A 279,467-nucleotide genomic window follows, 5' to 3' on the forward strand; every position below is an offset into this window, starting at 1 on the left:
GAGCTCTCCCGGTGGTGGTGCGGCGCTTTTTTTCTGTGGGCTGATAGCTTTGAAGATATGTTCTGATGGTGGTGAGAGTCGAGCAGGACTGTCTCCGTGGCGCAATTGGCTAGCGTGATCGGCTGTTAACCGAAAAGTTGGAGGTTCGAGCCCACCTGGTGGTGGTGCGGTGCTTTTCTTTCTTTGGGCTGATAGCTTTGAAGATATGTTCTGATGATGGTGAGAGTAGAGCAGGACTGTCTCCGTGGCGCAATCGGCTAGCGCGATCGGCTGTTAACCGAAAGGTTGGAGTTTCGAGCCCTCCCGGGAGTGGTGTGTTGCTTTTTTCTTTGCGCTGATAGCTTTGAAGATATGGTGGTGAGAGTGGAGCACGACTGTCTCCGTGGCGCAGTTGGCTACCGCGATCGGCTGTTAACCGAAAGGTTGGAGGTTCGAGCCCACCCGGTGATGGTGTGGCGCTTTTTTTTCATTGTGCTGATAGCTTTGAAGTTATGTTCTGATGGTGGTGAGAGTGGAGCAGGACTGTCTCTGTGGCGCAATTGGCTAGCACGATCGGCTGTTAACTGAAAGGTTGGAGGTTCGAGCCCACCCGGTGGTGGTGCGGCGCTTTTTTTTCTTTGGGCTGATAGCTCTCAAGAAATGTTCTGACGGTGGTGAGAGTGGAGCAGGACTGTTTCCGTGGCACAATTGGCTAGCGCGATCGGCTGTTAACCGAAAAGTTGGAGGTTCGAGCTCTCCCGGTGGTGGTGCGGCGCTTTTTTTCTGTGGGCTGATAGCTTTGAAGATATGTTCTGATAGTGGTGAGAGTCGAGCAGGACTGTCTCCGTGGCGCAATTGGCTAGCGTGATCGGCTGTTAACCGAAAAGTTGGAGGTTCGAGCCCACCTGGTGGTGGTGCGGCGCTTATTTTTCTTTGGGCTGATAGCTTTGAAGATATGTTCTGATGGTGGTGAGAGTAGAGCAGGACTGTCTCCGTGGCGCAGTTGGCTAGCGCGATCGGCTGTTAACCGAAAGGTTCGAGGTTCGAGCCCACCCGGTGATGGTGTGGCTCTTTTTTTCTTTGTGCTGATAGCTTTGAAGATATGTTCTGACGGTGGTGAGAGTTGAGCAGGACTGTCTCCGTGGCGCAATTGGCTAGCGCGATCAGCTGTTAACCGAAAGGTTGGGGTTCGAGCCCACCCGGTGGTGGTGCGGCGCTTTTTTTTTCTTTGGGGCGATAGCTCTGAAGAAATGGTCTGACGGTGGTGAGAGTGGAGAACGATTGTCTCGGTGGCGCAGTTGGCTAGCGCGATCGGCTGTTAATCGAAAGGTTGGAGGTTCGAGCCCACCCGGCGATGGTGTGCGCTTTTTTTTTCTTTGTGCTGATAGCTTTGAAGATATTTTTTGATGGTGGTGAGAGTGGAGCAGGACTGTCTCCGTGGCGCAATTGACTAGCGCGATTGGCAGTTAACCGAAAAGTTGGAGGTTCGAGCCCACCCGGTGGTGGTGCGGCACTTTTTTTCCTTTGGGCTGATAGCTTTGAAGATATGTTCTGATGGTGGCGAGAGTAGAGCAGGACTGTCTTCGTGGCGCAATGAGCTAGCGCGATCGGCTATTAACCGAAAGGTTGGAGGTTCGAGCCCACCCGGTGTTGGTGCGGCGCTTTTTTTTCTTTGGGCTGATAGCTTTGAAGATATGTTCTGATGGTGGTGAGAGTAGAGCAGGACTGTCTCCGTGGCGCAATTGGCTAGCGCGATCGGCTGTTAACCGAAAGGTTGGAGGTTCGAGCCCACATGGTGGTGGTGCAGCGCTTTTTTTCTTTGCGCTGAAAGCTTTGAAGATATGTTCTGATGGTGGTGAGAGTGAAGCAAGACTGTCCCCGTGGCGCAATGAGCTAGCGCGATCGGTTAATAACCGAAAGGTTGGAGTTTCGAGCCCTCCCGGGAGTGGTGTGTTGCTTTTTTCTTTGCGCTGATAGCTTTGAAGATATGTCCTGATGGTGTTGAGAGTAGAGCAAGACTGTCTCCGTGGCGCAAAGGGCTAGCGCGATCGGCTGTTAACCGAAAGGTAGAAGTTTCGAGCCCTCCCGGGAGTGGTGTGTTGCTTTTTTCTTTGTGGTAATAGCTTTGAAGATATGTTCTGATGGTGGTGAGAGTGGAGCAAGAATGTCTCCGTGGCGCAATGGGCTAGCGCGATCGGCTGTTAACCGAAACGTTGGAGTTTCGAGCCCTCCCGGGAGTGGTGTGTTGCTTTTTTCTTTGTGGTAATAGCTTTGAAGATATGTTCTGATGGTGGTGAGAGTGGAGCAGGACTGTCTCCATGGCGCAATTGGCTAGCGCGATCGGCTGTTAACCGAAAGGTTGGAGGTTCGAGCCCACCCGGTGGTGGTGCGGCGCTTTTTTTCTTTGGGCTGATAGCTTTGAAGATATAATCTGATGGTGGTGAGAGTAGAGCAGGACTGTCTCCGTGGCGCAATTGGCTAGCGCGATCGGCTGTTAACCGAAATGTTGGAGGTTCGAGCCCACCCGGTGGTGGTGCGGCGCTTTTTTTTTCTTTGGGGCGATAGCTCTGAAGAAATGGTCTGACGGTGGTGAGAGTGGAGCACGATTGTCTCGGTGGCGCAGTTGGCTAGCGCGATCGGCTGTTAACCGAAAGGTTGGAGGTTCGAGCCCACCCGGTGATGGTGTGGCGCTTTTTTTCTTTGTGCTGATAGCTTTGAAGATATGTTCTGATGGTGGTGAGAGTGGAGCAGGACTGTCTCCGTGGCGCAATTGGCTAGCGCGATCGGCTGTAAACCGAAAGGTTGGAGTTTCGAGCTCTCCCGGGAGTGGTGTGTTGCTTTTTTCTTTGCACTGACAGCTTTGAAGATATGTTCTGATGGTGGTGAGAGTGGAGCAGGACTGTCTCCGTGGCGCAATTGGCTAGCGCGATCGGCTGTTAACCGAAAGGTTGGAGGTTCGAGCCCACCCGGTGGTGGTGCGGCGCTTTTTTTTCTTTGCGCTAATAGCTTTGAAGATATGTTCTGATGGTGGTGAGAGTGAAGCAAGACTGTCCCCGTGGCGCAATGAGCTAGCGCGATCGGTTAATAACCGAAAGGTTGGAGTTTCGAGCCCTCCCGGGAGTGGTGTGTTGCTTTTTTCTTTGCGCTGATAGCTTTGAAGATATGTCCTGATGGTGTTGAGAGTAGAGCAAGACTGTCTCCGTGGCGCAAAGGGCTAGCGCGATCGGCTGTTAACCGAAAGGTTGAAGTTTCGAGCCCTCCCGGGAGTGGTGTGTTGCTTTTTTCTTTGTGGTAATAGCTTTGAAGATATGTTCTGATGGTGGTGAGAGTGGAGCAAGAATGTCTCCGTGGCGCAATGGGCTAGCGCGATCGGCTGTTAACCGAAACGTTGGAGTTTCGAGCCCTCCCGGGAGTGGTGTGTTGCTTTTTTCTTTGTGGTAATAGCTTTGAAGATATGTTCTGATGGTGGTGAGAGTGGAGCAGGACTGTCTCCATGGCGCAATTGGCTAGCGCGATCGGCTGTTAACCGAAAGGTTGGAGGTTCGAGCCCACCCGGTGGTGGTGCGGCGCTTTTTTTTCTTTGGGCTGATAGCTTTGAAGATATAATCTGATGGTGGTGAGAGTAGAGCAGGACTGTCTCCGTGGCGCAATTGGCTAGCGCGATCGGCTGTTAACCGAGATGTTGGAGGTTCGAGCCCACCCGGTGGTGGTGCGGCGCTTTTTTTTTCTTTGGGGCGATAGCTCTGAAGAAATGGTCTGACGGTGGTGAGAGTGGAGCACGATTGTCTCGGTGGCGCAGTTGGCTAGCGCGATCGGCTGTTAACCGAAAGGTTGGAGGTTCGAGCCCACCCGGTGATGGTGTGGCGCTTTTTTCTTTGGGCTGATAGCTTTGAAGATATAATCTGATGGTGGTGAGAGTAGAGCAGGACTGTCTTCGTGGCGCAATGAGCTAGCGCGATCGGCTATTAACCGAAAGGTTGGAGGTTCGAGCCCACCCGGTGTTGGTGCGGCGCTTTTTTTTCTTTGGGCTGATAGCTTTGAAGATATGTTCTGATGGTGGTGAGAGTAGAGCAGGACTGTCTCCGTGGCGCAATTGGCTAGCGCGATCGGCTGTTAACCGAAAGGTTGGAGGTTCGAGCCCACATGGTGGTGGTGCAGCGCTTTTTTTTCTTTGCGCTGAAAGCTTTGAAGATATGTTCTGATGGTGGTGAGAGTGAAGCAAGACTGTCCCCGTGGCGCAATGAGCTAGCGCGATCGGTTAATAACCGAAAGGTTGGAGTTTCGAGCCCTCCCGGGAGTGGTGTGTTGCTTTTTTCTTTGCGCTGATAGCTTTGAAGATATGTCCTGATGGTGTTGAGAGTAGAGCAAGACTGTCTCCGTGGCGCAAAGGGCTAGCGCGATCGGCTGTTAACCGAAAGGTAGAAGTTTCGAGCCCTCCCGGGAGTGGTGTGTTGCTTTTTTCTTTGTGGTAATAGCTTTGAAGATATGTTCTGATGGTGGTGAGAGTGGAGCAAGAATGTCTCCGTGGCGCAATGGGCTAGCGCGATCGGCTGTTAACCGAAACGTCGGAGTTTCGAGCCCTCCCGGGAGTGGTGTGTTGCTTTTTTCTTTGTGGTAATAGCTTTGAAGATATGTTCTGATGGTGGTGAGAGTGGAGCAGGACTGTCTCCATGGCGCAATTGGCTAGCGCGATCGGCTGTTAACCGAAAGGTTGGAGGTTCGAGCCCACCCGGTGGTGGTGCGGCGCTTTTTTTTCTTTGGGCTGATAGCTTTGAAGATATAATCTGATGGTGGTGAGAGTAGAGCAGGACTGTCTCCGTGGCGCAATTGGCTAGCGCGATCGGCTGTTAACCGAAATGTTGGAGGTTCGAGCCCACCCGGTGGTGGTGCGGCGCTTTTTTTTTCTTTGGGGCGATAGCTCTGAAGAAATGGTCTGACGGTGGTGAGAGTGGAGCACGATTGTCTCGGTGGCGCAGTTGGCTAGCGCGATCGGCTGTTAACCGAAAGGTTGGAGGTTCGAGCCCACCCGGTGATGGTGTGGCGCTTTTTTTCTTTGTGCTGATAGCTTTGAAGATATGTTCTGATGGTGGTGAGAGTGGAGCAGGACTGTCTCCGTGGCGCAATTGGCTAGCGCGATCGGCTGTAAACCGAAAGGTTGGAGTTTCGAGCTCTCCCGGGAGTGGTGTGTTGCTTTTTTCTTTGCACTGACAGCTTTGAAGATATGTTCTGATGGTGGTGAGAGTGGAGCAGGACTGTCTCCGTGGCGCAATTGGCTAGCGCGATCGGCTGTTAACCGAAAGGTTGGAGGTTCGAGCCCACCCGGTGGTGGTGCGGCGCTTTTTTTTCTTTGCGCTAATAGCTTTGAAGATATGTTCTGATGGTGGTGAGAGTGAAGCAAGACTGTCCCCGTGGCGCAATGAGCTAGCGCGATCGGTTAATTACCGAAAGGTTGGAGTTTCGAGCCCTCCCGGGAGTGGTGTGTTGCTTTTTTCTTTGCGCTGATAGCTTTGAAGATATGTCCTGATGGTGTTGAGAGTAGAGCAAGACTGTCTCCGTGGCGCAAAGGGCTAGCGCGATCGGCTGTTAACCGAAACGTTGGAGTTTCGAGCCCTCCCGGGAGTGGTGTGTTGCTTTTTTCTTTGTGGTAATAGCTTTGAAGATATGTTCTGATGGTGGTGAGAGTGGAGCAGGACTGTCTCCATGGCGCAATTGGCTAGCGCGATCGGCTGTTAACCGAAAGGTTGGAGGTTCGAGCCCACCCGGTGGTGGTGCGGCGCTTTTTTTTCTTTGGGCTGATAGCTTTGAAGATATAATCTGATGGTGGTGAGAGTAGAGCAGGACTGTCTCCGTGGCGCAATTGGCTAGCGCGATCGGCTGTTAACCGAGATGTTGGAGGTTCGAGCCCACCCGGTGGTGGTGCGGCGCTTTTTTTTTCTTTGGGGCGATAGCTCTGAAGAAATGGTCTGACGGTGGTGAGAGTGGAGCACGATTGTCTCGGTGGCGCAGTTGGCTAGCGCGATCGGCTGTTAACCGAAAGGTTGGAGGTTCGAGCCCACCCGGTGATGGTGTGGCGCTTTTTTTCTTTGGGCTGATAGCTTTGAAGATATAATCTGATGGTGGTGAGAGTAGAGCAGGACTGTCTCCGTGGCGCAATTGGCTAGCGCGATCGGCTGTTAACCGAAATGTTGGAGGTTCGAGCCCACCCGGTGGTGGTGCGGCGCTTTTTTTCTTTGTGCTGATAGCTTTGAAGATATGTTCTGATGGTGGTGAGAGTAGAGCAAGACTGTCTCCGTGGCGCAAAGGGCTAGCGCGATCGGCTGTTAACCGAAAGGTTGAAGTTTCGAGCCCTCCCGGGAGTGGTGTGTTGCTTTTTTCTTTGTGGTAATAGCTTTGAAGATATGTTCTGATGGTGGTGAGAGTGGAGCAAGAATGTCTCCGTGGCGCAATGGGCTAGCGCGATCGGCTGTTAACCGAAACGTTGGAGTTTCGAGCCCTCCCGGGAGTGGTGTGTTGCTTTTTTCTTTGTGGTAATAGCTTTGAAGATATGTTCTGATGGTGGTGAGAGTGGAGCAGGACTGTCTCCATGGCGCAATTGGCTAGCGCGATCGGCTGTTAACCGAAAGGTTGGAGGTTCGAGCCCACCCGGTGGTGGTGCGGCGCTTTTTTTTCTTTGGGCTGATAGCTTTGAAGATATAATCTGATGGTGGTGAGAGTAGAGCAGGACTGTCTCCGTGGCGCAATTGGCTAGCGCGATCGGCTGTTAACCGAAATGTTGGAGGTTCGAGCCCACCCGGTGGTGGTGCGGCGCTTTTTTTTTCTTTGGGGCGATAGCTCTGAAGAAATGGTCTGACGGTGGTGAGAGTGGAGCACGATTGTCTCGGTGGCGCAGTTGGCTAGCGCGATCGGCTGTTAACCGAAAGGTTGGAGGTTCGAGCCCACGTGGTGGTGCGGCGCTTTTTTTTCTTTGGGCTGATAGCTCTGAAGAAATGTTCTGACGGTGGTGAGAGTGGAGCAGGACTGTCTCCGTGGCACAATTGGCTAGCGCGATCGGCTGTTAACCGAAAAGTTGGAGGTTCGAGCTCTCCCGGTGGTGGTGCGGCGCTTTTTTTCTGTGGGCTGATAGCTTTGAAGATATGTTCTGATGGTGGTGAGAGTCGAGCAGGACTGTCTCCGTGGCGCAATTGGCTAGCGTGATCGGCTGTTAACCGAAAAGTTGGAGGTTCGAGCCCACCCGGTGGTGGTGTGGTGCTTTTCTTTCTTTGGGCTGATAGCTTTGAAGATATGTTCTGATGATGGTGAGAGTAGAGCAGGACTGTCTCCGTGGCGCAATCGGCTAGCGCGATCGGCTGTTAACCGAAAGGTTGGAGTTTCGAGCCCTCCCGGGAGTGGTGTGTTGCTTTTTTCTTTGCGCTGATAGCTTTGAAGATATGGTGGTGAGAGTGGAGCACGACTGTCTCCGTGGCGCAGTTGGCTACCGCGATCGGCTGTTAACCGAAAGGTTGGAGGTTCGAGCCCACCCGGTGATGGTGTGGCGCTTTTTTTTCTTTGTGCTGATAGCTTTGAAGTTATGTTCTGATGGTGGTGAGAGTGGAGCAGGACTGTCTCTGTGGCGCAATTGGCTAGCACGATCGGCTGTTAACTGAAAGGTTGGAGGTTCGAGCCCACCCGGTGGTGGTGCGGCGCTTTTTTTTCTTTGGGCTGATAGCTCTCAAGAAATGTTCTGACGGTGGTGAGAGTGGAGCAGGACTGTTTCCGTGGCACAATTGGCTAGCGCGATCGGCTGTTAACCGAAAAGTTGGAGGTTCGAGCTCTCCCGGTGGTGGTGCGGCGCTTTTTTTCTGTGGGCTGATAGCTTTGAAGATATGTTCTGATAGTGGTGAGAGTCGAGCAGGACCGTCTCCGTGGCGCAATTGGCTAGCGTGATCGGCTGTTAACCGAAAAGTTGGAGGTTCGAGCCCACCTGGTGGTGGTGCGGCGCTTATTTTTCTTTGGGCTGATAGCTTTGAAGATATGTTCTGATGGTGGTGAGAGTAGAGCAGGACTGTCTCCGTGGCGCAGTTGGCTAGCGCGATCGGCTGTTAACCGAAAGGTTCGAGGTTCGAGCCCACCCGGTGATGGTGTGGCTCTTTTTTTCTTTGTGCTGATAGCTTTGAAGATATGTTCTGACGGTGGTGAGAGTTGAGCAGGACTGTCTCCGTGGCGCAATTGGCTAGCGCGATCAGCTGTTAACCGAAAGGTTGGGGTTCGAGCCCACCCGGTGGTGGTGCGGCGCTTTTTTTTTCTTTGGGGCGATAGCTCTGAAGAAATGGTCTGACGGTGGTGAGAGTGGAGAACGATTGTCTCGGTGGCGCAGTTGGCTAGCGCGATCGGCTGTTAATCGAAAGGTTGGAGGTTCGAGCCCACCCGGTGATGGTGTGCGCTTTTTTTTTCTTTGTGCTGGTAGCTTTGAAGATATTTTTTGATGGTGGTGAGAGTGGAGCAGGACTGTCTCCGTGGCGCAATTGACTAGCGCGATTGGCAGTTAACCGAAAAGTTGGAGGTTCGAGTGCACCCGGTGGTGGTGCGGCACTTTTTTTCCTTTGCGCTGATAGCTTTGAAGATATGTTCTGATGGTGGCGAGAGTAGAGCAGGACTGTCTTCGTGGCGCAATGAGCTAGCGCGATCGGCTATTAACCGAAAGGTTGGAGGTTCGAGCCCACCCGGTGTTGGTGCGGCGCTTTTTTTTCTTTGGGCTGATAGCTTTGAAGATATGTTCTGATGGTGGTGAGAGTAGAGCAGGACTGTCTCCGTGGCGCAATTGGCTAGCGCGATCGGCTGTTAACCGAAAGGTTGGAGGTTCGAGCCCACATGGTGGTGGTGCAGCGCTTTTTTTTCTTTGCGCTGAAAGCTTTGAAGATATGTTCTGATGGTGGTGAGAGTGAAGCAAGACTGTCCCCGTGGCGCAATGAGCTAGCGCGATCGGTTAATAACCGAAAGGTTGGAGTTTCGAGCCCTCCCGGGAGTGGTGTGTTGCTTTTTTCTTTGCGCTGATAGCTTTGAAGATATGTCCTGATGGTGTTGAGAGTAGAGCAAGACTGTCTCCGTGGCGCAAAGGGCTAGCGCGATCGGCTGTTAACCGAAAGGTTGAAGTTTCGAGCCCTCCCGGGAGTGGTGTGTTGCTTTTTTCTTTGTGGTAATAGCTTTGAAGATATGTTCTGATGGTGGTGAGAGTGGAGCAAGAATGTCTCCGTGGCGCAATGGGCTAGCGCGATCGGCTGTTAACCGAAACGTTGGAGTTTCGAGCCCTCCCGGGAGTGGTGTGTTGCTTTTTTCTTTGTGGTAATAGCTTTGAAGATATGTTCTGATGGTGGTGAGAGTGGAGCAGGACTGTCTCCATGGCGCAATTGGCTAGCGCGATCGGCTGTTAACCGAAAGGTTGGAGGTTCGAGCCCACCCGGTGGTGGTGCGGCGCTTTTTTTTCTTTGGGCTGATAGCTTTGAAGATATAATCTGATGGTGGTGAGAGTAGAGCAGGACTGTCTCCGTGGCGCAATTGGCTAGCGCGATCGGCTGTTAACCGAAATGTTGGAGGTTCGAGCCCACCCGGTGGTGGTGCGGCGCTTTTTTTTTCTTTGGGGCGATAGCTCTGAAGAAATGGTCTGACGGTGGTGAGAGTGGAGCACGATTGTCTCGGTGGCGCAGTTGGCTAGCGCGATCGGCTGTTAACCGAAAGGTTGGAGGTTCGAGCCCACCCGGTGATGGTGTGGCGCTTTTTTTCTTTGTGCTGATAGCTTTGAAGATATGTTCTGATGGTGGTGAGAGTGGAGCAGGAGTGTCTCCGTGGCGCAATTGGCTAGCGCGATCGGCTGTAAACCGAAAGGTTGGAGTTTCGAGCTCTCCCGGGAGTGGTGTGTTGCTTTTTTCTTTGCACTGACAGCTTTGAAGATATGTTCTGATGGTGGTGAGAGTGGAGCAGGACTGTCTCCGTGGCGCAATTGGCTAGCGCGATCGGCTGTTAACCGAAAGGTTGGAGGTTCGAGCCCACCCGGTGGTGGTGCGGCGCTTTTTTTCTTTGCGCTAATAGCTTTGAAGATATGTCCTGATGGTGTTGAGAGTGGAGCAAGACTGTCTCCGTTGCGCAATGGGCTAGCGCGATCGGCTGTTAACCGAAAGGTTGTAGTTTCGAGCCCTCCCGGGAGTGGTGTGTTGCTTTTTTCTTTGTGGTAATAGCTTTGAAGATATGTTCTGATGGTGGTGAGAGTGGAGCAGGACTGTCTCCTTGGCGCAATTGGCTAGCGCGATTGGCTGTTAACCGAAAGGTTGGAGTTTCGAGCCCACCCGGTGGTGGTGCGGCGCTTTTTTTTCTTTGGGCTGATAGCTCTGTAGAAATGTTCTGACGGTGGTGAGAGTGGAGCAGGACTGTCTCTGTGGCGCAATTGGCTAGCACGATCGGCTGTTAACCGAAAGGTTGGAGGTTCGAGCCCACCCGGTGGTGGTGCGGCGCTTTTTTTTCTTTGGGCTGATAGCTCTGAAGAAATGTTCTGACGGTGGTGAGAGTGGAGCAGGATTTTTTCCGTGGCACAATTGGCTAGCGCGATCGGCTGTTAACCGAAAAGTTGGAGGTTCGAGCTCTCCCGGTGGTGGTGCGGCGCTTTTTTTCTGTGGGCTGATAGCTTTGAAGATATGTTCTGATAGTGGTGAGAGTCCAGCAGGACTGTCTCCGTGGCGCAATTGGCTAGCGTGGTCGGCTGTTAACCGAAAAGTTGGAGGTTCGAGCCCACTCGGTGGTGGTGCGGCGCTTTTTTTTCTTTGGGCTGATAGCTCTCAAGAAATGTTCTGACGGTGGTGAGAGTGGAGCAGGACTGTTTCCGTGGCACAATTGGCTAGCGCGATCGGCTGTTAACCGAAAAGTTGGAGGTTCGAGCCCACCCGGTGATGGTGTGGCGCTTTTTTTTCTTTGTGCTGATAGCTTTGAAGATATGTTCTGATGGTGGTGAGAGTGGAGCAGGACTGTCTCCGTGGCGCAATTGGCTTGCGCGATCGGCTGTTAACCGAAAGGTTGGAGGTTCGAGCCCACCTGGTGGTGGTGCAGCGCTTTTTTTTCTTTGCGCTGAAAGCTTTGAAGATATGTTCTGATGGTGGTGAGAGTGGAGCAAGACTGTCCCCGTGGCGCGATGAGCTAGCGCGATCGGCTGTTAACCGAAAGGTTGGAGTTTCGAGCCCTCCCGGGAGTGGTGTGTTGCTTTTTTCTTTGCGCTGATAGCTTTGAAGATATGATCTGATGGTGGTGAAAGTGGAGCACGACTGTCTCCGTGGCGCAGTTGGCTAGCGCGATCGGCTGTTAACCGAAAGGTTGGAGGTTCGAGCCCACCCGGTGATGGTGTGGCGCTTTTTTTTCTTTCTGCTGATAGCTTTGAAGATATGTTCTGATGGTGGTGAGACTGGAGCAGGGCTGTCTCCGTGGCGCAATTGGCTTGCGCGATCGGCTGTTAACCGAAAGGTTGGAGGTTCGAGCCCACCCGGTGGTGGTGCGGCGCTTTTTTTTCTTTGCGCTGATAGCTTTGAAGATATGTTCTGATGGTGGTGAGAGTGGAGCAAGACTGTCCCCGTGGCGCAATGGGCAAGCGCGATCGGCTGTTAACCGAAAGGTTGGAGTTTCGAGCCCACGCGGTGGTGGTGCGGCGCTTTTATTTCTTTGCGCTGATAGTTTGAAGATATGTTCTGATGGTGGTGAGAGTGGAGAAAGACTGTCTCCGTGGCGCAATAGGCTAGCGCGATCGGCTGTTAACCGAATAACCGGAAGGTTGGAATTTCGAGCCCTCCCGGGAGTGGTGTGTTGCTTTTTTCTTTGCGGTAATAGCTTTGAAGATATGTTCTGATGGTGGTGAGAGTGCAGCAGGACTGTCTTCGTGGCGCAATTGGCTAGCGCGATCGGCAGTTAACCGAAAGGTTGGAGGTTCGAGCCCACCCGGTGGTGGTGCGGCGCTTTTTTTTTCTTTGGGGTGATAGCTCTGAAGAAATGTTCTGACGGTGGTGAGAGTGGAGCACGACTGTCTCCGTGGGGCAATGGGCTAGCGCGATCGGCTGTTAACCGAAAGGTTGGAGGTTCGAGCCCACCCGGTGGTGGTGCGGCGCTTTTTTTTCTTTAAGCTGATAGCTCTGAAGAAATGTTCTGACGGTGGTGAGAGTGGAGCAGGACTGTCTCCGTGACACAATTGGCTAGCGCGATCGGCTGTTGACCGAAAAGTTGGAGGTTCGAGCTCTCCCGGTGGTGGTGCGGCGCTTTTTTTCTGAGGGCTGATAGCTTTGAAGATATATTCTGATGGTGGTGAGAGTCGAGCAGGACTGTCTCCGTGGCGCAATTGGCTAGCGTGATCGGCTGTTAACCGAAAAGTTGGAGGTTCGAGCCCACCCGGTGGTGGTGCGGTGCTTTTTTTTCTTTGGGCTGATAGCTTTGAAGATATGTTCTGATGATGGTGAGAGTAGAGCAGGACTGTCTCCGTGGCGCAATCGGCTAGCGCGATCGGCTGTTTCCCGAAAGGTTGGAGTTTCGAGCCCTCCCGGGAGTGGTGTGTTGCTTTTTTCTTTGCGCTGATAGCTTTGAAGATATGGTCTGATGGCGGTGAGAGTGGAGCACGACTGTCTCCGTGGCGCAGTTGGCTACCGCGATCGGCTGTTAACCGAAAGGTTGGAGGTTTGAGCCCACCCGGTGGTGGTGCGGCGCTTTTTTTTCTTTGGGCTGATAGCTCTGAAGAAATGTTCTGACGGTGGTGAGAGTGGAGCAGGACTGTCTCCGTGGCGCAATTGGCTAGCGCGATCGGCTGTTAACCGAAAGGTTGGAGGTTCGAGCCCACATGGTGGTGGTGCAGCGCTTTTTTTTCTTTGCGCTGAAAGCTTTGAAGATATGTTCTGATGGTGGTGAGAGTGAAGCAAGACTGTCCCCGTGGCGCAATGAGCTAGCGCGATCGGTTAATAACCGAAAGGTTGGAGTTTCGAGCCCTCCCGGGAGTGGTGTGTTGCTTTTTTCTTTGCGCTGATAGCTTTGAAGATATGTCCTGATGGTGTTGAGAGTAGAGCAAGACTGTCTCCGTGGCGCAAAGGGCTAGCGCGATCGGCTGTTAACCGAAATGTTGGAGGTTCGAGCCCACCCGGTGGTGGTGCGGCGCTTTTTTTTTCTTTGGGGCGATAGCTCTGAAGAAATGGTCTGACGGTGGTGAGAGTGGAGCACGATTGTCTCGGTGGCGCAGTTGGCTAGCGCGATCGGCTGTTAACCGAAAGGTTGGAGGTTCGAGCCCACGTGGTGGTGCGGCGCTTTTTTTTCTTTGGGCTGATAGCTCTGAAGAAATGTTCTGACGGTGGTGAGAGTGGAGCAGGACTGTCTCCGTGGCACAATTGGCTAGCGCGATCGGCTGTTAACCGAACAGTTGGAGGTTCGAGCTCTCCCGGTGGTGGTGCGGCGCTTTTTTTCTGTGGGCTGATAGCTTTGAAGATATGTTCTGATGGTGGTGAGAGTCGAGCAGGACTGTCTCCGTGGCGCAATTGGCTAGCGTGATCGGCTGTTAACCGAAAAGTTGGAGGTTCGAGCCCACCCGGTGGTGGTGTGGTGCTTTTCTTTCTTTGGGCTGATAGCTTTGAAGATATGTTCTGATGATGGTGAGAGTAGAGCAGGACTGTCTCCGTGGCGCAATCGGCTAGCGCGATCGGCTGTTAACCGAAAGGTTGGAGTTTCGAGCCCTCCCGGGAGTGGTGTGTTGCTTTTTTCTTTGCGCTGATAGCTTTGAAGATATGGTGGTGAGAGTGGAGCACGACTGTCTCCGTGGCGCAGTTGGCTACCGCGATCGGCTGTTAACCGAAAGGTTGGAGGTTCGAGCCCACCCGGTGATGGTGTGGCGCTTTTTTTTCTTTGTGCTGATAGCTTTGAAGTTATGTTCTGATGGTGGTGAGAGTGGAGCAGGACTGTCTCTGTGGCGCAATTGGCTAGCACGATCGGCTGTTAACTGAAAGGTTGGAGGTTCGAGCCCACCCGGTGGTGGTGCGGCGCTTTTTTTTCTTTGGGCTGATAGCTCTCAAGAAATGTTCTGACGGTGGTGAGAGTGGAGCAGGACTGTTTCCGTGGCACAATTGGCTAGCGCGATCGGCTGTTAACCGAAAAGTTGGAGGTTCGAGCTCTCCCGGTGGTGGTGCGGCGCTTTTTTTCTGTGGGCTGATAGCTTTGAAGATATGTTCTGATAGTGGTGAGAGTCGAGCAGGACCGTCTCCGTGGCGCAATTGGCTAGCGTGATCGGCTGTTAACCGAAAAGTTGGAGGTTCGAGCCCACCTGGTGGTGGTGCGGCGCTTATTTTTCTTTGGGCTGATAGCTTTGAAGATATGTTCTGATGGTGGTGAGAGTAGAGCAGGACTGTCTCCGTGGCGCAGTTGGCTAGCGCGATCGGCTGTTAACCGAAAGGTTCGAGGTTCGAGCCCACCCGGTGATGGTGTGGCTCTTTTTTTCTTTGTGCTGATAGCTTTGAAGATATGTTCTGACGGTGGTGAGAGTTGAGCAGGACTGTCTCCGTGGCGCAATTGGCTAGCGCGATCAGCTGTTAACCGAAAGGTTGGGGTTCGAGCCCACCCGGTGGTGGTGCGGCGCTTTTTTTTTTCTTTGGGGCGATAGCTCTGAAGAAATGGTCTGACGGTGGTGAGAGTGGAGAACGATTGTCTCGGTGGCGCAGTTGGCTAGCGCGATCGGCTGTTAATCGAAAGGTTGGAGGTTCGAGCCCACCCGGTGATGGTGTGCGCTTTTTTTTTCTTTGTGCTGATAGCTTTGAAGATATTTTTTGATGGTGGTGAGAGTGGAGCAGGACTGTCTCCGTGGCGCAATTGACTAGCGCGATTGGCAGTTAACCGAAAAGTTGGAGGTTCGAGCCCACCCGGTGGTGGTGCGGCACTTTTTTTCCTTTGCGCTGATAGCTTTGAAGATATGTTCTGATGGTGGCGAGAGTAGAGCAGGACTGTCTTCGTGGCGCAATGAGCTAGCGCGATCGGCTATTAACCGAAAGGTTGGAGGTTCGAGCCCACCCGGTGTTGGTGCGGCGCTTTTTTTTCTTTGGGCTGATAGCTTTGAAGATATGTTCTGATGGTGGTGAGAGTAGAGCAGGACTGTCTCCGTGGCGCAATTGGCTAGCGCGATCGGCTGTTAACCGAAAGGTTGGAGGTTCGAGCCCACATGGTGGTGGTGCAGCGCTTTTTTTTCTTTGCGCTGAAAGCTTTGAAGATATGTTCTGATGGTGGTGAGAGTGAAGCAAGACTGTCCCCGTGGCGCAATGAGCTAGCGCGATCGGTTAATAACCGAAAGGTTGGAGTTTCGAGCCCTCCCGGGAGTGGTGTGTTGCTTTTTTCTTTGCGCTGATAGCTTTGAAGATATGTCCTGATGGTGTTGAGAGTAGAGCAAGACTGTCTCCGTGGCGCAAAGGGCTAGCGCGATCGGCTGTTAACCGAAAGGTTGAAGTTTCGAGCCCTCCCGGGAGTGGTGTGTTGCTTTTTTCTTTGTGGTAATAGCTTTGAAGATATGTTCTGATGGTGGTGAGAGTGGAGCAAGAATGTCTCCGTGGCGCAATGGGCTAGCGCGATCGGCTGTTAACCGAAACGTTGGAGTTTCGAGCCCTCCCGGGAGTGGTGTGTTGCTTTTTTCTTTGTGGTAATAGCTTTGAAGATATGTTCTGATGGTGGTGAGAGTGGAGCAGGACTGTCTCCATGGCGCAATTGGCTAGCGCGATCGGCTGTTAACCGAAAGGTTGGAGGTTCGAGCCCACCCGGTGGTGGTGCGGCGCTTTTTTTTCTTTGGGCTGATAGCTTTGAAGATATAATCTGATGGTGGTGAGAGTAGAGCAGGACTGTCTCCGTGGCGCAATTGGCTAGCGCGATCGGCTGTTAACCGAAATGTTGGAGGTTCGAGCCCACCCGGTGGTGGTGCGGCGCTTTTTTTTTCTTTGGGGCGATAGCTCTGAAGAAATGGTCTGACGGTGGTGAGAGTGGAGCACGATTGTCTCGGTGGCGCAGTTGGCTAGCGCGATCGGCTGTTAACCGAAAGGTTGGAGGTTCGAGCCCACCCGGTGATGGTGTGGCGCTTTTTTTCTTTGTGCTGATAGCTTTGAAGATATGTTCTGATGGTGGTGAGAGTGGAGCAGGACTGTCTCCGTGGCGCAATTGGCTAGCGCGATCGGCTGTAAACCGAAAGGTTGGAGTTTCGAGCTCTCCCGGGAGTGGTGTGTTGCTTTTTTCTTTGCACTGACAGCTTTGAAGATATGTTCTGATGGTGGTGAGAGTGGAGCAGGACTGTCTCCGTGGCGCAATTGGCTAGCGCGATCGGCTGTTAACCGAAAGGTTGGAGGTTCGAGCCCACCCGGTGGTGGTGCGGCGCTTTTTTTCTTTGCGCTAATAGCTTTGAAGATATGTCCTGATGGTGTTGAGAGTGGAGCAAGACTGTCTCCGTTGCGCAATGGGCTAGCGCGATCGGCTGTTAACCGAAAGGTTGTAGTTTCGAGCCCTCCCGGGAGTGGTGTGTTGCTTTTTTCTTTGTGGTAATAGCTTTGAAGATATGTTCTGATGGTGGTGAGAGTGGAGCAGGACTGTCTCCTTGGCGCAATTGGCTAGCGCGATTGGCTGTTAACCGAAAGGTTGGAGTTTCGAGCCCACCCGGTGGTGGTGCGGCGCTTTTTTTTCTTTGGGCTGATAGCTCTGTAGAAATGTTCTGACGGTGGTGAGAGTGGAGCAGGACTGTCTCTGTGGCGCAATTGGCTAGCACGATCGGCTGTTAACCGAAAGGTTGGAGGTTCGAGCCCACCCGGTGGTGGTGCGGCGCTTTTTTTTCTTTGGGCTGATAGCTCTGAAGAAATGTTCTGACGGTGGTGAGAGTGGAGCAGGATTTTTTCCGTGGCACAATTGGCTAGCGCGATCGGCTGTTAACCGAAAAGTTGGAGGTTCGAGCTCTCCCGGTGGTGGTGCGGCGCTTTTTTTCTGTGGGCTGATAGCTTTGAAGATATGTTCTGATAGTGGTGAGAGTCCAGCAGGACTGTCTCCGTGGCGCAATTGGCTAGCGTGGTCGGCTGTTAACCGAAAAGTTGGAGGTTCGAGCCCACTCGGTGGTGGTGCGGCGCTTTTTTTTCTTTGGGCTGATAGCTCTCAAGAAATGTTCTGACGGTGGTGAGAGTGGAGCAGGACTGTTTCCGTGGCACAATTGGCTAGCGCGATCGGCTGTTAACCGAAAAGTTGGAGGTTCGAGCCCACCCGGTGATGGTGTGGCGCTTTTTTTTCTTTGTGCTGATAGCTTTGAAGATATGTTCTGATGGTGGTGAGAGTGGAGCAGGACTGTCTCCGTGGCGCAATTGGCTTGCGCGATCGGCTGTTAACCGAAAGGTTGGAGGTTCGAGCCCACCTGGTGGTGGTGCAGCGCTTTTTTTTCTTTGCGCTGAAAGCTTTGAAGATATGTTCTGATGGTGGTGAGAGTGGAGCAAGACTGTCCCCGTGGCGCGATGAGCTAGCGCGATCGGCTGTTAACCGAAAGGTTGGAGTTTCGAGCCCTCCCGGGAGTGGTGTGTTGCTTTTTTCTTTGCGCTGATAGCTTTGAAGATATGATCTGATGGTGGTGAAAGTGGAGCACGACTGTCTCCGTGGCGCAGTTGGCTAGCGCGATCGGCTGTTAACCGAAAGGTTGGAGGTTCGAGCCCACCCGGTGATGGTGTGGCGCTTTTTTTTCTTTCTGCTGATAGCTTTGAAGATATGTTCTGATGGTGGTGAGACTGGAGCAGGGCTGTCTCCGTGGCGCAATTGGCTTGCGCGATCGGCTGTTAACCGAAAGGTTGGAGGTTCGAGCCCACCCGGTGGTGGTGCGGCGCTTTTTTTTCTTTGCGCTGATAGCTTTGAAGATATGTTCTGATGGTGGTGAGAGTGGAGCAAGACTGTCCCCGTGGCGCAATGGGCAAGCGCGATCGGCTGTTAACCGAAAGGTTGGAGTTTCGAGCCCACGCGGTGGTGGTGCGGCGCTTTTATTTCTTTGCGCTGATAGTTTGAAGATATGTTCTGATGGTGGTGAGAGTGGAGAAAGACTGTCTCCGTGGCGCAATAGGCTAGCGCGATCGGCTGTTAACCGAATAACCGGAAGGTTGGAATTTCGAGCCCTCCCGGGAGTGGTGTGTTGCTTTTTTCTTTGCGGTAATAGCTTTGAAGATATGTTCTGATGGTGGTGAGAGTGCAGCAGGACTGTCTTCGTGGCGCAATTGGCTAGCGCGATCGGCAGTTAACCGAAAGGTTGGAGGTTCGAGCCCACCCGGTGGTGGTGCGGCGCTTTTTTTTTCTTTGGGGTGATAGCTCTGAAGAAATGTTCTGACGGTGGTGAGAGTGGAGCACGACTGTCTCCGTGGGGCAATGGGCTAGCGCGATCGGCTGTTAACCGAAAGGTTGGAGGTTCGAGCCCACCCGGTGGTGGTGCGGCGCTTTTTTTTCTTTAAGCTGATAGCTCTGAAGAAATGTTCTGACGGTGGTGAGAGTGGAGCAGGACTGTCTCCGTGACACAATTGGCTAGCGCGATCGGCTGTTGACTGAAAAGTTGGAGGTTCAAGCTCTCCCGGTGGTGGTGCGGCGCTTTTTTTCTGAGGGCTGATAGCTTTGAAGATATATTCTGATGGTGGTGAGAGTCGAGCAGGACTGTCTCCGTGGCGCAATTGGCTAGCGTGATCGGCTGTTAACCGAAAAGTTGGAGGTTCGAGCCCACCCGGTGGTGGTGCGGTGCTTTTTTTTCTTTGGGCTGATAGCTTTGAAGATATGTTCTGATGATGGTGAGAGTAGAGCAGGACTGTCTCCGTGGCGCAATCGGCTAGCGCGATCGGCTGTTTCCCGAAAGGTTGGAGTTTCGAGCCCTCCCGGGAGTGGTGTGTTGCTTTTTTCTTTGCGCTGATAGCTTTGAAGATATGGTCTGATGGCGGTGAGAGTGGAGCACGACTGTCTCCGTGGCGCAGTTGGCTACCGCGATCGGCTGTTAACCGAAAGGTTGGAGGTTTGAGCCCACCCGGTGGTGGTGCGGCGCTTTTTTTTCTTTGGGCTGATAGCTCTGAAGAAATGTTCTGACGGTGGTGAGAGTGGAGCAGGACTGTCTCCGTGGCACAATTGGCTAGCGCGATCGGCTGTTAACCGAAAAGTTGGAGGTTCGAGCTCTCCCGGTGGTGGTGCGGCGCTTTTTTTCTGTGGGCTGATAGCTTTGAAGATATGTTCTGATAGTGGTGAGAGTCGAGCAGGACTGTCTCCGTGGCGCAATTGGCTAGCGTGATCGGCTGTTAACCGAAAAGTTGGAGGTTCGAGCCCACCCGGTGGTGGTGCGGTGCTTTTTTTTCTTTGGGCTGATAGCTTTGAAGATATGTTCTGATGGTGGTGAGAGTAGAGCAGGACTGTCTCCGTGGCGCAGTTGGCTAGCGCGATCGGCTGTTTAGCGAAAGGTTGGAGGTTCGAGCCTACCCTGTGATGGTGTGGCGCTTTTTTTTCTTTGTGCTGATAGCTTTGAAGATATGTTCTGACGGTGGTGAGAGTTGAGCAGGACTGTCTCCGTGGCGCAATTGGCTAGCGCGATCAGCTGTTAACCGAAAGGTTGGAGGTTCGAGCCCACCCGGTGGTGGTGCGGCGCTTTTTTTTCCTTTGGGGCGATAGCTCTGAAGAAATGGTCTGACGGTGGTGAGAGTGGAGCACGATTGTCTCGGTGGCGCAGTTGGCTAGCGCGATCGGCTGTTAACCGAAAGGTTGGAGGTTCGAGCCCACCCGGTGATGGTGTGCGCTTTTTTTTCTTTGTGCTGATAGCTTTGAAGATATGTTCTGATGGTGGTGAGAGTGGAGCAGGACTGTCTCCGGGGCGCAATTGGCTAGCGCGATTGGCTGTTAACCGAAAAGTTGGAGGTTCGAGCCCACCCGGTGGTGGTGCGGCACTTTTTTTTCTTTGGGCTGATAGCTTTGAAGATATGTTCTGATGGTGGCGAGAGTAGAGCAGGACTGTCTTCGTGGCGCAATGAGCTAGCGCAATCGGCTATTAACCGAAAGGTTGGAGGTTCGAGCCCACCCGGTGGTGGTGCGGCGCTTTTTTTTCTTTGGGCTGATAGCTTTGAAGATATGTTCTGATGGTGGTGAGAGTAGAGCAGGACTGTCTCCGTGGCGCGATTGGCTAGCGCGATCGGTTATTAACCGAAAGGTTGGAGTTTCGAGCCCTCCCGGGAGTGGTGTGTTGCTTTTTTCTTTGCGCTGATAGCTTTGAAGATATGTCCTGATGGTGTTGAGAGTGGAGCAAGACTGTCTCCGTGGCGCAAAGGGCTAGCGCGATCGGCTGTTAACCGAAAGGTTGAAGTTTCTAGCCCTCCCGGGAGTGGTGTGTTGTTTTTTTCTTTGTGGTAATAGCTTTGAAGATATGTTCTGATGGTGGTGAGAGTGGAGCAGGACTGTCTCCATGGCGCAATTGGCTCGCGCGATCGGCTGTTAACCGAAAAGTTGGAGGTTCGAGCCCACCCGGTGGTGGTGCGGCGCTTTTTTTTCTTTGGGCTGATAGCTTTGAAGATATGTACTGATGGTGGTGAGAGTAGAGCAGGACTGTCTCCGTGGCGCAATTGGCTAGCGCGATCGGCTGTTAACCGAAAGGTTGGAGGTTCGAGCCCACCCGGTGGTGGTGCAGCGCTTTTTTTTCTTTGCGCTGAAAGCTTTGAAGATATGCTCTGATGGTGGTGAGAGGGGAGCAAGACTGTCCCCGTGGCGCAATGAGCTAGCGCAATCGGTTATTAACCGAAAGGTTGGAGTTTCGAGCCCTCCCGGGAGTGGTGTGTTGCTTTTTTCTTTGGGCTGATAGCTCTGAAGAAATGTTCTGACGGTGGTGAGAGTGGAGCAGGACTGTTTCCGTGGCACAATTGGCTAGCGCGATCGGCTGTTAACCGAAAAGTTGGAGGTTCGAGCTCTCCCGGTGGTGGTGCGGCGCTTTTTTTCTGTGGGCTGATAGCTTTGAAGATATGTTCTGATAGTGGTGAGAGTCCAGCAGGACTGTCTCCGTGGCGCAATTGGCTAGCGTGGTCGGCTGTTAACCGAAAAGTTGGAGGTTCGAGCCCACTCGGTGGTGGTGCGGCGCTTTTGTTTCTTTGGGCTGATAGCTCTCAAGAAATGTTCTGACGGTGGTGAGAGTGGAGCAGGACTGTTTCCGTGGCACAATTGGCTAGCGCGATCGGCTGTTAACCGAAAAGTTGGAGGTTCGAGCCCACCCGGTGATGGTGTGGCGCTTTTTTTTCTTTGTGCTGATAGCTTTGAAGATATGTTCTGATGGTGGTGAGAGTGGAGCAGGACTGTCTCCGTGGCGCAATTGGCTTGCGCAATCGGCTGTTAACCGAAAGGTTGGAGGTTCGAGCCCACCCGGTGGTGGTGCAGCGCTTTTTTTTCTTTGCGCTGAAAGCTTTGAAGATATGTTCTGATGGTGGTGAGAGTGGAGCAAGACTGTCCCCGTGGCGCGATGAGCTAGCGCGATCGGCTGTTAACCGAAAGGTTGGAGTTTCGAGCCCTCCCGGGAGTGGTGTGTTGCTTTTTTCTTTGCGCTGATAGCTTTGAAGATATGGTCTGATGGTGGTGAAAGTGGAGCACGACTGTCTCCGTGGCGCAGTTGGCTAGCGCGATCGGCTGTTAACCGAAAGGTTGGAGGTTCGAGCCCACCCGGTGATGGTGTGGCGCTTTTTTTTCTTTCTGCTGATAGCTTTGAAGATATGTTCTGATGGTGGTGAGACTGGAGCAGGACTGTCTCCGTGGCGCAATTGGCTTGCGCGATCGGCTGTTAACCGAAAGGTTGGAGGTTCGAGCCCACCCGGTGGTGGTGCGGCGCTTTTTTTCTTTGCGCTGATAGCTTTGAAGATATGTTCTGATGGTGGTGAGAGTGGAGCAAGACTGTCCCCGTGGCGCAATGGGCAAGCGCGATCGGCTGCTAACCGAAAGGTTGGAGTTTCGAGCCCACGCGGTGGTGGTGCGGCGCTTTTATTTCTTTGCGCTGATAGTTTGAAGATATGTTCTGATGGTGGTGAGAGTGGAGAAAGACTGTCTCCGTGGCGCAATAGGCTAGCGCGATCGGCTGTTAACCGAATAACCGAAAGGTTGGAATTTCGAGCCCTCCCGGGAGTGGTGTGTTGCTTTTTTCTTTGCGGTAATAGCTTTGAAGATATGTTCTGATGGTGGTGAGAGTGCAGCAGGACTGTCTTCGTGGCGCAATTGGCTAGCGCGATCGGCTGTTAACCGTAAGGTTGGAGGTTCGAGCCCACCCGGTGGTGGTGCGGCGCTTTTTTTTTCTTTGGGGTGATAGCTCTGAAGAAATGTTCTGACGGTGGTGAGAGTGGAGCACGACTGTCTCCGTGGGGCAATGGGCTAGCGCGATCGGCTGTTAACCGTAAGGTTGGAGGTTCGAGCCCACCCGGTGGTGGTGCGGCGCTTTTTTTTCTTTAAGCTGATAGCTCTGAAGAAATGTTCTGACGGTGGTGAGAGTGGAGCAGGACTGTCTCCGTGACACAATTGGCTCGCGCGATCAGCTGTTGACCGAAAAGTTGGAGGTTCGAGCTCTCCCGGTGGTGGTGCGGCGCTTTTTTTCTGAGGGCTGATAGCTTTGAAGATATATTTTGATGGTGGTGAGAGTCGAGCAGGACTGTCTCCGTGGCGCAATTGGCTAGCGTGATCGGCTGTTAACCGAAAAGTTGGAGGTTCGAGCCCACCCGGTGGTGGTGCGGTGCTTTTTTTTCTTTGGGCTGATAGCTTTGAAGATATGTTCTGATGATGGTAAGAGTAGAGCAGGACTGTCTCCGTGGCGCAATCGGCTAGCGCGATCGGCTGTTAACCGAAAGGTTGGAGTTTCGAGCCCTCCCGGGAGTGGTGTGTTGCTTTTTTCTTTGCGCTGATAGCTTTGAAGATATGGTCTGATGGCGGTGAGAGTGGAGCACGACTGTCTCCGTGGCGCAGTGGCTACCGCGATCGGCTGTTAACCGAAAGGTTGGAGGTTCGAGCCCACCCGGTGGTGGTGCGGCGCTTTTTTTTCTTTGGGCTGATAGCTCTGAAGAAGTGTTCTGACGGTGGTGAAAGTGGAGCAGGACTGTCTCCGTGGCACAATTGGCTAGCGCGATCGGCTGTTAACCGAAAAGTTGGAGGTTCGAGCTCTCCCGGTGGTGGTGCGGCGCTTTTTTTCTGTGGGCTGATAGCTTTGAAGATATGTTCTGATAGTGGTGAGAGTCGAGCAGGACTGTCTCCGTGGCGCAATTGGCTAGCGCGATCGGCTGTTAACCGAAAAGTTGGAGGTTCGAGCCCACCCGGTGGTGGTGCGGTGCTTTTTTTTCTTTGGGCTGATAGCTTTGAAGATATGTTCTGATGGTGGTGAGAGTAGAGCAGGACTGTCTCCGTGGCGCAGTTGGCTAGCGCGATCGGCTGTTAAGCGAAAGGTTGGAGGTTCGAGCCTACCCTGTGATGGTGTGGCGCTTTTTTTTCTTTGTGCTGATAGCTTTGAAGATATGTTCTGACGGTGGTGGGAGTTGAGCAGGACTGTCTCCGTGGCGCAATTGGCTAGCGCGATCAGCTGTTAACCGAAAGGTTGGAGGTTCGAGCCCACCCGGTGGTGGTGCGGCCCTTTTTTTTTTCTTTGGGGCGATAGCTCTGAAGAAATGGTCTGACGGTGGTGAGAGTGGAGCACGGTTGTCTCGGTGGCGCAGTTGGCTAGCGCGATCGGCTGTTAACCGAAAGGTTGGAGGTGCGAGCCCACCCGGTGATGGTGTGCGCTTTTTTTTCTTTGTGCTGATAGCTTTGAAGATATGTTCTGATGGTGGTGAGAGTGGAGCAGGACTGTCTCCGTGGCGCAATTGGCTAGCGCGATTGGCTGTTAACCGAAAAGTTGGAGGTTCGAGCCCACCCGGTGGTGGTGCGGCACTTTTTTTTCTTTGGGCTGATAGCTTTGAAGATATGTTCTGATGGTGGCGAGAGTAGAGCAGGACTGTCTTCGTGGCGCAATGAGCTAGCGCGATCGGCTATTAACCGAAAGGTTGGAGGTTCGAGCCCACCCGGTGGTGGTGCGGCGCTTTTTTTTCTTTGGGCTGATAGCTTTGAAGATATGTTCTGATGGTGGTGAGAGTAGAGCAGGACTGTCTCCGTGGCGCAATTGGCTAGCGCGATCGGTTATTAACCGAAAGGTTGGAGTTTCGAGCCCTCCCGGGAGTGGTGTGTTGCGTTTTTCTTTGCGCTGATAGCTTTGAAGATATGTCCTGATGGTGTTGAGAGTGGAGCAAGACTGTCTCCGTGGCGCAAAGGGCTAGCGCGATCGGCTGTTAACCGAAAGGTTGAAGTTTCTAGCCCTCCCGGGAGTGGTGTGTTGCTTTTTTCTTTGTGGTAATAGCTTTGAAGAAATGTTCTGACGGTGGTGAGAGTGGAGCAGGACTGTCTCCGTGGCACAATTGGCTAGCGCGATCGGCTGTTTACCGAAAAGTTGGAGGTTCGAGCTCTCCCGGTAGTGGTGCGGCGCTTTTTTTCTGTGGGCTGATAGCTTTGAAGATATGTTCTGACGGTGGTGAGAGTTGAGCAGGACTGTCTCCGTGGCGCAATTGGCTAGCGCGATCAGCTGTTACCCGAAAGGTTGGAGGTTCGAGCCCACCCGGTAGTGGTGCGGCGCTTTTTTTTTCTTTGGGGCGATAGCTCTGAAGAAATGGTCTGACGGTGGTGAGAGTGGAGCACGATTGTCTCGGTGGCGCAGTTGGCTAGCGCGATCTGCTGTTAACCGAAAGGTTGGAGGTTCGAGCCCACCCGGTGGTGGTGCGGCGCTTTTTTTTTCTTTGGGCTGATAGCTCTGAAGAAATGTTCTGACGGTGGTGAGAGTGGAGCAGGACGGTCTCCGTGGCACAATTGGCTAGCGCGATCGGCTGTTAACCGAAAAGTTGGAGGTTCGAGCTCTCCCGGTGGTGGTGCGGCGCTTTTTTTTGGGCTGATAGCTTTGAAGATATGTTCTGATGGTGGTGAGAGTCGAGCAGGACTGTCTCCGTGGCGCAATTGGCTAGCGTGATCGGCTGTTAACCGAAAAGTTGGAGGTTCGAGCCCACCCGGTGGTGGTGCGGTGCTTTTTTTTCTTTGGGCTGATAGCTTTGAAGATATGTTCTGATGATGGTGAGAGTAGAGCAGGACTGTCTCCGTGGCGCAATCGGCTAGCGCGATCGGCTGTTAACCGAAAGGTTGGAGTTTCGAGCCCTCCCGGGAGTGGTGTGTTGCTTTTTTCTTTGCGCTGATAGCTTTGAAGATATGGTCTGATGGGGGTGAGAGTGAAGCACGACTGTCTCCGTGGCGCAGTTGGCTACCGCGATCGGCTGTTAACCGAAAGGTTGGAGGTTCGAGCCCACCCGGTGATGGTGTGGCGCTTTTTTTTCTTTGTGCTGATAGCTTTAAAGTTATGTTCTGATGGTGGTGAGAGTGGAGCAGGACTGTCTCTGTGGCGCAATTGGCTAGCACGATCGGCTGTTAACCGAAAGGTTGGAGGTTCGAGCCCACCCGGTGGTGGTGCGGCGCTTTTTTTCTTTGGGCTGATAGCTCTCAAGAAATGTTCTGACGGTGGTGAGAGTGGAGCAGGACTGTTTCCGTGGCACAATTGGCTAGCGCGATCGGCTGTTAACCGAAAAGTTGGAGGTTCGAGCTCTCCCGGTGGTGGTGCGGCGCTTTTTTTCTGTGGGCTGATAGCTTTGAAGATATGTTCTGATAGTGGTGAGAGTCGAGCAGGACTGTCTCCGTGGCGCAATTGGCTAGCGTGATCGGCTGTTAACCGAAAAGTTGGAGGTTCGAGCCCACCCGGTGGTGGTGCGGCGCTTTTTTTTCTTTGGGCTGATAGCTTTGAAGATATGTTCTGATGGTGGTGAGAGTAGAGCAGGACTGTCTCCGTGGCGCAGTTGGCTAGCGCGATCGGCTGTTAACCGAAAGGTTGGAGGTTCGAGCCCACCCGGTGATGGTGTGGCTCTTTTTTTCTTTGTGCTGATAGCTTTGAAGATATGGTCTGATGGTGGTGAGAGTGAAGCACGACTGTCTCCGTGGCGCAGTTGGCTACCGCGATCGGCTGTTAACCGAAAGGTTGGAGGTTCGAGCCCACCCGGTGATGGTGTGGCGCTTTTTTTTCTTTGTGCTGATAGCTTTGAAGTTATGTTCTGATGGTGGTGAGAGTGGAGCAGGACTGTCTCTGTGGCGCAATTGGCTAGCACGATCGGCTGTTAACCGAAAGGTTGGAGGTTCGAGCCCACCCGGTGGTGGTGCGGCGCTTTTTTTCTTTGGGCTGATAGCTCTCAAGAAATGTTCTGACGGTGGTGAGAGTGGAGCAGGACTGTTTCCGTGGCACAATTGGCTAGCGCGATCGGCTGTTAACCGAAAAGTTGGAGGTTCGAGCTCTCCCGGTGGTGGTGCGGCGCTTTTTTTCTGTGGGCTGATAGCTTTGAAGATATGTTCTGATAGTGGTGAGAGTCGAGCAGGACTGTCTCCGTGGCGCAATTGGCTAGCGTGATCGGCTGTTAACCGAAAAGTTGGAGGTTCGAGCCCACCCGGTGGTGGTGCGGCGCTTTTTTTTCTTTGGGCTGATAGCTTTGAAGATATGTTCTGATGGTGGTGAGAGTAGAGCAGGACTGTCTCCGTGGCGCAGTTGGCTAGCGCGATCGGCTGTTAACCGAAAGGTTGGAGGTTCGAGCCCACCCGGTGATGGTGTGGCTCTTTTTTTCTTTGTGCTGATAGCTTTGAAGATATGTTCTGACGGTGGTGAGAGTTGAGCAGGACTGTCTCCGTGGCGCAATTGGCTAGCGCGATCAGCTGTTAACCGAACAGTTGGAGGTTCGAGCCCACCCGGTGGTGGTGCGGCGCTTTTTTTTTCTTTGGGGCGATAGCTCTGAAGAAATGGTCTGACGGTGGTGAGAGTGGAGCACGATTGTCTCGGTGGCGCAGTTGGCTAGCGCGATCGGCTGTTAACCGAAAGGTTGGAGGTTCGAGCCCAGCCGGTGATGGTGTGCGCTTTTTTTTTCTTTGTGCTGATAGCTTTGAAAAAATTTTTGGATGGTGGTGAGAGTGGAGCAGGACTGTCTCCGTGGCGCAATTGGCTAGCGCGATTGGCTGTTAACCGAAAAGTTGGAGGTTCGAGCCCACCCGGTGGTGGTGCGGCACTTTTTTTCCTTTGGGCTGATAGCTTTGAAGATATGTTCTGATGGTGGCGAGAGTAGAGCAGGACTGTCTTCGTGGCGCAATGAGCTAGCGCGATCGGCTATTAACCGAAAGGTTGGAGGTTCGAGCCCACCCGGTGGTGGTGCGGCGCTTTTTTTTCTTTGGGCTGATAGCTTTGAAGATATGTTCTGATGGTGGTGAGAGTAGAGCAGGACTGTCTCCGTGGCGCAATTGGCTAGCGCGATCGGCTGTTAACCGAAAGGTTGGAGGTTCGAGCCCACACGGTGGTGGTGCAGCGCTTTTTTTTCTTTGCGCTGAAAGCTTTGAAGATATGTTCTGATGGTGGTGAGAGTGGAGCAAGACTGTCCCCGTGGCGCAATGAGCTAGCGCGATCGGTTAATAACCGAAAGGTTGGAGTTTCGAGCCCTCCCGGGAGTGGTGTGTTGCTTTTTTCTTTGCGCTGATAGCATTGAAGATATGTCCTGATGGTGTTGAGAGTAGAGCAAGACTGTCTCCGTGGCGCAAAGGGCTAGCGCGATCGGCTGTTAACCGAAAGGTTGAAGTTTCGAGCCCTCCCGGGAGTGGTGTGTTGCTTTTTTCTTTGTGGTAATAGCTTTGAAGATATGTTCTGATGGTGGTGAGAGTGGAGCAGGACTGTCTCCATGGCGCAATTGGCTAGCGCGATCGGCTGTTAATTGAAAGGTTGGAGTTTCGAGCCCACCCGGTGGTGGTGCGGTGCTTTTTTTCTTTGGGCTGATAGCTCTGAAGAAATGTTCTGACGGTGGTGAGAGTTGAGCAGGACTGTCTCCGTGGCGCAATTGGCTAGCGCGATCGGCTGTTAACCGAAAGGTTGGAGGTTCGAGCCCACCAGGTGGTGGTGCGGCGCTTTTTTTTTTCTTTGGGGCGATAGCTCTGAAGAAATGGTCTGACGGTGGTGAGAGTGGAGCACGATTGTCTCGGTGGCGCAGTTGGCTAGCGCGATCGGCTGTTAACCGAAAGGTTGGAGGTTCGAGCCCATCCGGTGGTGATGCGGCGCTTTTTTTTCTTTGCGCTGATAGCTTTGAAGATATGTTCTGATGGTGGTGAGAGTGGAGCAAGACTGTCCCCGTGGCGCAATGGGCTAGCGCGATCGGCTGTAAACCGAAAGGTTGGAGTTTTGAGCTCTCCCGGGAGTGGTGTGTTGCTTTTTTCTTTGCACTGACAGCTTTGAAGATATGTTCTGATGGTGGTGAGAGTGGAGCTGGACTGTCTCCGTGGCGCAATCGGCTAGAGCGATCGGCTGTCAACCGAAAGGTTGGAGGTTCGAGCCCACCCGGTGGTGGTGCGGCGCTTTTTTTTCTTTGCGCTAATAGCTTTGAAGATATGTCCTGATGGTGTTGAGGGTGGAGCAAGAATGTCTCCGTGGCGCAATGGGCTAGCGCGATCGGCTGTTTACCGAAACGTTGGAGTTTCGAGCCCTCCCGGGAGTGGTGTGTTGCTTTTTTCTTTGTGGTAATAGCTTTGAAGATATGTTCTGATGGTGGTGAGAGGGGAGCAGGACTGTCTCCATGGCGCAAATGGCTAGCGCGATCGGCTGTTAACCGAAAGGTTGGAGGTTCGAGCCCACCCGGTGGTGGTGCGGCGCTTTTTTTTCTTTGGGCTGATAGCTTTGAAGATATAATCTGATGGTGGTGAGAGTAGAGCAGGACTGTCTCCGTGGCGCAATTGGCTAGCGCGATCGGCTGTTAACCGAAATGTTGGAGGTTCGAGCCCACCCGGTGGTGGTGCGGCGCTTTTTTTTTCTTTGGGGCGATAGCTCTGAAGAAATGGTCTGACGGTGGTGAGAGTGGAGCACGATTGTCTCGGTGGCGCAGTTGGCTAGCGCGATCGGCTGTTAACCGAAAGTTTGGAGGTTCGAGCCCACCCGGTGATGGTGTGGCGCTTTTTTTTCTTTGTGCTGATAGCTTTGAAGATATGTTCTGATGGTGGTGAGAGTGGAGCAGGACTGTCTCCGTGGCGCAATTGGCTAGCGCGATCGGCTGTAAACCGAAAGGTTGGAGTTTCGAGCTCTCCCGGGAGTGGTGTGTTGCTTTTTTCTTCGCACTGACAGCTTTGAAGATATGTCCTGATGGTGTTGAGAGTGGAGCAAGACTGTCTCCGTTGCGCAATGGGCTAGCGCGATCGGCTGTTAACCGAAAGGTTGTAGTTTCGAGCCCTCCCGGGAGTGGTGTGTTGCTTTTTTCTTTGTGGTAATAGCTTTGAAGATATGTTCTGATGGTGGTGAGAGTGGAGCAGGACTGTCTCCATGGCGCAATTGGCTAGCGCAATTGGCTGTTAACCGAAAGGTTGGAGTTTCGAGCCCACCCGGTGGTGGTGCGGCGCTTTTTTTTCTTTGGGCTGATAGCTCTGTAGAAATGTTCTGACGGTGGTGAGAGTGGAGCAGGACTGTCTCTGTGGCGCAATTGGCTAGCACGATCGGCTGTTAACCGAAAGGTTGGAGGTTCGAGCCCACCCGGTGGTGGTGCGGCGCTTTTATTTTCTTTGGGCTGATAGCTCTGAAGAAATGTTCTGACTTGGTGAGAGTGGAGCAGGACTGTTTCCGTGGCACAATTGGCTAGCGCGATCGGCTGTTAACCGAAAAGTTGGAGGTTAGAGCTCTCCCGGTGGTGGTGCGGCGCTTTTTTTCTTTGCACTGACAGCTTTGAAGATATGTTCTGATGGTGGTGAGAGTGGAGCTGGACTGTCTCCGTGGCGCAATTGGCTAGAGCGATCGGCTGTCAACCGAAAGGTTGGAGGTTCGAGCCCACCCGGTGGTGGTGCGGCGCTTTTTTTTCTTTGCGCTAATAGCTTTGAAGATATGTCCTGATGGTGTTGAGAGTGGAGCAAGAATGTCTCCGTGGCGCAATGGGCTAGCGCGATCGGCTGTTAACCGAAACGTTGGAGTTTCGAGCCCTCCCGGGAGTGGTGTGTTGCTTTTTTCTTTGTGGTAATAGCTTTGAAGATATGTTCTGATGGTGGTGAGAGTGGAGCAGGACTGTCTCCATGGCGCAATTGGCTAGCGCGATCGGCTGTTAACCGAAAGGTTGGAGGTTCAAGCCCACCCGGTGGTGGTGCGGCGCTTTTTTTTCTTTGGGCTGATAGCTTTGAAGATATAATCTGATGGTGGTGAGAGTAGAGCAGGACTGTCTCCGTGGCGCAATTGGCTAGCGCGATCGGCTGTTAACCGAAATGTTGGAGGTTCGAGCCCACCCGGTGGTGGTGCGGCGCTTTTTTTTTCTTTGGGGCGATAGCTCTGAAGAAATGGTCTGACGGTGGTGAGAGTGGAGCACGATTGTCTCCGTTGCGCAATGGGCTAGCGCGATCGGCTGTTAACCGAAAGGTTGAAGTTTCGAGCCCTCCCGGGAGTGGTGTGTTGCTTTTTTCTTTGTGGTAATAGCTTTGAAGATATGTTCTGATGGTGGTGAGAGTGGAGCAGGACTGTCTCCATGGCGCAATTGGCTAGCGCGATTGGCTGTTAACCGAAAGGTTGGAGTTTCGAGCCCACCCGGTGGTGGTGCGGCGCTTTTTTTTCTTTGGGCTGATAGCTCTGTAGAAATGTTCTGACGGTGGTGAGAGTGGAGCAGGACTGTCTCTGTGGCGCAATTGGCTAGCACGATCGGCTGTTAACCGAAAGGTTGGAGGTTCGAGCCCACCCGGTGGTGGTGCGGCGCTTTTATTTTCTTTGGGCTGATAGCTCTGAAGAAATGTTCTGACTTGGTGAGAGTGGAGCAGGACTGTTTCCGTGGCACAATTGGCTAGCGCGATCGGCTGTTAACCGAAAAGTTGGAGGTTCGAGCTCTCCCGGTGGTGGTGCGGCGCTTTTTTTCTTTGCACTGACAGCTTTGAAGATATGTTCTGATGGTGGTGAGAGTGGAGCTGGACTGTCTCCGTGGCGCAATTGGCTAGAGCGATCGGCTGTCAACCGAAAGGTTGGAGGTTCGAGCCCACCCGGTGGTGGTGCGGCGCTTTTTTTTCTTTGCGCTAATAGCTTTGAAGATATGTCCTGATGGTGTTGAGAGTGGAGCAAGAATGTCTCCGTGGCGCAATGGGCTAGCGCGATCGGCTGTTAACCGAAACGTTGGAGTTTCGAGCCCTCCCGGGAGTGGTGTGTTGCTTTTTTCTTTGTGGTAATAGCTTTGAAGATATGTTCTGATGGTGGTGAGAGTGGAGCAGGACTGTCTCCATGGCGCAATTGGCTAGCGCGATCGGCTGTTAACCGAAAGGTTGGAGGTTCGAGCCCACCCGGTGGTGGTGCGGCGCTTTTTTTTCTTTGGGCTGATAGCTTTGAAGATATAATCTGATGGTGGTGAGAGTAGAGCAGGACTGTCTCCGTGGCGCAATTGGCTAGCGCGATCGGCTGTTAACCGAAATGTTGGAGGTTCGAGCCCACCCGGTGGTGGTGCGGCGCTTTTTTTTCTTTGGGGCGATAGCTCTGAAGAAATGGTCTGACGGTGGTGAGAGTGGAGCACGATTGTCTCGGTGGCGCAGTTGGCTAGCGCGATCGGCTGTTAACCGAAAGGTTGGAGGTTCGAGCCCACCCGGTGATGGTGTGGCGCTTTTTTTTCTTTGTGCTGATAGCTTTGAAGATATGTTCTGATGGTGGTGAGAGTGGAGCAGGACTGTCTCCGTGGCGCAATTGGCTAGCGCGATCGGCTGTAAACCGAAAGGTTGGAGTTTCGAGCTCTCCCGGGAGTGGTGTGTTGCTTTTTTCTTTGCACTGACAGCTTTGAAGATATGTTCTGATGGTGGTGAGAGCGGAGCAGGACTGTCTCCATGGCGCAATTGGCTAGCGCGATCGGCTGTTAACCGAGAGGTTGGAGGTTCGAGCCCACCCGGTGGTGGTGCGGCGCTTTTTTTTCTTTGCGCTAATAGCTTTGAAGATATGTCCTGATGGTGTTGAGAGTGGAGCAAGACTGTCTCCGTTGCGCAATGGGCTAGCGCGATCGGCTGTTAACCGAAAGGTTGTAGTTTCGAGCCCTCCCGGGAGTGGTGTGTTGCTTTTTTCTTTGTGGTAATAGCTTTGAAGATATGTTCTGATGGTGGTGAGAGTGGAGCAGGACTGTCTCCATGGCGCAATTGGCTAGCGCGATTGGCTGTTAACTGAAAGGTTGGAGTTTCGAGCCCACCCGGTGGTGGTGCGGCGCTTTTTTTTCTTTGGGCTGATAGCTCTGTAGAAATGTTCTGACGGTGGTGAGAGTGGAGCAGGACTGTCTCTGTGGCGCAATTGGCTAGCACGATCGGCTGTTAACCGAAAGGTTGTAGGTTCGAGCCCACCCGGTGGTGGTGCGGCGCTTTTTTTTCTTTGGGCTGATAGCTCTGAAGAAATGTTCTGACGGTGGTGAGAGTGGAGCAGGACTGTTTCCGTGGCACAATTGGCTAGCGCGTTCGGCTGTTAACCGAAAAGTTGGAGGTTCGAGCTCTCCCGGTGGTGGTGCGGCGCTTTTTTTCTGTGGGCTGATAGCTTTGAAGATATGTTGTGATAGTGGGGAGAGTCCAGGAGGACTGTCTCCGTGGCGCAATTGGCTGGCGTGATCGGCTGTTAACCGAAAAGTTGGAGGTTCGAGCCCAGCCGGTGATGGTGTGCGCTTTTTTTTTCTTTGTGCTGATAGCTTTGAAGAAATTTTTGGATGGTGGTGAGAGTGGAGCAGGACTGTCTCCGTGGCGCAATTGGCTAGCGCGATTGGCTGTTAACCGAAAAGTTGGAGGTTCGAGCCCACCCGGTGGTGGTGCGGCACTTTTTTTCCTTTGGGCTGATAGCTTTGAAGATATGTTCTGATGGTGGCGAGAGTAGAGCAGGACTGTCTTCGTGGCGCAATGAGCTAGCGCGATCGGCTATTAACCGAAAGGTTGGAGGTTCGAGCCCACCCGGTGGTGGTGCGGCGCTTTTTTTCTTTGGGCTGATAGCTTTGAAGATATGTTCTGATGGTGGTGAGAGTAGAGCAGGACTGTCTCCGTGGCGCAATTGGCTAGCGCGATCGGCTGTTAACCGAAAGGTTGGAGGTTCGAGCCCACACGGTGGTGGTGCAGCGCTTTTTTTTCTTTGCGCTGAAAGCTTTTAAGATATGTTCTGATGGTGGTGAGAGTGGAGCAAGACTGTCCCCGTGGCGCAATGAGCTAGCGCGATCGGTTAATAACCGAAAGGTTGGAGTTTCGAGCCCTCCCGGGAGTGGTGTGTTGCTTTTTTCTTTGCGCTGATAGCATTGAAGATATGTCCTGATGGTGTTGAGAGTAGAGCAAGACTGTCTCCGTGGCGCAAAGGGCTAGCGCGATCGGCTGTTAACCGAAAGGTTGAAGTTTCGAGCCCTCCCGGGAGTGGTGTGTTGCTTTTTTCTTTGTGGTAATAGCTTTGAAGATATGTTCTGATGGTGGTGAGAGTGGAGCAGGACTGTCTCCATGGCGCAATTGGCTAGCGCGATCGGCTGTTAATTGAAAGGTTGGAGTTTCGAGCCCACCCGGTGGTGGTGCGGTGCTTTTTTTCTTTGGGCTGATAGCTCTGAAGAAATGTTCTGACGGTGGTGAGAGTTGAGCAGGACTGTCTCCGTGGCGCAATTGGCTAGCGCGATCGGCTGTTAACCGAAAGGTTGGAGGTTCGAGCCCACCAGGTGGTGGTGCGGCGCTTTTTTTTTTCTTTGGGGCGATAGCTCTGAAGAAATGGTCTGACGGTGGTGAGAGTGGAGCACGATTGTCTCGGTGGCGCAGTTGGCTAGCGCGATCGGCTGTTAACCGAAAGGTTGGAGGTTCGAGCCCATCCGGTGGTGATGCGGCGCTTTTTTTTCTTTGCGCTGATAGCTTTGAAGATATGGTGGGCTCGGCAGCAACACCAAGATGCAGTGCTCAAACCCGCTGCTGTTTTTCATGCAGATATTGCTTGGCTTGCTGCGGTTATCATCAACAGCGGCACAATGGGATGCGCTACAGCTGCAACATTTAGCGCCTAACACGACGATCGAAGGACTACCGCCCCATGACGTGCTTCGCTACCGGCCATGTGATGGCGTCCCGGGCGGCGCTACACTACAATTCTTGAGACCGGCAGATCTATCGGCATCGAGGATCACAGCTATAAAGCAAGCTCCGCAAGGACCGTGTGGCAGTGGGCTCGGCAGCAACACCAAGATGCAGTGCTCAAACCCGCTGCTGTTTTTCATGCAGATATTGCTTGGCTTGCTGCGGTTATCATCAACAGCGGCACAATGGGATGCGCTACAGCTGCAACATTTAGCGCCTAACACGACGATCGAAGGACTACCGCCCCATGACGTGCTTCGCTACCGGCCATGTGATGGCGTCCCGGGCGGCGCTACACTACAATTCTTGAGACCGGCAGATCTATCGGCATCGAGGATCACAGCTATAAAGCAAGCTCCGCAAGGACCGTGTGGCAGTGGGCTCGGCAGCAACACCAAGATGCAGTGCTCAAACCCGCTGCTGTTTTTCATGCAGGTGAGAAAACGCAACGCTAAATCTTATCATAGCGATGACGTCTGCCTACTTTTGCTGCCGTGCCCACGGTCCATAACGCTATTGTGTGAAATGTTACACGATGTCATTAATTCTCTAACATTTTTGTTGCTTCTCGGTGGCGACATCGAAGAAAATCCGGGACCTACAGTAGCAGAACAGCTAAAACTGATAGCTGAAGACATTCAGGAAATTAAGAACGGAAAAACTGAAATCAACGAAAAGTTGAATGCAATAGATAAAAAGATTGAGAAAATCGGCGGGCTTGAAAAACAAATAGTAGACTGCACGAAAAGAATATCGGAGCTGGAAAACGGTCTCTCGGCTATGGCGAAAAAAGTCGACGAGTTAGAAAACAGAAGCCGGCGATCTAACCTTATCATTTATGGTGTGAAAGAACAACAGAATGAAACGTCTAAACTTTTACACGATGTGGTTGCGAAAAATATATTCCAAGATATACTAGAATTCACTACCTCAGGAATAGAGAGAATTCACCGACTCGGTGCTCGAAAACCGGGTAACGAACAAAAAGTAAGACCAGTAATCCTAAGGCTATTGGACTACCGTGACAAAATTAACATCCTAAAACGGTGTTCAAGACTCAAAGACACAGGCTTCTCGATTAGCGAAGACTTCTCCCAGCCAATTCGTGACATCAGAAGAAAGTTGTGGCAAAAAACAAAAGTCAATCGTGAGCGCCATGAGAAGGTCTCATTAGTTTACGATAAAGTTCGCATAAATGGCCGCCTATTCTCCTGGGACAGTGAACGAAATGACATCGTTGAGGCTGAAAAAAACGAAGAACAAAGACGCGCAAAAACGCGACACACTCGCAATCATCCACGTTGACACTTTTGAATGTGAATTGCCGAAGCATTATCAATAAAACACATGAACTCGAAGCTGTCCTACTGTCTTATCAACCTGATATTGTAGCGCTCACTGAAACGTGGATGCATTCCGGTATCCTAGACCACGAGGTAGTACCGCCAGGGTATGCGATTCTACGCAAGGACAGGAAAACGAGAGGAGGAGGAGTAGCCTTATTAATTCGTCACGGTATTCCCTACACAGCTATGCCCACGGCATCTGACATCGAAGCAGTATGGTGTAAATTCTACGTCAAGGATGAAATAACCTACATTGGCGTCGTTTACAGACCACCTGATGCTGAAGTTTCATTTTTAGAAGCACTGTACGATTATATGCATACGCACGCTCTTCGCGGTAAAAAAATCATTGTAGCAGGTGATTTTAACCTGCCTGAAGTGAAATGGGACTCGCTGAATCTGGCGACGAAGACTGGCAACGTGCTTGCTGATATCATGTTCACATTTAACCTCACACAAGTTGTTACAGTTCCTACACGTAATCAAGGCTCTTTCGCTTCTATTCTAGATCTTTTTTTTGTAAGTGATCACTTTTTAAAATATCCTATTAACGTAGAAACATTAGAAGGCCTATCTGATCATAAAATAGTCTCGTGTTGCTTGCAATATCCAAGCGCTATTCATACGAAAGCTACAACAAAACGGGTACCTGCTTTTAAAAGAGCGGACGACGCTGCCATCATGACATACCTTGCTCTCGAATTTTCCAACTTTTTGGACCTCTACTCAAATGAACACTCAACGGTAAATATGATATGGTCAACATTCAGTAATATTGTCAGAATGGTTGATTGGGCGAGTTGGTGATACAACCTGTCCCTGTCTTTCCGTCTGCTTCTACGTTGTGCGCTTCCATTTCATAATTAGTAATATTGTCAGGCACTGCATAGACAACTTTGTTCCAACAGTTACAAAAAGCATCAAAAAGCACAATCCATGGATCACGCGCGACATAATTCATATGAAGCGTAAACTAAAAAGGCTCAGAAAAGCTCAGAAAGTTCACCCACGCAGTTGTATTGCGTCGGAAATCCCTGCACTAGCTAGGTCCCTTAAGAAACAAGTGAATTTGGCAAAAAAGCGCTTTCTCAGTCACTCTTTACACAGTTTTATCAAAACAGCGCCTCATAAGTTCTGGCGATACATAAGTGTGAAACATACTAACAAAGCCTATACGCCTACCCCGGGAGGAAAACAGACAGCCGATCATTTCAACAGCTACTTTCAGTCTGTTTTCACCGCTGATAATGGTCTACTTCAACGCGACCAGTTCAGACCAAGTGGCGTAGATACACCATTAGATACCCCCTTCATATCGCAGGCGGGTGTATTATCCCTCTTGCTAAACCTCGACGAAAAGAAAAGCACTGGTCCAGATGACATTCCAAATGCCTTTTTAAAGCGGTACGCTGAGCCTGTAAGCAAATTCCTTCAGCTAATATATTTAAAGTCACTTCGCGTTGGTCATCTTCCAGCTGACTGGAAATTAGCAAAGATAATACCCGTGCATAAATCAGGTGATACGTTTTCCCCTGCTAACTACAGGCCCATATCTCTGACATGCACATCTTGCAAAATACTGGAACATATCATCCTGAAATATTTAACAGAGTTTGTCGAAAGTCACAACATATTACACTCCAATCAGCATGGGTTCCGCAGTGGCCTGTCGACTGTTACTCAATTAGTAGAAACGCTTCATGACTTCGCCAAAGATGTTAACAGCCAACTACAAACAGATGTAATATTTATGGACTTTTCAAAGGCTTTCGACCGGGTTTCCCACCTGAAGCTTAACTATAAACTAAGATGTCTATTAGGCGAAGGACCACTCACACGTTGGATTGAAGATTATCTTTCAGACCGTTATCAGTACGTACAGTACAATGCCCATGTATCTGATACTGTTCCCGTTCTATCTGGTGTACCGCAGGGTTCTGTATTAGCCCCGATGCTATTCTTACTATATATAAACGATATTACTAAGCACGTCGACGTAAACATTAGATTATTTGCAGATGACTGTGTACTGTACCACACAATCAAAACTGAAGATGACCAAACAAAACTTAGTAATTCTCTGTACAAAGTGTCTCAATGGTGCTCAGACTGGCAAATGGTGTTAAATGCAGAAAAGACAGTCTACATGAATATTACTAACAAAAAATCAACACTTACCTTTCCTTACAGTATCAACGGCACCCCACTACGAAATGTTTCACAGTACAAATATCTGGGTGTAACGATAAGCAGTGACCTAAGCTGGAATGCGCATGTGCAGCAAATCTCTAAAAAAGCAATGAATAAATTGTTCTTTCTCAAACGATCGCTTGCCGGATCTACCTTTGAAACACGTTCTCTTGCCTACACCAGTCTTATCCGACCGACATTGGAATACGCCAGTATTACGTGGTTTCCACACACTAAATACAACATCGCTGCGCTTGAGCGCGTTCAAAGGAAAGCTGTCCGTTTTATTTTCAATCGCTACAGGCGTAGCGATTCCCCATCAGAACTTCTTCGGCAGGCTGGTCTCACTACCTTGTCTAACCGAGCGAGAGTGCACAGATTGAAATTCCTATATTTGTTGTTAAAAAATAATTTTAAGATCAACCCCAGGTCATTTGTTACATACAGCTCTGCCAGAGAAACGCGACACAAACACAAATTCACGTTAGAAGAATTTCGTCCTACTAATAATGTATTTCGCTTCTCTTTTTTTCCACGAGTTGTAAGAGACTGGAATGCCTTAGATGAAATTACTGTTACTCAGCCTACGCTAGAATTATTCTCTGAACTCGTGGAGAGAGCTGTGTGACACAGACACATGTCATTGTTATTGTGATATGGATGTAGTATGCTTGTTTTAATCTCTTGCTGTGTGTAAATTTAGAGTGTGTCTTTTCGTTTATACGTGTATATGTCTATTTATTACAGAGCGCATAATATGCTCTCCGCATTACTTCTGTACATTCATGTATAAATCAACTCCCACCCCTGTAATAATCCCTTTGAGGGATTGGCAGTATTTTGAAATAAATAAATAAATGTTCTGATGGTGGTGAGAGTGGAGCAAGACTGTCCCCGTGGCGCAATGGGCTAGCGCGATCGGCTGTAAACCGAAAGGTTGGAGTTTTGAGCTCTCCCGGGAGTGGTGTGTTGCTTTTTTCTTTGCACTGACAGCTTTGAAGATATGTTCTGATGGTGGTGAGAGTGGAGCTGGACTGTCTCCGTGGCGCAATCGGCTAGAGCGATCGGCTGTCAACCGAAAGGTTGGAGGTTCGAGCCCACCCGGTGGTGGTGCGGCGCTTTTTTTTCTTTGCGCTAATAGCTTTGAAGATATGTCCTGATGGTGTTGAGGGTGGAGCAAGAATGTCTCCGTGGCGCAATGGGCTAGCGCGATCGGCTGTTTACCGAAACGTTGGAGTTTCGAGCCCTCCCGGGAGTGGTGTGTTGCTTTTTTCTTTGTGGTAATAGCTTTGAAGATATGTTCTGATGGTGGTGAGAGTGGAGCAGGACTGTCTCCATGGCGCAAATGGCTAGCGCGATCGGCTGTTAACCGAAAGGTTGGAGGTTCGAGCCCACCCGGTGGTGGTGCGGCGCTTTTTTTTCTTTGGGCTGATAGCTTTGAAGATATAATCTGATGGTGGTGAGAGTAGAGCAGGACTGTCTCCGTGGCGCAATTGGCTAGCGCGATCGGCTGTTAACCGAAATGTTGGAGGTTCGAGCCCACCCGGTGGTGGTGCGGCGCTTTTTTTTTCTTTGGGGCGATAGCTCTGAAGAAATGGTCTGACGGTGGTGAGAGTGGAGCACGATTGTCTCGGTGGCGCAGTTGGCTAGCGCGATCGGCTGTTAACCGAAAGTTTGGAGGTTCGAGCCCACCCGGTGATGGTGTGGCGCTTTTTTTTCTTTGTGCTGATAGCTTTGAAGATATGTTCTGATGGTGGTGAGAGTGGAGCAGGACTGTCTCCGTGGCGCAATTGGCTAGCGCGATCGGCTGTAAACCGAAAGGTTGGAGTTTCGAGCTCTCCCGGGAGTGGTGTGTTGCTTTTTTCTTCGCACTGACAGCTTTGAAGATATGTCCTGATGGTGTTGAGAGTGGAGCAAGACTGTCTCCGTTGCGCAATGGGCTAGCGCGATCGGCTGTTAACCGAAAGGTTGTAGTTTCGAGCCCTCCCGGGAGTGGTGTGTTGCTTTTTTCTTTGTGGTAATAGCTTTGAAGATATGTTCTGATGGTGGTGAGAGTGGAGCAGGACTGTCTCCATGGCGCAATTGGCTAGCGCAATTGGCTGTTAACCGAAAGGTTGGAGTTTCGAGCCCACCCGGTGGTGGTGCGGCGCTTTTTTTTCTTTGGGCTGATAGCTCTGTAGAAATGTTCTGACGGTGGTGAGAGTGGAGCAGGACTGTCTCTGTGGCGCAATTGGCTAGCACGATCGGCTGTTAACCGAAAGGTTGGAGGTTCGAGCCCACCCGGTGGTGGTGCGGCGCTTTTATTTTCTTTGGGCTGATAGCTCTGAAGAAATGTTCTGACTTGGTGAGAGTGGAGCAGGACTGTTTCCGTGGCACAATTGGCTAGCGCGATCGGCTGTTAACCGAAAAGTTGGAGGTTCGAGCTCTCCCGGTGGTGGTGCGGCGCTTTTTTTCTTTGCACTGACAGCTTTGAAGATATGTTCTGATGGTGGTGAGAGTGGAGCTGGACTGTCTCCGTGGCGCAATTGGCTAGAGCGATCGGCTGTCAACCGAAAGGTTGGAGGTTTTTTCCCACCCGGTGGTGGTGCGGCGCTTTTTTTTCTTTGCGCTAATAGCTTTGAAGATATGTCCTGATGGTGTTGAGAGTGGAGCAAGAATGTCTCCGTGGCGCAATGGGCTAGCGCGATCGGCTGTTAACCGAAACGTTGGAGTTTCGAGCCCTCCCGGGAGTGGTGTGTTGCTTTTTTCTTTGTGGTAATAGCTTTGAAGATATGTTCTGATGGTGGTGAGAGTGGAGCAGGACTGTCTCCATGGCGCAATTGGCTAGCGCGATCGGCTGTTAACCGAAAGGTTGGAGGTTCAAGCCCACCCGGTGGTGGTGCGGCGCTTTTTTTTCTTTGGGCTGATAGCTTTGAAGATATAATCTGATGGTGGTGAGAGTAGAGCAGGACTGTCTCCGTGGCGCAATTGGCTAGCGCGATCGGCTGTTAACCGAAATGTTGGAGGTTCGAGCCCACCCGGTGGTGGTGCGGCGCTTTTTTTTTCTTTGGGGCGATAGCTCTGAAGAAATGGCCTGACGGTGGTGAGAGTGGAGCACGATTGTCTCCGTTGCGCAATGGGCTAGCGCGATCGGCTGTTAACCGAAAGGTTGTAGTTTCGAGCCCTCCCGGGAGTGGTGTGTTGCTTTTTTCTTTGTGGTAATAGCTTTGAAGATATGTTCTGATGGTGGTGAGAGTGGAGCAGGACTGTCTCCATGGCTCAATTGGCTAGCGCGATTGGCTGTTAACCGAAAGGTTGGAGTTTCGAGCCCACCCGGTGGTGGTGCGGCACTTTTTTTTCTTTGGGCTGATAGCTCTGTAGAAATGTTCTGACGGTGGTGAGAGTGGAGCAGGACTGTCTCTGTGGCGCAATTGGCTAGCACGATCGGCTGTTAACCGAAAGGTTGGAGGTACGAGCCCACCCGGTGGTGGTGCGGCGCTTTTATTTTCTTTGGGCTGATAGCTCTGAAGAAATGTTCTGACTTGGTGAGAGTGGAGCAGGACTGTTTCCGTGGCACAATTGGCTAGCGCGATCGGCTGTTAACCGAAAAGTTGGAGGTTCGAGCTCTCCCGGTGGTGGTGCGGCGCTTTTTTTCTTTGCACTGACAGCTTTGAAGATATGTTCTGATGGTGGTGAGAGTGGAGCTGGACTGTCTCCGTGGCGCAATTGGCTAGAGCGATCGGCTGTCAACCGAAAGGTTGGAGTTTCGAGCTCTCCCGGAAGTGGTGTGTTGCTTTTTTCTTTGCACTGACAGCTTTGAAGATATGTTCTGATGGTGGTGAGAGCGGAGCAGGACTGTCTCCATGGCGCAATTGGCTAGCGCGATCGGCTGTTAACCGAAAGGTTGGAGGTTCGAGCCCACCCGGTGGTGGTGCGGCGCTTTTTTTTCTTTGCGCTAATAGCTTTGAAGATATGTCCTGATGGTGTTGAGAGTGGAGCAAGAATGTCTCCGTGGCGCAATGGGCTAGCGCGATCGGCTGTTAACCGAAACGTTGGAGTTTCGAGCCCTCCCGGGAGTGGTGTGTTGCTTTTTTCTTTGTGGTAATAGCTTTGAAGATATGTTCTGATGGTGGTGAGAGTGGAGCAGGACTGTCTCCATGGCGCAATTGGCTAGCGCGATCGGCTGTTAACCGAAAGGTTGGAGGTTCGAGCCCACCCGGTGGTGGTGCGGCGCTTTTTTTTCTTTGGGCTGATAGCTTTGAAGATATAATCTGATGGTGGTGAGAGTAGAGCAGGACTGTCTCCGTGGCGCAATTGGCTAGCGCGATCGGCTGTTAACCGAAATGTTGGAGGTTCGAGCCCACCCGGTGGTGGTGCGGCGCTTTTTTTTTCTTTGGGGCGATAGCTCTGAAGAAATGGTCTGACGGTGGTGAGAGTGGAGCACGATTGTCTCGGTGGCGCAGTTGGCTAGCGCGATCGGCTGTTAACCGAAAGGTTGGAGGTTCGAGCCCACCCGGTGATGGTGTGGCGCTTTTTTTTCTTTGTGCTGATAGCTTTGAAGATATGTTCTGATGGTGGTGAGAGTGGAGCAGGACTGTCTCCGTGGCGCAATTGGCTAGCGCGATCGGCTGTAAACCGAAAGGTTGGAGTTTCGAGCTCTCCCGGGAGTGGTGTGTTGCTTTTTTCTTTGCACTGACAGCTTTGAAGATATGTTCTGATGGTGGTGAGAGCGGAGCAGGACTGTCTCCATGGCGCAATTGGCTAGCGCGATCGGCTGTTAACCGAAAGGTTGGAGGTTCGAGCCCACCCGGTGGTGGTGCGGCGCTTTTTTTTCTTTGCGCTAATAGCTTTGAAGATATGTCCTGATGGTGTTGAGAGTGGAGCAAGACTGTCTCCGTTGCGCAATGGGCTAGCGCGATCGGCTGTTAACCGAAAGGTTGTAGTTTCGAGCCCTCCCGGGAGTGGTGTGTTGCTTTTTTCTTTGTGGTAATAGCTTTGAAGATATGTTCTGATGGTGGTGAGAGTGGAGCAGGACTGTCTCCATGGCGCAATTGGCTAGCGCGATTGGCTGTTAACCGAAAGGTTGGAGTTTCGAGCCCACCCGGTGGTGGTGCGGCGCTTTTTTTTCTTTGGGCTGATAGCTCTGTAGAAATGTTCTGACGGTGGTGAGAGTGGAGCAGGACTGTCTCTGTGGCGCAATTGGCTAGCACGATCGGCTGTTAACCGAAAGGTTGGAGGTTCGAGCCCACCCGGTGGTGGTGCGGCGCTTTTTTTTCTTTGGGCTGATAGCTCTGAAGAAATGTTCTGACGGTGGTGAGAGTGAAGCAGGACTGTTTCCGTGGCACAATTGGCTAGCGCGTTCGGCTGTTAACCGAAAAGTTGGAGGTTCGAGCTCTCCCGGTGGTGGTGCGGCGCTTTTTTTCTGTGGGCTGATAGCTTTGAAGATATGTTGTGATAGTGGTGAGAGTACAGGAGGACTGTCTCCGTGGCGCAATTGGCTGGCGTGATCGGCTGTTAACCGAAAAGTTGGAGGTTCGAGCCCACCCGGTGGTGGTGCGGCGCTTTTTTTTCTTTGGGCTGATAGCTTTGAAGATATGTTCTGATGGTGGTGAGAGTCGAGCAGGACTGTCTCCGTGGCGCAGTTGGCTGGCGCGATCGGCTGTTAACCGAAAGGTTGGAGGTTCGAGCCCACCCGGTGATGGTGTGGCTCTTTTTTTCTTTGTGCTGATAGCTTTGAAGTTATGTTCTGACGGTGGTGAGAGTTGAGCAGGACTGTCTCCGTGGCGCAATTGGCTAGCGCGATCAGCTGTTAACCGAAAGGTTGGAGGTTCGAGCCCACCCGGTGGTGGTGCGGCGCTTTTTTTTTTCTTTGGGGCGATAGCTCTGAAGAAATGGTCTGACGGTGGTGAGAGTGGAGCACGATTGTCTCGGTGGCGCAGTTGGCTAGCGCGATCGGCTGTTCACCGAAAGGTTGGAGGTTCGAGCCCACCCGGTGATCGTGTGCGCTTTTTTTTCTTTGTGCTGATAGCTTTGAAGATATGTTCAGATGGTGGTGAGAGTGGAGCTGGACTGTCTCCGTGGCGCAATCGGCTAGCGCGATTGGCTGTTAACCGAAAAGTTGGAGGTTCGAGCCCACCCGGTGGTGGTGCGGCGCTTTTTTTTCTTTGGGCTGATAGCTTTGAAGATATGTTCTGATGGTGTTGAGAGTGGAGCAAGAATGTCTCCGTGGCGCAATGGGCTAGCGCGATCGGCTGTTAACCGAAACGTTGGCGTTTCGAGCCCTCCCGGGAGTGGTGTGTTGCTTTTTTCTTTGTGGTAATAGCTTTGAAGATATGTTCTGATGGTGGTGAGAGTGGAGCAGGACTGTCTCCATGGCGCAATTGGCTAGCGCGATCGGCTGTTAACCGAAAGGTTGGAGGTTCGAGCCCACCCGGTGGTGGTGCGGCGCTTTTTTTTCTTTGGGCTGATAGCTTTGAAGATCTAATCTGATGGTGGTGAGAGTAGAGCAGGACTGTCTCCGTGGCGCAATTGGCTAGCGCGATCGGCTGTTAACCGAAATGTTGGAGGTTCGAGCCCACCCGGTGGTGGTGCGGCGCTTTTTTTTTCTTTGGGGCGATAGCTCTGAAGAAATGGTCTGACGGTGGTGAGAGTGGAGCACGATTGTCTCCGTTGCGCAATGGGCTAGCGCGATCGGCTGTTAACCGAAAGGTTGTAGTTTCGAGCCCTCCCGGGAGTGGTGTGTTGCTTTTTTCTTTGTGGTAATAGCTTTGAAGATATGTTCTGATGGTGGTGAGAGTGGAGCAGGACTGTCTCCAAGGCGCAATTGGCTAGCGCGATTGGCTGTTAACCGAAAGGTTGGAGTTTCGAGCCCACCCGGTGGTGGTGCGGCGCTTTTTTTTCTTTGGGCTGATAGCTCTGTAGAAATGTTCTGACGGTGGTGAGAGTGGAGCAGGACTGTCTCTGTGGCGCAATTGGCTAGCACGATCGGCTGTTAACCGAAAGGTTGGAGGTTCGAGCCCACCCGGTGGTGGTGCGGCGCTTTTATTTTCTTTGGGCTGATAGCTCTGAAGAAATGTTCTGACTTGGTGAGAGTGGAGCAGGACTGTTTCCGTGGCACAATTGGCTAGCGCGATCGGCTGTTAACCGAAAAGTTGGAGGTTCGAGCTCTCCCGGTGGTGGTGCGGCGCTTTTTTTCTTTGGGCTGATAGCTTTGAAGATATAATCTGATGGTGGTGAGAGTAGAGCAGGACTGTCTCCGTGGCGCAATTGGCTAGCGCGATCGGCTGTTAACCGAAATGTTGGAGGTTCGAGCCCACCCGGTGGTGGTGCGGCGCTTTTTTTTTTCTTTGGGGCGATAGCTCTGAAGAAATGGTCTGACGGTGGTGAGAGTGGAGCACGATTGTCTCGGTGGCGCAGTTGGCTAGCGCGATCGGCTGTCAACCGAAAGGTTGGAGGTTCGAGCCCACCCGGTGGTGGTGCGGCGCTTTTTTTTCTTTGCGCTAATAGCTTTGAAGATATGTCCTGATGGTGTTGAGAGTGGAGCAAGAATGTCTCCGTGGCGCAATGGGCTAGCGCGATCGGCTGTTAACCGAAACGTTGGAGTTTCGAGCCCTCCCGGGAGTGGTGTGTTGCTTTTTTCTTTGTGGTAATAGCTTTGAAGATATGTTCTGATGGTGGTGAGAGTGGAGCAGGACTGTCTCCATGGCGCAATTGGCTAGCGCGATCGGCTGTTAACCGAACGGTTGGAGGTTCGAGCCCACCCGGTGGTGGTGCGGCGCTTTTTTTTCTTTAGGCTGATAGCTTTGAAGATATAATCTGATGGTGGTGAGAGTAGAGCAGGACTGTCTCCGTGGCGCAATTGGCTAGCGCGATCGGCTGTTAACCGAAATGTTGGAGGTTCGAGCCCACCCGGTGGTGGTGCGGCGCTTTTTTTTTCTTTGGGGCGATAGCTCTGAAGAAATGGTCTGACGGTGGTGAGAGTGGAGCACGATTGTCTCGGTGGCGCAGTTGGCTAGCGCGATCGGCTGTTAACCGAAAGGTTGGAGGTTCGAGCCCACCCGGTGATGGTGTGGCGCTTTTTTTTCTTTGTGCTGATAGCTTTGAAGATATGTTCTGATGGTGGTGAGAGTGGAGCAGGACTGTCTCCGTGGCGCAACTGGCTAGCGCGATCGGCTGTAAACCGAAAGGTTGGAGTTTCGAGCTCTCCCGGGAGTGGTGTGTTGCTTTTTTCTTTGCACTGACAGCTTTGAAGATATGTTCTGATGGTGGTGAGAGTGGAGCAGGACTGTATCCGTGGCGCAATTGGCTAGCGCGATCGGCTGTTAACCGAAAGGTTGGAGGTTCGAGCCCACCCGGTGGTGGTGCGGCGCTTTTTTTTCTTTGCGCTAATAGCTTTGAAGATATGTCCTGATGGTGTTGAGAGTGGAGCAAGACTGTCTCCGTTGCGCAATGGGCTAGCGCGATCGGCTGTTAACCGAAAGGTTGTAGTTTCGAGCCCTCCCGGGAGTGGTGTGTTGCTTTTTTCTTTGTGGTAATAGCTTTGAAGATATGTTCTGATGGTGGTGAGAGTGGAGCAGGACTGTCTCCATGGCGCAATTGGCTAGCGCGATTGGCTGTTAACCGAAAGGTTGGAGTTTCGAGCCCACCCGGTGGTGGTGCGGCGCTTTTTTTTCTTTGGGCTGATAGCTCTGTAGAAATGTTCTGACGGTGGTGAGAGTGGAGCAGGACTGTCTCTGTGGCGCAATTGGCTAGCACGATCGGCTGTTAACCGAAAGGTTGGAGGTTCGAGCCCACCCGGTGGTGGTGCGGCGCTTTTTTTTCTTTGGGCTGATAGCTCTGAAGAAATGTTCTGACGGTGGTGAGAGTGGAGCAGGACTGTTTCCGTGGCACAATTGGCTAGCGCGTTCGGCTGTTAACCGAAAAGTTGGAGGTTCGAGCTCTCCCGGTGGTGGTGCGGCGCTTTTTTTCTGTGGGCTGATAGCTTTGAAGATATGTTGTGATAGTGGTGAGAGTCCAGCAGGACTGTCTCCGTGGCGCAATTGGCTGGCGTGATCGGCTGTTAACCGAAAAGTTGGAGGTTCGAGCCCACCCGGTGGTGGTGCGGCGCTTTTTTTTCTTTGGGCTGATAGCTTTGAAGATATGTTCTGATGGTGGTGAGAGTCGAGCAGGACTGTCTCCGTGGCGCAGTTGGCTGGCGCGATCGGCTGTTAACCGAAAGGTTGGAGGTTCGAGCCCACCCGGTGATGGTGTGGCTCTTTTTTTCTTTGTGCTGATAGCTTTGAAGTTATGTTCTGACGGTGGTGAGAGTTGAGCAGGACTGTCTCCGTGGCGCAATTGGCTAGCGCGATCAGCTGTTAACCGAAAGGTTGGAGGTTCGAGCCCACCCGGTGGTGGTGCGGCGCTTTTTTTTTCTTTGGGGCGATAGCTCTGAAGAAATGGTCTGACGGTGGTGAGAGTGGAGCACGATTGTCTCGGTGGCGCAGTTGGCTAGCGCGATCGGCTGTTTACCGAAAGGTTGGAGGTTCGAGCCCACCCGGTGATGGTGTGCGCTTTTTTTTTCTTTGTGCTGATAGCTTTGAAGATATGTTCAGATGGTGGTGAGAGTGGAGCTGGACTGTCTCCGTGGCGCAATCGGCTAGCGCGATTGGCTGTTAACCGAAAAGTTGGAGGTTCGAGCCCACCCGGTGGTGGTGCGGCGCTTTTTTTTCTTTGGGCTGATAGCTTTGAAGATATGTCCTGATGGTGTTGAGAGTGGAGCAAGAATGTCTCCGTGGCGCAAACGGCTAGCGCGATCGGCTGTTAACCGAAAGGTTGAAGTTTCGAGCCCTCCCGGGAGTGGTGTGTTGCTTTTTTCTTTGTGGTAATAGCTTTGAAGATATGTTCTGATGGTGGTGAGAGTGGAGCAGGACTGTCTCGGTGGCGCAGTTGGCTAGCGCGATCTGCTGTTAACCGAAAGGTTGGAGGTTCGAGCCCACCCGGTGATGGTGTGGCGCTTTTTTTTCTTTGTGCTGATAGCTTTGAAGATATGTTCTGATGGTGGTGAGAGTGGAGCAGGTCTGTCTCCGTGGCGCAATTGGCTAGCGCGATTGGCTGTTAACCGAAAAGTTGGAGGTTCGAGCCCACCCGGTGGTGGTGCGGCGCTTTTTTTTCTTTGGGCTGATAGCTTTGAAGATATGTTCTGATGGTGGCGAGAGTAGAGCAGGACTGTCTTCGTGGCACAATTGGCTAGCGCGATCGGCTGTTAACCGAAAGGTTGGAGGTTCGAGCCCACCCGGTGGTGATGCGGCGCTTTTTTTTCTTTGCGCTGATAGCTTTGAAGATATGTTCTGATGGTGGTGAGAGTGGAGCAAGACTGTCCCCGTGGCGCAATGGGCTAGCGCGATCGGCTGTAAACCGAAAGGTTGGAGTTTCGAGCTCTCCCGGGAGTGGTGTGTTGCTTTTTTCTTTGCACTGACAGCTTTGAAGATATGTTCTGATGGTGGTGAGAGTGGAGCTGGACTGTCTCCGTGGCGCAATCGGCTAGAGCGATCGGCTGTTAACCGAAAGATTGGAGGTTCGAGCCCACCCGGTGGTGGTGCGGCGCTTTTTTTTCTTTGCGCTAATAGCTTTGAAGATATGTCCTGATGGTGTTGAGAGTGGAGCAAGAATGTCTCCGTGGCGCAATGGGCTAGCGCGATCGGCTGTTAACCGAAACGTTGGAGTTTCGAGCCCTCCCGGGAGTGGTGTGTTGCTTTTTTCTTTGCGCTGATAGCTTTGAAGATATGTTCTGATGGTGGTGAGAGTGGAGCACGACTGTCTCCGTGGCGCAGTTGGCTAGCGCGATCGGCTGTTAACCGAAAGGTTGAAGGTTCGAGCCCACCCGGTGATGGTGTGGCGCTTTTTTTTCTTTGTGCTGATAGCTTTGAAGATATGTTCTGATGGTGGTGAGAGTGGAGCAGGACTGTCTCCGTTGTGCAATTGGCTAGCGCGATTTGCTGTTAACCGAAAGGTTGGAGGTTCGAGCCCACCCGGTGGTGGTGCGGTGCTTTTTTTTCTTTGGGCTGATAGCTTTGAAGATATGTTCTGATCGTGGTGAGAGTGGAGCAGGACTGTCTCTGTGGCGCAATTGGCTTGCGCGATCGGCTGTTAACCGAAAAGTTGGAGGTTCGAGCCCACCCGGTGGTGGTGCGGCGCTTTTTTTTCTTTGCGCTGATAGCTTTGAAGATATGTTCTGATGGTGGTGAGAGTGGAGCAAGACTATCCCCGTGGCGCAATGGGCAAGCGCGATCGGCTGTTAACCGAAAGGTTGGAGTTTCGAGCCCACCCGGTGGTGGTGCAGCGCTTTTATTTCTTTGCGCTGATAGTTTGAAGATATGTTCTGATGCTGGTGAGAGTAGAGAAAGACTGTCTCCGTGGCGCAATAGGCTAGGGCGATCGGCTGTTAACCGAAAGGTTGGAATTTCGAGCCCTCCCGGCAGTGGTGTGTAGCTTTTTTCTTTGCGGTAATAGCTTTGAAAATATGTTCTGATGGTGGTGAGAGTGCAGCAAGACTGTCTCCGTGGCGCAATGGGCTAGCGCGATCGGCTCTTAACCGAGAGGTTGTAGTTTTGAGCCCTCCAGGGAGTGGTGTGTTGCTTTTTTCTTTGTGGTAATAGCTTTGAAGATATGTTCTGATGGTGGTGAGAGTGGAGCAGGACTGTCTCCATGGCGCAATTGGCTAGCGCGATTGGCTGTTAACCGAAAGGTTGGAGTTTCGAGCCCACCCGGTGGTGGTGCGGCGCTTTTTTTTTCTTTGGGCTGATAGCTCTGAAGAAATGTTCTGACGGTGGTGAAAGTTGAGCAGGACTGTCTCCGTGGCGCAATTGGCTAGCGCGATCGGCTGTTAACCGAAAAGTTGGAGGTTCGAGCCCACCCGGTGGTGGTGCGGCGCTTTTTTTTTCTTTGGGGCGATAGCTCTGAAGAAATGGTCTGACGGTGGTGAGAGTGGAGCACGATTGTCTCGGTGGCGCAGTTGGCTAGCGCGATCGGCTGTTAACCGAAAGGTTGGAGGTTCGAGCCCACCCGGTGATGGTGTGGCGCTTTTTTTTCTTTGTGCTGATAGCTTTGAAGATATGTTCTGATGGTGGTGAGAGTGGAGCAGGACTGTCTCCGTGGCGCCATTGGCTAGCGCGATTGGCTGTTAACCGAAAAGTTGGAGGTTCGAGCCCACCCGGTGGTGGTGCGGCGCTTTTTTTTCTTTGGGCTGATAGCTTTGAAGATATGTTCTGATGGTGGCGAGAGTAGAGCAGGACTGTCTACGTGGCGCAATTGGCTTGCGCGATCGGCTGTTAACCGAAAGGTTGGAGGTTCGAGCCCACCCGGTGGTGGTGCAGAGCTTTTTTTTCTTTGCGCTGAAAGCTTTGAAGATATGATCTGATGGTGGTGAGAGTGGAGCAAGACTGTTCTCGTGGCGCAATGAGCTAGCGCGATCGGCTATTAACCGAAAGGTTGGAGTTTCGAGCCCTCCCGGGAGTGGTGTGTTGCTTTTTTCTTTGCGCTGATAGCTTTGAAGATATGTTCTGATGGTGGTGAGAGTGGAGCACGACTGTCCCCGTGGCAAAATGAGCTAGCGCGATCGGCTATTAACCGAAAGGTTGGAGTTTCGAGCCCTCCCGGGAGTGGTGTGTTGCTTTTTTCTTTGCACTGATAGCTTTGAAGATATGTTCCGATGGTGGTGAGAGCGGAGCAGGACTGTCTCCGTGGCGCAATTGGCTAGCGCGATCGGCTGTTAACCGAAAAGTTGGAGATTCGAGCCCACCCGGTGGTGGTGCAGCGCTTTTATTTCTTTGGGCTGATAGCTTTGAAGATATGTTCTGATTGTGGTGAGAGTGGAGCAGGACTGTCTCCGTGGCACAATCGGCTAGCGCGATCGGCTGTTAACCGAAAGGTTGGAGGTTCGAGCCCACCCGGTGGTGGTGCGCCGCTTTTTTTCTGTGGGCTGATAGCTTGGAGGATATGTTCTGATGGTGGTGAGAGTAGAGCAGGACTGTCTCCGTGACGAAATTGGCTAGCGTGATCGGCTGTTAACCGAAAAGTTGGAGGTTCGAGCCCACCCGGTGGTGGTGCGGCGCTTTTTTTTCTTTGGGCTGATAGCTTTGAAGATATGTTCTGATGGTGGTGAGAGTAGAGCAGGACTGTCTCCGTGGCGCAATTGGCTAGCGCGATCGGCTGTCAACCGAAAGGTTGGAGTTTCGAGCCCTCCCGGGAGTGGTGTGTTGCTTTTTTCTTTGCGCTGATAGCTTTGAAGATATGTTCTGATTGTGGTGAGAGTGGAGCACGACTGTCTCCGTGGCGCAGTTGGCTAGCGCGATCGGCTGTTAACCGAAAGGTTGGAGGTTCGAGCCCACCCGGTGATGGTGTGGCGCTTTTTTTTCTTTGTGCTGATAGCTTTGAAGATATGTTCTGATGGTGGTGAGAGTGGAGCAGGACTGTCTCCGTTGTGCAATTGGCTAGCGCGATTGGCTGTTAACCGAAAGGTTGGAGGTTCGAGCCCACCCGGTGGTGGTGCGGTGCTTTTTTTTCTTTGGCTGATAGCTTTGAAGATATGTTCTGATCGTGGTGAGAGTGGAGCAGGACTGTCTCTGTGGCGCAATTGGCTTGCGCGATCGGCTGTTAACCGAAAAGTTGGAGGTTCGAGCCCACCCGGTGGTGGTGCGGCGCTTTTTTTTCTTTGCGCTGATAGCTTTGAAGATATGTTCTGATGGTGGTGAGAGTGGAGCAAGACTATCCCCGTGGCGCAATGGGCAAGCGCGATCGGCTGTTAACCGAAAGGTTGGAGTTTCGAGCCCACCCGGTGGTGGTGCAGCGCTTTTATTTCTTTGCGCTGATAGTTTGAAGATATGTTCTGATGCTGGTGAGAGTAGAGAAAGACTGTCTCCGTGGCGCAATAGGCTAGGGCGATCGGCTGTTAACCGAAAGGTTGGAATTTCGAGCCCTCCCGGCAGTGGTGTGTAGCTTTTTTCTTTGCGGTAATAGCTTTGAAAATATGTTCTGATGGTGGTGAGAGTGCAGCAAGACTGTCTCCGTGGCGCAATGGGCTAGCGCGATCGGCTCTTAACCGAGAGGTTGTAGTTTTGAGCCCTCCAGGGAGTGGTGTGTTGCTTTTTTCTTTGTGGTAATAGCTTTGAAGATATGTTCTGATGGTGGTGAGAGTGGAGCAGGACTGTCTCCATGGCGCAATTGGCTAGCGCGATTGGCTGTTAACCGAAAGGTTGGAGTTTCGAGCCCACCCGGTGGTGGTGCGGCGCTTTTTTTTTCTTTGGGCTGATAGCTCTGAAGAAATGTTCTGACGGTGGTGAAAGTTGAGCAGGACTGTCTCCGTGGCGCAATTGGCTAGCGCGATCGGCTGTTAACCGAAAAGTTGGAGGTTCGAGCCCACCCGGTGGTGGTGCGGCGCTTTTTTTTTCTTTGGGGCGATAGCTCTGAAGAAATGGTCTGACGGTGGTGAGAGTGGAGCACGATTGTCTCGGTGGCGCAGTTGGCTAGCGCGATCGGCTGTTAACCGAAAGGTTGGAGGTTCGAGCCCACCCGGTGATGGTGTGGCGCTTTTTTTTCTTTGTGCTGATAGCTTTGAAGATATGTTCTGATGGTGGTGAGAGTGGAGCAGGACTGTCTCCGTGGCGCCATTGGCTAGCGCGATTGGCTGTTAACCGAAAAGTTGGAGGTTCGAGCCCACCCGGTGGTGGTGCGGCGCTTTTTTTTCTTTGGGCTGATAGCTTTGAAGATATGTTCTGATGGTGGCGAGAGTAGAGCAGGACTGTCTACGTGGCGCAATTGGCTTGCGCGATCGGCTGTTAACCGAAAGGTTGGAGGTTCGAGCCCACCCGGTGGTGGTGCAGCGCTTTTTTTTCTTTGCGCTGAAAGCTTTGAAGATATGATCTGATGGTGGTGAGAGTGGAGCAAGACTGTTCTCGTGGCGCAATGAGCTAGCGCGATCGGCTATTAACCGAAAGGTTGGAGTTTCGAGCCCTCCCGGGAGTGGTGTGTTGCTTTTTTCTTTGCGCTGATAGCTTTGAAGATATGTTCTGATGGTGGTGAGAGTGGAGCACGACTGTCCCCGTGGCAAAATGAGCTAGCGCGATCGGCTATTAACCGAAAGGTTGGAGTTTCGAGCCCTCCCGGGAGTGGTGTGTTGCTTTTTTCTTTGCACTGATAGCTTTGAAGATATGTTCCGATGGTGGTGAGAGCGGAGCAGGACTGTCTCCGTGGCGCAATTGGCTAGCGCGATCGGCTGTTAACCGAAAAGTTGGAGATTCGAGCCCACCCGGTGGTGGTGCAGCGCTTTTATTTCTTTGGGCTGATAGCTTTGAAGATATGTTCTGATTGTGGTGAGAGTGGAGCAGGACTGTCTCCGTGGCACAATCGGCTAGCGCGATCGGCTGTTAACCGAAAGGTTGGAGGTTCGAGCCCACCCGGTGGTGGTGCGCCGCTTTTTTTCTGTGGGCTGATAGCTTGGAGGATATGTTCTGATGGTGGTGAGAGTAGAGCAGGACTGTCTCCGTGACGAAATTGGCTAGCGTGATCGGCTGTTAACCGAAAAGTTGGAGGTTCGAGCCCACCCGGTGGTGGTGCGGCGCTTTTTTTTCTTTGGGCTGATAGCTTTGAAGATATGTTCTGATGGTGGTGAGAGTAGAGCAGGACTGTCTCCGTGGCGCAATTGGCTAGCGCGATCGGCTGTCAACCGAAAGGTTGGAGTTTCGAGCCCTCCCGGGAGTGGTGTGTTGCTTTTTTCTTTGCGCTGATAGCTTTGAAGATATGTTCTGATTGTGGTGAGAGTGGAGCACGACTGTCTCCGTGGCGCAGTTGGCTAGCGCGATCGGCTGTTAACCGAAAGGTTGGAGGTTCGAGCCCACCCGGTGGTGGTGTGGCGCTTTTTTTTCTTTGTGCTGATAGCTTTGAAGATATGTTCTGATGGTGGTGAGAGTGGAGCAGGACTGTCTCCGTTGTGCAATTGGCTAGCGCGATTGGCTGTTAACCGAAAGGTTGGAGGTTCGAGCCCACCCGGTGGTGGTGCGGTGCTTTTTTTTCTTTGGCTGATAGCTTTGAAGATATGTTCTGATCGTGGTGAGAGTGGAGCAGGACTGTCTCTGTGGCGCAATTGGCTTGCGCGATCGGCTGTTAACCGAAAAGTTGGAGGTTCGAGCCCACCCGGTGGTGGTGCGGCGCTTTTTTTTCTTTGCGCTGATAGCTTTGAAGATATGTTCTGATGGTGGTGAGAGTGGAGCAAGACTATCCCCGTGGCGCAATGGGCAAGCGCGATCGGCTGTTAACCGAAAGGTTGGAGTTTCGAGCCCACCCGGTGATGGTGTGGCGCTTTTTTTTCTTTGTGTTGATAGCTTTGAAGATATGTTCTGATGGTGGTGAGAGTGGAGCAGGACTGTCTCCGTGGCGCAATTGGCTAGCGCGATTGGCTGTTAACCGAAAAGTTGGAGGTTCGAGCCCACCCGGTGGTGGTGCGGTGCTTTTTTTTCTTTGGGCTGATAGCTTTGAAGATATGTTCTGATGGTGGCGAGAGTAGAGCAGGACTGTCTTCGTGGCGCAATTGGCTAGCGCGATCGGCTGTTAACCGAAAGGTTGGAGGTTCGAGCCCACCCGGTGGTGGTGCAGCGCTTTTTTTCTTTGCGCTGAAAGCTTTGAAGATATGTTCTGATGGTGGTGAGAGTGGAGCAAGACTGTCCTCGTGGCGCAATGAGCTAGCGCGATCGGCTATTAACCGAAAGGTTGGAGTTTCAAGCCCTCCCGGGAGTGGTGTGTTGCTTTTTTCTTTGCGCTGATAGCTTTGAAGATATGTTCTGATGGTGGTGAGAGTGGAGCACGACTGTCCCCGTGGCGCAATGAGCTAGCGCGATCGGCTATTAACCGAAAGGTTGGAGGTTCGAGCCCACCCGGTGGTGGTGCAGCGCTTTTTTTTCTTTGCGCTGAAAGCTTTTAAGATATGTTCTGATGCTGGTGAGAGTAGAGAAAGACTGTCTCCGTGGCGCAATAGGCTAGCGCGATCGGCTGTTAACCGAAAGGTTGGAATTTCGAGCCCTCCCGGCAGTGGTGTGTTGCTTTTTTCTTTGCGGTAATAGCTTTGAAAATATGATCTGATGGTGGTGAGAGTGGAGCAGGACTGTCTCCATGGAGCAATTGGCTAGCGCGATTGCCTGTTAACCGAAAGGTTGGAGTTTCGAGCCCACCCGGTGGTGGTGCGGCGCTTTTTTTTCTTTGGGCTGATAGCTCTGAAGAAATGTTCTGACGGTGGTGAGAGTTGAGCAGGACTGTCTCCGTGGCGCAATTGGCTAGCGCGATCGGCTGTTAACCGAAAAGTTGGAGGTTCGAGCCCACCCGGTGGTGGTGCAGCGCTTTTTTTTTCTTTGGGGCGATAGCTCTGAAGAAATGGTCTGACGGTGGTGAGAGTGGAGCACGATTGTCTCGGTGGCGCAGTTGGCTAGCGCGATCGGCTGTTAACCGAAAGGTTGGAGGTTCGAGCCCACCCGGTGATGGTGTGGCGCTTTTTTTTCTTTGTGCTGATAGCTTTGAAGATATGTTCTGATGGTGGTGAGAGTGGAGCAGGACTGTCTCCGTGGCGCAATTGGCTAGCGCGATTGGCTGTTAACCGAAAAGTTGGAGGTTCGAGCCCACCCGGTGGTGGTGCGGCGCTTTTTTTTCTTTGGGCTGATAGCTTTGAAGATATGTTCTGATGGTGGCGAGAGTAGAGCAGGACTGTCTACGTGGCGCAATTGGCTTGCGCGATCGGCTGTTAACCGAAAGGTTGGAGGTTCGAGCCCACCCGGTGGTGGTGCAGCGCTTTTTTTTTCTTTGCGCTGAAAGCTTTGAAGATATGTTCTGATGGTGGTGAGAGTGGAGCAAGACTGTTCTCGTGGCGCAATGAGCTAGCGCGATCGGCTATTAACCGAAAGGTTGGAGTTTCGAGCCCTCCCGGGAGTGGTGTGTTGCTTTTTTCTTTGCGCTGGTAGCTTTGAAGATATGTTCTGATGGTGGTGAGAGTGGAGCACGACTGTCCCCGTGGCGCAATTGGCTAGCGCGATCGGCTGTTAACCGAAAGGTTGGAGATTCGAGCCCACCCGGTGGTGGTGCAGCGCTTTTATTTCTTTGGGCTGATAGCTTTGAAGATATGTTCTGATGGTGGTGAGAGTGGAGCAGGACTGTCTCCGTGGCACAATCGGCTAGCGCGATCGGCTGTTAACCGAAAGGTTGGAAGTTCGAGCCCACCCGGTGGTGGTGCGCCGCTTTTTTTCTGTGGGCTGATAGCTTGGAAGATATGTTCTGATGGTGGTGAAAGTAGAGCAGGACTGTCTCCGTGACGCAATTGGCTAGCGTGATCGGCTGTTAACCGAAAAGTTGGAGGTTCGAGCCCACCCGGTGGTGGTGCGGCGCTTTTTTTTCTTTGGGCTAATAGCTTTGAAGATATGTTCTGATGGTGGTGAGAGTAGAGCAGGACTGTCTCCGTGGCGCAATTGGCTAGCGCGATCGGCTGTAAACCGAAAGGTTGGAGTTTCGAGCCCTCCCGGGAGTGGTGTGTTGCTTTTTTCTTTGCGCTGATAGCTTTGAAGATATGTTCTGATGGTGGTGAGAGTGGAGCACGACTGTCTCCGTGGCGCAGTTGGCTAGCGCGATCGGCTGTTAACCGAAAGGTTGGAGGTTCGAGCCCACCCGGTGATGGTGTGGCGCTTTTTTTTTCTTTGTGCTGATAGCTTTGAAGATATGTTCTTATGGTGGTGAGAGTGGAGCAGGACTGTCTCCGTTGTGCAATTGGCTAGCGCGATTCGCTGTTAACCGAAAGGTTGGAGGTTCGAGCCCACCCGGTGGTGGTGCGGTGCTTTTTTTTCTTTGGGCTGATAGCTTTGAAGATATGTTCTGATCGTGGTGAGAGTGGAGCAGGACTGTCTCTGTGGCGCAAATGGCTTGCGCGATCGGCTGTTAACCGAAAAGTTGGAGGTTCGAGCCCACCCGGTGGTGGTGCGGCGCTTTTTTTTCTTTGCGCTGATAGCTTTGAAGATATGTTCTGATGGTGGTGAGAGTGGAGCAAGACTATCCCCGTGGCGCAATGGGCAAGCGCGATCGGCTGTTAACCGAAAGGTTGGAGTTTCGAGCCCACCCGGTGGTGGTGCGGCGCTTTTATTTCTTTGCGCTGATAGTTTGAAGATATGTTCTGATGCTGGTGAGAGTAGAGAAAGACTGTCTCCGTGGCGCAATAGGCTAGGGCGATCGGCTGTTAACCGAAAGGTTGGAATTTCGAGCCCTCCCGGCAGTGGTGTGTTGCTTTTTTCTTTGCGGTAATAGCTTTGAAAAATGTTCTGATGGTGGTGAGAGTGCAGCAAGACTGTCTCCGTGGCGCAATGGGCTAGCGCGATCGGCTGTTAACCGAAAGGTTGTAGTTTTGAGCCCACCCGGTGGTGGTGCGCCGCTTTTTTTCTGTGGGCTGATAGCTTGGAAGATATGTTCTGATGGTGGTGAAAGTAGAGCAGGACTGTCTCCGTGACGCAATTGGCTAGCGTGATCGGCTGTTAACCGAAAAGTTGGAGGTTCGAGCCCACCCGGTGGTGGTGCACGCTTTTTTTTCTTTGGGCTGATAGCTTTGAAGATATGTTCTGATGGTGGTGAGAGTAGAGCAGGACTGTCTCCGTGGCGCAATTGGCTAGCGCGATCGGCTGTAAACCGAAAGGTTGGAGTTTTGAGCCCTCCCGGGAGTGGTGTGTTGCTTTTTTCTTTGCGCTGATAGCTTTGAAGATATGTTCTGATGGTGGTGAGAGTGGAGCACGACTGTCTCCGTGGCGCAGTTGGCTAGCGCGATCGGCTGTTAACCGAAAGGTTGGAGGTTCGAGCCCACCCGGTGATGGTGTGGCGCTTTTTTTTCTTTGTGCTGATAGCTTTGAAGATATGTTCTGATGGTGGTGAGAGTGGAGCAGGACTGTCTCCGTTGTGCAATTGGCTAGCGCGATTCGCTGTTAACCGAAAGGTTGGAGGTTCGAGCCCACCCGGTGGTGGTGCGGTGCTTTTTTTTCTTTGGGCTGATAGCTTTGAAGATATGTTCTGATGGTGGTGAGAGTGGAGCAAGACTATCCCCGTGGCGCAATGGGCAAGCGCGATCGGCTGTTAACCGAAAGGTTGGAGTTTCGAGCCCACCCCGTGGTGGTGCGGCGCTTTTATTTCTTTGCGCTGATAGTTTGAAGATATGTTCTGAAGCTGGTGAGAGTAGAGAAAGACTGTCTCCGTGGCGCAATAGGCTAGGGCGATCGGCTGTTAACCGAAAGGTTGGAATTTCGAGCCCTCCCGGCAGTGGTGTGTAGCTTTTTTCTTTGCGGTAATAGCTTTGAAAATATGTTCTGATGGTGGTGAGAGTGCAGCAAGACTGTCTCCGTGGCGCAATGGGCTAGCGCGATCGGCTCTTAACCGAAAGGTTGTAGTTTTGAGCCCTCCCGGGAGTGGTGTGTTGCTTTTTTCTTTGTGGTAATAGCTTTGAAGATATGTTCTGATGGTGGTGAGAGTGGAGCAGGACTGTCTCCATGGCGCAATTGGCTAGCGCGATTGGCTGTTCACCGAAAGGTTGGAGTTTCGAGCCCACCCGGTGGTGGTGCGGCGCTTTTTTTTTCTTTGGGCTGATAGCTCTGAAGAAATGTTCTGACGGTGGTGAGAGTTGAGCAGGACTGTCTCCGTGGCGCAATTGGCTAGCGCGATCGGCTGTTAACCGAAAAGTTGGAGGTTCGAGCCCACCCGGTGGTGGTGCGGCGCTTTTTTTTTCTTTGGGGCGATAGCTCTGAAGAAATGGTCTGACGGTGGTGAGAGTGGAGCACGATTGTCTCGGTGGCGCAGTTGGCTAGCGCGATCGGCTGTTAACCGAAAGGTTGGAGGTTCGAGCCCACCCGCTGATGGTGTGGCGCTTTTTTTTCTTTGTGCTGATAGCTTTGAAGATATGTTCTGATGGTGGTGAGAGTGGAGCAGGACTGTCTCCGTGGCGCAATTGGCTAGCGCGATTGGCTGTTAACCGAAAAGTTGGAGGTTCGAGCCCACCCGGTGGTGGTGCGGCGCTTTTTTTTCTTTGGGCTGATAGCTTTGAAGATATGTTCTGATGGTGGCGAGAGTAGAGCAGGACTGTCTACGTGGCGCAATTGGCTTGCGCGATCGGCTGTTAACCGAAAGGTTGGAGGTTCGAGCCCACCCGGTGGTGGTGCAGCGCTTTTTTTTCTTTGCGCTGAAAGCTTTGAAGATATGTTCTGATGGTGGTGAGAGTGGAGCAAGACTGTTCTCGTGGCGCAATGAGCTAGCCCGATCGGCTATTAACCGAAAGGTTGGAGTTTCGAGCCCTCGCGGGAGTGGTGTGTTGCTTTTTTCTTTGCGCTGATAGCTTTGAAGATATGTTCTGATGGTGGTGAGAGTGGAGCACGACTGTCCCCGTGGCGCAATGAGCTAGCGCGATCGGCTATTAACCGAAAGGTTGGAGTTTCGAGCCCTCCCGGGAGTGGTGTGTTGCTTTTTTCTTTGCACTGATAGCTTTGAAGATATGTTCCGATGGTGGTGAGAGTGGAGCAGGACTGTCTCCGTGGCGCAATTGGCTAGCGCGATCGGCTGTTAACCGAAAAGTTGGAGATTCGAGCCCACCCGGTGGTGGTGCAGCGCTTTTATTTCTTTGGGCTGATAGCTTTGAAGATATGTTCTGATTGTGGTGAGAGTGGAGCAGGACTGTCTGCGTGGCACAATCGGCTAGCGCGATCGGCTGTTAACCGAAAGGTTGGAGGTTCGAGCCCACCCGGTGGTGGTGCGCCGCTTTTTTTCTGTGGGCTGATAGCTTGGAGGATATGTTCTGATGGTGGTGAGAGTAGAGCAGGACTGTCTCCGTGACGCAATTGGCTAGCGTGATCGGCTGTTAACCGAAAAGTTGGAGGTTCGAGCCCACCCGGTGGTGGTGCGGCGCTTTTTTTTCTTTGGGCTGATAGCTTTGAAGATATGTTCTGATGGTGGTGAGAGTAGAGCAGGACTGTCTCCGTGGCGCAATTGGCTAGCGCGATCGGCTGTCAACCGAAAGGTTGGAGTTTCGAGCCCTCCCGGGAGTGGTGTGTTGCTTTTTTCTTTGCGCTGATAGCTTTGAAGATATGTTCTGATGGTGGTGAGAGTGGAGCACGACTGTCTCTGTGGCGCAGTTGGCTAGCGCGATCGGCTGTTAACCGAAAGGTTGGAGGTTCGAGCCCACCCGGTGATGGTGTGGCGCTTTTTTTTCTTTGTGCTGATAGCTTTGAAGATATGTTCTGATGGTGGTGAGAGTGGAGCAGGACTGTCTCCGTTGTGTAATTGGCTAGCGCGATTGGCTGTTAACCGAAAGGTTGGAGGTTCGAGCCCACCCGGTGGTGGTGCGGTGCTTTTTTTTCTTTGGGCTGATAGCTTTGAAGATATGTTCTGATCGTGGTGAGAGTGGAGCAGGACTGTCTCTGTGGCGCAATTGGCTTGCGCGATCGGCTGTTAACCGAAAAGTTGGAGGTTCGAGCCCACCCGGTGGTGGTGCGGCGCTTTTTTTTCTTTGCGCTGATAGCTTTGAAGATATGTTCTGATGGTGGTGAGAGTGGAGCAAGACTATCCCCGTGGCGCAATGGGCAAGCGCGATCGGCTGTTAACCGAAAGGTTGGAGTTTCGAGCCCACCCGGTGGTGGTGCGGCGCTTTTATTTCTTTGCGCTGATAGTTTGAAGATATGTTCTGATGCTGGTGAGAGTAGAGGAAGACTGTCTCCGTGGCGCAATAGGCTAGCGCGATCGGCTATTAACCGAAAGGTTGGAGTTTCGAGCCCTCCCGGGAGTGGTGTGTTGCTTTTTTTTGCGCTGATAGCTTTGAAGATATGTTCTGATGGTGGTGAGAGTGGAGCACGACTGTCCCCGTGGCGCAATGAGCTAGCGCGATCGGCTATTAACCGAAAGGTTGGAGTTTCGAGCCCTCCCGGGAGTGGTGTGTTGCTTTTTCTTTGCACTGATAGCTTTGAAGATATGTTCCGATGGTGGTGAGAGCGGAGCAGGACTGTCTCCGTGGCGCAATTGGCTAGCGCGATCGGCTGTTAACCGAAAAGTGTGAGATTCGAGCCCACCCGGTGGTGGTGCAGCGCTTTTATTTCTTTGGGCTGATAGCTTTGAAGATATGTTCTGATGGTGGTGAGAGTGGAGCAGGACTGTCTCCGTGGCACAATCGGCTAGCGCGATCGGCTGTTAACCGAAAGGTTGGAGGTTCGAGCCCACCCGGTGGTGGTCCGCCGCTTTTTTTCTGTGGGATGATAGCTTGGAAGATATGTTCTGATGGTGGTGAGAGTAGAGCAGGACTGTCTCCGTGACGCAATTGGCTAGCGTGATCGGCTGTTAACCGAAAAGTTGGAGGTTCGAGCCCACCCGGTGGTGGTGCGGCGCTTTTTTTTCTTTGGGCTGATTGCTTTGAAGATATGTTCTGATGGTGGTGAGAGTAGAGCAGGACTGTCTCCGTGGCGCAATTGGCTAGCGCGATCGGCTGTCAACCGAAAGGTTGGAGTTTCGAGCCCTCCCGGGAGTGGTGTGTTGCTTTTTTCTTTGCGCTGATAGCTTTGAAGATATGTTCTGATGGTGGTGAGAGTGGAGCACGACTGTCTCCGTGGCGCAGTTGGCTAGCGCGATCGGCTGTTAACCGAAAGGTTGGAGGTTCGAGCCCACCCGGTGATGGTGTGGCGCTTTTTTTTCTTTGTGCTGATAGCTTTGAAGATATGTTCTGATGGTGGTGAGAGTGGAGCAGGACTGTCTCCGTTGTGCAATTGGCTAGCGCGATTGGCTGTTAACCGAAAGGTTGGAGGTTCGAGCCCACCCGGTGGTGGTGCGGTGCTTTTTTTTCTTTGGGCTGATAGCTTTGAAGATATGTTCTGATCGTGGTGAGAGTGGAGCAGGACTGTCTCTGTGGCGCAATTGGCTTGCGCGATCGGCTGTTAATCGAAAAGTTGGAGGTTCGAGCCCACCCGGTGGTGGTGCGGCACTTTTTTTTCTTTGCGCTGATAGCTTTGAAGATATGTTCTGATGGTGGTGAGAGTGGAGCAAGACTATCCCCGTGGCGCAATGGGCAAGCGCGATCGGCTATTAACCGAAAGGTTGGAGTTTCGAGCCCACCCGGTGGTGGTGCGGCGCTTTTATTTCTTTGCGCTGATAGTTTGAAGATATGTTCTGATGCTGGTGAGAGTAGAGAAAGACTGTCTCCGTGGCGCAATAGGCTAGCGCGATGGGCTGTTAACCGAAAGGTTGGAATTTCGAGCCCTCCCGGCAGTGGTGTGTTGCTTTTTTCTTTGCGGTAATATCTTTGAAAATATGTTCTGATGGTGGTGAGAGTGCAGCAAGACTGTCTCCGTGGCGCAATGGGCTAGCGCGATCGGCTGTTAACCGAAAGGTTGTAGTTTTGAGCCCTCCCGGGAGTGGTGTGTTGCTTTTTTCTTTGTGGTAATAGCTTTGAAGATATGTTCTGATGGTGGTGAGAGTGGAGCAGGACTGTCTCCATGGCGCAATTGGCTAGCGCGATTGGCTGTTAACCGAAAGGTTGGAGTTTCGAGCCCACCCGGTGGTGGTGCGGCGCTTTTTTTTTCTTTGGGCTGATAGCTCTGAAGAAATGTTCTGACGGTGGTGAGAGTTGAGCAGGACTGTCTCCGTGGCGCAATTGGCTAGCGCGATCGGCTGTTAACCGAAAAGTTGGAGGTTCGAGCCCACCCGGTGGTGGTGCGGCGCTTTTTTTTTCTTTGGGGCGATAGCTCTGAAGAAATGGTCTGACGGTGGTGAGAGTGGAGCACGATTGTCTCGGTGGCGCAGTTGGCTAGCGCGATCGGCTGTTAACCGAAAGGTTGGAGGTTCGAGCCCACCCGCTGATGGTGTGGCGCTTTTTTTTCTTTGTGCTGATAGCTTTGAAGATATGTTCTGATGGTGGTGAGAGTGGAGCAGGACTGTCTCCGTGGCGCAATTGGCTAGCGCGATTGGCTGTTAACCGAAAAGTTGGAGGTTCGAGCCCACCCGGTGGTGGTGCGGCGCTTTTTTTTCTTTGGGCTGATAGCTTTGAAGATATGTTCTGATGGTGGCGAGAGTAGAGCAGGACTGTCTACGTGGCGCAATTGGCTTGCGCGATCGGCTGTTAACCGAAAGGTTGGAGGTTCGAGCCCACCCGGTGGTGGTGCAGCGCTTTTTTTTCTTTGCGCTGAAAGCTTTGAAGATATGTTCTGATGGTGGTGAGAGTGGAGCAAGACTGTTCTCGTGGCGCAATGAGCTAGCGCGATCGGCTATTAACCGAAAGGTTGGAGTTTCGAGCCCTCGCGGGAGTGGTGTGTTGCTTTTTTCTTTGCGCTGATAGCTTTGAAGATATGTTCTGATGGTGGTGAGAGTGGAGCACGACTGTCCCCGTGGCGCAATGAGCTAGCGCGATCGGCTATTAACCGAAAGGTTGGAGTTTCGAGCCCTCCCGGGAGTGGTGTGTTGCTTTTTTCTTTGCACTGATAGCTTTGAAGATATGTTCCGATGGTGGTGAGAGTGGAGCAGGACTGTCTCCGTGGCGCAATTGGCTAGCGCGATCGGCTGTTAACCGAAAAGTTGGAGATTCGAGCCCACCCGGTGGTGGTGCAGCGCTTTTATTTCTTTGGGCTGATAGCTTTGAAGATATGTTCTGATTGTGGTGAGAGTGGAGCAGGACTGTCTGCGTGGCACAATCGGCTAGCGCGATCGGCTGTTAACCGAAAGGTTGGAGGTTCGAGCCCACCCGGTGGTGGTGCGCCGCTTTTTTTCTGTGGGCTGATAGCTTGGAGGATATGTTCTGATGGTGGTGAGAGTAGAGCAGGACTGTCTCCGTGACGCAATTGGCTAGCGTGATCGGCTGTTAACCGAAAAGTTGGAGGTTCGAGCCCACCCGGTGGTGGTGCGGCGCTTTTTTTTCTTTGGGCTGATAGCTTTGAAGATATGTTCTGATGGTGGTGAGAGTAGAGCAGGACTGTCTCCGTGGCGCAATTGGCTAGCGCGATCGGCTGTCAACCGAAAGGTTGGAGTTTCGAGCCCTCCCGGGAGTGGTGTGTTGCTTTTTTCTTTGCGCTGATAGCTTTGAAGATATGTTCTGATGGTGGTGAGAGTGGAGCACGACTGTCTCTGTGGCGCAGTTGGCTAGCGCGATCGGCTGTTAACCGAAAGGTTGGAGGTTCGAGCCCACCCGGTGATGGTGTGGCGCTTTTTTTTCTTTGTGCTGATAGCTTTGAAGATATGTTCTGATGGTGGTGAGAGTGGAGCAGGACTGTCTCCGTTGTGTAATTGGCTAGCGCGATTGGCTGTTAACCGAAAGGTTGGAGGTTCGAGCCCACCCGGTGGTGGTGCGGTGCTTTTTTTTCTTTGGGCTGATAGCTTTGAAGATATGTTCTGATCGTGGTGAGAGTGGAGCAGGACTGTCTCTGTGGCGCAATTGGCTTGCGCGATCGGCTGTTAACCGAAAAGTTGGAGGTTCGAGCCCACCCGGTGGTGGTGCGGCGCTTTTTTTTCTTTGCGCTGATAGCTTTGAAGATATGTTCTGATGGTGGTGAGAGTGGAGCAAGACTATCCCCGTGGCGCAATGGGCAAGCGCGATCGGCTGTTAACCGAAAGGTTGGAGTTTCGAGCCCACCCGGTGGTGGTGCGGCGCTTTTATTTCTTTGCGCTGATAGTTTGAAGATATGTTCTGATGCTGGTGAGAGTAGAGGAAGACTGTCTCCGTGGCGCAATAGGCTAGCGCGATCGGCTATTAACCGAAAGGTTGAAGTTTCGAGCCCTCCCGGGAGTGGTGTGTTGCTTTTTTTTTGCGCTGATAGCTTTGAAGATATGTTCTGATGGTGGTGAGAGTGGAGCACGACTGTCCCCGTGGCGCAATGAGCTAGCGCGATCGGCTATTAACCGAAAGGTTGGAGTTTCGAGCCCTCCCGGGAGTGGTGTGTTGCTTTTTCTTTGCACTGATAGCTTTGAAGATATGTTCCGATGGTGGTGAGAGCGGAGCAGGACTGTCTCCGTGGCGCAATTGGCTAGCGCGATCGGCTGTTAACCGAAAAGTGTGAGATTCGAGCCCACCCGGTGGTGGTGCAGCGCTTTTATTTCTTTGGGCTGATAGCTTTGAAGATATGTTCTGATGGTGGTGAGAGTGGAGCAGGACTGTCTCCGTGGCACAATCGGCTAGCGCGATCGGCTGTTAACCGAAAGGTTGGAGGTTCGAGCCCACCCGGTGGTGGTCCGCCGCTTTTTTTCTGTGGGATGATAGCTTGGAAGATATGTTCTGATGGTGGTGAGAGTAGAGCAGGACTGTCTCCGTGACGCAATTGGCTAGCGTGATCGGCTGTTAACCGGAAAGTTGGAGGTTCGAGCCCACCCGGTGGTGGTGCGGCGCTTTTTTTTCTTTGGGCTGATTGCTTTGAAGATATGTTCTGATGGTGGTGAGAGTAGAGCAGGACTGTCTCCGTGGCGCAATTGGCTAGCGCGATCGGCTGTCAACCGAAAGGTTGGAGTTTCGAGCCCTCCCGGGAGTGGTGTGTTGCTTTTTTCTTTGCGCTGATAGCTTTGAAAATATGTTCTGATGGTGGTGAGAGTGGAGCACGACTGTCTCCGTGGCGCAGTTGGCTAGCGCGATCGGCTGTTAACCGAAAGGTTGGAGGTTCGAGCCCACCCGGTGATGGTGTGGCGCTTTTTTTTCTTTGTGCTGATAGCTTTGAAGATATGTTCTGATGGTGGTGAGAGTGGAGCAGGACTGTCTCCGTTGTGCAATTGGCTAGCGCGATTGGCTGTTAACCGAAAGGTTGGAGGTTCGAGCCCACCCGGTGGTGGTGCGGTGCTTTTTTTTCTTTGGGCTGATAGCTTTGAAGATATGTTCTGATCGTGGTGAGAGTGGAGCAGGACTGTCTCTGTGGCGCAATTGGCTTGCGCGATCGGCTGTTAACCGAAAAGTTGGAGGTTCGAGCCCACCCGGTGGTGGTGCGGCGCTTTTTTTTCTTTGCGCTGATAGCTTTGAAGATATGTTCTGATGGTGGTGAGAGTGGAGCAAGACTATCCCCGTGGCGCAATGGGCAAGCGCGATCGGCTATTAACCGAAAGGTTGGAGTTTCGAGCCCACCCGGTGGTGGTGCGGCGCTTTTATTTCTTTGCGCTGATAGTTTGAAGATATGTTCTGATGCTGGTGAGAGTAGAGAAAGACTGTCTCCGTGGCGCAATAGGCTAGCGCGATGGGCTGTTAACCGAAAGGTTGGAATTTCGAGCCCTCCCGGCAGTGGTGTGTTGCTTTTTTCTTTGCGGTAATAGCTTTGAAAATATGTTCTGATGGTGGTGAGAGTGCAGCAAGACTGTCTCCGTGGCGCAATGGGCTAGCGCGATCGGCTGTTAACCGAAAGGTTGTAGTTTTGAGCCCTCCCGGGAGTGGTGTGTTGCTTTTTTCTTTGTGGTAATAGCTTTGAAGATATGTTCTGATGGTGGTGAGAGTGGAGCAGGACTGTCTCCATGGCGCAATTGGCTAGCGCGATTGGCTGTTAACCGAAACGTTGGAGTTTCGAGCCCACCCGGTGGTGGTGCGGCGCTTTTTTTTTCTTTGGGCTGATAGCTCTGAAGAAATGTTCTGACGGTGGTGAGAGTTGAGCAGGACTGTCTCCGTGGCGCAATTGGCTAGCGCGATCGGCTGTTAACCGAAAAGTTGGAGGTTCGAGCCCACCCGGTGGTGGTGCGGCGCTTTTTTTTTCTTTGGGGCGATAGCTCTGAAGAAATGGTCTGACGGTGGTGAGAGTGGAGCACGATTGTCTCGGTGGCGCAGTTGGCTAGCGCGATCGGCTGTTAACCGAAAGGTTGGAGGTTCGAGCCCACCCGGTGATGGTGTGGCGCTTTTTTTTCTTTGTGTTGATAGCTTTGAAGATATGTTCTGATGGTGGTGAGAGTGGAGCAGGACTGTCTCCGTGGCGCAATTGGCTAGCGCGATTGGCTGTTAACCGAAAAGTTGGAGGTTCGAGCCCACCCGGTGGTGGTGCGGTGCTTTTTTTTCTTTGGGCTGATAGCTTTGAAGATATGTTCTGATGGTGGCGAGAGTAGAGCAGGACTGTCTTCGTGGCGCAATTGGCTAGCGCGATCGGCTGTTAACCGAAAGGTTGGAGGTTCGAGCCCACCCGGTGGTGGTGCAGCGCTTTTTTTTCTTTGCGCTGAAAGCTTTGAAGATATGTTCTGATGGTGGTGAGAGTGGAGCAAGACTGTCCTCGTGGCGCAATGAGCTAGCGCGATCGGCTATTAACCGAAAGGTTGGAGTTTCGAGCCCTCCCGGGAGTGGTGTGTTGCTTTTTTCTTTGCGCTGATAGCTTTGAAGATATGTTCTGATGGTGGTGAGAGTGGAGCACGACTGTCCCCGTGGCGCAATGAGCTAGCGCGATCGGCTATTAACCGAAAGGTTGGAGGTTCGAGCCCACCCGGTGGTGGTGCAGCGCTTTTTTTTCTTTGTGCTGAAAGCTTTTAAGATATGTTCTGATGGTGGTGAGAGTGGAGCAAGACTGTCCTCGTGGCGCAATGAGCTAGCGCGATCGGCTATTAACCGAAAGGTTGGAGTTTCGAGCCCTCCCGGAAGTGGTGTGTTGCTTTTTTCTTTGCACTGATAGCTTTGAAGATATGTTCCGATGGTGGTGAGAGTGGAGCAGGACTGTCTCCGTGACGCAATTGGCTAGCGTGATCGGCTGTTAACCGAAAAGTTGGAGGTTCGAGCCCACCCGGTGGTGGTGCGGCGCTTTTTTTCTTTGAGCTGATAGCTTTGAAGATATGTTCTGATGGTGGTGAGAGTAGAGCAGGACTGTCTCCGTGGCGCAATTGGCTAGCGCGATCGGCTGTTAACCGAAACGTTGGAGTTTCGAGCCCTCCCGGGAGTGGTGTGTTGCTTTTTTCTTTGTGGTAATAGCTTTGAAGATATGTTCTGATGGTGGTGAGAGTGGAGCAGGACTGTCCCCATGGCGCAATTGGCTAGCGCGATTGGCTGTTAACCGAAAGGTTGGAGGTTCGAGCCCACCTGGTGGTGGTGCGGCGCTTTTTTTTTCTTTGGGATGATAGCTTTGAAGATATAATCTGATGGTGGTGAGAGTAGAGCAGGACTGTCTCCGTGGCGCAATTGGCTAGCGCGATCGGCTGTTAACCGAAAGGTTGGAGGTTCGAGCCCACCCGGTGGTGGTGCGGCGCTTTTTTTCTTTGGGGCGATAGCTCTGAAGAAATGGTCTGACGGTGGTGAGAGTGGAGCACGATTGTCTCGGTGGCGCAGTTGGCTAGCGCGATCGGCTGTTAACCGAAAGGTTGGAGGTTCGAGCCCACCCGGTGATGGTGTGGCGCTTTTTTTTCTTTGTGCTGATAGCTTTGAAGATATGTTCTGATGGTGGTGAGAGTGGAGCAGGACTGTCTCCGTGGCGCAATTGGCTAGCGCGATCGGCTGTAAACCGAAAGGTTGGAGTTTCGAGCTCTCCCGGGAGTGGTGTGTTGCTTTTTTCTCTGCACTGACAGCTTTGAAGATATGTTCTGATGGTGGTGAGAGTGGAGCAGGACTGTCTCCGTGGCGCAATTGGCTAGCGCGATCGGCTGTTAACCGAAAGGTTGGAGGTTCGAGCCCACCCGGTGGTGGTGCGGCGCGTTTTTTTCTTTGCGCTAATAGCTTTGAAGATATGTCCTGATGGTGTTGAGAGTGGAGCAAGACTGTCTCCGTTGCGCAATGGGCTAGCGCGATCGGCTGTTAACCGAAAGGTTGTAGTTTCGATCCCTCCCGGGAGTGGTGTGTTGCTTTTTTCTTTGTGGTAATAGCTTTGAAGATATGTTCTGATGGTGGTGAGAGTGGAGCAGGACTGTCTCCATGGCGCAATTGGCTAGCGCGATTGGCTGTTAACCGAAAGGTTGGAGTTTCGAGCCCACCCGGTGGTGGTGCGGCGCTTTTTTTTCTTTGGGCTGATTGCTCTGAAGAAATGTTCTGACGGTGGTGAGAGTTGAGCAGGACTGTCTCCGTGGCGCAATTGGCTAGCGCGATCGGCTGTTAACCGAAAAGTTGGAGGTTCGAGCCCACCCGGTGGTGGTGCGGCGCTTTTTTTTTCTTTGGGGCGATAGCTCTGAAGAAATGGTCTGACGGTGGTGAGAGTGGAGCACGATTGTCTCGGTGGCGCAGTTGGCTAGCGCGATTGGCTGTTAACCGAAAGGTTGGAGGTTCGAGCCCACCCGGTGATGGTGTGGCGCTTTTTTTTCTTTGTGCTGATAGCTTTGAAGATATGTTCTGATGGTGGTGAGAGTGGAGCAGGACTGTCTCCGTGGCGCAATTGGCTAGCGCGATTGGCTGTTAACCGAAAAGTTGGAGGTTCGAGCCCACCCGGTGGTGGTGCGGCGCTTTTTTTTCTTTGGGCTGATAGCTTAGAAGATATGTTCTGATGGTGGCGAGAATAGAGCAGGACTGTCTACGTGGCGCAATTGGCTTGCGCGATCGGCTGTTAACCGAAAGGTTGGAGGTTCGAGCCCACCCGGTGGTGGTGCAGCGCTTTTTTTACTTTGCGCTGAAAGCTTTGAAGATATGTTCTGATGGTGGTGAGAGTGGAGCAAGACTGTTCTCATGGCGCAATGAGCTAGCGCGATCGGCTATTAACCGAAAGGTTGGAGTTTCGAGCCCTCCCGGGAGTGGTGTGTTGCTTTTTTCTTTGCGCTGGTAGCTTTGAAGATATGTTCTGATGGTGGTGAGATTGGAGCACGACTGTCCCCGTGGCGCAATGAGCTAGCGCGATCGGCTATTAACCGAAAGGTTGGAGTTTAGAGCCCTCCCGGGAGTGGTGTGTTGCTTTTTTCTTTGCACTGATAGCTTCGAAGATATGTTCCGATGGTGGTGAGAGTGGAACAGGACTGTCTCCGTGGCGCAATTGGCTAGCGCGATCGGCTGTTAACCGAAAGGTTGGAGATTCGAGCCCACCCGGTGGTGGTGCAGCGCTTTTATTTCTTTGGGCTGATAGCTTTGAAGATATGTTCTGATGGTGGTGAGAGTGGAGCAGGACTGTCTCCGTGACGCAATTGGCTAGCGTGATCGGCTGTTAACCGAAAAGTTGGAGGTTCGAGCCCCCCGGTGGTGGTGTGGCGCTTTTTTTTCTTTGGGCTGATAGCTTTGAAGATATGTTCTGATGGTGGTGAGAGTAGAGCAGGACTGTCTCCGTGGCGCAATTGGCTAGCGCGATCGGCTGTCCACCGAAAGGTTGGAGTTTTGAGCCCTCCCGGGAGTGGTGTGTTGCTTTTTTCTTTGCGCTGATAGCTTTGAAGATATGTTCTGATGGTGGTGAGAGTGGAGCACGACTGCCTCCGTGGCGCAGTTGGCTAGCGCGATCGGCTGTTAACCGAAAGGTTGGAGGTTCGAGCCCACCCGGTGATGGTGTGGCGCTTTTTTTTCTTTGTGCTGATAGCTTTGAAGATATGTTCTGATGGTGGTGAGAGTGGAGCAGGACTGTCTCCATTGTGCAATTGGCTAGCGCGATTGGCTGTTAACCGAAAGGTTGGAGGTTCGAGCCCACCCGGTGGTGGTGCGGTGCTTTTTTTTCTTTGGGCTGATAGCTTTGAAGATATGTTCTGATCGTGGTGAGAGTGGAGCAGGACTGTCTCTGTGGCGCAATTGGCTTGCGCGATCGGCCTTAACCGAAAAGTTGGAGGTTCGAGCCCACCCGGTGGTGGTGCGGCGCTTTTTTTTCTTTGCGCTGATAGCTTTGAAGATATGTTCTGATGGTGGTGAGAGTGGAGCAAGACTATCCCCGTGGCGCAATGGGCAAGCGCGATCGGCTGTTAACCGAAAGGTTGGAGTTTCGAGCCCACCCGGTGGTGGTGCGGCGCTTTTATTTCTTTGCGCTGATAGTTTGAAGATATGTTCTGATGCTGGTGAGAGTAGAGAAAGACTGTCTCCGTGGCGCAATAGGCTAGCGCGATCGGCTGTTAACCGAAAGGTTGGAATTTCGAGCCCTCCCGGCAGTGGTGTGTTGCTTTTTTCTTTGCGGTAATAGCTTTGAAAATATGTTCTGATGGTGGTGAGAGTGCAGCAAGAGTGTCTCCGTGGCGCAATGGGCTAGCGCGATCGGCTGTTAACCGAAAGGTTGTAGTTTTGAGCCCTCCCGGGAGTGGTGTGTTGCTTTTTTCTTTGTGGTAATAGCTTTGAAGATATGTTCTGATGGTGGTGAGAGTGGAGCAGGACTGTCTCCATGGCGCAATTGGCTAGCGCGATTGGCTGTTAACCGAAAGGTTGGAGTTTCGAGCCCACCCGGTGGTGGTGCGGCGCTTTTTTTTCTTTGGGGCGATAGCTCTGAAGAAATGGTCTGACGGTGGTGAGAGTGGAGCACGATTGTCTCGGTGGCGCAGTTGGCTAGCGCGATCGGCTGTTAACCGAAAGGTTGGAGGTTCGAGCCCACCCGGTGATGGTGTGGCGCTTTTTTTTCTTTGTGCTGATAGCTTTGAAGATATGTTCTGATGGTGGTGAGAGTGGACCAGGACTGTCTCCTTGGCGCAATTGGCTAGCGCGATTGGCTGTTAACCGAAAAGTTGGAGGTTCGAGCCCACCCGGTGGTGGTGCGGCGCTTTTTTTTCTTTGGGCTGATAGCTTTGAAGATATGTTCTGATGGTGGCGAGAGTAGAGCAGGACTGTCTTCGTGGCGCAATTGGCTAGCGCGATCGGCTGTTAACCGAAAGGTTGGAGGTTCGAGCCCCCCCGGTGGTGGTGCAGCGCTTTTTTTTCTTTGCGCTGAAAGCTTTGAAGATATGTTCTGATGGTGGTGAGAGTGGAGCAAGACTGTCCTCGTGGCGCAATGAGCTAGCGCGATCGGCTATTAACCGAAAGGTTGGAGTTTCGAGCCCTCCCGGGAGTGGTGTGTTGCTTTTTTCTTTGCGCTGATAGCTTTGAAGATATGTTCTGATGGTGGTGAGAGTGGAGCACGACTGTCCCCGTGGTGCAATGAGCTAGCGCGATCGGCTATTAACCGAAAGGTTTGAGTTTCGAGCCCTCCCGGGAGTGGTGTGTTGCTTTTTTCTTTGCACTGATAGCTTTGAAGATATGTTCCGATGGTGGTGAGAGTGGAGCAGGACTGTCTCCATGGCGCAATTGGCTAGCGCGATCGGCTGTTAACCGAAAGGTTGGAGATTCGAGCCCACCCGGTGGTGGTGCAGCGCTTTTATTTCTTTGGGCTGATAGCTTTGAAGATATGTTTTGATGGTGGTGAGAGTGGAGCAGGACTGTCTCCGTGGCACAATCGGCTAGCGCGATCGGCTGTTAACCGAAAGGTTGGAGGTTCGAGCCCACCCGGTGGTGGTGCGCCGCTTTTTTTCTGTGGGCTGATAGCTTGGAAGATATGTTCTGATGGTGGTGAGAGTAGAGCAGGACTGTCTCCGGGACGCAATTGGCTAGCATGATCGGCTGTTAACCGAAAAGTTGGAGGTTCGAGCCCACCCGGTTGTGGTGCGGCGCTCTTTTTTTCTTTGGGCTGATAGCTTTGAAGATATGTTCTGATGGTGGTGAGAGTAGAGCAGTACTGTCTCCGTGGCGCAATTGGCTAGCGCGATCGGCTGTTAACCGAAAGGTTGAAGTTTTGAGCCCTCCCGGGAGTGGTGTGTTGCTTTTTTCTTTGCGCTGATAGCTTTGAAGATATGTTATGATGGTGGTGAGAGTGGAGCACGACTGTCTCCGTGGCGCAGTTGGCTAGCGCGATCGGCTGTTAACCGAAAGGTTGGAGGTTCGAGCCCACCCGGTGATGGTGCGGCGCTTTTTTTTCTTTGCGCTAATAGCTTTGAAGATATGTCCTGATGGTGTTGAGAGTGGAGCAAGACTGTCTCCGTTGCGCAATGGGCTAGCGCGATCGGCTGTTAACCGAAAGGTTGTAGTTTCGAGCCCTCCCGGGAGTGGTGTGTTGCTTTTTTCTTTGTGGTAATAGCTTTGAAGATATGTTCTGATGGTGGTGAGAGTGGAGCAGGACTGTCTCCATGGCGCAATTGGCTAGCGCGATTGGCTGTTAACCGAAAGGTTGGAGTTTCGAGCCCACCCGGTGGTAGTGCGGCGCTTTTTTTTCTTTGGGCTGATAGTTCTGAAGAAATGTTCTGACGGTGGTGAGAGTTGAGCAGGACTGTCTCCGTGGCGCAATTGGCTAGCGTGATCGGCTGTTAACCGAAAAGTTGGAGGTTCGAGCCCACCCGGTGGTGGTGCGGCGCTTTTTTTTCTTTGGGGCGATAGCTCTGAAGAAATGGTCTGACGGTGGTGAGAGTGGAGCACGATTGTCTCGGTGGCGCAGTTGGCTAGCGCGATCGGCTGTTAACCGAAAGGTTGGAGGTTCGAGCCCACCCGGTGATGGTGTGGCGCTTTTTTTTCTTTGTGCTGATAGCTTTGAAGATATGTTCTGATGGTGGTGAGAGTGGAGCAGGACTGTCTCCATTGTGCAATTGGCTAGCGCGATTGGCTGTTAACCGAAAGGTTGGAGGTTCGAGCCCACCCGGTGGTGGTGCGGTGCTTTTTTTTCTTTGGGCTGATAGCTTTGAAGATATGTTCTGATCGTGGTGAGAGTGGAGCAGGACTGTCTCTGTGGCGCAATTGGCTTGCGCGATCGGCCTTAACCGAAAAGTTGGAGGTTCGAGCCCACCCGGTGGTGGTGCGGCGCTTTTTTTTCTTTGCGCTGATAGCTTTGAAGATATGTTCTGATGGTGGTGAGAGTGGAGCAAGACTATCCCCGTGGCGCAATGGGCAAGCGCGATCGGCTGTTAACCGAAAGGTTGGAGTTTCGAGCCCACCCGGTGGTGGTGCGGCGCTTTTATTTCTTTGCGCTGATAGTTTGAAGATATGTTCTGATGCTGGTGAGAGTAGAGAAAGACTGTCTCCGTGGCGCAATAGGCTAGCGCGATCGGCTGTTAACCGAAAGGTTGGAATTTCGAGCCCTCCCGGCAGTGGTGTGTTGCTTTTTTCTTTGCGGTAATAGCTTTGAAAATATGTTCTGATGGTGGTGAGAGTGCAGCAAGAGTGTCTCCGTGGCGCAATGGGCTAGCGCGATCGGCTGTTAACCGAAATGTTGTAGTTTTGAGCCCTCCCGGGAGTGGTGTGTTGCTTTTTTCTTTGTGGTAATAGCTTTGAAGATATGTTCTGATGGTGGTGAGAGTGGAGCAGGACTGTCTCCATGGCGCAATTGGCTAGCGCGATTGGCTGTTAACCGAAAGGTTGGAGTTTCGAGCCCACCCGGTGGTGGTGCGGCGCTTTTTTTTCTTTGGGGCGATAGCTCTGAAGAAATGGTCTGACGGTGGTGAGAGTGGAGCACGATTGTCTCGGTGGCGCAGTTGGCTAGCGCGATCGGCTGTTAACCGAAAGGTTGGAGGTTCGAGCCCACCCGGTGATGGTGTGGCGCTTTTTTTTCTTTGTGCTGATAGCTTTGAAGATATGTTCTGATGGTGGTGAGAGTGGACCAGGACTGTCTCCGTGGCGCAATTGGCTAGCGCGATTGGCTGTTAACCGAAAAGTTGGAGGTTCGAGCCCACCCGGTGGTGGTGCGGCGCTTTTTTTTCTTTGGGCTGATAGCTTTGAAGATATGTTCTGATGGTGGCGAGAGTAGAGCAGGACTGTCTTCGTGGCGCAATTGGCTAGCGCGATCGGCTGTTAACCGAAAGGTTGGAGGTTCGAGCCCCCCCGGTGGTGGTGCAGCGCTTTTTTTTCTTTGCGCTGAAAGCTTTGAAGATATGTTCTGATGGTGGTGAGAGTGGAGCAAGACTGTCCTCGTGGCGCAATGAGCTAGCGCGATCGGCTATTAACCGAAAGGTTGGAGTTTCGAGCCCTCCCGGGAGTGGTGTGTTGCTTTTTTCTTTGCGCTGATAGCTTTGAAGATATGTTCTGATGGTGGTGAGAGTGGAGCACGACTGTCCCCGTGGTGCAATGAGCTAGCGCGATCGGCTATTAACCGAAAGGTTTGAGTTTCGAGCCCTCCCGGGAGTGGTGTGTTGCTTTTTTCTTTGCACTGATAGCTTTGAAGATATGTTCCGATGGTGGTGAGAGTGGAGCAGGACTGTCTCCGTGGCGCAATTGGCTAGCGCGATCGGCTGTTAACCGAAAGGTTGGAGATTCGAGCCCACCCGGTGGTGGTGCAGCGCTTTTATTTCTTTGGGCTGATAGCTTTGAAGATATGTTTTGATGGTGGTGAGAGTGGAGCAGGACTGTCTCCGTGGCACAATCGGCTAGCGCGATCGGCTGTTAACCGAAAGGTTGGAGGTTCGAGCCCACCCGGTGGTGGTGCGCCGCTTTTTTTCTGTGGGCTGATAGCTTGGAAGATATGTTCTGATGGTGGTGAGAGTAGAGCAGGACTGTCTCCGGGACGCAATTGGCTAGCATGATCGGCTGTTAACCGAAAAGTTGGAGGTTCGAGCCCACCCGGTTGTGGTGCGGCGCTCTTTTTTTCTTTGGGCTGATAGCTTTGAAGATATGTTCTGATGGTGGTGAGAGTAGAGCAGTACTGTCTCCGTGGCGCCATTGGCTAGCGCGATCGGCTGTTAACCGAAAGGTTGAAGTTTTGAGCCCTCCCGGGAGTGGTGTGTTGCTTTTTTCTTTGCGCTGATAGCTTTGAAGATATGTTATGATGGTAGTGAGAGTGGAGCACGACTGTCTCCGTGGCGCAGTTGGCTAGCGCGATCGGCTGTTAACCGAAAGGTTGGAGGTTCGAGCCCACCCGGTGATGGTGCGGCGCTTTTTTTTCTTTGCGCTAATAGCTTTGAAGATATGTCCTGATGGTGTTGAGAGTGGAGCAAGACTGTCTCCGTTGCGCAATGGGCTAGCGCGATCGGCTGTTAACCGAAAGGTTGTAGTTTCGAGCCCTCCCGGGAGTGGTGTGTTGCTTTTTTCTTTGTGGTAATAGCTTTGAAGATATGTTCTGATGGTGGTGAGAGTGGAGCAGGACTGTCTCCATGGCGCAATTGGCTAGCGCGATTGGCTGTTAACCGAAAGTTTGGAGTTTCGAGCCCACCCGGTGGTAGTGCGGCGCTTTTTTTTCTTTGGGCTGATAGTTCTGAAGAAATGTTCTGACGGTGGTGAGAGTTGAGCAGGACTGTCTCCGTGGCGCAATTGGCTAGCGTGATCGGCTGTTAACCGAAAAGTTGGAGGTTCGAGCCCACCCGGTGGTGGTGCGGCGCTTTTTTTTCTTTGGGGCGATAGCTCTGAAGAAATGGTCTGACGGTGGTGAGAGTGGAGCACGATTGTCTCGGTGGCGCAGTTGGCTAGCGCGATCGGCTGTTAACCGAAAGGTTGGAGGTTCGAGCCCACCCGGTGATGGCGTGGCGCTTTTTTTTCTTTGTGCTGATAGCTTTGAAGATATGTTCTGATGGTGGTGAGAGTGTAGCAGGACTGTCTCCGTGGCGCAATTGGCTAGCGCGATTGGCTGTTAACCGAAAAGTTGGAGGTTCGAGCCCACCCGGTGGTGGTGCGGCGCTTTTTTTTCTTTGGGCTGATAGCTTTGAAGATATGTTCTGATGGTGGCGAGAATAGAGCAGGACTGTCTACGTGGCGCAATTGGCTTGCGCGATCGGCTGTTAACCGAAAGGTTGGAGGTTCGAGCCCACCCGGTGGTGGTGCAGCGCTTTTTTTTCTTTGTGCTGAAAGCTTTGAAGATATGTTCTGATGGTGGTGAGAGTGGAGCAAGACTGTTCTCGTGGCGCAATGAGCTAGCGCGATCGGCTATTAACCGAAAGGTTGGAGTTTCGAGCCCTCCCGGGAGTGGTGTGTTGCTTTTTTCTTTGCGCTGGTAGCTTTGAAGATATGTTCTGATGGTGGTGAGATTGGAGCACGACTGTCCCCGTGGCGCAATGAGCTAGCGCGATCGGCTATTAACCGAAAGGTTGGAGTTTCGAGCCCTCCCGGGAGTGGTGTGTTGCTTTTTTCTTTGCACTGATAGCTTCGAAGATATGTTCCGATGGTGGTGAGAGTGGAGCAGGACTGTCTCCGTGGCGCAATTGGCTAGCGCGATCGGCTGTTAACCGAAAGGTTGGAGATTCGAGCCCACCCGGTGGTGGTGCAGCGCTTTTATTTCTTTGGGCTGATAGCTTTGAAGATATTGTTACGTGAGTAACGAGACAAAGTATTGCGAATATATTCGAAAAATATATTTGCAAGAGCGGTTGCAGCACTGGCCAGTCTGGCTCCGAGCTCGAGCAGCCAGCGAGCCTCATCTTCTTCGTCGGGCGCACACGCGCATTCGCACTATGGTTTGTGGCAGCCTACAGGTAGCATAACCCCCGTCGGCAAAGGCGCCGTCTCGGCGCATCTAGATGTCAAGATCATTGGGCGAGTGGTACTGCTTCAGGCGTGCGACGTGTACGATGTCGCTGGCCCTAGGGGTGGATGAAGACGGCGAGGCAGCAGGAGTGATTTCATAAGTGACGGGAGTCACCTCACGAAGCACTCTGTAGGGCCCTGTGTACCGAGAGAGCAGCTTGTCAGACAGGCCAACGTGCCTGGTCGGAGACCACAGCAGAACCAACGAACCGGGCGAAAAGTGCACATCGCGGTGTCGTTGGTCGTACCGACGCCGTTGGTTTGCTTGGGAGGTCAGAAGGCGAGCACGAGCGGTTTCGCGTGCGTGGGCGGCCCGGCTGATGGCGTCCAGAGCATATTGTGAAGTTGGAGCTGCTGGTAACGGAATCGTCGTATCGAGGGGTAATGTGGGTTCGCGGCCGAACAGCAAGAAAAAAGGGGAGTAACCAGCCGTGTCGTGGCGCGAAGAATTGTAGGCAAATGTCACGTATGGTAAAGCGATGTCCCAGTCAGAGTGATCTGAGGAAACGTACTTTGCAAGCATGTCAGTTAGGGTTCGGTTCAGGCGTTCTGTGAGGCCATTTGTTTGCGGATGGTACGACGTAGTGAGCTTGTGGCGTGTTGCACAAGAGCGTAGAATGTCCGCTATGACTTTCGATAGAAATGTGCGGCCTCGGTCCGTGAGCAGCTGGCGTGGAGCACCATGTTGCAAGATCACGTCGTGTAGAAGAAAATCGGCGACGTCAGTGGCGCAACTTGTTGGAAGGGCGCGTGTGATTGCGTAGCGTGTGGCGTAGTCTGTGGCCACAGCTATCCACCTGTTGCCAGCAGAAGACAGAGGAAAAGGGCCGAGTAAGTCCAAGCCGACGCGAAAGAAAGGTTCAGTAGAAATATTGAGTGGTTGAAGGCGCCCAGCCGGAAGCGTCGATGGTGTTTTGCGGCGCTGACATTCCTCACACGCCGCGACGTATCTTCTGACGGACCGTGCCAGACCTGGCCAATAGAAGCGACGGCGAATCCGGTCGTATGTGCGGGACACACCCAGGTGACCGGCAGTAGGAACGTCATGAAGTTCGTGGAGTACAGCCAAGCGGAGGTGTTTGGGTATGGCAAGCAGCAGAGATGGGCCGTCTGGATGGAAGTTATGCCGGTATAATGTGCCATTCTGGAGTACGAACGAGCGATAGGATCGGTTCGATGGGGAGGAGTCGAGGCGCTCAATGATAGCTCGTAGGGCTGCATCACGGCGTTGCTCGTCGGCTATGTGGTTCAGTTGAGAAACGGAGCACACGCAGGCGTCGTTGTCAGGTATGGTGGCCGATGGGTCAACTGGATAGCGAGAAAGGCAATCGGCGTCCTGGTGCAGGCGTCCAGACTTGTATATCACAGAAAAGGTGTATTCTTGCAGTCGCAGAGCCCAGCGACCAAGTCGACCTGTAGGATCTCTTAAGGATGAAAGCCAGCAGAGCGCGTGGTGGTCGGTGACGACGGAAAAGTGAGTGCCATATAAATATGGACGGAATTTTGAGACCGCCCAGACAAGAGCAAGGCATTCTCGCTCTGTGATCGAATAGTTACGCTCTGCAGGTGTAAGGAGGCGGCTAGCATACGCGATAACGCGGTCGTGTCCCTGTTGGCATTGGGCGAGAACGGCTCCGATACCGTGACCACTGGCATCAGTTCGGACCTCAGTTCGGGCAGATGGGTCAAAGTGGGCGAGGATAGGGGGCGTCGTCAAAAGTGTTATGAGGTGAGAGAAGGCGGCAGCTTGAGTGGACCCCCACGAAAATGGAACGCCTTTCTTCAAAAGATCGGTAAGTGGTTGGGCGATTGCCGCAAAATCTTTCACGAACCGCCTAAAGTAGGAGCAAAGTCCCACAAAGCTCCGGACATCTTTGGCGGATTGGGGTACTGGGAAATTCGTGACGGCACGAATTTTCTCAGGGTCCGGTCTCACACCAGAAGCATCGACAAGGTGGCCCAGCACGGTAATCTGTCGGCGGCCGAAGTGACACTTCGAGGAGTTCAACTGGAGGCGAGCTTTGCGGAAGACGTCGAGAATGGCCGACAGACGCTCAAGGTGGGTCTCAAACGTAGGTGCAAATACGAGGACGTCGTCTAGGTAACACAGGCATGTTGACCATTTGAACCCGTGTAGCAGAGAGTCCATCATACGTTCGAACGTGGCGGGGGCATTGCATAGGCCGAAGGGCATAACCTTGAATTGGTATAGGCCATCTGGAGTGATGAAGGCGGTCTTTTCTTGGTCTTTCTCGTCTACGGCAATCTGCCAATAACCAGAACGAAGGTCGATGGATGAAAAGTAGCGTGCGCCGTGGAGACAATCGAGGGCGTCATCAATACGTGGTAAAGGATACACGTCCTTTTTGGTGATTCGATTTAGATGCCGGTAATCGATGCAAAAACGCCATGTGTTGTCCTTCTTTTTAACCAGGACGACGGGTGACGCCCATGGGCTTGATGAGGGCTCAATAATGCCTTTAGTTAACATCTTATTCACTTCAGCTTGAATAATCTGGCGCTCCGACGCGGACACGCGATACGGTCGACGGTGAATGGGAGCAGCATCACCGGTGTTGATGCGGTGCTTTACAAGAGAAGTTTGGCCGAGTGGGCGGTCGTCAAGGTCGAAGATGTCACGGTAGGAAGCTAGAAGGTGTGCGAGAGCGGCTGATTGCGCTGGGGGAAGGTCAGGGTCGATCATGGGACGTATTGACATGTCGAGGCATGTGGCATCGAGTGGGCGACAAGGAAAATTGGGGCATGCGTCGGCTGCGAAAGTGGTGACGTGATCATCGGCTAAGGACCGCAACGTGGCAATTAGGATGCCTTCAGGGAGGACTTGCTTTGTGAAGCCGAAATTTATGACGGGTAGACGGGTCCGGTTGGAGGCTACAGTTACGATGCAGTGAGGGACGGTGACGTCACGTGCCAGTAGGACATCAGGAATCGGCGTGACGATGTAATTCCCATCCAATACGGGTGAGGTCGTGGCGAATTCGGTGAATGTGAGGGCTTTAGGCGGTAAGCGGAGGAAGTCTGTGGCAGAAAGGCCGTGTTGAGGTTCAGGGTGAATATCCGGCTGAAGAGGAAGGTCTAAGCAAAGAGTACCAGCGGAACAGTCGATCAGAGCAGAATGGGTCGACAGGAAGTCCATCCCTAAGATGAGGTCATGAGGACAGTTCTGGAGCACCGTGAATAGAACAGGGATGTAACGGTCGGCGATGCGTATGCGAGCCGTACACATGCCAATGACAGGAACAGTGCCGCCATCGGCCACACGTACAGCTTCGGTAGCAGGGGGCGTGAGTACTTTTCTTAAGCGGCGACAAAGATGAACGCTGATTATGGACACATGAGCGCCAGTATCGACTAGTGCCGACAGAGAAATACCGTCCACGTGTACATCGACAAGATTTTTGTTCGTATGAAGCGTCAATGGAGGGTTTGGTTCAGACAGGGATGATGCAGCACTACCTCCAGGGGCTGCACTGTCTAGTTTTCCGTCGGGTACGATGAAAAGTTAGGCGGCGAGTGATGGCGGCGTGGCTGGGGCGACGGGGAACGACGGCGTTGAGGGGACGGAGAACGAGCAGGAAGGCGGCTGTTAGACGTGTCGAAAGCAGGGGCGGTACGGCTGGACGAATACCGGCGAAGATCTTCATATGGGCTATAAGGTGCGAAAAACTGGCTCCTATGTGGCGGCGTCCAGGAGGCACGGCAGTAGCGGGAGACATGTCCAACGCGGTGGCACCGGAAGCAGATCGGTTTGTCGTCAGGAGTTCGCCATTCCGCCGGGTTGCGAGATCGTGGAGCAACAAATGGGTCACGTCGAGGTGCATTAATGGGAATTGGTCTGGAGGAGGGGCAAGAGATGGGGCAAGCATCAGGGAACCCGCGGTTGGCGAATTCTTGTCGTACGACCGCCTGAATAACGGAGATCGCGGGGGTTGTCGGTATCGTATGTTCGAAAGAAGTGGGCTGAAGCGGCGCTGGACTTGCTGCTTCAAGTTCCCGTCGAACGATACGCGTTACACTCTGCTCAAAGGGCGGTGTGACGGTAGAATCGGAGCAGGTGGACGTAGCCGCCGTGTTTGGCAACCGAGAAAAAGGAGGGCGCACCCGACGGCTTTTTGCTGTTTCGAAACGGCGGCATTCTTGAATTACACGGTCGATGGTCGAGACGTTAGTGTACACCAGCAAATTGAAGGCGTCATCCGCGATCCCCTTCAAAACGTGTCCAACCTTTTCAGCCTCAGACATCGCCTCGTCCACTTTTCGGCAAAGAGCGAGAACTTCTTGGATGTATGACACATACGATTCAGTTGGCGACTGGACACGGGTAGCCAGCTCCTGTCGTGCAGCTGCGTGGCGACCGGTCGGGTCCCCAAAGATGTCACGTAGCTTTTCCTTGAACGTGTCCCAGCTGGTGAGTTCGGACTCATTTGTCTCGTACCAGACACGCGGGGTTCCGTCCAAGTAGAAGAGAACATTAGCGAGCATCATGGTAGGGTCCCAACGGTGAGTTTGACTGACCCGTTCATAAAGGCGAAGCCATTTGTCGACGTCGAGGCCAGGTTGCGCAGAAAATGTCCCGGGATCACGTGGTGTTTGGACGGCGACAAAGGTTGTCGGAGAAGCCGCAGATGATGAAGCGGACGCGTTGTCACTGGAAGCCATGGCGGGAAGCTGGAGGATGCGGCCACTGCGGAGCTGCGTGGTGAGGACGGGGATCGTTCCACCTCCACCAAATATGTTACGTGAGTAACGAGACAAAGTATTGCGAATATATTCGAAAAATATTTTTGCAAGAGCGGTTGCAGCACTGGCCAGTCTGGCTCCGAGCTCGAGCAGCCAGCGAGCCTCATCTTCTTCGTCGGGCGCACACGCGCATTCGCACTATGGTTTGTGGCAGCCTACAGGTAGCAATATGTTCTGATGGTGGTGAGAGTGGAGCAGGACTGTCTCCGTGGCACAATCGGCTAGCGCAATCGGCTGTTAACCGAAAGGTTGGAGGTTCGAGCCCACCCGGTGGTGGTGCGCCGCTTTTTTTCTGTGGGCTGATAGCTTGGAAGATATGTTCTGATGGTGGTGAGAGTAGAGCAGGACTGTCTCCGTGACGCAATTGGCTAGCGTGATCGGCTGTTAACCGAAATTTGGAGGTTCGAGCCCACCCGGTGGTGGTGTGGCGCTTTTTTTTCTTTGGGCTGATAGCTTTGAAGATATGTTCGATGGTGGTGAGAGTAGAGCACGACTGTCTCCGTGGCGCAATTGGCTAGCGCGATCGGCTGTCAACCGAAAGGTTGGAGTTTTGAGCCCTCCCGGGAGTGGTGTGTTGCTTTTTTCTTTGCGCTGATAGCTTTGAAGATATGTTATGATGGTGGTGAGAGTGGAGCACGACTGCCTCCGTGGCGCAGTTGGCTAGCGCGATCGGCTGTTAACCGAAAGGTTGGAGGTTGGAGCCCACCCGGTGATGGTGTGGCGCTTTTTTTTCTTTGTGCTGATAGCTTTGAAGATATGTTCTGATGGTGGTGAGAGTGGAGCAGGACTGTCTCCATTGTGCAATTGGCTAGCGCGATTGGCTGTTAACCGAAAGGTTGGAGGTTCGAGCCCACCCGGTGGTGGTGCGGTGCTTTTTTTTCTTTGGGCTGATAGCTTTGAAGATATGTTCTGATCGTGGTGAGAGTGGAGCAGGACTGTCTCTGTGGCGCAATTGGCTTGCGCGATCGGCCTTAACCGAAAAGTTGGAGGTTCGAGCCCACCCGGTGGTGGTGCGGCGCTTTTTTTTCTTTGCGCTGATAGCTTTGAAGATATGTTCTGATGGTGGTGAGAGTGGAGCAAGACTATCCCCGTGGCGCAATGGGCAAGCGCGATCGGCTGTTAACCGAAAGGTTGGAGTTTCGAGCCCACCCGGTGGTGGTGCGGCGCTTTTATTTCTTTGCGCTGATAGTTTGAAGATATGTTCTGATGCTGGTGAGAGTAGAGAAAGACTGTCTCCGTGGCGCAATAGGCTAGCGCGATCGGCTGTTAACCGAAAGGTTGGAATTTCGAGCCCTCCCGGCAGTGGTGTGTTGCTTTTTTCTTTGCGGTAATAGCTTTGAAAATATGTTCTGATGGTGGTGAGAGTGCAGCAAGACTGTCTCCGTGGCGCAATGGGCTAGCGCGATCGGCTGTTAACCGAAAGGTTGTAGTTTTGAGCCCTCCCGGGAGTGGTGTGTTGCTTTTTTCTTTGTGGTAATAGCTTTGAAGATATGTTCTGATGGTGGTGAGAGTGGAGCAGGACTGTCTCCATGGCGCAATTGGCTAGCGCGATTGGCTGTTAACCGAAAGGTTGGAGTTTCGAGCCCACCCGGTGGTGGTGCGGCGCTTTTTTTTTCTTTGGGCTGATAGCTCTGAAGAAATGTTCTGACGGTGGTGAGAGTTGAGCAGGACTGTCTCCGTGGCGCAATTGGCTAGCGCGATCGGCTGTTAACCGAAAAGATGGAGGTTCGAGCCCACCCGGTGGTGGTGCGGCGCTTTTTTTTCTTTGGGGCGATAGCTCTGAAGAAATGGTCTGACGGTGGTGAGAGTGGAGCACGATTGTCTCGGTGGCGCAGTTGGCTAGCGCGATCGGCTGTTAACTGAAAGGTTGGAGATTCGAGCCCACCCGGTGATGGTGTGGCGCTTTTTTTCTTTGTGCTGATAGCTTTGAAGATATGTTCTGATGGTGGTGAGAGTGGAGCAGGACTGTCTCCGTGGCGCAATTGGCTAGCGCGATTGGCTGTTAACCGAAAAGTTGGAGGTTCGAGCCCACCCGGTGGTGGTGCGGCGCTTTTTTTTCTTTGGGCTGATAGCTTTGAAGATATGTTCTGATGGTGGCGAGAGTAGAGCAGGACTGTCTTCGTGGCGCAATTGGCTAGCGCGATCGGCTGTTAACCGAAAGGTTGGAGGTTCGAGCCCCCCCGGTGGTGGTGCAGCGCTTTTTTTTCTTTGCGCTGAAAGCTTTGAAGATATGTTCTGATGGTGGTGAGAGTGGAGCAAGACTGTCCTCGTGGCGCAATGAGCTAGCGCGATCGGCTATTAACCGAAAGGTTGGAGTTTCGAGCCCTCCCGGGAGTGGTGTGTTGCTTTTTTCTTTGCGCTGATAGCTTTGAAGATATGTTCTGATGGTGGTGAGAGTGGAGCACGACTGTCCCCGTGGCGCAATGAGCTAGCGCGATCGGCTATTAACCGAAAGGTTGGAGTTTCGAGCCCTCCCGGGAGTGGTGTGTTGCTTTTTTCTTTGCACTGATAGCTTTGAAGATATGTTCCGATGGTGGTGAGAGTGGAGCAGGACTGTCTCCGTGGCGCAATTGGCTAGCGCGATCGGCTGTTAACCGAAAGGTTGGAGATTCGAGCCCACCCGGTGGTGGTGCAGCGCTTTTATTTCTTTGGGCTGATAGCTTTGAAGATATGTTTTGATGGTGGTGAGAGTGGAGCAGGACTGTCTCCGTGGCACAATCGGCTAGCGCGATCGGCTGTTAACTGAAAGGTTGGAGGTTCGAGCCCACCCGGTGGTGGTGCGCCGCTTTTTTTCTGTGGGCTGATAGCTTGGAAGATATGTTCTGATGGTGGTGAGAGTAGAGCAGGACTGTCTCCGTGACGCAATTGGCTAGCATGATCGGCTGTTAACCGAAAAGTTGGAGGTTCGAGCCCACCCGGTTGTGGTGCGGCGCTCTTTTTTTCTTTGGGCTGATAGCTTTGAAGATATGTTCTGATGGTGGTGAGAGTAGAGCAGTACTGTCTCCGTGGCGCAATTGGCTAGCGCGATCGGCTGTTAACCGAAAGGTTGAAGTTTTGAGCCCTCCCGGGAGGGGTGTGTTGCTTTTTTCTTTGCGCTGATAGCTTTGAAGATATGTTATGATGGTGGTGAGAGTGGAGCACGACTGTCTCCGTGGCGCAGTTGGCTAGCGCGATCGGCTGTTAACCGAAAGGTTGGAGGTTCGAGCCCACCCGGTGATGGTGTGGCGCTTTTTTTTCTTTGTGCTGATAGCTTTGAAGATATGTTCTGATGGTGGTAAGAGTGGAGAAGGACTGTCTCCGTTGTGCAATTGGCTAGCGCGATTGGCTGTTAACCGAAAGGTTGGAGGTTCGAGCCCACCCGGTGGTGGTGCGGTGCTTTTTTTCTTTGGGCTGATAGCTTTGAAGATATGTTCTGATCGTGGTGAGAGTGGAGCAGGACTGTCTCCGTGGCGCAATTGGCTTGCGCGATCGGCTGTTAACCGAAAGGTTGGAGGTTCGAGCCCACCCGGTGGGGGTGCGGCGCTTTTTTTTCTCTGCGCTGATAGCTTTGAAGATATGTTCTGATGGTGGTAAGAGTGGAGCAAGACTGTCCCCGTGGCGCAATGGGCAAGCGCGATCGGCTGTTAACCGAAAGGTTGGAGTTTCGAGTCCACCCGGTGGTGGTGCGGCGCTTTTATTTCTTTGCGCTGATAGTTTGAAGATATGTTCTGATGCTGGTGAGAGTAGAGAAAGACTGTTTCCGTGGCGCAATAGGCTAGCGCGATCGGCTGTTAACCGAAAGGTTGGAATTTCGAGCCCTCCCGGCAGTGGTGTGTTGCTTTTTTCTTTGCGGTAATAGCTTTGAAAATATGTTCTGATGGTGGCGAGATGCAGCAGGACTGTCTTCGTGGCGCAATTGGCTAGCGCGATCGGCTGTTAACCGAAAGGTTGGAGTTTCGAGCCCACCCGGTGGTGGTGCGGCGCTTTTATTTCTTTGCGCTGATAGTTTGAAGATATGTTCTGATGCTGGTGAGAGTAGAGAAAGACTGTTTCCGTGGCGCAATAGGCTAGCGCGATCGGCTGTTAACCGAAAGGTTGGAATTTCGAGCCCTCCCGGCAGTGGTGTGTTGCTTTTTTCTTTGCGGTAATAGCTTTGAAAATATGTTCTGATGGTGGTGAGAGTGCAGCAGGACTGTCTTCGTGGCGCAATTGGCTAGCGCGATCGGCTGTTAACCGAAAGGTTGGAGTTTCGAGCTCTCCCGGGAGTGGTGTGTTGCTTTTTTCTTTGCACTGACAGCTTTGAAGATATGTTCTGATGGTGGTGAGAGTGGAGCAGGACTGTCTCCGTGGCGCAATTGGCTAGCGCGATCGGCTGTTAACCGAAAGGTTGGAGGTTCGAGCCCACCCGGTGGTGGTGCGGCGCTTTTTTTCTTTGCGCTAATAGCTTTGAAGATATGTCCTGATGGTGTTGAGAGTGGAGCAAGACTGTCTCCGTGGCGCAATTGGCTAGCGCGATCGGCTATTAACCGAAAGGTTGGAGGTTCGAGCCCACCCGGTTGTGGTGTGGCGCTTTTTTTTTCTTTGGGGCAATAGCTCTGAAGAAATGGTCTGAAGGTGGTGAGAGTGGAGCACGATTGTCTCGGTGGCGCAGTTGGCTAGTGCGATCGGCTGTTAACCGAAAGGTTGGAGGTTCGAGCCCACCCGGTGGTGGTGTGGCGCTTTTTTTTCTTTGGGCTGATAGCTTTGAAGATATGTTCTGATGGTGGTGAGAGTAGAGCAGGACTGTCTCCGTGGCGCAATTGGCTAGCGCGATTGGCTGTTAACCGAAAGGTTGGAGGTTCGAGCCCACCCGGTGGTGGTGCGGTGCTTTTTTTTTTTGGGCTGATAGCTTTGAAGATATGTTCTGATCGTGGTGAGAGTGGAGCAGGACTGTCTCTGTGGCGCAATTGGCTTGCGCGATCGGCCTTAACCGAAAAGTTGGAGGTTCGAGCCCACCCGGTGGTGGTGCGGCGCTTTTTTTTCTTTGCGCTGATAGCTTTGAAGATATGTTCTGATGGTGGTGATAGTGGAGCAAGACTATCCCCGTGGCGCAATGGGCAAGCGCGATCGGCTGTTAACCGAAAGGTTGGAGTTTCGAGCCCACCCGGTGGTGGTGCGGCGCTTTTATTTCTTTGCGCTGATAGTTTGAAGATATGTTCTGATGCTGGTGAGAGTAGAGAAAGACTGTCTCCGTGGCGCAATAGGCTAGCGCGATCGGCTGTAAACCGAAAGGTTGGAATTTCGAGCCCTCCCGGCAGTGGTGTGTTGCTTTTTTCTTTGCGGTAATAGCTTTGAAAATATGTTCTGATGGTGGTGAGAGTGCAGCAAGACTGTCTCCGTGGCGCAATGGGCTAGCGCGATCGGCTGTTAACCGAAAGGTTGTAGTTTTGAGCCCTCCCGGGAGTGGTGTGTTGCTTTTTTCTTTGTGGTAATAGCTTTGAAGATATGTTCTGATGGTGGTGAGAGTGGAGCAGGACTGTCTCCATGGCGCAATTGGCTAGCGCGATTGGCTGTTAACCGAAAGGTTGGAGTTTCGAGCCCACCCGGTGGTGGTGCGGCGCTTTTTTTTTCTTTGGGCTGATAGCTCTGAAGAAATGTTCTGACGGTAGTGAGAGTTGAGCAGGACTGTCTCCGTGGCGCAATTGGCTAGCGCGATCGGCTGTTAACCGAAGAGTTGGAGGTTCGAGCCCACCCGGTGGTGGTGCGGCGCTTTTTTTTCTTTGGGGCGATAGCTCTGAAGAAATGGTCTGACGGTGGTGAGAGTGGAGCACGATTGTCTCGGTGGCGCAGTTGGCTAGCGCGATCGGCTGTTAACCGAAAGGTTGGAGGTTCGAGCCCACCCGGTGATTGTGTGGCGCTTTTTTTTCTTTGTGCTGATAGCTTTGAAGATATGTTCTGATGGTGGTGAGAGTGGAGCAGGACTGTCTCCGTGGCGCAATTGGCTAGCGCGATTGGCTGTTAACCGAAAAGTTGGAGGTTCGAGCCCACCCGGTGGTGGTGCGGCGCTTTTTTTTTCTTTGGGCTGATAGCTTTGAAGATATGTTCTGATGGTGGCGAGAGTAGAGCAGGACTGTCTTCGTGGCGCAATTGGCTAGCGCGATCGGCTGTTAACCGAAAGGTTGGAGGTTCGAGCCCCCCCGGTGGTGGTGCAGCGCTTTTTTTTCTTTGCGCTGAAAGCTTTGAAGATATGTTCTGATGGTGGTGAGAGTGGAGCAAGACTGTCCTCGTGGCGCAATGAGCTAGCGCGATCGGCTATTAACCGAAAGGTTGGAGTTTCGAGCCCTCCCGGGAGTGGTGTGTTGCTTTTTTCTTTGCGCTGATAGCTTTGAAGATATGTTCTGATGGTGGTGAGAGTGGAGCACGACTGTCCCCGTGGCGCAATGAGCTAGCGCGATCGGCTATTAACCGAAAGGTTGGAGTTTCGAGCCCTCCCGGGAGTGGTGTGTTGCTTTTTTCTTTGCACTGATAGCTTTGATGATATGTTCCGATGGTGGTGAGAGTGGAGCAGGACTGTCTCCGTGGCGCAATTGGCTAGCGCGATCGGCTGTTAACCGAAAGTTTGGAGATTCGAGCCCACCCGGTGGTGGTGCAGCGCTTTTATTTCTTTGGGCTGATAGCTTTGAAGATATGTTTTGATGGTGGTGAGAGTGGAGCAGGACTGTCTCCGTGGCACAATCGGCTAGCGCGATCGGCTGTTAACTGAAAGGTTGGAGGTTCGAGCCCAACAGGTGGTGGTGCGCCGCTTTTTTTCTGTGGGCTGATAGCTTGGAAGATATGTTCTGATGGTGGTGAGAGTAGAGCAGGACTGTCTCCGTGACGCAATTGGCTAGCATGATCGGCTGTTAACCGAAAAGTTGGAGGTTCGAGCCCACCCGGTTGTGGTGCGGCGCTCTTTTTTTCTTTGGGCTGATAGCTTTGAAGATATGTTCTGATGGTGGGGAGAGTAGAGCAGTACTGTCTCCGTGGCGCAATTGGCTAGCGCGATCGGCTGTTAACCGAAAGGTTGAAGTTTTGAGCCCTCCCGGGAGTGGTGTGTTGCTTTTTTCTTTGCGCTGATAGCTTTGAAGATATGTTATGATGGTGGTGAGAGTGGAGCACGACTGTCTCCGTGGCGCAGTTGGCTAGCGCGATCGGCTGTTAACCGAAAGGTTGGAGGTTCGAGCCCACCCGGTGATGGTGTGGCGCTTTTTTTTCTTTGTGGTGATAGCTTTGAAGATATGTTCTGATGGTGGTAAGAGTGGAGAAGGACTGTCTCCGTTGTGCAATTGGCTAGCGCGATTGGCTGTTAACCGAAAGGTTGGAGGTTCGAGCCCACCCGGTGGTGGTGCGGTGCTTTTTTTTCTTTGGGCTGATAGCTTTGAAGATATGTTCTGATCGTGGTGAGAGTGGAGCAGGACTGTCTCCGTGGCGCAATTGGCTTGCGCGATCGGCTGTTAACCGAAAGGTTGGAGGTTCGAGCCCACCCGGTGGTGGTGCGGCGCTTTTTTTTCTTTGCGCTGATAGCTTTGAAGATATGTTCTGATGGTGGTAAGAGTGGAGCAAGACTGTCCCCGTGGCGCAATGGGCAAGCGCGATCGGCTGTTAACCGAAAGGTTGGAGTTTCGAGCCCACCCGGTGGTGGTGCGGCGCTTTTATTTCTTTGCGCTGATAGTTTGAAGATATGTTCTGATGCTGGTGAGAGTAGAGAAAGACTGTTTCCGTGGCGCAATAGGCTAGCGCGATCGGCTGTTAACCGAAAGGTTGGAATTTCGAGCCCTCCCGGCAGTGGTGTGTTGCTTTTTTCTTTGCGGAAATAGCTTTGAAAATATGTTCTGATGGTGGCGAGAGTGCAGCAGGACTGTCTTCGTGGCGCAATTGGCTAGCGCGATCGGCTGTTAACCGAAAGGTTGGAGGTTCGAGCCCACCCGGTGGTGGTGCGGCGCTTTTTTTTCTTTGGGGTGATAGCTCTGAAGAAATGTTCTGACGGTGGTGAGAGTGGAGCACGACTGTCTCCGTGGGGCAATGGGCTAGCGCGATCGGCTGTTAACCGAAAGGTTGGAGGTTCGAGCTCTCCCGGTGGTGGTGCGGCGCTTTTTTTCTGTGGGCTGATACCTTTGAAGATATGTTCTGATGGTGGTGAGAGTAGAGCAGGACTGTCTCTGTGGCGCAATCGGCTAGCGCGATCGGCTGTTAACCGAAAGGTTGGAGTTTCGAGACCTCCCGGGAGTGGTGTGTTGCTTTTTTCTTTGCGCTGATAGCTTTGAAGATATGGTCTGATGGTGGTGAGAGTGGAGCACGACTGTCTCCGTGGCGCAGTTGGCTAGCGCGATCGGCTGTTAACCGAAAGGTTGGAGTTTCGAGCCCACCCGGTGGTGGTGCGGCGCTTTTTTTTCTTTGGGCTGATAGCTTTGAAGATATGTTCTGATGGTGGTGAGAGTAGAGCAGGACTGCCTCCGTGGCGCAATTGGCTAGCGCGATCGGCTGTTAACCGAAAGGTTGGAGTTTCGAGCCCTCCCGGGAGTGGTGTGTTGCTTTTTTCTTTGCGCTGATAGTTTGAAGATATGTTCTAATGCTGGTGAGAGTAGAGAAAGAATGTTTCCGTGGCGCAATTGGCTAGCGCGATCGGCTGTTAACCGAAAGGTTGGAGTTTCGAGCCCTCCCGGGAGTGGTGTGTTGCTTTTTTCTTTGCGCTGATAGTTTGAAGATATGTTCTAATGCTGGTGAGAGTAGAGAAAGACTGTTTCCGTGGCGCAATAGGCTAGCGCGATCGGCTGTTAACCGAAAGGTTGGAATTTCGAGCCCTCCCGGCAGTGGTGTGTTGCTTTTTTCTTTGCGGAAATAGCTTTGAAAATATGTTCTGATGGTGGCGAGAGTGCAGCAGGACTGTCTTCGTGGCGCAATTGGCTAGCGCGATCGGCTGTTAACCGAAAGGTTGGAGGTTCGAGCCCACCCGGTGGTGGTGCGGCGCTTTTTTTTCTTTGGGGTGATAGCTCTGAAGAAATGTTCTGACGGTGGTGAGAGTGGAGCACGACTGTCTCCGTGGGGCAATGGGCTAGCGCGATCGGCTGTTAACCGAAAGGTTGGAGGTTCGAGCTCTCCCGGTGGTGGTGCGGCGCTTTTTTTCTGTGGGCTGATACCTTTGAAGATATGTTCTGATGGTGGTGAGAGTAGAGCAGGACTGTCTCTGTGGCGCAATCGGCTAGCGCGATCGGCTGTTAACCGAAAGGTTGGAGTTTCGAGACCTCCCGGGAGTGGTGTGTTGCTTTTTTCTTTGCGCTGATAGCTTTGAAGATATGGTCTGATGGTGGTGAGAGTGGAGCACGACTGTCTCCGTGGCGCAGTTGGCTAGCGCGATCGGCTGTTAACCGAAAGGTTGGAGTTTCGAGCCCACCCGGTGGTGGTGCGGCGCTTTTTTTTCTTTGGGCTGATAGCTTTGAAGATATGTTCTGATGGTGGTGAGAGTAGAGCAGGACTGCCTCCGTGGCGCAATTGGCTAGCGCGATCGGCTGTTAACCGAAAGGTTGGAGTTTCGAGCCCTCCCGGGAGTGGTGTGTTGCTTTTTTCTTTGCGCTGATAGTTTGAAGATATGTTCTAATACTGGTGAGAGTAGAGAAAGAATGTTTCCGTGGCGCAATAGGCTAGCGCGATCGGCTGTTAACCGAAAGGTTGGAATTTCGAGCCCTCCCGGCAGTGGTGTGTTGCTTTTTTCTTTGCGGTAATAGCTTTGAAAATATGTTCTGATGGTGGTGAGAGTGCAGCGGGACTGTCTTCGTGGCGCAATTGGCTAGCGCGATCGGCTGTTAACCGAAAGGTTGGAGTTTCGAGCTCTCCCGGGAGTGGTGTGTTGCTTTTTTCTTTGCACTGACAGCTTTGAAGATATGTTCTGATGGTGGTGAGAGTGGAGCAGGACTGTCTCCGTGGCGCAATTGGCTAGCGCGATCGGCTGTTAACCGAAAGGTTGGAGGTTCGAGCCCACCCGTTGGTGGTGCGGCGCTTTTTTTCTTTGCGCTAATAGCTTTGAAGATATGTCCTGATGGTGTTGAGAGTGGAGCAAGACTGTCTCCGTGGCGCAATTGGCTAGCGCGATCGGCTATTAACCGAAAGGTTGGAGGTTCGAGCCCACCCGGTTGTAGTGTGGCGCTTTTTTTTTCTTTGGGGCAATAGCTCTGAAGAAATGGTCTGACGGTGGTGAGAGTGGAGCACGATTGTCTCGGTGGCGCAGTTGGCTAGTGCGATCGGCTGTTAACCGAAAGGTTGGAGGTTCGAGCCCACCCGGTGATGGTGTGGCGCTTTTTTTTCTTTGTGCTGATAGCTTTGAAGATATGTTCTGATGGTGGCGAGAGTAGAGCAGGACTGTCTTCGTGGCGCAATTGGCTAGCGCGATCGGCTGTTAACCGAAAGGTTGGAGGTTCGAGCCCACCCGGTGGTGGTGCGGCGCTTTTTTTCTTTGCGCTAATAGCTTTGAAGATATGTCCTGATGGTGTTGAGAGTGGAGCAAGACTGTCTCCGTGGCGCAATTGGCTAGCGCGATCGGCTATTAACCGAAAGGTTGGAGGTTCGAGCCCACCCGGTTGTGGTGTGGCGCTTTTTTTTGGGGCAATAGCTCTGAAGAAATGGTCTGACGGTGGTGAGAGTGGAGCAGGACTGTCTCCGTGGCGCAATTGGCTAGCGCGATTGGCTGTTAACCGAAAAGTTGGAGGTTCGAGCCCACCCGGTGGTGGTGCGGCGCTTTTTTTTCTTTGGGCTGATAGCTTTGAAGATATGTTCTGATGGTGGCGAGAGTAGAGCAGGACTGTTTCCTGGCGCAATAGCTAGCGCGATCGGCTGTTAACCGAAAGGTTGGAGATTCGAGCCCACCCGGTGGTAGTGCAGCGCTTTTATTTCTTTGGGCTGATAGATTTGAAGATATGTTCTGATGGTGGTGAGAGTGGAGCAGGACTGTCTCTGTGACACAATCGGCTAGCGCGATCGGCTGTTAACCGAAAGGTTGGAGGTTCGAGCCCACCCGGTGGAGGTGCGCCGCTTTTTTTCTGTGGGCTGATAGCTTGGAAGATATGTTTTGATGGTGGTGAGAGTAGAGCAGGACTGTCTCCGTGACGCAATTGGCTAGCGTGATCGGCTGTTAACCGAAAAGTTGGAGGTTCGCGCCCACCCGGTGGTGGTGCGGCGCTTTTTTTTCTTTGGGCTGATAGCTTTGAAGATATGTTCTGATGGTGGTGAGAGTAGAGCAGGACTGCCTCCGTGGCGCAATTGGCTAGCGCGATCGGCTGTTAACCGAAATGTTGGAGTTTCGAGCCCTCCCGGGAGTGGTGTGTTGCTTTTTTCTTTGCGCTGATAGCTTTGAAGATATGTTCTGATGGTGGTGAGAGTGGAGCACGACTGTCTCCGTTGCGCAGTTGGCTAGCGCGATCGGCTGTTAACCGAAAGGTTGGAGGTTCGAGCCCACCCGGTGATGGTGTGGCGTTTTTTTTTCTTTGTGCTGATAGCTTCGAAGATATGTTCTGATGGTGGTGAGAGTGGAGCAGAACTGTCTCCGTTGTGCAATTGGCTATCGCGATTGGCTGTTAACCGAAAGGTTGGAGGTTCGAGCCCACCCGGTGGTGGTGCGGTGCTTTTTTTTCTTTGGGCTGATAGCTTTGAAGATATGTTCTGATCGTGGTGAGAGTGGAGCAGGACTGTCTCCGTGGCGCAATGGGCAAGCGCGATCGGCTGTTAACCGAAAGGTTGGAGGTTCGAGCCCACCCGGTGGTGGTGCGGCGCTTTTTTTCTTTGCGCTAATAGCTTTGAAGATATGTTCTGATGGTGGTGAGAGTGGAGCAAGACTGTCCCCGTGGCGCAATGGGCTAGCGCGATCGGCTGTAAACCGAAAGGTTGGAGTTTCGAGCTCTCCCGGGAGTGGTGTGTTGCTTTTTTCTTTGCTCTGACAGCTTTGAAGATATGTTCTGATGGTGGTGAGAGTGGAGCTGGACTGTCTCCGTGGCGCAATCGGCTAGAGCAATCGGCTGTTAACCGAAAGGTTGGAGGTTCGAGCCCACCCGGTGGTGGTGCGGCGCTTTTTTTCCTTTGCGCTAATAGCTTTGAAGATATGTTCTGATTGTGGTGAGAGTGGAACAGGACTGTCTCCATGGCGCAATTAGCTAGCGCGATCGGCTGTTAACCGAAAGGTTGGAGGTTCGAGCCCACCCGGTGATGGTGTGGCGTTTTTTTTTCTTTGTGCTGATAGCTTCGAAGATATGTTCTGATGGTGGTGAGAGTGGAGCAGAACTGTCTCCGTTGTGCAATTGGCTATCGCGATTGGCTGTTAACCGAAAGGTTGGAGGTTCGAGCCCACCCGGTGGTGGTGCGGCGCTTTTTTTTCTGTGGGCTGATAGCTTTGAAGATATGTTCTGATGGTGGTGAGAGTAGAGCAGGACTCTCTCCGTTGCGCAATCGGCTAGCGTGATCGGCTGTTAACCGAAAAGTTGGAGGTTCGAGCCCACCCGGTGGTGGTGCGGCGCTTTTTTTTCTTTGGGCTCATAGCTTTGAAGATATGTTCTGATGGTGGTGAGAGTAGAGCAGGACTGTCTCCGTGGCGCAATCGGCTAGCGCGATCGGCTGTTAACCGAAAGGTTGGAGTTTCGAGCCCTCCCGGGAGTGGTGTGTTGCTTTTTTCTTTGCGCTGATAGCTTTGAAGATATGGTCTGATGGTGGTGAGAGTGGAGCACGACTGTCTCCGTGGCGCAGTTGGCTAGCGCGATCGGCTGTTAACCGAAAGGTTGGAGTTTCGAGCCCAACCGGTGGTGGTGCGGCGCTTTTATTTCTTTGCGCTGATAGTTTGAAGATATGTTCTGATGCTGGTGAGAGTAGAGAAAGACTGTTTCCGTGGCGCAATAGGCTAGCGCGATCGGCTGTTAACCGAAAGGTTGGAATTTCGAGCCCTCCCGGCAGTGGTGTGTTGCTTTTTTCTTTGCGGTAATAGCTTTGAAAATATGTTCTGATGGTGGTGAGAGTGCAGCAGGACTGTCTTCGTGGCGCAATTGGCTAGCGCGATTGGCTGTTAACCGAAAGGTTGGAGTTTCGAGCTCTCCCGGGAGTGGTGTGTTGCTTTTTTCTTTGCACTGACAGCTTTGAAGATATGTTCTGATGGTGGTGAGAGTGGAGCAGGACTGTCTCCGTGGCGCAATTGGCTAGCGCGATCGGCTGTTAACCGAAAGGTTGGAGGTTCGAGCCCACCCGGTGGTGGTGCGGCGCTTTTTTTCTTTGCGCTAATAGCTTTGAAGATATGTCCTGATGGTGTTGAGAGGGGAGCAAGACTGTCTCCGTGGCGCAATTGGCTAGCGCGATCGGCTATTAACCGAAATGTTGGAGGTTCGAGCCCACCCGGTTGTGGTGTGGCGCTTTTTTTTTCTTTGGGGCAATAGCTCTGAAGAAATGGTCTGACGGTGGTGAGAGTGGAGCACGATTGTCTCGGTGGCGCAGTTGGCTAGTGCGATCGGCTGTTAACCGAAAGGTTGGAGGTTCGAGCCCACCCGGGAGTGGTGTGTTGCTTTTTTCTTTGTGGTAATAGCTTTGAAGATATGTTCTGATGGTGGTGAGAGTGGAGCAGGACTGTCTCCATGGCGCAATTGGCTAGCGCGATTGGCTGTTAACCGAAAGGTTGGAGTTTCGAGCCCACCCGGTGGTAGTGCGGCGCTTTTTTTTCTTTGGGGCGATAGCTCTGAAGAAATGGTCTGACGGTGGTGAGAGTGGAGCACGATTGTCTCGGTGGCGCAGTTGGCTAGCGCGATCGGCTGTTAACCGAAAGGTTGGAGGTTCGAGCCCACCCGGTGATGGTGTGGCGCTTTTTTTTCTTTGTGCTGATAGCTTTGAAGATATGTTCTGATGGTGGTGAGAGTGGAGCAGGACTGTCTCTGTGGCGCAATTGGCTAGCGCGATTGGCTGTTAACCGAAAAGTTGGAGGTTCGAGCCCACCCGGTGGTGGTGCGGCGCTTTTTTTTCTTTGGGCTGATAGCTTTGAAGATATGTTCTGATGGTGGCGAGAATAGAGCAGGACTGTCTACGTGGCGCAATTGGCTTGCGCGATCGGCTGTTAACCGAAAGGTTGGAGGTTCGAGCCCACCCGGTGGTGGTGCAGCGCTTTTTTTTCTTTGCGCTGAAAGCTTTGAAGATATGTTCTGATGGTGGTGAGAGTGGAGCAAGACTGTTCTCGTGGCGCAATGAGCTAGCGCGATCGGCTATTAACCGAAAGGTTGGAGTTTCGAGCCCTCCCGGGAGTGGTGTGTTGCTTTTTTCTTTGCGCTGGTAGCTTTGAAGATATGTTCTGATGGTGGTGAGATTGGAGCACGACTGTCCCCGTGACGCAATTGGCTAGCGTGATCGGCTGTTAACCGAAAAGTTGGAGGTTCGAGCCCACCCGGTGGTGGTGCGGCGCTTTTTTTTCTTTGGGCTGATAGCTTTGAAGATATGTTCTGATGGTGGTGAGAGTAGAGCAGGACTGCCTCCGTGGCGCAATTGGCTAGCGCGATCGGCTGTTAACCGAAAGGTTGGAGTTTCGAGCCCTCCCGGAAGTGGTGTGTTGCTTTTTTGTTTGCGCTGATAGCTTTGAAGATATGTTCTGATGGTGGTGAGAGTGGAGCAGGACTGTCTCCGTGGCACAATCGGCTAGCGCGATCGGCTGTTAACCGAAAGGTTGGAGGTTCGAGCCCACCCGGTGGTGGTGCGCCGCTTTTTTTTTCTTTGTGCTGATAGCTTTGAAGATATGTTCTGATGGTGGTGAGAGTGGAGCAGAACTGTCTCCGTTGTGCAATTGGCTATCGCGATTGGCTGTTAACCGAAAGGTTGGAGGTTCGAGCCCACCCGGTGGTGGTGCGGTGCTTTTTTTTCTTTGGGCTGATAGCTTTGAAGATATGTTCTGATCGTGGTGAGAGTGGAGCAGGACTGTCTCCGTGGCGCAATTGGCTTGTGCGATCGGCTGTTAACCGAAAGGTTGGAGGTTCGAGCCCACCCGGTGGTGGTGCGGCGCTTTTTTTCTTTGCGCTGATAGCTTTGAAGACATGTTCTGATGGTGGTGAGAGTGGAGCAAGACTGTCCCCATGGCGCAATGGGCAAGCGCGATCGGCTGTTAACCGAAAGGTTGGAGTTTCGAGCCCACCCGGTGGTGGTGCGGCGCTTTTATTTCTTTGCGCTGATAGTTTGAAGATATGTTCTGATGGTGGTGAGACTGGAGAAAGACTGTCTCCGTGGCGCAATAGGCTAGCGCGATCGGCTGTTAACCGAAAGGTTGGAATTTCGAGCCCACCCGGTGGTGGTGCGGCGCTTTTTTTTCTTTGGGCTGATAGCTTTGAAGATATTTTCTGATGGTGGCGAGAGTAGAGCAGGACTGTCTTCGTGGCGCAATTGGCTAGCGCGATCGGCTGGTAACCGAAAGGTTGGAGGTTCGAGCCCACCCGGTGGTGGTGCAGCGCTTTTTTTTCTTTGCGCTGAAAGCTTTGAAGATATGTTCTGATGGTGGTGAGAGTGGAGAAGACTGTCCCCGTGGCGCTATGAGCTAGCGCGATCGGCTGTTAACCGAAAGGTTGGAATTTCGAGCCCTCCCGGGAGTGGTGTGTTGCTTTTTTCTTTGCACTGATAGCTTTGAAGATATGTTCCGTTGGTGATGAGAGTGGAGCAGGACTGTCTCCGTGGCGCAATTGGCTAGCGCGATCGGCTGTTAACCGAAAGGTTGGAGATTCGAGCCCACCCGGTGGTGGTGCAGCGCTTTTATTTCTTTGGGCTGATAGCTTTGAAGATATGTTCTGATGGTGGCGAGAGTAGAGCAGGACTGTCTTCGTGGCGCAATTGGCTACCGCGATCGGCTGTTAACCGAAAGGTTGGACGTTCGAGCCCACCCGGTGGTGGTGCAGCGCTTTTTTTCTTTGCGCTGAAAGCTTTGAAGATATGTTCTGATGGTGGTGAGAGTGGAGAAGACTGTCCCCGTGGCGCTATGAGCTAGCGCGATCGGCTGTTAACCGAAAGGTTGGAATTTCGAGCCCTCCCGGGAGTGGTGTGTTGCTTTATTCTTTGCACTGATAGCTTTGAAGATATGTTCCGTTGGTGGTGAGAGTGGAGCAGGACTTTCTCCGTGGCGCAATTGGCTAGCGCGATCGGCTGTTAACCGAAAGGTTGGAGATTCGAGCCCACCCGGTGGTGGTGCAGCGCTTTTATTTCTTTGGGCTGATAGCTTTGAAGATATGTTGTGATGATGGTGAGAGTGGAGCAGGACTGTCTCCGTGGCACAATCGGCTAGCGCGATTGGCTGTTAACCGAAAGGTTGGAGGTTCGAGCCCACACGGTGGTGGTGCGGCGCTTTTATTCTTTGGGGCGATAGCTCTGAAGAAATGGTCTGACGGTGGTGAGAGTGGAGCACGATTGTCTCGGTGGCGCAGTTGGCTAGTGCGATCGGCTGTTAACCGAAAGGTTGGAGGTTCGAGCCCACCCGGTGATGGTGTGGCGCTTTTTTTTCTTTGTGCTGATAGCTTTGAAGATATGTTCTGATGGTGGTGAGAGTGGAGCAGGACTGTCTCCGTGGCGCAATTGGCTAGCGCGATCGGCTGTAAATCGAAAGGTTGGAGTTTCGAGCTCTCCCGGGCGTGGTGTGTTGCTTTTTTCTTTGCACTGACAGCTTTGAAGATATGTTCTGATGGTGGTGAGAGTGGAGCAGGACTGTCTCCGTGGCACAATGGGCTAGCGCGATCGGCTGTTAACCGAAAGGTTGGAGTTTCGAGCCCACCCGGTGGTGGTGCGGCGCTTTTTTTTCTTTGGGCTGATAGCTCTGAAGAAATGTTCTGACGGTGGTGAGAGTTGAGCAGGACTGTCTCCGTGGCGCAATTGGCTAGCGCGATCGGCTGTTAACCGAAAGGTTGGAGGTTCGAGCCCACCCGGTGGTGGTGCGGCGCTTTTTTTTCCTTTGGGGCGATAGCTCTGAAGAAATGGTCTGACGGTGGTGAGAGTGGAGCACGATTGTCTCGGTGGCGCAGTTCGCTAGCGCGATCGGCTGTTAACCGAAAGGTTGGAGGTTCGAGCCCACCCGGTGATGGTGTGGCGATTTTTTTTCTTTGTGCTGATAGCTTTGAAGATATGTTCTGATGGTGGTGAGAGTGGAGCAGGACTGTCTCCGTGGCGCAATTGGCTAGCGCGATTGGCTGTTAACCGAAAAGTTGGAGGTTCGAGCCCACCCGGTGGTGGTGCGGCGCTTTTTTTTCTTTGGGCTGATAGCTTTGAAGATATGTTCTGATGGTGGCGAGAGTAGAGCAGGACTGTCTTCGTGGCGCAATTGGCTAGCGCGATTGGCTGTTAACCGAAAGGTTGGAGGTTCGAGCCCACCCGGTGGTGGTGCGGTGCTTTTTTTCTTTGGGCTGATACCTTTGAAGATATGTTCTGAAGGTGGTGAGAGTGGAGCAGGACTGTCTCCGTGGCGCAATTGGCTTGCGCGATCGGCTGTTCACCGAAAAGTTGGAGGCTCGAGCCCACCCGGTGGTGGTGCGGCGCTTTTTTTCCTTTGGGCTGAGAGCTTTGAAAATATGTTCTGATGGTGGTGAGAGTGGAGCAGGACTGTCTCCGTGGCGCAATTGGCTAGCGCGATCGGCTGTTAACCGAAAGGTTCGAGTTTCGAGCCCTCCCGGGAGTGGTGTGTTGTTTTTTTCTTTGTGCTGATAGCTTTGAAGATATGTTCTGATGGTGGTGAGAGTGGAGCAGGACTGTCTCCGTGGCGCAATTGCCTAGCGCGATTGGCTGTTAACCGAAAGGTTGGAGTTTCGAGCCCACCCGGTGGCGGTGCGGCGCTTTTTTTCTTTGGGCTGATAGCTCTGAAGAAATTTTCTGACGGTGGTGAGAGTTGAGCAGGACTGTCTCCGTGGCGCAATTGGCTAGCGCGATCGGCTGGTAACCGAAAGGTTGGAGGTTCGAGCCCACCCGGTGGTGGTGCGGCGGCAGCGCTTTTTTTTTCTTTGGGGCAATAGCTCTGAAAAAATGGTCTGACGGTGGTGAGAGTGGAGCACGATTGTCTCCGTGGCGCAGTTGGCTAGCGCGATCGGCTGTTAACCGAAAGGTTGGAGGTTCGAGCCCACCCGGTGATGGTGTGTTGCGTTTTTCTTTGTGGTAATAGCTTTGATGATATGTTCTGATGGTGGTGAGAGTGGAGCAGGACTGTCTCCATGGCGCGATTGGCTAGCGCGATCGGCTGTTAACCGAAAGGTTGGAGGTTCGAGCCCACCCGGTGGTGGTGCGGCGCTTTTTTTCTTTGGGGCGATAGCTCTGAAGAACTGGTCTGACGGTGGTGAGAATGGAGCACGATTGTCTCCGTGGCGCAATGGGCTAGCGCGATCGGCTGTTAACCGAAAGGTTGGAGTTTCGAGCCCTCCCGGGAGTGGTGTGTTGCTTTTTTCTTTGTGGTAATAGCTTTGGAGATATGTTCTGATGGTGGTGAGAGTGGAGCAGGACTGTCTCCATGGCGCAATTGGCTAGCGCGATCGGCTGTTAACCGAAAGGTTGGAGTTTCGAGCCCACCGGGTGGTGGTGCGGCGCTCTTTTTTCTTTGGGCTGATAGCTCTGAAGAAATGTTCTGACGGTGGTGAGAGTTGAGCAGGACTGTCTCTGTGGCGCAATTGGCTAGCGCGATCGGCTGTTAACCGAAAGGTTGGAGGTTCGAGCCCACCCGGTGGTGGTGCGGCGCTTGTTTTTTCTTTGAAGCGATAGCTCTGAAGAAATGACCTGACGGTGGTGAGAGTGGAGCACGATTGTCTCCGAGGCGAAGTTGGCTGGCGCGATCGGCTGTTAACCGAAAGGTTGGAGGTTCAAGCCCACACGGTAATGGTGTGGCGCTTTTTTTCTTTGTGCTGATAGCTTTGAAGATATGTTCTGAAGGTGGTGAGAGTGGAGCAGGGCTGTCTCCGTGGCGCTATTGGCTTGCGCCATCGGCTGTTAACCGAAAGGTTGGAGGTTCGAGCCCACCCGGTGGTGGTGCGGCGCTTTTTTTTTCTTTGGGGTGATAGCTCTGAAGAAATGGTCTGACGGTGGTGAGAGTGCAGCACGACTGTTCCGTGGCGCAAAGGGCTAGCGCGATCGGCTGTTAACCGAAAGGTTGGAGTTTCGAGAACTCCCGGGAGTGGTGTGTTGCTTTTTTCTTTGCACTGATAGCTTTGAAGATATGTTCTGATGGTGGTGAGAGTGGAGCAGGACTGTCTCCGTGGCGCAATTGGCTAGCGCGATTGGCTGTTAACCGAAAAGTTTGAGGTTCGAGCCCACCCGGTGGTGGTGCGGCGCTTTTTTTTCTTTGGGCTGATAGCTTTGAAGATATGTTCTGATGGTGGCGAGAGTAGAGCAGGACTGTCTTCGTGGCGCAATTGGCTAGCGCGATCGGCTGTTAACCGAAAGGTTGGAGGTTCGAGCCCACCCGGTGGTGGTGCAGCGCTTTTTTTTCTTTGCGCTGAAAGCTTTGAAGATATGTTCTGATGGTGGTGAGAGTGGAGACGACTGTCCCCGTGGCGCTATGAGCTAGCGCGATTGGCTGTTAACCGAAAGGTTGGAGTTTCGAGCCCACCCGGTGGTGGTGCGGCGCTTTTTTTCTTTGAGCTGATAGCTCTGAAGAAATTTTCTGACGGTGGTGAGAGTTGAGCAGGACTGTCTCCGTGGCGCAATTGGCTAGCGCGATCGGCTGGTAACCGAAAGGTTGGAGGTTCGAGCCCACCCGGTGGTGGTGCGGCGGCAGCGCTTTTTTTTCTTTGGGGCAATAGCTCTGAAAAAATGGTCTGACGGTGGTGAGAGTGGAGCACGATTGTCTCCGTGGCGCAGTTGGCTAGCGCGATCGGCTGTTAACCGAAAGGTTGGAGTTTCGAGCCCACCCGGTGGTGGTGCGGCGCTTTTATTTCTTTGCGCTGATAGTTTGAAGATATGTTCTGATGCTGGTGAGAGTAGAGAAAGACTGTTTCCGTGGCGCAATAGGCTAGCGCGATCGGCTGTTAACCGAAAGGTTGGAATTTCGAGCCCTCCCGGCAGTGGTGTGTTGCTTTTTTCTTTGCGGTAATAGCTTTGAAAATATGTTCTGATGGTGGTGAGAGTGCAGCAGGACTGTCTTCGTGGCGCAATTGGCTAGCGCGATTGGCTGTTAACCGAAAGGTTGGAGTTTCGAGCTCTCCCGGGAGTGGTGTGTTGCTTTTTTCTTTGCACTGACAGCTTTGAAGATATGTTCTGATGGTGGTGAGAGTGGAGCAGGACTGTCTCCGTGGCGCAATTGGCTAGCGCGATCGGCTGTTAACCGAAAGGTTGGAGGTTCGAGCCCACCCGGTGGTGGTGCGGCGCTTTTTTTCTTTGCGCTAATAGCTTTGAAGATATGTCCTGATGGTGTTGAGAGGGGAGCAAGACTGTCTCCGTGGCGCAATTGGCTAGCGCGATCGGCTATTAACCGAAATGTTGGAGGTTCGAGCCCACCCGGTTGTGGTGTGGCGCTTTTTTTTTCTTTGGGGCAATAGCTCTGAAGAAATGGTCTGACGGTGGTGAGAGTGGAGCACGATTGTCTCGGTGGCGCAGTTGGCTAGTGCGATCGGCTGTTAACCGAAAGGTTGGAGGTTCGAGCCCACCCGGGAGTGGTGTGTTGCTTTTTTCTTTGTGGTAATAGCTTTGAAGATATGTTCTGATGGTGGTGAGAGTGGAGCAGGACTGTCTCCATGGCGCAATTGGCTAGCGCGATTGGCTGTTAACCGAAAAGTTGGAGGTTCGAGCCCACCCGGTGGTGGTGCGGCGCTTTTTTTTCTTTGGGCTGATAGCTTTGAAGATATGTTCTGATGGTGGCGAGAATAGAGCAGGACTGTCTACGTGGCGCAATTGGCTTGCGCGATCGGCTGTTAACCGAAAGGTTGGAGGTTCGAGCCCACCCGGTGGTGGTGCAGCGCTTTTTTTTCTTTGCGCTGAAAGCTTTGAAGATATGTTCTGATGGTGGTGAGAGTGGAGCAAGACTGTTCTCGTGGCGCAATGAGCTAGCGCGATCGGCTATTAACCGAAAGGTTGGAGTTTCGAGCCCTCCCGGGAGTGGTGTGTTGCTTTTTTCTTTGCGCTGGTAGCTTTGAAGATATGTTCTGATGGTGGTGAGATTGGAGCACGACTGTCCCCGTGACGCAATTGGCTAGCGTGATCGGCTGTTAACCGAAAAGTTGGAGGTTCGAGCCCACCCGGTGGTGGTGCGGCGCTTTTTTTTCTTTGGGCTGATAGCTTTGAAGATATGTTCTGATGGTGGTGAGAGTAGAGCAGGACTGCCTCCGTGGCGCAATTGGCTAGCGCGATCGGCTGTTAACCGAAAGGTTGGAGTTTCGAGCCCTCCCGGAAGTGGTGTGTTGCTTTTTTGTTTGCGCTGATAGCTTTGAAGATATGTTCTGATGGTGGTGAGAGTGGAGCAGGACTGTCTCCGTGGCACAATCGGCTAGCGCGATCGGCTGTTAACCGAAAGGTTGGAGGTTCGAGCCCACCCGGTGGTGGTGCGCCGCTTTTTTTTTCTTTGTGCTGATAGCTTTGAAGATATGTTCTGATGGTGGTGAGAGTGGAGCAGAACTGTCTCCGTTGTGCAATTGGCTATCGCGATTGGCTGTTAACCGAAAGGTTGGAGGTTCGAGCCCACCCGGTGGTGGTGCGGTGCTTTTTTTTCTTTGGGCTGATAGCTTTGAAGATATGTTCTGATCGTGGTGAGAGTGGAGCAGGACTGTCTCCGTGGCGCAATTGGCTTGTGCGATCGGCTGTTAACCGAAAGGTTGGAGGTTCGAGCCCACCCGGTGGTGGTGCGGCGCTTTTTTTCTTTGCGCTGATAGCTTTGAAGACATGTTCTGATGGTGGTGAGAGTGGAGCAAGACTGTCCCCATGGCGCAATGGGCAAGCGCGATCGGCTGTTAACCGAAAGGTTGGAGTTTCGAGCCCACCCGGTGGTGGTGCGGCGCTTTTATTTCTTTGCGCTGATAGTTTGAAGATATGTTCTGATGGTGGTGAGACTGGAGAAAGACTGTCTCCGTGGCGCAATAGGCTAGCGCGATCGGCTGTTAACCGAAAGGTTGGAATTTCGAGCCCACCCGGTGGTGGTGCGGCGCTTTTTTTTCTTTGGGCTGATAGCTTTGAAGATATTTTCTGATGGTGGCGAGAGTAGAGCAGGACTGTCTTCGTGGCGCAATTGGCTAGCGCGATCGGCTGGTAACCGAAAGGTTGGAGGTTCGAGCCCACCCGGTGGTGGTGCAGCGCTTTTTTTTCTTTGCGCTGAAAGCTTTGAAGATATGTTCTGATGGTGGTGAGAGTGGAGAAGACTGTCCCCGTGGCGCTATGAGCTAGCGCGATCGGCTGTTAACCGAAAGGTTGGAATTTCGAGCCCTCCCGGGAGTGGTGTGTTGCTTTTTTCTTTGCACTGATAGCTTTGAAGATATGTTCCGTTGGTGATGAGAGTGGAGCAGGACTGTCTCCGTGGCGCAATTGGCTAGCGCGATCGGCTGTTAACCGAAAGGTTGGAGATTCGAGCCCACCCGGTGGTGGTGCAGCGCTTTTATTTCTTTGGGCTGATAGCTTTGAAGATATGTTCTGATGGTGGCGAGAGTAGAGCAGGACTGTCTTCGTGGCGCAATTGGCTACCGCGATCGGCTGTTAACCGAAAGGTTGGACGTTCGAGCCCACCCGGTGGTGGTGCAGCGCTTTTTTTCTTTGCGCTGAAAGCTTTGAAGATATGTTCTGATGGTGGTGAGAGTGGAGAAGACTGTCCCCGTGGCGCTATGAGCTAGCGCGATCGGCTGTTAACCGAAAGGTTGGAATTTCGAGCCCTCCCGGGAGTGGTGTGTTGCTTTATTCTTTGCACTGATAGCTTTGAAGATATGTTCCGTTGGTGGTGAGAGTGGAGCAGGACTTTCTCCGTGGCGCAATTGGCTAGCGCGATCGGCTGTTAACCGAAAGGTTGGAGATTCGAGCCCACCCGGTGGTGGTGCAGCGCTTTTATTTCTTTGGGCTGATAGCTTTGAAGATATGTTGTGATGATGGTGAGAGTGGAGCAGGACTGTCTCCGTGGCACAATCGGCTAGCGCGATTGGCTGTTAACCGAAAGGTTGGAGGTTCGAGCCCACACGGTGGTGGTGCGGCGCTTTTATTCTTTGGGGCGATAGCTCTGAAGAAATGGTCTGACGGTGGTGAGAGTGGAGCACGGTTGTCTCGGTGGCGCAGTTGGCTAGTGCGATCGGCTGTTAACCGAAAGGTTGGAGGTTCGAGCCCACCCGGTGATGGTGTGGCGCTTTTTTTTCTTTGTGCTGATAGCTTTGAAGATATGTTCTGATGGTGGTGAGAGTGGAGCAGGACTGTCTCCGTGGCGCAATTGGCTAGCGCGATCGGCTGTAAATCGAAAGGTTGGAGTTTCGAGCTCTCCCGGGCGTGGTGTGTTGCTTTTTTCTTTGCACTGACAGCTTTGAAGATATGTTCTGATGGTGGTGAGAGTGGAGCAGGACTGTCTCCGTGGCACAATGGGCTAGCGCGATCGGCTGTTAACCGAAAGGTTGGAGTTTCGAGCCCACCCGGTGGTGGTGCGGCGCTTTTTTTTCTTTGGGCTGATAGCTCTGAAGAAATGTTCTGACGGTGGTGAGAGTTGAGCAGGACTGTCTCCGTGGCGCAATTGGCTAGCGCGATCGGCTGTTAACCGAAAGGTTGGAGGTTCGAGCCCACCCGGTGGTGGTGCGGCGCTTTTTTTTCCTTTGGGGCGATAGCTCTGAAGAAATGGTCTGACGGTGGTGAGAGTGGAGCACGATTGTCTCGGTGGCGCAGTTCGCTAGCGCGATCGGCTGTTAACCGAAAGGTTGGAGGTTCGAGCCCACCCGGTGATGGTGTGGCGATTTTTTTTCTTTGTGCTGATAGCTTTGAAGATATGTTCTGATGGTGGTGAGAGTGGAGCAGGACTGTCTCCGTGGCGCAATTGGCTAGCGCGATTGGCTGTTAACCGAAAAGTTGGAGGTTCGAGCCCACCCGGTGGTGGTGCGGCGCTTTTTTTTCTTTGGGCTGATAGCTTTGAAGATATGTTCTGATGGTGGCGAGAGTAGAGCAGGACTGTCTTCGTGGCGCAATTGGCTAGCGCGATTGGCTGTTAACCGAAAGGTTGGAGGTTCGAGCCCACCCGGTGGTGGTGCGGTGCTTTTTTTCTTTGGGCTGATACCTTTGAAGATATGTTCTGAAGGTGGTGAGAGTGGAGCAGGACTGTCTCCGTGGCGCAATTGGCTTGCGCGATCGGCTGTTCACCGAAAAGTTGGAGGCTCGAGCCCACCCGGTGGTGGTGCGGCGCTTTTTTTCCTTTGGGCTGAGAGCTTTGAAAATATGTTCTGATGGTGGTGAGAGTGGAGCAGGACTGTCTCCGTGGCGCAATTGGCTAGCGCGATCGGCTGTTAACCGAAAGGTTCGAGTTTCGAGCCCTCCCGGGAGTGGTGTGTTGTTTTTTTCTTTGTGCTGATAGCTTTGAAGATATGTTCTGATGGTGGTGAGAGTGGAGCAGGACTGTCTCCGTGGCGCAATTGCCTAGCGCGATTGGCTGTTAACCGAAAGGTTGGAGTTTCGAGCCCACCCGGTGGCGGTGCGGCGCTTTTTTTCTTTGGGCTGATAGCTCTGAAGAAATTTTCTGACGGTGGTGAGAGTTGAGCAGGACTGTCTCCGTGGCGCAATTGGCTAGCGCGATCGGCTGGTAACCGAAAGGTTGGAGGTTCGAGCCCACCCGGTGGTGGTGCGGCGGCAGCGCTTTTTTTTTCTTTGGGGCAATAGCTCTGAAAAAATGGTCTGACGGTGGTGAGAGTGGAGCACGATTGTCTCCGTGGCGCAGTTGGCTAGCGCGATCGGCTGTTAACCGAAAGGTTGGAGGTTCGAGCCCACCCGGTGATGGTGTGTTGCGTTTTTCTTTGTGGTAATAGCTTTGATGATATGTTCTGATGGTGGTGAGAGTGGAGCAGGACTGTCTCCATGGCGCGATTGGCTAGCGCGATCGGCTGTTAACCGAAAGGTTGGAGGTTCGAGCCCACCCGGTGGTGGTGCGGCGCTTTTTTTCTTTGGGGCGATAGCTCTGAAGAACTGGTCTGACGGTGGTGAGAATGGAGCACGATTGTCTCCGTGGCGCAATGGGCTAGCGCGATCGGCTGTTAACCGAAAGGTTGGAGTTTCGAGCCCTCCCGGGAGTGGTGTGTTGCTTTTTTCTTTGTGGTAATAGCTTTGGAGATATGTTCTGATGGTGGTGAGAGTGGAGCAGGACTGTCTCCATGGCGCAATTGGCTAGCGCGATCGGCTGTTAACCGAAAGGTTGGAGTTTCGAGCCCACCGGGTGGTGGTGCGGCGCTCTTTTTTCTTTGGGCTGATAGCTCTGAAGAAATGTTCTGACGGTGGTGAGAGTTGAGCAGGACTGTCTCTGTGGCGCAATTGGCTAGCGCGATCGGCTGTTAACCGAAAGGTTGGAGGTTCGAGCCCACCCGGTGGTGGTGCGGCGCTTGTTTTTTCTTTGAAGCGATAGCTCTGAAGAAATGACCTGACGGTGGTGAGAGTGGAGCACGATTGTCTCCGAGGCGAAGTTGGCTGGCGCGATCGGCTGTTAACCGAAAGGTTGGAGGTTCAAGCCCACACGGTAATGGTGTGGCGCTTTTTTTCTTTGTGCTGATAGCTTTGAAGATATGTTCTGAAGGTGGTGAGAGTGGAGCAGGGCTGTCTCCGTGGCGCTATTGGCTTGCGCCATCGGCTGTTAACCGAAAGGTTGGAGGTTCGAGCCCACCCGGTGGTGGTGCGGCGCTTTTTTTTTCTTTGGGGTGATAGCTCTGAAGAAATGGTCTGACGGTGGTGAGAGTGCAGCACGACTGTTCCGTGGCGCAAAGGGCTAGCGCGATCGGCTGTTAACCGAAAGGTTGGAGTTTCGAGAACTCCCGGGAGTGGTGTGTTGCTTTTTTCTTTGCACTGATAGCTTTGAAGATATGTTCTGATGGTGGTGAGAGTGGAGCAGGACTGTCTCCGTGGCGCAATTGGCTAGCGCGATTGGCTGTTAACCGAAAAGTTTGAGGTTCGAGCCCACCCGGTGGTGGTGCGGCGCTTTTTTTTCTTTGGGCTGATAGCTTTGAAGATATGTTCTGATGGTGGCGAGAGTAGAGCAGGACTGTCTTCGTGGCGCAATTGGCTAGCGCGATCGGCTGTTAACCGAAAGGTTGGAGGTTCGAGCCCACCCGGTGGTGGTGCAGCGCTTTTTTTTCTTTGCGCTGAAAGCTTTGAAGATATGTTCTGATGGTGGTGAGAGTGGAGACGACTGTCCCCGTGGCGCTATGAGCTAGCGCGATTGGCTGTTAACCGAAAGGTTGGAGTTTCGAGCCCACCCGGTGGTGGTGCGGCGCTTTTTTTCTTTGAGCTGATAGCTCTGAAGAAATTTTCTGACGGTGGTGAGAGTTGAGCAGGACTGTCTCCGTGGCGCAATTGGCTAGCGCGATCGGCTGGTAACCGAAAGGTTAGAGGTTCGAGCCCACCCGGTGGTGGTGCGGCGGCAGCGCTTTTTTTTCTTTGGGGCAATAGCTCTGAAAAAATGGTCTGACGGTGGTGAGAGTGGAGCACGATTGTCTCCGTGGCGCAGTTGGCTAGCGCGATCGGCTGTTAACCGAAAGGTTGGAGGTTCGAGCCCACCCGGTGATGGTGTGTTGCTTTTTTCTTTGTGGTAATAGCTTTGATGATATGTTCCGATGGTGGTGAGAGTGGAGCAGGACTGTCTCCATGGCGCGATTGGCTAGCGCGATCGGCTGTTAACCGAAAGGTTGGAGTTTCGAGCCCACCTGGTGGTGGTGCGGCGGTTTTTTTTCTTTTGGCTGATAGCTCTGAAGAAATGTTCTGACGGTGGTGAGAGTGGAGCAGGACTGTCTCCGTGGCGCAATTGGCTAGCGCGATCGGCTGTTAACCGAAAGTTTGGAGGTTCGTGCCCACCCGGTGGTGGTGCGGCGCTTTTTTTCTTTGGGGCGATAGCTCTGAAGAACTGGTCTGACGGTGGTGAGAATGGAGCACGATTGTCTCCGTGGCGCAATGGGCTAGCGCGATCGGCTGTTAACCGAAAGGTTGGAGTTTCGAGCCCTCCCGGAAGTGGTGTGTTGCTTTTTTCTTTGTGGTAATAGCTTTGGAGATATGTTCTGATGGTGGTGAGAGTGGAGCAGGACTGTCTCCATGGCGCAATTGGCTAGCGCGATCGGCTGTTAACCGAAAGGTTGGAGTTTCGAGCCCACCGGGTGGTGGTGCGGCGCTCTTTTTTCTTTGGGCTGATAGCTATGAAGAAATGTTCTGACGGTGGTGAGAGTTGAGCAGGACTGTCTCTGTGGCGCAATTGGCTAGCGCGATCGGCTGTTAACCGAAAGTTTGGAGGTTCGAGCCCACCCGGTGGTGGTGCGGCGCTTGTTTTTTCTTTGAAGCGATAGCTCTGAAGAAATGACCTGACGGTGGTGAGAGTGGAGCACGATTGTCTCCGAGGCGAAGTTGGCTGGCGCGATCGGCTGTTAACCGAAAGGTTGGAGGTTCAAGCCCACACGGTAATGGTGTGGCGCTTTTTTTCTTTGTGCTGATAGCTTTGAAGATATGTTCTGAAGGTGGTGAGAGTGGAGCAGGGCTGTCTCCGTGGCGCTATTGGCTTGCGCCATCGGCTGTTAACCGAAAGGTTGGAGGTTCGAGCCCACCCGGTGGTGGTGCGGCGCTTTTTTTTTCTTTGGGGTGATAGCTCTGAAGAAATGGTCTGACGGTGGTGAGAGTGCAGCACGACTGTTCCGTGGCGCAAAGGGCTAGCGCGATCGGCTGTTAACCGAAAGGTTGGAGTTTCGAGAACTCCCGGGAGTGGTGTGTTGCTTTTTTCTTTGCACTGATAGCTTTGAAGATATGTTCTGATGGTGGTGAGAGTGGAGCAGGACTGTCTCCGTGGTGCAATTGGCTAGCGCGATTGGCTGTTAACCGAAAAGTTGGAGGTTCGAGCCCACCCGGTGGTGGTGCGGCGCTTTTTTTTCTTTGGGCTGATAGCTTTGAAGATATGTTCTGATGGTGGCGAGAGTAGAGCAGGACTGTCTTTGTGGCGCAATTGGCTAGCGCGATCGGCTGTTAACCGAAAGGTTGGAGGTTCGAGCCCACCCGGTGGTGGTGCAGCGCTTTTTTTCTTTGCGCTGAAAGCTTTGAAGATATGTTCTGATGGTGGTGAGAGTGTAGACGACTGTCCCCGTGGCGCTATGAGCTAGCGCGATCGGCTGTTAACCGAAAGGTTGGAATTTCGAGCCCTCCCGGGAGTGGTGTGTTGCTTTTTTCTTTGCACTGATAGCTTTGAAGATATGTTCCGTTGGTGGTGAGAGTGGAGCAGGACTGTCTCCGTGGCGCAATTGGCTAGCGCGATCGGCTGTTAACCGAAAGGTTGGAGATTCGAGCCCACCCGGTGGTGGTGCAGCGCTTTTATTTCTTTGGGCTGATAGCTTTGAAGATATGTTGTGATGGTGGTGAGAGTTGAGCAGGACTGTCTCCGTGGCACAATCGGCTTGCACGATTGGCTGTTAACCGAAAGGTTGGAGGTTCGAGCCCACCCGGTGGTGGTGCGGTGCTTTTTTTCTTTGGGCTGATAGCTTTGAAGATATGTTCTGAAGGTGGTGAGAGTGGAGCAGGACTGTCTCCGTGGCGCAATCGGCTTGCGCGATCGGCTGTTAACCGAAAGGTTGGAGTTTCGAGCCCTCCCGGGAGTGGTGTGTTGCTTTTTTCTTTGCGCTGATAGCTTTGAAGATATGTTCTGATGGTGGTGAGAGTGGAGCACGACTGTCTCCGTGGCGCAGTTGGCTAGCGCGAACGGCTGTTAACCGAAAGGTTGGATGTTCGAGACCACCCGGTGATGGTGTGGCGCTTTTTTTCTTTGTGCTGATAGCTTTGAAGATATGTTCTGATGGTGGTGAGAGTGGAGCAGGACTGTCTCCGTGGCGCAATTGGCTAGCGCGATTGGCTGTTAACCGAAAGGTTGGAGTTTCGAGCCCACCCGATGGTGGTGCGGCGCTTTTTTTCTTTGGGCTGATAGCTCTGAAGAAATGTTCTGACGGTGGTGAGAGTTGAGCAGGACTGTCTCCGTGGCGCAATTGGCTAGCGCCATCGGCTGGTAACCGAAAGGTTGGAGGTTCGAGCCCACCCGGTGGTGGTGCGGCGGCAGCGCTTTTTTTTTCTTTGGGGCAATAGCTCTGAAAAATTGGTCTGACGGTGGTGAGAGTGGAGCACGATTGTCTCTGTGGCGCAGTTGGCTAGCGCGATCGGCTGTTAACCGAAAGGTTGGAGGTTCGAGCCCACCCGGTGATGGTGTGTTGCTTTTTTCTTTGTGGTTAATAGCTTTGAAGATATGTTCTGATGGTGGTGAGAGTGGAGCAGGACTGTCTCCATGGCGCGATTGTCTAGCGCGATCTGCTCTTAACCGAAAGGTTGGAGTTTCGAGCCCACCCGGTGGTGGTGCGGCGGCTTTTTTTCTTTTGGCTGATAGCTCTGAAGAAATGTTCTGACGGTGGTGAGAGTGGAGCAGGACTGTCTCCGTGGCGCAATTGGCTAGCGCGATCGGCTGTAAATCGAAAGGTTGGAGTTTCGAGCTCTCCCGGGCGTGGTGTGTTGCTTTTTTCTTTGCACTGACAGCTTTGAAGATATGTTCTGATGGTGGTGAGAGTGGAGCAGGACTGTCTCCGTGGCGCAATGGGCTAGCGCGATCGGCTGTTAACCGAAAGGTTGGAGTTTCGAGCCCACCCGGTGGTGGTGCGGCGCTTTTTTTTCTTTGGGCTGATAGCTCTGAAGAAATGTTCTGAGGTGGTGAGAGTTGAGCAGGACTGTCTCCGTGGCGCAAAAGGCTAGCGCGATCGGCTGTTAACCGAAAGGTTGGAGGTTCGAGCCCACCCGGTGGTGGTGCGGCGCTTTTTTTTTCTTTGGGGCGATAGCTCTGAAGAAATGGTCTGACGGTGGTGAGAGTGGAGCACGATTGTCTCGGTGGCGCAGTTCGCTAGCGCGATCGGCTGTTAACCGAAAGGTTGGAGGTTCGAGCCCACCCGGTGATGGTGTGGCGCTTTTTTTTCTTTGTGCTGATAGCTTTGAAGATATGTTCTGATGGTGGCGAGAGTAGAGCAGGACTGTCTTCGTGGCGCAAGGGATTCCACTTCCGGCCACGACAGTGAACGGACGTGTTTATCATGTGCTCCCGCGTAGGGGCGGTTTCAGCGGCCCGTGTGGGCCGCGGTATCAGGTGTACCGAAAAGCCAGGCGAAGATTTCCAGGTTGTTCTGCCTCAGCTGCCTTCAGGTGATTCCGTTTTGCACACGGTTTTTTTGCACGGAAACTTGAAAGCCAGGCCATATCGAGTGGAGCATGTCCGAGACAGCCTTGCTCGTCTTTCGCTGCTGCCGGAAGTGGTTGCCCTAGGGGCATACCAAATGAATCATGTATGGGCAGTGACGTTCAAGGATGATGAGGGTAAAAAGAAGATGCTGGCGGCGGAGTCTTTTGATCTAAAGGACCATCGCTGTATGGTGGTTGACCCCCGTGATCGAGGTGTGCGGCTGAAGTTGTACTGGCTTCTTCATGGCGTGCCGGACGAGGCTGTGCGAGTCGCCTTAACGCCCTACGGAAAAGTGACCGAGATAAGCAGAGATAAATGGAAGGTGCAGGGTTGCAATGATAAAGGTTCAACCACGCGGTCGGTCACGCTGAGGCTACACGCGGGCGTGTCCGTGGACGACCTGCCACACCAACTGCGAGTTGCGGAGGATATGGCGCTCGTCGTAATTCCTGGCAGAGCACCGCTATGCCTCCGATGCCGGGCTATCGGACACATTCGACGGGATTGCCGCGTGCCGCGCTGTGGGGTCTGTCGTCGCTATGGCCACGATGACGCCCACTGTGTGAGGTCGTACGCCAGCATTGCGGGCCCAGGCCAAACAGACGAAGTGTCTGAACACCTGATGGATGCCGTGGATGCCGAAGAAGCGAGCAGGGAAGACGGTTATACGGAAGGCCCTGCCACGCCCCCTGAACAGTCTTCTGGGGCCGCACTGGAATCTACCAATAAAGGCGACAAGCACTCTGGTGCGCCAGGAACGAATTTAGACACGGCAGCAGTAGAGAACGACGCTACAGCAGCGAGCAAGTCATCTTCAGCTGCGCGAGAGGGCGGCCCGGAAGCAACGGACGCCGAGATGACCAAGGCCGATGCTATCGCTTTTAAGCGAGCTCGTGAAACACCTGACCGTACCGGAAATGTTGACACGTCGGCCATCAATGAACCTCCAACAAAGACGGCGACTGGTCGTCGGCCTACCTTTAAACCACGACCAAACCTGTCTCCTGACCGTAGGGGCACTCAAACGTCGGCCCCGCCGTAGCGGAGGAGACGTTCCGAGGCTTTCTACGCTGAGCACACGCAACCACTGTTGCGACGTGAGTATGACACCTGACGAAACAACCTTCAAGAAATGGCGACTAACTTTAAAACTGGTATTTGCATCGCGACGTTGAACTCAAGAGGCCTGTGTTCGCGCAGGAGACAATGCCAGATTAGTCGCATTTTGTTAGAAAACGACATAGACCTCCTGGCTGTACAAGAAACTAAAATGGAAAGTGAAGAACAAACGGAGCAAATGGTTCAAGTTTTTCGCTCTAGGTACAATGTCTGCGTTTGTCATGCTGTTGGGCGGTCAGGAGGCTGTGTCGTTTTCATACGTAGTAGTATCGCGGTTGTTGAAAATGTGTCTACCTGCGATAGCGGTAGGCTGGTTGTGTGCGACTTCAGTGTTTCTGGAATGCCTTGGCGCGTTGTGTGTGTTTATGCACCGAATAGATCGCACGAACGGGAATTTTTTTTCAGAGCGATTGAAGGATTCTTGAAAACGGAAAGAAATGTTGTGGTTCTAGGGGACTTCAATTGTGTCTGTAGAGCTGAGGATAAGACAACGAGCTTCAATGTGCGCGATAGAAGCGCTGAGCTGTTGAATAAAATAGTGAACGAGACAGGGCTGGAAGATGTCGGTTATGTAATGACGCGAGAGGGTGAAGTAGGATATACGCACTTTCAAGGTCATTCGCACGCGAGGTTAGACAGAATATATTTGTCGGCAAAGTTGGTGCCACTATGCTCATCTTATCAAATTCAACATCTTAGTTTTAGTGATCATTGTCTGGTCAAGGTCAACATTGGCGAAAAACGTAAGGCTGCGAAGTTTAATTGGTTTCTATGGAAATTTAATGAAAAGCTGCTGCAAGATGAAATATTTGTCAAAAAAACCAAAGAATGTCTTTCAAATGCTCTTCGTTTGGAGACCAATAACTTCATAGCTGTGTGGGAGCAAATGAAGTGTGATATAAAGATGATAGCGATTGAAAGAGCCTGTGTATTACGTAATCGGGAAAGGCAACAAGAGAGGCAGTTACAAAGCGAACTAGACTACATGTTAAGCGTAGAAAATGAAGTGCCGGGAAAATTTAAGAAAGAAATAAAGGAGGCGAAAGCAAAGCTCGAATTCATCGACGACGAAAAGTACCGCGGAGCAATGATAAGGGCTCGCACTGAACGGCTGTGGATGGGTGAAACGCCCACTAAGCGGGTGCTCAGTGAAGAAAAGAAACATGCAGCAAACAAAGAGATAAATGAAATTCGATACCGCAATTACATTACCCGGGACCGCGAACAGATAAAGCACGCCTTTGTCGAGTTTTATACGCAACTCCTTAGCCATACAATCAATGACCCCGAACGATTCAAAGAGGACTTTCTGACCCTTATGCCGAGATTGGAAGACTCTGAGCGGGAGCTACTGGAAGTAGAAATCACTGTGGCAGAAATTGAATCAGCTATAGATAACCTGGGTAACGGCAAGTCACCAGGGCCGGATGGGCTTGGTGCTGCCATATACAAATTTTTTAAGACAGAAATGGCACTGGCATTACACCGAGTGATCAGAGAATGCTACGACAAGCAGCAAACACCTCATTCATTTAGGACAGCACACGTAGTATTAATCCCCAAAACTGATGACCCCGCAAAGCTACTTTCAGTGGAATCCTACCGACCTATCAGTTTGAGCAACACTGACTATAAAATATACACGAAGGTCCTAGCAAGACGGCTCCAAAGTGTTGTCACATCCCTTGTCGGCCCGCATCAGACATGTGGGATTAAGGGCAGAACCATATTCACAAATATACACGTAACCAGAAGTATTCTAGAATGCTGTGATGCAAATAATGACCGCGTGGCCATGATTCAGCTAGACCTGCACAAAGCTTTCGATAAAGTCGTACATGAAATTTTGTTTTTATTGCTGGAACATGTGAATGTAGGAACTGTCATTACAGAAGGCGTTAGAATGGTGTATCATGACTGCAGGGCTAATTTAGTAATCAACAAAGAAGTAAGTGCTTCAATTCCTGTGCGCTCGAGCGTGAAGCAAGGTTGTGCCTTGTCGCCACTCCTTTTCGCGCTTTACTTAGAGCCCTTCTGTTTACGAATACTTGCATCACCAAGTATAAGAGGGTATACGTTTCTGACCAGTGGAATTAGAATTTTAGCCTATGCTGATGACGTCGCAGTGTTTTGCAGTGACAAAGAAAGTGTGCAAGAGGTTGTACGAATAGCTAGGGAATTCTGTGCAGCAACGGGCAGCGCAATTAGCTGGCCAAAATGTCTAGGCGTTTGGCATGGCCAGTGGCAAAGCACACCCAAAGTTTACTGTAACATGAATTGGAAAATCATGCCCGGAAAGTACCTCGGTGTGCCTTTGGATCAGTACCGCAATGCTACGGAGTATTGGTCTGAGGAACGTCAACGCATTAAAAATTGTACTGATAAGTGGGGAGGTCGCAATTTATCAATGTTTGCAAAAGCGTCCGTGTGCAATGTATTTCTGATTGCAAAAGTGTTTTATGTATTACAAGTGTTAACCATGAACCGCACTTCGGTCCAGAAAATGCACCGAGTATTCGCGACCTTTATATGGGGGTCGCAGTGGGAGCGCACGAGCCGGTGCAATTTATTTCATAGGGTAAAATATGGTGGTCTGGGGCTTTTGCATTTGTTTTTTAAGCAGTTGGTGAGCAGATTCATGTTCGCTCGAGATCAAACTGACAATTTCTTGAGAACTGTGATCCAAGCAAGACTGCAGACCCCCTTATCTGATTTCGTCGTGTCATCCTTTTCCTTCGAAGCTGGACCACTCAGTCCTTATTTGCGAGAAGTAGTTACAGCTACACGCCTGCTCAAGGAAAGATTTTCGTACGAATACTTGTCCGACGTGACTAAAAAGAAACTGTATCGTGACCTTCTTGATGTCTTCCTGCCAGTGCCCGTCTACCGAGCTTCGTGCAGGCTAGGTTCTGAGCGTGACGTGTTTAAACGTGTTAAGAGAATGCCGGTCAGACCCTCTGTCAAAACATTCTTCTTTCAAGTGCATACCGGCACTCTCCCTGTACTGCCATGGCTAAAAAGTAAAGGGCTTTTTGTACCGTGGTCCGTCAACTGTCTAATCTGCGGCAAACCAGAAACGATAAATCATATCTTTCTCGACTGCCATGATGCTGTGTTCTTGTGGGACGTACTACAACGGACTATAAAAAAAGAACTACCTATCAACGCTTTTGGAATCCGTTTTCTTCCGTGTGCAGCTGCAGGGGAAGTGCCGAGTGACATGTTAATGTTGCTTTGCATGCATAGTGTGTGGAGGACAAGAATGGATGTTCGACATATGCGTGTAGACGCACGTTCAGCGAGAGACTATTTTGTTGAGAGTATGCTGTATACACGAGACGTGTTTAAAGCGCTGCCTGAACCCCCCGAGTGGTTACCTGTGCTCGACCAATTGGCTTCTGTGAAGCCTTTTTAAACCAAGTGCACTGGCCAAGTTGAAGCTGGTGTTTTAGTAAGTGTACATATTTTGTATGTATTTCCTTTGCTTGTGGTTATTAAAAGGCAATAAAGAAAAAAAAAAAAAAGTCTTCGTGGCGCAATTGGCTAGCGCGATTGGCTGTTAACCGAAAGGTTGGAGGTTCGAGCCCACCCGGTGGTGGTGCGGTGCTTTTTTTCTTTGGGCTGATACCATTGAAGATATGTTCTGAAGGTGGTGAGAGTGGAGCAGGACTGTCTCCGTGGCGCAATTGGCTTGCGCGATCGGCTGTTCACCGAAAAGTTGGAGGTTCGAGCCCACCCGGTGGTGGTGCGGCGCTTTTTTTTCTTTGGGCTGAGAGCTTTGAAAATATGTTCTGATGGTGGTGAGAGTGGAGCAGGACTGTCTCCGTGGCGCAATTGGCTAGCGCGATCGGCTGTTAACCGAAAGGTTGGAGTTTCGAGCCCTCCCGGGAGTGGTGTGTTGTTTTTTTTTTTGCGCTGATAGCTTTGAAGATATGTTCTGATGGTGGTGAGAGTGGAGCACGACTGTCTCCGTGGCGCAGTTGGCTAGCGCGATCGGCTGTTAACCGAAAGGTTGGAGGTTCGAGCCCACCCGGTGATGGTGTGGCGCTTTTTTTCTTTGTGCTGATAGCTTTGAAGATATGTTCTGATGGTGGTGAGAGTGGAGCAGGACTGTCTCCGTGGCGCAATTGGCTAGCGCGATTGGCTGTTAACCGAAAGGTTGGAGTTTCGAGCACACCCGGTGGTGGTGCGGCGCTTTTTTTCTTTGGACTGATAGCTCTGAAGAAATTTTCTGACGGTGGTGAGAGTTGAGCAGGACTGTCTCCGTGGCGCAATTGGCTAGCGCGATCGGCTGGTAACCGAAAAGTTGGAGGTTCGAGCCCACCCGGTGGTGGTGCGGCGGCAGCGCTTTTTTTTTCTTTGGGGCAATAGCTCTGAAAAAATGGTCTGACGGTGGTGAGAGTGGAGCACGATTGTCTCCGTGGCGCAGTTGGCTAGCGCGATCGGCTGTTAACCGAAAGGTTGGAGGTTCGAGCCCACCCGGTGATGGTGTGTTGCTTTTTTCTTTGTGGTAATAGCTTTGATGATATGTTCTGATGGTGGTGAGAGTGGAGCAGGACTGTCTCCATGGCGCGATTGGCTAGCGCGATCGGCTGTTAACCGAAAGGTTGGAGTTTCAAGCCCACCCGGTGGTGGTGCGGCGGTTTTTTTTCTTTTGGCTGATTGCTCTGAAGAAATGTTCTGACGGTGGTGAGAGTGGAGCAGGACTGTCTCCGTGGCGCAATTGGCTAGCGCGATCGGCTGTTAACCGAAAGGTTGGAGGTTCGAGCCCACCCGGTGGTGGTGCGGCGCTTTTTTTCTTTGGGGCGATAGCTCTGAAGAAATGGTCTGACGGTGGTGAGAATGGAGCACGATTGTCTCCGTGGCGCAATGGGCTAGCGCCATCGGCTGTTAACCGAAAGGTTGGAGTTTCGAGCCCTCCCGGGAGTGGTGTGTTGCTTTTTTCTTTGTGGTAATAGCTTTTGAGATATGTTCTGATGGTGGTGAGAGTGGAGCAGGACTGTCTCCATGGCGCAATTGGCTAGCGCGATCGGCTGTTAACCGAAAGGTTGGAGTTTCGAGCCCACCGGGTGGTGGTGCGGCGCTCTTTTTTCTTTGGGCTGATAGCTCTGAAGAAATGTTCTGACGGTGGTGAGAGTTGAGCAGGACTGTCTCCGTGGCGCAATTGGCTAGCGCGATCGGCTGTTAAGCGAAAGGTTGGAGTTTCGAGCCCTCCCGGGAGTGGTGTGTTGCTTTTTTCTTTGCGCTGATAGCTTTGAAGATATGTTCTGATGGTGGTGAGAGTGGAGCACGACTGTCTCCATGGCGCAATTGGCTAGCGCGATCGGCTGTTAACCGAAAGGTTGGAGTTTCGAGCCCACCCGGTGGTGGTGCGGCGCTTTTTTTTCTTTGGGCTGATAGCTCTGAAGAAATGTTCTGACGGTGGTGAGAGTGGAGCAGGACTGTCTCCGTGGCGCAATTGGCTAGCGCGATCGGCTGTTAACCGAAAGGTTGGAGGTTCGAGCCCACCCGGTGGTGGTGCGGCGCTTTTTTTTCTTTGGGGCGATAGCTCTGAAGAAATGGTCTGACGGTGGTGAGAATGGAGCACGATTGTCTCCGTGGCGCAATGGGCTAGCGCGATCGGCTGTTAACCGAAAGCTTGGAGTTTCGAGCCCACCCGGTTGTGGTGTGGCGCTTTTTTTTTGGGGCAATAGCTCTGAAGAAATGGTCTGACGGTGGTGAGAGTGGAGCAGGACTGTCTCCGTGGCGCAATTGGCTAGCGCGATTGGCTGTTAACCGAAAAGTTGGAGGTTCGAGCCCACCCGGTGGTGGTGCGGCGCTTTTTTTTCTTTGGGCTGATAGCTTTGAAGATATGTTCTGATGGTGGCGAGAGTAGAGCAGGACTGTTTCCTGGCGCAATAGCTAGCGCGATCGGCTGTTAACCGAAAGGTTGGAGATTCGAGCCCACCCGGTGGTAGTGCAGCGCTTTTATTTCTTTGGGCTGATAGATTTGAAGATATGTTCTGATGGTGGTGAGAGTGGAGCAGGACTGTCTCTGTGACACAATCGGCTAGCGCGATCGGCTGTTAACCGAAAGGTTGGAGGTTCGAGCCCACCCGGTGGTGGTGCGCCGCTTTTTTTCTGTGGGCTGATAGCTTGGAAGATATGTTTTGATGGTGGTGAGAGTAGAGCAGGACTGTCTCCGTGACGCAATTGGCTAGCGTGATCGGCTGTTAACCGAAAAGTTGGAGGTTCGCGCCCACCCGGTGGTGGTGCGGCGCTTTTTTTTTTCTTTGGGCTGATAGCTTTGAAGATATTGTTACGAGGTTGGTTGCTTCTGAGCGAGATGTATTTGCAGAGTAAAAACTACAGGCAAGAGACACAATGGCTGATTGGCCCAGTCGCGCGCCTGTCAGTCGCACCTCTTCCTTTTCTTCCTCTCCGTAGCAGGACCCCCGGGCGTTGGAGCGCCGTCTCGGCGAGAGTCCGGAGAAGTGCGACAGAAGTAGGGTTTCAAGCGCGAAACATGGACAATGTCAACTAGTGACGAACTTGGTGACGTATTGGAGTGCAATGGCGCTATCTCGTAGGTTACGTCGCTAACTTGACGTAAGACTAGGTAGGGTCCGGCGTATCGGGACAAAAGTTTTTCGGAGAGACCTACACGGCGACACGGTGACCAGAGGAGCACGTGGTCACCTGGGGCAAACGTTATATTTCGATGCCGGTGGTCGTAGCGGGCTTTTTGCATATCCTGTGACCTGGTGAGGCGAGACTGGGCAACTTGACGAGCCATGTGAGCCCGATCAATGGCTTCGCGCGCGTACTCGGAAGGAGATGGCACGAGAGGCAAGGTGGTTTCAAATGGCAATATGGGGTCGCGACCATATAAAAGATAAAAAGGCGAGAATCCCGCAGTGTCATGTCGAGAGGAGTTATATGCGAAGGTCACATAGGCCAACGTTGTATCCCAGTCTCGATGATCATCGGAGACGTACATCGAAAGCATCTCTGTGAGCGTGCGGTTGAGACGTTCAGTTAGGCCATTAGTTTGTGGGTGGTAGGCGGTAGATAGCTTATGGGCTGTAGCACACGATCGAAGGAGGTCATCGACAACTTTGGACAGGAAAGAGCGGCCGCGGTCCGTAAGCAGCTGTCGGGGTGCACCATGGTGTAAGATGACGTCATGAAGAAGAAAGTCCGCGACGTCAGTGGCGCAACTGGTTGGCATGGCCTTTGTTATCGCGTAACGGGTCGCATAATCTGTGGCGACGGCAATCCATTTATTTCCTAGTGTCGTCGTCGGAAAAGGGCCAAGAAGGTCGAGTCCCACGCGATGAAATGGTTCAGAGGGGACTTCAATTGGGTGAAGATATCCAGCTGGCAGCAAAGAAGGTCTTTTCCGGCGCTGGCAGAGGTCGCAAGTGGCGACATATCGACGTACGCTGCGGTACAATCCAGGCCAGAAAAATCGACGTCGCACGCGGTCGTATGTGCGGGAAACGCCGAGGTGTCCCGCTGTTGGTGCGTCGTGAAGTTGTTGAAGTATGGCAGGCCGTAGATGACGAGGGATGACAAGCAGAAGCTCAGGGCCTTCAGTGGTGACGTTGCGGCGGTAGAGGATGCCGTCATGCAGCACGAACATACGGGATTCAGCGTCATGGCTGTCAGACTGGATGGCGTCGATGATAGTGCGCAATGACTCATCCCGTCGTTGTTCGATGCGCATATCGCTGACGTCTGTAAACGCCATTACTCTGCTCTCCAGGTCAGGCGCAACGGGATCAGGAGGATCTACCGGATATCGAGAAAGACAGTCTGCGTCCTTGTGCAAACGGCCAGACTTGTAGCTGACGCTAAACGAAAATTCCTGAAGCCTCAGAGCCCAGCGAGCCAGACGTCCAGTCGGGTCCTTCAGAGAAGTCAGCCAACAGAGGGCGTGGTGGTCCGTAACGACAGTGAAAATGCGACCATATAAATATGGCCGAAACTTGGCGACGGCCCAAACTAAAGCTAGACACTCTCTCTCGGTGATGGAATAATTCATCTCCTGGGGAGAAAGCAGGCGACTGGCGTAAGCTATCACGCACTGTCTACCGTGGTGCCGCTGAGCGAGAACTGCGCCGATACCGTGGCCACTGGCGTCGGTGCGAACCTCTGTGGCAGCAGAAGGATTAAAGTGGGCAAGTATGGGGGGCGTAGTTAGGTAGCCGATGAGAGCGGCGAACGCTTGAGCCTGCTCAGGGCCCCATGAGAATGTGGTATCCTTCTTCAGCAAATCTGTCAGTGGCCGGGCAACGTCAGCGAAGTTTTTCACAAAACGGCGAAAGTAGGAACATAAGCCGACGAAGCTACGGACGTCGGATGTAGAACGGGGCACTGGAAAGCTACGGACGACGCGGATCTTTTCGGGATCTGGTTGGACACCATCGGCGTTTACAATATGGCCCAGAATGGCAATCTGACGGTGACCAAATTGACACTTCTTGGAATTGAGTAGTAGCCCAGCTGTTCTGAAGACTGCGAGAATTGCAGCGAGACGGGTCAGGTGGCTATCGAAAGTAGATGAAAAGACTATCACATCGTCTAGGTAACAAAGACAAGTAGACCACTTGTAACCACGCAGGAGAGAGTCCATCATTCGTTCGAATGTGGCAGGGGCGTTACATAGTCCAAAAGGCATGACCTTAAACTGGTATAAACCATCTGGTGTAATGAAGGCCGTCTTCTCGCGGTCCATTTCATCGACAGAAATCTGCCAGTAGCCGGACCGGAGATCTATAGACGAGAAGTATGTAGCCCCGTGTAGGCAGTCCAACGCGTCATCGATGCGTGGTAGCGGGTACACGTCTTTTCGTGTGATCTTGTTTAGGTGGCGATAGTCAACGCAGAAGCGCCAGGTACCATCTTTTTTCTTCACAAGGACGACAGGGGAGGCCCAAGGACTACTTGATGGTTCTATGACACCTTTGTTGAGCATTTTGTCCACTTCTGCTTGGATAACTCTACGCTCAGTGGGGGAGACACGATAGGGGCGTCGGCGAATAGGACTGGCGTCACCAGTATTTATACGGTGCTGAACAGTGGATGTTTGCCCTAGAGGTCTGTCGTCGAAAGAAAAAATGTCGGTATATGACGCGAGAAGGCGATGGATGTCATTGGCTTGCGCAGGGTTGAGGTCGGGTGCAATCATCTTCGAGAAACGATCTGGCCGAGAACAGGTGCTGTTCGCTACTGGAGACTGAAGTAAATCAATCTCGGTGGTGAGCGCTGCTATTTCGAATTCGTCAGCATTAGATACGCTGGCCAAGAACATGCCACGAGGAAGCACTTGAGGGCACAAGCTGAAATTGAGAAGTGGAAGCGAGGTACAATTGTCAGTAACAGTCACAAGCGTATGGGGAATGGCAATGTTGCGGCTCAAGAGGACGTCGGCGAGAGGAAGGAGGACATATTGACCATCGGGAACTTGGGGCTGTGCGGTCAAAACGACGAAGGTGGCTGCCTGAGCTGACAGCCGCACATCCTGAAGAGAGCACAGGCGCGGCGGGGCAGTGGGGGGGTCAGCGACTATCTGAGGCAACTCTAGCTGAAGAACGCCTGTAGCACAATCGATCAGAGCAGAATGATTCGACAAGAAGTCCAGGCCTAGGATAATGTCATAAGGGCAGTGGTCAATCACGGCTAAAATGACAGAAGTAGTGTGGTCCTTTATACGTAAGCGGGCAGTGCACAGACCGAGAACCATCGGCGTGCCGCCATCGGCCACACGGAGCATTTGTGCAGCCGCTGGTGTCAGAACTTTCTTTAAACGTGTGCGTAGGCTTGAACTCATGACCGAAATGCTTGCGCCGGTGTCGACAAGTGCTTGTACAGGTTCGCCGTCTACTTTAACGTCTATTACACTTCGTCTGGTGGGAACGGAAAGAGGATTTGCTGCGGAAGTCGTCAATGCAGCACCACCTCCGGGGGCTGCATTTCTCAGTTTTCCGAGACAACGCGGCCGGAAGCCACGGGGGACGAGAAGCGCCGTGGCTGCGGCGAAGGGGACGATGGGCGACGTGTTTGCGGCGATCGAGACTGGTGCCCACGTGGTGAAGGCGAGCGGCTGTACCAAGTGTTCCGAGAATGGTCAATGGCATTGGGCTCTTCGGCAGGTGGAAAGGTGCGGGCGGTATCGTCGAAACGGGTCATATTGGTCGTTGCGCGATGTGCCGAGGACCATGTGTTGCGGCAGTAACGGGCAATATGTCCAACGCGGTGGCAGTTGAAACATATAGGGCGGTCATCTGCAGTTCGCCACTCAGCCGGGTTGCGAGTACGTGGAGAAGACCGTCGGTCGGAGAAGGGCATCACGAAAGGGCGTTCGCTGACTCTAGGCGCGGTGACATGGCACACGGAATGCACTCCGATGTTTTCAAGCTCCCGGCGCACGATGGCTTGAACAAGAGGAACAGTAACAGGAGTGGCATCGGTACTGCGCGAATAGAACGCCGAGGGCGCCATAGCTTCCAGTTCACGACGAACAATGCGTGTAAGGTCTCCCGGCGGCGATGCACGTTGTGGTGTTGACTGGTCCTCGCAAGTAGATGTTGCAGCGGTGTTTGGGAGTCGAGCGAATGTTTGTAGAATGCGGCGACTTTTCACTTGCTCGAACTGACGACACTCTTTGATGATCGCGTCTACGGTGGAACAGCCCTTGCACATCAGGAGATTGAACGCGTCGTCGGCAATCCCTTTCAGAACATGTCCCACCTTGTCACCTTCTGTCATGTCGCTTTCGGCCTTTCGGCAGAGGGCCAGCACGTCTTGAATGTAAGCGAGGTATGACTCCGTAGGGGATTGGGCACGGCAGGCCAATTCCTTTTTGGCGGCGATCTTCCGACTGGCGGTTTTGCCAAACACCTCCCGCATCTTTGCTTTGCATTGGTCCCAGCTTGTGAGTTCTTCTTCATTGTTCTCATACCACACCTTGGCCGTGCCTCTCAAATAGAACAGCACATTAGCCAACTGAAGTGTGGGATCCCATCTGTTCGGCACACTCACTCGTTCAAACATGGCCAGCCAATCGTCAACGTCGACGCCATCGGTTCCGCAGAATGTACCGGGATCCTTGAGAGGCGTGAAAACGTACGGTTGCGACGCCATGTTCGTCGGAGACGCTGACGTTGACGCGGAGGGCTGAGCATTGGCCATGGCTGGAAGGGCGATGCGACGTCCGCTGCGGAGCTCCGTTGCCTGATGGTTACCCCGCACCTCTCACCAATATGTTACGAGGTTGGTTGCTTCTGAGCGAGATGTATTTGCAGAGTAAAAACTACAGGCAAGAGACACAATGGCTGATTGGCCCAGTCGCGCGCCTGTCAGTCGCACCTCTTCCTTTTCTTCCTCTCCGTAGCAATATGTTCTGATGGTGGTGAGAGTAGAGCAGGACTGCCTCCGTGGCGCAATTGGCTAGCGCGATCGGCTGTTAACCGAAAGGTTGGAGTTTCGAGCCCTCCCGGGAGTGGTGTGTTGCTTTTTTCTTTGCGCTGATAGCTTTGAAGATATGTTCTGATGGTGGTGAGAGTGGAGCACGACTGTCTCCGTTGCGCAGTTGGCTAGCGCGATCGGCTGTTAACCGAAAGGTTGGAGGTTCGAGCCCACCCGGTGATGGTGTGGCGTTTTTTTTTCTTTGTGCTGATAGCTTCGAAGATATGTTCTGATGGTGGTGAGAGTGGAGCAGAACTGTCTCAGTTGTGCAATTGGCTATCGCGATTGGCTGTTAACCGAAAGGTTGGAGGTTCGAGCCCACCCGGTGGTGGTGCGGTGCTTTTTTTTCTTTGGGCTGATAGCTTTGAAGATATGTTCTGATCGTGGTGAGAGTGGAGCAGGACTGTCTCCGTGGCGCAATGGGCAAGCGCGATCGGCTGTTAACCGAAAGGTTGGAGGTTCGAGCCCACCCGGTGGTGGTGCGGCGCTTTTTTTCTTTGCGCTAATAGCTTTGAAGATATGTTCTGATGGTGGTGAGAGTGGAGCAAGACTGTCCCCGTGGCGCAATGGGCTAGCGCGATCGGCTGTAAACCGAAAGGTTGGAGTTTCGAGCTCTCCCGGTAGTGGTGTGTTGCTTTTTTCTTTGCTCTGACAGCTTTGAAGATATGTTCTGATGGTGGTGAGAGTGGAGCTGGACTGTCTCCGTGGCGCAATCGGCTAGAGCGATCGGCTGTTAACCGAAAGGTTGGAGGTTCGAGCCCACCCGGTGGTGGTGCGGCGCTTTTTTTTCCTTTGCGCTAATAGCTTGAAGATATGTCATGATGGTGTTGAGAGTGGAGCAAGACTGTCTCCGTGGCGTAATGGGCTAGCGCGATCGGCTGTTAACCGAGAGGTTGGAGTTTCGAGCCCTCCCGGGAGTGGTGTGTTGCTTTTTTTCTTTGTGGTAATAGCTTTGAAGATATGTTCTGATTGTGGTGAGAGTGGAACAGGACTGTCTCCATGGCGCAATCAGCTAGCGCGATCGGCTGTTAACCGAAAGGTGAGGTTCGAGCCCACCCGGTGGTGGTGCGGCGCTTTTTTTTCCTTTGCGCTAATAGCTTTGAAGATATGTCATGATGGTGTTGAGAGTGGAGCAGGACTGTCTCCGTGGCGCAATCGGCTAGCGCGATCGGCTGTTAACCGAAAGGTTGGAGTTTCGAGTCTCCCGGGAGTGGTGTGTTGCTTTTTTCTTTGCGCTGATAGCTTTGAAGATATGGTCTGATGGTGGTGAGAGTGGAGCACGACTGTCTCCGTGGCGCAGTTGGCTAGCGCGATCGGCTGTTAACCGAAAGGTTGGAGTTTCGAGCCCACCCGGTGGTGGTGCGGCGCTTTTATTTCTTTGCGCTGATAGTTTGAAGATATGTTCTGATGCTGGTGAGAGTAGAGAAAGACTGTTTCCGTGGCGCAATAGGCTAGCGCGATCGGCTGTTAACCGAAAGGTTGGAATTTCGAGCCCTCCCGGCAGTGGTGTGTTGCTTTTTTCTTTGCGGTAATAGCTTTGAAAATATGTTCTGATGGTGGTGAGAGTGCAGCAGGACTGTCTTCGTGGCGCAATTGGCTAGCGCGATCGGCTGTTAACCGAAAGGTTGGAGTTTCGAGCTCTCCCGGGAGTGGTGTGTTGCTTTTTTCTTTGCACTGACAGCTTTGAAGATATGTTCTGATGGTGGTGAGAGTGGAGCAGGACTGTCTCCGTGGCGCAATTGGCTAGCGCGATCGGCTGTTAACCGAAAGGTTGGAGGTTCGAGCCCACCCGGTGGTGGTGCGGCGCTTTTTTTCTTTGCGCTAATAGCTTTGAAGATATGTCCTGATGGTGTTGAGAGGGGAGCAAGACTGTCTCCGTGGCGCAATTGGCTAGCGCGATCGGCTATTAACCGAAAGGTTGGAGGTTCGAGCCCACCCGGTTGTGGTGTGGCGCTTTTTTTTCTTTGGGGCAATAGCTCTGAAGAAATGGTCTGACGGTGGTGAGAGTGGAGCACGATTGTCTCGGTGGCGCAGTTGGCTAGTGCGATCGGCTGTTAACCGAAAGGTAGGAGGTTCGAGCCCACCCGGTGATGGTGTGGCGCTTTTTTTTCTTTGTGCTGATAGCTTTGAAGATATGTTCTGATGGTGGCGAGAGTAGAGCAGGACTGTCTTCGTGGCGCAATTGGCTAGCGCGATCGGCTGTTAACCGAAAGGTTGGAGGTTCGAGCCCACCCGGTGGTGGTGCAGCGCTTTTTTTTCTTTGCGCTGAAAGCTTTGAAGATATGTTCTGATGGTGGTGAGAGTGGAGCAAGACTGTCCTCGTGGCGCAATGAGCTAGCGCGATCGGCCATTAACCGAAAGGTTGTTGTTTCGAGCCCTCCCGCGAGTGGTGTGTTGCTTTTTTCTTTGCGCTGATAGCTTTGAAGATATGTTCTGATGGTGGTGAGAGTGGAGCACGACTGTCCCCGTGGCGCAATGAGCTAGCGCGATCGGCTATTAACCGAAAGGTTGGAGTTTCGAGCCCTCCCGGGAGTGGTGTGTTGCTTTTTTCTTTGCACTGATAGCTTTGAAGATATGTTGCGATGGTAGTGAGAGTGCAGCAGGACTGTCTCCGTGGCGCAATAGCTAGCGCGATCGGCTGTTAACCGAAAGGTTGGAGATTCGAGCCCACCCGGTGGTAGTGCAGCGCTTTTATTTCTTTGGGCTGATAGCTTTGAAGATATGTTCTGATGGTGGTGAGAGTGGAGCAGGACTGTCTCTGTGGCACAATCGGCTAGCGCGATCGGCTGTTAACCGAAAGGTTGGAGGTTCGAGCCCACCCGGTGGTGGTGCGCCGCTTTTTTTTCTGTGGGCTGATAGCTTGGAAGATATGTTTTGATGGTGGTGAGAGTAGAGCAGGACTGTCTCCGTGACGCAATTGGCTAGCGTGATCGGCTGTTAACCGAAAAGTTGGAGGTTCGAGCCCACCCGGTGGTGGTGCGGCGCTTTTTTTTCTTTGGGCTGATAGCTTTGAAGATATGTTCTGATGGTGGTGAGAGTAGAGCAGGACTGCCTCCGTGGCGCAATTGGCTAGCGCGATCGGCTGTTAACCGAAAGGTTTGAGTTTCGAGCCCTCCCGGGAGTGGTGTGTTGCTTTTTTGTTTGCGCTGATAGCTTTGAAGATATGTTCTGATGGTGGTGAGAGTGGAGCACGACTGTCTCCGTGGCGCAGTTGGCTAGCGCGATCGGCTGTTAACCGAAAGGTTGGAGGTTCGAGCCCACCCGGTGATGGTGTGGCGTTTTTTTTTCTTTGTGCTGATAGCTTTGAAGATATGTTCTGATGGTGGTGAGAGTGGAGCAGAACTGTCTCCGTTGTGCAATTGGCTATCGCGATTGGCTATTAACCGAAAGGTTGGAGGTTCGAGCCCACCCGGTGGTGGTGCGGTGCTTTTTTTTCTTTGGGCTGATAGCTTTGAAGATATGTTCTGATCGTGGTGAGAGTGGAGCAGGACTGTCTCCGTGGCGCAATTGGCTTGTGCGATCGGCTGTTAACCAAAAGGTTGGAGGTTCGAGCCCACCCGGTGGTGGTGCGGCGCTTTTTTTTCTTTGCGCTGATAGCTTTGAAGACATGTTCTGATGGTGGTGAGAGTGGAGCAAGACTGTCCCCATGGCGCAATGGGCAAGCGCGATCGGCTGTTAACCGAAAGGTTGGAGTTTCGAGCCCACCCGGTGGTGGTGCGGCGCTTTTATTTCTTTGCGCTGATAGTTTGAAGATATGTTCTGATGGTGGTGAGAGTGGAGAAAGACTGTCTCCGTGGCGCAATAGGCTAGCGCGATCGGCTGTTAACCGAAAGGTTGGAATTTCGAGCCCATTCGGTGGTGGTGCGGCGCTTTTTTTTCTTTGGGCTGATAGCTTTGAAGATATTTTCTGATGGTGGCGAGAGTAGAGCAGGACTGTCTTCGTGGCGCAATTGGCTAGCGCGATCGGCTGGTAACCGAAAGGTTGGAGGTTCGAGCCCACCCGGTGGTGGTGCAGCGCTTTTTTTTCTTTGCGCTGAAAGCTTTGAAGATATGTTCTGATGGTGGTGAGAGTGGAGAAGACTGTCCCCGTGGCGCTATGAGCTAGCGCGATCGGCTGTTAACCGAAAGGTTGGAATTTCGAGCCCTCCCGGGAGTGGTGTGTTGCTTTTTTCTTTGCACTGATAGCTTTGAAGATATGTTCCGTTGGTGATGAGAGTGGAGCAGGACTGTCTCCGTGGCGCAATTGGCTAGCGCGATCGGCTGTTAACCGAAAGGTTGGAGATTCGAGCCCACCCGGTGGTGGTGCAGCGCTTTTATTTCTTTGGGCTGATAGCTTTGAAGATATGTTCTGATGGTGGCGAGAGTAGAGCAGGTCTGTCTTCGTGGCGCAATTGGCTAGCGCGATCGGCTGTTAACCGAAAGGTTGCAGGTTCGAGCCCACCCGGTGGTGGTGCAGCGCTTTTTTTCTTTGCGCTGAAAGCTTTGAAGATATGTTCTGATGGTGGTGAGAGTGGAGAAGACTGTCCCCGTGGCGCTATGAGCTAGCGCGATCGGCTGTTAACCGAAAGGTTGGAATTTCGAGCCCTCCCGGGAGTGGTGTGTTGCTTTTTTCTTTGCACTGATAGCTTTGAAGATATGTTCCGTTGGCGGTGAGAGTGGAGCAGGACTTTCTCCGTGGCGCAATTGGCTAGCGCGATCGGCTGTTAACCGAAAGGTTGGAGATTCGAGCCCACCCGGTGGTGGTGCAGCGCTTTTATTTCTTTGGGCTGATAGCTTTGAAGATATGTTGTGATGATGGTGAGAGTGGAGCAGGACTGTCTCCGTGGCACAATCGGCTAGCGCGATTGGCTGTTAACCAAAAGGTTGGAGGTTCGAGCCCACACGGTGGTGGTGCGGCGCTTTTATTCTTTGGGGCGATAGCTCTGAAGAAATGGTCTGACGGTGGTGAGAGTGGAGCACGATTGTCTCGGTGGCGCAGTTGGCTAGTGCGATCGGCTGTTAACCGAAAGGTTGGAGGTTCGAGCCCACCCGGTGATGGTGTGGCGCTTTTTTTTCTTTGTGCTGATAGCTTTGAAGATATGTTCTGATGGTGGTGAGAGTGGAGCAGGACTGTCTCCGTGGCGCAATTGGCTAGCGCGATCGGCTGTAAATCGAAAGGTTGGAGTTTCGAGCTCTCCCGGGCGTGGTGTGTTGCTTTTTTCTTTGCACTGACAGCTTTGAAGATATGTTCTGATGGTGGTGAGAGTGGAGCAGGACTGTCTCCGTGGCACAATGGGCTAGCGCGATCGGCTGTTAACCGAAAGGTTGGTGTTTCGAACCCACCCGGTGGTGGTGCGGCGCTTTTTTTTCTTTGGGCTGATAGCTCTGAAGAAATGTTCTGACGGTGGTGAGAGTTGAGCAGGACTGTCTCCGTGGCGCAATTGGCTAGCGCGATCGGCTGTTAACCGAAAGGTTGGAGGTTCGAGCCCACCCGGTGGTGGTGCGGCGCTTTTTTTTTTCTTTGGGGCGATAGCTCTGAAGAAATGGTCTGACGGTGGTGAGAGTGGAGCACGATTGTCTCGGTGGCGCAGTTCGCTAGCGCGATCGGCTGTTAACCGAAAGGTTGGAGGTTCGAGCCCACCCGGTGATGGTGTGGCGATTTTTTTTCTTTGTGCTGATAGCTTTGAAGATATGTTCTGATGGTGGTGAGAGTGGAGCAGGACTGTCTCCGTGGCGCAATTGGCTAGCGCGATTGGCTGTTAACCGAAAAGTTGGAGGTTCGAGCCCACCCGGTGGTGGTGCGGCGCTTTTTTTTCTTTGGGCTGATAGCTTTGAAGATATGTTCTGATGGTGGCGAGAGTAGAGCAGGACTGTCTTCGTGGCGCAATTGGCTAGCGCGATTGGCTGTTAACCGAAAGGTTGGAGGTTCGAGCCCACGCGGTGGTGGTGCGGTGCTTTTTTTCTTTGGGCTGATACCTTTGAAGATATGTTCTGAAGGTGGTGAGAGTGGAGCAGGACTGTCTCCGTGGCGCAATTGGCTTGCGCGATCGGCTGTTCACCGAAAAGTTGGAGGCTCGAGCCCACCCGGTGGTGGTGCGGCGCTTTTTTTCCTTTGGGCTGAGAGCTTTGAAAATATGTTCTGATGGTGGTGAGAGTGGAGCAGGACTGTCTCCGTGGCGCAATTGGCTAGCGCGATCGGCTGTTAACCGAAAGGTTCGAGTTTCGAGCCCTCCCGGGAGTGGTGTGTTGTTTTTTTCTTTGTGCTGATAGCTTTGAAGATATGTTCTGATGGTGGTGAGAGTGGAGCAGGACTGTCTCCGTGGCGCAATTGGCTAGCGCGATTGGCTGTTAACCGAAAGGTTGGAGTTTCGAGCCCACCCGGTGGCGGTGCGGCGCTTTTTTTCTTTGGGCTGATAGCTCTGAAGAAATTTTCTGACGGTGGTGAGAGTTGAGCAGGACTGTCTCCGTGGCGCAATTGGCTAGCGCGATCGGCTGGTAACCGAAAGGTTGGAGGTTCGAGCCCACCCGGTGGTGGTGCGGCGGCAGCGCTTTTTTTTTCTTTGGGGCAATAGCTCTGAAAAAATGGTCTGACGGTGGTGAGAGTGGAGCACGATTGTCTCCGTGGCGCAGTTGGCTAGCGCGATCGGCTGTTAACCGAAAGGTTGGAGGCTCGAGCCCACCCGGTGATGGTGTGTTGCTTTTTTCTTTGTGGTAATAGCTTTGATGATATGTTCTGATGGTGGTGAGAGTGGAGCAGGACTGTCTCCATGGCGCGATTGGCTAGCGCGATCGGCTGTTAACCGAAAGGTTGGAGGTTCGAGCCCACCCGGTGGTGGTGCGGCGCTTTTTTTCTTTGGGGCGATAGCTCTGAAGAACTGGTCTGACGGTGGTGAGAATGGAGCACGATTGTCTCCGTGGCGCAATGGGCTAGCGCGATCGGCTGTTAACCGAAAGGTTGGAGTTTCGAGCCCTCCCGGGAGTGGTGTGTTGCTTTTTTCTTTGTGGTAATAGCTTTGGAGATATGTTCTGATGGTGGTGAGAGTGGAGCAGGACTGTCTCCATGGCGCAATTGGCTAGCGCGATCGGCTGTTAACCGAAAGGTTGGAGTTTCGAGCCCACCGGGTGGTGGTGCGGCGCTCTTTTTTCTTTGGGCTGATAGCTCTGAAGAAATGTTCTGACGGTGGTGAGAGTTGAGCAGGACTGTCTCTGTGGCGCAATTGGCTAGCGCGATCGGCTGTTAACCGAAAGTTTGGAGGTTCGAGCCCACCCGGTGGTGGTGCGGCGCTTGTTTTTTCTTTGAAGCGATAGCTCTGAAGAAATGACCTGACGGTGGTGAGAGTGGAGCACGATTGTCTCCTAGGCGAAGTTGGCAGGCGCGATCGGCTGTTAACCGAAAGGTTGGAGGTTCAAGCCCACACGGTAATGGTGTGGCGCTTTTTTTCTTTGTGCTGATAGCTTTGAAGATATGTTCTGAAGGTGGTGAGAGTGGAGCAGGGCTGTCTCCGTGGCGCTATTGGCTTGCGCCATCGGCTGTTAACCGAAAGGTTGGAGGTTCGAGCCCACCCGGTGGTGGTGCGGCGCTTTTTTTTTCTTTGGGGTGATAGCTCTGAAGAAATGGTCTGACGGTGGTGAGAGTGCAGCACGACTGTTCCGTGGCGCAAAGGGCTAGCGCGATCGGCTGTAAACCGAAAGGTTGGAGTTTCGAGAACTCCCGGGAGTGGTGTGTTGCTTTTTTCTTTGCACTGATAGCTTTGAAGATATGTTCTGATGGTGGTGAGAGTGGAGCAGGACTGTCTCCGTGGCGCAATTGGCTAGCGCGATTGGCTGTTAACCGAAAAGTTGGAGGTTCGAGCCCACCCGGTGGTGGTGCGGCGCTTTTTTTTCTTTGGGCTGATAGCTTTGAAGATATGTTCTGATGGTGGCGAGAGTAGAGCAGGACTGTCTTCGTGGCGCAATTGGCTAGCGCGATCGGCTGTTAACCGAAAGGTTGGAGGTTCGAGCCCACCCGGTGGTGGTGCAGCGCTTTTTTTTCTTTGCGCTGAAAGCTTTGAAGATATGTTCTGATGGTGGTGAGAGTGTAGACGACTGTCTCCGTGGCGCTATGAGCTAGCGCGATCGGCTGTTAACCGAAAGGTTGGAATTTCGAGCCCTCCCGGGAGTGGTGTGTTGCTTTTTTCTTTGCACTGATAGCTTTGAAGATATGTTCCGTTGGTGGTGAGAGTGGAGCAGGACTGTCTCCGTGGCGCAATTGGCTAGCGCGATCGGCTGTTAACCGAAAGGTTGGAGATTCGAGCCCACCCGGTGGTGGTGCAGCGCTTTTATTTCTTTGGGCTGATAGCTTTGAAGATATGTTGTGATGGTGGTGAGAGTTGAGCAGGACTGTCTCCGTGGCACAATCGGCTAGCACGATTGGCTGTTAACCGAAAGGTTGGAGGTTCGAGCACACCCGGTGGTGGTGCGGTGCTTTTTTTCTTTGGGCTGATAGCTTTGAAGATATGTTCTGAAGGTGGTGAGAGTGGAGCAGGACTGTCTCCGTGGCGCAATCGGCTTGCGCGATCGGCTGTTAACCGAAAAGTTGGAGGTTCGAGCCCAACCGGTGGTGGTGCGGCGCTTTTTTTTCTTTGGGCTGAGAGCTTTGAAGATATGTTCTGATGGTGGTGAGAGTGGAGCAGGACTGTCTCCGTGGCGCAATTGGCTAGCGCGATCGGCTGTTAACCGAAAGGTTGGAGTTTCGAGCCCTCCCGGGAGTGGTGTGTTGCTTTTTTCTTTGCGCTGATAGCTTTGAAGATATGTTCTGATGGTGGTGAGAGTGGAGCACGACTGTCTCCGTGGCGCAGTTGGCTAGCGCGAACGGCTGTTAACCGAAAGGTTGGAGGTTCGAGACCACCCGGTGATGGTGTGGCGCTTTTTTTCTTTGTGCTGATAGCTTTGAAGATATGTTCTGATGGTGGTGAGAGTGGAGCAGGACTGTCTCCGTGGCGCAATTGGCTAGCGCGATTGGCTGTTAACCGAAAGGTTGGAGTTTCGAGCCCACCCGGTGGTGGTGCGGCGCTTTTTTTCTTTGGGCTGATAGCTCTGAAGAAATGTTCTGACGGTGGTGAGAGTTGAGCAGGACTGTCTCCGTGGCGCAATTGGCTAGCGCCATCGGCTGGTAACCGAAAGGTTGGAGGTTCGAGCCCACCCGGTGGTGGTGCGGCGGCAGCGCTTTTTTTTTTCTTTGGGGCAATAGCTCTGAAAAATTGGTCTGACGGTGGTGAGAGTGGAGCACGATTGTCTCTGTGGCGCAGTTGGCTAGCGCGATCGGCTGTTAACCGAAAGGTTGGAGGTTCGAGCCCACCCGGTGATGGTGTGTTGCTTTTTTCTTTGTGGTAATAGCTTTGAAGATATGTTCTGATGGTGGTGAGAGTGGAGCAGGACTGTCTCCATGGCGCGATTGGCTAGCGCGATCTGCTCTTAACCGAAAGGTTGGAGTTTCGAGCCCACCCGGTGGTGGTGCGGCGGTTTTTTTTCTTTTGGCTGATAGCTCTGAAGAAATGTTCTGACGGTGGTGAGAGTGGAGCAGGACTGTCTCCGTGGCGCAATTGGCTAGCGCGATCGGCTGTAAATCGAAAGGTTGGAGTTTCGAGCTCTCCCGGGCGTGGTGTGTTGCTTTTTTCTTTGCACTGACAGCTTTGAAGATATGTTCTGATGGTGGTGAGAGTGGAGCAGGACTGTCTCCGTGGCGCAATGGGCTAGCGCGATCGGCTGTTAACCGAAAGGTTGGAGTTTCGAGCCCACCCGGTGGTGGTGCGGCGCTTTTTTTTCTTTGGGCTGATAGCTCTGAAGAAATGTTCTGAGGTGGTGAGAGTTGAGCAGGACTGTCTCCGTGGCGCAATTGGCTAGCGCGATCGGCTGTTAACCGAAAGGTTGGAGGTTCGAGCCCACCCGGTGGTGGTGCGGCGCTTTTTTTTTCTTTGGGGCGATAGCTCTGAAGAAATGGTCTGACGGTGGTGAGAGTGGAGCACGATTGTCTCGGTGGCGCAGTTCGCTAGCGCGATCGGCTGTTAACCGAAAGGTTGGAGGTTCGAGCCCACCCGGTGATGGTGTGGCGCTTTTTTTTCTTTGTGCTGATAGCTTTGAAGATATGTTCTGATGGTGGCGAGAGTAGAGCAGGACTGTCTTCGTGGCGCAATTGGCTAGCGCGATTGGCTGTTAACCGAAAGGTTGGAGGTTCGAGCCCACCCGGTGGTGGTGCGGTGCTTTTTTTCTTTGGGCTGATACCATTGAAGATATGTTCTGAAGGTGGTGAGAGTGGAGCAGGACTGTCTCCGTGGCGCAATTGGCTTGCGCGATCGGCTGTTCACCGAAAAGTTGGAGGTTCGAGCCCACCCGGTGGTGGTGCGGCGCTTTTTTTTCTTTGGGCTGAGAGCTTTGAAAATATGTTCTGATGGTGGTGAGAGTGGAGCAGGATTGTCTCCGTGGCGCAATTGGCTAGCGCGATCGGCTGTTAACCGAAAGGTTGGAGTTTCGAGCCCTCCCGGGAGTGGTGTGTTGTTTTTTTTTGCGCTGATAGCTTTGAAGATATGTTCTGATGGTGGTGAGAGTGGAGCACGACTGTCTCCGTGGCGCAGTTGGCTAGCGCGATCGGCTGTTAACCGAAAGGTTGGAGGTTCGAGCCCACCCGGTGATGGTGTGGCGCTTTTTTTTCTTTGTGCTGATAGCTTTGAAGATATGTTCTGATGGTGGTGAGAGTGGAGCAGGACTGTCTCCGTGGCGCAATTGGCTAGCGCGATTGGCTGTTAACCGAAAGGTTGGAGTTTCGAGCCCACCCGGTGGTGGTGCGGCACTTTTTTTCTTTGGACTGATAGCTCTGAAGAAATTTTCTGACGGTGGTGAGAGTTGAGCAGGACTGTCTCCGTGGCGCAATTGGCTAGCGCGATCGGCTGGTAACCGAAAGGTTGGAGGTTCGAGCCCACCCGGTGGTGGTGCGGCGGCAGCGCTTTTTTTTTCTTTGGGGCAATAGCTCTGAAAAAATGGTCTGACGGTGGTGAGAGTGGAGCACGATTGTCTCCGTGGCGCAATTGGCTAGCGCGATCGGCTGTTAAGCGAAAGGTTGGAGTTTCGAGCCCTCCCGGGAGTGGTGTGTTGCTTTTTTCTTTGCGCTGATAGCTTTGAAGATATGTTCTGATGGTGGTGAGAGTGGAGCACGACTGTCTCCATGGCGCAATTGGCTAGCGCGATCGGCTGTTAACCGAAAGGTTGGAGTTTCGAGCCCACCCGGTGGTGGTGCGGCGCTTTTTTTTCTTTGGGCTGATAGCTCTGAAGAAATGTTCTGACGGTGGTGAGAGTGGAGCAGGACTGTCTCCGTGGCGCAATTGGCTAGCGCGATCGGCTGTTAACCGAAAGGTTGGAGGTTCGAGCCCACCCGGTGGTGGTGCGGCGCTTTTTTTTCTTTGGGGCGATAGCTCTGAAGAAATGGTCTGACGGTGGTGAGAATGGAGCACGATTGTCTCCGTGGCGCAATGGGCTAGCGCGATCGGCTGTTAACCGAAAGCTTGGAGTTTCGAGCCCTCCCGGGAGTGGTGTGTTGCTTTTTTCTTTGTGGTAATAGCTTTGGAGATATGTTCTGATGGTGGTGAGAGTGGAGCAGGAATGTCTCCATGGCGCAATTGGCTAGCGCGATCGGCTGTTAACCGAAAGGTTGGAGTTTCGAGCCCACCGGGTGGTGGTGCGGCGCTCTTTTTTTCTTTGGGCTGATAGCTCTGAAGAAATGTTCTGACGGTGGTGAGAGTTGAGCAGGACTGTCTCCGTGGCGCAATTGGCTAGCGCGATCGGCTGTTAACCGAAAGGTTGGAGGTTCGAGCCCACCCGGTGGTGGTGCGGCGCTTGTTTTTTCTTTGGGGCGATAGCTTTGAAGAAATGGTCTGACGGTGGTGAGAGTGGAGCACGATTGTCTCCGAGGCGAAGTTGGCTGGCGCGATCGGCTGTTAACCGAAAGGTTGGAGGTTCAAGCCCATACGGTGGTGGTGCGGCGCTTTTTTTCTGTGGGCTGATAGCTTTGAAGATATGTTCTGATGGTGGTGAGAGTAGAGCAGGACTGTCTCCATGGCGCAATTGGCTAGCGTGATCGGCTGTTAACCGAAAAGTTGGAGGTTCGAGCCCACCCGGTGGTGGTGCGGCGCTTTTTTCTCTTTGGGCTGATAGCTTTGAAAATATGTTTTGATGGTGGTGAGAGTGGAGCAAGACTGTCCCCGTGGCGCATTGGGCTAGCGCGATCGGCTGTTAACCGAAAGGTTGGAGGTTCGAGCCCACCCGGTGGTGGTGCGGCGCTTTTTTTTCTTTGCACTAATAGCTTTGAAGATATGTCCTGATGGTGTTGAGAGTTGAGCAATACTGTCTCCGTGGCGCAATGGGCTAGCGCGATCGGCTGTTAACCGAAAGGTTGGAGTTTCGAGCCCTCCCGGGAGTGGTGTGTTGCTTTTTTTGTGGTAATAGCTTTGAAGATATGTTCTGATGGTGGTGAGAGTGGAGCAGGACTGTCTCCATGGCGCAATTGGCTAGCGCGATCGGCTGTTAACCGAAAGGTTGGAGTTTCGAGCCCACCCGGTGGTGGTGCGGCGCTTTTTTTTCTTTGGGCTGATAGCTCTGAAGATATGTTCTGATGGTGGTGAGAGTGGAGCAGGACTGTCTCCGTGGCGCAATTGGCTGTTAACCGAAAGGTTGGAGGTTCGAGCCCACCCGGTGGTGGTGCAGTGCTTTTTTTCTTTGGGCTGATAGCTTTGAAGATATGTTCTGAAGGTGGTGAGAGTGGAGCAGGACTGTCTCCGTGGCGCAATTGGCTTGCGCGATCGGCTGTAAACCGAAAAGTTGGAGGTTCGAGCCCACCCGGTGGTGGTGCGGCGCTTTTTTTTCTTTGGGCTGATAGCTTTGAAGATATTTTCCGATGATGGTGAGAGTAGAGCAGGACTGTCTCCGTGGCGCAAGTGGCTAGCGCGATCGGCTGTTAACCGAAAGGTTGGAGTTTCGAGCCCTCCCGGGAGTGGTTTGTTGCTTTTTTCTTTGCGCTGATAGCTTTGAAGATATGTTCTGATGGTGGTGAGAGTGGAGCACGACTGTCTCCGTGGCGCAGTTGGCTAGCGCGAACGGCTGTTAACCGAAAGGTTGGAGGTTCGAGCCCACCCGGTGATGGTGTGGCGCTTTTTTTTCTTTGTGCTGATAGCTTTGAAGATATGTTCTGATGGTGGTGAGAGTGGAGCAGGACTGTCTCCGTGGCGCAATTGGCTAGCGCGATTGGCTGTTAACCGAAAGGTTGGAGTTTCGAGCCCACCCGGTGGTGGTGCGGCGCTTTTTTCTTTGGGCTGATAGCTCTGAAGAAATGTTCTGACGGTGGTGAGAGTTGAGCAGGACTGTCTCCGTGGCGCAATTGGCTAGCGCCATCGGCTGGTAACCGAAAGGTTGGAGGTTCGAGCCCACCCGGTGGTGGTGCGGCGGCAGCGCTTTTTTTTTCTTTGGGGCAATAGCTCTGAAAAATTGGTCTGACGGTGGTGAGAGTGGAGCACGATTGTCTCCGTGGCACAGTTGGCTAGCGCGATCGGCTGTTAACCGAAAGGTTGGAGGTTCGAGCCCACCCGGTGATGGTGTGTTGTTTTTTTCTTTGTGGTAATAGCTTTGAAGATATGTTCTGATGGTGGTGAGATTGGAGCAGGACTGTCTCCATGGCGCGATTGGCTAGCGCGATCGGCTCTTAACCGAAAGGTTGGAGTTTCGAGCCCACCCGGTGGTGGTGCGGCGGTTTTTTTTCTTTTGGCTGATAGCTCTGAAGAAATGTTCTGACGGTGATGAGAGTGGAGCAGGACTGTCTCCGTGGCGCAATTGGTTAGCGCGATCGGCTGTTAACCGAAAGGTTGGAGGTTCGAGCCCACCCGGTGGTGGTGCCGCGCTTTTTTTTCTTTGGGGCGATAGCTCTGAAGAAATGGTCTGATGGTGGTGAGAATGGAGCACGATTGTCTCCGTGGCGCAATGGGCTAGCGCGGTCGGCTGTTAACCGAAAGCTTGGAGTTTCGAGCCCTCCCGGGAGTGGTGTGTTGCTTTTTTCTTTGTGGTAATAGCTTTGGAGATATGTTCTGATGGTGGTGAGAGTGGAGCAGGAATGTCTCCATGGCGCAATTGGCTAGCGCGATCGGCTGTTAACCGAAAGGTTGGAGTTTCGAGCCCACCGGGTGGTGGTGCGGCGCTCTTTTTTTCTTTGGGCTGATAGCTCTGAAGAAATGTTCTGACGGTGGTGAGAGTTGAGCAGGACTGTCTCCGTGGCGCAATTGGCTAGCGCGATCGGCTGTTAACCGAAAGGTTGGAGGTCCGAGCCCACCCGGTGGTGGTGCGGCGCTTGTTTTTTCTTTGGGGCGATAGCTTTGAATAAAATGGTCTGATGGTGGTGAGAGTGCAGCAGGACTGTCTTCGTGGCGCAATTGGCTAGCGCGATCGGCTGTTAACCGAAAGGTTGGAGTTTCGAGCTCTCCCGGGAGTGGTGTGTTGCTTTTTTCTTTGCACTGACAGCTTTGAAGATATGTTCTGATGGTGGTGAGAGTGGAGCAGGACTGTCTCCGTGGCGCAATTGGCTAGCGCGATCGGCTGTTAACCGAAAGGTTGGAGGTTCGAGCCCACCCGGTGGTGGTGCGGCGCTTTTTTTCTTTGCGCTAATAGCTTTGAAGATATGTCCTGATGGTGTTGAGAGGGGAGCAAGACTGTCTCCGTGGCGCAATTGGCTAGCGCGATCGGCTATTAACCGAAAGGTTGGAGGTTCGAGCCCACCCGGTTGTGGTGTGGCGCTTTTTTTTCTTTGGGGCAATAGCTCTGAAGAAATGGTCTGACGGTGGTGAGAGTGGAGCACGATTGTCTCGGTGGCGCAGTTGGCTAGTGCGATCGGCTGTTAACCGAAAGGTAGGAGGTTCGAGCCCACCCGGTGATGGTGTGGCGCTTTTTTTTCTTTGTGCTGATAGCTTTGAAGATATGTTCTGATGGTGGCGAGAGTAGAGCAGGACTGTCTTCGTGGCGCAATTGGCTAGCGCGATCGGCTGTTAACCGAAAGGTTGGAGGTTCGAGCCCACCCGGTGGTGGTGCAGCGCTTTTTTTTCTTTGCGCTGAAAGCTTTGAAGATATGTTCTGATGGTGGTGAGAGTGGAGCAAGACTGTCCTCGTGGCGCAATGAGCTAGCGCGATCGGCCATTAACCGAAAGGTTGTTGTTTCGAGCCCTCCCGCGAGTGGTGTGTTGCTTTTTTCTTTGCGCTGATAGCTTTGAAGATATGTTCTGATGGTGGTGAGAGTGGAGCACGACTGTCCCCGTGGCGCAATGAGCTAGCGCGATCGGCTATTAACCGAAAGGTTGGAGTTTCGAGCCCTCCCGGGAGTGGTGTGTTGCTTTTTTCTTTGCACTGATAGCTTTGAAGATATGTTGCGATGGTAGTGAGAGTGCAGCAGGACTGTCTCCGTGGCGCAATAGCTAGCGCGATCGGCTGTTAACCGAAAGGTTGGAGATTCGAGCCCACCCGGTGGTAGTGCAGCGCTTTTATTTCTTTGGGCTGATAGCTTTGAAGATATGTTCTGATGGTGGTGAGAGTGGAGCAGGACTGTCTCTGTGGCACAATCGGCTAGCGCGATCGGCTGTTAACCGAAAGGTTGGAGGTTCGAGCCCACCCGGTGGTGGTGCGCCGCTTTTTTTTCTGTGGGCTGATAGCTTGGAAGATATGTTTTGATGGTGGTGAGAGTAGAGCAGGACTGTCTCCGTGACGCAATTGGCTAGCGTGATCGGCTGTTAACCGAAAAGTTGGAGGTTCGAGCCCACCCGGTGGTGGTGCGGCGCTTTTTTTTCTTTGGGCTGATAGCTTTGAAGATATGTTCTGATGGTGGTGAGAGTAGAGCAGGACTGCCTCCGTGGCGCAATTGGCTAGCGCGATCGGCTGTTAACCGAAAGGTTTGAGTTTCGAGCCCTCCCGGGAGTGGTGTGTTGCTTTTTTGTTTGCGCTGATAGCTTTGAAGATATGTTCTGATGGTGGTGAGAGTGGAGCACGACTGTCTCCGTGGCGCAGTTGGCTAGCGCGATCGGCTGTTAACCGAAAGGTTGGAGGTTCGAGCCCACCCGGTGATGGTGTGGCGTTTTTTTTTCTTTGTGCTGATAGCTTTGAAGATATGTTCTGATGGTGGTGAGAGTGGAGCAGAACTGTCTCCGTTGTGCAATTGGCTATCGCGATTGGCTATTAACCGAAAGGTTGGAGGTTCGAGCCCACCCGGTGGTGGTGCGGTGCTTTTTTTTCTTTGGGCTGATAGCTTTGAAGATATGTTCTGATCGTGGTGAGAGTGGAGCAGGACTGTCTCCGTGGCGCAATTGGCTTGTGCGATCGGCTGTTAACCAAAAGGTTGGAGGTTCGAGCCCACCCGGTGGTGGTGCGGCGCTTTTTTTTCTTTGCGCTGATAGCTTTGAAGACATGTTCTGATGGTGGTGAGAGTGGAGCAAGACTGTCCCCATGGCGCAATGGGCAAGCGCGATCGGCTGTTAACCGAAAGGTTGGAGTTTCGAGCCCACCCGGTGGTGGTGCGGCGCTTTTATTTCTTTGCGCTGATAGTTTGAAGATATGTTCTGATGGTGGTGAGAGTGGAGAAAGACTGTCTCCGTGGCGCAATAGGCTAGCGCGATCGGCTGTTAACCGAAAGGTTGGAATTTCGAGCCCATTCGGTGGTGGTGCGGCGCTTTTTTTTCTTTGGGCTGATAGCTTTGAAGATATTTTCTGATGGTGGCGAGAGTAGAGCAGGACTGTCTTCGTGGCGCAATTGGCTAGCGCGATCGGCTGGTAACCGAAAGGTTGGAGGTTCGAGCCCACCCGGTGGTGGTGCAGCGCTTTTTTTTCTTTGCGCTGAAAGCTTTGAAGATATGTTCTGATGGTGGTGAGAGTGGAGAAGACTGTCCCCGTGGCGCTATGAGCTAGCGCGATCGGCTGTTAACCGAAAGGTTGGAATTTCGAGCCCTCCCGGGAGTGGTGTGTTGCTTTTTTCTTTGCACTGATAGCTTTGAAGATATGTTCCGTTGGTGATGAGAGTGGAGCAGGACTGTCTCCGTGGCGCAATTGGCTAGCGCGATCGGCTGTTAACCGAAAGGTTGGAGATTCGAGCCCACCCGGTGGTGGTGCAGCGCTTTTATTTCTTTGGGCTGATAGCTTTGAAGATATGTTCTGATGGTGGCGAGAGTAGAGCAGGTCTGTCTTCGTGGCGCAATTGGCTAGCGCGATCGGCTGTTAACCGAAAGGTTGCAGGTTCGAGCCCACCCGGTGGTGGTGCAGCGCTTTTTTTCTTTGCGCTGAAAGCTTTGAAGATATGTTCTGATGGTGGTGAGAGTGGAGAAGACTGTCCCCGTGGCGCTATGAGCTAGCGCGATCGGCTGTTAACCGAAAGGTTGGAATTTCGAGCCCTCCCGGGAGTGGTGTGTTGCTTTTTTCTTTGCACTGATAGCTTTGAAGATATGTTCCGTTGGCGGTGAGAGTGGAGCAGGACTTTCTCCGTGGCGCAATTGGCTAGCGCGATCGGCTGTTAACCGAAAGGTTGGAGATTCGAGCCCACCCGGTGGTGGTGCAGCGCTTTTATTTCTTTGGGCTGATAGCTTTGAAGATATGTTGTGATGATGGTGAGAGTGGAGCAGGACTGTCTCCGTGGCACAATCGGCTAGCGCGATTGGCTGTTAACCAAAAGGTTGGAGGTTCGAGCCCACACGGTGGTGGTGCGGCGCTTTTATTCTTTGGGGCGATAGCTCTGAAGAAATGGTCTGACGGTGGTGAGAGTGGAGCACGATTGTCTCGGTGGCGCAGTTGGCTAGTGCGATCGGCTGTTAACCGAAAGGTTGGAGGTTCGAGCCCACCCGGTGATGGTGTGGCGCTTTTTTTTCTTTGTGCTGATAGCTTTGAAGATATGTTCTGATGGTGGTGAGAGTGGAGCAGGACTGTCTCCGTGGCGCAATTGGCTAGCGCGATCGGCTGTAAATCGAAAGGTTGGAGTTTCGAGCTCTCCCGGGCGTGGTGTGTTGCTTTTTTCTTTGCACTGACAGCTTTGAAGATATGTTCTGATGGTGGTGAGAGTGGAGCAGGACTGTCTCCGTGGCACAATGGGCTAGCGCGATCGGCTGTTAACCGAAAGGTTGGTGTTTCGAACCCACCCGGTGGTGGTGCGGCGCTTTTTTTTCTTTGGGCTGATAGCTCTGAAGAAATGTTCTGACGGTGGTGAGAGTTGAGCAGGACTGTCTCCGTGGCGCAATTGGCTAGCGCGATCGGCTGTTAACCGAAAGGTTGGAGGTTCGAGCCCACCCGGTGGTGGTGCGGCGCTTTTTTTTTTCTTTGGGGCGATAGCTCTGAAGAAATGGTCTGACGGTGGTGAGAGTGGAGCACGATTGTCTCGGTGGCGCAGTTCGCTAGCGCGATCGGCTGTTAACCGAAAGGTTGGAGGTTCGAGCCCACCCGGTGATGGTGTGGCGATTTTTTTTCTTTGTGCTGATAGCTTTGAAGATATGTTCTGATGGTGGTGAGAGTGGAGCAGGACTGTCTCCGTGGCGCAATTGGCTAGCGCGATTGGCTGTTAACCGAAAAGTTGGAGGTTCGAGCCCACCCGGTGGTGGTGCGGCGCTTTTTTTTCTTTGGGCTGATAGCTTTGAAGATATGTTCTGATGGTGGCGAGAGTAGAGCAGGACTGTCTTCGTGGCGCAATTGGCTAGCGCGATTGGCTGTTAACCGAAAGGTTGGAGGTTCGAGCCCACGCGGTGGTGGTGCGGTGCTTTTTTTCTTTGGGCTGATACCTTTGAAGATATGTTCTGAAGGTGGTGAGAGTGGAGCAGGACTGTCTCCGTGGCGCAATTGGCTTGCGCGATCGGCTGTTCACCGAAAAGTTGGAGGCTCGAGCCCACCCGGTGGTGGTGCGGCGCTTTTTTTCCTTTGGGCTGAGAGCTTTGAAAATATGTTCTGATGGTGGTGAGAGTGGAGCAGGACTGTCTCCGTGGCGCAATTGGCTAGCGCGATCGGCTGTTAACCGAAAGGTTCGAGTTTCGAGCCCTCCCGGGAGTGGTGTGTTGTTTTTTTCTTTGTGCTGATAGCTTTGAAGATATGTTCTGATGGTGGTGAGAGTGGAGCAGGACTGTCTCCGTGGCGCAATTGGCTAGCGCGATTGGCTGTTAACCGAAAGGTTGGAGTTTCGAGCCCACCCGGTGGCGGTGCGGCGCTTTTTTTCTTTGGGCTGATAGCTCTGAAGAAATTTTCTGACGGTGGTGAGAGTTGAGCAGGACTGTCTCCGTGGCGCAATTGGCTAGCGCGATCGGCTGGTAACCGAAAGGTTGGAGGTTCGAGCCCACCCGGTGGTGGTGCGGCGGCAGCGCTTTTTTTTTCTTTGGGGCAATAGCTCTGAAAAAATGGTCTGACGGTGGTGAGAGTGGAGCACGATTGTCTCCGTGGCGCAGTTGGCTAGCGCGATCGGCTGTTAACCGAAAGGTTGGAGGTTCGAGCCCACCCGGTGATGGTGTGTTGCTTTTTTCTTTGTGGTAATAGCTTTGATGATATGTTCTGATGGTGGTGAGAGTGGAGCAGGACTGTCTCCATGGCGCGATTGGCTAGCGCGATCGGCTGTTAACCGAAAGGTTGGAGGTTCGAGCCCACCCGGTGGTGGTGCGGCGCTTTTTTTCTTTGGGGCGATAGCTCTGAAGAACTGGTCTGACGGTGGTGAGAATGGAGCACGATTGTCTCCGTGGCGCAATGGGCTAGCGCGATCGGCTGTTAACCGAAAGGTTGGAGTTTCGAGCCCTCCCGGGAGTGGTGTGTTGCTTTTTTCTTTGTGGTAATAGCTTTGGAGATATGTTCTGATGGTGGTGAGAGTGGAGCAGGACTGTCTCCATGGCGCAATTGGCTAGCGCGATCGGCTGTTAACCGAAAGGTTGGAGTTTCGAGCCCACCGGGTGGTGGTGCGGCGCTCTTTTTTCTTTGGGCTGATAGCTCTGAAGAAATGTTCTGACGGTGGTGAGAGTTGAGCAGGACTGTCTCTGTGGCGCAATTGGCTAGCGCGATCGGCTGTTAACCGAAAGTTTGGAGGTTCGAGCCCACCCGGTGGTGGTGCGGCGCTTGTTTTTTCTTTGAAGCGATAGCTCTGAAGAAATGACCTGACGGTGGTGAGAGTGGAGCACGATTGTCTCCTAGGCGAAGTTGGCAGGCGCGATCGGCTGTTAACCGAAAGGTTGGAGGTTCAAGCCCACACGGTAATGGTGTGGCGCTTTTTTTCTTTGTGCTGATAGCTTTGAAGATATGTTCTGAAGGTGGTGAGAGTGGAGCAGGGCTGTCTCCGTGGCGCTATTGGCTTGCGCCATCGGCTGTTAACCGAAAGGTTGGAGGTTCGAGCCCACCCGGTGGTGGTGCGGCGCTTTTTTTTTCTTTGGGGTGATAGCTCTGAAGAAATGGTCTGACGGTGGTGAGAGTGCAGCACGACTGTTCCGTGGCGCAAAGGGCTAGCGCGATCGGCTGTAAACCGAAAGGTTGGAGTTTCGAGAACTCCCGGGAGTGGTGTGTTGCTTTTTTCTTTGCACTGATAGCTTTGAAGATATGTTCTGATGGTGGTGAGAGTGGAGCAGGACTGTCTCCGTGGCGCAATTGGCTAGCGCGATTGGCTGTTAACCGAAAAGTTGGAGGTTCGAGCCCACCCGGTGGTGGTGCGGCGCTTTTTTTTCTTTGGGCTGATAGCTTTGAAGATATGTTCTGATGGTGGCGAGAGTAGAGCAGGACTGTCTTCGTGGCGCAATTGGCTAGCGCGATCGGCTGTTAACCGAAAGGTTGGAGGTTCGAGCCCACCCGGTGGTGGTGCAGCGCTTTTTTTTCTTTGCGCTGAAAGCTTTGAAGATATGTTCTGATGGTGGTGAGAGTGTAGACGACTGTCTCCGTGGCGCTATGAGCTAGCGCGATCGGCTGTTAACCGAAAGGTTGGAATTTCGAGCCCTCCCGGGAGTGGTGTGTTGCTTTTTTCTTTGCACTGATAGCTTTGAAGATATGTTCCGTTGGTGGTGAGAGTGGAGCAGGACTGTCTCCGTGGCGCAATTGGCTAGCGCGATCGGCTGTTAACCGAAAGGTTGGAGATTCGAGCCCACCCGGTGGTGGTGCAGCGCTTTTATTTCTTTGGGCTGATAGCTTTGAAGATATGTTGTGATGGTGGTGAGAGTTGAGCAGGACTGTCTCCGTGGCACAATCGGCTAGCACGATTGGCTGTTAACCGAAAGGTTGGAGGTTCGAGCACACCCGGTGGTGGTGCGGTGCTTTTTTTCTTTGGGCTGATAGCTTTGAAGATATGTTCTGAAGGTGGTGAGAGTGGAGCAGGACTGTCTCCGTGGCGCAATCGGCTTGCGCGATCGGCTGTTAACCGAAAAGTTGGAGGTTCGAGCCCAACCGGTGGTGGTGCGGCGCTTTTTTTTCTTTGGGCTGAGAGCTTTGAAGATATGTTCTGATGGTGGTGAGAGTGGAGCAGGACTGTCTCCGTGGCGCAATTGGCTAGCGCGATCGGCTGTTAACCGAAAGGTTGGAGTTTCGAGCCCTCCCGGGAGTGGTGTGTTGCTTTTTTCTTTGCGCTGATAGCTTTGAAGATATGTTCTGATGGTGGTGAGAGTGGAGCACGACTGTCTCCGTGGCGCAGTTGGCTAGCGCGAACGGCTGTTAACCGAAAGGTTGGAGGTTCGAGACCACCCGGTGATGGTGTGGCGCTTTTTTTCTTTGTGCTGATAGCTTTGAAGATATGTTCTGATGGTGGTGAGAGTGGAGCAGGACTGTCTCCGTGGCGCAATTGGCTAGCGCGATTGGCTGTTAACCGAAAGGTTGGAGTTTCGAGCCCACCCGGTGGTGGTGCGGCGCTTTTTTTCTTTGGGCTGATAGCTCTGAAGAAATGTTCTGACGGTGGTGAGAGTTGAGCAGGACTGTCTCCGTGGCGCAATTGGCTAGCGCCATCGGCTGGTAACCGAAAGGTTGGAGGTTCGAGCCCACCCGGTGGTGGTGCGGCGGCAGCGCTTTTTTTTTTCTTTGGGGCAATAGCTCTGAAAAATTGGTCTGACGGTGGTGAGAGTGGAGCACGATTGTCTCTGTGGCGCAGTTGGCTAGCGCGATCGGCTGTTAACCGAAAGGTTGGAGGTTCGAGCCCACCCGGTGATGGTGTGTTGCTTTTTTCTTTGTGGTAATAGCTTTGAAGATATGTTCTGATGGTGGTGAGAGTGGAGCAGGACTGTCTCCATGGCGCGATTGGCTAGCGCGATCTGCTCTTAACCGAAAGGTTGGAGTTTCGAGCCCACCCGGTGGTGGTGCGGCGGTTTTTTTTCTTTTGGCTGATAGCTCTGAAGAAATGTTCTGACGGTGGTGAGAGTGGAGCAGGACTGTCTCCGTGGCGCAATTGGCTAGCGCGATCGGCTGTAAATCGAAAGGTTGGAGTTTCGAGCTCTCCCGGGCGTGGTGTGTTGCTTTTTTCTTTGCACTGACAGCTTTGAAGATATGTTCTGATGGTGGTGAGAGTGGAGCAGGACTGTCTCCGTGGCGCAATGGGCTAGCGCGATCGGCTGTTAACCGAAAGGTTGGAGTTTCGAGCCCACCCGGTGGTGGTGCGGCGCTTTTTTTTCTTTGGGCTGATAGCTCTGAAGAAATGTTCTGAGGTGGTGAGAGTTGAGCAGGACTGTCTCCGTGGCGCAATTGGCTAGCGCGATCGGCTGTTAACCGAAAGGTTGGAGGTTCGAGCCCACCCGGTGGTGGTGCGGCGCTTTTTTTTTCTTTGGGGCGATAGCTCTGAAGAAATGGTCTGACGGTGGTGAGAGTGGAGCACGATTGTCTCGGTGGCGCAGTTCGCTAGCGCGATCGGCTGTTAACCGAAAGGTTGGAGGTTCGAGCCCACCCGGTGATGGTGTGGCGCTTTTTTTTCTTTGTGCTGATAGCTTTGAAGATATGTTCTGATGGTGGCGAGAGTAGAGCAGGACTGTCTTCGTGGCGCAATTGGCTAGCGCGATTGGCTGTTAACCGAAAGGTTGGAGGTTCGAGCCCACCCGGTGGTGGTGCGGTGCTTTTTTTCTTTGGGCTGATACCATTGAAGATATGTTCTGAAGGTGGTGAGAGTGGAGCAGAACTGTCTCCGTGGCGCAATTGGCTTGCGCGATCGGCTGTTCACCGAAAAGTTGGAGGTTCGAGCCCACCCGGTGGTGGTGCGGCGCTTTTTTTTCTTTGGGCTGAGAGCTTTGAAAATATGTTCTGATGGTGGTGAGAGTGGAGCAGGATTGTCTCCGTGGCGCAATTGGCTAGCGCGATCGGCTGTTAACCGAAAGGTTGGAGTTTCGAGCCCTCCCGGGAGTGGTGTGTTGTTTTTTTTTGCGCTGATAGCTTTGAAGATATGTTCTGATGGTGGTGAGAGTGGAGCACGACTGTCTCCGTGGCGCAGTTGGCTAGCGCGATCGGCTGTTAACCGAAAGGTTGGAGGTTCGAGCCCACCCGGTGATGGTGTGGCGCTTTTTTTTCTTTGTGCTGATAGCTTTGAAGATATGTTCTGATGGTGGTGAGAGTGGAGCAGGACTGTCTCCGTGGCGCAATTGGCTAGCGCGATTGGCTGTTAACCGAAAGGTTGGAGTTTCGAGCCCACCCGGTGGTGGTGCGGCACTTTTTTTCTTTGGACTGATAGCTCTGAAGAAATTTTCTGACGGTGGTGAGAGTTGAGCAGGACTGTCTCCGTGGCGCAATTGGCTAGCGCGATCGGCTGGTAACCGAAAGGTTGGAGGTTCGAGCCCACCCGGTGGTGGTGCGGCGGCAGCGCTTTTTTTTTCTTTGGGGCAATAGCTCTGAAAAAATGGTCTGACGGTGGTGAGAGTGGAGCACGATTGTCTCCGTGGCGCAATTGGCTAGCGCGATCGGCTGTTAAGCGAAAGGTTGGAGTTTCGAGCCCTCCCGGGAGTGGTGTGTTGCTTTTTTCTTTGCGCTGATAGCTTTGAAGATATGTTCTGATGGTGGTGAGAGTGGAGCACGACTGTCTCCATGGCGCAATTGGCTAGCGCGATCGGCTGTTAACCGAAAGGTTGGAGTTTCGAGCCCACCCGGTGGTGGTGCGGCGCTTTTTTTTCTTTGGGCTGATAGCTCTGAAGAAATGTTCTGACGGTGGTGAGAGTGGAGCAGGACTGTCTCCGTGGCGCAATTGGCTAGCGCGATCGGCTGTTAACCGAAAGGTTGGAGGTTCGAGCCCACCCGGTGGTGGTGCGGCGCTTTTTTTTCTTTGGGGCGATAGCTCTGAAGAAATGGTCTGACGGTGGTGAGAATGGAGCACGATTGTCTCCGTGGCGCAATGGGCTAGCGCGATCGGCTGTTAACCGAAAGCTTGGAGTTTCGAGCCCTCCCGGGAGTGGTGTGTTGCTTTTTTCTTTGTGGTAATAGCTTTGGAGATATGTTCTGATGGTGGTGAGAGTGGAGCAGGAATGTCTCCATGGCGCAATTGGCTAGCGCGATCGGCTGTTAACCGAAAGGTTGGAGTTTCGAGCCCACCGGGTGGTGGTGCGGCGCTCTTTTTTTCTTTGGGCTGATAGCTCTGAAGAAATGTTCTGACGGTGGTGAGAGTTGAGCAGGACTGTCTCCGTGGCGCAATTGGCTAGCGCGATCGGCTGTTAACCGAAAGGTTGGAGGTTCGAGCCCACCCGGTGGTGGTGCGGCGCTTGTTTTTTCTTTGGGGCGATAGCTTTGAAGAAATGGTCTGACGGTGGTGAGAGTGGAGCACGATTGTCTCCGAGGCGAAGTTGGCTGGCGCGATCGGCTGTTAACCGAAAGGTTGGAGGTTCAAGCCCACACGGTGGTGGTGCGGCGCTTTTTTTCTGTGGGCTGATAGCTTTGAAGATATGTTCTGATGGTGGTGAGAGTAGAGCAGGACTGTCTCCATGGCGCAATTGGCTAGCGTGATCGGCTGTTAACCGAAAAGTTGGAGGTTCGAGCCCACCCGGTGGTGGTGCGGCGCTTTTTTCTCTTTGGGCTGATAGCTTTGAAAATATGTTTTGATGGTGGTGAGAGTGGAGCAAGACTGTCCCCGTGGCGCATTGGGCTAGCGCGATCGGCTGTTAACCGAAAGGTTGGAGGTTCGAGCCCACCCGGTGGTGGTGCGGCGCTTTTTTTTCTTTGCACTAATAGCTTTGAAGATATGTCCTGATGGTGTTGAGAGTTGAGCAATACTGTCTCCGTGGCGCAATGGGCTAGCGCGATCGGCTGTTAACCGAAAGGTTGGAGTTTCGAGCCCTCCCGGGAGTGGTGTGTTGCTTTTTTTGTGGTAATAGCTTTGAAGATATGTTCTGATGGTGGTGAGAGTGGAGCAGGACTGTCTCCATGGCGCAATTGGCTAGCGCGATCGGCTGTTAACCGAAAGGTTGGAGTTTCGAGCCCACCCGGTGGTGGTGCGGCGCTTTTTTTTCTTTGGGCTGATAGCTCTGAAGATATGTTCTGATGGTGGTGAGAGTGGAGCAGGACTGTCTCCGTGGCGCAATTGGCTGTTAACCGAAAGGTTGGAGGTTCGAGCCCACCCGGTGGTGGTGCAGTGCTTTTTTTCTTTGGGCTGATAGCTTTGAAGATATGTTCTGAAGGTGGTGAGAGTGGAGCAGGACTGTCTCCGTGGCGCAATTGGCTTGCGCGATCGGCTGTAAACCGAAAAGTTGGAGGTTCGAGCCCACCCGGTGGTGGTGCGGCGCTTTTTTTTCTTTGGGCTGATAGCTTTGAAGATATTTTCCGATGATGGTGAGAGTAGAGCAGGACTGTCTCCGTGGCGCAAGTGGCTAGCGCGATCGGCTGTTAACCGAAAGGTTGGAGTTTCGAGCCCTCCCGGGAGTGGTTTGTTGCTTTTTTCTTTGCGCTGATAGCTTTGAAGATATGTTCTGATGGTGGTGAGAGTGGAGCACGACTGTCTCCGTGGCGCAGTTGGCTAGCGCGAACGGCTGTTAACCGAAAGGTTGGAGGTTCGAGCCCACCCGGTGATGGTGTGGCGCTTTTTTTTCTTTGTGCTGATAGCTTTGAAGATATGTTCTGATGGTGGTGAGAGTGGAGCAGGACTGTCTCCGTGGCGCAATTGGCTAGCGCGATTGGCTGTTAACCGAAAGGTTGGAGTTTCGAGCCCACCCGGTGGTGGTGCGGCGCTTTTTTCTTTGGGCTGATAGCTCTGAAGAAATGTTCTGACGGTGGTGAGAGTTGAGCAGGACTGTCTCCGTGGCGCAATTGGCTAGCGCCATCGGCTGGTAACCGAAAGGTTGGAGGTTCGAGCCCACCCGGTGGTGGTGCGGCGGCAGCGCTTTTTTTTTCTTTGGGGCAATAGCTCTGAAAAATTGGTCTGACGGTGGTGAGAGTGGAGCACGATTGTCTCCGTGGCACAGTTGGCTAGCGCGATCGGCTGTTAACCGAAAGGTTGGAGGTTCGAGCCCACCCGGTGATGGTGTGTTGTTTTTTTCTTTGTGGTAATAGCTTTGAAGATATGTTCTGATGGTGGTGAGATTGGAGCAGGACTGTCTCCATGGCGCGATTGGCTAGCGCGATCGGCTCTTAACCGAAAGGTTGGAGTTTCGAGCCCACCCGGTGGTGGTGCGGCGGTTTTTTTTCTTTTGGCTGATAGCTCTGAAGAAATGTTCTGACGGTGATGAGAGTGGAGCAGGACTGTCTCCGTGGCGCAATTGGTTAGCGCGATCGGCTGTTAACCGAAAGGTTGGAGGTTCGAGCCCACCCGGTGGTGGTGCCGCGCTTTTTTTTCTTTGGGGCGATAGCTCTGAAGAAATGGTCTGATGGTGGTGAGAATGGAGCACGATTGTCTCCGTGGCGCAATGGGCTAGCGCGGTCGGCTGTTAACCGAAAGCTTGGAGTTTCGAGCCCTCCCGGGAGTGGTGTGTTGCTTTTTTCTTTGTGGTAATAGCTTTGGAGATATGTTCTGATGGTGGTGAGAGTGGAGCAGGAATGTCTCCATGGCGCAATTGGCTAGCGCGATCGGCTGTTAACCGAAAGGTTGGAGTTTCGAGCCCACCGGGTGGTGGTGCGGCGCTCTTTTTTTCTTTGGGCTGATAGCTCTGAAGAAATGTTCTGACGGTGGTGAGAGTTGAGCAGGACTGTCTCCGTGGCGCAATTGGCTAGCGCGATCGGCTGTTAACCGAAAGGTTGGAGGTCCGAGCCCACCCGGTGGTGGTGCGGCGCTTGTTTTTTCTTTGGGGCGATAGCTTTGAATAAAATGGTCTGACGGTGGTGAGAGTGGAGCACGATTGTCTCCGAGGCGAAGTTGGCTGGCGCGATCGGCTGTTATCCGAAAGGTTGGAGGTTCAAGCCCACACGGTGATGGTGTGGCGCTTTTTTTCTTTGTGCTGATAGCTTTGAAGATATGTTCTGAAGGTGGTGAGAGTGGAGCAGGGCTGTCTCCGTGGCGCAATTGGCTTGCGCCATCGGCATTTAACCGAAAGGTTGGAGGTTCGAGCCCACCCGGTGGTGGTGCGGCGCTTTTTTTTTCTTTGGGGTTATAGCTCTGAAGAAATGGTCTGACGGTGGTGAGAGTGGAGCACGACTGTTCCGTGGCGCAAAGGGCTAGCGCGATCGGCTGTTAACCGAAAGGTTGGAGTTTCGAGACCTCCCGGGAGTGGTGTGTTGCTTTTTTCTTTGCGCTGATAGCTTTGAAGATATGTTGTGATGGTGGTGAGAGTGGAGCAGGACTGTCTCCGTGGCGCAATTGGCTAGCGCGATCGGCTGTTAACTAAAAGGTTGGAGGTTCGAGCCCACCCGGTGGTGGTGCGGCGCTTTTTTTCTGTGGGCTGATAGCTTTGAAGATATGTTCTAATGGTGGTGAGAGTAGAGCAGGACTGTCTCCGTGGCGCAATTGGCTAGCGTGATCGGCTGTTAACCGAAAAGTTGGAGGTTCGAGCCCACCCGGTGGTGGTGCGGCGCTTTTTTTTCTTTGGGCTGATAGCTTTGAAATTATGTTTTGATGGTGGTGAGAGTGGAGCAAGACTGTCCCCGTGGCGAATTGGGCTAGCGCGATAGGCTGTAAACCGAAAGGTTGGAGTTTCGAGCCCTCCCGGGAGTGGTGTGTTGCTTTTTTCTTTGCACTGACAGCTTTGAAGATATGTTCTGACGGTGGTGAGAGTGCAGCAGGACTGTCTCCGTGGCGCAATTGGCTTGCGCGATCGGCTGTAAACCGAAAAGTTGGAGGTTCGAGCCCACCCGGTGGTGGTGCGGCGCTTTTTTGTCTTTGGGCTGATAGCTTTGAAGATATGTTCTGATGATGGTGAGAGTAGAGCAGGACTGTCTCCGTGGCGCAAGTGGCCAGCGCGATCGGCTGTTAACCGAAAGGTTGGAGTTTCGAGCCCTCCCGGGAGTGGTGTGTTGCTTTTTTCTTTGCGCTGATAGCTTTGAAGATATGTTCTGATGGTGGTGAGAGTGGAGCACGACTGTCTCCGTGGCGCAGTTGGCTAGCGCGAACGGCTGTTAACCAAAAGGTTGGAGGTTCGAGCCCACCCGGTGATGGTGTGGCGCTTTTTTTTCTTTGTGCTGATAGCTTTGAAGATATGTTCTGATGGTGGTGAGAGTGGAGCAGGACTGTCTCCGTGGCGCATATGGCTAGCGCGATCGGCTGTTAACCGAAAGGTTGGAGGTTCGAGCCCACCCGGTGGTGGTGCGGCGCTTTTTTTCTTTGGGGCGATAGCTCTGAAGAAATGGTCTGACGGTGGTGAGAATGGAGCACGATTGTCTCCGTGGCGCAATGGGCTAGCGCCATCGGCTGTTAACCGAAAGGTTGGAGTTTCGAGCCCTCCCGGGAGTGGTGTGTTGCTTTTTTCTTTGTGGTAATAGCTTTTGAGATATGTTCTGATGGTGGTGAGAGTGGAGCAGGACTGTCTCCATGGCGCAATTGGCTAGCGCGATCGGCTGTTAACCGAAAGGTTGGAGTTTCGAGCCCACCGGGTGGTGGTGCGGCGCTCTTTTTTTTTTGGGCTGATAGCTCTGAAGAAATGTTCTGACGGTGGTGAGAGTTGAGCAGGACTGTCTCCGTGGCGCAATTGGCTAGCGCGATCGGCTGTTAAGCGAAAGGTTGGAGTTTCGAGCCCTCCCGGGAGTGGTGTGTTGCTTTTTTCTTTGCGCTGATAGCTTTGAAGATATGTTCTGATGGTGGTGAGAGTGGAGCACGACTGTCTCCATGGCGCAATTGGCTAGCGCGATCGGCTGTTAACCGAAAGGTTGGAGTTTCGAGCCCACCCGGTGGTGGTGCGGCGCTTTTTTTTCTTTGGGCTGATAGCTCTGAAGAAATGTTCTGACGGTGGTGAGAGTGGAGCAGGACTGTCTCCGTGGCGCATATGGCTAGCGCGATCGGCTGTTAACCGAAAGGTTGGAGGTTCGAGCCCACCCGGTGGTGGTGCGGCGCTTTTTTTCTTTGGGGCGATAGCTCTGAAGAAATGGTCTGACGGTGGTGAGAATGGAGCACGATTGTCTCCGTGGCGCAATGGGCTAGCGCCATCGGCTGTTAACCGAAAGGTTGGAGTTTCGAGCCCTCCCGGGAGTGGTGTGTTGCTTTTTTCTTTGTGGTAATAGCTTTTGAGATATGTTCTGATGGTGGTGAGAGTGGAGCAGGACTGTCTCCATGGCGCAATTGGCTAGCGCGATCGGCTGTTAACCGAAAGGTTGGAGTTTCGAGCCCACCGGGTGGTGGTGCGGCGCTCTTTTTTTTGGGCTGATAGCTCTGAAGAAATGTTCTGACGGTGGTGAGAGTTGAGCAGGACTGTCTCCGTGGCGCAATTGGCTAGCGCGATCGGCTGTTAAGCGAAAGGTTGGAGTTTCGAGCCCTCCCGGGAGTGGTGTGTTGCTTTTTTCTTTGCGCTGATAGCTTTGAAGATATGTTCTGATGGTGGTGAGAGTGGAGCACGACTGTCTCCATGGCGCAATTGGCTAGCGCGATCGGCTGTTAACCGAAAGGTTGGAGTTTCGAGCCCACCCGGTGGTGGTGCGGCGCTTTTTTTTCTTTGGGCTGATAGCTCTGAAGAAATGTTCTGACGGTTTTGAGAGTGGAGCAGGACTGTCTCCGTGGCGCAATTGGCTAGCGCGATCGGCTGTTAACCGAAAGGTTGGAGGTTCGAGCCCACCCGGTGGTGGTGCGGCGCTTTTTTTTCTTTGGGGCGATAGCTCTGAAGAAATGGTCTGACGGTGGTGAGAATGGAGCACGATTGTCTCCGTGGCGCAATGGGCTAGCGCGATCGGCTGTTAACCGAAAGCTTGGAGTTTCGAGCCCTCCCGGGAGTGGTGTGTTGCTTTTTTCTTTGTGGTAATAGCTTTGGAGATATGTTCTGATGGTGGTGAGAGTGGAGCAGGAATGTCTCCATGGCGCAATTGGCTAGCGCGATCGGCTGTTAACCGAAAGGTTGGAGTTTCGAGCCCACCGGGTGGTGGTGCGGCGCTCTTTTTTTCTTTGGGCTGATAGCTCTGAAGAAATGTTCTGACGGTGGTGAGAGTTGAGCAGGACTGTCTCCGTGGCGCAATTGGCTAGCGCGATCGGCTGTTAACCGAAAGGTTGGAGGTTCGAGCCCACCCGGTGGTGGTGCGGCGCTTGTTTTTTCTTTGGGGCGATAGCTTTGAAGAAATGGTCTGACGGTGGTGAGAGTGGAGCACGATTGTCTCCGAGGCGAAGTTGGCTGGCGCGATCGGCTGTTAACCGAAAGGTTGGAGGTTCAAGCCCACACGGTGGTGGTGCGGCGCTTTTTTTCTGTGGGCTGATAGCTTTGAAGATATGTTCTGATGGTGGTGAGAGTAGAGCAGGACTGTCTCCATGGCGCAATTGGCTAGCGTGATCGGCTGTTAACCGAAAAGTTGGAGGTTCGAGCCCACCCGGTGGTGGTGCGGCGCTTTTTTCTCTTTGGGCTGATAGCTTTGAAAATATGTTTTGATGGTGGTGAGAATGGAGCAAGACTGTCCCCGTGGCGCATTGGGCTAGCACGATCGGCTGTTAACCGAAAGGTTGGAGGTTCGAGCCCACCCGGTGGTGGTGCGGCGCTTTTTTTTCTTTGCGCTAATAGCTTTGAAGATATGTCCTGATGGTGTTGAGAGTTGAGCAATACTGTCTCCGTGGCGCAATGGGCTAGCGCGATCGGCTGTTAACCGAAAGGTTGGAGTTTCGAGCCCTCCCGGGAGTGGTGTGTTGCTTTTTTTTGTGGTAATAGCTTTGAAGATATGTTCTGATGGTGGTGAGAGTGGAGCAGGACTGTCTCCATGGCGCAATTGGCTAGCGCGATCGGCTGTTAACCGAAAGGTTGGAGTTTCGAGCCCACCCGGTGGTGGTGCGGCGCTTTTTTTTCTTTGGGCTGATAGCTCTGAAGATATGTTCTGATGGTGGTGAGAGTGGAGCAGGACTGTCTCCGTGGCGCAATTGGCTGTTAACCGAAAGGTTGGAGGTTCGAGCCCACCCGGTGGTGGTGCAGTGCTTTTTTTTCTTTGGGCTGATAGCTTTGAAGATATGTTCTGAAGGTGGTGAGAGTGGAGCAGGACTGTCTCCGTGGCGCAATTGGCTTGCGCGATCGGCTGTAAACCGAAAAGTTGGAGGTTCGAGCCCACCCGGTGGTGGTGCGGCGCTTTTTTTTCTTTGGGCTGATAGCTTTGAAGATATTTTCCGATGATGGTGAGAGTAGAGCAGGACTGTCTCCGTGGCGCAAGTGGCTAGCGCGATCGGCTGTTAACCGAAAGGTTGGAGTTTCGAGCCCTCCCGGGAGTGGTTTGTTGCTTTTTTCTTTGCGCTGATAGCTTTGAAGATATGTTCTGATGGTGGTGAGAGTGGAGCACGACTGTCTCCGTGGCGCAGTTGGCTAGCGCGAACGGCTGTTAACCGAAAGGTTGGAGGTTCGAGCCCACCCGGTGATGGTGTGGCGCTTTTTTTTCTTTGTGCTGATAGCTTTGAAGATATGTTCTGATGGTGGTGAGAGTGGAGCAGGACTGTCTCCGTGGCGCAATTGGCTAGTGCGATTGGCTGTTAACCGAAAGGTTGGAGTTTCGAGCCCACCCGGTGGTGGTGCGGCGCTTTTTTTCTTTGGGCTGATAGCTCTGAAGAAATGTTCTGACGGTGGTGAGAGTTGAGCAGGACTGTCTCCGTGGCGCAATTGGCTAGCGCCATCGGCTGGTAACCGAAAGGTTGGAGGTTCGAGCCCACCCGGTGGTGGTGCGGCGGCAGCGCTTTTTTTTTTCTTTGGGGCAATAGCTCTGAAAAATTGGTCTGACGGTGGTGAGAGTGGAGCACGATTGTCTCCGTGGCACAGTTGGCTAGCGCGATCGGCTGTTAACCGAAAGGTTGGAGGTTCGATCCCACCCGGTGATGGTGTGTTGTTTTTTTCTTTGTGGTAATAGCTTTGAAGATATGTTCTGATGGTGGTGAGATTGGAGCAGGACTGTCTCCATGGCGCGATTGGCTAGCGCGATCGGCTTTTAACCGAAAGGTTGGAGTTTCGAGCCCACCCGGTGGTGGTGCGGCGGTTTTTTTTCTTTTGGCTGATAGCTCTGAAGAAATGTTCTGACGGTGATGAGAGTGGAGCAGGACTGTCTCCGTGGCGCAATTGGCTAGCGCGATCGGCTGTTAACCGAAAGGTTGGAGGTTCGAGCCCACCCTGTGGTGGTTCCGCGCTTTTTTTTCTTTGGGGCGATAGCTCTGAAGAAATGGTCTGATGGTGGTGAGAATGGAGCACGATTGTCTCCGTGGCGCAATGGGCTAGCGCGGTCGGCTGTTAACCGAAAGCTTGGAGTTTCGAGCCCTCCCGGGAGTGGTGTGTTGCTTTTTTCTTTGTGGTAATAGCTTTGGAGATATGTTCTGATGGTGGTGAGAGTGGAGCAGGAATGTCTCCATGGCGCAATTGGCTAGCGCGATCGGCTGTTAACCGAAAGGTTGGAGTTTCGAGCCCACCGGGTGGTGGTGCGGCGCTCTTTTTTTCTTTGGGCTGATAGCTCTGAAGAAATGTTCTGACGGTGGTGAGAGTTGAGCAGGACTGTCTCCGTGGCGCAATTGGCTAGCGCGATCGGCTGTTAACCGAAAGGTTGGAGGTCCGAGCCCACCCGGTGGTGGTGCGGCGCTTGTTTTTTCTTTGGGGCGATAGCTTTGAATAAAATGGTCTGACGGTGGTGAGAGTGGAGCACGATTGTCTCCGAGGCGAAGTTGGCTGGCGCGATCGGCTGTTAACCGAAAGGTTGGAGGTTCAAGCCCACACGGTGATGGTGTGGCGCTTTTTTCCTTTGTGCTGATAGCTTTGAAGATATGTTCTGAAGGTGGTGAGAGTGGAGCAGGGCTGTCTCCGTGGCGCAATTGGCTTGCGCCATCGGCTGTTAACCGAAAGGTTGGAGGTTCGAGCCCACCCGGTGGTGGTGCGGCGCTTTTTTTTTCTTTGGGGTGATAGCTCTGAAGAAATGGTCTGACGGTGGTGAGAGTGGAGCACGACTGTTCCGTGGCGCAAAGGGCTAGCGCGATCGGCTGTTAACCGAAAGGTTGGAGTTTCGAGACCTCCCGGGAGTGGTGTGTTGCTTTTTTCTTTGCGCTGATAGCTTTGAAGATATGTTGTGATGGTGGTGAGAGTGGAGCAGGACTGTCTCCGTGGCGCAATTGGCTAGCGCGATCGGCTGTTAACTAAAAGGTTGGAGGTTCGAGCCCACCCGGTGGTGGTGCGGCGCTTTTTTTTCTTTGGGCTGATAGCTTTGAAATTATGTTTTGATGGTGGTGAGAGTGGAGCAAGACTGTCCCCGTGGCGAATTGGGCTAGCGCGATAGGCTGTAAACCGAAAGGTTGGAGTTTCGAGCCCTCCCGGGAGTGGTGTGTTGCTTTTTTCTTTGCACTGACAGCTTTGAAGATATGTTCTGACGGTGGTGAGAGTGCAGCAGGACTGTCTCCGTGGCGCAATTGGCTTGCGCGATCGGCTGTAAACCGAAAAGTTGGAGGTTCGAGCCCACCCGGTGGTGGTGCGGCGCTTTTTTTTCTTTGGGCTGATAGCTTTGAAGATATGTTCTGATGATGGTGAGAGTAGAGCAGGACTGTCTCCGTGGCGCAAGTGGCCAGCGCGATCGGCTGTTAACCGAAAGGTTGGAGTTTCGAGCCCTCCCGGGAGTGGTGTGTTGCTTTTTTCTTTGCGCTGATAGCTTTGAAGATATGTTCTGATGGTGGTGAGAGTGGAGCACGACTGTCTCCGTGGCGCAGTTGGCTAGCGCGAATGGCTGTTAACCAGAAGGTTGGAGGTTCGAGCCCACCCGGTGATGGTGTGGCGCTTTTTTTTCTTTGTGCTGATAGCTTTGAAGATATGTTCTGATGGTGGTGAGAGTGGAGCAGGACTGTCTCCGTGGCGCATATGGCTAGCGCGATTGGCTGTTAACCGAAAGGTTGGAGTTTCGAGCCCACCCGGTGGTGGTGCGGCGCTTTTTTTCTTTGGGCTGATAGCTCTGAAGAAATGTTCTGACGGTGGTGAGAGTTGAGCAGGACTGTCTCCGTGGCGCAATTGGCTAGCGCGATCGGCTGGTAACCGAAAGGTTGGAGGTTCGAGCCCACCCGGTGGTGGTGCGGCGCTTTTTTTTCTTTGCGCTAATAGCTTTGAAGATATGTCCTGATGGTGTTGAGAGTTGAGCAATACTGTCTCCGTGGCGCAGTGGGCTAGCGCGATCGGCTGTTAACCGAAAGGTTGGAGTTTCGAGCCGCCCGGGAGTGGTGTGTTGCTTTTTTCTTTGTGGTAATAGCTTTGAAGATATGTTCTGATGGTGGTGAGAGTGGAGCAGGACTGTCTCCATGGCGCAATTGGCTAGCGCGATCGGCTGTTAACCGAAAGGTTGGAGTTTCGAGCCCACCCGGTGATGGTGTGGCGCTTTTTTTCTTTGTTCTGATAGCTTTGAAGAAATGTTCTGACGGTGGTGAGAGTTGAGCAGGACTGTCTCCGTGGCGCAATTGGCTAGCGCGATCGGCTGTTAACCGAAAGGTTGGAGTTTCGAGCCCACCCGGTGATGGTGTGTTGCTTTTTTCTTTGTGGTAATAGCTTTGAAGATATGTCCTGATGGTGTTGAGAGTGGAGCAAGACTGTCTCCGTGGCGCAATGGGCTAGCGCGATCGGCTGTTAACCGAAAGGTATGAGTTTCGAGCCCTCCCGGGAGTGGTGTGTTGCTTTTTTCTTTGTGGTAATAGCTTTGAAGATATGTTCTGATGGTGGTGAGAGTGGAGCAGGACTGTCTCCATGACGCAATTGGCTAGCGCGATCGGCTGTTAACCAAAAGGTTGGAGGTTCGAGCCCACCCGGTGGTGGTGCGGCGCTTTTTTTTCTTTGGGCTGATAGCTATGAAAATATGGTCTGATGGTGGTGAGAGTAGAGCAGGACTGTCTCCGTGGCGCAATTGGCTAGCGCGATCGGCTGTTAACCGAAAGGTTTGAGGTTCGAGCCCACCCGGTGTCGGTGCGGCGCTTTTTTTTCTTTGCGCTAATAGCTTTGAAGATATGTCCTGATGGTGTTGAGAGTGTAGCAAGACTGTCTCCGTGGCGCAATTGGCTAGCGCGATCGGCTGTTAACCGAAAGGTTGGAGTTTCGAGCCCTCCCAGGAGTGGTGTGTTGCTTTTTTCTTTGTGGTAATAGCTTTGAAGATATGTTATGATGGTGGTGAGAGTGGAGCAGGACTGTCTCCATGGCGCCATTGGCTAGCGCGATCGGCTGTTAACCGAAAGGTTGGATGTTCGAGCCCACCCGGTGGTGGTGCGGCGCTTTTTTTTCTTTGGGCTGATAGCTTTGAAGAAATGGTGTGACGGTGGTGAGAGTGGAGCACGATTGTCTCGGTGGCGCAGTTGGCTAGCGCGATCGGCTGTTAAACGAAAGGTTGGAGGTTCGAGCCCACCCGGTGATGGTGTGGCCCTTTTTTTTCTTTGTGCTGATAGCTTTGAAGATATGTTCTGATGGTGGTGAGAGTGGAGCAGGACTGTCTCCGTAGCACAATCAGCTAGCGCGATCGGCTGTTAACCGAAAGGTTGGAGGTTCGAGCCCACCCGGTGGTGGTGTGCCGCTTTTTTTCTGTGGGCTGATAGCTTGGAAGATATGTTCTGATGGTGGTGAGAGTAGAGCAGGACTGTCTCCGTGACGCAATTGGCTAGCGTGATCGGCTGTTAACCGAAAGGTTGGAGGTTCGAGCCCACCCGGTGGTGGTGCGGCGCTTTTTTTTCTTTGGGCTGATAGCTTTGAAAATATGGTCTGATGGTGGTGAGAGTAGAGCAGGACTGTCTCCGTGGCGCAATTGGCTAGCGCGATCGGCTGTTAACCGAAAGGTTGGAGGTTCGAGCCCACCCGGTGTCGGTGCGGCGCTTTTTTTTCTTTGCGCTAATAGCTTTGAAGATAAGTCCTGATGGTGTTGAGAGTGTAGCAAGACTGTCTCCGTGGCGCAATTGGCTAGCGCGATCGGCTGTTAACCGAAAGGTTGGAGTTTCGAGCCCTCCCAGGAGTGGTGTGTTGCTTTTTTCTTTGTGGTAATAGCTTTGAAGATATGTTATGATGGTGGTGAGAGTGGAGCAGGACTGTCTCCATGGCGCCATTGGCTAGCGCGATCGGCTGTTAACCGAAAGGTTGGATGTTCGAGCCCACCCGGTGGTGGTGCGGCGCTTTTTTTTCTTTGGGCTGATAGCTTTGAAGAAATGGTGTGACGGTGGTGAGAGTGGAGCACGATTGTCTCGGTGGCGCAGTTGGCTAGCGCGATCGGCTGTAAACCGAAAGGTTGGAGTTTCTAGCTCTCCCGGGAGTGGTGTGTTGCTTTTTTCTTTGCACTGACAGCTTTGAAGATATGTTCTGATAGTGCTGAGAGTGGAGCAGGACTGTCTCCGTGGCACAATCAGCTAGCGCGATCGGCTGTTAACCGAAAGGTTGGAGGTTCGAGCCCACCCGGTGGTGGTGTGCCGCTTTTTTTCTGTGGGCTGATAGCTTGGAAGATATGTTCTGATGGTGGTGAGAGTAGAGCAGGACTGTCTCCGTGACGCAATTGGCTAGCGTGATCGGCTGTTAACCGAAAAGTTGGAGGTTCGAGCCCACCCGGTGGTGGTGCGGCGCTTTTTTTTCTTTGGGCTGATAGCTTTGAAGATATGTTCTGATGGTGGTGAGAGTAGAGCAGGACTGTCTCCGTGGCGCGATTGGCTAGCTCGATCGGCTGTTAACCGACAGGTTGGAGTTTCGAGCCCTCCCGGGAGTGGTGTGATGCTTTTTTCTTTGCGCTGATAGCTTTGAAGATATGTTCTGATGGTGGTGAGAGTGGAGCACGACTGTCTCCGTGGCGCAGTTGGCTAGCGCGAACGGCTGTTAACCGAAAGGTTGGAGGTTCGAGCCCACCCGGTGGTGGTGCGGCGCTTTTTTTTCTTTGCGCTAATAGCTTTGAAGATATGTCCTGATGGTGTTGAGAGTGAAGCAAGACTGTCTCCGTGGCGCAATGGGCTAGCGCGATCGGCTGTTACCCGAAAGGTTGGAGTTTCAAGCCCTCCCGAAAGTGGTGTGTTGCTTTTTTCTTTGCGCTAATAGCTTTGAAGATATGTCCTGATGGTGTTGAGAGTGAAGCAAGACTGTCTCCGTGGCGCAATGGGCTAGCGCGATCGGCTGTTAACCGAAAGGTTGGAGTTTCGAGCCCTCCCGGGAGTGGTGTGTTGCTTTTTTCTTTGTGGTAATAGCTTTGAAGATATGTTCTGATGTTGGTGAGAGTGGAGCAGGACTGTCTCAATGGCGCAATTGGCTAGCGCGATCGGCTGTTAACCGAAAGGTTGGAGGTTCGAGCCCACCCGGTGGTGGCGCGGCGCTTTTTTTTCTTTGGGCTGATAGCTTTGAAGAAATGGTCTGACGGTGGTGAGAGTGAGCACGATTGTCTCGGTGGCGCAGTTGGCTAGCGCGATCGGCTGTTAACCGAAAGGTTGGAGGTTCGAGCCCACCCGGTGATGGTGTGGCGCTTTTTTTTCTTTGTGCTGATAGCTTTGAAGATATGTTCTGATGGTGGTGAGAGTGGAGCAGGACTGTCTCCGTGGCGCAATTGGCTAGCGCGATCGGCTGTAAACCAAAAGGTTGGAGTTTCGAGCTCTCCCGGAAATGGTGTGTTACTTTTTTCTTTGCACTGACAGCTTTGAAGATATGTTCTGATGGTGGTGAGAGTGGAGCAGGACTGTCTCCGTGGCGCAATTGGCTAGCGCGATCGGCTGTTAACCGAAGGGTTGGAGGTTCGAGCCCACCCGGTGGTGGTGCGGCGCTTTTTTTTCTTTGCGCTAATAGCTTTGAAGATATGTCCTGATGGTGTTGAGAGTGGAGCAAGACTGTCTCCGTGGCGCAATGGGCTAGCGCGATCGGCTGTTACCCGAAAGGTTGGAGTTTCGAGCCCTCCCGGGAGTGGTGTGTTGCTTTTTTCTTTGTCGTAATAGCTTTGAAGATATGTTCTGATGGTGGTGAGAGTGGAGCAGGACTGTCTCCGTGGCACAATCGGCTAGCGCGATCGGCTGTTAACCGAAAGGTTGGAGGTTCGAGCCCACCCGGTGGTGGTGCGCCGCTTTTTTTCTGTGGGCTGATAGCTTGGAAGATATGTTCTGATGGTGGTGAGAGTAGAGCAGGACTGTCTCCGTGACGCAATTGGCTAGCGTGATCGGCTGTTAACCGAAAGGTTGGAGTTTCGAGCCCTCCCGGGAGTGGTGTGTTGCTTTTTTCTTTGCGCTGATAGCTTTGAAGATATGTTCTGATGGTGGTGAGCGTGGAGCAAGACTGTCTCCGTGGCGCAATGGGCTAGCGCGATCGGCTGTTAACCGAAAGGTTGGAGTTTCGAGCCCTCCCGGGAGTGGTGTGTTGCTTTTTTCTTTGTGGTAATAGCTTTGAAGATATGTTCTGATGGTGGTGAGAGTGGAGCAGGACTGTCTCCGTGGTGCAAATGGCTAGCGCGATTGGCTGTTAACCGAAAGGTTGGAGGTTCGAGCCCACCCGGTGGTGGTGCGGTGCTTTTTTTTCTTTGGGCTGATAGCTTTGAAGATATGTTCAGATCGTGGTGAGAGTGGAGCAGGACTGTCTCCGTGGCGCAATTGGCTTGCGCGATCGGCTGTTAACTGAAAGGTTGGAGGTTCGAGCCCACCCGGTGGTGGTGCGGCGCTTTTTTTTCTTTGCGCTGATAGCTTTGAAGATATGTTCTGATGGTGCTGAGAGTTAAGCAAGACTGTCCCCGTGGCGCAATGGGCAAGCGCGATCGGCTGTTAACCGAAAGGTTGGAGTTTCGAGCCCACCCGGTGGTGGTGCGGCGCTTTTATTTCTTTGCGCTGATAGTTTGAAGATATGTTCTGATGGTGGTGAGAGTGGAGAAAGACTGTCTCTGTGGCGCAATGGGCTAGCGCGATCGGCTGTTAACCGAAAGGTTGGAATTTCGAGCCCTCCCGGGAGTGGTGTGTTGCTTTTTTCTTTGCGGTAATAGCTTTGAAGATATGTTCTGATGGTGGTGAGAGTGCAGCAGGACTGTCTTCGTGGCGCAATTGGCTAGCGCGATCGGCTGTTAACCGAAAGGTTGGAGGTTCGAGCCCACCCGGTGGTGGTGCGGCGCTTTTTTTTTCTTTGGGGTGATAGCTCTGAAGAAATGTTCTGACGGTGGTGAGAGTGGAGCACGACTGTTTCCGTGGGGCAATGGGCTAGCGCGATCGGCTGTTAACCGAAAGGTTGGAGGTTCGAGCCCACCCGGTGGTGGTGCGGCGCTTTTTTTTCTTTGGGCTGATAGCTCTGAAGAAATGTTCTGACGGTGGTGAGAGTGGAGCAGGACTGTCTCCGTGGCACAATTGGCTAGCGCGATCGGCTGTTAACCGAAAAGTTGGAGGTTCGAGCTCTCCCGGTGGTGGGGCGGCGCTTTTTTTCTGTGGGCTGATAGCTCTGAAGAAATGTTCTGACGGTGGTGAGAGTGGAGCAGGACTGTCTCCGTGGCGCAATTGGCTAGCGCAATCGGCTGTTAACCGAAAGGTTGGAGTTTCGAGCCCACCCGGTGGTGGTGCGGCGCTTTTTTTCTTCGGGCTGATAGCTCTGAAGAAATGTTCTGACGGTGGTGAGAGTGGAGCAGGACTGTCTCCGTGGCGCAAATGGCTAGCGCGATCGGCTGTTAACCGAAAGATTGGAGGTTCGAGCCCACCCGGTGGTGGTGCGGCGCTTTTTTTTCTTTGTGCTGATAGCTTTGAAGATATGTTCTGATGGTGTTGAGAGTGGAGCAAGACTGTCTCGGTGGCGCAATGGGCTAGCGCGATCGGCTGTTTACCAAAAGGTTGGAGTTTCGAGCCCTCCCGGGAGTGGTGTGTTGCTTTTTTCCATACGCTGATAGCTTTGAAGATATGTTCTGATGGTGGTGAAAGTGGAGCAGGACTGTCTTTGTGGCGCAATTGGCTAGCGCGATCGGCTGTTAACCGAAAGGTTGGAGGTTCGAGCCCACCCGGTGGTGGTGCGGCGCTTTATTTTCTTTGCGCTGATCGCTTTGAAGATATGTTCTGATGGTGTTTAGAGTGGAGCAAGACTGTCTCCGTGGCGCAATGGGCTAGCGCGATCGGCTGTTTACCGAAAGGTTGGAGTTTCGAGCCCACCCGGTGATGGTGTGGCGCTTTTTTTCTTTGTTCTGATAGCTTTGAAGATATGTTCTGATGGTGGTGAGAGTAGAGCAGGACTGTCTCCGTGGCGCAATTGTCTAGCGCGATCGGCTGTTAACTGAAAGGTTGGAGGTTCGAGCCGACCCGGTGGTGGTGTGGCGCTTTTTTTTCTTTGCGCTAATAGCTTTGAAGATATGTCCTGATGGTGTTGAGAGTGGAGCAAGACTGTCTCCGCGGCGCAATGGGCTAGCGCGATTGGCTGTTAACCGAAAGGTATGAGTTTCGAGCCCTCCTGGGAGTGGTGTGTTGCTTTTTTCTTTGTGGTAATAGCTTTGAAGATATGTTCTGATGGTGGTGAGAGTGGAGCAGGACTGTCTCCATGACGCAATTGGCTAGCGCGATCGGCTGTTAACCGAAAGGTTGGAGGTTCGAGCCCACCCGGTGGTGGTGCGGCGCTTTTTTTTCTTTGGGCTGATAGCTCTGAAGAAATGTTCTGACGGTGGTGAGAGTGGAGCAGGACTGTCTCCGTGGCGCAAATGGCTAGCGCGATCGGCTGTTAACCGAAAGATTGGAGGTTCGAGCCCACCCGGTGGTGGTGTGCCGCTTTTTTTCTGTGGGCTGATAGCTTGGAAGATATGTTCTGATGGTGGTGAGAGTAGAGCAGGACTGTCTCCGTGACGCAATTGGCTAGCGTGATCGGCTGTTAACCGAAAAGTTGGAGGTTCGAGCCCACCCGGTGGTGGTGCGGCGCTTTTTTTTCTTTGGGCTGATAGCTTTGAAGATATGTTCTGATGGTGGTGAGAGTAGAGCAGGACTGTCTCCGTGGCGCGATTGGCTAGCTCGATCGGCTGTTAACCGACAGGTTGGAGTTTCGAGCCCTCCCGGGAGTGGTGTGATGCTTTTTTCTTTGCGCTGATAGCTTTGAAGATATGTTCTGATGGTGGTGAGAGTGGAGCACGACTGTCTCCGTGGCGCAGTTGGCTAGCGCGAACGGCTGTTAACCGAAAGGTTGGAGGTTCGAGCCCACCCGGTGGTGGTGCGGCGCTTTTTTTTCTTTGCGCTAATAGCTTTGAAGATATGTCCTGATGGTGTTGAGAGTGAAGCAAGACTGTCTCCGTGGCGCAATGGGCTAGCGCGATCGGCTGTTACCCGAAAGGTTGGAGTTTCGAGCCCTCCCGAAAGTGGTGTGTTGCTTTTTTTTGCGCTAATAGCTTTGAAGATATGTCCTGATGGTGTTGAGAGTGGAGCAAGACTGTCTCCGTGGCGCAATGGGCTAGCGCGATCGGCTGTTAACCGAAAGGTTGGAGTTTCGAGCCCTCCCGGGAGTGGTGTGTTGCTTTTTTCTTTGTGGTAATAGCTTTGAAGATATGTTCTGATGGTGGTGAGAGTGGAGCAGGACTGTCTCCATGGCGCAATTGGCTAGCGCGATCGCTGTTAACCGAAAGGTTGGAGGTTCGAGCCCACCCGGTGGTGGTGCGGCGCTTTTTTTTCTTTGGGCTGATAGCTTTGAAGAAATGGTCTGACGGTGGTGAGAGTGAGCACGATTGTCTCGGTGGCGCAGTTGGCTAGCGCGATCGGCTGTTAACCGAAAGGTTGGAGGTTCGAGCCCACCCGGTGATGGTGTGGCGCTTTTTTTTCTTTGTGCTGATAGCTTTGAAGATATGTTCTGATGGTGGTGAGAGTGGAGCAGGACTGTCTCCGTGGCGCAATTGGCTAGCGCGATCGGCTGTAAACCAAAAGGTTGGAGTTTCGAGCTCTCCCGGAAGTGGTGTGTTACTTTTTTCTTTGCACTGACAGCTTTGAAGATATGTTCTGATGGTGGTGAGAGTGGAGCAGGACTGTCTCCGTGGCGCAATTGGCTAGCGCGATCGGCTGTTAACCGAAGGGTTGGAGGTTCGAGCCCACCCGGTGGTGGTGCGGCGCTTTTTTTTCTTTGCGCTAATAGCTTTGAAGATATGTCCTGATGGTGTTGAGAGTGGAGCAAGACTGTCTCCGTGGCGCAATGGGCTAGCGCGATCGGCTGTTACCCGAAAGGTTGGAGTTTCGAGCCCTCCCGGGAGTGGTGTGTTGCTTTTTTCTTTGTCGTAATAGCTTTGAAGATATGTTCTGATGGTGGTGAGAGTGGAGCAGGACTGTCTCCGTTGCACAATCTTCTAGCGCGATCGGCTGTTAACCGAAAGGTTGGAGGTTCGAGCCCACCCGGTGGTGGTGCGCCGCTTTTTTTCTGTGGGCTGATAGCTTGGAAGATATGTTCTGATGGTGGTGAGAGTAGAGCAGGACTGTCTCCGTGACGCAATTGGCTAGCGTGATCGGCTGTTAACCGAAAGGTTGGAGTTTCGAGCCCTCCCGGTGGTGGTGCGGCGCTTTTTTTTCTTTGCGCTGATAGCTTTGAAGATATGTTCTGATGGTGGTGAGAGTTAAGCAAGACTGTCCCCGTGGCGCAATGGGCAAGCGCGATCGGCTGTTAACCGAAAGGTTGGAGTTTCGAGCCCACCGTTGGTGGTGCGGCGCTTTTATTTCTTTGCGCTGATAGTTTGAAGATATGTTCTGATGGTGGTGAGAGTGGAGAAAGACTGTCTCTGTGGCGCAATGGGCTAGCGCGATCGGCTGTTAACCGAAAGGTTGGAATTTCGAGCCCTCCCGGGAGTGGTGTGTTGCTTTTTTCTTTGCGGTAATAGCTTTGAAGATATGTTCTGATGGTGGTGAAAGTGCAGCAGGACTGTCTTCGTGGCGCAATTGGCTAGCGCGATCGGCTGTTAACCGAAAGGTTGGAGGTTCGAGCCCACCCGGTGGTGGTGCGGCGCTTTTTTTCTGTGGGCTGATAGCTTGGAAGATATGTTCTGATGGTGGTGAGAGTAGAGCAGGACTGTCTCCGTGACGCAATTGGCTAGCGTGATCGGCTGTTAACCGAAAGGTTGGAGTTTCGAGCCCTCCCGGGAGTGGTGTGTTGCTTTTTTCTTTGCGCTGATAGCTTTGAAGATATGTTCTGATGGTGGTGAGCGTGGAGCAAGACTGTCTCCGTGGCGCAATGGGCTAGCGCGATCGGCTGTTAACCGAAAGGTTGGAGTTTCGAGCCCTCCCGGGAGTGGTGTGTTGCTTTTTTCTTTGTGGTAATAGCTTTGAAGATATGTTCTGATGGTGGTGAGAGTGGAGCAGGACTGTCTCCGTGGTGCAAATGGCTAGCGCGATTGGCTGTTAACCGAAAGGTTGGAGGTTCGAGCCCACCCGGTGGTGGTGCGGTGCTTTTTTTTCTTTGGGCTGATAGCTTTGAAGATATGTTCAGATCGTGGTGAGAGTGGAGCAGGACTGTCTCCGTGGCGCAATTGGCTTGCGCGATCGGCTGTTAACTGAAAGGTTGGAGGTTCGAGCCCACCCGGTGGTGGTGCGGCGCTTTTTTTTCTTTGCGCTGATAGCTTTGAAGATATGTTCTGATGGTGGTGAGAGTTAAGCAAGACTGTCCCCGTGGCGCAATGGGCAAGCGCGATCGGCTGTTAACCGAAAGGTTGGAGTTTCGAGCCCACCCGGTGGTGGTGCGGCGCTTTTATTTCTTTGCGCTGATAGTTTGAAGATATGTTCTGATGGTGGTGAGAGTGGAGAAAGATTGTCTCTGTGGCGCAATGGGCTAGCGCGATCGGCTGTTAACCGAAAGGTTGGAATTTCGAGCCCTCCCGGGAGTGGTGTGTTGCTTTTTTCTTTGCGGTAATAGCTTTGAAGATATGTTCTGATGGTGGTGAGAGTGCAGCAGGACTGTCTTCGTGGCGCAATTGGCTAGCGCGATCGGCTGTTAACCGAAAGGTTGGAGGTTCGAGCCCACCCGGTGGTGGTGCGGCGCTTTTTTTTTCTTTGGGGTGATAGCTCTGAAGAAATGTTCTGACGGTGGTGAGAGTGGAGCACGACTGTTTCCGTGGGGCAATGGGCTAGCGCGATCGGCTGTTAACCGAAAGGTTGGAGGTTCGAGCCCACCCGGTGGTGGTGCGGCGCTTTTTTTTCTTTGGGCTGATAGCTCTGAAGAAATGTTCTGACGGTGGTGAGAGTGGAGCAGGACTGTCTCCGTGGCACAATTGGCTAGCGCGATCGGCTGTTAACCGAAAAGTTGGAGGTTCGAGCTCTCCCGGTGGTGGGGCGGCGCTTTTTTTCTGTGGGCTGATAGCTCTGAAGAAATGTTCTGACGGTGGTGACAGTGGAGCAGGACTGTCTCCGTGGCGCAATTGGCTAGCGCAATCGGCTGTTAACCGAAAGGTTGGAGTTTCGAGCCCACCCGGTGGTGGTGCGGCGCTTTTTTTCTTCGGGCTGATAGCTCTGAAGAAATGTTCTGACGGTGGTGAGAGTGGAGCAGGACTGTCTCCGTGGCGCAAATGGCTAGCGCGATCGGCTGTTAACCGAAAGATTGGAGGTTCGAGCCCACCCGGTGGTGGTGCGGCGCTTTTTTTTCTTTGTGCTGATAGCTTTGAAGATATGTTCTGATGGTGTTGAGAGTGGAGCAAGACTGTCTCGGTGGCGCAATGGGCTAGCGCGATCGGCTGTTTACCAAAAGGTTGGAGTTTCGAGCCCTCCCGGGAGTGGTGTGTTGCTTTTTTCCATACGCTGATAGCTTTGAAGATATGTTCTGATGGTGGTGAGAGTGGAGCAGGACTGTCTTTGTGGCGCAATTGGCTAGCGCGATCGGCTGTTAACCGAAAGGTTGGAGGTTCGAGCCCACCCGGTGGTGGTGCGGCGCTTTATTTTCTTTGCGCTGATCGCTTTGAAGATATGTTCTGATGGTGTTTAGAGTGGAGCAAGACTGTCTCCGTGGCGCAATGGGCTAGCGCGATCGGCTGTTTACCGAAAGGTTGGAGTTTCGAGCCCACCCGGTGATGGTGTGGCGCTTTTTTTCTTTGTTCTGATAGCTTTGAAGATATGTTCTGATGGTGGTGAGAGTAGAGCAGGACTGTCTCCGTGGCGCAATTGTCTAGCGCGATCGGCTGTTAACTGAAAGGTTGGAGGTTCGAGCCGACCCGGTGGTGGTGCGGCGCTTTTTTTTCTTTGCGCTAATAGCTTTGAAGATATGTCCTGATGGTGTTGAGAGTGGAGCAAGACTGTCTCCGTGGCGCAATGGGCTAGCGCGATTGGCTGTTAACCGAAAGGTATGAGTTTCGAGCCCTCCTGGGAGTGGTGTGTTGCTTTTTTCTTTGTGGTAATAGCTTTGAAGATATGTTCTGATGGTGGTGAGAGTGGAGCAGGACTGTCTCCATGACGCAATTGGCTAGCGCGATCGGCTGTTAACCGAAAGGTTGGAGGTTCGAGCCCACCCGGTGGTGGTGCGGCGCTTTTTTTTCTTTGGGCTGATAGCTCTGAAGAAATGTTCTGACGGTGGTGAGAGTGGAGCAGGACTGTCTCCGTGGCGCAAATGGCTAGCGCGATCGGCTGTTAACCGAAAGATTGGAGGTTCGAGCCCACCCGGTGGTGGTGCGGCGCTTTTTTTTCTTTGTGCTGATAGCTTTGAAGATATTGTTGCGAATGTATTTACTACTTTAGAGTAGAAAAGTACTCCAGCAGTCAAGATGGCAGCCGTTGTGTATTTCGAACAGCCCAAAAACGTCGTCGTCTTCTTCTTCGCACCGCCCGCATAGCTGCATAGCCGCGAACCCGCAACATCGACCTCCGGCGGCGAAAAGCGCCGACCCGGCGCTTGTTAGCAGGTGTTGGACGAGATGTACGGCTTGAGGCGAGCGACGTGGACGATGTCGGAAGATGTGGAAGGTATCGAAGGGTTTAGAGGTGCTATTTCATAGGTAACATCAGTTACCTGCCGTAGCACGCGATAAGGTCCGGAATACTTGGGTAGAAGCTTTTCAGCCAGACCAACATGTCGCGACGGAGTCCACAGAAGAACGAGGTCACCTGGACTAAAGTGGACGTCCCGATGGTGGCTGTCATAGCTACGTTTCTGACGGAGCTGCGAGTCCGAAAGGCGCTGGTGGGCAATCTGACGGGCTTTCTCCGCGGTGCTAATAGCGCGGCGAGCATATGCTGTGGACAGGTCGGTAGGGTTGGGTACAAGCGTGTCGAACGGCAATGTCGGGTCTCTTCCATACAAAAGGTAAAAGGGAGAATATCCAGCAGTGTCGTGGCGTGAGCTATTGTAAGCGAAAGTGACAAAGGGTAGCGCAATGTCCCAGTCACGATGATCCGTCGACACGTACATGGCGAGCATGTCAGTGAGTGTGCGATTCAGACGTTCTGTGAGGCCGTTTGTTTGAGGATGGTAGGCCGTCGTAAGCTTGTGCTTGGTTGCACAAGAACGAAGTAGATCGTCAATTACCTTAGATAAAAAGTAGCGACCGCGATCGGTGACCAGTTGACGAGGAGCACCATGATGTAAGATGACGTCTTGAATCAAAAAGTCGGCGACATCTGTAGCGCAGCTGCTTGGAAGAGGTCTCGTAATTGCGAAACGGGTCGAGTAATCTATGGCGACGGCGACCCACCTGTTACCGTTGGTAGAAAGAGGGAAAGGGCCCAGCAGGTCGAGGCCGACACGATAGAAAGGCTCGGCAGGTACGTCGATCGGTTGAAGGAGCCCGGCGGGGTGTACCGCTGGCCTTTTGCGGCGTTGGCACGACTCACAAGACCTAACATAACGTTGTACAGAACGGTAGAGGCCGGGCCAGAAAAAGCGTCGGCGGACACGGTCGTACGTTCTGGCAACACCAAGGTGGCCAGCCGTTGGTACATCATGTAGTTGCTGAAGTACGGTCGAGTGCAAATGAGTGGGTATTACGAGTAGTAGTTCGTTTCCCACATGGTGCATGTTGCGGCGGTATAAAATGCCGTCTATGACAACGAACATGCGAAGCGAACTGTCTGTACAGCCTGTGTTCAGGCGGTCGATTAGCTCGCGTAGGGACGCGTCACGCCGTTGCTCACATCCCATGTTGCCGAAAGCAGAGAGCGAGGAAATACAGATGGACGCGTCGTCGGTTACTAGATCTGGAGCGTCAACGGGGTACCGAGAGAGGCAGTCGGCGTCTTGGTGTAAACGGCCAGACTTGTAAACCACTGTGTATGTGAATTCCTGGAGGCGCAGAGCCCAACGAGCAAGGCGCCCCGTTGGATCTTTGAGGGCTGAAAGCCAGCATAGAGCGTGATGGTCAGTGGTAACTGTGAAAGGCCGGCCATATAAATAGGGGCGGAATTTACCAACTGCCCATACAAGCGCCAGGCACTCGCGTTCCGTAATAGAGTAATTGCGTTCGGCAGGAGAAAGGAGCCGGCTGGCATACGCAAGAACTCGATCGTGACCGGATTGCCGCTGGGCTAAAACCGCGCCAATACCGTAGCCACTAGCATCAGTGCGGACCTCGGTTGGAGCAGACGGGTCGAAGTGGGCGAGAATCGGTGGCGTGGTCAGAAGTGTTATGAGCTGGGAAAAGGCCGTGCCTTGATCAGGACCCCACTCAAATGGTACATCTTTCTTCAAAAGATCAGTGAGGGGGCGTGCGACCTCTGCGAAGTTTCTGACAAATCGTCGGAAATATGAGCATAGGCCCACAAAACTTCGAACGTCCTTGACACAAGTCGGTACAGGAAAATCCAGGACAGCTCGGACTTTGTCGGGATCGGGGCGGATGCCGGAGGAGTCAACGAGATGCCCTAGAATAGTAACTTGGCGATGCCCAAAATGGCATTTCGAGGAATTAAGTTGGAGCCCAGCCTCTCGAAATACTGAAAGAATTGAGGAAAGGCGCTCGAGGTGAGACTTAAAGGTTGGGGCAAACACAATCACGTCGTCCAGATAACACAGGCAGATAGACCATTTAAAGCTGCGCAAAAGCGTGTCCATCATCCGCTCGAACGTTGCCGGCGCATTGCACAAGCCGAACGGCATTACCTTGAATTGGTAGAGACCGTCAGGCGTTACAAAGGCGGTCTTCTCCCGGTCGAGGTCGTCCACGGCGATCTGCCAGTAACCGGAGCGTAAGTCTATCGAAGAAAAATAGGTTGCGCCATGAAGGCAGTCCAGGGCATCATCAATACGAGGAAGCGGGTAGACATCCCTTTTGGTGACCTTGTTTAAATGCCGATAGTCCACGCAGAAACGCCAGGTATTGTCCTTCTTTTTAACTAAGACTACAGGGGACGCCCACGGACTCGATGAGGGCTCTATGATGCCTTTTGTGAGCATCTTATTCACCTCCTGTTGGATAACTTGGCGTTCTGATGGTGACACTCGATAGGGACGCCTGTGAATTGGAGCTGCATCACCGGTATTAATGCGATGTTTGACTTGCGATGTTTGACTTATGGGCCTACCGTCAAAGTCAAATATGTCCGAATAGCTCGTGAGAAGATCAGTGAGGTCTTTGACCTGAGACGGCAAGAGGTCTGAGGCAATCATCTTAGTTACATTGTTGAGCCGTGTATATTTGGCTGCGTCGGTGCTATGCGGGTTCGGCGAGGCGACTGTGGCCAGTTCACGTGACACTGATGAGATCTGGCACTCGTGTGACGGTGAAAGAGTGGCGAGAACAATGCCTTGTGGTAGGATTTGAGGGCTGAGTCCGAAGTTCAGAAGAGGAAGGCACGTCTTGTTCGCTGTGACAGTTAATATGGTGTACGGGGAGGAAACGTTGCGGGCCAATAAAACACCGGGAGAGGGAAAGACCACGTAATCCCCATCCGGAACACTGGGATATGGTTCAACTGTGACACAAGTTAGGGCTTGGGGTGGGAGGCGAACAAACTCAGCGCACGAAAGCTTGTTCTGTACCATCTTCGACTCTTCGGTGGCCGCAGGCAAGTCAAGTTGCACGACGCCGGCTGAGCAGTCAATTACAGCGGAGTGGTCGGACAAAAAATCGAGTCCAAGGATGACGTCATGTGGACAGTGAGCGAGAACATGGAATAGAACGGACGTCTGGCGGTCGGCGAATCTCACACGCGCGGTGCACATTCCGAGCACAGCCGGGGTCGCTCCACTAGCGACACGTACAAATAGGGACTCTGGCGGCGTAAGGACCTTGTTTAATCGTGCACGGAGGTCAGAGCTCAGAATTGAAATATGTGCGCCGGTGTCAATAAGGGCAGTAACAGGAAGGCCATCCACTTCTACATCAAGCAGGTTCTTGTCCGTAGTCAAGGTCAGCAGAGGGTTTTCAGGTCGGGAGTCCAATGCAGCGTCACCTCCGGGAGCTGCATTGCTCAGTTTTCCGAAGAAGGGCGTCCACTAGGGTGGGGCGACGAATAGCGGCGGTGCTGAGGTGACCTGGAGCGACGGTCATGCGGGGACGGCGAACGGCTGGACCGGCGGACTGGTGTCGCAGGAGTGCCATTGTACGGTCCATCGTCACGAGCGCTGTACTGCAGGGGCCGGTGGTTGTCGTCACGTCGATAGCCAGGAAACGACCGAGGTGGATACGTGCGGAAACGACAGTAGCGGGAGATGTGTCCTACACCATGACAATGAAAACATATAGGCTTGTCGTCCTGTGTCCTCCACTGAGCAGGATCACGATAGCGGCGGAATCTTTCTGGTGCAGGAGAAGGCGCTATGGTACTGACCCGAGGTTCCGTCAACGAACACACAGGCTGCAGCCCAACGTTTGCCAGCTCCTCTCTCACGACCTGTTGGATCAACGAGATCGTTGGTCGATCATCAGATGGGCGGGTCAGAAAAGACGGAGACGCGGCCTCGATTTCTCTACGAACGATGCGAACCACACTTTCGTTGTTATGTGGTTGACTGCATGGCGGCTGAAGGTCCTCGCAAGATGACGTAGCGGCCGTGTTCGGAAGTCGCAAGAAATTCTTGGCGACCCGGCGACTCTTCAGCTCTTCGAATCGGCGGCACTCTTTGATGATGTCATCAATGGTGGAACAGTCTTTGGAAACCAGTATGTTAAAAGCATCATCTGCAATGCCTTTAAGTAAATGGCTTACTTTGTCTTCCTCGGACATGTTGGGGTCGGCACGATGGCAAAGGGCGAGAACGTCAAGGATGTAGGTGACATATGATTCGGTCGTAGTTTGTGCCCGACCAGAGAGTTCTTTAGAAGCGGCCCGCTGGCGTCCGACGGCCTTACCAAACAGGTCACGAAGCTTCTGTTTGCAAGTATCCCAGCTGGTTATGTCCGCTTCATGAGCCTCGAACCACGCGCCAGCTGTTCCGCAGAGATAGAAGCCAACGTTGGCGAGCATCATCGTAGGGTCCCACCGGTACACTGCTGCAAACCGCTCGAACTTCGGAATCCAGTCGTCAACGTCAACATGGTCGGTGCCGCAGAAGTTGCCAGGGTCGCGCGGTTGCGTCAATACGACCGGCTGTACAGGCTGCGCCGGAGTCGCGGCTGAAACAGGAGCGGCAGAATTGGTTTCTGTTGCCATGGTCGGGCAGTCGAGAACACGTCCGCTTCGAAGTTCCGTCTTGCGTCGTACCCAGCGCCACCACCAAAATGTTGCGAATGTATTTACTACTTTAGAGTAGAAAAGTACTCCAGCAGTCAAGATGGCAGCCGTTGTGTATTTCGAACAGCCCAAAAACGTCGTCGTCTTCTTCTTCGCACCGCCCGCATAGCTGCATAGCCGCGAACCCGCAACAATATGTTCTGATGGTGGTGAGAGTGGAGCAGGACTGTCTCCATGGCGCAATTGGCTAGCGCGATCGGCTGTTAACCGAAAGGTTGGATGTTCGAGCCCACCCGGTGGTGGTGCGGCGCTTTTTTTTCTTTGGGCTGATAGCTTTGAAGAAATGGTGTGACGGTGGTGAGAGTGGAGCACGATTGTCTCGGTGGCGCAGTTGGCTAGCGCGATCGGCTGTTAAACGAAAGGTTGGAGGTTCGAGCCCACCCGGTGATGGTGTGGCCCTTTTTTTCTTTGTGCTGATAGCTTTGAAGATATGTTCTGATGGTGGTGAGAGTGGAGCAGGACTGTCTCCGTGGCGCAATTGGCTAGCGCGATCGGCTGTAAACCGAAAGGTTGGAGTTTCTAGCTCTCCCGGGAGTGGTGTGTTGCTTTTTTCTTTGCACTGACAGCTTTGAAGATATGTTCTGATAGTGGTGAGAGTGGAGCAGGACTGTCTCCGTGGCACAATCAGCTAGCGCGATCGGCTGTTAACCGAAAGGTTGGAGGTTCGAGCCCACCCGGTGGTGGTGTGCCGCTTTTTTTCTGTGGGCTGATAGCTTGGAAGATATGTTCTGATGGTGGTGAGAGTAGAGCAGGACTGTCTCCGTGACGCAATTGGCTAGCGTGATCGGCTGTTAACCGAAAAGTTGGAGGTTCGAGCCCACCCGGTGGTGGTGCGGCGCTTTTTTTTCTTTGGGCTGATAGCTTTGAAGATATGTTCTGATGGTGGTGAGAGTAGAGCAGGACTGTCTCCGTGGCGCGATTGGCTAGCTCGATCGGCTGTTAACCGACAGGTTGGAGTTTCGAGCCCTCCCGGGAGTGGTGTGATGCTTTTTTCTTTGCGCTGATAGCTTTGAAGATATGTTCTGATGGTGGTGAGAGTGGAGCACGACTGTCTCCGTGGCGCAGTTGGCTAGCGCGAACGGCTGTTAACCGAAAGGTTGGAGGTTCGAGCCCACCCGGTGGTGGTGCGGCGCTTTTTTTTCTTTGCGCTAATAGCTTTGAAGATATGTCCTGATGGTGTTGAGAGTGGAGCAAGACTGTCTCCGTGGCGCAATGGGCTAGCGCGATCGGCTGTTAACCGAAAGGTTGGAGTTTCGAGCCCTCCCGGGAGTGGTGTGTTGCTTTTTTCTTTGTGGTAATAGCTTTGAAGATATGTTCTGATGGTGGTGAGAGTGGAGCAGGACTGTCTCCATGGCGCAATTGGCTAGCGCGATCGGCTGTTAACCGAAAGGTTGGAGGTTCGAGCCCACCCGGTGGTGGTGCGGCGCTTTTTTTTCTTTGGGCTGATAGCTTTGAAGAAATGGTCTGACGGTGGTGAGAGTGAGCACGATTGTCTCGGTGGCGCAGTTGGCTAGCGCGATCGGCTGTTAACCGAAAGGTTGGAGGTTCGAGCCCACCCGGTGATGGTGTGGCGCTTTTTTTTCTTTGTGCTGATAGCTTTGAAGATATGTTCTGATGGTGGTGAGAGTGGAGCAGGACTGTCTCCCTGGCGCAATTGGCTAGCGCGATCGGCTGTAAACCAAAAGGTTGGAGTTTCGAGCTCTCCCGGAAGTGGTGTGTTACTTTTTTCTTTGCACTGACAGCTTTGAAGATATGTTCTGATGGTGGTGAGAGTGGAGCAGGACTGTCTCTGTGGCGCAATTGGCTAGCGCGATCGGCTGTTAACCGAAGGGTTGGAGGTTCGAGCCCACCCGGTGGTGGTGCGGCGCTTTTTTTTCTTTGCGCTAATAGCTTTGAAGATATGTCCTGATGGTGTTGAGAGTGGAGCAAGACTGTCTCCGTGGCGCAATGGGCTAGCGCGATCGGCTGTTACCCGAAAGGTTGGAGTTTCGAGCCCTCCCGGGAGTGGTGTGTTGCTTTTTTCTTTGTCGTAATAGCTTTGAAGATATGTTCTGATGGTGGTGAGAGTGGAGCAGGACTGTCTCCGTGGCACAATCGGCTAGCGCGATCGGCTGTTAACCGAAAGGTTGGAGGTTCGAGCCCACCCGGTGGTGGCGCGCCGCTTTTTTTCTGTGGGCTGATAGCTTGGAAGATATGTTCTGATGGTGGTGAGAGTAGAGCAGGACTGTCTCCGTGACGCAATTGGCTAGCGTGATCGGCTGTTAACCGAAAGGTTGGAGTTTCGAGCCCTCCCGGTGGTGGTGCGGCGCTTTTTTTTCTTTGCGCTGATAGCTTTGAAGATATGTTCTGATGGTGGTGAGAGTTAAGCAAGACTGTCCCCGTGGCGCAATGGGCAAGCGCGATCGGCTGTTAACCGAAAGGTTGGAGTTTCGAGCCCACCGTTGGTGGTGCGGCGCTTTTATTTCTTTGCGCTGATAGTTTGAAGATATGTTCTGATGGTGGTGAGAGTGGAGAAAGACTGTCTCTGTGGCGCAATGGGCTAGCGCGATCGGCTGTTAACCGAAAGGTTGGAATTTCGAGCCCTCCCGGGAGTGGTGTGTTGCTTTTTTCTTTGCGGTAATAGCTTTGAAGATATGTTCTGATGGTGGTGAGAGTGCAGCAGGACTGTCTTCGTGGCGCAATTGGCTAGCGCGATCGGCTGTTAACCGAAAGGTTGGAGGTTCGAGCCCACCCGGTGGTGGTGCGGCGCTTTTTTTTCTTTGGGGTGATAGCTCTGAAGAAATGTTCTGACGGTGGTGAGAGTGGAGCACGACTGTTTCCGTGGGGCAATGGGCTAGCGCGATCGGCTGTTAACCGAAAGGTTGGAGGTTCGAGCCCACCCGGTGGTGGTGCGGCGCTTTTTTTTCTTTGGGCTGATAGCTCTGAAGAAATGTTCTGACGGTGGTGAGAGTGGAGCAGGACTGTCTCCGTGGCACAATTGGCTAGCGCGATCGGCTGTTAACCGAAAAGTTGGAGGTTTGAGCTCTCCCGGTGGTGGTGCGGCGCTTTTTTTCTGTGGGCTGATAGCTCTGAAGAAATGTTCTGACGGTGGTGAGAGTGGAGCAGGACTGTCTCCGTGGCGCAATTGGCTAGCGCAATCGGCTGTTAACCGAAAGGTTGGAGTTTCGAGCCCACCCGGTGGTGGTGCGGCGCTTTTTTTCTTTGGGCTGATAGCTCTGAAGAAATGTTCTGACGGTGGTGAGAGTGGAGCAGGACTGTCTCCGTGGCGCAAATGGCTAGCGCGATCGGCTGTTAACCGAAAGATTGGAGGTTCGAGCCCACCCGGTGGTGGTGCGGCGCTTTTTTTTCTTTGTGCTGATAGCTTTGAAGATATGTTCTGATGGTGTTGAGAGTGGAGCAAGACTGTCTCGGTGGCGCAATGGGCTAGCGCGATCGGCTGTTTACCAAAAGGTTGGAGTTTCGAGCCCTCCCGGGAGTGGTGTGTTGCTTTTTTCCATACGCTGATAGCTTTGAAGATATGTTCTGATGGTGGTGAGAGTGGAGCAGGACTGTCTTTGTGGCGCAATTGGCTAGCGCGATCGGCTGTTAACCGAAAGGTTGGAGGTTCGAGACCACCCGGTGGTGGTGCGGCGCTTTATTTGCTTTGCGCTGATAGCTTTGAAGATATGTTCTGATGGTGTTTAGAGTGGAGCAAGACTGTCTCCGTGGCGCAATGGGCTAGCGCGATCGGCTGTTTACCGAAAGGTTGGAGTTTCGAGCCCACCCGGTGATGGTGTGGCGCTTTTTTTCTTTGTTCTGATAGCTTTGAAGATATGTTCTGATGGTGGTGAGAGTAGAGCAGGACTGTCTCCGTGGCGCAATTGGCTAGCGCGATCGGCTGTTAACCGAAAGGTTGGAGGTTCGAGCCCACCCGGTGGTGGTGCGGCGCTTTTTTTTTGGGCTAATAGCTTTGAAGATATGTCCTGATGGTGTTGAGAGTGTAGCAAGACTGTCTCCGTGGCGCAATTGGCTAGCGCGATCGGCTGTTAACCGAAAGGTTGGAGTTTCGAGCCCTCCCAGGAGTGGTGTGTTGCTTTTTTCTTTGTGGTAATAGCTTTGAAGATATGTTCTGATGGTGGTGAGAGTGGAGCAGGACTGTCTCCATGGCGCGATTGGCTAGCGCGATCGGCTGTTAACCGAAAGGTTGGATGTTCGAGCCCACCCGGTGGTGGTGCGGCGCTTTTTTTTCTTTGGGCTGATAGCTTTGAAGAAATGGTCTGACGGTGGTGAGAGTGAGCACGATTGTCTCGGTGGCGCAGTTGGCTAGCGCGATCGGCTGTTAACCGAAAGGTTGGAGGTTCGAGCCCACCCGGTGATGGTGTGGCGCTTTTTTTTCTTTGTGCTGATAGCTTTGAAGATATGTTCTGATGGTGGTGAGAGTGGAGCAGGACTGTCTCCGTGGCGCAATTGGATAGCGCGATCGGCTGTAAACCAAAAGGTTGGAGTTTCGAGCTCTCCCGGAAGTGGTGTGTTACTTTTTTCTTTGCACTGACAGCTTTGAAGATATGTTCTGATGGTGGTGAGAGTGGAGCAGGACTGTCTCCGTGGCGCAATTGGCTAGCGCGATCGGCTGTTAACCGAAGGGTTGGAGGTTCGAGCCCACCCGGTGGTGGTGCGGCGCTTTTTTTTCTTTGCGCTAATAGCTTTGAAGATATGTCCTGATGGTGTTGAGAGTGGAGCAAGACTGTCTCCGTGGCGCAATGGGCTAGCGCGATCGGCTGTTACCCGAAAGGTTGGAGTTTCGAGCCCTCCCGGGAGTGGTGTGTTGCTTTTTTCTTTGTCGTAATAGCTTTGAAGATATGTTCTGATGGTGGTGAGAGTGGAGCAGGACTGTCTCCGTGGCACAATCGGCTAGCGCGATCGGCTGTTAACCGAAAGGTTGGAGGTTCGAGCCCACCCGGTGGTGGTGCGCCGCTTTTTTTCTGTGGGCTGATAGCTTGGAAGATATGTTCTGATGGTGGTGAGAGTAGAGCAGGACTGTCTCCGTGACGCAATTGGCTAGCGTGATCGGCTGTTAACCGAAAGGTTGGAGTTTCGAGCCCACCGTTGGTGGTGCGGCGCTTTTATTTCTTTGCGCTGATAGTTTGAAGATATTGTGAGACGACGTCAGGTACGAAGGAGCGACCGTTTTATTGTCAACCCAGACGCGCGAGCCAGCAACCGAACAAGCAGCGAGCCGCTACGATGATGATGATCACGGTGCTTTGTATGCGCAGGTGAAAGTGAAAATGATAAGCAACACAATCAGCGCTCACACTATTTCCCCCCTACACGAAAGCGGTCTGCAAGACGTTCATTTAGTAAGTGTATGAGCGCTGGATATAAGGTTTCAGGCGAGACACATGGACGATCTCGGTCCCGCGACGACGGCGATCAGAAGCCGAAGTAACCGGCGCGACGCGATAATTTACGGCCGATGTTCGTTCAAGCACGGTGTAAGGACCCAGGTATCTGTGAATGAATTTTTCACAGAGGCCGGGTGTGCGAACAGGTGTCCAGAGGAGCACTTCGTCGCCTGGGTAGAATGACACAACTCGACGTGTCGCATCACAACGAACTTTTCGCTGGGCCTGAATGGTAGAGGTGTTGGCGCGGGCGATTGTGCGGCAGTGGTTGACACGGGCAGCGAATTCTTCCGGAAGGGACGCAGATGGGACAGAAGGCGTGGACAAAAAGCTGGTGTCTAGAACAAAAGATGGTGCACGGCCATACACAAGAAAAAACGGGCTGTAACTTGTAGTGCGTTGTATGGCAGTGTTATAGGCAAACGTGACGAAAGGTAGTATTGTGTCCCAGTTCTTGTGATCGGGTTGGACATACATAGAGATCATGTCTGACAAGGTTCTATGAAAACGCTCAGTAAGACCATTGGTTTGCGGATGATATGCCGAGGTGGTCTTATGGATTGTGTCAGAGGCCTGTAAAACTTCAGCGAGCACACGAGAAAGAAATGTCTTGCCACGGTCACTCAGGAGAACACGAGGGGCGCCGTGGCGCAGGATAATGGCACGCAGAACAAAGTCGGCTACTTCGCTGGCAGCTCCAGTAGGAAGAGCTGCCGTCTCAGCGTAGCGAGTAAGATGGTCTACGGCAGTAACAATCCAGCGGTGACCGGCGGCGGTAAGCGGAAGGGGTCCGTATAAGTCTATGCCGACGAACTCGAAGGGAGCGGATGGGCACGGGAGAGGCTGTAGAGGGCCGGCGGGAAGAGATGTCGAACGTTTTCGGTGCTGACATGATGAACAGGAAGTGACGTACCTGGAAACACTAGTGGAGAGGCCAGGCCAGAAGCAGCGAGTCTTAATGCGATCGTAGGTTTTATGAAAACCCAAGTGGCCAGCCGTCGGGTCGTCATGAAAAGCTTCTAAGACTTGGAGTCGAAGTGAGCGAGGTATGACCGGGACCCATCGGCTACCGAGAGGATGGTAAGTTTGTCGAAGTAGCGTTCCGTCATGAAGTTTGAAACGCGTGAGTTGTCGTCGCAAGCGGCTGTTGGGAGCACGAGATGAGCCGGTGAGCCGATCGATGATTGTACGGCAGTATGTGTCTGCACGTTGGAGCGAGGTGAGGTCTGCGGATTGAAGGAAGTCATCCGGTGCAGTGGGCTCGATGGGACTAAGACTGGTCATCTGCGTGGTCTCTTGGCTGGGAGGTGCTGCGCAGCAGGTAGATGCGTCATGATTTTGCAACAGCGGACAGCGTGACAAAGCGTCGGCATCTTGGTGTTTGCGGCCCGACCGGTATGTGACACTGTAGTCATACTCCTGCAGTCGGAGCACCCAACGACCGAGGCGTCCTGACAAGTTTTTTAATGATGACAACCAACAGAGCGCATGATGATCCGTGACGATCGTGAAGCGGCGGCCATACAAATAGGGGCGAAATTTTTGCACGGACCATACGATAGCGAGACATTCCTGTTCAGTGATGCTGTAATTGCGTTCCGCTGGGGAGAGAGTACGGCTCGCGTAAGCCACGACTTGCTCTTGTGAAGCCTGGTCACGCTGCAGCAGAACAGCGCCGATTCCGTGCCCACTTGCGTCAGTGTGTAATATAGTAGGGGCTGTGGGATCAAAATGGCGAAGAACTGGCCCTGACGTGAGGCATCGCTTCAGGGTCTGGAAAGCAGCTTCACAGTCATCTGTCCAAAGAAATGATGCACTTGTGGTCAGGAGTTTGTGAAGAGGAGCCGCGATAGTGGCAAAATCACGGACAAAACGGCGGAAGTAAGAGGCTAAGCCGAGGAAGCTGCGAAGGTCTTTGAGCGTGATGGGCTTAGGAAAGTGCAGCACAGCGGCCACTTTGTCGGGATCAGGTTCGATGCCAAGCTTGCTGACAACGTGGCCTAACACTTTGATGCTGCGGCTCGCAAACCGACACTTCTTGGTATTTAGCTGGAGACCGGCTTTGGCTAGACATGTGAGCACCTCGTCTAGACGTTCTAGGTGTTGCGAGAAGCTGGATGAAAAGATGACGATGTCATCCAGGTAACAAAGACAGGTCTTCCATTTTAGGCCACGCAGCACCGTATCGATCATCCGCTCAAATGTGGCTGGGGCATTGCAGAGCCCAAAAGGCATCACATTGAATTCGAAGAGACCATCAGGAGTAGCAAACGCTGTCTTCTCTTTATCAGACTCATGCATCGGGATCTGCCAATACCCAGATCGTAGGTCGAGACTTGAGAAATATTCTGCACCCTGTAAGGTGTCAAGTGCATCGTCAATTCGAGGCATAGGATATACATCCTTGCGCGTAATTTTGTTTAGTGCCCTGTAATCAACGCAAAATCGCACTGATCCGTCCCTTTTCTTAACTAGGACAACAGGAGAAGACCAAGGGCTTGTGGAAGGTCTGATAACGTTGCGTGCGAGCATGTCATTGACTTGTTCCTCGATGACCTTGCGTTCTGAAGACGACACGCGGTAAGGGCGACGGCGGATAATACGAGAACCGTCTGTGGCGATGTGATGAGAGGTCACCGTAGTTTGACCTAAGCCATCCGAACAAACGTCAAAACAAGTCTTGTGTTTTGTTAAAAGGGCCATTAAGTCATTAGTTTGCGTTGGAGTGAGATATGGACTCAAAGTGGCTTTAAGCGCATTAGATGAGCCTCCTGGTGGCGTACACTTAGCGACTGATGGCGGAGACGATACAGTGACGACACATACCGGTGCTATGTCGATAAGGCTGGCAACAGTGGACCCCTCTGGCAGTAGTTGTGGCTCTGTTGTCGTGTTGTAGGCGGTGAGACTGGCATGACCACGCGAAAACCGCACTAGACAACATGCGATGGCGATTCCTCGGAAAATGCAGCGCTGATCGGGGACAACCACTGCGTCACCGTCAATGGTATCGCTGGATCTAATGGTGAGGATACGTTCTTGGGCCGGGGGCAGTACAAAGTCTGCAGCTGCAACAAGGTGAGGCGACGAAAAATCGTAAGCACTAGAATTTTCAGTGTCCGTAATGCGAATAACGGGCGGACCACACGAAATGACAGCGGAAGCGGCTGACAGGAAGTCCCAGCCCAATATAATCGGATGAGCACATGAAGAAAGCACAGCCAATTGTATATGGTGACGAATTCCGTCGATCAGAACACGAACAGTGCATTGTCCAATAGGGTAAATTCTATTTTCATTAGCACCACATAACACCGGACCAACATATGGAGTTTGCACTTTTCGTAGACGATGACATAGTTCGCGATCAATGACCGAAATGGCTGCTCCAGGGTCCACGAGTGCGTCAACCGAAATGCCTTCTACACAAACAGTTAGTAAATTTGCAGGGCGCGCAGGAGGAATTGGGACAATTCGACGACAGGCAGTTTCTCCTCCAAAAACTGCAGCTGCTAGTTTTCCGAGTGGCTGTCGAGGGGCATCAGGGCAGAACGTAAAGGCGAAGTAGTACGGCGGAAGGGCGATGGTGAACGACGGCGGGGTGAGCGGGAAGAACGAGGTTCACCGTGGGACAAAGGAGGCGAAGGCGAACGTCGTGACGAGGGAATGTAGGTTCCTGGAACGTAGGGGTCAGACCGCGCAGCCCGGTCACTCTCGTACGAAGAATAACCTCGTCGTTCATCTTGCTGGCGCCGACGGCAAAAGCGGGAGATATGTCCTCTTATGCCACAGTAGTAACAGACGGGGCGCGTAGGGCGCCAGGCAGGGAAGTGTGGTTGTGGTGGTGCCTTGGCTGCCATCGCAGCCAAATGGTCGTATACGACGTCCGTAGTTACAGGTGGAGTAGGTGGAGGAGGCCGTGACACGACTTCGGCATACGTAGGCACATGTAAGGGCACAGGCGGCGGGGCACGTGCGACGCTCGTCATCGACGCCAATTCGTCCTTTATAATTTCCCGCAGGTTAGGAGGGGGTGAGCGGGCAGGTGAAGTCGGTGCGCTGGCAGGAACAAGGCTGTGAAGTTCCTCTCTCACTATGGTGCGAATTAGAGCTCGCAGCTCATGCTCGCCAGTAAGACGAGTGTCATAGGAGGCGTGTGGAAGGCGCATTGAGTAAAGTGCGTCCAGGCGCTGGCAGGTGGTAATAATGTCCTGAACTGTTGTCGGGCTCTGCATGACAAGAGCATTAAAGGCGACGGAGTTGATGCCTTTCATTACTTGCCGAATACGATCGGCCTCCGGCATGTCCTTTTGGGCGCGGCGGCAGAGGGCCAGAACGTCTTCAATGTACGATGTGTACGATTCGTCAGGCCCCTGGATGCGGGTAGCGAGCTTCTGTTTAGCTACCTCAGAGCGTCCTGTAGAAGTGCCGAATATTTGACGCAGCTGCACCGTGAATGCTGACCAATCAGGAAAGTCGCGTTCGTGGTTATGATACCACGTCTTAGCAACCTCCTTCAGATAAAAGGGTACATAGCGCAGCTTATGTGCCTCATCCCAGTAATTGCAAGCACTGGTACGGTCGTAACTGTCCAGCCATTCTTCTACGTCCTCACCGCGAAGGCCAGAAAACACTGGAGGGTCTCGTTGCGAGGTACTCACGGTGTGGTGAGGCCCAGCAGGCTGAGCGGGTGGTGCGAAGAAGGCGGTAGGGGGTGGGTCGTTTTGCGCCATCACTGTTGGCAAGCACAGCCGTCGACCTGATCGGAGCTCCAGGGGTGACCGGTAGTGCACGAGGACTTGGGAATCACAGCACGCTCCACCACTTGTGAGACGACGTCAGGTACGAAGGAGCGACCGTTTTATTGTCAACCCAGACGCGCGAGCCAGCAACCGAACAAGCAGCGAGCCGCTACGATGATGATGATCACGGTGCTTTGTATGCGCAGGTGAAAGTGAAAATGATAAGCAACACAATCAGCGCTCACAATATGTTCTGATGGTGGTGAGAGTGGAGAAAGACTGTCTCTGTGGCGCAATGGGCTAGCGCGATCGGCTGTTAACCGAAAGGTTGGAATTTCGAGCCCTCCCGGGAGTGGTGTGTTGCTTTTTTCTTTGCGGTAATAGCTTTGAAGATATGTTCTGATGGTGGTGAGAGTGCAGCAGGACTGTCTTCGTGGCGCAATTGGCTAGGGCGATCGGCTGTTAACCGAAAGGTTGGAGGTTCGAGCCCACCCGGTGGTGGTGCGGCGCTTTTTTTTCTTTGGGGTGATAGCTCTGAAGAAATGTTCTGACGGTGGTGAGAGTGGAGCACGACTGTTTCCGTGGAACAATGGGCTAGCGCGATCGGCTGTTAACCGAAAGGTTGGAGGTTCGAGCCCACCCGGTGGTGGTGCGGCGCTTTTTTTTCTTTGGGCTGATAGCTCTGAAGAAATGTTCTGACGGTGGTGAGAGTGGAGCAGGACTGTCTCCGTGGCACAATTGGCTAGCGCGATCGGCTGTTAACCGAAAAGTTGGAGGTTCGAGCTCTCCCGGTGGTGGTGCGGCGCTTTTTTTCTGTGGGCTGATAGCTCTGAAGAAATGTTCTGACGGTGGTGAGAGTAGAGCAGGACTGTCTCCGTGGCGCAATTGGCTAGCGCAATCGGCTGTTAACCGAAAGGTTGGAGTTTCGAGCCCACCCGGTGGTGGTGCGGCGCTTTTTTTCTTTGGGCTGATAGCTCTGAAGAAATGTTCTGACGGTGGTGAGAGTGGAGCAGGACTGTCTCCGTGGCGCAAATGGCTAGCGCGATCGGCTGTTAACCGAAAGATTGGAGGTTCGAGCCCACCCGGTGGTGGTGCGGCGCTTTTTTTTCTTTGTGCTGATAGCTTTGAAGATATGTTCTGATGGTGTTGAGAGTGGAGCAAGACTGTCTCGGTGGCGCAATGGGCTAGCGCGATCGGCTGTTTACCAAAAGGTTGGAGTTTCGAGCCCTCCCGGGAGTGGTGTGTTGCTTTTTTCCATACGCTGATAGCTTTGAAGATATGTTCTGATGGTGGTGAGAGTGGAGCAGGACTGTCTCCGTGGCGCAATGGGCTAGCGCGATCGGCTGTTTACCGAAAGGTTGGAGTTTCGAGCCCACCCGGTGATGGTGTGGCGCTTTTTTTCTTTGTTCTGATAGCTTTGAAGATATGTTCTGATGGTGGTGAGAGTAGAGCAGGACTGTCTCCGTGGCGCAATTGGCTAGCGCGATCGGCTGTTAACCGAAAGGTTGGAGGTTCGAGCCCACCCGGTGGTGGTGCGGCGCTTTTTTTGGGCTAATAGCTTTGAAGATATGTCCTGATGGTGTTGAGAGTGTAGCAAGACTGTCTCCGTGGCGCAATTGGCTAGCGCGATCGGCTGTTAACCGAAAGGTTGGAGTTTCGAGCCCTCCCAGGAGTGGTGTGTTGCTTTTTTCTTTGTGGTAATAGCTTTGAAGATATGTTCTGATGGTGGTGAGAGTGGAGCAGGACTGTCTCCATGGCGCGATTGGCTAGCGCGATCGGCTGTTAACCGAAAGGTTGGATGTTCGAGCCCACCCGGTGGTGGTGCGGCGCTTTTTTTTCTTTGGGCTGATAGCTTTGAAGAAATGGTCTGACGGTGGTGAGAGTGGAGCACGATTGTCTCGGTGGCGCAGTTGGCTAGCGCGATCGGCTGTTAACCGAAAGGTTGGAGGTTCGAGCCCAACCGGTGATGGTGTGGCCCTTTTTTTTCTTTGTGCTGATAGCTTTGAAGATATGTTCTGATGGTGGTAAGAGTGGAGCAGGACTGTCTCCGTGGCGCAATTGGCAAGCGCGATCGGCTGTAAACCGAAAGGTTGGAGTTTCTAGCTCTCCCGGGAGTGGTGTGTTGCTTTTTTCTTTGCATTGACAGCTTTGAAGATATGTTCTGATAGTGGTGAGAGTGGAGAAAGACTGTCTCTGTGGCGCAATGGGCTAGCGCGATCGGCTGTTAACCGAAAGGTTGGAATTTCGAGCCCTCCCGGGAGTGGTGTGTTGCTTTTTTCTTTGCGGTAATAGCTTTGAAGATATGTTCTGATGGTGGTGAGAGTGCAGCAGGACTGTCTTCGTGGCGCAATTGGCTAGCGCGATCGGCTGTTAACCGAAAGGTTGGAGGTTCGAGCCCACCCGGTGGTGGTGCGGCGCTTTTTTTTTGGACTAATAGCTTTGAAGATATGTCCTGATGGTGTTGAGAGTGTAGCAAGACTGTCTCCGTGGCGCAATTGGCTAGCGCGATCGGCTGTTAACCGAAAGGTTGGAGTTTCGAGCCCTCCCAGGAGTGGTGTGTTGCTTTTTTCTTTGTGGTAATAGCTTTGAAGATATGTTCTGATGGTGGTGAGAGTGGAGCAGGACTGTCTCCATGGCGCAATTGGCTAGCGCGATCGGCTGTTAACCGAAAGGTTGGATGTTCGAGCCCACCCGGTGGTGGTGCGGCGCTTTTTTTTCTTTGGGCTGATAGCTTTGAAGAAATGGTCTGACGGTGGTGAGAGTGGAGCACGATTGTCTCGGTGGCGCAGTTGGCTAGCGCGATCGGCTGTTAACCGAAAGGTTGGAGGTTCGAGCCCAACCGGTGATGGTGTGGCCCTTTTTTTTCTTTGTGCTGATAGCTTTGAAGATATGTTCTGATGGTGGTAAGAGTGGAGCAGGACTGTCTCCGTGGCGCAATTGGCAAGCGCGATCGGCTGTAAACCGAAAGGTTGGAGTTTCTAGCTCTCCCGGGAGTGGTGTGTTGCTTTTTTCTTTGCACTGACAGCTTTGAAGATATGTTCTGATAGTGGTGAGAGTGGAGAAAGACTGTCTCTGTGGCGCAATGGGCTAGCGCGATCGGCTGTTAACCGAAAGGTTGGAATTTCGAGCCCTCCCGGGAGTGGTGTGTTGCTTTTTTCTTTGCGGTAATAGCTTTGAAGATATGTTCTGATGGTGGTGAGAGTAGAGCAGGACTGTCTCCGTGGCGCAATTGGCTAGCGCGATCGGCTGTTAACCGAAAGGTTGGAGGTTCGAGCCCACCTGGTGGTGGTGCGGCGCTTTTTTTTTGGGCTAATAGCTTTGAAGATATGTCCTGATGGTGTTGAGAGTGTAGCAAGACTGTCTCCGTGGCGCAATTGGCTAGCGCGATCGGCTGTTAACCGAAAGGGTGGAGTTTCGAGCCCTCCCAGGAGTGGTGTGTTGCTTTTTTCTTTGTGGTAATAGCTTTGAAGATATGTTCTGATGGTGGTGAGAGTGGAGCACGACTGTCTCCAGGGCGCAATTGGCTAGCGCGATCGGCTGTTAACCGAAAGGTTGGATGTTCGAGCCCACCCGGTGGTGGTGCGGCGCTTTTTTTTCTTTGGGATGATAGCTTTGAAGAAATGGTCTGACGGTGGTGAGAGTGGAGCACGATTGTCTCGGTGGCGCAGTTGGCTAGCGCGATCGGCTGTTAACCGAAAGGTTGGAGTTTCGAGCCCTCCCGGTGGTGGTGCGGCGCTTTTTTTTCTTTGCGCTGATAGCTTTGAAGATATGTTCTGATGGTGGTGAGAGTTAAGCAAGACTGTCCCCGTGGCGCAATGGGCAAGCGCGATCGGCTGTTAACCGAAAGGTTGGAGTTTCGAGCCCACCGTTGGTGGTGCGGCGCTTTTATTTCTTTGCGCTGATAGTTTGAAGATATGTTCTGATGGTGGTGAGAGTGGAGAAAGACTGTCTCTGTGGCGCAATGGGCTAGCGCGATCGGCTGTTAACCGAAAGGTTGGAATTTCGAGCCCTCCCGGGAGTGGTGTGTTGCTTTTTTCTTTGCGGTAATAGCTTTGAAGATATGTTCTGATGGTGGTGAGAGTGCAGCAGGACTGTCTTCGTGGCGCAATTGGCTAGCGCGATCGGCTGTTAACCGAAAGGTTGGAGGTTCGAGCCCACCCGGTGGTGGTGCGGCGCTTTTTTTTCTTTGGGGTGATAGCTCTGAAGAAATGTTCTGACGGTGGTGAGAGTGGAGCACGACTGTTTCCGTGGGGCAATGGGCTAGCGCGATCGGCTGTTAACCGAAAGGTTGGAGGTTCGAGCCCACCCGGTGGTGGTGCGGCGCTTTTTTTTCTTTGGGCTGATAGCTCTGAAGAAATGTTCTGACGGTGGTGAGAGTGGAGCAGGACTGTCTCCGTGGCACAATTGGCTAGCGCGATCGGCTGTTAACCGAAAAGTTGGAGGTTCGAGCTCTCCCGGTGGTGGTGCGGCGCTTTTTTTCTGTGGGCTGATAGCTCTGAAGAAATGTTCTGACGGTGGTGAGAGTGGAGCAGGACTGTCTCCGTGGCGCAATTGGCTAGCGCAATCGGCTGTTAACCGAAAGGTTGGAGTTTCGAGCCCACCCGGTGGTGGTGCGGCGCTTTTTTTCTTTGGGCTGATAGCTCTGAAGAAATGTTCTGACGGTGTTGAGAGTGGAGCAGGACTGTCTCCGTGGCGCAAATGGCTAGCGCGATCGGCTGTTAACCGAAAGATTGGAGGTTCGAGCCCACCCGGTGGTGGTGCGGCGCTTTATTTTCTTTGTGCTGATAGCTTTGAAGATATGTTCTGATGGTGTTGAGAGTGGAGCAAGACTGTCTCGGTGGCGCAATGGGCTAGCGCGATCGGCTGTTTACCAAAAGGTTGGAGTTTCGAGCCCTCCCGGGAGTGGTGTGTTGCTTTTTTCCATACGCTGATAGCTTTGAAGATATGTTCTGATGGTGGTGAGAGTGGAGCAGGACTGTCTTTGTGGCGCAATTGGCTAGCGCGATCGGCTGTTAACCGAAAGGTTGGAGGTTCGAGCCCACCCGGTGGTGGTGCGGCGCTTTATTTTCTTTGCGCTGATAGCTTTGAAGATATGTTCTGATGGTGTTTAGAGTGGAGCAAGACTGTCTCCGTGGCGCAATGGGCTAGCGCGATCGGCTGTTTACCGAAAGGTTGGAGTTTCGAGCCCACCCGGTGATGGTGTGGCGCTTTTTTTCTTTGTTCTGATAGCTTTGAAGATATGTTCTGATGGTGGTGAGAGTAGAGCAGGACTGTCTCCGTGGCGCAATTGGCTAGCGCGATCGGCTGTTAACCGAAAGGTTGGAGGTTCGAGCCCACCCGGTGGTGGTGCGGCGCTTTTTTTTTGGGCTAATAGCTTTGAAGATATGTCCTGATGGTGTTGAGAGTGTAGCAAGACTGTCTCCGTGGCGCAATTGGCTAGCGCGATCGGCTGTTAACCAAAAGGTTGGAGTTTCGAGCCCTCCCAGGAGTGGTGTGTTGCTTTTTTCTTTGTGGTAATAGCTTTGAAGATATGTTCTGATGGTGGTGAGAGTGGAGCAGGACTGTCTCCATGGCGCAATTGGCTAGCGCGATCGGCTGTTAACCGAAAGGTTGGATGTTCGAGCCCACCCGGTGGTGGTGCGGCGCTTTTTTTTCTTTGGGCTGATAGCTTTGAAGAAATGGTCTGACGGTGGTGAGAGTGGAGCACGATTGTCTCGGTGGCGCAGTTGGCTAGCGCGATCGGCTGTTAACCGAAAGGTTGGAGGTTCGAGCCCAACCGGTGATGGTGTGGCCCTTTTTTTTCTTTGTGCTGATAGCTTTGAAGATATGTTCTGATGGTGGTAAGAGTGGAGCAGGACTGTCTCCGTGGCGCAATTGGCAAGCGCGATCGGCTGTAAACCAAAAGGTTGGAGTTTCGAGCTCTCCCGGAAGTGGTGTGTTACTTTTTTCTTTGCACTGACAGCTTTGAAGATATGTTCTGATGGTGGTGAGAGTGAAGCAGGACTGTCTCCGTGGCGCAATTGGCTAGCGCGATCGGCTGTTAACCGAAGGGTTGGAGGTTCGAGCCCACCCGGTGGTGGTGCGGCGCTTTTTTTTCTTTGCGCTAATAGCTTTGAAGATATGTCCTGATGGTGTTGAGAGTGGAGCAAGACTGTCTCCGTGGCGCAATGGGCTAGCGCGATCGGCTGTTACCCGAAAGGTTGGAGTTTCGAGCCCTCCCGGGAGTGGTGTGTTGCTTTTTTCTTTGTCGTAATAGCTTTGAAGATATGTTCTGATGGTGGTGAGAGTGGAGCAGGACTGTCTCCGTGGCACAATCGGCTAGCGCGATCGGCTGTTAACCGAAAGGTTGGAGGTTCGAGCCCACCCGGTGGTGGTGCGCCGCTTTTTTTCTGTGGGCTGATAGCTTGGAAGATATGTTCTGATGGTGGTGAGAGTAGAGCAGGACTGTCTCCGTGACGCAATTGGCTAGCGTGATCGGCTGTTAACCGAAAGGTTGGAGTTTCGAGCCCTCCCGGTGGTGGTGCGGCGCTTTTTTTTCTTTGCGCTGATAGCTTTGAAGATATGTTCTGATTGTGGTGAGAGTTAAGCAAGACTGTCCCCGTGGCGCAATGGGCAAGCGCGATCGGCTGTTAACCGAATGGTTGGAGTTTCGAGCCCACCGTTGGTGGTGCGGCGCTTTTATTTCTTTGCGCTGATAGTTTGAAGATATGTTCTGATGGTGGTGAGAGTGGAGAAAGACTGTCTCTGTGGCGCAATGGGCTAGCGCGATCGGCTGTTAACCGAAAGGTTGGAATTTCGAGCCCTCCCGGGAGTGGTGTGTTGCTTTTTTCTTTGCGGTAATAGCTTTGAAGATATGTTCTGATGGTGGTGAGAGTGCAGCAGGACTGTCTTCGTGGCGCAATTGGCTAGCGCGATCGGCTGTTAACCGAAAGGTTGGAGGTTCGAGCCCACCCGGTGGTGGTGCGGCGCTTTTTTTTCTTTGGGGTGATAGCTCTGAAGAAATATTCTGACGGTGGTGAGAGTGGAGCACGACTGTTTCCGTGGGGCAATGGGCTAGCGCGATCGGCTGTTAACCGAAAGGTTGGAGGTTCGAGCCCACCCGGTGGTGGTGCGGCGCTTTTTTTTCTTTGGGCTGATAGCTCTGAAGAAATGTTCTGACGGTGGTGAGAGTGGAGCAGGACTGTCTCCGTGGCACAATTGGCTAGCGCGATCGGCTGTTAACCGAAAAGTTGGAGGTTCGAGCTCTCCCGGTGGTGGTGCGGCTCTTTTTTTCTGTGGGCTGATAGCTCTGAAGAAATGTTCTGACGGTGGTGAGAGTGGAGCAGGACTGTCTCCGTGGCGCAATTGGCTAGCGCAATCGGCTGTTAACCGAAAGGTTGGAGTTTCGAGCCCACCCGGTGGTGGTGCGGCGCTTTTTTTCTTTGGGCTGATAGCTCTGAAGAAATGTTCTGACGGTGGTGAGAGTGGAGCAGGACTGTCTCCGTGGCGCAAATGGCTAGCGCAATCGGCTGTTAACCGAAAGATTGGAGGTTCGAGCCCACCCGGTGGTGGTGCGGCGCTTTTTTTTCTTTGTGCTGATAGCTTTGAAGATATGTTCTGATGGTGTTGAGAGTGGAGCAAGACTGTCTCGGTGGCGCAATGGGCTAGCGCGATCGGCTGTTTACCAAAAGGTTGGAGTTTCGAGCCCTCCCGGGAGTGGTGTGTTGCTTTTTTCCATACGCTGATAGCTTTGAAGATATGTTCTGATGGTGGTGAGAGTGGAGCAGGACTGTCTTTGTGGCGCAATTGGCTAGCGCGATCGGCTGTTAACCGAAAGGTTGGAGGTTCGAGCCCACCCGGTGGTGGTGCGGCGCGTTATTTTCTTTGCGCTGATAGCTTTGAAGATATGTTCTGATGGTGTTTAGAGTGGAGCAAGACTGTCTCCGTGGCGCAATGGGCTAGCGCGATCGGCTGTTTACCGAAAGGTTGGAGTTTCGAGCCCACCCGGTGATGGTGTGGCGCTTTTTTTCTTTGTTCTGATAGCTTTGAAGATATGTTCTGATGGTGGTGAGAGTAGAGCAGGACTGTCTCCGTGGCGCAATTGGCTAGCGCGATCGGCTGTTAACCGAAAGGTTGGAGGTTCGAGCCCACCCGGTGGTGGTGCGGCGCTTTTTTTTTGGGCTAATAGCTTTGAAGATATGTCCTGATGGTGTTGAGACTGTAGCAAGACTGTCTCCGTGGCGCAATTGGCTAGCGCGATCGGCTGTTAACCGAAAGGTTGGAGTTTCGAGCCCTCCCAGGAGTGGTGTGTTGCTTTTTTCTTTGTGGTAATAGCTTTGAAGATATGTTCTGATGGTGGTGAGAGTGGAGCAGGACTGTCTCCATGGCGCAATTGGCTAGCGCGATCGGCTGTTAACCGAAAGGTTGGATGTTCGAGCCCACCCGGTGGTGGTGCGGCGCTTTTTTTTCTTTGGGCTGATAGCTTTGAAGAAATGGTCTGACGGTGGTGAGAGTGGAGCACGATTGTCTCGGTGGCGCAGTTGGCTAGCGCGATCGGCTGTTAACCGAAAGGTTGGAGGTTCGAGCCCAACCGGTGATGGTGTGGCCCTTTTTTTTCTTTGTGCTGATAGCTTTGAAGATATGTTCTGATGGTGGTAAGAGTGGAGCAGGACTGTCTCCGTGGCGCAATTGGCAAGCGCGATCGGCTGTAAACCGAAAGGTTGGAGTTTCTAGCTCTCCCGGGAGTGGTGTGTTGCTTTTTTCTTTGCACTGACAGCTTTGAAGATATGTTCTGATAGTGGTGATAGTGGAGAAAGACTGTCTCTGTGGCGCAATGGGCTAGCGCGATCGGCTGTTAACCGAAAGGTTGGAATTTCGAGCCCTCCCGGGAGTGGTGTGTTGCTTTTTTCTTTGCGGTAATAGCTTTGAAGATATGTTCTGATGGTGGTGAGAGTGCAGCAGGACTGTCTTCGTGGCGCAATTGGCTAGCGCGATCGGCTGTTAACCGAAAGGTTGGAGGTTCGAGCCCACCCGGTGGTGGTGCGGCGCTTTTTTTTTGGGTTAATAGCTTTGAAGATATGTCCTGATGGTGTTGAGAGTGTAGCAAGACTGTCTCCGTGGCGCAATTGGCTAGCGCGATCGGCTGTTAACCGAAAGGTTGGAGTTTCGAGCCCTCCCAGGAGTGGTGTGTTGCTTTTTTCTTTGTGGTAATAGCTTTGAAGATATGTTCTGATGGTGGTGAGAGTGGAGCAGGACTGTCTCCATGGCGCAATTGGCTAGCGCGATCGGCTGTTAACCGAAAGGTTGGATGTTCGAGCCCACCCGGTGGTGGTGCGGCGCTTTTTTTTCTTTGGGCTGATAGCTTTGAAGAAATGGTCTGACGGTGGTGAGAGTGGAGCACGATTGTCTCGGTGGCGCAGTTGGCTAGCGCGATCGGCTGTTAACCGAAAGGTTGAAGGTTCGAGCCCAACCGGTGATGGTGTGGCCCTTTTTTTTCTTTGTGCTGATAGCTTTGAAGATATGTTCTGATGGTGGTAAGAGTGGAGCAGGACTGTCTCCGTGGCGCAATTGGCAAGCGCGATCGGCTGTAAACCGAAAGGTTGGAGTTTCTAGCTCTCCCGGGAGTGGTGTGTTGCTTTTTTCTTTGCACTGACAGCTTTGAAGATATGTTCTGATAGTGGTGAGAGTGGAGAAAGACTGTCTCTGTGGCGCAATGGGCTAGCGCGATCGGCTGTTAACCGAAAGGTTGGAATTTCGAGCCCTCCCGGGAGTGGTGTGTTGCTTTTTTCTTTGCGGTAATAGCTTTGAAGATATGTTCTGATGGTGGTGAGAGTAGAGCAGGACTGTCTCCGTGGCGCAATTGGCTAGCGCGATCGGCTGTTAACCGAAAAGTTGGAGGTTCGAGCCCACCCGGTGGTGGTGCGGCGCTTTTTTTTCTTTGCGCTAATAGCTTTGAAGATATGTCCTGATGGTGTCGAGAGTGAAGCAAGACTGTCTCCGTGGCGCAATGGGCTAGCGCGATCGGCTGTTACCCGAAAGGTTGGAGGTTCGAGCCCACCCGTTGGTGGTGCGGCGCTTTTTTTTCTTTGGGCTGATAGCTTTGAAGATATGTTCTGATGGTGGCGAGAGTAGAGCAGGACTGTCTTCGTGGCGCAATTAGCTAGCGCGATCGGCTGTTAACCGAAAGGTTGGAGGTTCGAGCCCACCCGGTGGTGGTGCGGTGCTTTTTTTTCTTTGTGCTGATAGCTTTGAAGATATGTTCTGATGGTGATGAGCGTGGAGCAAGACTGTCCCCGTGGCGCAATGGGCTAGCGCGATCGGCTGTAAGCCGAAAGGTTGGAGTTTCGAGCTCTCCCGGGAATGGTGTGTTGCTTTTTTCTTTGCACTGACAGCTTTGAAGATATGTTCTGATGGTGGTGAGAGTGGAGCAGGAATGTCTCCGTGGCGCAATTGGCTGTTATCCGAAAAGTTGGAGGTTCGAGCCCACCCGGTGGTGGTGCTGCGCTTTTTTTTCTTTGGGCTATTAGCTTTGAAGATATGTTCTGATGGTGGCGAGAGTAGAGCAGGACTGTCTTCGTGGCGCAATTGGCTAGCGTGATCGCCTGTTAACGGAAAAGTTGGAGGTTCGAGCCCACCCGGTGGTGGTGCGGCGCTTTTTTTACTTTGGGCTGATAGCTTTGAAGATATGTTCTGATGGTGGTGAGAGTAGAGCAGGACTGTCTCCGTGGCACAATTGGCTAGCACGATCGGCTGTTAACCGAAAGGTTGGAGTTTCGAGCCCTCCCGGGAGTGGTGTGTTGCTTTTTCTTTGCGCTGATAGCTTTGAAGATATGTTCTGATGGTGGTGAGAGTGGAGCGGGACTGTCTCCGTGGTGAAATTGGCTAGCGCGATTGGCTGTTAACCGAAAGGGTGGAGGTTCGAGCCCATTCGGTGGTGGTGCAGTGTTTTTTTTTCTTTGGGCTGATAGCTTTGAAGATATGTTCTGATCGTGGTGAGAGTGGAGCAGGACTGTCTCCGTGGCGCAATGGGCAAGCGCGATCGGCTGTTAACCGAAAGGTTGGAGTTTCGAGCCCACCCGGTGGTGGTGCGGCGCTTTTATTTCTTTGCGCTGATAGTTTGTTGATATGTTCTGATGGTGGTGAGAGTGGAGAAAGACTGTCTCCGTGGCGCAATAGGCTAGCGCGATCGGCTGTTAACCGAAAGGTTGGAATTTCGAGCCCTCCCGGGAGTGGTGTGTTGCTTTTTTCTTTGCGGTAATAGCTTTGAAGATATGTTCTGATGGTGGTGAGAGTGCAGCAGGACTGTCTTTGTGGCGCAATTGGCTAGCGCGATCGGCTGTTAACCGAAAGGTTGGAGGTTCGAGCCCACCCGGTGGTGGTGCGGCGCTTTCTTTTTTTTTTGGGTGATAGCTCTGAAGAAATGTTCTGACGGTGGTGAGAGTGGAGCACGACTGTCTCCGTGGGGCAAGTGGCTAGCGCGATCGGCTGTTAACCGAAAGGTTGGAGGTTCGAGCCCACCCGGTGGTGGTGCGGCGCTTTTATTTCTTTGGGCTGATAGCTCTGAAGAAATGTTCTGACGGTGGTGAGAGTGGAGCAGGACTGTCTCCGTGGCACAATTGGCTAGCGCGATCGGCTGTTAACCGAAAAGTTGGAGGTTCGAGCTCTCCCGGTGGTGGTGCGGCGCTTTTTTTCTGTGGGCTTATAGCTTTGAAGATATGTTCTGATGGTGGTGAGAGTAGAGCAGGACTGTCTCCGTGGCGCAATTGGCTAGCGCGATCGGCTGTTAACCGAAAGGTTGGAGGTTCGAGCCCACCCGGTGGTGGTGCGGCGCTTTTTTTCTTTGCGCTAGTAGCTTTGAAGATATGTCCTGATGGTGTTGAGAGTGGAGCAAGACTGTCTCCGTGGCGCAATGGGCTAGCGCGATCGGCTGTTAACGGAAAAGTTGGAGGTTCGAGCCCACCCGGTGGTGGTGCGGCGCTTTTTTTACTTTGGGCTGATAGCTTTGAAGATATGTTCTGATGGTGGTGAGAGTAGAGCAGGACTGTCTCCGTGGCGCAATTGGCTAGCACGATCGGCTGTTAACCGAAAGGTTGGAGTTTCGAGCCCTCCCGGGAGTGGTGTGTTGCTTTTTTCTTTGCGCTGATAGCTTTGAAGATATGTTTTGATGGTGGTGAGAGTGGAGCGGGACTGTCTCCGTGGTGAAATTGGCTAGCGCGATTGGCTGTTAACCGAAAGGGTGGAGGTTCGAGCCCACCCGGTGGTGATGCAGTGCTTTTTTTTCTTTGGGCTGATAGCTTTAAAGATATGTTCTGATCGTGGTGAGAGTGGAGCAGGACTGTCTCCGTGGCGCAATGGGCAAGCGCGATCGGCTGTTAACCGAAAGGTTGGAGTTTCGAGCCCACCCGGTGGTGGTGCGGCGCTTTTATTTCTTTGCGCTGATAGTTTGTTGATATGTTCTGATGGTGGTGAGAGTGGAGAAAGACTGTCTCCGTGGCGCAATAGGCTAGCGCGATCGGCTGTTAACCGAAAGGTTGGAATTTCGAGCCCTCCCGGGAGTGGTGTGTTGCTTTTTTCTTTGCGGTAATAGCTTTGAAGATATGTTCTGATGGTGGTGAGAGTGCAGCAGGACTGTCTTTGTGGCAGAATTGGCTAGCGCGATCGGCTGTTAACCGAAAGGTTGGAGGTTCGAGCCCACCCGGTGGTGGTGCGGCGCTTTCTTTTTTTTGGGGTGATAGCTCTGAAGAAATGTTCTGACGGTGGTGAGAGTGGAGCACGACTGTCTCCGTGGGGAAAGTGGCTAGCGCGATCGGCTGTTAACCGAAAGGTTGGAGGTTCGAGCCCATCCGGTGGTGGTGCGGCGCTTTTATTTCTTTGGGCTGATAGCTCTGAAGAAATGTTCTGACGGTGGTGAGAGTGGAGCAGGACTGTCTCCGTGGCACAATTGGCTAGCGCGATCGGCTGTTAACCGAAAAGTTGGAGGTTCGAGCTCTCCCGGTGGTGGTGCGGCTCTTTTTTTCTGTGGGCTTATAGCTTTGAAGATATGTTCTGATGGTGGTGAGAGTAGAGCAGGACTGTCTCCGTGGCGCAATTGGCTAGCGCGTTCGGCTGTTAACCGAAAGGTTGGAGGTTCGAGCCCACCCGGTGGTGGTGCGGCGCTTTTTTTCTTTGCGCTAGTAGCTTTGAAGATATGTCCTGATGGTGTTGAGAGTGGAGCAAGACTGTCTCCGTGGCGCAATGGGCTAGCGCGATCGGCTGTTAACCGAAAGGTTGGAGTTTCGAGCCCTCCCGGGAGTGGTGTGTTGCTTTTTTCTTTGTGGTAATAGCTTTGAAGTTATGTTCGGATGGTGGTGAGAGTGGAGCAGGGCTGTCACCATGGCGCAATTGGCTAGCGCGATCGGCTGTTAACCGAAAGTTTGGAGGTTCGAGCCCACCCGGTGGTGGTGCGGCGCTTTTTTTTCTTTGGGCTGATAGCTTTGAAGATATATTCTGATGGTGGTGAGAGTAGAGCAGGACTGTCTCCGTGGCGCAATTGGCTTGCGCGATCGGCTGTTAACCGAAAGGTTGGAGGTTCGAGCCCACCCGGTGGTGGTGCGGCGCTTTTTTTTCTTTGGGGCGATAGCTCTGAAGAAATGGTCTGACGGTGGTGAGAGTGGAGCACGATTGTCTCGGTGGCGCAGTTGGCTAGCGCGATCGGCTGTTAACCTAAAGGTTGGAGGTTCGAGCCCACCCGGTGATGGTGTGGCGCTTTTTTTTGTGCTGATAGCTTTGAAGATATGTTCTGATGGTGGTGAGATTGGAGCAGGACTGTCTCCGTGGCGCAATTGGCTAGCGCGATCGGCTGTAAATCGAAAGGTTGGAGTTTCGAGCTCTCCTGGGAGTGGTGTGTTGCTTTTTTCTTTGCACTGACAGCTTTGAAGATATGTTCTGATGGTGGTGAGAGTGGAACAGGACTGTCTCCGTGGCGCAATGGGCTAGCGCGATCGGCTGTTAACCGAACGGTTGGAGTTTCGAGCCCACCCGGTGGTGGTGCGGCGCTTTTTTTTCTTTGGGCTGATAGCTCTGAAGAAATGTTCTGACGGTGGTGAGAGTTGAGCAGGACTGTCTCCGTGGCGCAATTGGCTAGCGCGATCGGCTGTTAACCGAAAGGTTGGAGGTTCGAGCCCACCCGGTGGTGGTGCGGCGCTTTTTTTTCTTTGTGCTGATAGCTTTGAAGATATGTTCTGATGGTGGTGAGAGTGGAGCAGGACTGTCTCCGTGGCGCAATTGGCTAGCGCGATTGGCTGTTAACCGAAAAGTTGGAGGTTCGAGCCCACCTGGTGGTGGTGCGGCGCTTTTTTTTTCTTTGGGGCGATAGCTCTGAAGAAATGGTCTGACGGTGGTGAGAATGGAGCACGATTGTCTCCGTGGCGCAATGGGCTAGCGCGATCGGCTGTTAACCGAAAGGTTGGAGTTTCGAGCCCTCCCGGGAGTGGTATGTCGCTTTTTTCTTTGTGGTAATAGCTTTGGAGATATGTTCTGATGGTGGTGAGAGTGGAGCAGGAATGTCTCCGTGGCGCAATTGGCTGTTAACCGAAAAGTTGGAGGTTCGAGCCCACCCGGTGGTGGTGCGGCGCTTTTTTTTCTTTGGGCTGATAGCTTTGAAGATATGTTCTGATGGTGGCGAGAGTAGAGCAGGACTGTGTTCATGGCGCAATTGGCTAGCGTGATCGCCTGTTAACCGAAAAGTTGGAGGTTCGAGCCCACCCGGTGGTGGTGCGGCGCTTTTTTTACTTTGGGCTGATAGCTTTGAAGATATGTTCTGATGGTGGTGAGAGTAGAGCAGGACTGTCTCCGTGGCGCAATTGGCTAGCACGATCGGCTGTTAACCGAAAGGTTGGAGTTTCGAGCCCTCCCGGGAGTGGTGTGTTGCTTTTTTCTTTGCGCTGATAGCTTTGAAGATATGTTCTGATGGTGGTGAGAGTGGAGCGGGACTGTCTCCGTGGTGAAATTGGCTAGCGCGATTGGCTGTTAACCGAAAGGGTGGAGGTTCGAGCCCACCCGGTGGTGGTGCAGTGCTTTTTTTTCTTTGGGCTGATAGCTTTGAAGATATGTTCTGATCGTGGTGAGAGTGGAGCAGGACTGTCTCCGTGGCGCAATGGGCAAGCGCGATCGGCTGTTAACCGAAAGGTTGGAGTTTCGAGCCCACCCGGTGGTGGTGCGGCGCTTTTATTTCTTTGCGCTGATAGTTTGAAGATATGTTCTGATGGTGGTGAGAGTGGAGAAAGACTGTCTCCGTGGCGCAATAGGCTAGCGCGATCGGCTGTTAACCGAAAGGTTGGAATTTCGAGCCCTCCCGGGAGTGGTGTGTTGCTTTTTTCTTTGCGGTAATAGCTTTGAAGATATGTTCTGATGGTGGTGAGAGTGCAGCAGGACTGTCTTTGTGGCGCAATTGGCTAGCGCGATCGGCTGTTAACCGAAAGGTTGGAGGTTCGAGCTCACCCGGTGGTGGTGCGGCGCTTTCTTTTTTTTGGGGTGATAGCTCTGAAGAAATGTTCTGACGGTGGTGAGAGTGGAGCACGACTGTCTCCGTGGGGCAAGTGGCTAGCGCGATCGGCTGTTAACCGAAAGGTTGGAGCTTCGAGCCCACCCGGTGGTGGTGCGGCGCTTTTATTTCTTTGGGCTGATAGCTCTGAAGAAATGTTCTGACGGTGGTGAGAGTGGAGCAGGACTGTCTCCGTGGCACAATTGTCTAGCGCGATCGGCTGTTAACCGAAAAGTTGGAGGTTCGAGCTCTCCCGGTGGTGGTGCGGCGCTTTTTTTCTGTGGGCTGATAGCTTTGAATATATGTTCTGATGGTGGTGAGAGTAGAGCAGGACTGTCTCCGTGGCGCAATTGGCTAGCGCGATCGGCTGTTAACCGAAAGGTTGGAGGTTCGAGCCCACCCGGTGGTGGTGCGGCGCTTTTTTTCTTTGCGCTAGTAGCTTTGAAGATATGTCCTGATGGTGTTGAGAGTGGAGCAAGACTGTCTCCGTGGCGCAATGGGCTAGCGCGATCGGCTGTTAACCGAAAGGTTGAAGTTTCGAGCCCTCCCGGGAGTGGTGTGTTGCTTTTTTCTTTGTGGTAATAGCTTTGAAGATATGTTCTGATGGTGGTGAGAGTGGAGCAGGACTGTCTCCATGGCGCAGTTGGCTAGCGCGATCGGCTGTTAACCGAAAGGTTGGAGGTTCGAGCCCACCCGGTGGTGGTGCGGCGCTTTTTTTCTTTGCGCTAGTAGCTTTGAAGATATGTCCTGATGGTGTTGAGAGTGGAGCAAGACTGTCTCCGTGGCGCAATGGGCTAGCGCGATCGGCTGTTAACCGAAAGGTTGAAGTTTCGAGCCCTCCCGGGAGTGGTGTGTTGCTTTTTTCTTTGTGGTAATAGCTTTGAAGATATGTTCTGATGGTGGTGAGAGTGGAGCAGGACTGTCTGCGTGGCGCAATTGGCTAGCGCGATTGGCTGTTAACCGAAAAGTTGGAGGTTCGTGCCCACCCGTTGGTGGTGCGGCGCTTTTTTTTCTTTGCGCTAATAGATTTGAAGATATGTCCTGATGGTGTTGAGAGTGGAGCAAGACTGTCTCCGTGGCGCAATGGGCTAGCGCGATCGGCTGTTAACCGAAAGGTTGGAGTTTCGAGCCCTCCCGGGAGTGGTGTGTTGCTTTTTCTTTGTGGTAATAGCTTTGAAGATATGTTCTGATGGTGGTGAGAGTGGAGCAGGACTGTCTCCATGGCGCAATTGGCTAGCGCGATCGGCTGTTAACCGAAAGGTTGGAGGTTCGAGCCATCCCGGTGGTGGTGCGGCGCTTTTTTTTCTTTGGGCTGATAGCTTTGAAGAAATGGTCGGACGGTGGTGAGAGTGGAGCACGATTGTCTCGGTGGCGCAGTTGGCTAGCGCGATCGGCTGTTAACCTAAAGGTTGGAGGTTCGAGCCCACCCGGTGATGGTGTGGCGCTTTTTTTTCTTTGTGCTGATAGCTTTGAAGATATGTTCTGATGGTGGTGAGAGTGGAGCAGGACTGTCTCCGTGGCGCAATTGGCTAGCGCGATCGGCTGTAAACCGAAAGGTTGGAGTTTCGAGCTCTCCCGGGAGTGGTGTGTTGCTTTTTTCTTTGCACTGACAGCTTTGAAGATATGTTCTGATGGTGGTGAGAGTGGAGCAGGACTGTCTCCGTGGCGCAATTGGCTAGCGCGAACGGCTGTTAACCGAAATGTTGGAGGTTCGAGCCCACCCGGTGGTGGTGCGTCGCTTTTTTTTCTTTGCGCTAATAGCTTTGAAGAGATGTCCTGATGGTGTTGAGAGTGGAGCAAGACTGTCTCCGTGGTGCAATGGGCTAGCGCGATCGGCTGTTACCCGAAAGGTTGGAGTTTCGAGCCCTCCCGGGAGTGGTGTGTTGCTTTTTTCTTTGTCGTAATAGCTTTGAAGATATGTTCTGATGGTGGCGAGAGTGGAGCAGGACTGTCTCCGTGGCACAATCGGCTAGCGCGATCGGCTGTTAACCGAAAGGTTGGAGGTTCGAGCCCACCCGGTGGTGGTGCGCCGCTTTTTTTCTGTGGGCTGATAGCTTGGAAGATATGTTCTGATTGGTGGTGAGAGTAGAGCAGGACTGTCTCCGTGACGCAATTGGCTAGCGTGATCGGCTGTTAACCGAAAAGTTGGAGGTTCGAGCCCACCCGGTGGTGGTGCGGCGCTTTTTTTTCTTTGGGCTGATAGTTTTGAAGATATGTTCTGATGGTGGTGAGAGTAGAGCAGGACTGTCTCCGTGGCGCAATTGGCTAGCGCGATCGGCTGTTAACCGAAAGGTTGGAGGTTCGAGGCCACCCGGTGGTGGTGCGGCGCTTTTTTTTCTTTGCGCTGATAGTTTGAAGATATGTTCTGATGGTGGTGAGAGTGGAGAAAGACTGTCTCCGTGGCGCAATAGGCTAGCGCGATCGACTGTTAACCGAAAGGTTGGAATTTCGAGCCCTCCCGGGAGTGGTGTGTTGCTTTTTTCTTTGCGGTAATAGCTTTGAAGATATGTTCTGATGGCAGTGAGAGTGCAGCAGGACTGTCTTCGTGGCGCAATTGGCTAGCGCGATCGGCTGTTAACCGAAAGGTTGGAGGTTCGAGCCCACCCGGTGGTGGTGCGGCGCTTTTTTTTCTTTGGGGTGATAGCTCTGAAGAAATGTTCTGACGGTGGTGAGAGTGGAGCACGACTGTTTCCGTGGGGCACTTGGCTAGCGCGATCGGCTGTTAACCGAAAGGTTGGAGGTTCGAGCCCACCCGGTGGTGGTGCGGCGCTTTTTTTGTTTGGGCTGATAGCTCTGAAGAAATGTTCTGACGGTGGTGAGAGTGGAGCAGGACTGTCTCCGTGGCACAATTGGCTAGCGCGATCGGCTGTTAACCGAAAAGTTGGAGGTTAGAGCTCTCCCGGTGGTGGTGCGGCGCTTTTTTTCTGTGGGCTGATAGCTTTGAAGATATGTTCTGATGGTGGTGAGAGTGGAGCAAGACTGTCTCCGTGGCGCAATGGGCTAGCGCGATCGGCTGTTAACCGAAAGGTTGAAGTTTCGAGCCCTCCCGGGAGTGGTGTGTTGCTTTTTTCTTTGTGGTAATAGCTTTGAAGATATGTTCTGATGGTGGTGAGAGTGGAGCAGGACTGTCTCCATGGCGCAGTTGGCTAGCGCGATCGGCTGTTAACCGAAAGGTTGGAGGTTCGAGCCCACCCGGTAATGGTGTGGCGCTTTTTTTTCTTTGTTCTGATAGCTTTGAAGATATGTTCTGATGGTGTCGAGAGTGGAGCAGGACAGTCTCCGTGGCACAATTGGCTAGCGCGATTGGCTGTTAACCGAAAAGTTGGAGGTTCGAGCCCACCCGTTGGTGGTGCGGCGCTTTTTTTTCTTCGGGCTGATAGCTTTGAAGATATGTTCTGATGGTGGCGAGAGTAGAGCAGGACTGTCTTCGTGGCGCAATTAGCTAGCGCGATCGGCTGTTAACCGAAAGGTTGGAGGTTCGAGCCCACCCGGTGGTGGTGCGGTGCTTTTTTTTCTTTGTGCTGATAGCTTTGAAGATATGTTCTGATGGTGGTGAGCGTGGAGCAAGACTGTCCCCGTGGCACAATGGGCTAGCGCGATCGGCTGTAAGCCGAAAGGTTGGAGTTTCGAGCTCTCCCGGGAATGGTGTGTTGCTTTTTTCTTTGCACTGACAGCTTTGAAGATATGTTCTGATGGTGGTGAGAGTGGAGCAGGAATGTCTCCGTGGCGCAATTGGCTGTTATCCGAAAAGTTGGAGGTTCGAGCCCACCCGGTGGTGGTGCTGCGCTTTTTTTTCTTTGGGCTGATAGCTTTGAAGATATGTTCTGATGGTGGCGAGAGTAGAGCAGGACTGTCTTCGTGGCGCAATTGGCTAGCGTGATCGCCTGTTAACGGAAAAGTTGGAGGTTCGAGCCAACCCGGTGGTGGTGCGGCGTTTTTTTACTTTGGGCTGATAGCTTTGAAGATATGTTCTGATGGTGGTGAGAGTAGAGCAGGACTGTCTCCGTGGCGCAATTGGCTAGCACGATCGGCTGTTAACCGAAAGGTTGGAGTTTCGAGCCCTCCCGGGAGTGGTGTGTTGCTTTTTTCTTTGCGCTGATAGCTTTGAAGATATGTTCTGATGGTGGTGAGAGTGGAGCGGGACTGTCTCCGTGGGGAAATTGGCTAGCGCGATTGGCTGTTAACCGAAAGGGTGGAGGTTCGAGCCCACCCGGTGGTGGTGCAGTGCTTTTTTTTCTTTGGGCTGATAGCTTTGAAGATATGTTCTGATCGTGGTGAGAGTGGAGCAGGACTGTCTCCGTGGCGCAATGGGCAAGCGCGAACGGCTGTTAACCGAAAGGTTGGAGTTTCGAGCCCACCCGGTGGTGGTGCGGCGCTTTTATTTCTTTGCGCTGATAGTTTGTTGATATGTTCTGCAGGTGGTGAGAGTGGAGAAAGACTGTCTCCGTGGCGCAATAGGCTAGCGCGATCGGCTGTTAACCGAAAGGTTGGAATTTCGAGCCCTCCCGGGAGTGGTGTGTTGCTTTTTTCTTTGCGGTATTAGCTTTGAAGATATGTTCTGATGGTGGTAAGAGTGCAGCAGGACTGTCTTTGTGGCGCAATTGGCTAGCGCGATCGGCTGTTAACCGAAAGGTTGGAGGTTCGAGCCCACCCGGTGGTGGTGCGGCGCTTTCTTTTTTTTGGGGTGATAGCTCTGAAGAAATGTTCTGACGGTGGTGAGAGTGGAGCACGACTGTCTCCGTGGGGCAAGTGGCTAGCGCGATCGGCTGTTAACCGAAAGGTTGGAGGTTCGAGCCCACCCGGTGGTGGTGCGGCGCTTTTATTTCTTTGGGCTGATAGCTCTGAAGAAATGTTCTGACGGTGGTGAGAGTGGAGCAGGACTGTCTCCGTGGCACAATTGGCTAGCGCGATCGGCTGTTAACCGAAAAGTTGGAGGTTCGAGCTCTCCCGGTGGTGGTGCGGCGCTTTTTTTCTGTGGGCTTATAGCTTTGAAGATATGTTCTGATGGTGGTGAGAGTAGAGCAGGACTGTCTCCGTGGCGCAATTGGCTAGCGCGATCGGCTGTTAACCGAAAGGTTGGAGGTTCGAGCCCACCCGGTGGTGGTGCGGCGCTTTTTTTCTTTGCGCTAGTAGCTTTGAAGATATGTCCTGATGGTGTTGAGAGTGGAGCAAGACTGTCTCCGTGGCGCAATGGGCTAGCGCGATCGGCTGATAACCGAAAGGTTGGAGTTTCGAGCCCTCCCGGGAGTGGTGTGTTGCTTTTTTCTTTGTGGTAATAGCTTTGAAGTTATGTTCGGATGGTGGTGAGAGTGGAGCAGGGCTGTCTCCATGGCGCAATTGGCTAGCGCGATCGGCTGTTAACCGAAAGTTTGGAGGTTCGAGCCCACCCGGTGGTGGTGCGGCGCTTTTTTTTCTTTGGGCTGATAGCTTTGAAGATATGTTCTGATGGTGGTGAGAGTAGAGCAGGACTGTCTCCGTGGCGCAATTGGCTTGCGCGATCGGGTTTTAACGGAAAAGTTGGAGGTTCGAGCCCACCCGGTGGTGGTGCGGCGCTTTTTTTACTTTGGGCTGATAGCTTTGAAGATATGTTCTGATGGTGGTGAGAGTAGAGCAGGACTGTCTCCGTGGCGCAATTGGCTAGCACGATCGGCTGTTAACCGAAAGGTTGGAGTTTCGAGCCCTCCCGGGAGTGGTGTGTTGCTTTTTTTCTTTGCGCTGATAGCTTTGAAGATATGTTCTGATGGTGGTGAGAGTGGAGCGGGACTGTCTCCGTGGTGAAATTGGCTAGCGCGATTGGCTGTTAACCGAAAGGGTGGAGGTTCGAGCCCACCCGGTGGTGGTGCAGTGCTTTTTTTTCTTTGGGCTGATAGCTTTGAAGATATGTTCTGATCGTGGTGAGAGTGGAGCAGGACTGTCTCCGTGGCGCAATGGGCAAGCGCGATCGGCTGTTAACCGAAAGGTTGGAGTTTCGAGCCCACCCGGTGGTGGTGCGGCGCTTTTATTTCTTTGCGCTGATAGTTTGTTGATATGTTCTGATGGTGGTGAGAGTGGAGAAAGACTGTCTCCGTGGCGCAATAGGCTAGCGCGATCGGCTGTTAACCGAAAGGTTGGAATTTCGAGCCCTCCCGGGAGTGGTGTGTTGCTTTTTTCTTTGCGGTAATAGCTTTGAAGATATGTTCTGATGGTGGTGAGAGTGCAGCAGGACTGTCTTTGTGGCGCAATTGGCTAGCGCGATCGGCTGTTAACCGAAAGGTTGGAGGTTCGAGCCCACCCGGTGGTGGTGCGGCGCTTTCTTTTTTTTGGGGTGATAGCTCTGAAGAAATGTTCTGACGCTGGTGAGAGTGGAGCACGACTGTCTCCGTGGGGCAAGTGGCTAGCGCGATCGGCTGTTAACCGAAAGGTTGGAGGTTCGAGCCCACCCGGTGGTGGTGCGGCGCTTTTATTTCTTTGGGCTGATAGCTCTGAAGAAATGTTCTGACGGTGGTGAGAGTGGAGCAGGACTGTCTCCGTGGCACAATTGGCTAGCGCGATCGGCTGTTAACCGAAAAGTTGGAGGTTCGAGCTCTCCCGGTGGTGGTGCGGCGCTTTTTTTCTGTGGGCTTATAGCTTTGAAGATATGTTCTGATGGTGGTGAGAGTAGAGCAGGACTGTCTCCGTGGCGCAATTGGCTAGCGCGATCGGCTGTTAACCGAAAGGTTGGAGGTTCGAGCCCACCCGGTGGTGGTGCGGCGCTTTTTTTCTTTGCGCTAGTAGCTTTGAAGATATGTCCTGATGGTGTTGAGAGTGGAGCAAGACTGTCTCCGTGGCGCAATGGGCTAGCGCGATCGGCTGTTAACCGAAAGGTTGGAGTTTCGAGCCCTCCCGGGAGTGGTGTGTTGCTTTTTTCTTTGTGGTAATAGCTTTGAAGTTATGTTAGGATGGTGGTGAGAGTGGATCAGTGCTGTCTCCATGGCGCAATTGGCTAGCGCGATCGGCTGTTAACCGAAAGTTTGGAGGTTCGAGCCCACCCGGTGGTGGTGCGGCGCTTTTTTTTCTTTGGGCTGATAGCTTTGAAGATATGTTCTGATGGTGGTGAGAGTAGAGCAGGACTGTCTCCGTGGCGCAATTGGCTTGCGCGATCGGCTGTTAACCGAAAGGTTGGAGGTTCGATCCCACTCGGTGGTGGTGCGGCGCTTTTTTTTCTTTGGGGCGATAGCTCTGAAGAAATGGTCTGACGGTGGTGAGAGTGGAGCACGATTGTCTCGGTGGCGCAGTTGGCTAGCGCGATCGGCTGTTAACCTAAAGGTTGGAGGTTCGAGCCCACCCGGTGATGGTGTGGCGCTTTTTTTGTGCTGATAGCTTTGAAGATATGTTCTGATGGTGGTGCGATTGGAGCAGGACTGTCTCCGTGGCGCAATTGGCTAGCGCGATCGGCTGTAAATCGAAAGGTTGGAGTTTCGAGCTCTCCCGGGAGTGGTGTGTTGCTTTTTTCTTTGCACTGACAGCTTTGAAGATATGTTCTGATGGTGGTGAGAGTGGAACAGGACTGTCTCCGTGGCGCAATGGGCTAGCGCGATCGGCTGTTAACCGAACGGTTGGAGTTTCGAGCCCACCCGGTCGTGGTGCGGCGCTTTTTTTTCTTTGGGCTGATAGCTCTGAAGAAATGTTCTGACGATGGTGAGAGTTGAGCAGGACTGTCTCCGTGGCGCAATTGGCTAGCGCGATCGGCTGTTAACCGAAAGGTTGGAGGTTCGAGCCCACCCGGTGGTGGTGCGGCGCTTTTTTTCTTTGTGCTGATAGCTTTGAAGATATGTTCTGATGGTGGTGAGAGTGGAGCAGGACTGTCTCCGTGGCGCAATTGGCTAGCGCGATTGGCTGTTAACCGAAAAGTTGGAGGTTCGAGCCCACCCGGTGGTGGTGCGGCGCTTTTTTTTTCTTTGGGGCGATAGCTCTGAAGAAATGGTCTGACGGTGGTGAGAATGGAGCACGATTGTCTCCGTGGCGCAATGGGCTAGCGCGATCGGCTGTTAACCGAAAGGTTGGAGTTTCGAGCCCTCCCGGGAGTGGTATGTTGCTTTTTTCTTTGTGGTAATAGCTTTGGAGATATGTTCTGATGGTGGTGAGAGTGGAGCAGGAATGTCTCCGTGGCGCAATTGGCTGTTAACCGAAAAGTTGGAGGTTCGAGCCCACCCGGTGGTGGTGCGGCGCTTTTTTTTCTTTGGGCTGATAGCTTTGAAGATATGTTCTGATGGTGGCGAGAGTAGAGCAGGACTGTCTTCATGGCGCAATTGGCTAGCGTGATCGCCTGTTAACCGAAAAGTTGGAGGTTCGAGCCCACCCGGTGGTGGTGCGGCGCTTTTTTTACTTTGGGCTGATAGCTTTGAAGATATGTTCTGATGGTGGTGAGAGTAGAGCAGGACTGTCTCCGTGGCGCAATTGGCTAGCACGATCGGCTGTTAACCGAAAGGTTGGAGTTTCGAGCCCTCCCGGGAGTGGTGTGTTGCTTTTTTCTTTGCGCTGATAGCTTTGAAGATATATTCTGATGGTGGTGAGAGTGGAGCGGGACTGTCTCCGTGGTGAAATTGGCTAGCGCGATTGGCTGTTAACCGAAAGGGTGGAGGTTCGAGCCCACCCGGTGGTGGTGCAGTGCTTTTTTTATTTGGGCTGATAGCTTTGAAGATATGTTCTGATCGTGGTGAGAGTGGAGCAGGACTGTCTCCGTGGCGCAATGGGCAAGCGCGATCGGCTGTTAACCGAAAGGTTGTAGTTTCGAGCCCACCCGGTGGTGGTGCGGCGCTTTTATTTCTTTGCGCTGATAGTTTGAAGATATGTTCTGATGGTGGTGAGAGTGGAGAAAGACTGTCTCCGTGGCGCAATCGGCTAGCGCGATCGGCTGTTAACCGAAAGGTTGGAATTTCGAGCCCTCCCGGGAGTGGTGTGTTGCTTTTTTCTTTGCGGTAATAGCTTTGAAGATATGTTCTGATGGTGGTGAGAGTGCAGCAGGACTGTCTTTGTGGCGCAATTGGCTAGCGCGATCGGCTGTTAACCGAAAGGTTGGAGGTTCGAGCCCACCCGGTGGTGGTGCGGCGCTTTCTTTTTTTGGGGTGATAGCTCTGAAGAAATGTTCTGACGGTGGTGAGAGTGGAGCACGACTGTCTCCGTGGGGCAAGTGGCTAGCGCGATCGGCTGTTAACCGAAAGGTTGGAGGTTCGAGCCCACCCGGTGGTGGTGCGGCGCTTTTATTTCTTTGGGCTGATAGCTCTGAAGAAATGTTCTGACGGTGGTGAGAGTGGAGCAGGACTGTCTCCGTGGCACAATTGGCTAGCGCGATCGGCTGTTAACCGAAAAGTTGGAGGTTCGAGCTCTCCCGGTGGTGGTGCGGCGCTTTTTTTCTGTGGGCTGATAGCTTTGAAGATATGTTCTGATGGTGGTGAGAGTAGAGCAGGACTGTCTCCGTGGCGCAATTCGCTAGCGCGATCGGCTGTTAACCGAAAGGTTGGAGGTTCGAGCACACCCGGTGGTGGTGCGGCGCTTTTTTTCTTTGCGCTAGTAGCTTTGAAGATATGTCCTGATGGTGTTGAGAGTGGAGCAAGACTGTCTCCGTGGCGCAATGGGCTTGCACGATCGGCTGTTAACCGAAAGGTTGGAGTTTCGAGCCCTCCCGGGAGTGGTGTGTTGCTTTTTTCTTTGTGGTAATAGCTTTGAAGTTATGTTCGGATGGTGGTGAGAGTGGAGCAGGGCTGTCTCCATGGCGCAATTGGCTAGCGCGATCGGCTGTTAACCGAAAGTTTGGAGGTTCGAGCCCACCCGGTGGTGGTGCGGCGCTTTTTTTTCTTTGGGCTGATAGCTTTGAAGATATGTTCTGATGGTGGTGAGAGTAGAGCAGGACTGTCTTCGTGGCGCAATTGGCTTGCGCGATCGGCTATTAACCGAAAGGTTGGAGGTTCGAGCCCACCCGGTCGTGGTGCGGCGCTTTTTTTTCTTTGGGGCGATAGCTCTGAAGAAATGGTCTGACGGTGGTGAGAGTGGAGCACGATTGTCTCGGTGGCGCAGTTGGCTAGCGCGATCGGCTGTTAACCTAAAGGTTGGAGGTTCGAGCCCACCCGGTGATGGTGTGGCGCTTTTTTTTGTGCTGATAGCTTTGAAGATATGTCCTGATGGTGTTGAGAGTGGAGCAAGACTGTCTCCGTGGCGCAATGGGCTAGCGCGATCGGCTGTTAACCGAAAGGTTGGAGTTTCGAGCCCTCCCGGTAGTGGTGTGTTGCTTTTTTCTTTGTGGTAATAGCTTTGAAGTTATGTTCGGATGGTGGTGAGAGTGGAGCAGGGCTGTCTCCATGGCGCAATTGGCTAGCGCGATCGGCTGTTAACCGAAAGTTTGGAGGTTCGAGCCCACCCGGTGGTGGTGCGGCGCTTTTTTTTCTTTGGGCTGATAGCTTTGAAGATATGTTCTGATGGTGGTGAGAGTAGAGCAGGACTGTCTCCGTGGCGCAATTGGCTTGCGCGATCGGCTGTTAACCGAAAGGTTGGAGGTTCGAGCCCACCCGGTGATGGTGTGGCGCTTTTTTTTTGTGCTGATAGCTTTGAAGATATGTTCTGATGGTGGTGAGATTGGAGCAGGACTGTCTCCGTGGCGCAATTGGCTAGCGCGATCGGCTGTAAATCGAAAGGTTGGAGTTTCGAGCTCTCCCGGGAGTGGTGTGTTGCTTTTTTCTTTGCATTGACAGCTTTGAAGATATGTTCTGATGGTGGTGAGAGTGGAACAGGACTGTCTCCGTGGCGCAATGGGCTAGCGCGATCGGCTGTTAACCGAACGGTTGGAGTTTCGAGCCCACCCGGTGGTGGTGCGGCGCTTTTTTTCTTTGGGCTGATAGCTCTGAAGAAATGTTCTGACGGTGGTGAGAGTTGAGCAGGACTGTCTCCGTGGCGCAATTGGCTAGCGCGATCGGCTGTTAACCGAAAGGTTGGAGGTTCGAGCCCACCCGGTGGTGGTGCGGCGCTTCTTTTTCTTTGTGCTGATAGCTTTGAAGATATGTTCTGATGGTGGTGAGAGTGGAGCAGGACTGTCTCCGTGGCGCAATTGGCTAGCGCGATTGGCTGTTAACCGAAAAGTTGGAGGTTCGAGCCCACCCGGTGGTGGTGCGGCGCTTTTTTTTCTTTAGGGCGATAGCTCTGAAGAAATGGTCTGACGGTGGTGAGAATGGAGCACGATTGTCTCCGTGGCGCAATGGGCTAGCGCGATCGGCTGTTAACCGAAAGGTTGGAGTTTCGAGCCCTCCCGGGAGTGGTATGTTGTTTTTTTCTTTGTGGTAATAGCTTTGGAGATATGTTCTGATGGTGGTGAGAGTGGAGCAGGGCTGTATCCGTGGCGCAATGGGCTAGCGCGATTGGCTGTAAACCGAAAGGTTGGAGTTTCGAGTCCTCCCGGGAGTGGTGTGTTGCTTTTTTCTTTGCACTGACAGCTTTGAAGATATGTTCTGATGGTGGTGAGAGTGGAGCAGGACTGTCTCCGTGGCGCAATTGGCCTGCGCGATCGGCTGTTAACCAAAAGGTTGGAGGTTCGAGCCCCCCCGGTGGTGGTGCGGCGCTTTTTTTTCTTTGCGCTGATAGCTTTGAAGATATGTTCTGATGGTGGTGAGAGTAGAGCAGGACTGTCTCCGTGGCGCAATTGGCTAGCGCGATCGGCTGTTAACCGAAAGGTTGGAGGTTCGAGCCCACCCGGTGGTGGTGCGGCGCTTTTTTTCTTTGCGCTAATAGCTTTGAAGTTATGTTCGGATGGTGGTGAGAGTGGAGCAGGACTGTCTCCATTGCGCAATTGGCTAGCGCGATCGGCTGTTAACCGAAAGTTTGGAGGTTCGAGCCCACCCGGTGGTGGTGCGGCGCTTTTTTTTCTTTGGGCTGATAGCTTTGAAGATATGTTCTGATGGTGGTGAGAGTAGAGCAGGACTGTCTCCGTGGCGCAATTGGCTAGCGCGATCGGCTGTTAACCGAAAGGTTGGAGGTTCGAGCCCACCACCGGTGGTGCGGCGCTTTTTTTTCTTTGGGGCGATAGCTCTGAAGAAATGGTCTGACGGTGGTGAGAGTGGAGCACGATTGTCTCGGTGGCGCAGTTGGCTAGCGCGATCGGCTGTTAACCGAAAGGTTGGAGGTTCGAGCCCACCCGGTGATGGTGTGGCGCTTTTTTTTCTTTGTGCTCATAGCTTTGAAGATATGTTCTGATGGTGGTGAGAGTGGAGCAGGACTGTCTCCGTGGCGCAATTGGCTAGCGTGATCGGCTGTAAATCGAAAGGTTGGAGTTTCGAGCTCTCCCGGGAGTGGTGTGTTGCTTTTTTCTTTGCACATACAGCTTTGAAGATATGTTCTGATGGTGGTGAGAGTGGAGCAGGACTGTCTCCGTGGCGCAATGGGCTAGCGCGATCGGCTGTTAACCGAAAGGTTGGAGTTTCGAGCCCACCCGGTGGTGGTGCGGCGCTTTTTTTTCTTTGGGCTGATAGCTCTGAAGAAATGTTCTGACGGTGGTGAGAGTTGAGCAGGACTGTCTCCGTGGCGCAATTGGCTAGCGCGATCGGCTGTTAACCGAAAGGTTGGAGGTTCGAGCCCACCCGGTGGTGGTGCGGCGCTTTTTTCTTCTTTGGGGCGATAGCTCTGAAGAAATGGTCTGACGGTGGTGAGAGTGGAGCACGATTGTCTCGGTGGCGCAGTTGGCTAGCGCAATCGGCTGTTAACCGAAAGGTTGGAGGTTCGAGCCCACCCGGTGATGGTGTGGCGCTTTTTTTTCTTTGTGCTGATAGCTTTGAAGATATGTTCTGATGGTGGTGAGAGTGGGGCAGGACTGTCTCCGTGGCACAATCGGCTAGCGCGATTGGCTGTTAACCGAAAGGTTGGAGGTTCGAGCCCACCCGGTGGTGGTGCGGTGCTTTTTTTCTTTGGGCTGATAGCTTTGAAGATATGTTCTGAAGGTGGTGAGAGTGGAGCAGGACTGTTTCCGTGGCGCAATTGGCTTGCGCGATCGGCTGTTAACCGAAAAGTTGGAGGTTCGAGCCCACCCGGTGGTGGTGCGGCGCTTTTTTTTCTTTGGGCTGAGAGCTTTGAAGATATGTTCTGATGGTGGTGAGAGTAGAGCAGGACTGTCTCCGTGGCGCAATTGGCTAGCGCGATCGGCTGTTAACCGAAAGGTTGGAGTTTCGAGCCCTCCTGGGAGTGGTGTGTTGCTTTTTTCTTTGCGCTGATAGCTTTGAAGATATGTTCTGATGGTGGTGAGAGTGGAGCACGACTGTCTCCGTGGCGCAGTTGGCTAGCGCGATCGGCTGTTAACCGAAAGGTTGGAGGTTCGAGCCCACCCGGTGATGGTGTGGCGCTTTTTTTTCTTTGTGCTGATAGCTTTGAAGATATGTTCTGATGGTGGTGAGAGTGGAGCAGGACTGTCTCCGTGGCGCAATTGGCTAGCGCGATTGGCTGTTAACCGAAAGGTTGGAGGTTCGAGCCCACCCGGTGGTGGTGCGGTGCTTTTTTTTCTTTGGGCTGATAGCTTTGAAGATATGTTCTGAAGGTGGTGAGAGTGGAGCAGGGCTGTCTCCGTGGCGCAATTGGCTTGCGCGATCGGCTGTTAACCGAAAGGTTGGAGGTTCAAGCCCACCCCGTGGTGGTGCGGCGTTTTTTTTTCTTTGCGCTGATAGCTTTGAAGATATGTTCTGATGGTGGTGAGAGTGGAGCAAGACTGTCCCCGTGGCGCAATGGGCTAGCGCGATCGGCTGTAAACCGAGAGGCTGGAGTTTCGAGCCCACCCGGTGGAGGGGCGGCGCTTTTTTCTTTGTGGTAATAGCTTTGAAGATATGTTCTGATGGTGGTGAGAGTGGAGCAGGACTGTCTCCATGGCGCAATTGGCTAGCGCGATCGGCTGTTAACCGAAAGGTTGGAGGTTCGAGCCCACCCGTTGGTGGTGCGGCGCTTTTTTTTCTTTGGGCTGATAGCTTTGAAGAAATGGTCTGACGGTGGTGAGAGTGGAGCACGATTGTCTCGGTGGTGCAGTTGGCTAGCGCGATCGGCTTTTAACCGAAAGGTTGGAGGTTCGAGCCCACCCGGTGATGGTGTGGCGCTTTTTTTTCTTTGTGCTGATAGCTTTGAAGATATGTTCTTATGGTGGTGAGAGTGGAGCAGGACTGTCTCCGTGGCGCAATTGGCTAGCGCGATCGGCTGTAAACCAAAAGGTTGGAGTTTCGAGCTCTCCCGGGAGTGGTGTGTTGCTTTTATCTTTGCACTGACAGCTTTGAAGATATGTTCTGATGGTGGTGAGAGTGGAGCAGGACTGTCTCCGTGGCGCAATTGGCTAGCGCGAACGGCTCTTAACCGAAAGGTTGGAGGTTCGAGCCCACCCGGTGGTGGTGCGGCGCTTTTTTTTCTTTGCGCTAGTAGCTTTGAAGATATGTCCTGATGGTGTTGAGAGTGGAGCAAGACTGTCTCCGTGGCGCAATGGGCTAGCGCGATCGGCTGTTACCCGAAAGGTTGGAGTTTCGAGCCCTCCCTGGAGTGGTGTGTTGCTTTTTTCTTTGTCGTAATAGCTTTGAAGATATGTTCTGATGGTGGCGAGAGTGGAGCAGGACTGTCTCCGTGGCGCAATTGGCTAGCGCGATCGGCTGTTAACCGAAAGGTTGGAGGTTCGAGCCCACCCGGTGGTGGTGCGGCGCTTTTTTTTCTTTGCGCTGATAGTTTGAAGATATGTTCTGATGGTGGTGAGAGTAGAGCAGGACTGTCTCCGTGGCGCAATTGGCTAGCGCGATCGGCTGTTAACCGAAAGGTTGGAGGTTCGAGCCCACCCGGTGGTGGTGCGGCGCTTTTTTTCTTTGCGCTAATAGCTTTGAAGTTATGTTCGGATGGTGGTGAGAGTGGAGCAGGACTGTCTCCATGGCGCAATTGGCTAGCGCGATCGGCTGTTAACCGAAAGTTTGGAGGTTCGAGCCCACCCGGTGGTGGTGCGGCGCTTTTTTTTCTTTGGGCTGATAGCTTTGAAGATATGTTCTGATGGTGGTGAGAGTAGAGCAGGACTGTCTCCGTGGCGCAATTGGCTAGCGCGATCGGCTGTTAACCGAAAGGTTGGAGGTTCGAGCCCACCCGGTGGTGGTGCGGCGCTTTTTTTTCTTTGGGGCGATAGCTCTGAAGAAATGGTCTGACGGTGGTGAGAGTGGAGCACGATTGTCTCGGTGGCGCAGTTGGCTAGCGCGATCGGCTGTTAACCGAAAGGTTGGAGGTTCGAGCCCACCCGGTGATGGTGTGGCGCTTTTTTTTCTTTGTGCTCATAGCTTTGAAGATATGTTCTGATGGTGGTGAGAGTGGAGCAGGACTGTCTCCGTGGCGCAATTGGCTAGCGTGATCGGCTGTAAATCGAAAGGTTGGAGTTTCGAGCTCTCCCGGGAGTGGTGTGTTGCTTTTTTCTTTGCACATACAGCTTTGAAGATATGTTCTGATGGTGGTGAGAGTGGAGCAGGACTGTCTCCGTGGCGCAATGGGCTAGCGCGATCGGCTGTTAACCGAAAGGTTGGAGTTTCGAGCCCACCCGGTGGTGGTGCGGCGCTTTTTTTTCTTTGGGCTGATAGCTCTGAAGAAATGTTCTGACGGTGGTGAGAGTTGAGCAGGACTGTCTCCGTGGCGCAATTGGCTAGCGCGATCGGCTGTTAACCGAAAGGTTGGAGGTTCGAGCCTACCCGGTGGTGGTGCGGCGCTTTTTTCTTCTTTGGGGCGATAGCTCTGAAGAAATGGTCTGACGGTGGTGAGAGTGGAGCACGATTGTCTCGGTGGCGCAGTTGGCTAGCGCAATCGGCTGTTAACCGAAAGGTTGGAGGTTCGAGCCCACCCGGTGATGGTGTGGCGCTTTTTTTTCTTTGTGCTGATAGCTTTGAAGATATGTTCTAATGGTGGTGAGAGTGGGGCAGGACTGTCTCCGTGGCACAATCGGCTAGCGCGATTGGCTGTTAACCGAAAGGTTGGAGGTTCGAGCCCACCCGGTGGTGGTGCGGTGCTTTTTTTCTTTGGGCTGATAGCTTTGAAGATATGTTCTGAAGGTGGTGAGAGTGGAGCAGGACTGTTTCCGTGGCGCAATTGGCTTGCGCGATCGGCTGTTAACCGAAAAGTTGGAGGTTCGAGCCCACCCGGTGGTGGTGCGGCGCTTTTTTTTCTTTGGGCTGAGAGCTTTGAAGATATGTTCTGATGGTGGTGAGAGTAGAGCAGGACTGTCTCCGTGGCGCAATTGGCTAGCGCGATCGGCTGTTAACCGAAAGGTTGGAGTTTCGAGCCCTCCTGGGAGTGGTGTGTTGCTTTTTTCTTTGCGCTGATAGCTTTGAAGATATGTTCTGATGGTGGTGAGAGTGGAGCACGACTGTCTCCGTGGCGCAGTTGGCTAGCGCGATCGGCTGTTAACCGAAAGGTTGGAGGTTCGAGCCCACCCGGTGATGGTGTGGCGCTTTTTTTTCTTTGTGCTGATAGCTTTGAAGATATGTTCTGATGGTGGTGAGAGTGGAGCAGGACTGTCTCCGTGGCGCAATTGGCTAGCGCGATTGGCTGTTAACCGAAAGGTTGGAGGTTCGAGCCCACCCGGTGGTGGTGCGGTGCTTTTTTTTCTTTGGGCTGATAGCTTTGAAGATATGTTCTGAAGGTGGTGAGAGTGGAGCAGGGCTGTCTCCGTGGCGCAATTGGCTTGCGCGATCGGCTGTTAACCGAAAGGTTGGAGGTTCAAGCCCACCCCGTGGTGGTGCGGCGTTTTTTTTTCTTTGCGCTGATAGCTTTGAAGATATGTTCTGATGGTGGTGAGAGTGGAGCAAGACTGTCCCCGTGGCGCAATGGGCTAGCGCGATCGGCTGTAAACCGAGAGGCTGGAGTTTCGAGCCCACCCGGTGGAGGGGCGGCGCTTTTTTCTTTGTGGTAATAGCTTTGAAGATATGTTCTGATGGTGGTGAGAGTGGAGCAGGACTGTCTCCATGGCGCAATTGGCTAGCGCTATCGGCTGTTAACCAAAAGGTTGGAGGTTCGAGCCCACCCGTTGGTGGTGCGGCGCTTTTTTTTCTTTGGGCTGATAGCTTTGAAGAAATGGTCTGACGGTGGTGAGAGTGGAGCACGATTGTCTCGGTGGTGCAGTTGGCTAGCGCGATCGGCTTTTAACCGAAAGGTTGGAGGTTCGAGCCCACCCGGTGATGGTGTGGCGCTTTTTTTTCTTTGTGCTGATAGCTTTGAAGATATGTTCTTATGGTGGTGAGAGTGGAGCAGGACTGTCTCCGTGGCGCAATTGGCTAGCGCGATCGGCTGTAAACCAAAAGGTTGGAGTTTCGAGCTCTCCCGGGAGTGGTGTGTTGCTTTTTTCTTTGCACTGACAGCTTTGAAGATATGTTCTGATGGTGGTGAGAGTGGAGCAGGACTGTCTCCGTGGCGCAATTGGCTAGCGCGAACGGCTCTTAACCGAAAGGTTGGAGGTTCGAGCCCACCCGGTGGTGGTGCGGCGCTTTTTTTTCTTTGCGCTAGTAGCTTTGAAGATATGTCCTGATGGTGTTGAGAGTGGAGCAAGACTGTCTCCGTGGCGCAATGGGCTAGCGCGATCGGCTGTTACCCGAAAGGTTGGAGTTTCGAGCCCTCCCTGGAGTGGTGTGTTGCTTTTTTCTTTGTCGTAATAGCTTTGAAGATATGTTCTGATGAATCAATCAATCAATTTATTCAGCTTCTTTGGATACAATGTAACATCTTTAGTAGTAAGTAATACATTCGGAGGTCCCATAGTTTCAGGAACTGACGGGGGGACCTCCTAATACTAGAACATGTGTAAGTTGAATAACGTGGGCAGCATGAAAAAAGCGTGCTCTGATAGCAAAAAAAAAATACATGTATAAAATTTACAGGAAAGCCAAAGGAGCTACATAAGAAGAGTAAAAGCAAGAAATGAACAAAAAAAAAAAAAAAAAAAGACAAAAAGCAACAAAAAAACTGGCATGGTATTTAAGTCTATGACTGTAATATACGCTGGAAAATAAAAACACAGTTATAAGGGAAATCTTCATGACACAGGCGTCATGAATTCATCAAAACAAAGTGAACATAGTAAGTTTTAACACAATAGCAGCATATAAAATAGTGAATACCAAACGCTATAATAATTACGGCTACAAAACAAAAGCAAGATTAATTCATATCGGTAATAATAGCAAATATTCAGCAAATGATAGCAAAATATTCAGCAAATGATAGCAAAATATTCAGCGGTAATGGTAGCAAATCAAGCATGCGCGAAAAAAAAAAAAAAAAAAAAAATGGCAGATCCCTGAGTTAGTGTGCCTGCCCACATAATTTGCCGAGACAGTATTTTTTGTGAAGGCTTTGAAATGTATGTACAGAGGATGCTGATTTAATTTCGTATGGTAACGAATTCCAAATGGATATGCCTGAAAAAAGGGCTGTTAGTTTCGCGTAATTTGTTCGAGCGGCGGGAAGAAGTAGATTGTCGTTTGAAGAGAACCTCGTAATGTTAGTGTTGACAAAAAATTCATTTGAGTAAGCCGGAATGGAGGTGCCACATCTCTTTAGCCGAAAAATAAATAGAGATAGTTTTTGTTTAAGTAGTTCTGAGAGTGGCAAAATATTTAGATTTTGGTATAGCGGTTTAGAGGGGGTAAAAACATTACTGAAGGTCATTAGTCGTATAGCTTGGTTTTGCAGGCGTTGAAGGGAATCGAGGTGACAAAAGTAAGTATTAGCCCAAGATGATACACAGTAAGACAGATGGCTATGAATGAAAGAGTGATAAAGTGAACGAATAATGGGCCTTTCGAAATAATTACGTGATTTAATGATTACGTGTATGCCAAAAGAAACTTTATGCATTAGTGAATGAACATGAATATTATATTTTAGGTGCTCATCTAATGTCACACCCAGAAACCTGGCGCTGTTAGTAACGGGTATTTCATTGTCCCCCATCGTGAGCACCACGGGTGGCACTTTTGATAATGGAGAATGAAATATTACAAATGTAGTTTTAGTGGGGTTAATGTGCAGGCAGTTACGACTGCACCAATCACTTACATTTTTTAAGTCAACATTTAGATTTTGTAACAGTACGGCGATGCTTTTATGAGATGAATATATGGTTGTATCGTCCGCATATAACAAGCAGTCAGTATGGCGAAGTGTTAGGGGCAAATCGTTGATGAAGAGTAGAAAAAGCAGCGGGCCTAGAATAGATCCTTGAGGCACTCCTGTATTAGTAACCTTGGGAGAGGAAACACTACCGTCGATTTGTACAACTTGCGACCTGTTTTTTAGGTAATTCTTAATAAGGCTCAAGGCTGGTCCTGTAATGCCGTAAGATGCGAGCTTGTGAAAAAGAATGGAATGATTAATAGTGTCAAAAGCTTTAGTAAGATCAACAAAGACTGCACCAAATAGTGAACCGTCATCAATGGCTAGTTTGATTTTGTCCGTGAAACTAATGAGCGCCAGTTCGGTTGAGAAACCTGGACGGAAACCAAACTGATGGGGAGAGAGCAAGTCGAATTTTTTGAAATATGACATGAGGCGTTTGTACAAAATCTTTTCGATTACTTTACTAAAAAAAGGAAGAATGCAAATAGGACGGTAATTGTTAATGCATTCACGGTCACCTTTCTTGAAGACGGGAGTTATCTTGCCGTTTTTTAGGGAGGTTGGAAATGTGCCATCCTTGAACATTTTGTTGATGATGTTAGCAAGAACAGGTGAAACATAGTCGATTATCAGCTTAACTCGTGAAGGGTGAATGGAGTCTAAACCCGCCCCGGTTGTTTTTAACGATGATATGACAGAGCGAACTTCAGCGCTAGAAGTAGGATATAAGTAAAAAGACTGCGGACAGCGCGATAAGTGGGAAAGTGATGGCCGGTGTTGATTGTTTTCAGTGTTGGCAAAATGGTCGTTAAAAGCATTGGCAATGTCAATTGGCTCAGTGAATGTGCAGGATGCAGTACTTATTTTCGTTAACCGTGCATGGGAATCGGTTTTGTTCAGAAACTTTTTAATTAGCTGCCAGTTTCGTTTAGTATCAGTTCCATTAAGCAATATGCGCGTTTGAAAATAGTCACGTTTAGCACGTTTCAAAATTGCACCAAGCGTATTCGAATATTTTTTATAGCGAATTTGTAGCACTGTGTTAAATGGTTGGTCCTTAAGCTTCTTATGCATTTTATCTTTTTTTGAAATTGAGTGCAATAATCCGTTGGTGATCCATGGGTTTCTTCGCTCTTTAAACCGCCAAGAAATAGGGACATGCGATGTGCTCTGTGTTATGCAGTTTGCTATTAGAGCAGAAAATGAGTCGTAGGCTTGCTCAGCAGATTCGTTTTGTGTGACATCAGTCCAGTCTAGTTGGTTAATCAAGGAAACAAATGTTTCTGTGTTAAACACCGCTTTCATGACTTGTTTATGATTTGTGGCACGGGGCAAGAGAGCGGATTCTATTCTGAGAAAAACAGGATAATGGTCACTAAACTGATAGTCTATTACAGCCGCAGAGGCGCTCGTTGTCAAACTGGACAAAATGTGGTCAATCAGTGTATTCGTGCCTGATGGATCGCACCTAGTAGGAGCTGTGATTAACGATGAGAAGCCAAAACTTTGAAAAACGCGAACATAATCCGAGCATGAATGACTGTAAAGGTCAAGTATGTTAATGTTAATGTCGCCGCATATGATGACGTTTTTGTTTTCAAAAACGAGAAGGTTTAGAAGGGATTCAAGTTGCGAGCAAAAATGAACAATAGATGAAGACGGAGAGCGGTAGATTGATGCAATGATGGTGTTTCTGCCGTTCAGTGAAAAAACCGTTTGGTCAAATTCAAGCCAGACCGATTCACAGTTTAGGTTAGTAAAAGAAAGATCGTGACGACGCCTATATGACAATGACGAATCAATAAAGACCGCAGAACCACCACCACGGGCTGAATCGCGGTTGCAGTACTCAGAGGTATAGTTCGACATGCCATATAGATTACCATCGTTATTTGTTAACCATGTCTCAGAGAGGCATATGACTGAAAACGTGTGATTGATTGCTGTCAGGAAGTGTATGAGGTCATTATGATGCTTTCTGAGGCTGCGGACATTGAAATGAATCAATGATAAAGCTGGGGGTTTATTCTTGAGAAATGTTTTAGTTTGCTGATAAGACAAAACAGAGGAATCCATGGTTGTTCCAGATATCTTAGAGGCAGCCATCTACTGAAAGACAGATAGATGGCCTGCTTCACGTATACGAAAGACGCGGCTGTCATCACTTTTTCTGGCCTTTATTACGCAGGAATCTGTCCATAGATGCTTCCAATTTTTCGCCTTTTTTAGTTCCAAAGCCTGAGCAAACAATCTCTTGTTTTCTGGGGTTAGGTGATCGTTAACAAACACCGGTTTTTCCGTCTCTTTACGAAAGCGAGAGTGGAGCAGGACTGTCTCCGTGGCGCAATTGGCTAGCGCGATCGGCTGTTAACCGAAAGGTTGGAGGTTCGAGCCCACCCGGTGGTGGTGCGGCGCTTTTTTTTCTTTGCGCTGATAGTTTGAAGATATGTTCTGATGGTGGTGAGAGTGGAGAAAGACTGTCTCCGTGGCGCAATAGGCTAGCGCGATCGACTGTTAACCGAAAGGTTGGAATTTCGAGCCCTCCCGGGAGTGGTGTGTTGCTTTTTTCTTTGCGGTAATAGCTTTGAAGATATGTTCTGATGGTGGTGAGAGTGCAGCAGGACTGTCTTCGTGGCGCAATTAGCTAGCGCGATCGGCTGTTAACCGAATAGTTGGAGCTTCGAGCCCACCCGGTGGTGGTGCGGCGCTTTTTTTTTCTTTGGGGTGATAGCTCTGAAGAAATGTTCTGACGGTGGTGAGAGTGGAGCACGACTGTTTCCGTGGGGCACTGGGCTAGCGCGATCGGCTGTTAACCGAAAGGTTGGAGGTTCGAGCCCACCCGGTGGTGGTGCGGCGCTTTTTTTCTTTGGGCTGATAGCTCTGAAGAAATGTTCTGACGGTGGTGAGAGTGGAGCAGGACTGTCTCCGTGGCAGAATTGGCTAGCGCGATCGGCTGTTAACCGAAAAGTTGGAGGTTCGAGCTCTCCCGGTGGTGGTGCGGCGCTTTTTTTCTGTGGGCTGATAGCTTTGAAGATATGTTCTGATGGTGGTGAGAGTGGAGCAAGACTGTCTCCGTGGCGCAATGGGCTAGCGCGATCGGCTGTTAACCGAAAGGTTGAAGTTTCGAGCCCTCCCGGGAGTGGTGTGTTGCTTTTTTCTTTGTGGTAATAGCTTTGAAGATATGTTCTGATGGTGGTATGAGTGGAGCAGGACTGTCTCCATGGCGCAGTTGGCTAGCGCGATCGGCTGTTAACCGAAAGGTTGGAGGTTCGAGCCCACCCGGTAATGGTGTGGCGCTTTTTTTTCTTTGTTCTGATAGCTTTGAAGATATGTTCTGATGGTGTCGAGAGTGGAGCAGGACAATCTCCGTGGCGCAATTGGCTAGCGCGATTGGCTGTTAACCGAAAAGTTGGAGGTTCGAGCCCACCCGTTGGTGGTGCGGCGCTTTTTTTTCTTTGGGCTGATAGCTTTGATAGCTTTGATAGCTATGTTCTGATGGTGGCGAAAGTAGAGCAGGACTGTCTTCGTGGCGCAGTTAGCTAGCGCGATCGGCTGTTAACCGAAAGGTTGGAGGTTCGAGCCCACCCGGTGGTGGTGCGGTGCTTTTTTTTCTTTGTGCTGATAGCTTTGAAGATATGTTCTGATGGTGGTGAGCGTGGAGCAATACTGTCCCCGTGGCGCAATGGGCTAGCGCGATCGGCTGTAAGCCGAAAGGTTGGAGTTTCGAGCTCTCCCGGGAATGGTGTGTTGCTTTTTTCTTTGCACTGACAGCTTTGAAGATATGTTCTGATGGTGGTGAGAGTGGAGCAGGAATGTCTCCGTGGCGCAATTGGCTGTTAACCGAAAAGTTGGAGGTTCGAGCCCACCCGGTGGTGGTGCGGCGCTTTTTTTTTCTTTGGGCTGATAGCTTTGAAGATATGTTCTGATGGTGGCGAGAGTAGAGCAGGACAGTCTTCGTGGCGCAATTGGCTAGCGTGATCGCCTGTTAACCGAAAAGTTGGAGGTTCAAGCCCACCCGGTGGTGGTGCGGCGCTTTTTTTACTTTGGGCTGATAGCTTTGAAGATATGTTCTGATGGTGGTGAGAGTAGAGCAGGACTGTCTCCGTGGCGCAATTGGCTAGCACGATCGGCTGTTAACCGAAAGGTTGGAGTTTCGAGCCCTCCCGGGAGTGGTGTGTTGCTTTTTTCTTTGCGCTGATAGCTTTGAAGATATGTTCTGATGGTGGTGAGAGTGGAGCGGGACTGTCTCCGTGGTGAAATTGGCTAGCGCGATTGGCTGTTAACCGAAAGGGTGGAGGTTCGAGCCCACCCGGTGGTGGTGCAGTGCTTTTTTTTTCTTTGGGCTGATAGCTTTGAAGATATGTTCTGATCGTGGTGAGAGTGGAGCAGGACTGTCTCCGTGGCGCAATGGGCAAGCGCGATCGGCTGTTAACCGAAAGGTTGGAGTTTCGAGCCCACCCGGTGGTGGTGCGGCGCTTTTATTTCTTTGCGCTGATAGTTTGAAGATATGTTCTGATGGTGGTGAGAGTGGAGAAAGACTGTCTCCGTGGCGCAATAGGCTAGCGCGATCGGCTGTTAACCGAAAGGTTGGAGGTTCGAGCCCACCCGGTGTTGGTGCGGCGCTTTTATTTCTTTGGGCTGATAGCTCTGAAGAAATGTTCTGACGGTGGTGAGAGTGGAGCAGGACTGTCTCCGTGGCACAATTGGCTAGCGCGATCGGCTGTTAACCGAAAAGTTGGAGGTTCGAGCTCTCCCGGTGGTGGTGCGGCGCTTTTTTTCTGTGGGCTGATAGCTTTGAAGATATGTTCTGATGGTGGTGAGAGTAGAGCAGGACTGTCTCCGTGGCACACTTGGCTAGCGCGATCGGCTGTTAACCGAAAGGTTGGAGGTTCGAGCCCACCCGGTGGTGGTGCGGCGCTTTTTTTCTTTGCGCTAGTAGCTTTGAAGATATGTCCTGATGGTGTTGAGAGTGGAGCAAGACTGTCTCTGTGGCGCAATGGGCTAGCGCGATCGGCTGTTAACCGAAAGGTTGGAGTTTCGAGCCCTCCCGGGAGTGGTGGGTTGCTTTTTTCTTTGTGGTAATAGCTTTGAAGTTATGTTCGGATGGTGGTGAGAGCGGAGCAGGGCTGTGTCCATGGCGCAATTGGCTAGCGCGATCGGCTGTTAACCGAAAGTTTGGAGGTTCGAGCCCACCCGGTGGTGGTGCGGCGCTTTTTTTTCTTTGGGCTGATAGCTTTGAAGATATGTTCTGATGGTGGTGAGAGTAGAGCAGGACTGTCTCCGTGGCGCAATTGGCTTGCGCGATCGGCTGTTAACCGAAAGGTTGGAGGTTCGAGCCCACCCGGTGGTGGTGCGGCGCTTTTTTTTCTTTGGGGCGATAGCTCTGAAGAAATGGTCTGACGGTGGTGAGAGTGGAGCACGATTGTCTCGGTGGCGCAGTTGGCTAGCGCGATCGGCTGTTAACCTAAAGGTTGGAGGTTCGAGCCCACCCGGTGATGGTGTGGCGCTTTTTTTTGTGCTGATAGCTTTGAAGATATGTTCTGATGGTGGTGAGATTGGAGCAGGACTATCTCCGTGGCGCAATTGGCTAGCGCGATCGGCTGTAAATCGAAAGGTTGGAGTTTCGAGCTCTCCCGGAAGTGGTGTGTTGCTTTTTTCTTTGCACTGACAGCTTTGAAGATATGTTCTGATGGTGGTGAGAGCGGAACAGGACTGTCTCCGTGGCGCAATGGGCTAGCGCGATCGGCTGTTAACCGAACGGTTGGAGTTTCGAGCCCACCCGGTGGTGGTGCGGCGCTTTTTTTTCTTTGGGCTGATAGCTCTGAAGAAATGTTCTGACGGTGGTGAGAGTTGAGCAGGACTGTCTCCGTGGCGCAATTGGCTAGCGCGATCGGCTGTTAACCGAAAGGTTGGAGGTTCGAGCCCACCCGGTGGTGGTGCGGCGCTTTTTTTTCTTTGTGCTGATAGCTTTGAAGATATGTTCTGATGGTGGTGAGAGTGGAGCAGGACTGTCTCCGTGGCGCAATTGGCTAGCGCGATTGGCTGTTAACCGAAAAGTTGGAGGTTCGAGCCCACCCGGTGGTGGTGCGGCGCTTTTTTTTTCTTTGGGGCGATAGCTCTGAAGAAATGGTCTGACGGTGGTGAGAATGGAGCACGATTGTCTCCGTGGCGCAATGGGCTAGCGCGATCGGCTGTTAACCGAAAGGTTGGAGTTTCGAGCCCTCCCGGGAGTGGTATGTTGCTTTTTTCTTTGTGGTAATAGCTTTGGAGATATGTTCTGATGGTGGTGAGAGTGGAGCAGGGCTGTCTCGTGGCGCATTGGGCTAGCGCGATTGGCTGTAAACCGAAAGGTTGGAGTTTCGAGTCCTCCCGGGAGTGGTGTGTTGCTTTTTTCTTTGCACTGACAGCTTTGAAGATATGTTCTGATGGTGGTGAGAGTGGAGCAGGACTGTCTCCGTGGCGCAATTGGCTTGCGCGATCGGCTGTTAACCAAAAGGTTGGAGGTTCGAGCCCCCCCGGTGGTGGTGCGGCGCTTTTTTTTCTTTGCGCTGATAGCTTTGAAGATATGTTCTGATGGTGGTGAGAGTAGAGCAGGACTGTCTCCGTGGCGCAATTGGCTAGCGCGATCGGCTGTTAACCGAAAGGTTGGAGGTTCGAGCCCACCCGGTGGTGGTGCGGCGCTTTTTTTTCTTTGCGCTAATAGCTTTGAAGTTATGTTCGGATGGTGGTGAGAGTGGAGCAGGACTGTCTCCATGGCGCAATTGGCTAGCGCGATCGGCTGTTAACCGAAAGTTTGGAGGTTCGAGCCCACCCGGTGGTGGTGCGGCGCTTTTTTTTCTTTGGGCTGATAGCTTTGAAGATATGTTCTGATGGTGGTGAGAGTAGAGCAGGACTGTCTCCGTGGCGCAATTGGCTAGCGCGATCGGCTGTTAACCGAAAGGTTGGAGGTTCGAGCCCACCCGGTGGTGGTGCGGCGCTTTTTTTTCTTTGGGGCGATAGCTCTGAAGAAATGGTCTGACGGTGGTGAGAGTGGAGCACGATTGTCTCGGTGGCGCAGTTGGCTAGCGCGATCGGCTGTTAACCGAAAGGTTGGAGGTTCGAGCCCACCCGGTGATGGTGTGACGCTTTTTTTTCTTTGTGCTCATAGCTTTTAAGATATGTTCTGATGGTGGTTAGAGTGGAGCAGGACTGTCTCCGTGGCGCAAGTGGCTAGCGCGATCGGCTGTAAATCGAAAGGTTGGAGTTTCGAGCTCTCCCGGGAGTGGTGTGTTGCTTTTTTCTTTGCACATACAGCTTTGAAGATATGTTCTGATGGTGGTGAGAGTGGAGCAGGACTGTCTCCGTGGCGCAATGGGCTAGCGCGATCGGCTGTTAACCGAAAGGTTGGAGTTTCGAGCCCACCCGGTGGTGGTGCGGCGCTTTTTTTTCTTTGGGCTGATAGCTCTGAAGAAATGTTCTGACGGTGGTGAGAGTTGAGCAGGACTGTCTCCGTGGCGCAATTGGCTAGCGCGATCGGCTGTTAACCGAAAGGTTGGAGGTTCGAGCCCACCCGGTGGTGGTGCGGCGCTTTTTTCTTCTTTGGGGCGATAGCTCTGAAGAAATGGTCTGACGGTGGTGAGAGTGGAGCACGATTGTCTTGGTGGCGCAGTTGGCTAGCGCAATCGGCTGTTAACCGAAAGGTTGGAGGTTCGAGCCCACCCGGTGATGGTGTGGCGCTTTTTTTTCTTTGTGCTGATAGCTTTGAAGATATGTTCTGATGGTGGTGAGAGTGGGGCAGGACTGTCTCCGTGGCACAATCGGCTAGCGCGATTGGCTGTTAACCGAAAGGTTGGAGGTTCGAGCCCACCCGGTGGTGGTGCGGTGCTTTTTTTCTTTGGGCTAATAGCTTTGAAGATATGTTCTGAAGGTGGTGAGAGTGGAGCAGGACTGTCTCCGTGGCGCAATTGGCTTGCGCGATCGGCTGTTAACCGAAAAGTTGGAGGTTCGAGCCCACCCGGTGGTGGTGCGGCGCTTTTTTTTCTTTGGGCTGAGAGCTTTGAAGATATGTTCTGATGGTGGTGAGAGTAGAGCAGGACTGTCTCCGTGGCGCAATTGGCTAGCGCGATCGGCTGTTAACCGAAAGGTTGGAGTTTCGAGCCCTCCCGGGAGTGGTGTGTTGCTTTTTTCTTTGCGCTGATAGCTTTGAAGATATGTTCTGATGGTGGTGAGAGTGGAGCACGACTGTCTCCGTGGCGCAGTTGGCTAGCGCGATCGGCTGTTAACCGAAAGTTTGGAGGTTCGAGCCCACCCGGTGATGGTGTGGCGCTTTTTTTTCTTTGTGCTGATAGCTTTGAAGATATGTTCTGATGGTGGTGAGAGTGGAGCAGGACTGTCTCCGTGGCGCAATTGGCTAGCGCGATTGGCTGTTAACCGAAAGGTTGGAGGTTCGAGCCCACCCGGTGGTGGTGCGGTGCTTTTTTTTCTTTGGGCTGATAGCTTTGAAGATATGTTCTGAAGGTGGTGAGAGTGGAGCAGGGCTGTCTCCGTGGCGCAATTGGCTTGCGCGATCGGCTGTTTACCGAAAGGTTGGAGGTTCGAGCCCACCCCGTGGTGGTGCGGCGTTTTTTTTTCTTTGCGCTGATAGCTTTGAAGATATGTTCTGATGGTGGTGAGAGTGGAGGAAGACTGTCCCCGTGGCGCAATGGGCTAGCGCGATCGGCTGTAAACCGAGAGGCTGGAGTTTCGAGCCCACCCGGTGGTGGTGCGGTGCTTTTTTCTTTGTGGTAATAGCTTTGAAGATATGTTCTGATGGTGGTAAGAGTGGAGCAGGACTGTCTCCATGGCGCAATTGGCTAGCGCGATCGGCTGTTAACCGAAAGGTTGGAGGTTCGAGCCCACCCGGTGGTGGTGCGGCGCTTTTTTTTCTTTGGGCTGATAGCTTTGAAGAAATGGTCTGACGGTGGTGAGAGTGGAGCACGATTGTCTCGGTGGCGCAGTTGGCTAGCGCGATCGGCTTTTAACCGAAAGGTTGGAGGTTCGAGCCCACCCGGTGGCGCATTTGTAATCTGCAGTAGGTTCAACGCATGGCAACCGCAGCGGCGCGCTATTGGTCACACTCTCGCAGAGACGCCGCTGCGACGTGCGCCTAGCAACGGCCGCCACGCCTCATGACGAAATACTCTCGTTCTCGGAGTGCGCCCTGAAGGAATCCCTAATGGCCGTTCCTTTCAGCGCAGATGGGAAGAAAAGGCTTGCGCTGTTTCGTTCAATGCCCGTGGCATTTTCGTCTCCGCCTGTGCACCATGGACTGCTCTCGCGTTGACTGAGGAAGAGGCGCTTGGCGTGGCGTTGGACTAATTTGTGGTCTAGTGTGCATTTTTCGTGCGCGTGATTTTTTTTTTAAATTCAGTGAACATTTGTGTTGACGCCTGCGCCTTTTTGCGGCCTTGGCCCTTCAGCAAGAAGTGATCTGCCGTTGTGTCCTACTGTGCGATTTTTTTTTACAGTGAACACGCTTGGCTTTCAAGTATATTTGGTGCCGCCAGTGTCTTGAGCCCTCGCCTTGTCGCTCGACGCGATCACCTTTGTGTTGAACTACTCGCCTCCCCCCCCCCTTTTTTTTTAACTTAGCGGCGCGGAATACTCTGGTGACCACGTGTTTCAAGACGTGATCGCCGCGATCGCAGTGTGTTGTACGGCTATGACTAGTGAAAGCAGCGCATGTGAAACATCGGCGCACAGCGCGATCGAATGCGTCAAAGACAATGAGAGCTCATCACCTGACGTCGACGTGCTTCGAGCAAACATCACCGATGAACGTCACGCCTGCAGCTGGGTAGAAGACTACGGCTTGAAGACGAATGCGTCATGGGTTGTAGACTTCGTCAAGCCAACAGCAAAGTGTGAAAGGTAATGCAAAAAATGATCTTATAACTCCAAAAATAACTTACGTCGTCTCTGGTGATAAAACTTCATGTTTTGCGGATAATGTCCAACGATGCGCCGTCTCAATAGTTGTGGACAACGAGGAGATGATCGGTACGAGAGGGCTAGACTCCGCTCATTCAGTGACATTTCTCAAATATATAGAAATAACGAAACGCGCATTCCCACCGCCTAGCCGCAAACTGGACACCCTTCAGGTGATTCACCGGAATTGCCTTAAAACCAAAACTTAATGCGCTTACAAGTGTCCTCGCATGGGGGGCAGAATAGAGTGCATTTTTCTTTTTCTCAGAAACACTACAAAAAAGAACGAAAACTTAAACAAACCTGGTACAACATGGCCGTAAGTTTTCGCAATTACATCCGCGAGGCAAAACGTATCTTCTATAATAATAGAGGAACCACCTCAAAGCATGTATTCTGGGACTGTGAAATAGTTGAGAAAAAGTTGTATTACCCCCCCTCCCCCCCCTGCACTTCCCAGATGAACTACAGGCACAGTAGAGACTGCAGTGACTAGCTTAGATCCCCAATACCAACTTTTAACTTTGTGCCGATTCCAGGAAGCTATTGTGAGAGTGTCTCTCGACTCCCCCCGGTTTGGCTAATACAAAAGCAATTCATTAGCAAAATATTTAGTAAAATTGTCTCACTCAACAATTACTGTGCCAGAAAACTAATTGACTGAATCCCCTTTTCTTGGAATTGTGAGAGCATCAAATGCCATAAAGTTCCAGCTTGCACAAATAAGAGCTGATGGTCACGATAAATTCAAATGCAGAGTTTGTGCAGGCTTTACAACTGTGATCTCTTGTTCAAATTTCAAGTGTTGTGGCAAGCCTCTAAGATGTGTCCACGGTAGCTAGTAGCTTTGCAGCAGGATTGGCATTTTCCGTGATTTATTTATCCTAATGATGACAATGCAGTCACTGAACAAGTGAAAATGAAAACTGACGAGAGACACCCTGAGATCTGTAAGAGCCCCTTGATTACTACTAGGAACCTGTACTAGTCCCGAAACGTCTCTAATTTGTTTTTGCCTAAACTTGTTGAGTGACTGGAACTTTATCATCATGTTTCCTCACCATCTGAACTGTCGTCAAACACTAACCTACAAGCTGAAAATGTCTTAAATGTGCTTCGGTAATGCAAGAAGTAAAATTAATGATTGTGTTTTTGGCAGGTTTGTTGAGTTGGCAGGTTTGTTGAGTTCATCCTTTCAGATGCCACCTGTGAAGAACTGCCTGTAAATGCGTCAAATTGAAACATGATTTCAAGGCTGTCTATATTCTATTGCAACAACAATAATTTTATAATAGATTGATTAGGCATTTCATAGCAGTTAATTAAAATTGAGCTTTTATGAAACATCTACTTATTCTAAAGACATTCATATTTGATTCTTGTATATATAGAATGAAATCTCAGACTAGATATATACTGGATATTGGTTTCTCATTTTAAGGATATTGAGAAAAGAAAAAAAGATATTTCGAAGTGGCTCCAGCGAAGCGCTGCATTGAATGACTCGTCGACTATGATAGTGCTTCTGGAAAAGTGATTATATGCAACAGTAGTGTGAAACCTGAAGTTAAAGACATGTTTATTAGGGAGGAGGTTGATTATTTCATCTAAACTTAATTGTATCTTGCACTTTTTTAGCCCCTAGTTGACACAACTAGCAAAAACAAGTGATGTACACAATTGTGTACATAGCGTCTAAAAGGGTTAAACGCACTGCAAGGAGATTTGTGCAGGTACCTAGTAAGTGCTCAAGTAACTGGTGTATTTTTCCTTTGATCAAATGGCATTTGCAGGCAAAGCAGACCCCTTCGTTGCTGTCACTGAAATTCTAAATTCGTACTGCTTTGCAGGATGGTGTTCCACAAAGTATGGCGCTGCAAAAAGGCAAAGCGGGAAAAATCATGTGGTGAGGCTGCAGCACACTGTCCAGCAAAGATTGACCTCAAAATCAAGAAGGTCAACAGAAATACAAAACGTAATGATGCCTTTTTACGTGGGGAAAAGCCACTGCCAGCTGTGATAAAGCTCTTTCATCACAAAAACCACAGCCACAGCACTGCAGCAGCAGACGCACTTTCTCGTCTTACTCCAACAATGCAGACCAGAGAGACCTTTTTGGCATACTTTGACAGCAGCATGTCCCCAGCTGAAGCCACCAGGCTTCACGAGAGCAAATTGCTTGTGCAAGAAGATGGGTATGCCCTCGTTGCCAACTCTGCAGTGAACCCATTGCCTCCTGCCATATACTACTGGCACAGGCTCTGCAGAGAAAAAAACTTTGGAAAGGATGTAGACCCCCTCTTAAAGATAGCTGAGATGCCACTTTATGCTAAACATGGTGAGTTGACTATTACAGCACTGCACTTACACCATACGTTCCATACTCGCTACAGCTGTCTAGTGGTTATGGTGCTTGACTGCCAACCCAAAGGTCGCAGAATTGAATCCTGGCTGGGGCAGTTGCATTTCAATGGAGCCAAGATGCTAGAAACCTGTCTGCTTAGATTTAGGTGTGTTTAAGAACGCCAGGTGGGCAAAATTATGGTTGTCTCCGTATATAGTGTCATGATATCGTGGTTTTGAGACATAAAACATTATTATTATTATTATTATTATTATTATATTTGCATTATTAAAGGCTATTAAAATCCTAAGCCCTAATTTGCATGCATTTTTAGAAGACTTTTAGTTACAACAGATCTTTAAACCAATTTTCTAAAATGTTCTGTCAGTGCAGCACTTAATTCACAGATTTTGGACACTGCTAAAGCACTAAGAGAGCTGTAGAGGTACCACACTAAGCGTTTTCAGTCACAAAAGATAATACATCCAATCTTATAACAGTTCAGTAAAGTTTACAATATTAACATGAGACATTCATGTAATATTGTGGCCAATGTTTCAAAGGGAATCCATACAAGTTCTTAGAATGAAAAGTCATACATCACGCAGTTGCATATAGTAGAAGCAACATTATTGCCACTACTCACAAGCTATAGATGACACCCAATGCTAGCAAAAAAGTTCAGCATAGAGTAATGACGAACAGAGCTACTTTCTTTCGTAAAGGGTCATAATGTCATCACCAGGGTGCTGTAACAATGTGTAGCCGATGCAGGATGACATGCCATAATTTTGCTTGTAACGAAATTGAGAAGCACATAAAATCAGTGCACAGAGATCTCTTTATGAAAAAACTATCATTCAGTCCCACAGTGAAAACGGTTTGAATACTCCAACATGCCTCTATATTAATTGCATACTAGGTGTCACTTAGTAAATATGTTTGCCTGTTTATGAAAGTTTCAAGTGACGAATAGATGAAAAAAGTGGAACAAGTTCTGACTGTTTATTTTGCTCTATAATATTCACTTCCAGCTTAAATTACTAATTTGTAAATTGCTAAGAACACTGGATAATAAATTTGTGGCAAAACAGAAAATGAGTACCACATCCCAGAGCTTCATTTTCACAAAACAACTGAGTACCATACAAGCTTTTCCAACTATCTCTTGGGCTAACTGCACCTCAGGTTACAGAGTTGCAGGTGGTGCTCCTCTGACTATTACTCATCAATGCTGTACAGTTAGCATTTGGAACTATATGTGGGCTATTAATGGCTTGTCACCAAACATTTGGGTCAACAACAGCTCAATGGTCACAGCACACTACAGCTACACCCTGGGGTGCTTAATTCCAGCATTTACATGGTGTGGATGAGATTCTAGCTCGCATCGGCATACAACTTTTCAAAATGATACCATAAAAGCTGTCGTCAAATAAGTGGATGTGGAGCCCCTGCAGCCCAATGTAACACACAATTTTTCATTGAAATAAATACAAAGGTCATACAAATCAATATTTTCATAAATAGTTATTTATTCAGCCAATTCAAGTCTTCAAAAAATATGTCTTGCTGTATTCTCCCTCACTCAACCTTTTTTCAGATGCTTGCTTGAATACCAATGTAAAAAGAATTCTTTACATTAACTGTGCTTCAGTCATGTACCAGTTGCTGTACCTCTTCATGCGGTCATTACTTCTTTCTGCCCAGTTTTTCGTCGGAAGCATTGACGCAACATGCACAGGTCTGAAACTTTTTATAAGAGACACTGATATAAGAGACAAATAGATATAAGAAACACCAGTGTGCTTAGAGTAAAATACGGATTGATAGGAAAAATGCATACGTGGTAATCTGTATTAAGAGACAAGAATTGCTGCCCGGAGAATGCCACTTATTAAGGGGTTTAGCTGTACTAGGCATGGTATCTGGAGAAAAAGTCAGTATTCTGTAACCACATTTGTATCTTAGCAAAAGGCGGAATCTGATACTTTTGCAGATGGTTACTCACAAGACTGATCCATTCAGTCATTTGACTACTGCATCTCACTTTCCCTGTTTTTTTTAACACTTGGTGGTTGGCCTATGCTTACACCCCAAAGCCTTAAAAACAATTGTTCTGGAAGTCGCCCGCTAGCATTTCACAGTGTGCGATTCCCTGATACAGCTCTTTTATAAGCCACTGTGGTAACCATTTCGATTACACTACGAAGCTGCGGCACACCGTAAAAAGTGCGATTGCATCATCCACAGGTTACATCCACAGATACTTAGTGACTTGCCTGCTCTGACTTGTCAACAGAAGTCGTCAAAAAAGACTGCGGCTCGCAACTTAGTAGCAGCAGCTGTCATTCTGCTGTCATATGCACATGTTCACCTAAAGGATGAGTAAGATGTCATCCAAAGACTGACAGCGATTTCTGCTATTTAAGCTGCATGCAGGACGCAGGTTTCGCAAACTTAGTAACTGTGTTGTACTGTGATAATGTCCACTGCAGAGAGATTGGCTTAGAGATGCTGGGCAATAAATACTTTGAATTCAAATTTAAATATTTCATTCATGTTGCCTGGTGTGCAGAGTGTGTTAATAGCGCACACCATAGAAATGAAGAATGTTTCTTTTCGGTGTCTGAAAATCGTGTTGGTACTCCTTTATGGCATGCCATTGTAAATAAATATGTGTTATTGCTTCTTAAATTATGAGGTATATCTTGATAAAAAAAGGTATCTTCAGTGTTCTTAAAAAGTACCGAAGTGTGTACTGGGAGACTATTGAGAAAATACTGTGCTTCCAGTATTTGAAAACCTAATGTTTGACGCTATACCTAATAAAGTGATAAAGTGACGATTGTTATAGGATGCAGACAACAGCCTTGAAACGCTGATTGAGCAGTTACGGCGAGTTCATGCAGAGGAGAAAAGCAATGCAGTCTACAGAAAGCACCTCCTCAGCGGCACTAAACGCCTCCGAAGACTCCAAGAGCAGAAGCGCGGTGTTGGTGCCATGATAGCAATGAACGCTGCTTTAGGTCTGGGTTTACGTCGTGGACGATATATTAAAGTGCAGCCAACAGCAATTTCAAGACCACGTCCAGGACTAACTAGAGGCTCCAAGCGAGTAGCTGCAGGACGACCAGCGAGTGGCCCTTCACCCAAACAGGCAAAGAAGAGGCGCCATGTGCTGCAGCAAAGTGTGAGCCAGAACATTCCTCATGTGAAGCTGCATGGCTATGGCCATTGAAGTGATGTTCTAGTGACTACCTAGTGACTACCGTATTTTTCGGTGTATAAGACGCGGTTTTTTTCCAAAATTTTCGGAGGTGCGTCTTATACAACGGTGCGTCTTATACGCACTTTTTTTGGTAGTTTTTTGGGAGAAACTCGTGTTGATGCTCATCAGTCTTTTTTTTTTTTTAAACCACTAGAGCAGTCCAATGCGAATTATGCATCATAATTATAATAACGAACACTCAACGTGCCGGTACTACAGTTTTAAAACAAAACCAAAGTACATAAAACGGAAAAATTTAAAAAAGTATGTCGTCGTGCGAGTTCTCAGCTCACTGAAGCTGCGTAAGTTTCGGAGGCTGTACCATAGAGAGCTGTACTCAGTGAGTGAAATCGGCGTAAGATGGCGATAGGTGCGCGACGGGTTCGGCGGTTTGGTTCGGATTCGGCCGCTACTGCGGCTACCACCGCTACGCTGTCGTTCAGCGAGTTGGACTAGTCGCCATTTGCAACTTCATTCGTTCGGTTGGTCCGCGCCTTTGTTACCTTCACCTGCAGTATGCCGGCTAAACGGAAAAGTTACACGGCGAAGTTTAAGCTTGCTGCTGTGAAGTATGCAGAGGACTACGGAAACCGGGCAGCGGGCCGTCATTTCGACGTCACGGAGAAGATGGCCCGCACAAGGCGACAGTCGACTGATAAGCTTCAGGCCATGAAGAGTGACAAGAAAGCTGACCGCGGCAAGAAAGCACGATGGCCAGACCTTGAGGGACGTCTGCACTCATAGATACTGGAGCAGCGTACCCAAGGTAGGGTGATGTCAACGGTGCAGCTGCGTCTCAAAGCGCAGGCGCTAGCTAAGGAGGTGGGCGCCGTTGATTTTGTTGGCGGGCCGTCCTGGTGCTCCAGATTTATGCGCCGCAAAGCGCTGGCGATGAGGGCCCGCACAAGCATGTGCCAGAATCTGCCAGCAGATTTCAAGGACAAGCTTGAAAGATTCCAGGCTTTCGTTAAGAAAGCCATTGAAGACGATGGCATCGGCAACAGCCATATAATAAACATGGACGAGGTGCCACTTACGTTTGACATTCCAATGGAAAGGAGTGTGGCACCGAAAGGTGACAAGTCTGTCATCATCAAAACTACCGGCCACGAAAAAGCGCACTTCACGGTTGTGCTGGCATGTTGCGCCGACGGGCAAACACTTCCGCCAATGATTATATTCAAACGGAAGATGATGCCGAAAGAGTCTTTCCCGCCTGGTGTCGTCATAGAAACGAACGTGAAAGGCTGGATGAACGAAGAGATGATGGGCAAGTGGCTTGAAAAATGCTTTTCTAAGCGACTGGACGGTTTCTTTCATGCGAAGAAGGGCCTCCTGGTATTGGATAGCATGCGGGCGCATATAACGGAGCTCACTTTGAAGCGCATCAAGGCAAAAAACTGCACCGCTGCGGTTATCCCAGGCGGGATGACAAAACTGCTTCAGCCGTTGGACATCTCGGTGAACCGCAGTTTCAAGGCTATTCTGCGGCGCCTGTGGGAGTCATGGATGTCCGACGGCGAGCATAGCTATACCGCAACTGGACGCATGAGGCGTGCGAGGTCGCAAAGTGGGTGCGCGAAGCCTGGTGTGCGGTGTCACAGGCCACCGTAACTGCGGGGTTCCGCAAGGCAGGCCTGCTAGCATCCTCAGCCCCTGGCCTCGACGACGACGACAGCAGCAGCAGCAGCGATTCCGAAGAGGAAACAGAGGAAGTCCCAGCGTCACTGCCGCCAGAGCTCGCTGAACTATTCCAAAGCGCGTCGGAGGACGAGGACTTTGAGGGCTTTGAGGAATAAAATGTTTTCCTGCAGTCGTGCGGAACGTTTCAGTGGGTGCGCATTATTTTTTCTCACAAATTCGGTGTAGTATAAGTTTTCTTACGGACTGGCGCTCAGAAACGTAAGTACGGCATTTTACAATGCTCGCTCAACTGCACGTTATGAAGTTTCTTTGCGGAAAGTGAGTGAATGTAGGTGCGTCTTATACACCGGTGCGTCTTATATATTAATTTTTGCATGAAAACTTGCGAAAACTGGGGGGTGCGTCTTATACAAAGGTGCGCCTTATACACCGGAAAATACGGTACTCGGGGCAGAAGATTGAGTGTGTGTGTGTGTACAATGGTGCGTGCGCGTGGCATTCCTGGCTGATGAGGCACGATGTTCCCATGGATGCATATGGTCACGATCATGCTTTGACAGGACAGCTGCCCATGGTACAAGCTTGCAGGGATGTTACATCTTGCAGATCATATACAGTAGACTCTCATTGAATGGAACCTGAAGGGACCGGGAAAATGTGTTTCATTTAACAGGAGTTCTGTTTACTGAGAGGTGAAGTGGGTTGCAGCATTCCAGTATGAAACCAATCATAACAGAGAAAGTTGTTCCATTCAAGCAGCAGTTCAGTTTTACAGATTTCCATTTACTGAGAGTCTACTGTATGCTAGAAAAGACAGAAAATCAGGCATGAAGGCAACCATAGTACAAGTGCAACATCTTTCTCACCAGGTTACGGAAGAAGCCGATCAAGTCGGCAAGCCACTCGGTCCTGTTTTTCAACTACTTCAACAGTCTTCTTTTTTTTTTTCAACTATTCCACCTGCAGGTGTATTTTGCCAAAACAGTTGAGCAATTTCTTCCCTAAGTTGCTGTCCTGGTAAAGGAGTTCTGCCGCCTTGTGATCGACGCCCACAGGATTAGCAATGGATGTGTCTTCTCTGGAGAGCTGTAACAGACGCCCTGACGGCAGCTCAATGGCAGCATGGTGTTTTATGCGCAATTTCTGGTTGCTTCCCACTGCCTAGAGTGACTCCTCTAGATGGCTCATCAGGCTTGCCAATTACCATTCGTTATGCCTGCTGATTCAGAGTTGCCTATCTCTATCACGTATTCTACATATTTATTATATAGGGACATGGCACAAGAGCACTAAACACATTCTTTGACCACTATAACAAGTTTCACTCTAGTATTAAATTCAGTATTGATGTTCTTCCAGTGAAATTAACTTCCTAGACAAGATGGCATCCATTGAAAGGAGAAAATGAGAGATGACGTTTAATTTGATGACGCCAAGAAATGCGGGAATGAAGAACGCTGGAATTCCTACAAGCTCGCGTCTAAAAATTATGTAACAGCACTTAAAAAGGCCAAAAGTTATTACTTACAAAACGTGTTACCATCCATGCTAACGAACGATATTAAAAAATTCTGGCGCACAATAAACCCTAAACCCGACGACGCAATCACCCTAGAAGATGCTAGCAGAAATCAAATTCCTTTTGACTTATGTGCAAACATTTTAAACGATGTTTTTTCCTCTCACTTTTCCCTTGATGCAAATGATGTTTTACCTAACGCAGAACCCTTTCCCCATCCCACTATGCCTCCAATATGTATTGATTGCAGTGGTGTTGAAGCGATAATTAGGTCCTTAAGATTGTCTTCCGCTCCTGGTTGTGACCAAATTGACCCGAAATTCTTAAAGAGTACGTGTACTTCTTCATCGGTCATACTAACAATGATCTTTCAGCAGTCACTCAACCAAGGTTGCTTGCCCGCTGAATGGAAGATCGGGAAGGTGACTCCATTTCACAAAGCTGGTAACCGCCATTCTCCACTTAATTACTGACCTATATCACTTACCAGTATACCGTGCAAAATATTGGAACACATCTTATTTTCGAACCTTGTAAAACTCCTCGAATCTAATTCATTCTTTACCCTAGCACACATGGTTTCCGAAAAACATACTCCTGCGAGACCCAACTGACATCTTTCACACATAAACTGAACGTTATACTGGATCACTCTTCTCAGGCTGACTGCATATTTTTGGATTTTTCTAAAGCGTACGACAAGGTTTCCCACAGTTTATTAATGCACAAATTACATCAACTAAACCCTGACAGGAAATTACTAACTTGGATTGAATTCTTTCTTAACAATCGTTCTCAGTATGTTGCTGCTAACGCGGTGAATAGCCGCCACACCGCTGTTCAATCTGGAGTACCGCAAGGGTCAGTGCTTGGTCCTCTTCTTTTTCTTATTTATGTTAACGACTTACCTACGTGTCTTTACTCTCATGTGCACCTATTTGCTGATGACTGTGTAATATTCCGTGAATTAAGCTCCGATGCCGACGTAACTGCTCTTCAAACTGACCTTACTGCTGTTTCAATTTGGTGTCAAAAATGGTTAATGCAACTCAACGTCAACAAGTGCGAGGTTATGAGAGTGTCTAGAACAACTAATTCACCTCCTACCAACTCTCTCAATGATCTTGCATTGGATACCGTTTCTAGCTATAAATATCTAGGCTTACACATAACCAGCCCTTTAAATTGGGCAATCAACACTGAACACATGAGAGATGACAGAGAGATAAATAAAATAAATAAATAAAACACATAATTGGAAAAGCAAACAGAATGCTTGGGTACCTACGTCGCAACTTTGCTAAAGCTCCTTTTTCCTTAAAACTCGCCCTCTACAAAACATTGGTTCACCCTAAATTAGAATATGCTGCCTCGATTTGGGATCCTGTACCTGCCAATCTATTACACTCAGTCGAAACGGTTCAAAATAATTCTACCCGCTTTATTTTTTCCAACTATAACCGCACCGCAAGCATATCGGCAATGAAATCTAGCTTGAACCTACCATCTTTAGCATCTCGCCGTCAGTTTCTTCGTTTGTGTCTTTTTCACAAAATATATCACCATCCCCAATTACATAATGAACTTATTTCACTACCAGATTATGTATCACCTCGTCTAGATCATCGTCACAAGGTCGGAGTTCCATTATGCAGAACAAATGGCTGCCACACATCATTCCTACCACGCACGAGCATCGAATGGAATCACCTTCCCCCATCAATAGCAACTATCCAAGATCATGAATTGTTTAAAAACGCCATTAGCTAAGACTGTGTGAGTAGGAGCCGCACCACTGTAATAACTGCATATCCATTGCTGCATTTCAGTATTCCTTTTTTTCTTTTTTTTTTCTTTTTGTGCTAATACCACTCCCTTCTGTAATACCTCCCGGTCCTGAGGGTACCAATACATGAAATGAATTATTTTTGTAATAGTTTTTGCAGTGTTATTCGTATAAGTTTACTTGATATTATTCATGCATGATTGTCTGCCATTCTTGCTGCTTTGCCAACGTGTGAACGGAATTGGGACCTCGCCAAGCTCTTAAACTTTTAGTCCTGTACTCCTCCTAATCAAAAGGAAATAAAATGATTGATTGATACACATCACATAAAATACAGCTTTACTGTTACTAGTTGAAATGTTGAAGATCGATAGTTCATTGTCACAAGTGGTACGTTGGCAAAACAGGACAAGCTGTTAATGTTAGATTGAATAGGCATCGCATGGACACAGGGAAAAAATAACCAAAAGCACTGGCACAACATTTTATTGTAGCAGTTCACGACTTCAACTGTATACCTCAAACTTTACATCCTACAAACTACCAGTCCCCAAGATATAGAAACTGTGCAGTCACACCATATTAAAAAGTTTAATACACTCTGACAACCATCATTCAAAGACACCTGTACAACCCCCCCCCCCTTTTCATGGAATAGCCTCTTTCCTATTGTGTCGTGCAACCTCGGGTGTCATTTCAATTCACCAGTGTATTCACGATGCCTGTCTATGCCACTGGATGGAGCGAGGTGTCCAATGATGTCCGTTTTCTGTAGCCAAACTGTGTGGCCACACAAGTCATGCGACTCATGAAATGCTTGCCAATAACCCCTTTTTCCCCTCCTTTAAAAATGTGGTAAAATAAATGTTGGACAACATTCTCTAGTATCGCCAGAGTTTCGTCTGCGTTTTGCCACCACTCTACACACTGTCGTGTTGCCAGGCCTCTCCATAGGCCTGCCACAGGTCACACCATACTACCTGGCAATAAAAACAGTTATGACCAACTCAATTCATCACTGTAGTCTGTCATCGTCTCCTTGTACCCCTTCCCCACTTTTTTGCAGTTGCCCTCTCCTCCTGCTTAGCTTGGATTGCAGGAGAGGGAATGAAGCGTACACACATAAGTGCTAAGGGAATCTGTTACAGCACCCACACTTTGTCAACCATTTTGTTATTACAGAGCGTGGGCAACACGGATATTTGGGCAAATTGGTTTCAATTCATTAACAAGAGGACAAAGAAACATCAAGACAAACAGTGATCCTATTTGGTCGGTTGTGAAAGGCTAACCACTTTTATATGGAAGACACTTCACTGCAGTCACTGGCCACGTGCCATGCTGTCTGACACTTTTGAAAAACGTATTCGGACAGTTCGGTCAATGAGCTGCGCATGCAAACATTTCCGTACTCACTTATATATTCTATCTGTAGATTGCTTACTCGAACACCGTCAATAACCTTGATGATGCTGATGAAGAACACGACGCATTCTATTATGTCTGTATTTGACTTGATTTATGAAGTGAAAGAATAACATGGTTTCTTAATGCCAAAAATTATTAATCACACAAACCATCATTGAATGAAGACTGTGGTGACACTGTGCTCCATCAGTGCACTCCATACCACTGCTTTTTCAGACTTGAAGAGCCTGACTGTGTTACTGCTATGCCTGGACACTTGCTTAGAAGCAACCTCACCGAGCTTCCCTATGTCCTCAGCTGAACATACTAGGTGCCGATGAGCAGTGCATGTGCTAGACTGTCTGCAATAGCTCCAGCTTGAGTTGCCTAGATAGGAACCATGTTCCTTGAAGGCATCTGTGTGGTTAATCTAAGGCACGTTCATCTTAGCACTGGGGCTCTGTCCCGATATACACCGGGATCTATGGTGACAGCGTCGCTGCACAGCTGATGTGCCTTGAGTTAGTGAGTGTGCTGTCGGTGCGTGAACAGACACTAGACTGGAGCGTGTTTTATATGTTTCTGCATGTGCAACGTGCCTGTCAGTTCCATCCTGCGTCCACATTGAAGCCTCTATCTTTTGGAGAAATTTTTCTTGTGTGTAAAAGGCACAAGCCCACATCATTACCACAATCACAGACTGAATTCTCTTCACAATATTGTATATATGATGTAATTTAACAATAAAAATCTGATCAAAATAAGCACTTTATGTTTTTATGTTGCATGGCTTGGCCATTTTGTCATTCCCATAACACACAGGACCAGTTTGAGCATGACAATCTCGTGCAACTTTCAGAATACATGTACTGCAGTCAGAGACTGCATGAAAGATCACTGAGCGCCATCTTCTTCCATATCTTGTGCATCTCTGATGCCTAATAGCAATAATTTCTAAAAAGGTGACAAGTGTTTTAAAGTGGGCTTGCTATTTCCATCAGATTATAATTGACTGAGGGTTGCAGCTCATTACATGTTTGCCTTTGGCATGGAGAATAAATACTTGTGATACTTTTGCTGTTCCTTTGTCTAAACCAGTTGATCTAATTTGTGTAATAGCTCACTCGCATTACAAAATAAAGTACCGAGACATCTGAAGCCTTTGTTATAATTTCTCACGTTTCATACAACACTTTGTAATGTGGCTTTCCCCATCTCGCACATCGTGTAGAACTTCGCATTTTCACCGAGAAAAAAGTTACTAGCACGCTTGGTAATTAATTCATAACGCCACCGAATTCGGTACATTTTGAAACACCACTTACCCCCAGCCCTTTTTAACTAGCTCAAATGATACGAGCGACAGTATTCACAGCAGCGCAAGCACCATTACTGCGGACTCTTTTTTTTTTTTGCTATGTGTGAACAGCATGTCTTTGCATAAGTTTGTGTGTGTGTGTGTTTGTGATCATGCTGCTCGACCAATAGGCGCCAAAAACTGCGGGAACTAATACAGCGCACCCATCAGAAAGCTTCCCTGATGCTGTTGCGAGTGAAATATGGTCAACTGGTACAAGATGCAACTTACGAAAGCACCTGCACGAGTTCCTTGAGAAAACAGCTACTACTGAACTGCAAACACATCAAGGTAACATGTTACGCAGTACCAAAATCGGGTTTTTCATCTAGTACTGCAACAGACAGTAGTAGCCGCACTTATTTCAAACACATTATTGATGAGAATTAATCGTGCTTTCCTGAAGGAATCAGTTAGCAGCGCTATTTTTAGGTAACGCAACAGGGTCAGCCAACACGTTTTTAATGGTCAATTCAATTTTTGTGGAAAAGCGTTCCGATTTTTTTGGCACCCCTAGTAGCTTTCGTGTGGCACAAGACTGACGTATATCGTGTAACTTGTTTTATCAGAAGCGGAGTTAATTCTGCACATTAAATACGTCTGCAGCGTGCCCGAGGATTCTGCAGTCTGCCGCCTTTGTCATTATTCGAGAAACAGGGCAGTAGTTGGTTACTGGTAGCAAAACAAGCACAAACCTGTACTCCTGGTTTCGTGACTGGTTGGGGCTCTCTCCATGTTCCAAAATCAGCTTGTACAAATACTTGTTTATTTTCACACTCATGCTAAACATTACCTGGTTATCAGAAGCGTATTTCTGCACCATAAATCACGAAATGACTGCAAATTTGTATGTGCAAACGCCACATGAGTCATCCGCGAGAGTACGCAGATGCCGTATTTACATACTGCCATCATTTTCAGCACTTTAAATGCTTTTATTTTCAGACTTTCAAACTTTTACCTGCTAACGTTCACAATAATCTTTAAAATTATAACTCTTATTTTATTACTTATTACTATTCATAACTTTGTGTGGCATTTCAAAAATGTATACGCAACATAAAAAATTTTTTTTTACATTTACACAAGCTTTGCACACAAAATCCGAGTCAAGATAAACCAACACACAAGCAACATGGGCGCCCTGAAACGGTGCGTTCGCAGTGCGTGGTTGCTTGTTTTACAGACCTCCGTGTTTCGTAATGTCTCTGCCATTGACAACTTGTGTTTTTTTGCTCTGCCACGACTAACGACGAAAAGGCTCTAGCATTGATAAAGACGTCCTGCGAAATAGCGGCTCAATCAGGTTACTGTAGTCAGATCGTCTGCAGCTCAGTGGAGTATGTCTTCAGCCACTTTCACTGTCACTGCCCTGAGTATATTTTATGCATGCATTTTGGTTCTGCCTTAACATTTTTCTTCTAGCTGCTTTGATGCTGCCATGTTTTTTTTTTCTTTTTGATGCTGCTTCGCCATTTTTGCATTGTGGTTATGTAACTCTCTTTTTGTTATTGACCAACGTTGTTAGTTCAACAAATTTTATTTTATGCATTCATTTTGTCAACTTCATGTGTTGCCCCTATTAAGCTTTTTCTAGTTGGGAAGAATTTAGTTCGCTTCTTACATCTGTGCACCATTGCTGCTACAGAAACCATTTCATTTCGTTCGTTCTCTCTATGTCGTTATAATTTCCGTTTTCTAGTACATCGTCCTATTTTTTAAGGGCTATCCTGGATTCACGCTAGTTGATCTCGGCAAATATTTCTTGCCCTAATTTTACCTAAGTGGGCCAGTTTCTTAATGGTTATAACTAATAACTTTTATCTTAGTCGGCATGGCTTCAGAAAAGGTTACTCATGTTACACTGAGTTATTTAGGTTCATGACTAATATTCACTGTAATCTAGACACAAACGATAGAACCAATTTCCCCTTCTTTGATTTCGCTGTGCGTTCAATACTCAAACTAATTACCATTTGATTTCTACATTGTCTGTCCTTTGTATTCCTTCATTACCACCATCTTGGCTACAAAAACTTTCATTCTTGGTGGTCAGCTACATCTCGTCTAATGTTTTCGACATCACCTGCAGTGTTGCCCAAGGCAGTGTGCTAAGTCGGTTACTCTTTCTAATATACATTAAAGGGGCCCTGCAACACTTTTGAAATGGATGTCACTGTTGGCTCATGATGCCTCACAAATCACATACCGAAATATTTTTTTTTACTATGCCGATTACAAGCGGAGTTCGAGGAATTTGCTGAATACTTCAAGCGCTTTCTCTTTTCGTAAAAGCGAGTGCACTGAAGGCAACTTGGGTAGGGACACAAGGGGGCAAAAAGATGCACCCTTTTGTCAGCGCACGTCATGACCTTGAGCACTTTCCTTTTTTTTCTTAGAATGCATGGCTACTTTCAGGGTGAGCACAAGCGCTGGCACATGGCAGCAGTTGCAGTGGCCACAGTATTTGCATAGCCTATGATGCTCAAATCAGTCAATGGCTGTGGACTCGGGTATGACACAGTAATCCAGGTATAAGGCATCACCTGTAGAGAGACGGGGGAGCAATTGCTGGCCGACTTTGAAAATTAATTGTGAATTTTAGACTGCATGCTGCACTCTAATGTTTGGCTCATGTGCTTTCGGGAGCTGCGACTACCAATCAGCAGCGTTTTCTGACAATGCTAAAAAAGAAAGTGTTGCAGGGCCCCTTTAAGGACTTACCCGCTGACCTTTCATCCTTGATTTAGTTACATGACAACACGTCTATCACCTATTGCAGTATTAATTTATGGGCTAGTTTTTCTTTTTCTTTTTTTGATGATCATTTCATTTCTCAAATGACCTTAACTTGATGTTCAGGTAGAGTGCAACTCGGCAGAACTCACTTATTGTACGATTAACAATACCATTATTTCAGCTGCCCCTTTATACAAATAAATATCTTTGTGTTTACCTTTCATCAGATTTATCCTATACTACGGCGTGTAGCAGCTATCTCAGCAAAAGCTCAATCTGCAGGTTACCTCCACAGAAACTTGTGCAATGCATCTTCTAATGTATATGCATTATCATATCTTATCTTTACCCACATTTAGAGTAAGCTTCATCTAGATGGTCACCATAACGAGATTATCTAGTCCATATGTTGGAAGCCATTACAAATAGGGCAGGCAGATTCACCTAAAATAAAACATGACACCATAGAGTTTCCTAAATATACACTAGAGAGAACTCTGGCGATAGTGTCTATGGCAACTACCATGCATGGCAAATCAGCGAGCAAGGAATGGTGCATAGTACACGGATTCGTCCAATCTTCATACATCTGGATTTGTGTGTATTCGTGTGGCTTGGAGCTGTTTTCTCACAAAACGAAAATCAGCAAATATTCAGTGATGGCACTTCACCACGTTATTCTTCTAGGCTTACCATTTCAAATCAGGTCATGAAGTTCAAAAAAGTTTCTTTTCTTTGAAACAAAACCGAAAACAGCAATAAATGAAGCCACAAGTGGGGTTCGCCACCCGCAAGTACGAAGAGTAGGCAAATCTGTGTACTACCCATCATTCCCAGGGTCGCTGAACGATCACTGTGCCAAAGTCCCCTCTAGTTAATTTTAGTAAACTATGCATGACATGGCCCAGCCACATCACTGCTCTTATGTGTCTCTTTCACTGGTAGAGTATTGTGATGAATTTTAGTACTGCTTTATCCTCCTGTGTACACGTCTTGGCACATTCACAGCACAATTAGTTTCATGTGCACTCATGGTTACACGCAGGCATTTAAGTTGTCATTACAACCTAGGCACTTGCATATTCGAATCAGTCTTTTGTATCACATTGCATCTAACTGTAATTATAAAATTTTTACTAGACTTTCAGTGATAATCTGATTCGTTACATGTTGGTATTGTGTAACATTATTGCCCCTTGCCATTTGTAGTTTTTGTTTTACTGTTTTTTCCTTGTATTTTTTATCTGTCTTTCAATTACTGATGTCCTCCTATCGGCGTGTAAGGTATTTTGAATGAATAAATCAACTGGCTCTTGGTCTTCTCACATTGAGGGCTACCCTCACCAGCCTATGATAATTACATTCTACCTTGCCCCTAACTTCTCTCATGTGCATTGCCTGGGTCCCAGGATTATATAAAATCTAACACTCTGTTTCTCTGTGAGGACTTTCCATATCCTCTTCCTGTTTATTTAATTTCAGAAAAAGGTGTTCATTATGTGGAGTTCATTTCATTCTTCTAACATGTGTATTATTTAAGGGTGTGTGAATATTCATGTTTAGAATTATAATTGAGTGTTTTGGTTCAACTTTCAAATACAGGAAAATATCTAAAGTGTCTAAACACAGCCTCATTGCGCAACTCTGTTAGGGTGGTGTCCAAAAAACTAATGCGAAAGTCATTACAGTAGGCTTTAAAACTCTCACTGATACCCTGGTTTTAAAGCCAGCACATATTTCCTTTGAGATTATGCCATTCCTGCATGTCGTGACTCCAGCAAAAAAAGGCAGGGAATGTAATGGAAGACTGTTGTATTGCAAGCAAAAAAAAAGTCAGATCTAGTCAAGAAACTAAAAATTACTGCACTGAGCTTGTGAACAAAAAAAAGGTTTGAAATACTGGAAAGAGTTTTGAACTGCACTTTATACAGGTATTACAAAAATTGCTTTCTGATACGTTCTCATCTACTGAGGTGGCCAGCGACCGCAGGTTTTTTGGCTGCTGGAAACATCATGAGATCACGACGAGAGCCTGAAGACTTGTAATGAGGCATGACTTTTGTTTCTTCATGACAATGTGTTCGACAGCAGTTTCTCACCATGCTGTGTGCTCGAGGACATGAGCAAATTTGATTTTCTTAGTTATTTCTTTTTATTGTCAATAAAACCTTTAGTATTCTATTTGATATTTTTTGCCGCTATATGGCACTACTTGATCCAAGATAAAGTTCTAGTTTCAACCCTAAAGTTAATATTGTAGCTCATCATCTCACCTTTCTGTTTCCTATCTTCACACAGAAGTGTTTCATGACTATGGTGCACTGAGTATAGTTCTCTTGCATTGCATATTCAATATACTTGCCTATTACTGCTTCTTCACAGTAAAGGGCAAACAGAGGAGCGAACGCCTGCACCACTTTAAGTTTATATCTTATTTAGCTGGATGACTAGGATTGCTGGCCCTTCACAGACAATATGCAATTCTTGAATGTTTCCGGCAATGTTTTTGTGAACTAGAAGCCCTATGCCGCACTCTTTTATCGAAAAGCCCTCTGTAGCAGTGTGCCCATTAGTGCTGTATGTGCCTTTCCAGTTCTAATATCTCTAAGGTCAATTATATTCCACTCGAAGTTTTCCAAATCTTGAAATAACTCTGCTAATCTAACTGCACTTGAGAAGGTACTTGTGTTCAACATTGTGCAGGACAGATAACCACAGGTCAGTTAGAGCTACAGTATAGATACCAAGAGATGAATGCCATAGGCAAGGATGGCAGTGGATCGATAAAGTCACAAAATTTGAAAGTTCACTCACATAAAGTGAAACCAGATCCCACAGAATAGGGTTAGTTGCATATTATTGGCAGAAGCCTTTGACCTAGCGTGCACATAAAATAATAACTCAAAAATTATGAATGGTGATGATTTGCTGGTATCAAAAGCTAATATGGAGGGATACAACAGGATGTATGAATTGTGTTAAAAAAAAATGCCAGGCCTGCGCAGAAGACGGAGCACAGTCACAGCAAAAACTAAAAGAGCGGCCTTTCAAAGCCTTTCAAAACACTCATTGGGTAACTACTGCAAGCAAAGATGCATGATACCCACTAGGGTACTAATAATAAAATTTCTTGGGTAGTAAGTCGACATTCACTATGCTATTTTTCGTCATTTTTCTGAGAAGCGTGTATCTGCTAAACACTTGCAAAGAATTTTGAGCCAATTGTTCATGCAGTGGCTGAGTACGATGAGGAATAATAGCTGAAGTGGGTCTGTGCCACAGTTAATAGGGGCACAAGAACAAACTTTTGTAATTGGTTGTAGTATTGGATGACCCCCTCGTTACACTATTCGCATTGTGCGGCGACTGGTTGTTCTTTTGCTGTTTTAAAACGCTTTGTAAGTCGTAATAACGGGATTGCTTTTCCGACATTAAGCCTTCCTAAGGCAAGTTTGCCAACAAGTCCTAAGCACCGGTGTGGCTCAGTGGTGGAATACTGGCCTGGCACCCAGCGGACCCAGGTTCGAGCCCTACTGTGTCATTGGTGGTAGGTTTAATTTCGAGCGATGTGGTTAAGGACACCGATGGCAGTGGCGGACAACTGCACGTGACCCGAGTTGTGATGACATAACAGCTTTCGCTGTAAAAAGTATTGAACTTTTCTGATAGCTCGCCAACTACCAGAAGGAGCGGGCTGCAGCTACTAATTCCACATAGTGGCAAGTTTCAACCAGAACTGTCATTAGCCCTGTTTCACTCTGACCTTTGGTTTGCACGCTACAGCCGCTAAAGTGAGCACATTTGTCACGTGGCGTTGAGTAACAGACTCCGTGAAAACGATGACGAAGAGGAAGGGTAGAAAGTTTTAGCGGAGATGGACTAGATTTTCTTTGAATTAGTGCCCAAATGGCAAAGAGCTGGAAGAATGATGTGTGTGTGTGTGAAGTACAGCTAAAATTTGGGAAAACGTTCACATAAAGATTTAATTGCTTCATGAAGCATACGGGGAGCATTATAGAAGTTGTACTCAGTGCTATGAGTGGTTCAAGCATTCTGATAATGACATAATGTAGATCGATAACAATGTCAAGCCTGGACGACATTGTACATAAACAGATAATAACCACGTTAAGAGTTCGTGCAGTGATTTGAGGATATCTCTATTGACTGTTGGAGAAATTGCTGACGAAGTGGGTGTTAGAATAGGTTAATGTCATGAAATTTCACTTTATTTTCTTTATTCCAAACATAAACTACATTGACAGATGCCATTTCCAAACAATACAGAAGGTCCTGGACAATACAAGAAGATACTTCCAGGCCATTAGTGCGTTCCAGGAAGCTTACCAAAAATGGAAGAAATGATTGCGACACTGTATTGCCAGTAGAGGGGAGTAGTTTGAGGGAAGCAATGCTTCAAATGTTGTACCACAAGCAGTGAAAGTGTGAAAAACATTATTTTTTAACACATTTCGTATATGTATGCAACTTGTGGGAGTCGTTTCAAGTTTCATGAGTGCTCGTACACATGTGGGGATAAACAAAATGGCAGCTACCTTGGGTCAGAAAAACGAGTTGAAATTTCCCAATTTTCTGACGCACTTGGTCCAAAAAAATGTGACTGTGGCAAGAAGTTACAAGGGTGTAGCAAAATATGTGGTACTTGAAATAATACATATGTTAATCTTGATAATTATGCTCCTTAGATGATTGGAACCAAGCCACCCAGGGGAATTGGCCAAGACTCGGGCAGATGATTTGATCTTGAGTACCTGGATTCATACTAGAAATTATGGCATCTGGTAGAATGAACAGTTATTCTTAATTATTAAATTGTCCACTTTTATTAGTCATCAAGAAACAGAAAAATGCATGCAATAAATCTGTGTTTTGCAACGTAAGAAATACGTTCTACGTAATGATTTTAAGGAGAAGCGAGGTACAATACACACTGAAGAGGCATTATATGCACTTTGTTGATGCTCTAGCTGATGACAAAATTATGGCTGAGCCATTTATAATGGTTGGGCAGCTTTAATCCCCCACTTGTTAAGTAACTTGCCATGTATGGCACCTTGTTGTCTTATTCCTCTAGCACACTATATAACCTGTGTTGATGTGGTTCCTTACCTTATACGACACCTGATTTGGATATTTTTGAAAAGTAGCTTCAAGCACAAGCATGGCCCTGTAGTAAAACACTTGACTGCCACGTGGATTGCCCAGATTAAAATCCCACACAATCTTAAACATTTCTTTCCTTATTGTGCATGCCAGCGGTAGACAGCTATGCAAAAACTATCAGCTGTTATCATACTCTCATAACTTTTCCTTTAAAATCATGAGCAATTTATAAAGCATGAAATTCAAGTGATCGACGTAGGGATGTTTCCACAGAAATGTGTATATTCCTGTCAAAGAGTGCCAGTATGGGATTCCCAAATGATAGCAGCACAATAGCATGCCAAGTTGCCGCATTATTTCATGGTTAATTTTTTAAAGGATGTAATATGAATCTTGTAAACACTTTTGATGGCTTTGTGCTTTGTTTTCTTCATTTGTTGTCAATAGTACCATTATTAATGCAATATTGGAAGTGCTAGTTGCATTCCCTCCTCACAAATTTGTAACTTGTTAGGTAGAAGCTTTTGAGGGTTTTGATTGTTTGTTATGAGTACTGTCAACTATCAAAAATATGCACAGTTGTGATTGTTACTACCCTGTTATATAAATCCATGACTTGAAACAATGCACAAAGCAAGGTAGTGCTAAGAAGTTGGAGCTCATTAGCATAAAGTGCCCTCCTTCGTGGAGCATATTAGGCCGACCCAAACGAGAGGGATGATACTGCAGGTGACAAGAAAAGACATTAATGCCAGTACAAGATCTGATGCACTCTACATCTAAATGAAGCGCATACACATGCAGCGAGTGCTTTGATAAATCTTGTGCTACATTATTTCAAGTGTTCTGAAATGGGAATTGTGGTTCACTATGCATATACTATGATTTGTGAGGATGGTGATTTGGGCTAGTTGGCATGGTAGCATGACAATTGATGGTAGTGCAAACAAAGGACATCAACAAAAGAAGCCACATTCAAGACATCACAGTGCTATGCGTTGTCTTAAATATGCCTTCTATTACTGATGTCTTTTGTCTGCAATGATGAGAAAACACTAACAATGAACAGGCTAGTGTAGTGAAAGATATAGCAATTGCAACGAGCAAGGTTGCGTAAAAACACAGGTTATTATTCCAGAAACGTTAGCCGCAACAAGCTGGTACAGGCAGGAACCCGGCAAGCACGAGCCACACACGGATGTCAACGTCTTCTTTCACGCTGGCACAGAGCTGGCGCCACTATGCTTCGGTACAATTACTCCCCGCGCAGAAAGGAGCCAACCTGGCGACCTAGGGAAAGGACACGACAAGGGGGTCATAGCACGGTTTGAGGCGTGATACGTGTACTGTTTCACGCCCACGGCAGCGTTGGTCCGAGGGTGGATCAATGGGCTCAACTTCATAGTTGACACGAGATGTTTGCTGCACCACACGGTAGGGGCCATGGTATTTCGACGAAAGCTTCGGGGAAAGACCGGGAGGGGTAGACGGGACCCAGAGCCAAACCAGCATTCCTGGGTTATAGTGTACAGTAGACGCAGAGGAATCGTGGTCAGTTTTCTGGCGCCATTGGTCTTGTGCGGTAAATGAGCGAGCGAGTTGACGACACTCTTCGGCATAAGCAGCTGCTTCGGAAACAGGCGTCGCTTCGGAAACATCAGGCCTGTAAGGGAGAATGGTGTCCATGGAGCATGATGGCTCACGTCCGTACAGAAGGAAGAAAGGAGAAAAGCCAGTGGTTGTTTGTGGCGCAGAGTTGTACGCGTACGTGACAAAAGGGAGCACTTGGTCCCAATTAGTGTGGTCGTCAGAGGCGTACATGGCAAGCATATCTCCAAGGGTACGGTTAAAGCGTTCTGTCATGCCATTGGTTTGCGGATGGTATGCCGAGGATTTCCTATGGACAGTGCGACATGCCTTGAGTAGCTCGTCGACGGCGTTCGAGAGAAACACGCGTCCACGGTCACTGAGTAATTCACGAGGTGCACCGTGTCGCAAAATGAGATGGTAATTGTACCGAAGCATAGTGGCGCCAGCTCTTGCCTCAGGAACTGCGACTGTCAGTTTTCCTCCTGGGCGTGGTTGGAACGGCGAAGCATGGGGGAAGGAGACCGAAGACGGGGTGAAGGAGATCGACGTCGGCTGAAGTCTGGTCGACGTGAGCGGGGGTCATGCGAATCAGGTGTCACATGCGATTCTGATGGCCGAGGTATGTTGCCGGAATGCTGCACATCATTAAAATAGAATCCACGGCGACGACAGTATCGCGCGACATGTCCTGGAATACCACAGTTGTAGCAGATGGGCTGGTTATCCGGAGTACGCCAAGAGTTGGCAGGTGCTCGAGGTGGTGGAATGGGCCGATTTACCGGATAAACTGAAACTGGTGACCTGTAGTAGTTGGTGGCTGGACTGTATGAAGGGAGCGGCGGTTGGGCAGAAGGTCGGCGGACGGCTTCTGCATAAGTCAGCGGTGCAGCCACTGATATTGGGGATGTGGGCGAAGGGAGAGCCTCGGCAACTTGCGTCTGAATAGCACGGCGAAGTGAGTGGTCCAGTGTTGTGGGGGTCTCGTTGATGGTGGCAACAAGAGAGAGCTGTCGAGCAACCTCCTCCCGGATGTACTGTTGAATTTGAGGCATTAACACGCTGTAGTCGGGGCCACTGCTTTTGCACTCCAAGGCCGAAATATCAGCTGTCTGCGTATTAGCGCGACGTGTAGAAACTCGTTGCTTGCACAGCTCATCGAAACTTTGACATAACTGAATCAAGGCCGTGACGGTCTGTGGGTCTTTGGCCACAAGCATATGAAAAGCGTCGTCATCAATGCCTTTCATTATGTTCTTTATTCTGTCAGCCTCCGTCATCCTGTCATCAACTCGCCTACAGAGGCTGATCACATCCTCAATGTAGCTTGTGAAGCTCTCACCATTTCGCTGAAATCGTCCCCGCAGTCCCAGTTCAGCGCGAAGCTTACGCATGGCTGGACGACCGAAATACGAGGTGACGGCCTCTTTGAAAACCGACCAGGTGGGGATGTCGGCTTGGTGGTTGGTGAACCATAGGTTGGCCAAATCCGTCAAGTAGAAGATGACGTGAATCAGCTTCGCAGGGTCATCCCACTTGTTAATCGCGCTGGCATGCTCGTACTCTGCCAGCCAGTCCTCGACATCTTGATCTTCAGCGCCGTTGTATACTGGTGGGTCACGCAGACGAAGTACACCAGAACACATGACGGGTGGCAGCGTGGAAGAGCCTTGTGGGGGATCGACGCGCTCGGTCATCGTGGACTGAGATGGTAGCTTACGGCTGCGGAGCTCCAGGACGTTACCCAGCACCTCCACCAAATGCAACGAGCAAGGTTGCGTAAAAACACAGGTTATTATTCCAGAAACGTTAGCCGCAACAAGCTGGTACAGGCAGGAACCCGGCAAGCACGAGCCACACACGGACGTCAACGTCTTCTTTCACGCTGGCACAGAGCTGGCGCCACTATGCTTCGGTACACAATGTATATAACAAGGCTGTTGTTTCCTTCTACTAACTGTTAAAGCCAACACTGTATCAATTGTAAGAGTACAATAAAATGAGATTGTTTTTCGTTGACTGGAGCTCTTTCGAAAGTTAAAAAAATAATCAAGAACTGCACATGAGAAACAGAGGTGGTTAAACACGAAGAAAAAAAAATGCAGAAAGGAACTCGGGAAGGAAAATTAAGATTTCACACATTGTGGCAATCTATTTCATGCAAAGTAGTCCATAATGATGATGCCTATGATACAATATTTGGCATTGAGCCAAGTGTCATTGCATGAATGAATGTGTTTTGATAAATCTAGCAGTTTCGTGCTCATCAAGGACTTACCAAAAACGTTAACTACACAGGAGTTCAGAGGGTAACTTATGGTCTGACACATCGGCACTAATCTTACAGCACAGCTGCCAGTTTCATCACAACAAAGTGCATGCTATGGTACGACAATGTGAAGATTGTTCATTAGCATATTCCTACGTGGTCGAGCAACACTTGAATGTAGCTTACCGAGTCATATGAAATGTTTATTATGACTTGCAAAAGTGGAGGCCACCCCGGAACCACAATTGGTGTTAACCCAACATGACAGCTGTATTTTAAGTACACATATGTCAAGTTTACTACCTTTTAATCAGACTACAGTGCCGGCCCTACAGCCATAGTTAACATTACACTGATATGATGCCTGCATAGAACCTTTTTTCAAAAGCCGTCTCAAGACATGCCGTGGCTCTGTGGTAAAATACTTGACTGCTGTGCAGAATACCGGATTTTGATTCCTGCTAGTAGCCCAATTGTCATTCTTTGTATTATTTTGGTCAATGCTGCCAAAGCCAGATTTTATTTAAATTGCTCAAATTTAACTTGCCAATATTTATAAACTGTCATCACGTGCAACGCAAACCACAGTGTACCGGCTTATGCTGCCTGTGACTGGAAAAAAGGGTTTCATGACGTACATAACAGGACACTCATTGTATACATGTCATAACCAGACAGTCATGTTCGTCATATTGTCATTCCCCGCTGTGCCTTTTTCAGTTGTACCAAGTTAAGGAGGTGAGCTCGATAACAGCCAGATGCAGGCCTCTAGATAGATATAAATGCTCAAAGTGCCTTTGTTCTTTAAAGAAATGCTTTGCTTTTAAAAGGCTTTTAAAAGAAAAGCTGCTCAAGCATGCCACTGACTTACCCAAGGTGAGCAAAAAGCAGTCAAACATCTGAGAGACTGGAAGATGCATTGAGTGAGTTACTAAAAGCACAGGTTTTGTATATGAAGAAATATCTGTTTGTGGCACACTGTTTTGCTTATTGTCAATGATATTTACTGTTTGAAGTGAATAAATATGCACCATATGTAAAAAAATAGCCAGTTACAAATGAAAGTATTTATTTTAATTACATCTGCTATTTTCATTAGTGTTAGCTTTCAGCACCTTTCTGCTCTATTTCTCCCAAGCCGCTCATAAAATCTTCAACATTGTTAGGCATATCACTGGCACAAGATTATTGGTTCCATTGGGCACCCCGTGCTGGACCACCATTATCTAGGCCTTCCTACTCTAAAAGTGTGTGTGTGTGTATGCCTTCTGTGTGTCTTCATTTTTAGTGCGCTATTACCATTCCACCTGGGTGTACTCCTAGTCAGCAAAATTAATGCATAAGTTATGAAGCATCAGAGGCAATAGAAAACAGCCACGATACGGTGTGGCACTTAAGGCAAACAAGCTGGCATATTGTTTCCTTTAAGCTGCCAAAACTGTTTTATATTAGGACGCTCATTGCTGAAAACCGCTTGCTAAAACCAATGTGTGTATTTCGCAACACCGCGCGATCTTTAAAAGTCTGAGTAAGAAGGAACATAGAAGGATGTGCTGCATATCGTGAAGCAAATGGCTCAGCTTTGTTGACATACTTTTGGAAGTTTTATTGAAAGTGATGTTATTTTGAATATTATAGGATAAATATTTTTGCTTAATCTTCTGATACAGATGCTGAATAATTGCCTTCATAGCTACAGATCGCTTAAACTTTAAAGCTTTCGTTGGAAGGAGTTTCAGTTCATGCAGTTTGCACTTTAATGCATACATGCAGTAATACACTTTTAGTACAAAACTTCCTGGGGTACAAATTGTTTTTAAAAAAGAATACTTTGCGCACCTACCATCCTTAATTCACTGGACAGTCGTTCTGTCAGATAGACTCATGGCGAGGAGAATGTCGACCATCCTGTGAAGGATCCTTTGAACAGAGCTCTTCAAGCGGCTTGCCGCCTCTCTCGCGCTTGTTTTATTGGCTTCACACCAGCGCATACATAAGAAAAGTTCATTCCTAGAGAAGAAAAGAACGCTGGCCTGGATTATGACGCCGGGCGTTTACTTAAAAAAAAAAAGTTCACAGCAAGAGAGCACAAGCGCGTTACGCAAACGTAGCTTGAACTCACCAGATAAATGCGAGTTTCTGCAGATCGCGCGGGCACTCGCATGCGGTTGCTTGTAGTTGACGAGCACGTACGCGAAACCCAAGCGCTCACGACAAGGCAGAAGTTTGCGTGCAGAAGGCGCCCACAACACAGTATTTCTTTTTCATTTTCCTTTTTCCTACAATACTTCCACTTCGTGATGTGCGGTACCTCGTCGTTCCTCGATGGCGTCCAAACGCGCTTAGACATCTCGACGGACGGGCAGGGCAGATCATAAGCCCTAATGTTCGGTGGTACAGTACCTTAGTAGCATCACAGTCAAACTAAACTTGCAACTCTTTCCGAGCTGCTCCTACCAGAAACAAAGGTGCACGGAGCGTCGTGTTTTCCCATATTGGCTTCCTTGAAGTGGCGACAACGCGCAGGCGCCGAACCGCACGTAAAAATGCGCAGTCGGCGCGCACCACAGAGGAAGTTCCTCCGTGGCGCGCACTGAGTTGTTTTTTCCTCCATGTTTGGCCGGCGTGTTTCGCGGGCGCAACAGGGCGACGGCGCAACCTGGAAACGAGAGTACGGCGCGGAGGCCGTTGCTAGGCGCACGTCGTGGCGGCGTCCCTGCGAGAGTGTGACCAATAGCGCGCCGCTGCGGTTGCCATGCGTTGAACCTACTGCAGATTACAAATGCGCCACCCGGTGATGGTGTGGCGCTTTTTTTTCTTTGTGCTGATAGCTTTGAAGATATGATCTTATGGTGGTGAGAGTGGAGCAGGACTGTCTCCGTGGCGCAATTGGCTAGCGCGATCGGCTGTAAACCGAAAGGTTGGAGTTTCGAGCTCTCCCGGGAGTGGTGTGTTGCTTTTTTCTTTGCACTGACAGCTTTGAAGATATGTTCTGATGGTGGTGAGAGTGGAGCAGGACTGTCTCCGTGGCGCAATTGGCTAGCGTGAATGGCTCTTAACCGAAAGGTTGGAGGTTCGAGCCCACCCGGTGGTGGTGCGGCGCTTTTTTTTCTTTGCGCTAGTAGCTTTGAAGATATGTCCTGATGGTGTTGAGAGTGGAGCAAGACTGTCTCCGTGGCGCAATGGGCTAGCGCGATCGGCTGTTACCCGAAAGGTTGGAGTTTCGAGCCCTCCCTGGAGTGGTGTGTTGCTTTTTTCTTTGTCGTAATAGCTTTGAAGATATGTTCTGATGGTGGCGAGAGTGGAGCAGGACTGTCTCCGTGGCACAATCGGCTAGCGCGATCGGCTGTTAACCGAAAGGTTGGAGGTTCGAGCCCACCCGGTGGTGGTGTGCCGCTTTTTTTCTGTGGGCTGATAGCTTGGAAGATATGTTCTGATGGTGGTGAGAGTGGAGCAGGACTGTCTCCGTGGCGCAATTGGCTAGCGCGATCGGCTGTAAATCGAAAGGTTGGAGTTTCGAGCTCTCCCGGGAGCGGTGTGTTGCTTTTTTCTTTGCACTGACAGCTTTGAAGACATGTTCTGATGGTGGTGAGAGTAGAGCAGGACTGTCTCCGTGGCGCAATGGGCTAGGGCGATCGGCTGTTAACCGAAGGTTGGAGCTTCGAGCCCACCCGGTGGTGGTGCGGCGCTTTTTTTTCTTTGGGCTGATAGCTCTGAAGAAATGTTCTGACGGTGGTGAGAGTTGAGCAGGACTGTCTCCGTGGCGCAATTGGCTAGCGCGATCGGCTGTTAACCGAAAGGTTGGAGGTTCGAGCCCACCCGGTGGTGGTGCGGCGCTTTTTTTTTCTTTGGGGCGATAGCTCTGAAGAAATGGTCTCACGGTGGTGAGAGTGGAGCACGATTGTCTCGGTGGCGCAGTTGGCTAGCGCGATCGGCTGTTAACCGAAAGGTTGGAGGTTCGAGCCCACCCGGTGATGGTGTGGCGCTTTTTTTTCTTTGTGCTGATAGCTTTGAAGATATGTTCTGATGGTGGTGAGAGTGGAGCAGGACTGTCTCCGTGGCACAATCGGCTAGCACGATTGGCTGTTAACCGAAAGGTTGGAGGTTCGAGCCCACCCGGTGGTGGTGCGGTGCTTTTTTTCTTTGGGCTGATAGCTTTGAAGATATGTTCTGAAGGTGGTGAGAGTGGAGCAGGACTGTCTCCGTGGCGCAATTGGCTTGCGCGATCGGCTGTTAACCGAAAAGTTGGAGGTTCGAGCCCACCCGGTGGTGGTGCGGCGCTTTTTTTTCTTTGGGCTCAGAGCTTTGAAGATATGTTCTGATGGTGGTGAGAGTAGAGCAGGACTGTCTCCGTGGCGCAATTGGCTAGCGCGATCGGCTGTTAACCGAAAGGTTGGAGTTTCGAGCCCTCCCGGGAGTGGTGTGTTGCTTTTTTCTTTGCGCTGATAGCTTTGAAGATATGTTCTGATGGTGGTGAGAGTGGAGCACGACTGTCTCCGTGGCGCAGTTGGCTAGCGCGATCGGCTGTTAACCGAAAGGTTGGAGGTTCGAGCCCACCCGGTGATGGTGTGGCGCTTTTTTTTCTTTGTGCTGATAGGTTTGAAGATATGTTCTGATGGTGGTGAGAGTGGAGCAGGACTGTCTCCGTGGCGCAATTGGCTAGCGCGATTGGCTGTTAACCTAAAGGTTGGAGGTTCGAGCCCACCCGGTGGTGGTGCGGTGCTTTTTTTTCTTTGGGCTGATAGCTTTGAAGATATGTTCTGAAGGTGGTGAGAGTGGAGCAGGACTGTCTCCGTGGCGATATTGGCTTGCGCGATCGGCTGTTAACCGAAAGGTTGGAGGTTCGAGCCCACCCCGTGGTGGTGCGGCGTTTTTTTTCTTTGCGCTGATAGCTTTGAAGATATGTTCTGATGGTGGTGAGAGTGGAGCAAGACTGTCCCCGTGGCGCAATGGGCTAGCGCGATCGGCTGTAAACCGAGAGGCTGGAGTTTCGAGCCCACCCGGTGGTGGTGCGGCGCTTTTTTTCTTTGGGCTGATAGCTCTGAAGAAATGCTCTGACGGTGGTGAGAGTTGAGCAGGACTGTCTCCGTGGCGCAATTAGCTAGCGCGATCGGCTGGTAACCGAAAGGTTGGAGGTTCGAGCCCACCCGGTGGTGGTGCGGCGGCAGCGCTTTTTTTTTCTTTGGGGCAATAGCTCTGAAAAAATGGTCTGACGGTGGTGAGAGTGGAGCACGATTGTCTCCGTGGCGCAGTTGGCTAGCGCGATCGGCTGTTAACCGAAAGGTTGGAGGTTCGAGCCCACCCGGTGATGGTGTGTTGCTTTTTTCTTTGTGGTAATAGCTTTGAAGATATGTTCTGCAGGTGGTGAGAGTGGAGCAGGACTGTCTCCATGGCGCGATTGGCTAGCGCTATCGGCTCTTAACCGAAAGGTTGGAGTTTCGAGCCCACCCGGTGGTGGTGCGGCGGTTTTTTTTCTTTTGGCTGATAGCTCTGAAGAAATGTTCTGATGGTGGTGAGAGTGGAACAGGACTGTCTCCGTGGCGCAATTGGCTAGCGCGATCGGCTGTTAACCAAAAGGTTGGAGGTTCGAGCCCACCCGGTGGTGGTGCGGCACATTTTTTTTCTTTGGGGCGATAGCTCTGAAGAAATGGTCTGACGGTGGTGAGAATGGAGCACGATTGTCTCCGTGGCGCAATGGGCTAGCGCGATCGGCTGTTAACCGAAAGGTTGGAGTTTCGAGCCCTCCCGGGAGTGGTGTGTTGCTTTTTTCTTTGTGGTAATAGCTTTGGAGATATGTTCTGATGGTGGTGAGAGTGGAGCAGGGCTGTCTCCGTGGCGCAATTGGCTTGCGCCATCGGCTGCTAACCGAAAGGTTGGAGGTTCGAGCCCACCCGGTGGTGGTGCGGCGCTTTTTTTTTCTTTGGGGTGATAGCTATGAAGAAATGATCTGACGGTGGTGAGAGTGGAGCACCACTGTTCCGTGGCGCAAAGGGCTAGCGCGATCGGCTGTTAACCGAAAGGTTGGAGGTTCGAGCCCAACCGGTGGTGGTGCGGCGCTTTCTTTTCTTTGGGCTGATAGCTTTGAAAATATGTTTTGATGGTGGTGAGAGTGTAGCAAGACTGTCCCCGTGGCGCATTGGGCTAGCGCGATCGGCTGTTAACCGAAAGGTTGGAGGTTCGAGCCCACCCGGTGGTGGTGCGGCGCTTTTTTTTCGTTGCGCTGATAGCTTTGAAGATATGTTCTGATGGTGGTGAGATTGCAGCAAGACTGTCCCCGTGGCGCATTGGGCTAGCGCGATCGGCTGTAAACCGAAAGGTTGGAGTTTCGAGCCCTCCCGGGAGTGGTGTGTTGCTTTTTTCTTTGCACTGACAGCTTTGAAGATATGTTCTGATGGTGGTGAGAGTGGAGCAGGACTGTCTCCGTGGCGCAATTGGCTAGCGCGATCGGCTGTTAACCGAAAGGTTGGAGGTTCGAGCCCACCAGGTGGTGGTGCGGCGCTTTTTTTTCTTTGCGCTAATAGCTTTGAAGATATGTCCTGATGGTGTTTAGAGTGGAGCAAGACTGTCTCCGTGGCGCAATGGGCTAGGGCGATCGGCTGTTTACCGAAAGGTTGGAGTTTCGAGCCCTCCCGGGAGTGGTGTGTTGCTTTTTTCTTTGCGGTAATAGCTTTGAAGATATGTTCTGATGGTGGTGAGAGTAGAGCAGGACTGTCTCCGTGGCGCAATTGGCTAGCGCGATCGGCTGTTAACCGAAAGGTTGGAGTTTCGAGCCCTCCCGGGAGTGGTGTGTTGCTTTTTTCTTTGCACTGATAGCTTTGAAGATATGGTCTGAGGGTGGAGAGAGTAGAGCACGACTGTCTCTGTGGCGCAGTTGACTAGCGCGATCGGCTGTTAAACGAAAGGTTGCAGGTTCGAGCCCACGCGGTGATGGTGTAGCGCTTTTTTTCTTTGTGCTGATAGCTTTGAAGATATGTTCTGATGGTGTTGAGAGTGGAGGAAGACTGTCTCCGTGGCGCAATGGGCTAGCGCGATCGGCTGTTTACCAAAAGGTTGGAGTTTCGAGCCCTCCCGGGAGTGGTGTGTTGCTTTTTTCTTTACGCTGATAGCTTTGAAGATATGTTCTGATGGTGGTGAGAGTGGAGCAGGACTGTCTCCGTGGCGCAATTGGCTAGCGTGATCGGCTGTTAACCGAAAGGTTGGAGGTTCCAGCCCACCCGGTGGTGGTGCGGCGCTTTTTTTTCTTTGCGCTGATAGCTTTAAAGATATGTTGTGATGGTGTTTAGAGTGGAGCAAGACTGTCTCCGTGGCGCAATGGGCTAGCGCGATCGGCTGTTTACCGAAAGGTTGGAGTTTCGAGCCCTCCCGGGAGTGGTGTGTTGCTTTTTTCTTTGCGGTAATAGCTTTGAAGATATGTTCTGATGGTGGTGAGAGTAGAGAAGGCCTGTCTCTGTGGCGCAATTGGCTATCGTGATCGGCTTTTAATCGAAAGGTTGGAGGTTCGAGCCCACCCGTTGGTGGTGCGGCGCTTTTTTTTTCTTTGCGCTGATAGCTTTGAACATATGTTCTGATGGTGTTTAGAGTGGAGCAAGACTGTCTCCGTGGCACAATGGGCTAGCGCGATCGGCTGTTTACCGAAAGGTTGGAGTTTCGAGCCCTCCCGGGAGTGGTGTGTTGCTTTTTCTTTGCGGTAATAGCTTTGAAGATATGTTCTGATGGTGGTGAGAGTAGAGCAGGACTGTCTCCGTGGCGCAATTGGCTAGCGCGATCGGCTGTTAACCGAAAGGTTGGAGTTTCGAGCCCTCCCGGGAGTGGTGTGTTGCTTTTTTCTTTGCACTGATAGCTTTGAAGATATGGTCTGAGGGTGGAGAGAGTAGAGCACGACTGTCTCCGTGGCGCAGTTGGCTAGCGCGATCGGCTGTTAAACGAAAGGTTGCAGGTTCGAGCCCACGCGGTGATGGTGTAGCGCTTTTTTTCTTTGTGCTGATAGCTTTGAAGATATGTTCTGATGGTGGTGAGAGTGGAGCAGGACTGTCTCCGTGGCACAGTTGGCTAGCGCGATTGGCTGTTAACCGAAAGGTTGGAGGTTCGAGCCCACCCGGTGGTGGTGCGGCGCTTTTTTTCTTTGGGCTGACAGCTTTGAAGATATGTTCTGAAGGTGGTGAGAGTGGAGCAGGACTGTCTCCGTGGCGCAATTAGCTTGCGCGATCGGCTGTTAACCGAAAAGTTGGAGGTTCGAGCCCACCCGGTGGTGGTGCGGCGCTTTTTTTCTTTGGGCTGATAGCTTTGAAGATATGTTCTGATGGTGGTGAGAGTAGAGCAGGACTGTCTCAGTGGCGCAATTGGCTAGCGCGATCGGCTGTTAACCGAAAGGTTGGAGTTTCGAGCCCTCCCGGGAGTGGTGCGTTGCTTTTTTCTTTGCGCTGATAGCTTTGAAGATATGTTCTGAAGGTGGTGAGAGTGGAGCACGACTGTTTCCGTGGCGCAGTTGGCTAGCGCGATCGGCTGTTAACCGAAAGGTTGGAGGTTCGAGCCCACCCGGTGATGGTGTGGCGCTTTTTTTTCTTTGTGCTGATAGCTTTGAAGATATGTTCTGATCGTGGTGAGAGTGGAGCAGGACTGTCTCCGTGGCGCAATCGGCTTGCGCGATCGGCTGTTAACCGAAAGGTTGGAGGTTCGAGCCCACCCGGTGGTGGTGCGGCGCTTTTTTTTCTTTGCGCTGATAGCTTTGAAGATATGTTCTGATGGTGGTGAGAGTGGAGCAAGACTGTCCCCGTGGCGCAATGGGCAAGCGCGATCGGCTGTTAACCGAAAGGTTGGAGGTTCGAGCCCACCCGGTGGTGGTGCGGCGCTTTTATTTCTTTGCGCTGATAGTTTGAAGATATGTTCTGATGGTGGTGAGAGTGGAGAAAGACTGTCTCCGTGGCGCAATAGGCTAGCGCGATCGGCTGTTAACTGAAAGGTTGGAATTTCGAGCCCTCCCGGGAGTGGTGTGTTGCTTTTTTCTTTGCGGTAATAGCTTTGCAGATATGTTCTGATGGTGGTGAGAGTGCAGCAGGACTGTCTTCGTGGCGCAATTGGCTAGCGCGATCGGCTGTTAACCGAAAGATTGGAGGTTCGAGCCCACCCGGTGGTGGTGCGGCGCTTTTTTTTCTTTGGGGTGATAGCTCTGAAGAAATGTTCTGACGGTGGTGAGAGTGGAGCACGACTGTTTCCGTGGGGCAATGGGCTAGCGCGATCGGCTGTTAACCGAAAGGTTGGAGGTTCGAGCCCACCCGGTGGTGGTGCGGCGCTTCTTTGGGCTGATAGCTCTGAAGAAATGTTCTGACGGCGGTGAGAGTGGAGCAGGACTGTCTCCGTGGCACAATTGGCTAGCGCGATCGGCTGTTAACCGAAAAGTTGGAGGTTCGAGCTCTCCCGGTGGTGGTGCGGCGCTTTTTTTCTGTGGGCTGATAGCTTTGAAGATATGTTCTGATGGTGGTGAGATTGGAGCAAGACTGTCTCCGTGGCGCAATGGGCTAGCGCGATCGGCTGTTAACCGAAAGGTTGAAGTTTCGAGCCCTCCCGGGAGTGGTGTGTTGCTTTTTTCTTTGTGGTAATAGCTTTGAAGATATGTTCTGATGGTGGTGAGAGTGGAGCAGGACTGTCTCCATGGCGCAGTTGGCTAGCGCGATCGGCTGTTAACCGAAAGGTTGGAGGTTCGAGCCCACCCGGTAATGGTGTGGCGCTTTTTTTTCTTTGTTCTGATAGCTTTGAAGATATGTTCTGATGGTGTCGAGAGTGGAGCAGGACAGTCTCCGTGGCGCGATTGGCTAGCGCGATTGGCTGTTAACCGAAAAGTTGGAGGTTCGAGCCCACCCGTTGGTGGTGCGGCGCTTTTTTTTCTTTGTGCTGATAGCTTTGAAGATATGTTCTGATGGTGGCGAGAGTAGAGCAGGACTGTCTTCGTGGCGCAATTGGCTAGCGCGATCGGCTGTTAACCGACATGTTGGAGGTTCGAGCCCACCCTGTGGTGGTGCGGTGCTTTTTTTTCTTTGTGCTGATAGCTTTGAAGATATGTTCTTATGGTGGTGAGCGTGGAGCAAGACTGTCCCCGTGGCGGAATGGGCTAGCGCGATCGGCTGTAAACCGAAAGGTTGGAGGTTCGAGCCCACCCGGTGGTGGTGCGGCGCTTTTTTTTTCTTTGGGGCGATAGCTCTGAAGAATTGGTCTGACGGTGGTGAGAGTGGAGCACGATTGTCTCGGTGGCACAGTTGGCTAGCGCGATCGGCTGTTAACCGAAAGGTTGGAGGTTCGAGCCCACCCGGTGATGGTGTGGCGCTTTTTTTTCTTTGTGCTGATAGCTTTGAAGATATGTTCTGATGGTGGTGAGAGTAGAGCAGGACTGTCTTCGTGGCGCAATTGGCTAGCGCGATCGGCTGTTAACCGAAAGGTTGGAGGTTCGAGCCCACCCGGTGGTGGTGCAGCGCTTTTTTTTTGCGCTGAAAGCTTTGAAGATATGTTCTGATGGTGGTGAGAGTGGAGAAGACTGTCCCCGTGGCGCAATGAGCTAGCGCGATCGGCTGTTAACCGAAAGGTTGGAGTTTCGAGCCCTCCCGGGAGTGGTGTGTTGCTTTTTTTTTTGCGGTAATAGCTTTGAAGTTATGTTCTGATGGTGGTGAGAGTGCAGCAGGACTGTCTTCGTGGCGCAATTGGCTAGCGCGATCGGCTGTTAACCGAAGGGTTGGAGGTTCGAGCCCACCCGGTGGTGGTGCGGCGCTTTCTTTTTTTTGGGGTGATAGCTCTGAAGAAATGTTCTGACGGTGGTGAGAGTGGAGCAGGACTGTCTCCGTGGCACAATTGGCTAACGCGATCGGCTGTTAACCGAAAAGTTGGAGGTTCGAGCTCTCCCGGTGGTGGTGCGGCGCTTTTTTTCTGTGGGCTGATAGCTTTGAAGATATGTTCTGATGGTGGTGAGAGTAGAGCAGGACTGTCTCCGTGGCGCAATTGGCTAGCGCGATCGGCTGTTAACCGAAAGGTTGGAGGTTCGAGCCCACGCGGTGGTGGTGCGGCGCTTTTTTTTCTTTGCGCTAATAGCTTTGAAGATATGTCCTGATGGTGTTGAGAGTGGAGCAGGACTGTCTCCGTGGCGCAATTGGCTAGCGCGATCGGCTGTTAACCGAAAGGTTGGAGTTTCGAGCCCTCCCGGGAGTGGTGTGTTGCTTTTTTATTTGTGGTAATAGCTTTGAAGATATGTTCGGATGGTGGTGAGAGTGGAGCAGGACTGTCTCCGTGGCGCAGTTGGCTAGCGCGATCGGCTGTTAACCGAAAGGTTGGAGGTTCGAGCCCACCCGGTGATGGCGTGGCGCTTTTTTTCTTTGTGCTGATAGCTTTGAAGATATGTTCTGATGGTGGTGAGTGTGGAGCAGGACTGTCTCCGTGGCGCAATTGGCTAGCGCGATCGGCTGTAAATCGAAAGGTTGGAGTTTCGAGCTCTCCCGGGAGTGGTGTGTTGCTTTTTTCTTTGCACTGACAGCTTTGAAGATATGTTCTGATGGTGGTGAGAGTGGAGCAGGACTGTCTCCGTGGCGCAATGGGCTAGCGCGATCGGCTGTTAACCGAAAGGTTGGAGTTTCGAGCCCACCCGGTGGTGGTGCGGCGCTTTTTTTCTTTGGGCTGATAGCTCTGAAGAAATGTTCTGACGGTGGTGAGAGTTGAGCAGGACTGTCTCCGTGGCGCAATTGGCTTGCGCCATCGGCTATTAACCGAAAGGTTGGAGGTTCGAGCCCACCCGGTGATGGTGTGTTGCTTTTTTCTTTGTGGTAATAGCTTTGAAGATATGTTCTGATGGTGGTGAGAGTGGAGCAGGACTGTCTCCATGGCGCGATTGGCTAGCGCGATCGGCTCTTAACCGAAAGGTTGGAGTTTCGAGCCCACCCGGTGGTGGTGCGGCGGTTTTTTTTCTTTTGGCTGATAGCTCTGAAGAAATGTTCTGACGGTGGTGAGAGTGGAGCAGGACTGTCTCCGTGGCGCAATTGGCTAGCGCGATCGGCTGTTAACCGAAAGGTTGGAGGTTCGAGCCCACCCGGTGGTGGTGCGGCGCTTTTTTTTCTTTGGGGCGATAGCTCTGAAGAAATGGTCTGACGGTGGTGAGAATGGAGCACGATTGTCTCCGTGGCGCAATGGGCTAGCGCGATCGGCTGTTAACCGAAAGGTTGGAGTTTCGAGCCCTCCCGGGAGTGGTGTGTTGCTTTTTTCTTTGCGGTAATAGCTTTGAAGTTATGTTCTGATGGTGGTGAGAGTGCAGCAGGACTGTCTTCGTGGCGCAATTGGCTAGCGGGATCGGCTGTTAACCGAAAGGTTGGAGGTTCGAGCCCACCCGGTGGTCATGCGGCGCTTTCTTTTTTTTGGGGTGATAGCTCTGAAGAAATGTTCTGACGGTGGTGAGAGTGGAGCAGGACTGTCTCCGTGGCACAATTGGCTAACGCGATCGGCTGTTAACCGAAAAGTTGGAGGTTCGAGCTCTCCCGGTGGTGGTGCGGCGCTTTTTTTCTGTGGGCTGATAGCTTTGAAGATATGTTCTGATGGTGGTGAGAGTAGAGCAGGAATGTCTCCGTGGCGCAATTGGCTAGCGCGATCGGCTGTTAACCGAAAGGTTGGAGGTTCGAGCCCACGCGGTGGTGGTGCGGCGCTTTTTTTTCTTTGCGCTAATAGCTTTGAAGATATGTCCTGATGGTGTTGAGAGTGGAGCAGGACTGTCTCCGTGGCGCAATTGGCTAGCGCGATCGGCTGTTAACCGAAACGTTGGAGTTTCGAGCCCTCCCGGGAGTGGTGTGTTGCTTTTTTCTTTGTGCTGATAGCTTTGAAGATATGTTCTGATGGTGGTGAGAGTGGAGCACGACTGTCTCCGTGGCGCAGTTGGCTAGCGCGATCGGCTGTTAACCGAAAGGTTGGAGGTTCGAGCCCACCCGGTGATGGCGTGGCGCTTTTTTTTCTTTGTGCTGATAGCTTTGAAGATATGTTCTGATGGTGGTGAGAGTGGAGCAGGACTGTCTCCGTGGCGCAATTGGCTAGCGCGATCGGCTGTAAATCGAAAGGTTGGAGTTTCGAGCTCTCCCGGGAGTGGTGTGTTGCTTTTTTCTTTGCGCTGAAAGCTTTGAAGATAAAGATATGTTCTGATGGTGGTGAGAGTGGAGCAGGACTGTCTCCGTGGCGCAATGGGCTAGCGCGATCGGCTGTTAACCGAAAGGTTGGAGTTTCGAGCCCACCCGGTGGTGGTGCGGCGCTTTTTTTTCTTTGGGCTGATAGGTCTGAAGAAATGTTCTGACGGTGGTGAGAGTTGAGCAGGTCTGTCTCCGTGGCGCAATTGGCTAGCGCGATCGGCTGTTAACCGAAAGGTTGGAGGTTCGAGCCCACCCGGTGGTGGTGCGGCGCTTTTTTTTTCTTTGGGGCGATAGCTCTGAAGAAATGGTCTGACGGTGGTGAGAGTGGAGCACGATTGTCTCGGTGGCGCAGTTGGCTAGCGCGATCGGCTGTTAACCGAAAGGTTGGAGGTTCGAGCCCACCCGGTGATGGTGTGGCGCTTTTTTTCTTTGTGCTTATAGCTTTGAAGATATGTTCTGATGGTGGTGAGAGTGGAGCAGGACTGTCTCCGTGGCGCAATTCGCTAGCGCGATTGGCTGTTAACCGAAAAGTTGGAGGTTCGAGCCCACCCGGTGGTGGTGCGGCGCTTTTTCTTCTTTGGGCTGATAGCTTTGAAGATATGTTCTGATGGTGGCGAGAGTAGAGCAGGACTGTCTTCGTGGCGCAATTGGCTAGCGCGATCGGCTGTTAACCGAAAAGTTGGGATTCGAGCCCGCCCTGTGGTGGTGCAGCGCTTTTATTTCTTTGGGCTGATAGCTTTGAAGATATGTTCTGATGGTGGTGAGAGTGGAGCAGGACTGTCTCCGTGGCACAATCGGCTAGCGCGATTGGCTGTTAACCGAAAGGTGTGAGTTTCGAGCCCTCCCGGGAGTGGTGTGTTGCTTTTTTCTTTGCGCTGATAGCTTTGAAGATATGTTCTGATGGTGGTGAGAGTGGAGCACGACTGTCTCCGTGGCGCAGTTGGCTAGCGCGATCGGCTGTTAACCGAAAGGTTGGAGGTTCGAGCTCACCCGGTGATGGTGTGGCGCTTTTTTTCTTTGTGCTGATAGCTTTGAAGATATGTTCTAATGGTGGTGAGAGTGGAGCAGGACTGTCTCCGTGGCGCAATTGGCTAGCGCGATTGGCTGTTAACCGAAAGGTTGGAGGTTCGAGCCCACCCGGTGGTGGTGCGGTGCTTTTTTTTCTTTGGGCTGATAGCTTTGAAGATATGTTCTGAAGGTGGTGAGAGTAGAGCAGGGCTGTCTCCGTGGCGCAATTGGCTTGCGCGATCGGCTGTTAACCGAAAGGTTGGAGGTTCGAGCCCACCCCGTGGTGGTGCGGCGCTTTTTTTTCTTTGCGCTGATAGCTTTGAAGATATGTTCTGATGGTGGTGAGAGTGGAGCAAGACTGTCTCCGTGGCGCAATGGGCTAGCGCGATCGGCTGTAAACCGAGAGGCTGGAGTTTCGAGCCCACCCGGTGGTGGTGCGGCGCTTTTTTTCTTTGGGCTGATAGCTCTGAAGAAATGTTCTGACGGTGGTGAGAGTTGAGCAGGACTGTCTCCGTGGCGCAATTGGCTTGCGCCATCGGCTATTAACCGAAAGGTTGGAGGTTCGAGCCCACCCGGTGATGGTGTGTTGCTTTTTTCTTTGTGGTAATAGCTTTGAAGATATGTTCTGATGGTGGTGAGAGTGGAGCAGGACTGTCTCCATGGCGCGATTGGCTAGCGCGATCGGCTCTTAACCGAAAGGTTGGAGTTTCGAGCCCACCCGGTGGTGGTGCGGCGGTTTTTTTTCTTTTGGCTGATAGCTCTGAAGAAATGTTCTGACGGTGGTGAGAGTGGAGCAGGACTGTCTCCGTGGCGCAATTGGCTAGCGCGATCGGCTGTTAACCGAAAGGTTGGAGGTTCGAGCCCACCCGGTGGTGGTGCGGCGCTTTTTTTTCTTTGGGGCGATAGCTCTGAAGAAATGGTCTGACGGTGGTGAGAATGGAGCACGATTGTCTCCGTGGCGCAATGGGCTAGCGCGATCGGCTGTTAACCGAAAGGTTGGAGTTTCGAGCCCTCCCGGGAGTGGTGTGTTGCGTTTTTCTTTGTGGTAATAGCTTTGGAGATATGTTGTGATGGTGGTGAGAGTGGAGCAGGACTGTCTCCATGGCGCAATTGGCTAGCGCGAACGGCTGTTAACCAAAAGGTTGGAGTTTCGAGCCCACCGGGTGGTGGTGCGGCGCTCTTTTTTTCTTTGGGCTGATAGCTCTGAAGAAATCTTCTGACGGTGGTGAGAGTTGAGCAGGACTGTCTCCGTGGCGCAATTGGCTAGCGCGATTGGCTGTTAACCGAAAGGTTGGAGGTTCGAGCCCACCCGGTGGTGGTGCGGCGCTTATTTTTTCTTTGGGGCGATAGCTCTGAAGAAATGGTCTGACGGTGGTGAGAGTGGAGCACGATTGTCTCCGAGGCGAAGTTGGCTGGCGCGATCGGCTGTTAACCGAAAGGTTGGAGGTTCGAGCCCACACGGTGATGGTGTGGCGCTTTTTTTCTTTGTGCTGATAGCTTTGAAGATATGTTCTGAAGGTGGTGAGAGTGGAGCAGGGCTGTCTCCGTGGCGCAATTGGCTTGCGCCATCGGCTGTTAACCGAAAGGTTGGAGGTTCGAGCCCACCCGGTGGTGGTGCGGCGCTTTTTTTTTCTTTGGGGTGATAGCTCTGAAGAAATGGTCTGACGGTGGTGAGAGTGGAGCACGACTGTTCCGTGGCGCAAAGGGCTAGCGCGATCGGCTGTTAACCGAAAGGTTGGAGTTTCGAGCCCTCCCGGGAGTGGTGTGTTGCTTTTTTCTTTGCGCTGATAGCTTTGAAGATATGTTGTGATGGTGGTGAGAGTGGAGCAGGACTGTCTCCGTGGCGCAATTGGCTAGCGCGATCGGCTGTTAACCAAAAGGTTGGAGGTTCGAGCCCACCCGGTGGTGGTGCGGCGCTTTTTTTCTGTGGGCTGATAGCTTTGAAAATATGTTTTGATGGTGGTGAGAGTGGAGCAAGACTGTCCCCGTGAGGCATTGGGCTAGCGCGATCGGCTGTAAACCGAAAGGTTGGAGTTTCGAGCCCTCCCGGGAGTGGTGTGTTGCTTTTTTCTTTGCACTGACAGCTTTGAAGATATGTTCTGATGGTGGTGAGAGTGGAGCAGGACTGTCTCCGTGGCGCAATTGGCTAGCGCGATCGGCTGTTAACCGAAAGGTTGGAGGTTCGAGCCTGTGAGGGATAAGGTTCGAGTAATCTCGGCAACTTAAATAATCGTTGTCGAGACTGACGAAGACATTTGCAACTTGAGTTATAAGGCTTTAATGCCACAAAAAAAGAAAAAAAACGATAATGAAGCTTGGCGTGTTACATGGCAACAGCGAAGAACTGCCTTAGGTACGAGCACGACACACGTTCTCGAAAGACAAGGTCTGACGCTTAGCGTAGTCCCCCACTGCACTACACAAGGTTTGAAACACTTCACCGTGTGACGTCGAAGGCAGATGAGTCGATGCGTTGCGTTGCGTCTTACGCCGACATCAGCGATGCCTCAGGCATGGTCGGAGCGGAGCGTGAGGCAGAGTCGATGTGTGGCAAGCACGTCCCGGACAGCCCGTAGTAGGCCCAGGTCTGGAAAACGCCCGGATCCGAGTACAACGGACCGGCGCCGGCTGCTGGATCACACGGTAGAAGGGAGCCAGGCTCGTGCGGAACACAGGCACAGGTAGGCTTCGGGACCACGACCCGACGAGCGCTTCAGCCTGCCACTGTTTCGTTCGGATCCTTCTTCTCCAACGCGCCGTCGTCGTCTTCCTCTTCTCTCTCCCCATGGCTTGGCTTGACTTTGACGACACGATTCCGCCTTTTCCTTGTCTCATCGTCATCTTCGTCGGCGTACGGCACAGCACAAACTCACAAACATCGCGCACCAGATGAACCTACCGCGCATATCATGACAAAAGTCCCCCCTTTCAAAAGTTTTTTTTTCTTTTTTTTAAAAAAAAACTGTCCAAAGTGCGCGGGAGACAAGACTTACGACAAACAAATGTACAGAACTGTTGCACCAAGAGAATAGTCTGTATGTGAGAGTCCCTAGGCATATGGTACATTATTACATTAATGTTGTATAGCTAGCACCTACACCTGTAGCCTGCTCATATAATCAGCACCTACGTTCTCTGATCCTTTGATATGCTCAACGCGAAAGGTGTACTCTTGCAATGCGAGACTCCAGTGGAAGATCCGGCTGTTCAAATGCTTGGCTTGAGAGAGGTATCGTAGCGGTTGATGGTCAGTCTGAACGACGAAGCTTGACTAGTGACTTCTGGTTGACGTTCTTCGTAGCGCTTGAGCATGTTTATGTGAAACATTTTCGTGGTGTGCCCAAGGTCCAACCAATAGTCGTGGTCATTCTTTTTTCCTGTAACCGGAAATGGCCCCTTCCAGTGCATAAGAAGCTTGTTTTCCCTGGTTGGGAGCAATATAAGAGCCCGGTCACCAACTTTGAGCTGTCGGGTTTTGGAGGTTCGGTCATAATACTTCTTTTGCGAGTGTTGAGCTCGGGAGAGATTCTCTTGAGCCAGCTTCAAGGTGCGTTCAAGACGTTCTCTCAGATCAAGCACGTATCCGTAAGTAGTCTTGATATCTTCCTCTAGGTTTTCCCCTGTCCAGAGTTCCTTCAATATATCCAGGGGTCCTCGGACGTGCCGGCCGTAGATCAGTTCAAACGGCGAGAAGCCCATACTGTCCTGAGGTACTTCTCGATAGGCGAATAACAGAGGCACAAGAAATCGGTCCCATGACTTCGGCTTCTCTTGGCACAACTTGCGCAACATCTGTTTCAAAGTGCCGTTGAACCTTTCGACCAAGCCATTGCATATCGGGTGGTAAGGCGTCGAGCTCAAATGTCGAATAGCAAGCAGAGCATTCACCTCTTCCATCAGGCCTGACGTGAAGCAGGATGCTTGATCACAGAGGATCTCCCGTGGAAATCCTATTTGAGAGAACATCTCCAGTAGTCCATCTGCTACTGTTGCCGAATCAATTGCGGGCAAAGCCACCGCGTCCGGGTACCGAGTGGCGAAATCCACAAGGGTAAGAATGTACCGATTACCCTTCTTTGAAATCGGCGTCAGAGGTCCAATGATATCAACGGCCACACGTTCGAATGGCGTGTCAATCAAAGGCATTCGTCCAAGAGGCGCCTTGCCTACTTTGCCTTTGGGATATGTCCTTTGGCATGCGTCGCATGATTTTACGAATCTTCGTACCTCCTCCTGTACACCGGGCCAATAAAACGACTCCAAAACTCGGTCCTTCGTCTTCTTGATACCCTGGTGACCAGATATCGGTGATTCATGTGCCAAGTGCAACACATGGACACGCAACGCCTTTGGAACCACCGCTTGTTGAACTGATTTACCCGGAGTCAAGTGGTAAGTAAAGTGTGGGATTGGGCTAGTTGGTAATCCATATAAAACTTCTAGGCGCGTAAAACTTCAGACAACTAACATAAGAGACAAGGACTGCGCTCGTCCTTGTCTCTTATGTTAGTTGTCTGAAGTTTTACGCGCCTAGAAGTTTTATATGTCAAGTGGTAAACGCGGTACAAGATTCCTTTCTCGAACATAAATGAGTGGTATGTGGCTCCTTTACCGCGGATGAGGGTGTCGACTTTCGCCCTACAAACATCCAGCGACCGGTCTTCCTCTTGTTTTTGGCGAAATGACTCCTGTGTCACCTCTAAGTTTCCAAATTTAGCAGTCGTGAGCTTCCGGCGATGTCCTTTGCTTGAAACACCAACCATGACTGTGCTCTTCGTCCCGCACCCATCCTTGGATTTCTCTTCAGAATTCAATGCCTGATTAGTTTCCGACTTCAGGCTCGCTGACTCCTTCCACGTTGAGTCGGGGTCATTAGCGTCACGGGCGCCGGGAACATTTCCTACGATGACATCGTAAAGTGGCGACGTCATGCATTTGACTATCGCATTTCCGGTGAAATAGGGCGATAGAATCCGTACTTCTGCTTCCGGTACCTCGATGCAACTACCATCGGCCAATAAAATAGTGGCGGTAGTACCCGTCAGCGCATCATCGGGAACGAGGGAACGTCGCACGACCAGGGTGTTGCTTCCAGTATCCCTCAAGACTGATACAGTATGTCCAAACACTTCTCCCTGTAACACCGGCAAGTTTCGTGTAGCTGTTGCGGTGCGCGTTCGGAGTGCACTAGCAACATATTCATCTGGTGATGAATCATCGGCACATCGGGGCGTCTCGGACTTCTGGTCAGTAGACACGATGCAAGATGTCATTTTCTTTGACCCGCCGTTGCTTGGGCATGCTCTTGCATCGTGGCCGGGCTTCCGACAGTGCCCACAGAAGACTCGTTGGGGTTTCGTGCGGCAATCAGATGCTCTGTGGCCGGGTCGATCACAGACGAAACATCTAAGAGGAGGCTGGGTATAAGTAAATCCTTCTTGTTCCTTGGGAATGTTGTTTGCAGACTTGGTACGAAATACCAACAAGTTTGTTTGCCGCTGGGCTTCCAAGAAGGTATCAGCTGCTTCTGCCATTTCTTTTACCGTCCTGCATTTCTTCTCCCTTAGAAAAAGTGCCAGGCGATCGTGGCAGTTATTCAGAAACTGCTCAGCTACAATGAGGTTGCGCACGGATGCAAAGTCCTCGTCCGTTTCCGACATTTCCAGCCATCTATCGAAGTAACTCTGTAATCTCGTGGCGTACTGTTTACCAGTTTCGCCGTCTTCAGGCTTGCTTTGCCGAAACTTTTCGCGATAGCCTTCGGCTGTGAAACGAAACCTCTGGAGCAAGGCCACTTTCGTACTCTGGTAATCCATTGAGTCTTCTGGCGACAGACGACCGAAGACTTTCAATGCTTCCCCACTGAGGCATAAACTAAGCGCTGTCGCCCACTTCTCCTCAGACCACTCTTGACCAACTGCTACGCGTTCGAACCTCTTGAGATACGCATCGAGATCGTCACGCCCCTCGTCAAACACTGGAATCAGGTTGTGAGGATTGATCAAGCACGGGCGGCTTTGACTCCTCTCAGGTTCGCGGTCCCGCGCTGTTGGCTCTCGGCTACCTTCAACCTCAGCTAGTCGAATTCGCAGTTGAAGAATTCTCTCTTCTATCTCCAAACGTTCCTTCGCCGCCTGCCTTTCCGCGGAACGCTCTTCACGCGCTTGCACAGATTCCTCATGAGCCCGCTTTAACCGCGCGTCTACCCACGTCTTTAGCTCGGCTCCTTGAAGCCCCATGCGTTCCGCTAGCGTTATAAGCTCTTGCTCACTCATCTTCCCTACAGCCCAGTGCAAACGGCTTCGTCCTGTCGCGCGGACGCCAATTGTGAGGGATAAGGTTCGAGTAATCTCGGCAACTTAAATAATCGTTGTCGAGACTGACGAAGACATTTGCAACTTGAGTTATAAGGCTTTAATGCCACAAAAAAAAAGAAAAAAAAACGATAATGAAGCTTGGCGTGTTACATGGCAACAGCGAAGAACTGCCTTAGGTACGAGCACGACACACGTTCTCGAAAGACAAGGTCTGACGCTTAGCGTAGTCCCCCACTGCACTACACAAGGTTTGAAACACTTCACCGTGTGACGTCGAAGGCAGATGAGTCGATGCGTTGCGTTGCGTCTTACGCCGACATCAGCGATGCCTCAGGCATGGTCGGAGCGGAGCGTGAGGCAGAGTCGATGTGTGGCAAGCACGTCCCGGACAGCCCGTAGTAGGCCCAGGTCTGGAAAACGCCCGGATCCGAGTTCAACGGACCGGCGCCGGCTGCTGGATCACACGGTAGAAGGGAGCCAGGCTCGTGCGGAACACAGGCACAGGTAGGCTTCGGGACCACGACCCGACGAGCGCTTCAGCCTGCCACTGTTTCGTTCGGATCCTTCTTCTCCAACGCGCCGTCGTCGTCTTCCTCTTCTCTCTCCCCATGGCTTGGCTTGACTTTGACGACACGATTCCGCCTTTTCCTTGTCTCATCGTCATCTTCGTCGGCGTACGGCACAGCACAAACTCACAAACATCGCGCACCAGATGAACCTACCGCGCATATCATGACAGAGCCCACCCGGTGGTGGTGCGGCGCTTTTTTTCCTTTGCGCTAATAGCTTTGAAGATATGTCCTGATGGTGTTGAGAGTGGAGCAATACTGTCTCCGTGGCGCTATGAGCTAGCGCGATCGGCTGTTAACCGAAAGGTTGGAGTTTCGAGCCCTCCCGGGAGTGGTGTGTTGCTTTTTTCTTTGTGGTAATAGCTTTGAAGATGAGTTCTGATGGTGGTGAGAGTGGAGCAGGACTGTCTCCATGGCGCAATTGGCTAGCGCGATCGGCTGTTAACCGAAAGGTTGGAGTTTCGAGCCCACCCGGTGGTGGTGCGGCGCTTTTTTTTCTTTGGGCTGATAGCTCTGAAGAAATGTTCTGACGGTGGTAAGAGTGGAGCAGGACTGTCTCCGTGGGGCAATTGGCTAGCGCGATCGGCTGTTAACCGAAAGGTTGGAGGTTCGAGCCCACCCGGTGGTGGTGCGGCGCTTTTTTTTCTTTGGGCTGAGAGCTTTGAAGATATGTTCTGATGGTGGTGAGAGTAGAGCAGGACTGTCTCCGTGGCGCAATTGGCTAGCGCGATCGGCTGTTACCGAAAGGTTGGAGTTTCGAGCCCTCCCGGGAGTTGTGTGTTGCTTTTTTCTTTGCGCTGATAGCTTTGAAGATATGTTCTGATGGTGGTGAGAGTGGAGCACGACTGTCTCCGTGGCGCAGTTGGCTAGCGCGATCGGCTGTTAACCGAAAGGTTGGAGGTTCGAGCCCACCCGGTGATGGTGTGGCGCTTTTTTTTCTTTGTGCTGATAGCTTTGAAGATATGTTCTGATGGTGGTGAGAGTGGAGCAGGACTGTCTCCGTGGCGCAATTGGCTTGCGCGATCGGCTGTTAACCGAAAGGTTGGAGGTTCGACCCCACCCCGTGGTGGTGCGGCGCTTTTTTTTCTTTGCACTGAGAGCTTTGAAGATATGTTCTGATGGTGGTGAGAGTGGAGCAGGACTGTCTCCGTTGCGCAATGGGCTAGCGCGATCGGCTGTTAACCGAAAGGTTGGAGTTTCGAGCCCACCCGGTGGTGGTGCGGCGCTTTTTTTTCTTTGGGCTGATAGGTCTGAAGAAATGTTCTGACGGTGGTGAGAGTTGAGCAGGACTGTCTCCGTGGCGCAATTGGCTAGCGCGATCGGCTGTTAACCGAAAGGTTGGAGGTTCGAGCCCACCCGGTGGTGGTGCGGCGCTTTTTTTTTCTTTGGGGCGATAGCTCTGAAGAAATGGTCTGACGGTGGTGAGAGTGGAGCACGATTGTCTCGGTGGCGCAGTTGGCTAGCGCGATCGGCTGTTAACCGAAAGGTCGGAGGTTCGAGCCCACCCGGTGATGGTGTGGCGCTTTTTTTTCTTTGTGCTTATAGCTTTGAAGATATGTTCTGATGGTGGTGAGAGTGGAGCAGGACTGTCTCCGTGGCGCAATTCGCTAGCGCGATTGGCTGTTAACCGAAAAGTTGGAGGTTCGAGCCCACCCGGTGGTGGTGCGGCGCTTTTTCTTCTTTGGGCTGATAGCTTTGAAGATATGTTCTGATGGTGGCGAGAGTAGAGCAGGACTGTCTTCGTGGCGCAATTGGCTAGCGCGATCGGCTGTTAACCGAAAAGTTGGGATTCGAGCCCTCCCGGGAGTGGTGTGTTGCTTTTTTCTTTGCGCTGATAGCTTTGAAGATATGTTCTGATGGTGGTGAGAGTGGAGCACGACTGTCTCCGTGGCGCAGTTGGCTAGCGCGATCGGCTGTTAACCGAAAGGTTGGAGGTTGGAGCTCACCCGGTGATGGTGTGGCGCTTTTTTTCTTTGTGCTGATAGCTTTGAAGATATGTTCTGATGGTGGTGAGAGTGGAGCAGGACTGTCTCCGTGGCGCAATTGGCTAGCGTGATTGGCTGTTAACCGAAAGGTTGGAGGTTCGAGCCCACCTGGTGGTGGTGCGGTGCTTTTTTTTCTTTGGGCTGATAGCTTTGAAGATATGTTCTGAAGGTGGTGAGAGTAGAGCAGGGCTGTCTCCGTGGCGCAATTGGCTTGCGCGATCGGCTGTTAACCGAAAGGTTGGAGGTTCGAGCCCACCCCGTGGTGGTGCGGCGCTTTTTTTTCTTTGCGCTGATAGCTTTGAAGATATGTTCTGATGGTGGTGAGAGTGGAGCAAGACTGTCCCCGTGGCGCAATGGGCTAGCGCGATCGGCTGTAAACCGAGAGGCTGGAGTTTCGAGCCCACCCGGTGGTGGTGCGGCGCTTTTTTTCTTTGGGCTGATAGCTCTGAAGAAATGTTCTGACGGTGGTGAGAGTGTAGCAGGACTGTCTCCGTGGCGCAATTGGCTAGCGCGATCGGCTGTTAACCAAAAGGTTGGAGGTTCGAGCCCACCCGGTGGTGGTGCGGCGCTTTTTTTCTGTGGGCTGATAGCTTTGAAAATATGTTTTGATGGTGGTGAGAGTGGAGCAAGACTGTCCCCGTGGCGCATTGGGCTAGCGCGATCGGCTGTAAACCGAAAGGTTGGAGTTTCGAGCCCTCCCGGGAGTGGTGTGTTGCTTTTTTCTTTGCACTGACAGCTTTGAAGATATGTTCTGATGGTGGTGAGAGTGGAGCAGGACTGTCTCCGTGGCGCAATTGGCTTGCGCGATCGGCTGTTAACCGAAAGGTTGGAGGTTCGAGCCCACCCGGTGGTGGTGCGGCGCTTTTTTTCTTTGCGCTGATAGCTTTGAAGATATGTTCTGATGGTGGTGAGAGTGGAGCAAGACTGTCCCCGTGGCGCATTGGGCTTGCGCGATCGGCTGTAAACCGAAAGGTTGGAGTTTCGAGCCCTCCCGGGAGTGGTGTGTTGCTTTTTTCTTTGCACTGACAGCTTTGAAGATATGTTCTGATGGTGGTGAGAGTGGAGCAGAACTGTCTCCGTTGCGCAATTGGCTAGCGCGATCGGCTGTTAACCGAAAGGTTGGAGGTTCGAGCCCACCCGGTGGTGGTGCGGCGCTT

General features: G+C 51.6%; 1 protein-coding gene across 1 annotated transcript; it reads left to right on the plus strand.

The window, feature by feature from the left end:
- Nucleotides 1-111,857: 111,857 nt before the first annotated feature.
- On the plus strand, nucleotides 111,858-234,608 carry LOC142784458 (uncharacterized). The gene is made up of 3 exons (XM_075882842.1): nucleotides 111,858-112,979; nucleotides 232,346-232,583; nucleotides 234,589-234,608. The coding sequence occupies exons 1-3, from the start codon at nucleotides 111,876-111,878 to the stop codon at nucleotides 234,606-234,608; spliced, it is 1,362 nt and encodes a 453-aa protein (XP_075738957.1). The 5' UTR covers nucleotides 111,858-111,875.
- Nucleotides 234,609-279,467: the final 44,859 nt, after the last annotated feature.

The sequence above is a fragment of the Rhipicephalus microplus genome, chromosome 2, assembly GCF_043290135.1.
Source record: "Rhipicephalus microplus isolate Deutch F79 chromosome 2, USDA_Rmic, whole genome shotgun sequence".
Taxonomy (NCBI): Eukaryota; Metazoa; Arthropoda; class Arachnida; order Ixodida; family Ixodidae; genus Rhipicephalus; species Rhipicephalus microplus.

Coding starts and splice junctions, on each gene's coding strand:
- LOC142784458 (XM_075882842.1), top strand. CDS start 111,876: ATGTGCTCCCGCGTAGGGGCGGTTTCAGCGGCCCGTGTGGGCCGCGGT. Junction 112,980..232,345: donor ATGAACCTCCAACAAAGACG/GCGACTGGTCGT, acceptor CCAACAATGCAG/ACCAGAGAGACCTTTTTGGC. Junction 232,584..234,588: donor GCCACTTTATGCTAAACATG/GTGAGTTGACTA, acceptor ATACTTTTGCAG/ATGGTTACTCACAAGACTGA.